This window comes from Ranitomeya imitator, chromosome 6, assembly GCF_032444005.1.
Source record: "Ranitomeya imitator isolate aRanImi1 chromosome 6, aRanImi1.pri, whole genome shotgun sequence".
In the NCBI taxonomy this organism is placed as follows: domain Eukaryota; kingdom Metazoa; phylum Chordata; class Amphibia; order Anura; family Dendrobatidae; genus Ranitomeya; species Ranitomeya imitator.
The window spans coordinates 314625130-314881934 of record NC_091287.1 but is presented as its reverse complement, the minus strand read 5'-3'; the positions used below and the strand labels follow the sequence as shown (position 1 = coordinate 314881934).

Sequence of the window (256805 nt, the reverse complement as noted above, 5' to 3'; positions counted from 1 at the left end):
CCCGCGGATTTTTCAAAAATGGTGTGGAAATATCTCACACGAATCCGCAACGTGGGCACATAGCCTTAGGGTTAGGGTTGGAATTAGGGTTGTGGTTAGGGTTAGGGGTGTGTTGGGGTTAGTGTTGTGGTTAGGGGTGTGTTGGGGTTAGGGTTGTGATTAGGGTTATGGCTACAGTTGGGATTAGGGTTAGGGGTGTGTTGGGGTTAGTGTTGGAGTTAGAATTGAGGGGTTACCACTGTTTAGGCACATCAGGGGTCTCCAAACGCAACATGGCGCCACCATTGATTCCAGCCAATCTCGTATTCAAAAAGTCAAATGGTGCTCCCTCACTTCCGAGCCCTGACGTGTGCCCAAACAGTGGTTTACCCCCACATATGGGGTACCAGCATACTCAGGACAAACTGCGCAACAATTACTGGGGTCCAATTTCTCCTGTTACCCTTGTGAATCTAAAAAAATGCTTGCTAAAACATAATTTTTGAGGAAAGAAAAATGATTTTTTATTTTCACGGCTCTGCGTTGTAAACGTCTGTGAAGCACTTGGGGGTTCAAAGTGCTCACCACATATCTAGATAAGTTCCTTGGGGGGTCTAGTTTCTAAAATGGGGTCACTTGTGGGGGGTTTCTACTGTTTAGGCACACCAGGGGCTCTGCAAACGCAACGTGACACCCGCAGACCATTCCATCAAAGTCTGCATTTCAAAAGTCACTACTTCCCTTCTGAGCCCCGACGTGTGCCCAAACAGTGGTTTACCCCCACATATGGGGTATCAGCGTACTCAGGAGAAACTGGACAACAACTTTTGGGGTCCAATTTCTCCTGTAACCCTTGGGAAAATAAAAAATTCTGGGCTAAATAATTATTTTTGAGGAAAGAAAACGTATTTATTATTTTCACGGCTCTGCATTATAAACTTCTATGAAGCACTTGGGGGTTCAAAGTGCTCACCACACATCTAGATAAGTTCCTTTCAGGGTCTAGTTTCCAAAATGGGGTCACTTGTGGGGGGTTTCTACTGTTTAGGCACATCAGGGGCTCTGCAAACGCAACGTGACGCCCGCAGAGCATTCCATCAAAGTCTGCATTTCAAAACGTCACTACTTCAATTCCAAGCCCCGGCATGTGCCCAAACAGTAGTTTACCCCCACATATGGGGTATCACCGTACTCAGGAGAAACTGGACAACAAATATTGGGGTCAAATTTCTCCTGTTACCCTTGGGAAAATTAAAAAATTCTGGGCTAAATAATTATTTTTGAGGAAAGAAAACGTATTTATTATTTTCACGGCTCTGCATTATAAACTTCTATGAAGCACTTGGGGGTTCAAAGTGCTCACCACACATCTAGATAAGTTCCTTTGGGGGTCTAGTTTCCAAAATGGGGTCACTTGTGGGGGGTTTCTACTGTTAAGCCACATCAGGGGCTCTGCAAACGCAACGTGACGCCCACAGAGCATTCCATCAAAGTCTGCATTTCAAAACGTCACTACTTCACTTCCGACCCCCGGCATGTGCCCAAACAGTGATTTACCCCCACATATGGGGTATCAGCGTACTCAGGAGAAACTGGACAACAACTTTTGGGGTCAAATTTCTCCTGTTACCCTTGGGAAAATAAAAAATTGCAGGCTAAAAGATCATTTTTGAGAAAATAATTTTTTTTTTTATTTTCATGGCTCTGCGTTATAAACTTCTGTGAAGCACTTGGGGGTTCAAAGTCCTCACCACACATCTAGATTAGTTCCTTTGGGGGTCTAGTTTCTAAAATGGTGTCATTTCTGGGGGATCTCCAATGTTTAGGCACACAGGGGCTCTCCAAACGTGACATGGTGTCCGCTAATGATTGGAGCTAATTTTCCATTTAAAAAGCCAAATGGCGTGCCATCCCTTCCGAGCCCTGCCGTGCGCCCAAACAGTGGTTTACCCCCACATATGGGGTATCAGCGTACTCAGGACAAACTGGACAACAATATTTGGGGTCCAATTTCTCCTATTATCCTTGGCAAAATAGGAAATTCCAGGCTAAAAAATCATTTTTGAGGAAAGAAAAATTATTTTTTATTTTCATGGCTCTGCGTTATAAACTTCTGTGAAGCACCTGGGGGTTTAAAGTGCTCAATATGCATCTAGATAAGTTCCTTGGGGGGTCTAGTTTCCAAAATGGGGTCACTTGTGCGGGAGCTCCAATGTTTAGGCACACAGGGGCTCTCCAAATGCGACATGGTGTCCGCTAACAATTGGAGCTAATTTTCCATTCAAAAAGTCAAATGGCGCGCCTTCTCTTCCGAGCCCTGCCGAGTGCCCAAACAGTGGTTTACCCCCACATATGAGGTATCGGCGTACTCGGGAGAAATTGCCCAACAAATTTTATGATCCATTTTATCCTACTGCCCATGTGAAAATGAAAAAATTGAGGCGAAAAGAATTTTTTTGTGAAAAAAATTACTTTTTCATTTTTACAGATCAATTTGTGAAGCACCTGAGGGTTTAAAGTGCTCACTAGGCATCTAAATTAGTTCCTTGGGGGGTCTAGTTTCCAAAATGGGGTCACTTGTGGGGGAGCGCCAATGTTTAGGCACACAGGAGCTATCCAAACGCGACATGGTGTCCGCTAACGATGGAAATAATTTTTCATTCAAAAAGTCAAATGGCGCTCCTTCCCTTCCGAGCCTTACCATGTGCCCAAACAGTGGTTTACCCCCACATGTGAGGTATCGGTGTACTCAGGAGAAATTGCCCAACACATTTTAGGATCCATTTTATCCTGTTGCCCATGTGAAAATGAAAAAATTGAGGCTAAAAGAATTTTTTTGTGAAAAAAAAGTACTTTTTCATTTTTACGGATCAATTTGTGAAGCACCTGGGGGTTCAAAGTGCTCACTATGCATCTAGATAAGTTCCTTGGGGCGTCTAGTTTCCAAAATGGGGTCACTTGTGGGGGAGCTCCAATTTTTAGGCACACGGGGGCTCTCCAAACGTGACATGGTGTCCGCTAAAGAGTGGAGCCAATTTTTGATTCAAAAAGTCAAATGGCGCTCCTTCCCTTCCAAGCCCTGCCGTGCGCCAAAACAGTGGTTTACCCCCACATATGAGGTATCAGCGTACTCAGGACAAATTGGACAACAACTTTCGTGGTTCAGTTTCTCCTTTTACCATTGGGAAAATAAAAAAATTGTTGCTAAAAGATAATTTTTGTGACTAAAAAGTTAAATGTTCATTTTTTCCTTCCATGTTGCTTCTGCTGCTGTGAAGCACCTGAAGAGTTAATAAACTTCTTGAATGTGGTTTTGAGTACCTTGAGGGGTGCAGTTTTTAGAATGGTGTCACTTTTGGGTATTTTCAGCCATATAGACCCCTCAACTGACTTCAAATGTGAGGTGGTCCCTAAAAAAAATGGTTTTGTAAATTTCGTTGTAAAAATGACAAATCGCTGGTCGAATTTCAACCCTTATAACTTCCTAACAAAAAAAAATTTTGTTTCCAAAATTGTGCTGATGTAAAGTAAACATGTGGGAAATGTTATTTATTAACTATTTTGTGTCACATATCTCTCTGGTTTAACAGAATAAAAATTCAAAATGTGAAAATTGCAAAATTTTCAAAATTTTCGCCAAATTTCCGTGTTTATCACAAATAAATGCAGAATTTATTGACCTAAATTTACCACTAACATGAAGCCCAATATGTCACGAAAAAACAATCTCAGAACCGCTAGGATCCGTTGAAGCGTTCCTGAGTTATTACCTCATAAAGGGACACTGGTCAGAATTGCAAAAAACGGCAAGGTCTTTAAGGTCAAAATAGGCTGGGTCTTGAAGGGGTTAATAAGGACTGTGAGGTGTCATCATCCACTTGGTTTGTGTGGCCCTTTTCAGAAAAAGCTGAACATTGATGCAGTCACATAGCAACAGAAATAATGATAATCGGATATCTGACCAGTAACAGCCTGCTAAATGGGAAAGTGACTGGTTGTATGAATCAACGAGCCCTAAAAGTTAAAGATAACCTAGAATGAAATAAATACAATCCCACTTGCTGCCATTTCCAAAAAGCCCACTAGAGGGCAATAGAATTCCAATTCAAAAAGGATACACAGTATCTAATACATAAAGCTGAATGTGTGTGTGTATATGTATGTGTGTGTGTATGTCCGAGATTGGCATCTGCACCGTCGCAGCTACAGCCACAAAATTTTGCACAGTCACACGTCTGGACCCCGAGAGCGTCATAGGCTATGCTGTGAGGCGAAATTTTAACCCCGCGCATTCCAATTCACCAAACAATTTTGCCCCTATCTACATAATGGGGGAAAAAGTGAAAGGAAAAGTGTTGAAGGCAAATTGACAGCTACCAGATGTGAACAAGGGGGACTTAAAGAGTGAGAGCGATGGCGCCAAAGAGTATATACCGTACAGTTGCTAAGGTGGGGCCCCGACATGGGATACTCATCACGGGGATATGAACACACATAATGCGCCACACACTACCACGTGCTTGAACACATATACCACTCTCAGCACACATTTCACACACCAACCTCGTCACATAAAAGTCGAAACACAAAAGTCGAAGCTCAAAACTCGCCATGCGCAAAACACGCCACGTGCAAAACTAGGCTCACGCAAAACTCGCCACACGTGCAAAACTCGCCTCATGGAAAACTCGCCACATGCGGAAAAATTGCCACATGCACAAAAGTTGCAACATATGCAAAAGTTGCCTCACACAAAACTTGCACATACTCAAAACGCACCACACAAAACTCGCCACGAGCAAAACTCGCCATGCGCAAAACTTGCTGCACACAACTTGCTACACTAACCTGTCACATGCAACTCGACACAAAAAGTTGCTACACGCATGTCACCACACAAAATTCATCTCACAAAAGTCGCTACATGCATGTCGCCACACGCAACTCAACACACACAACTTGACACATGAAACTCGCCCTAAAACACACACAAGTCTGGTATTATCCTTCAAAAATAAAAATCTGATTAATAAGCAGACAAACTACAAGAGCAACAACTGTACCATATAGGAAATACGGCAGCTGTCAGTCACATGACCTGTCTATTATGTGTATGTGTGAGCTAATATATACTGCCAGGGGGGAGGGCTTCCTGTTGGCTTGGGATTTATCAGGCTGCCAATTTAGCTTACAAATACTGAGGTAAAAATACCGAGCAAATAATGTGTGAACGAGGTCTAATACAGGAGGAGATGACACACAGATATATACTGTATACAAGAGTAAATGACACACAGGTATATACTATATACAGGGGAGATGACACACACATATATACTATATACAGGGGAGATGATATAGGTATATACTAAATACAGGAGGAGATCACATACAGGTATATACTATATACAGTAGGAGATGACACACACATATATACTATATACAGGGGAGATGACACACAGGTATATACTATATACAGGAGGAGATGACACACTGGTATATACTATGTACAGGAGGAGATGACATACAGGTACATACTATATACAGGGGAAATGACACATATATACTATATACAGGGGAGATGACACACAGGTATATACTATATACAGGGGAGATGGCACACAGGTATATACTATATACAGGAGGAGATGACACACAGGTATATACTATATGCAGGAGCAGATGACACAGGTATATACAGGAGGAGATGACTTACAGGTATATACTATATACAGGAGGAGATGACACGTATATATATACAGGAGGAGATGACATACAGGTATATACTATATAAAAGAAGAGATGACACATAGGAATATAGAGGAGGAGATGACATACAGCATGTATATACTATATACAGGGGAGATGACATACAGGTATATAGTACATACAGAAGAGATGACATACAGGTATATACTATATACAGGAGGAGATGACATACAGCAGGTATATACTATTTACAGGGGAGATGACAGTATATATACAGGAGATGACATACAAGTGTATACTATATATAAGGGAGATGACAAACATGTATATACTGAAGAGAAAATGAGAGGTGTGAGGTGAAAATGAGGGGTGTGAGGTGAAAATGAAAAGGTGTGAGTGAAAAATGAGAGGAGTGAGGGAAAATAGTGGAGTGATTGGAAAATGACAGATGTGAGGTCGAAATGACAAGTGTTAGGGGGGAATGAGAGGACTGAGGGGGAAAATTAGAGGTGTGATGGGAAAATAAGAGAAGTGAGGTGCTATAACTAACCACAGATATTTACTATGCCCAGGCAATGCCGGGCTCTTCAGCTAGTAAGCACTAAAAGGAATCTGGTCATGAAAATATTTCTTTACCTGTAGTTGAAATGCTGAAGTGATGTGCAGTGTGAAGGGAAGACTGTGTACCAACCCTGCACCAAACGAGCGCCGTTTCGCTGTTCAGCTTCACAAAAAGTGGGCGTAGTGATCTGTGTATGTCATTGATCACTGTTATGAACTGGTGGCCTAGGAGCAGCATGAGACGGACTCTGGAGAAGGTGGTCCCTGTACTGACCGCAAACCCTGAACCTAGCAGCGCAACTAGAAGTAGCCGTGGGGGGTACCTAACACTCCCTAGACCCCTCGGCACAGCCTAAGATCTAACTACCCCTAAAGACAGAAACAGGAAGCCTATCTTGCCTCAGAGAAAATCCCCAAAGGATAGATAGCCCCCCACAAATATTGACTGTGAGAGGAGAGAGAAATAACATACGCAGATATGAAATCAGATTTTAGCATAGGAGGCCATACTAGCTAAAAAGAAAGAATAGAACAGAGTACTATGCGGTCAGTATAAAAACACTAGAAAATATCCACCGCAGAAAATACGGATCACCACATCTGACTAAAGACATGGGTATATCTGCATCTCCAGAGAAATTGCTAGGCTGCAAAAAATCCTTCACAGACTAAGCTGGACACGACAAACACATGAAAATGCACAGAACTATAAGGTCCACCGCAGGTGGACAGCAAAAACAAAGCCAGGACTTATCTTTGTAGAAAAGCACAGCAAACAGGAGAGACCAGCAGGGAAGTGAATCTTTCCAGAACAATGGACAACTGGCACTGACTAAAGGATCCTGCAAAGCTATATACCCCAGTCAGTTTTGCAATTAGTAGATACACCTGTCCACTCCTGCAGTCCAGGCACAACTGCATTACCCTCTACAACCACCGGAGGGAGCCCAAAAGCTGAATTTACAACAGTACCCCCCCCCCTTGAGGAGGGGTCACCGAACCCTCACCAGAGCCCCCAGGCCGATCAGGATGAGCCCGATGAAAGGCACAAACCAAATCAACGGAATGGACATCAGAGGCAGAAACCCAAGAATTATCCTCCTGGCCATAACCCTTCCACTTGACAAGGTACTGAAGTTTCCGCCTCGAAAAACGGGAATCCAAAATCTTCTCAACAACATATTCCAACTCCCCATCGACCAATACAGGGGCCGGAGGATCAACAGAGGGAACAACGGGCTCCACATATTTCCACAACAAAGATCTATGGAAGACATTATGAATAGCAAAAGAGGCCGGAAGCTCCAGGCGAAAGGACACCGGATTAATAATCTCAGAAATCCTATAAGGACCAATAAATCGAGGCTTAAACTTAGGGGAAGAAACCTTCATAGGAACATGACGGAAAGATAACCAAACCAGATCACCAACCCGAAGCCGGGAACCAACACACCGACGACGGTTAGCAAAACGCTGAGCCTCCTCCTGAGACAGCACCAAATTGTCCACCACATAAGCCCAAATCTGCTGCAACCTGTCGACCACAGAATCCACACCAGGAAGGTCAGAAGGCTCAACCTGCCCAGAAGAAAAACGAGGATGAAAACCAAAATTACAAAAAAAAGGAGAAACCAAAGTAGCCGAACTAGCCCGATTATTAAGGGCAAACTCGGCCAATGGCAAAAAAGCCACCCAATCATCCTGATCAGCAGACACAAAGCATCTCAAATAGGTCTCCAAGGTCTGATTAGTTCGCTCAGTCTGGCCATTTGTCTGAGGATGAAATGCAGAGGAAAAAGACAAATCGATGCCCAGCTTGGCACAAAAGGCCCGCCAAAACCTGGAAACAAACTGGGAACCTCTGTCGGACACAATATTCTCCGGAATACCATGCAAACGCACCACATGCTGAAAAAACAACGGAACCAAATCAAAAGACGAAGGCAATTTAGGCAAAGGCACCAAATGAACCATCTTAGAAAATCGGTCACAGACAACCCAGATAACCGACATTCTTTTGAAAACAGGAAGATCGGAAATAAAATCCATAGAAATATGCGTCCAGGGTCTCTCAGGGACCGGCAATGGCAAAAGCAACCCACTAGCGCGGGAACAGCAAGGCTTAGCCCGCGCACAAATCCCACAGGACTGCACAAAAGAACGCACATCCCGTGACAAAGAAGGCCACCAAAAGGACCTACTAACCAAATCTCTGGTACCAAAAATCCCAGGATGGCCAGCCAACACAGAACAATGAACCTCAGAAATCACTTTACTAGTCCATCTATCAGGAACAAACAGTTTCCTCACAGGACAGCGGTCAGGCTTATCAGCCTGAAATTCCTGAAGAACCCGTCGCAAATCAGGGGAGATGGCAGAAAGAATCACTCCTTCCTTCAAAATGCCGACCGGCTCAAGAACCCCAGGGGAATCAGGAAAAAAACTCCTAGAGAGGGCATCCGCCTTAACATTCTTAGTACCAGGAATGTACGAGACCACAAAATCAAAACGGGAGAAAAACAGGGACCATCGAGCCTGTCTAGGATTCAGCCGTTTGGCAGACTCGAGGTAAATCAGATTCTTATGATCGGTCAGGACCACAATACGGTGCTTGGCCCCCTCAAGCCAATGTCGCCACTCCTCAAATGCCCACTTCATAGCCAACAACTCCTGGTTGCCGACATCATAAGTGCGTTCCGCAGGCGAAAACTTCCGAGAAAAGAAGGCACACGGTTTCATCAAGGAACCATCAGAATTCCTCTGAGACAAAACGGCCCCTGCCCCAATCTCAGACGCATCAACCTCAACCTGAAATGGAAGAGAAACATCTGGCTGACGCAACACAGGGGCAGAAGTAAATCGGCGTTTAAGCTCCTGAAAGGCAGAAACAGCCGCGGAGGACCAATTCGTCACATCAGCGCCTTTCTTGGTCAAATCGGTTAGAGGTTTAACCACACTGGAGAAGTTGGCAATGAAACGACGATAAAAATTAGCAAAGCCCAAGAATTTCTGAAGGCTCTTCACAGATGTGGGCTGAATCCAATCATGAATGGCCTGAAGCTTAACCGGATCCATTTCTATAGATGAGGGAGAAAAAATGAAACCCAAAAAAGAAACCTTCTGCACTCCAAAGAGGCAATTTGACCCCTTCACAAATAAAGCATTATTACGGAGGATCTGAAATACCATCCTGACCTGTTTCACATGAGACTCCCAATCATTGGAAAAAATCAAAATATCATCCAAATATACAACCATGAATTTATCAAGATAACTCCGAAAGATATCATGCATGAAGGATTGGAACACAGATGGGGCATTAGAGAGTCCGAATGGCATCACAAGGTATTCAAAATGGCCTTCGGATGTATTAAATGCAGTTTTCCATTCGTCACCCTGCTTGATACGAATAAGATTATATGCCCCTCGAAGGTCAATCTTAGTAAACCAGCTAGACCCCTTAATCCTAGCAAACAAATCAGTAAGCAAAGGCAAGGGGTATTGAAATTTAACCGTGATTTTATTCAAGAGGCGATAATCAATACAGGGTCTCAAGGAGCCATCCTTCTTGGCAACAAAAAAGAACCCCACTCCCAACGGTGAAGAAGATGGCCGAATATGCCCTTTCTCCAAAGACTCCTTAATATAGCTCCGCATGGCGGTATGTTCAGGCACAGACAGGTTGAAAGGTCGGCCCTTAGGGAACTTACAACCTGGAATCAAGTCAATAGCACAATCACAGTCCCTATGCGGTGGAAGGGAACTGGATTTGAGCTCATCGAATACATCCTGGAAGTCAGACAAAAACTCAGGAACTTCAGAAGAGGGGGAAGAGGAAATTGACATCAAAGGAACCTGACCATGAACCCCCTGACAACCCCAACTAGTCATAGACATGGATTTCCAATCTAACACCGGATTATGTAGCTGCAACCATGGAAAACTCAGCACAATATCATCATGCAAATTATGCAACACCAGAAAACGACAGTCTTCCTGATGGGCTGGCGCCATGCGCATGGTCAGCTGTGTCCAAAACTGAGGTTTATTTTTAGCCAACGGTGTAGCATCAATGCCCCTCAAAGGAATAGGGTTCTTCAAAGGCTGCAAGGGAAAACCACAACGTCTGGCAAATTCTAAGTCCATTAACCCTGCTGTTCTGTTGGTCAAAAATGACCGACTTTGAACTTCAATATTCTTTAAAATATTCAAGATGCGGCTCTGAAACCCGTGGCCGACCGACCCATCCTCATTTAAGTCAATCAACCACAAGTTTCAGAACCGCATCTTGAACACCCCAAAAAATACCAAAGTTCAAAATAGGTCTCCCCGGACCGAACAGAACAGCAGGGTTAAGTTCAGAGCGGCGCCTGAATCCACAAATGCCATGACAGAAAATGATGATAATCAGCAGATCAAGGTCACGGATAACAGAAATTTAGGTTGTATAGTACTGATGGCAACAGAACTAGCGATTCTCTTAGTACGCTTAGGGCAATCAGAAATAACATGAGCAGAATCGCCACAGTAAAAACACAACCTATTCTGATGCCTGAATGTTTGACGTTCAGCTCTAGACAAAATCCTATCACACTGCATAGGCTCAGGGCTCCGCTCAGAGGGCAACGCCACAGTGTGCAAAACTCTGCGCTCGCGCAAGCGCCGATCAATCTGAATGGCCAGAGACATAGAATCACTCAGACCTGCAGGCGTGGGGAACCCCACCATAACATCTTTAACGGATTCAGAAAGACCCTGTCTGAAAATTGCCGCCAAGGCATCCTCATTCCATTTAGTCAGTACAGACCATTTTCTAAATTTCTGGTAATGCAATTCTGCCGCTTCTTGACCTTGACACAGGGCTAACAAGATTTTCTCAGCCTGATCCACAGAATTAGGCTCATCATACAACAACCCCAATGCCTGAAAGAACGAATCCACATTAAGCAAAGCAGGATTGCCAGATTCCAGGGAAAATGCCCAATCCTGTGGGTCACCACGCAGCAGAGATATGATGATTTTAACCTGCTGAATAGGATCACCAGAAGACCGGGGTCTTAATGCAAACAACAGTTTACAGTTATTTTTGAAACTCAAAAAATTGGATCTGTCACCAAAGAATAAATCAGGAGTGGGAATCTTAGGCTCTAAGGCAGGAGTTTGAACAATGAAGTCTGAAATACCCTGTACCCAAGCAGCAAGCTGATCCACCCGAGAAACTAACTCCTGAACATTCATGTTAATACTAGACTCCGTAGCCACCCAGAGGTAAAGAGGGAGGAAAATACCAAACAGGCTAAGGGAAAAAAATGGCTCAAAAGCTTCCCGTCCTTCTTCTGAGATGCAATTAACTCATTGTTGGCCAGTTGTACTGTTATGAACTGGTGGCCTAGGAGCAGCATGAGACGGACTCTGGAGAAGGTGGTCCCTGTACTGACTGCAAACCCTGAACCTAGCAGCGCAACTAGAAGTAGCCGTGGGGGGTACCTAACACTCCCTAGACCCCTCGGTACCGCCTAAGATCTAACTACCCCTAAAGACAGAAACAGGAAACCTATCTTGCCTCAGAGAAAATCCCCAAAGGATAGATAGCCCCCCACAAATATTGACTGTGAGAGGAGAGAGAAATAACATGCAGATATGAAATCAGATTTTAGCATAGGAGGCCATACTAGCTAAAAAGAAAGAATAGAACAGAGTACTATGCGGTCAGTATAAAAACACTAGAAAATATCCACCGCAGAAAATACGGATCACCACATCTGACTAAAGACATGGGGGGTATATCTGCATCTCCAGAGAAATAGGCTGCAAAAAATCCTTCACAGACTAAGCTAGACAAGACAAACACATGAAAATGCACATAACTATAAGGTCCACCGCAGGTGGACAGCAAAAACAAAGCCAGGACTTATCTTTGTAGAAAAGCACAGCAAACAGGAGAGACCAGCAGGGAAGTGAATCCTTCCAGAACAATGGACAACTGGCACTGACTAAAGGATCCTGCAAAGCTATATACCCCAGTCAGTTTTGCAATTAGTAGATACACCTGTCCACTCCTGCAGTCCAGGCACAACTGCATTACCCTCTACAACCACCGGAGGGAGCCCAAAAGCTGAATTCACAACAGATCACTGTATAATGATACTGTATACAAAGCTCCTGTGTATAATGTCACTGGTAATCACTGTATTACCTATACACTATGTACAGAGCTCCTGTGTATAATGTCACCGTAATCACTGTATTACCTGTACCAGGACACTGCATACTAAGTACAGACCTCTTGTGTATAATGGCACTTATGGTGATATTAGTATTGGAGTTTTTTTATTAATGATCAGTATTGTATTCAGTCACTATGTGATGTGGCGGTATTTGTCCCTCGTATGTACTATTATTTGGTCACTATGTTGTGGTAATATGTGGTCTGGTCATGGTGTGGTGGTATTTGTCCCTTGTTTGTGCTATTATTTGGTCACTATGTGTTGGTAATATGTGGTCCTGATATGGTGCTGTGGTACTTGTCCCCTGTATGTGATGTTATCCGGTCATTGTGGTGGCAATATGTGGTCTGGACATGGTGTGGTGGTATTTGTTCCTTGTATGTGGAATTATAGGTCACTGTGTGGTGGTAATATGGTGTCTGGTCATGGTGCGGTGGTATTTGTCCCTTGTACGTGATATTATTGGTGATTTTAAAAGCTGAAAATTAAATAATATACCTAAATTGTATTGCATATTTTAACATATCTTTACTAGCTTAGAGTAGAGCTTGGCTAAAACAGTCTAGCTTGTTGTGGTGGCAGCGTAAAAAATCTTTTGGCCAAAACAAAAACCGCTGGTGGCTATGTATGTTATCTGGTGATGACAACTGTTAATGTGTGATTGGTGAGGACGTGGTGTGGTACAGATGTGGAGTTTTTCTATGAGTGGGCAGTGGAATTGTGGAAGGTTTGAGGGGTGGAGCTTGGGCGGAGTCTCAAGGGGGCCCCAAAAATTTTGCCAGTACGGGCCCCCGAAATTCTTAGTGGCAGCCCTGCATATAACAGTATGGTATATTATACCCACTACCTGTTCCATCTGTAGATTGCTAAGGGTATTGTGTGGCCAGATCGGGAGACAGCATGTATATACATTGCTGCTACTCCCCAATATAAACGCCACCAGCACTCCAGCACGCTGACCGTGTACATGTGGTCTACAAAGATATCGGTCAGATAGCTTAAATAGCAATGTGATTGTACTGTTAGGTGGCTAGCAGGCAGTTTTCTATTCCACATATATCGCTTTAATTTTCATGCAGTTTGGTCAGAAGACAGCATACGCATGCTTCTGCTGTTCTCCGAAATGCTCACCACCAACACTACAGTACACTGGCCGCATCTGAATGTGTGTGGTCAATAGGAGAGACTATGTAGGTGTGTCCACTGCAGACACGGTCTCCGCTAATAAGTAAATGCATCGGTATTTTAGCGGTCACCGCATGGACCAGGGAACATTCCACTCAACGCCCGCTCTCAGACTATGGTGGACTTTATACTATGTGGAGGACTATGGTGTGTGCATTGTTCTACAACCCCTGGCAAAAATTATGTCATTAGCGGCCTTGGAGGATGTTCATTCAGTTGTTTAATTTTGTACAAAAAAAAAGCAGATCACAGACAGGGCACAAAACTAGTCATTTCAGTTAGCAACTTTCTGGCTTTAAGAAACACTAAAAGAAATCAAGAACAAAAAATGTGGTAGTCACATTGTCTAAAACCGGCTCTGCCCCTTCTTTGAGTATTTGAGAAACAATATAAGACTTGTTGTTGCCATGTTATTGTTTGATATTTGTATCCACAACTTAGCAATAATAAATTGTTCTGGTGTATATTAAATATATATATATTTTGTTTTATTTTAGACAAAGTAACGGACATTTAGAAAATCGAAAATTTACATTAAGTGCAGGGGAAAGGATGTATGCGAATCAGGACCAAGAGAACAATCATGACCTAAATGGCAGTATTTGTATGTCACTGAAACTTTTGAGAATGGATAGTAAGGGCCGATGTTGTACCAATAAAACACCTGAGGAAATTTCCCACTTTCAAAAAGTCCAGATGATGAGATCTGTTTTGGAAGAAAGCGCCAAAGAATCTGAAGATGACACAGACAGTCATGAGGTACAATTTTACATTTTTATGCCATGTATTAAATGTCGTATCTGGTTATATGGGGTCATTAAGGGCTCTATTATGTGTAAGATGTAAGATTTTAAAATGAAAAAAGTTCTGCCTGTTGTGTTTTTTCCTTTCTAAAAACTCGCATATATCAAAACCCCGACGAACCCCATAATTATCAATGGCACACTTCTGCTTGTGTTTGCACCATATTTTCAACAGATCCATTTTGAACATGAATTTAATTTCTCTGTTCCTAAAATGGAGCAGACAAACTAAATTCCGAAATACAGGAGTGAACCCAGTTCTGCCTGCCAGTTTTGCTTGTTTCTTTCCTTAAAGTATTCATATTGTTTCTTTATTATTTTATAAGTCTAAAGTTTTGACATGATTATTTTTATGATTTTTATGATTTATATCTTAATTGAGATGATTGCTCCATACCTCTGATACAGAGCTTCAAGTTTGAGCCAATGAAACAAATACCTGGCACGCTATGAAAGGTGCATACTGTCATGTCAAACAGCAATGTATTATAGCACATAGTGTCATTGCTAACAAGCACTAAGATAATAGTCAGCTAAGTATACAGTAATTGCCGAAAGTGTTGATACCCTTGAAATTGTTCCAGAAAATGAAGTATTTCTAATATGAAAGTCTTGCCATTACACATGTTTTGTGATACACAAGTTTATTTCCTATGTGTGTATTTGAACAACACAAAAAACAGACCAAAAGGTAAACTGGACATAATTTCACACTAAACCCCCAAAATGGGCTGGACAAAATTGTTGGCACCTTTCCAATGTGGGTAAACAAATTTGTTTCAAGCATGTGATGCTTATTCAAACTCACCTGTGACAATTAACAGGTATTAGCAATATGAAAAACAAACCTGAAACCAGATAAAAAGGGGAGACGTTGGCTCAATCTTTGCATTGTGTCTTTGTGTGTGCAACATTAGGCATGGAGAACAGAAAGAGAAGCGAACTGTCTGAGGACTTAAGAACTAAAATAGTTGAAAAATATCAGCAATCTGAAAATTACAAGTCCATCTCCAGAGATCTTGATGTTCCTTTGTTCATGGTGCGCAACATAATCAAGAAGTTTACAACCCATGGCACTGACCAGCAGAGAATAATTGATGAAAGGTTGCAACTCAGGATGGTCTGGATTGTGGGGATATGTAAATCCAGGTTACAAAGAAATTCTAGCTGTCCTGCAGACTCTGGGTGCATCAGTGTCAGCGCGAACTATCCGTCGACATTTGAATGAAATGAAATGATATGGAAGGAGACCCAAGAGGACTCCACTGCTGACACAGAGACATAAAAAAGCTAGACTGCAGTTTGCCAAAATGTATGTGAGTGAGCCAAAATACTTCTGGGAAAGTGTCTTGTGGACAGATGAGAAAAAGATACAGCTGTTTGGTAAAGCACATCATTCTACTGTTTCCCGAAAACTAAATGAGACCTTCAAAGAAAAGAACACAGAAGTCAAATATGGTGTAGGATCAAAGATGTTTTGAGGTTGTTTTGCTGCCTCTGTCAATGAGTGCCTTGACTGTGTGCATGGCATCATGAAATCTGGAGATTACCAAAGGAGTTTGGGCTGCAATGTAGTGCCCAGTGTAAAAGAGCTGGGTTTACGTCCTAAGTAATGGTTTTTCCAGCACTACAATGACTCCAAACTTACATCAAGAAGGACCCAGAAGTGGGTGGAAACAAAGAGCTGAAAAGTTCTGAAGAGGCCAGCAATGAGTCTGGATCTAAATCCCATTGAACACCTGCCAAGAGATCTAAAATTGCTTTTGGGACAAGGCACCCTACCCTACAATGTGTGAGAGACCTGTAATAATTTGGAAAAGAAATTCCAATTGAGAGGTGTAAGAAGCTTGTTGATGGTTATAAGAAGTGATTGATTGCAGTTATCTATTCCAAATGGTGTGCAACCAAATATTAAGTTGAATGTAAGTCCACAAGGAGAGGGTTCTCTCCCCTCTGTACCAGTCTCTCATCGTAAATTTGTTTACTGTAAATAATATCTATAACTTTGTATGTAACACTTTCTCATGTATGACACCATGGAATTAATGGTGCTATATAAATAAATAATAATAATAATAAGTCGAGAGTACCAATAATTTTGTCCTGCCTATTTTGGGGGTTTAGTGTGAAATTATGTCCAATTTTCCTTTTTTCAGGTTTGGTTTTTTTTTGTGTTGTTTGAATACACTCAAAGGAAATAAACATGTATAACAAAAAATGAGTGATTTGCAATAATTTTCTTGGAGAAATACTTCATTTTCTGGATCAATTTCAAGGGTGCAAACACTTTTGACCATAATTGTATAAAATGGGTAAAAAGTAAAGTTACGGTAAGTAAATACACTGTGCAAAGGATGCATGTATAGGGATTAGAACATCTTTAACAGAAGCCAGTTGAGTGTACAAATTGTGCGCAGTCTAGGGAAATTAACAATTCAAAGTATAAAATTTAAATTTTATTGTAGACCATAAAGAGGACCTTTCACCAAATTTTACATGTTGAACTGGACACACAGTATAATAGTGGGTGCAGAAAGGAATAAAATGTAGATTTTATTTTTTTACATCAACGTTGCAGAGATATTAGAAGTCAAAGTATTTTGGCATCTAATGAGTTAACTTTTGTTGAGGTAATGTGGGTGTTATTAGTTTCCACAAGGGGCGTGTACTTCTCCCTGTATGACGGTGACCAAAGAGGGCAGATATATACTTGAGAAAGAAGAAGAACCCCGCACCTCACAAAATATCTTAGAGCTGGTTTCTCAGTACATGAGATGCAAAAATGCAGCCCTGATCTCCTGGAATGTCTGTTTATGATTGATCAGCATCATACAGGGAGAAATACACACCCACTTGTACTTAAAGGGGTTGTGCCGCCATCAAGGAAAATATGTAAATAAATGGTTTTGCGCATACGCTGTCAGGTTAATGGCTACTGGGATGGATGGATGAATCTTGCAGACCGAATAACGCCAGCGGGCCCAATTTAGAAGATGAAAGGTTTTTTTTTTTGAACGGAGCACAATTTTTAATAACTGTGAATTGCAAAAACATTTATTTACATATTTTCTGCTTAATTAAATGTATCCTTTATGGTGACACAACCCGTTTAACAAAGGTTCACTCATTAGGTGCCAAATACTTTTATTGCTAATATTTCAGAAAAAGAGAGGTGAAATAAAAAAATAAATACATGTTTTATTCCGCTCTTCAGCCATTATTCAATAGTATCTAGTTCAACATGCTTAATTTAATGAAAAAACCTGTTAAAAGTGGCACGCCAGTGATTTTTTAAAATTTTCTCATCTATTAGTGACAGTGTATGTTCATCTCCTGCAGTGGCGCTGTTCCAGCGATATCGGCACCGCTGTTACCAGACAGTAACATGACTTTTGTTATGTGCGGGCTGCAACCAATCAGTGGCTCTTGTCTTCAGCTCATCAATATTCTGTCAGATCGGATAGCTGTCCTGACAGGAAATTGATAAGATGAAACTAAAAAGCAGTGGCTCATTAGTTGTGACCTGCACGTGACACAAGTCACGTAAAGTTCCTTTAACAGTAGACCCAACATGGCTGGAATAGCGCCATTGCAAGAGGTGAATATACACTGTTTTTATTTTATATGGTGACCTGAACTGATTAAACTGGAGTTTTCAGTAGTGGACAACCCCTTTAACATTTTTATTTTGTTTGCAGCTTATTGCCTAGGAGACCGACCACTACTGCTGCCTAACTTGTAAGCACTGCACTGAAGCTGGTCAGGATTAGGGAGTAACATCTCACTCCAGCATTCCTAGACATATAAAAAACAGCTGACAAGCTCAATAAAAAAGCGCTTCTAAGCTTTGTGCATACTCTGCTGCCTAGCAACATTGGTCGGTTTCCAAGGCAACAAGCTGTAAACAAAGGAAAACTAGTAATCTCTTAATAATGACTGAACATTTTAATAAGCAGGAGAGTGCAAAATTACTTGTTAGGCCGGGATCACACATGGAAGAAACACGTCCGTGTCTCGCATGTGAAAACCAAGCTCTGGCGCCGGCACTTGGGAGCGGAGCGTGCGGCTCCATGCGTTGCTATGCGGCTACACGGTCTGCTCCCAATTGTCGGCGCCAGAGCTCGGTTTTCACATGCGAGACATGGACGTGTTTCTCGCATGTGTGATCCTGGCCTTACAAGCACTGTCTATCAATATCCATTTTTTGAAAATAGTAATAATGTGTTAAAGGGAACCTGTCACTCAAAAAAATGCTATTAACCTAGATATATTGTGTTAATCTGAGGGCTAATAGCGTTACTAACATGCAAATAGCCGAATGCTGGTTCAGTCACTGTTCTGTATATAGAGCGATGACTGTAACCGCGCCCCCGGCCCTGACTGATCATTGAGCCTCAATGAGAACGTGTGTTGGTCAAGGTTGGGGGCGCGGTTACAGCTGCTGCTCTGCACACTCAGAGAAGTGACTGAACCAGCATTAGCATCGCCCCCTTAACTGAAACCGAATGCTGCCGGGGTAATAAGGCTAAGTTCACACTTTGCGGATTCCACTGCGGATTTTTCCGCAGCGGAATTCCAAAATCCGCAGTGAAAACCCATTGCGGTTTTTACTGCGGATTTATCGCGGTTTTTACTGCGGATTCTTATGCGGATTTTCATCTGCAGTTTCCTATTGGAGCAGGTGAAAATCCGCAGAAAAGAAGTGACATGCTGCAGAATGTAATCCGCAGCGTTTCCGCGCGTTTTTTCCCGCAGCATGTGCACAGCGTTTTTTGTTTCCCATAGGTTTACATTGTACTGTAAACTCATGGGAAACTGCTGCGGATCCGCAGCGGTCAAATCCGCTGCGGATCCGCAGTAAAATCCGCAAAGTGTGAACATAGCCTAAAGTTCATTTTCTCCCAGCAGTGTTCAGCTACTTGCAGGTGCTGAGCAGGTTTGTACAATATTGATCTGCAGATTAACCCTCTATCTGCAGGTTAATAGCGTTTTTTTCTGGTGACAGGTTCCCTTGAATTCACGTACCAGGAATGTTTCACTGGAAATGGATATGTTCATGTGGATTTTTAATTTATATGCCTTTTGAAGTGGAAGCTCTCTAAGATCCAAGTAAAAAAAACTCCGCAAGACTAACCAGAATAGAAAGAAGATGGCTCCAACATGTTAGGTAAATTCAAAGTTAAAACGACGTCCCATCTGTTCACCACTTCACCTTGATTATTTATTGTCTGATTTGAAAGGTCTTGATAATGTGTGCGAACTGTAAGGCACTGCGGAATATGTTAGTTCTATATAAAAATAAAGATCATTATTATTATTTCAGTTAATGCTTGTATTTTCACTGGGAGTCTTGATGGAGTGTTTTCTGGAGTAATATGCGCCCAATTCAGTAAGAGGCGCTGTCTGCCACCACTAGAAATTCATTACTGGGACTGGGACATATTTCTGTAGTAATTTCCATTAAAATTTATAAGGGGCACTTGATCTCGATATGCAAACTTTTAAAAAAGATGCTAAATTTGGGTGCAAAACATTGCCCCGTTCCAAGAAGCCTTATAACAGGAAAGTAGAATAAACTAATTGATGAATTGGCCCCTATCTGTTTATAACTCAGGATGTCAGAAATGGCATAAAACAATTTGCAGCATTATTTGTATGTTAATTTGATATATTCAGTTTCAGGGTTTAAAATGACACATGTTTGAATTAAATTATTCCACTAGATGGCGATATAGCCTAGTAGCTATTTGAGACCTGAGTTCTTTTATATCAGAATCTTATGAAGTTCTTCACTGTTTTAACTCCAATATTTTCCATCAATGCACAAATATTTTTATTAGTGCAAATGTGCCAAATTGTTATATGGTATATACTATAAAATTAAAAAGACAGCTTGGCAGCACAATTTATACACATGAAAGTGATTATTAAAACATGTACTTTATTTTAAGTAGTCCCAATATATTTTAAATAACCAAAAATGTAAGTTTTTATGAGGACCTGTTATCAAATCTAAAGTAACCAGTTTTTGCTATAATTTTATTCTGGCTGTTCCCCTGAGTATTCCATTTTTGTTTAATTTTTAGGTTCTTTTTTTTCATCCGCCATATAGTTTCAGAGAGATAGGACTTCTTATTTAGTGCTAACTTTTATGTTCTTTTCCAAGAGGGCGTGGCTCACAGGATTATCTGGGGGGGTGTCTTTAGGCTCTGCATTATGAATGGTGAACCACGCCCCCCTTGTAAAGAATAAAAATTAGCACTGAATAAGAAGAACCATATCTCTGGAACAGTGTGCGTAATTGAAAAAAAAAGGTAATACTCTGCAGAGCAACATGAATTAAATAGGAGCAAAAAGTGTCCACTTTTCACCTGCTGACATCTCTTCTTTATAACAACCATTTACCTGTGAAGCTTGACCCTTATTTAGTGTAATTACAAAAACTGTGATATAATTATACACAGTGGGGAAAAATAAATATTTTGATGCACTGACGATTTTGCAAGTTTCCCACCTACAAAAAATGGAGAGGTCTGTAATTTTTAGTGCAGGCAAACACTTCAACTGTGAGAGACAGAATCTATTAAAAAATCCAGAAAATCACATTGTATGATTTTTACATTATTAATTTGCATTTTATTGCATGAAATAACTACCGTATATACTCGAGTATAAGCTGAGATTTTCACCCCATTTTTTTATGCTGAAATTGCCCCTCTCGGCTTATACTTGGGTCATTGTTGGCGGGGGAGGGGGAGTGGCAGCTGTGACATACTCACCTGCTCCTGGCGCAGTCCCTGCATCTCCGATGGTCTCCGGGCGCTGACAGCTTCTTCCAGTGTTGAGCGGGCACGTGGTACTTCTCATTACAGTAATGAATATGGACGCGACTCCACTCCCATAGGGGTGGAGCCGCATATTCATTTCTGTAATGATAGATTAAACACAGAAATGACACCCCAGCATAGAAAATTATATATATATTAAGGAAATTTTAGTTATTTATAAAAAGTATTCTAGTTCCACTGCAATGTCAAGAGGTCACCCTATGTGTGCAATATAGTGAGAACCACTAAGGAGAAGCTGAAAGGACCGTGCTCAAAACAGAATAAGTGCCAAAAAAAGAAAAGTTGGAAGGCACTAGGTATGTACGCTTACATAGAAAATCTTCTTTCACGCTGGATTTCGTTTAGGACGCTAGGTGGCACAGTTCAGAATTAGCAGTTATCGGGAGGTGCATCACATGAGGTCAAATACTGCTATAGATGCGTAGAGAGATGAATGAAAGTGGCACTCACCCGAGAGTTGCTGCATGAAGATGTCCTTTATTCAATAAAATACATGGACACACAAGCGGTGGAGCAGCGGCTGGTGGTGATTAGGGTGCGGGAGGAAAGTGCAGGACGACGGCCGTTTCGCGCGATTGCGCTTCCACGGGTCCAGGTCACCTGAAGTAAAACCATGAATTGCATATCATAAAGTGCTTGTGCAAAAAGGAAATATCAACATTTGTGCAGCCTTATATGGGGCAAATATCTCTATTGAGCATCTTATGGGGCCATAATCAGCATTTGTGCAGCATTATATGGGGCAAACATCTCTATGGAGCATCTTATGGGGCCATAATCAGCATTTGTGCAGCATTATATGGGGCAAATATCTCTATGGAGCATCTTATGGGGCCATAATCAACATTTGTGCAGCCTTATATGGGGCAAATATCTCTATGGAGCATCTCATGGGGCCATAATCAGCATTTGTGCAGCATTATATATGGGGCAAATATCTCTATGGAGCATCTTATGGTGCCATAATCAACATTTGTGCAGCATTATATGGGGCAAATATCTCTATGGAGCATCTTATGGTGCCATAATCAACATTTGTGCAGCATTAAATGGGGCAAATATCTCTATGGAGCATCTTATGGGGCCTTTGTTAACCTTTATGCAGCACTGTATGGGGCAAATTTGTCTATGGAGCATCTTATGGGGCCATTATTAACATTTATGCAGCATTATATGGGGCATATTTTAATATGGAGCATCTTATGGGGCCCATCATAAACTTTATGGAGCATTATATGAGGCATATTTTGTATGGAGCATCTTATGGACTGTTAGGACTGGCGGAACGCACCAAGAAAGATGTAATAGATGCGTTCGCAGTCCGGGGTCCACCGTGCAGGTAAAAACCTGCTGCTAGTAAATGGCAGCGTAATATGGCGGTGGAAGCGAACCCGGTAAAACCACAGGTCCGCAATACCGCACTAAAGAGTGCAAGCAAGGAGTTAGCGAACACAACCCCAAGACACAGGATTGAAGTCCGATTAGACCACTTGCTGACACAACACCGCAACAGGGTGTGTTAGGCAACTCTTATAATTAGAGCACCGAAGTGCGAACTGTGCCGTGCTGGCAGGCACCACTAAGCACCCAGACGTGGGTCAGGAAGCGCACTACTGGCGCGTGGCGCCGCACTGGCGGTCACAGCAATAGACGCTGATACGTGTGTGACACGTTGAGTGATTAGTCGGGCGCTAGATAGCAGCCATACTCCATACGCGAACAGTCATACAATAGGGTAGGGGTATTTAATGAACGACTTGCACTCACAACAAACACACGTATTCAATTGTAAGACAATACTAGCGCATGGCCGTGCGGTCATGCGCAGTTTATATAGCAGCAGCACAGGAAGTGGCTACAGTACCTTTGCCCTTCCAAGACCTGCCAAAAGGACCAATGGAATGTGCTGCAGAGCCTGAGCACATGACCCTCGATCTCCAACGGGAGATCTTACCCTGGACATGCTCAGTACGTGCAGACAAGGACTTAGTCCCAGAGAAGTCCGCTCGCTGCTGACCAGCACTGACTTTAATGGCAGAGACTGGAGAAGCAGCAGTAACTCTCAGAACAGAGTGAGAATGAGCAAGACGCTGGGACCGACGTCTTTGCTGAGCAGACTCCACTGCGGCTGGACAAGAATGGGAGACCGCAGCGGAGGTGGCTCGAGATTCCCCTGTGCAGAAGCGGGAACTCGACCCCTAACATGGACCCATCATGAACTGTATGGAGCATTATATGGGGCTCCTGATTCAATAAGGATATTCAAAAACACTTAACCTACTGATATCTCAATTAATTTTAATTTTTTATTGGTATCTATTTTTATTTTTGAATTTACCAGTGGCTGCTGCATTTTCCACCCTAGGCTTATACTCAAGTCATTAAGTTTTCCCAGTTTTTTGTGGCAAAGTTAGGGGTCTCGGCTTATACTCGAGTACATACAGTATTTGAAAACCATTACTTAATGTTTGGTACAGAAACCTTTGTTTGCAATTACAGAAGTTAGACGTTTCCTTGTAGTTCTTGACCAAGTTTGCATCCACTGCAGCAGGGATTTTGGCCCACTCCTCCATACAGATCTTCTCCAGACCTTTCAGGTTTTGTGGCTGTCTCTGGACAACATTGAGTTTCAGCTTCCTCCAAAGATTTTCTTTTGGATTCAGATCTGTAGACTGGCTAGGTCACTCCAGGACCTTGAAATGCCTCTTACGGAGCCACTCCTTAGTTGCCCTGGCTGTGTATTTCGGGTCATTGTCATGCTGGAAGACCCAGCCATGACCCATCTTCAATGCTCTTACTGAGGGAAAGAGGTCATTGTCCAAAATCTCGTGATTCATGAACCCATCCATTCTCCCTTCAATACAGTGCAGTCGCCCTGTTCCCTTTTCAGAAAGCACCCCTAAAGTATGATGTGTCTATTACCATGGTTCACTTTTGGGAAGGTGTTCATGGGGTTGTACTCATCCTTCTTCTTCCTCTAAACACGACAAATGGAGTTCCATCTGACCTCTTAACCCTCTCCCATGCCTCCTCTGGATCCTCCAGATGGTCATTGGCGAACTTCAAATGGGCCTGGACATGTGCTGACTTGAGCAGGGGGAACTTGCGTGCCCTGCAAGATTTTAATACATTACGGCGTAGTGTGTTACTAACGGTAATGTTTAAGACTGTGGTCCTAGCTCTCTTCAGGTCATTGAACTGGTCCTGCCATGTAGTTCTGGGCTGATTCCTGGCCTTTCTCAGAATCATCCTTGCCTCACGAGGTGAGATCTTGCATGGACTGAAGAAGATTGACAGTCATCTTCTGTTTCATCCATTTTGTAATAATTGTGCCAACAGTTGTTGTTTCCTCTCCAAGCTGCTTGCCTATTGTCCTGTAGCCCATCCCAGCCTTGTGCAGGTATACAATTTTGCCCCTGGTGTCCTTGAACAGTTCTTTGGTCTTGCCCATGGTGGAGTGGTTGGAGTGTGATTGATTGTGTGGACAGGTGTCTTTTATATAGGTAACGAGTTGAAATAGGTGCCATTAATACAGGTAATGAGTGCAGCGTAGGAGGGCTTCTTAAAGAAAAACTAACAGGTCTCTGTTCCAGAATTCTTGCTGGTTGGTAGGTGATCAGATACTTGCTTCATGCAATAAAATGCAATTTAATTATTTTATTTAAAAACCATACAATGTGATGTTCTTGGTTTTTTTTAGATTCTGTCTCTCACAGTTGAAGTGTACGTACGATAAAAACTATAGACCTCTTCATTCTTTGTAGGTGGGAAAACTTGCAACATCGTCAGTGTATCAAATACCGTACTTGAATACTTGTTTTCCCCACTGAATGTCTATTATTTTGCAATATTGATTCTAATATTGGTTTTGGTACAGACATGTTTGTTAAAACGGTTGCACACCATTGAGTAAATTGTTGGCAAGCACCACAGCTTACTGACTCCTAACTTTGTATATTATACACACCATTAGGATTTGGCTCTGCTTGTCGGTTACTGCATTTGTCACCTGTTCTAATGTATGTAATTTGCATACCTGCAGTCATATGCCAGCTAGAATAGAATACTGAAGGAATCATCTGAGAATCTATTGGCACATTACCACAGGTTTGCAAATCGCAAAATATGACAAATGCTGGAATCGGCAAGCAGAGCCAAATCCTAATGGTGTGTATATCCAATCATTATTATTTTATCTTGTATAGCAGTATTATTGGTAATATTAGACTTGTAGTAAATCTTGAATTCCTCCAGGCAAGGTAATATTTGTAATAGAGACCCCCATCTGGAAAATGGTGGGGGGAACCATGGGCAGGTGTTCTTTTAAATGCCAAAGGTGAATTTCAGTCCCAATCCAGCATTGGTTACTGAGCGGTAGAGAGTGCAAGTGCTTTAGAGACTGTTCGCACTGTTCAGAAAGCTGCCCCCCCCCCCCCCCCCGCACTTCTTCCATGCTGCACAGGTAAAGCTGCCTCAGCTATCAGCTTGGAAGACCATTCATTTCAGATGAGTGAGTGACTAAGCCGCTAGTGTGAAATGTCTATCTCCAGGAGCACACTGCCCCCAACACCCAGGATGTTGTGAGACAGAAGAGTGGTGCGCTCATGAAAAAATAGCATGATAAAACCTCTTTAAGATTTCCAGAACATACTATAAGTAATTAGAACAGCCCCCCGGCACCCCTGTACAAGTCCCTTTACTTCTCCCAGCAGGCGCATCAGCGTGTTCACATACCCACCCGCGCTGTTTCGGTCCCCGCAGCCTCTATATGAGCTCGTAGGTGGAGTATAAGTGACATACCCTTAGCAATAACTTGAGGTTTAGCCCCTTACATGACAGTATAAAATTGTTATTTGTAAACATTTTCTTCATTTTCTCTAACCATGGTAGAGGTAGAGGATGCTGGATATAGCTAAGACATAGCAACTTCTAGTCATACAAATGTAGAAGTATTGTACCCTACAAATATACAGCACATAGCTTCCCTGTTTGCTTTCTAAGAAATGGTTTTAGAGTTTAGGACAACATTAACTGTATACTGTATGGAAGATCTCCTAGACTCCTGGCATGCAGCAACACAGGAAAGCCATCTGCAGTTATTTTCTGCATGAATCAAAAAATAATGTTTGAAAGTTTGCAACATTTCTGTAAATACAATTTTGCAACACTCAAAGTATTTTGATATGAAATATGCCTGTAAGTACCGTATGTTTAGGATATCATGTAACATATAGACATTACAGACGATGAAATAGTTATATAAGTGGGAGTTTTATTTTTACATTCTAATCTGTCTTGTACTGAAATGTAATTGTTATAAAAATAATAGTGTAATTATTGGCACTTGGCAGTCTTTACGAATCTATATCCTAAATGAATGAAGAATATGAAAAACATTTATTGTCAACGGTTTATCTCCATAAACATTTTCCTCCCTCGGGAATGCAGCCTTGGCATCTAAGGTTTACTACTACTCCAACAAAGTATGCCCTCCAACTCTAACACTGGAAGGAGAAAAGGAGAAAGCCTGTACTATTGCCAGGGAACATGTGCCTAATACATTCTGCTACTGCTGATGGTGCTTGGCGTTCCTGCGTAGTCGACAAGTGCTAGAGTATCACAGTAAATATCTGTCAAGCATTGCCTCAGTCAAGCTTTCTCCTTACCCGAGCATCTGCTTCACACTCGTCATCTACTTGTCATATTATACCATTTTAGGTCCATTGAATTTGTTGATCCCTGTTACTGGATACAACCTGTCGGTTACCATGCCTCCTCTTGGAGCTTAGTTTCTTTTCAGCTTAGTTAGAGAGTAGAGCCATAGAAATCCATAAAATAACAGCGCAAAAAAACTGCAACTATGGATCTGCCATATAGGAATCGATTTCTGTGGATTGCAGACAACCTGTGTGTTTTAGCATCATTACTCTGGCAACTATTGTGGAATGTTCTACATATCAAGAGAGACAAGAGGACATCTGAGCCAGGAGATACACAGGTATCCTAAATATCCGTATAGCACAATGGTCAGAAGGAGATGTCGTCATAAAATCCATTATTTTATGTACAATAGTGCACTTATGTAAGTCATATTATGTGGCTCATGTAAAATTAGAATATATATGAATGATCACTGTTACCATCTTGCCAATTCTTCCAGCTTATTATACATGCATTGTCCAGTTAGTGCATGTGTAAAACGGTTGTGTAAACTTTATTTCATTTATGGTTGCAGTCTTGCAATCTTTTTTAACCTTCATCCGGCTGAGTAGGTACAATTGTAACTATTCCGTTTTAAAATTGCAATAATTTTTTTTTTTCGAAAAGCCGTAGAGGGCTGAAATTTCGTGACATCTCTGCAGTTTTGGTCCAGAATATATTAACCAAATTTCAATAAAATATATTTGAAGGTACAATTGTACCTCTGCAGCCTGTTAACGTTGTAAAATTATGCAGCCTGGCGAAGGTTAATAAATATAACAAGATATGCCTTGTGCATATTGATACTTTATATTTATATACCATACTTATGTTTGTGGTACATAGTAGTGATTTATTGAGACTCATTTATGTTTTAGCATCTTAAGTGCTGTACATAATCTTCAATGTGTGTAGGGCACCTATAGACTTGTATAAAATGTGTATAAACAAACATTCACATAGAGCATGTTGCCCAGATCTTGACTGTGGAACCAAAGTGCTGCCCAAAGTGCTGTACATAAGAAAGTTTCAGCATGTTCTGTGTTATAACAAATAGGATTCACTCTTTGTCCTCAGTCACTTAGGAGAACACTTCTCTCATAACCTGTATGTGGCATTGTGTGTGTGTGTATATATAATCCCAACATGCATATATGTGTGCCTGTATTTATACAGTATATACAGAACACATACTGTATACATAGCATTTAGTATTATATACAGTATGCTGTACGTATAGTATGTCTATATATTTATATATAGCAATATAAACTGGAATATATATTTATATACAGTGGGGGGAATAAGTATTTGAATCCTTGTTGATTTTGTAAGTTTGTCCACTGACAAAGACATGAATTTACATGAAAGACATAATTTTAACCCCTTCAAGACGCAGCCCTTTTTCGTTTTTGCGTTTTCGTTTTTCGCTCCCCTCTTTCCCAGAGCCATAACTTTTTTATTTTTCCGTCAATATGGCCATGTGAGGGCTTATTTTTTGCGGGACGAGTTGTACTTTTGAACGACACCATTGGTTTTACCTTGTCTTGTACTAGAAAACGGGAAAAAAAATCCAAGTGTGGTGAAATTGCAAAAAAAAGTTCAATATCACACTTGTTTTTTGTTTGGCTTTTTTGCTAGGTTGACTGAATGCTAAAACTGACCTGCCATTATGATTCTCCACATCATTACGAGTTCATAGACACCAAACAAGTCTAGGTTATATTTTATCTAAGTGGTTAAAAAAAATTCCAAACTTTGCTAAAAAAAAAAAATTGCGCAATTTTCCAATACCCGTAGCGTTTCCATTTTTCGTGATCTGGGGTCGGGTGAGGGCTTATTTTTTGCGTGCCGAGCTGACGTTTTTAATGATACCTTTGTGCAGATACGTTCTTTCAATCGCCCGTTATTGCATTTTAATGCAATGTTACAGCGACCAAAAAGACATAATTCTGGCGTTTTTAATTTTTTGATCGCTACGCCATTTAGTGATCAGGTTAATCCTTTTTTTTTATTGATAGATCAGGTGATTCTGAAAGCGGCAATACCAAATATGTGTAGGTTTGATTTTTTTTTTTTATTGTTTTATTTTGAATGGGACGAAAGGGGGGTGATTTAAACTTTTATATTTTTGTATTTTTTTCATATTTTTTGAAACATTTTTTTTTTACTTTTGCCATGCTTCAATAGCCTCCATGGGAGGCTAGAAGCTGTGCATGAAAATAAAGGTATCCAGCTCAGGAAATAAAATCAAAAGTCTTTATTTGGACAAATTTAAAAAGCAAGCTGCTTGACAAAGCAGTGCATACAGGGGGAAGAAATGTCTAGAATAACTGGACGCGTTTAGAACACGTGTAGTGATCTTAGTCCTCAGTTTTGGTAAAACTGAAGGAAATAAACATGTGTATAACAAAACGTGTAATTGGAATAATTTTCTGGGACAAATACTTCATTGTCTAGAACAATTTCAAAGGTGCCAACACGTTCGACCATGATTATATGCATCTTCTCATGTATCGCAATAATGAACAATATTTTCTGTAGTTCTAACCTCAGTTACAAAGCAATAACCTCTTTCTGTATAATTACTATAATTCTTGTGCTGTGCACGGAGTAGAAGTTATTAGAAATTGCAGATAAGAAAGAATTATATTTATTAGATTTTCATTATAATTTTATATAATTTCTCTCCCATGCGTAATATAAATGACAATCATATTCTTTGGAGTTTCTGAATATAGCCCGCAGACAGCTTGTTGCAGTCACCTAATACATATCCAGTTAATGATGCCGGCAGAGTAGTGTAGGGGAATTTTAGTTTGACTGCCCTCCACTAAAGATATATTCACACACACCAGAGTAACTGCTTAAGAAATGACCTCAAAAGCTACATTTTATTTTGTGTATTCAACAGAAGTCTGCAGCCAAATCAACTAAAAACTTCCACAGCTATTGGAGTAATCTACACTTACTTTTTACTCTACAATGTTTCATAATACAATTATGTCTCCCTGAAAGTAACCCAGAAGTGACACCTCACTTTTAAAGAAGCCCTCCCATTAATTTTTTTTAACTAAATCTGTGTATGTCAGTATGTAGTATAGGGTGTATGTGCTAATACACCCCCTTTACTTCTATCTTCTCCGGGATCCAGGGCGGTCCTGCTCTTCTTTATGACATCACCTCTCTTTAGGCTATGTGCACGCGTTGCGGATTTGTTGCGTTTCCACAGCATTTCTTCAGCGCGGAAATGCTATAAATCCGCAATGGATTATTAAAGCAATGTTAATCAATGGCATTCCTGAATTGCTGTGCAAATTTCCATCCTTATTTGCACTGTTTTATTTTCCGCAGCATGTCTATACTATTTGCGGATCTGCAGCGTTTCTGCACCCATTGACTTCCATTGAGTCAGTCAAATCCGCAGCAAAACTGCAGGTGTAAGAAGGTTTGTGGATTTGCTGCGGAGCTGCATGCCAAAAACGCTGCAGAAAGAAAATGATGTCAGAAGGAGGAAGAGTGTGTGAGCGGAGAATATGTGCGTGTCTGTCTGCGGGTGTCTGTTGCTGTGTGCGAGTGTCTGCGTGTGTGTGCGGTAACGTTACCGCCGGTACTGTCGGTCACAGTGCTGCGGGATCATGCTGTCACATGTCAGGGTGACCCAACAGCTGTGACTGTCACCCGCGGTAATGCTACTGCCAGTACTTTAAAATTCAATAGTCTTTATTTCTCGATTAAAACTTCATTGTAGTCAGAAAGATCCCTGTACATTGCAGATGTATAAGCAGCGGAAAGTAGGGTATAAGCAACGCGTTTCTATCAAGTAAGATCTTTATCATAGCCTAATCCTCTATCTACCCTTCAATTCTTATAAGGTGTTTCATTAACCCTTACACAGCTGATTTGATCAAATGATATTAATTGCAAAGTCTGCATTTGTCAGATTTCTCATAGAAATAACAAATCTCTAAAAACATCCTAATACATATAAATACTATGATATAAAACAAAAATTATTATTTACAAATAATGGTACATTAGCTCGTTTCTCCTATTCAGGCTATTTGGATACCTTGTTTCAAGATTGTATATCCAAAATGCCTCTCTCGTTAAGAGGCGTCTTCTTGAATCTCCACCGCGCGATGATTTTTTTTATTTGTTCTATGCCTTGGATTCTCATGGCTGATGTGTCTCCTGCATGGTGGGTTATAAAATGTTTAGCCACCATGGAGATATTGCGATAGCTATTATTTCCCTTAAATGCATCTCTTAAATGTTCAGATATCCGCGTTTTTAATTTCCTTGTGGTGCAACCTATGTGTGTCATACTACAAATCTCACAATCTATTTTAGGCTAGGTTCACATTGCGCTAGGTGAGTCCGTCTAACGGACACATTTTTAAGTAGTGAAAACGCAATGTAACAGACATTGTAACGCACCCATAGACTTGCATTGTCTGACACATCGTGACGCATGCCAATTTTGGCATGCGTCACGATGCATCAGACAATGCAAGTCTATGGGTGCGTTACAATGTCCGTTACATTGCGTTTTCACTACTTAAAAACGTGTCCGTTAGACGGACTCACCTATGCGTTTGTCACATTACGTTTTTTTTTTTTGATGGACCTGGGAACGCGGCTTGCAGCGTTTTCGGGTCCGGTCAAGCTAACGCAAGACTAACGGAAGCGTTAATTCTGCCATTGAAGGCTATTGCAAACGCAGCCCGACGCAAATCATACAAAATTTCCAAATAAAACCATACGTTTAAATTGCGTTTGAGGGTGGTCCATATGGTCATGTGACAGGAAATATGATTTCAGCCATTTTTAGGAGGAGTGACACTACAACACATTTTCAAGACGCCTGCAGCACATTGTGAGTGTCTTGCAAGAGATCAGAGGCAATGTAAGTACAATTCTATGTATTATTATATTATATATCTCTGTATACATCATGTGAGTGTGTAGTGCACGTCGGATGTGTGTGTACTAAAAATGTATTGTTTTGTTTGCACACAGATGTCGGATAGTGAGGCAAGTAGTAGCAGCAGCAGCAGCGTGTCTGCGGTGTTCTCCTACCAAATGGTAGGCTTGCACTTTAAAAAGCCACAATAATGTTGTGTGTCACTCCAGTGTATTGAGGTAAGCATGTGTATAATCATGTATTTATTGCAAATAGGAGTCTTCTGAGCCCGAACCTGCTAGGCCCCCCCACCCCCCAAGAAACAGGCAAAAGCAACAAAGGTACATGGCACACATTTTGTGTTTTTCACGCATAAATTTATTGATACAAGAATAGTTTTGTTTTTTTTTAACTACACCATAGGTTGTTGAACAAGGAGGACACAAGAAAAAAAAAACAGCCACGCCTCCCAGTGGTAAATATCACGCTATTAATGTTCCTTTTTGACACAAAGAAACAAACAAACGTTTCCCTTTTTTTTTGGTATTAAAAAATCTACTATTTTTTTAGTATTAAAAAAGCTAATCTACTAAAAACATACTAATCAAACATATCCACTATTTATCTACTATCTATCCACTATCTATCTACTATCTATCTATCCACAATATCTATCTATCTATCTATCTATCTATCTATCTATCTATCTATCCACTAGTTATCTACTATCTATCTATCCACTATTTATCTATCTATCTATCTATCCACTATCTATCTACTATATTTATAAACTATCTACTATCTATCAACTATCTATCTATCTATCTTTATTCGGTCGTCCATGACAGCACTACGGAGAGAGGGGATCCGCCCTTCAGGAACAGGAAACCTACAGATACATAAGGGCGGCACCTCTCCCACGCATCAGTTGGTTTCCTGTTCCTGGAGGACAGGATTCCCTTCAGATACATTGGTACAGGGGCTGTGGGATTGTAATCAGATAGAGATGTCTTCCAATCTAAAGGAGTTAACGGCTGTGGAGCAGGCGGTTAAAACACTCCTTGTCTATCTACAGGGCCACCACGTGCGGGTATTCTCGGACAATCGAGTCACCGTGGCATACATAAATCACCAAGGCGGGACTCGGTCCAGATCCCTGATGTGTGTAGCAGATCGTCTGTTTCATCTAGCAGAGCAACATCTTCTCTCGTTGACGGCTCTACACATAAAAGGGGCAGAAAACACTACAGCGGATTTCTTAAGTCGCAACACATTAAGGCAGGGAGAGTGGTCCCTGAACAGCACCATCTTCGACCTTATCGTCGAAAGGTGGGGGCAACCAGAGGTAGACCTGTTTGCCACAAAAGAAAACAGGAAAGTGGCACAATTCTGCTCTCTGAACCCCAGAGAAAATCCCCTGGCAGTAGACGCCCTCCTCATAGACTGGAACTTCAGGCTAGCCTACGCCTTTCCTCCCCTGTCTCTACTTCCTCTGGTGGTGAGGAAAATCAGGAAGGACAAAGCCACAGTGGTATTAATTGCCCCCTTCTGGGCCAGAAGGACGTGGTTTCCATGCCTGAGGGCTATGTCGATGTCCGATCCATGGGTCTTGCCAGACATTCCGGATCTCCTATCCCAGGGCCCAGTCTACCATCCTCGAGCGGTTGGCCTTCATCTGACGGCGTGGATTTTGAGCGGGCGCTGCTAAAAGATAGGGGGTTCTCGCCGGCCCTCATTAACACACTGCTGAAAAGCAGGAAAGTGATAACCACAAAAATCTATGTCAGAATCTGGAAGAGATTTCTTCAGAACTCGGGGGTAATAGCTGGACAGTCAATACCAATAGACCAGATCTTGGAGTTCTTACAAAGGGGGTTAGATATGGGGTTATCCCCAAATACTCTTAAGGTGCAGGTATCAGCCTTGGGGGCCCTCTTTGGCTGCAACATCGCTGAGAATCACTGGATCAGTAGATTCATCAGGGCAACAAAACGGTCTAGGCCAATTGTGAAGAATAGAGTCATGCCATGGGACCTGAACCTAGTCCTCTCAGCCATGACAGAGGCCCCATTTGAGCCAATTACTTCAGCCTCTATTAAACATCTATCCCTTAAAGTAGCCTTCCTGGTGGCCATAACATCGGCGCGTAGGATAGGTGACATACAAGCATTATCCAGGGTTCCCCCTTACATGCAGCTTAGGGATGATAGAGTGATACTGTCCCCTGATCCAGCATATCTTCCTAAGGTAGTGTCCAGTTTCCACAGAACACAGGAAATAGTTCTTCCATCTTTCCTCCCCAATCCTACTAATGATAAGGAAAGGAAGTTACACACTTTAGATGTAAGAAAATGTATCCTGGAATATCTAGCGGTAACTGATCCCTGGAAGTTAGATAATGCCCTATTCGTGTCCTATCAGGGTAGTAGGAAAGGGCATAGAGCATCGAAATCTACTCTAGCTAGATGGATCAGGGAGGCTATCTCGCTGGCATACATCTCAAAGGGCAAGCCGGCGCCTGAAGGTCTTAAAGCGCATTCCACTAGAGCTATGGCGGCTTCGTGGGCGGAAAGATTGGAGGTGTCGATCGACCAGATTTGTAAGGCTGCTACTTGGTCTTCTCCAAACACTTTCTATAACCATTATAGATTGAACCTGGGTGCCTCCTCTGACCTCTCTTTTGGTGTAAGGGTGCTGCAAGCTGTAGTCCCTCCCTAGTTAGTTACTCTCTGTAATTCTCTCCGTAGTGCTGTCATGGACGACCGAATAAAGTCTTAGTTACTCACCGGTTAACGGTGTTTTTCGGAGTCCATGACAGCACCTGTACATACCCTCCCGTCTTCTTAAGTTCTGGGTGTTCACCTCTTCCTTTATTTATATATATAATTCACGGGTAGTGAATAGTTACTTATTGTATTATTGTTTATTATGAATGCTATTAACCTTGGTGGTCCTCTTGTGCTCTGTAAACCAACTGATGCGTGGGAGAGGTGCCGCCCTTATGTATCTGTAGGTTTCCTGTTCCTGAAGGGCGGATCCCCTCTCTCCGTAGTGCTGTCATGGACTCCGAAAAACACCGTTAACCGGTGAGTAACTAAGACTATCTATCTATCTATCTATCTATCTATCTATCCATCCACTGAAATGCAAATGAAATTTAACCTTTCAATATAACGTTTTGTGTTTACATAGTCCAAGCCGCCCACCAAAAAAAAAAAATCTACTATCTACTGTATCTATCTATCTATCTGTCCACTATTTATTATCTATCTATCAACTATCTATCAACTATCTATCTATCTATCCACTATCTATCTACTATCTATCTATCCACTATTTATCTACTATCTATCAACTATTTATCTCATTTTTTTTTCTTTAAAGCCGATGCTGTCAATACCCGTTGGAGATCGATTAGGGATCGCTTTCTACGTGACTTCCGCAACAGTCAAAACACACCCAGTGGATCTGGTGGCAAACGGGTCACCCCTTATGTGCATTATGAGCAATTGCTCTTTCTACAAAAAACTTTGTCACAGCGCTCGTAAGTAAAAAGATTTAGGTGTGCGAGACAAAATAGTTTAAATTAAAATAATTAACTTTTTTTTGTTATAGAACGATATGCAGTACCGCTGCGCCTAGAGAGGCAGAGGAACCGGAGCCATCTCCACTGGAACCAAGCCAGCAGACGGGCGCTGAAGATGTGTTTGGCATGAGCGAGCCACGATGTGTGGAGAGAAGTACTGTGGCTTCTGGTGTCAGTGCCCGTTTGCAAGCACAGCGTGGACGCAAGTGAGCATCCCAAAAAGGTGATGCCATAATTGTCGATGGACTCCAACGGGTAGAGGATATGTGTCGCAGTGAATACAGAGACCTGAGGCGGGAAATTACGGACTTGCAATTTCGTGAGTCTGTATATGCAGCCAATAAGTGGAAGCTCCTGCTTTTGTCCTATGTGCCTGTAGTTCAAAATATCCCGGCACACAGAAACATTATGTTTAGGCAAAGACTTAATGAACTAGTTGAGGAAATTTTGGGCCCCCAGGAACCCACTTCCTCGAGAACAAGAAGCATGGACATGCCGGCCTACAACCCACAATACAGAGGCCGGGGTGAACCGAGCATGGAACAGCAGAGGCAATGTAGCAGTCCATCGTACAGTTGGGCAGACAATACGCCCGCGCAATATCACAGTCTATAAGTACTGTTCACTGTCACCAACCTGTTGCAATTACAGTGTTTACATTTTTGTGTTTAATTTCATTTCACCCAATTTTTTGTGTATGTTTTTGTTCATCCCTATGGGATATCATATGTTTAAAATGTCTACCAACACTGAGGTTGGAATATTTTCTTTTTACACTAGATAATATGAATTTAACTTTTTACACTAGATAAATAAGGTTATGGAAACTCAAACAAACAAAAATTGGCCCACACATTTCACCAATAACATCAGGCTTCAACATTTTCACACGTGTATGTCTTGCCATGGAACAAGGCCTTCATGTGTGAAGTAATTAGCGGAAAGAAGGAGGGCGCGTCCGAGGGTGAGTATATTCCTATTAGGTATATACTCACCCTCGGACGCGCCCTGCTTCTTTCCGGCAGCCTTCCTTCCTAAGAATCAGCGCTTGAAGGACCTTCGGTGACGTCGCGGCTTGTGATTGGTCGCGTGAGCAGTCACATGGGCGGTCGCGCGACCAATCACAAGCCACGACGTCATCTAAGGTCCTTCACGCGCTGATTCTAAGGAAGGAAGGCTGCCGGTTAGTACCAGGGCGGGTCAGAGGGTAAGTATAGCAATATTTTTTATTTTAATTCTTTATTTTACACTTAAATATGGATCCCAGGGCCTGAAGGAGAGTTTCCTCTCCTTCAGACCCTGGGAACCATAGTATCCCATTGCACTGCATTGGGTTTCGTGTTTCGGCCGACCCCGACTTTTCTATAGGATCGGCCGATTTCACTCGACCTGACTTTTGAGAAAGTCGGGTTTCGTGAAACCCGACCCGATCCTATAAAAGTAAAAGTCGCTCAACCCTAGTGAAGACAAATTTTCAACAAATTTGGCTCTTTTCTGTACATGCGTTTAACGGATCCGTTTAACGGTATGTCCTTAACGCAATGTGAACCTAGCCTTATAAACCACATTAGTGGTGTCGCAGTTTATAAATTGTTTAATACTATAAATGGATGCGTTTTTCTTATCAGCGAATGTTTTACTTACTAGCGCGTGTTCACATGTACTGCACGACGTGGTTCTGCACTTAAAGAAACCAATAACTTCCAGCCATGTTCTCGATTTAGTTCTGGTCAGAAATAGTCCTGGAGAAATTATGTTTCCTATTGATGGTGCTTTTCTAGCTACCACATTGATGCCCTCATCTAGTATGCTGGACAGAATAGTATCCCCATAAAGAATTGGTAGGCGTTTATTGATTATGTGTTTTATTTGACTAAGTTGTGGGCTGTATTGTAAACAGATGAATGGTTTCTTTTTTCTACGATCTTTAACCCCTTAGTGACTGAGCCAATTTGGTACTTAATGACCAGGCCAATTGTTGCAATTCTGACCACTGTCACTTTATGAGGTTAGAACTCTGGAACGCTTCAACGGATCCCGCTGATTCTGAGATTGTTTTTTCGTGACATATTGTACTTCATGTTAGTGGTAACATTTCTTCGATATTACTTGCGATTATTTATGAAAAAAACGGAAATATGGCGAAAAATTTTATAATTTTGCAATTTTCAAACTTTGTATTTTTATGCCCTTAAATCAGAGAGATATGTCACGAAAAATAGTTAATAAATAACATTTCCCACATGTCTACTTTACATCAGCACAATTTTGGAAACAAAATTTTTTTTTGTTAGGGAGTTATAAGGGTTAAAAGTTGACCAGCAATTTCTCATTTTTACAACACCATTTTTTTTTAGGGACCACATCACATTTGAAGTCATTTTGAGGGGTCTATATGATAGAAAATAATGAAATGTGACACCATTCTAAAAACTACACCCCTCAAGGTTCTCAAAACCACATTCAAGAAGTTTATTAACCCTTTACGTGCTTCACAGGAACTGAAACAATGTGGAAGGAAAAAATGAACATTTAACTTTTTTTTGCAAACATCTTAATTCAGAACCATTTTTTTTATTTTCACAAGTGTAAAAACAGAAATGTAACCATAAATTTTGTTATGCAATTTCTCCTGAATACGCCAATACCCCATATGTGGGGGTAAACCACTGTTAGGGCGCACCGCAGAACTTAGAAGTGAAGGAGCGCCGTTTGACTTTTTCAATGCAGAATTGGCTGGAATTGAGATCGGACGCCATGTCACGTTTAGAGAGCCCCTGATGTGCCTAAAGAATGGAAACTCCCCACAAGTGACACCATTTTGGAAACTAGACCCCTTAAGGAACTTATCTAGATGTGTGGTGAGCACTTTGAACCCCCAAGTGCTTCACAGAAGTTTATAACGTAGAGCCGTGAAAATAAAAAATCGCTTTTGTTTACACAAAAATGATCTTTTCGCCCACAAATTCTTATTTTCACAAGGGTAACAGGAGAAATTAGACCACTAAAGTTGTTGTGCAATTTCGCCTGAATACGTCGATACCCCATATGTGAGGGTAAACCACTGTTTGGGCGCACCGCAGAGCTTGGAAGTGAAGGAGCGCCGTTTTACTTTTTCAATGTAGAATTGGCTGGAATTGAGATTGGACGCCATGTCGCGTTTGGAGAGCCCCTGATGTGCCTAAACAGTGGAAACCCCCCACAAGTGACACCATTTTGGAAACTAGACCACTTAAGGAACTTATCTAGATGTGTGGCGAGCACTTTGAACCCCCATGTGCTTCACAGAAGTTTATAACGTAGAGCCGTAAAAAAAAAATTGCATTTTTTCTACAAAAATGATCTTTTTGCCCACAAATTTTTATTTTCGCAAGGGTAACAGGAGAAATTAGACCACTAAAGTTGTTGTGCAATTTCTCCTGAGTACGTCGATACCCAATATGTGGGGGTAAACCACTGTTTGGGCGCACCGCAGAGCTTGGAAGAGAAAGAGTGCCGTTTTACTTTTTCAATGTAGAATTGGCTGGAATTGAGATCGGACGCCATGTCGCGTTTGGAGAGCCCCTGATGTGCCTAAACAGTAGAAATCCCCCACAAGTGACCCCATTTTGGAAACTAGACCCCCCATGGAACTTATCTAGATGTGTGGTGAGAACCTTGAATGCCCAAGTGCTTCACAGAAGTTTATAATGCAGAGCCGTGAAAATAAAAAATATTTTTTTTTTCACTAAAAAGATTTTTTAGCCCCCAAGTTTTTATTCTCACAAGGGTAACAAGAGAAATTGGACCCCAAAAGTTGTTGTCCAATTTGTCCTGAGTATGCTGGTACCCCATATGTGGGGGTAAACCACTGTTTGGGCGCACGGCAGAGCTCGGAAGGAAGGAGCGCCGTTTTGGAATGCAGACTTTGATGGAATGGTCTGCGGGTATTATGTTGCGTTTGCAGAGCCCCTGATGTACCTAACCAGTAGAAACCCTCCATAAGTGACCCCATTTTGGAAACTAGACCCCCCAAGGAACTTATCTAGATGTGTGGTGAGAACTTTGAATGCCCAAGTGCTTCACAGAAGTTTAGAATGCAGAGTCGTGAAAATAAATTTTTTTTTTTTCCACAAAAAAGATATTGTAGCCCCCAAGTTTTTATTTTCACAAGGGTAACAGGAGAAATTGGACTGCAATAGTTGTTGTCCAATTTATCCCGAGTACGCTGATGCGCCATATGTGGGGGTAAACCACTGTTTGGGCGCACGGCAGAGCTCGGAAGGGAAGGAGCGCCTTTTTGGAATGCAGACTTTGATAGAATGGTCTGTAGGCATTATGTTGCGATTGCAGAGCCCCTGATGTACCTAAACTGTAGTAACCCCCCACAAGTGACCCCATTTTGGAAACTAGACCCCCCAAGGAACTTATCTAGATGTGTGGTGAGAACTTTGAATGCCCAAGTGCTTCACAGAAGTTTAGAATGCAGAGTCGTGAAAATAAAAAATATATTTTTTTTTCACAAAAAAGATTTTGTAGCCCCCAAGTTTTTATTTTCACAAGGGTAACAAGAGAAATTGGACCACAGAAGTTGTTGTCCAATTTATCCCGAGTACGCTGATGCCCCATATGTGGGGGTAACCCACTGTTTGAGCGCACGGCAGAGCTCAGAAGGGAGGGAGCACCATTTGACTTTTTGAGCGCAAAATTGGCTGTCGTGTTTGGAGACCCCCTGATGTACCTAAACAGTGGAAACCCCCCAATTCTAGCTCCAACCCTAACCCCAACACACCCCTAACCCTAATCCTAACCTGATCCATAATCCTAATCACTAACCCTAACCATAATCACAACCCTTACCCCAAAACAACCCTAATGTCAACCCTAACCATAACCCTAATCAAAACCCTAAATCCAACACACCCCTAATCCTAATCTCAACCCTAACCTCAAACCTAACCCTAATCCCAATACACCCCTAATCACAACCCTAACCTTAACCCTAATCCCAAACCTAACCCTAATCCCAAGCGTAACCCTAATGCCAACCCTAACCCTAATACCAACCCTAATCCAAACCCTAACCCTAATCCCAGCTCTAACCCTAACTTTAGCCCCAACCCTAGCCCTAACTTTAGCCCCAACTCTAACCCTAGCCCTAAGGCTACTTTCACACTTGCGTCGTTTGGCATTCCGTCGCAATCCGTCGTTTTGGACAAGAAACGGATCCTGCAAATGTGCCCGCAGGATGCGTTTTTTGCCCATAGACTTGTATTGCCGACGGATCGTGACGGATGGCCACACGTCACGTCCGTCGTGCACTGGATCAGTTGTGTTTTGGCGGAGCGTCGGCACAAAAAAACGTTCAATGAAACTTTTTTGTACGTCGCATCCGCCATTTCTGACCGCGCATGCGTGGCCGTAACTCCGCCCCCTCCTCCCCAGGACATAGATTGGGCAGCGGATGCGTTGAAAAACTACAGCTGCTGCCCACGTTGTGCACAATTTTCACAACGTGCGTCGGTATGTCGGGCCGACGCATTGCGACGGCCCCGTACCGACGTAAGTGTGAAAGAAGCCTAACCCTAAATTTAGCCCCAACCCTAACCCTAAATTTAGCCCCAACCCTAGCCCTAACCCTAGCCCTAGCCCTAACCCTACCCCTGTGACCTGCGGTAAAAAAGTAGGCGTGGGCCGGTGAGACTAATGCTCCCATCAGGTTATGTCTGCTGTCATTGATAACAGTGACAGCAGGTACCGCTGATGGGAGAGTAATATCATCTGCCGTCACCTGTGCTCACAGTTAAAGGGACTCTGTTACCTGAATTTGGAGGGAACAATTTTCAGCCATGGAGGCGGGGTTTTCGGGTGTTTGATTCACCCTTTCATTTCCCGCTGGCTGCATGCTGGCTGCAATATTGGATTGAAGTTAATTCTCTGTCCTCCGTAGTACATGCCTGCACAAGGCAATCTTGCCTTGCGCAGGCGTGTACTATGGAGGACAGAGAATGAACTTCAATCCAATATTGCAACACTGCCCACATAGTATATAACAGCCATGTAGTATATAACGCAGCCCACGCAGTATATAGCACTGGCCACGTAATATATAGCACAGCCCATGCAGTATAGAACACAGCCCACATAGTATATAAAACTGGCCAGGTAGTATATAGCAGCCACGCGGTATCTAACACAGCCCACGTAGTATTTAGCAGTGTGGGCACCATATCCCTGTTAAAAAAAATAATTAAAATAAAAAATAGTTATATACTCACCCGGCGGGATCCAGCGTAGATCCAGCGAACCTCTGGCGATGCGCGGTTGCCGCCATCTTGCGTTCCCAGGATGCATTGCGAAATACCCAGATCACTTAGCATCTCTGGGACCGGAAGCTGACGGGAGCGCATCGTCGGACTACGGAGGGTGAGAATAGCAGGTGTTTTGTTTTTTTAATTATTTTTAACATTAGATCTTTTTACTATTGATGCTGCATAGGCAGCATCAATAGTAAAAACTTGGTCACACAGGGTTAATAGCGGCGGTAACGGAGTGAGTTACCGGCGGCATAATGCAGTCCATTACAGCTGGCATTAACCCTGTGTGAGCGGTGACTGGAGGGGAGTATGGAGCGGGTGCTGACTGTGGGGAGTATGGAGCGGGTGCCAGGCACTGACTGCAGGGAGTTTGGAGAGGGCACTGACTGCGGGGAGTATGGAGCAGGCACTGACTGCGGGGAGTATGGAGCGGGCACTGACTGCGGGTAGTATGCAGCGGGCACTGACTGCGGGGAGTATGGAGCGGGCACTGACTGTGGGGAGTAGGGAGGGACTAATTGGACTGTGGCCATCGCTGATTGGTCGCGGCAGCCATGACAGGCAGCTGGCGAGACCAGTCAGCGACTTGGATTCCATGACAGACAGAGGTCGCGACCAATGAATATCCGGGACAGAAGGACAGACAGACAGACAGAAAGACGGAAGTGACCCTTAGACAATTATATAGTAGATAAAGGACTTTATTCTGACCGTGTCTTTATTTACCATATAACTAAAGAATTAGTAATGAATAAGTGTCTTATAGATGCCTCTCCATTACTAAGCCATGGGTTTGATGTCAATGGACAATATAAAGGTGACACCAATCCCACAAATATGAACCCCACTTGCCACCGCTACAGGGCAAGTAGGAAGAGCGATGCTAAGTGCCAGAATTGGTGCATCTACAAGATGCGCCATTTCTGGGGTTGCTGAGAGCTGATTTTTTTTGCCTGGGGGAGTTCCAATATCCATGGCCCCTTTCCAGCCTATTAGTACCAGCCCACAGCTGTCTGCCTAGCTTTTGCTGAGTCAATTTTATAGGGGGACCCATGTCAATTTTTGGGGGGTTCCCCTGTAAACTAGCCAGTAAAGGCTAAGCAAACAACTGTGAGCTGATATTAATAGACTGGGAACCTTTATGGTTATTGGCTACTTCCCAGAAAATTAACCTCAGCCATCGGCTTTCCCTGTTTTCCCTCTGCTGGTTATGAAAATTACACGGGAGCCCACGTATTTTTTTTTTTATATAAACATATTGCGTTTCTAATGCTCAAAATCAAATTGGAAAATGAAGTTACAGGATGATCCAACTTCAGTGGAAATATCTCAAGACAAGGAAATGATGCCCAGTAGTGTGTGTGGCCTCCACGTGCCTGTATGAGCTCCCTACAATGCCTGGGCATGCTCCTGATGAGGCAGCGGATGGTCTTCTGAGGGTTCTCCTCCCAGACGTGGACTAAAGCATCTGCCAACTCCTGGACAGTCTGTGGTGCAACGTGACGTTGGTGGATGGTGCGAGACATGATGTCCCAGATGTGTTCAATCGGATTCAGGTCTGGGAAATGGGCGGGCCAGTCCATAGCTTCAATGCCTTCATCTTGCAGGAACAGCTGACACACTCCAGCCACATGAGGTCTGGCATTGTCCTGCATTAAGAGAAACCCAGGGCCAACCGCAAAAGCATATGGTCTCACAAGGGGTCCGAGGATCTCACCTCGGTAGCTAATGGCAGTCAGGCTACCTTTTGGCGATGAACATAGAGGGCTGTGCAGCCCTCCAAAGAAATGCCACCCCATACCATTACTGACCCACTACCAAACCCGTCACGCTGAAGGATGTTGCAGGCAGCAGATCGCTCTCCACGGCAACTCCAGACTCTGTCATGTCTGTCATATGTGCTCAGTGTGAACCTGCTTTCATTAGTAAAGAGCATAGGGTGCCAGTGTTGAAATTGCCAGTCCTGGTGTTCTGTGGCAAATGCCAAGCGTCATGCATGGTGTTGGGCTGTGAGCACAACCCTCATCTGTGGATGTCGGGCACTCAGACCATCCTCATGGAGTCGGTTGCTAACCGTTTGTGCAGACACATGCACATTTGTGGTCTGCTGGAGGTCATTTTGCAGGGCTCTGGCAGTGCTCCTCCTGTTCCTCCTTGCACAAAGGCTGAGGTAGCGGTCCTGCTGCTGGGTTGTTACCTTCCTACGTCCTCCTCCACATCTCCTGGTGTACTGGCCTTTCTCTTGGTAGTGCCTCCAGCCTCTGGACACTACGCTGACAGACACAGCAAACCTTGCCACAGCTCACATTGATGTGCCACCCTTGATGAGCTGCACTACCTGAGCCACTTGTGTGGGTTGTAGAGTCCGCCTCATGCTACCACAAGTGTGAAAGCACAACCAACATTAAAAAGTGACCCAAACATCAGCCAGAAAGCATTGGTACTGAGATGTGGTCTGTGGTCCCCACCTGCAGAACCACTCCTTTATTGAGTGTCTTGATAATTTCCAATAATTTCCATCTGTTATCTATTCCATTTGCACAACAGCATGTGAAATTGATTGTCAGTGTTGCTTCCTAAGTGGACAGTTTGATTTCACAGAAGTTTGATTTACTTGGAGTTCTATTCTGTTGTTTAAGTGCTTCCTTTATTTTTTTGAGCAGTGTTTATATATATATATATATACAGAACAGACCAAAAGTTTGGACACACCCTCTCATTTAAAGATTTTTCTGTATTTTCATGACTATGAAAATTGTACATTCACACTGAAGGCATCAAAACTATGAATTATCACATGTGGAATTATATACTTAACAAAAAAGTGTGAAACAGCTGAAATTATGTCTTATATTCTAGGTTCTTCAAAGTAGCCACCTTTTGCTTTGATGACTGCTTTGCACACTCTTGGCATTCTCTTGATGAGCTTCAAGAGGTAGTCATCGGGAATGGCTTTCACTTCACAGGTGTGCCCTGTCAGGTTTAATAAGTGGGATTTCTTGCCTTATAAATGGGGTTGGGACCATCAGTTGTGTTGTGCAGAAGTCAGGTGGATACACAGCTGATAGTCCTACTGAATAGACTGTTAGAATTTGTATTATGGCAAGAAAAAAGCAGCTAAGTAAAGAAAAACGAGTGGCCATCATAACTTTAAGAAATGAAGGTCAGTCAGTCCGAAAAATTGGGAAAGTTTGAAAGTGTCCCCAAGTGCAATGACGAAAACCATCAGGCGCTACAAAGAAAGTGCCTCACATGAGGACCGCCCCAGGAAAGGAAGACCAAGAGTCACCTCTTCTTCTGAGGATAAGTTTATCCGAGTCACCAGCCTCAGAAATCGCAGGTTGACAGCAGCTCAGATTAGAGACCAGGTCAATGCCACACAGAGTTCTAGCAGCAGACACATCTCTACAACAACTGTTAAGAAAATATTTTGTGCAGCAGGCCTTCATGGTAAAGTAGCTGCTAGGAAACCACTGCTAAGGACAGGCAACAAGCAGAAGAGACTTGTTTGGCCGAAAGAACACAAGGAATGGACATTAGACCAGTGGAAATCTGTGCTTAGTTCTGATGAGTCCAAATTTGAGATCTTTGGTTCCAACCACCGTGTCTCTCTGCGACGCAGAAAAGGTGAACGGATGGACTCTACATGCCTGGTTCCCACCGTGAAGCATGGAGGAGGAGGTGTGATGGTGTGGGGGTGCTTTTCTGGTGACACTGTTGGGGATTTATGCAAAATTGAATGCATACTGAACCAGCATGGCTACCACAGTATCTTGCAGCGGCATGCTATTCCATCCGGTTTGCGCTTAGTTGGACCATCATTTATTTTTCAACAGGACAATGACCCCAAACACACCTCCAGGCTGTGTAGGGGCTATTAGAACAAGATGGAGTGCGATGGGGTGCTACGCTTGATTACCTGGCCTCCACAGTCACCAGACCTGAATCCAATCGAGATGGGATGAGCTGGACCGCAGAGTGAAGGCAAAAGGGCCAACAAGTGCTAAGCATCTCTGGGAACTCCTTCAAGATTGTTGGAAGACCATTACCGGTGACTACCTCTTGAATCTCATCAAGAGAATGCCAAGAGTGTGCAAAGCAGTCATCAAAGCAAAAGGTGGCTACTTTGAAGAACCTAGAATATAAGACATAATTTCAGTTGTTTCACACTTTTTTGTTAAGTATATAATTCCACATGTGTTAATTCATAGTTTTTATGCCTATGTACAATTTTCATAGTCATGAACATACAAAAAAATCTTTAAATGAGAAGGTGTGTCCAAACTTTTGGTCTGCACTGTATATATATAAATAAATAAATAAAATAAAAAAAAAAAATATATATATATATATATATATATATATATATATCTATCGTTTCCCCGAAAAAAAATAAGACATCCACTGAAAATAAGACCAAGTTGCGGTTTTGCAGAACTGTTAAATATAAGGCCTCCCCCGAAATTAAGACTTAGAAAAGTTGTTTTTAGGTAACTTGCCCGCTAAAACACCAGAGCATACAGCTGGGATTCTTTTTCACCCACCACTGTTGTCTCCTACCTTCACTGTCCGTTGCAGATCATGAAGACCGGCCGCCAACCCCGATTTTCCATTCTGCGGCCATCACTTGTAAAGGTGCAGGCAAGACATCAAGAAGCCCATCGCCTGCCGCCTTCACTGTTGTCAACTGTCAGTCTGTCGTTAACCCGTCTCCTGCCGCCATACCGTACGGTAGTCTCCGCTGTCCTGTACCAGTATGCCGTGGTGAGCTCCCCCTGGTGGCTGGAAGCTGTCACAGCATACACTGCTGTGATAAGCTTCCCTTGGTGGCCGGAAGCTGTCATAGCGTACACTGCTGTGATGAGCTTCCCATGGTGGCCGGAAGCTGTCATAGCGTACACTGCTGTGATGAGCTCCCCTTGGTGGCAGGAAGCTGCAATACCGTCCCTGCCATACAAGTGGTCCAGGAGCTGCTGTGGAACATCGTTACCATCTCCTGACTGTGTGGGGGCCAGGTACTTTACAGCCCTTACTGGTATTTTTTGTGGCCCTGTGTGTGTCAGGCAACCAGTGGGTCACTTTGATTCTTTAGGGCAGGGATGTCTAACCTGCAGCCCTCCAGCTGTTGCAAAACTACCATACTATTCCCATCATGCCTGGACAGCCAAAGCTTTAGTTATAGCTGTCCAGGCATGATGGGAGTTGTAGTTTTGTAACAGCTGGAGGGCCGCAGGTTGGACACTCCTGCTTTAGGGGGTGTCTGCTTTTCTACTGAAGGGTCTAAAGTACAAGAAATAAACAGTGCTGGTATATTTTTACCCCTAGACATGAGCGCAAAAAGAAAGAGCTATTCTGTCGAGTATCGAAAGGAATCGTGGAAGACTCCTGGGGCAAAAATCTTACTGATTTCTGCAAAGAGAAGATGTTGAGTATCCGAATGGTCTGAAAATGGCGAGCAGATTACAGTAACCTCAGTTAACAACGGACAAAGGAAATGCTAAAAAGCGCAAGTGTGGATCAGGTTGACAACCATTATTTTCCGAGCTGGAAGACAAGATCTGTGATTGGGTTGTTGACCGGAGATCAAAGGCTTTGGTTGTGAATAGGGCTCAGATTCAAGAATTTGCCCTTGCTATGGCACTACAGTTCGAAATAGCCCCCGAAGAATTCAAAGCATCACAACACTGGCTGGACTGTTTCCTTCAGTGAAGTGAACTGTCTTTAAGACGATCCACAACACTGTTTAGGCTGGAAGATATTGAAATTATTAAACGTACATTTGCATTCAAGTCCTTTATTGATGACGCTGACTTCTCTAAATACAATCTTTCTAATATGATTGCTATGGATGAAACTGCAGTGTTTATGGGCCAAGCAGCTGAAACAATTGAACAGCGGGGTGCCTTCTCAGTGTACATTCCCTCCACTGGTTATGAAAGTGGACGTGTTACCTGTATTTTGGCAATTTGTCTGGATGACACTAAAGTCCCACCTTTAATAATTTCTAAGGGCAAGAAAGATAAGATTGAACGTGTTTCAGGCATTTTTATTCTTAAAACTGAAAAAGCCTGGGCCACACAAGCAGTTATAAGGAAGTGGGTCGATTTAATGCTGCGGCTTATTATGCGAGGGATCCAAAGAGGTCTGCTAGTCTGGGATGAAGCCAGCACACACCGCACTAAAGACATGAAGAAATTTCTTCACGAAAGAAGAATAGATCAAATAATGATTCCTTAGGAATGACGGCCTATCTCCAGACTCTTGATATTGCAATAAACAAGCCATTCAAGGACAATTTGCACATTGAAATTAATGACTACATTGAAAATAGAATGGAGGTAAATCAGCGTGGAAACTTTGTGAAGCCTAAACTGCAAGAGGTTGTGACTTGGGTGAAGAATTCATGGAAGAAAATCACTGACCATTGTGTTGCAAATGCACTACAAGCAGGCTACCTTGACAAGAACTACTCAGTTAAGGACAGTGCTATTGCAAGACATGAGAGATTTGGGCCAATGATTCTGGAAGACACTGTCTTATTTTCAGGGAAACAAGGTATATATACAGCTCTGGCAAAAATTAAGAGACCACTGCAAAATTTTCAGTATGTATGATTTTTCTCTTTACAGGTATATTTTTGAGTAAAATACAAATTGTTCTTTTATTCTATAAACTACTGACAACATGTCCCCGAAGTTCCAAGCAATACATTTTGTATTTATTTTCTTAAAATGAGAAATGGTTTAAAATAACAAAAAAAAATGCATTGCTTGCAGACCTCGAATAATTAAAAAAAAGCAAGTTCATAATCATTTAGAAACAACAATACTAATGTTTTAACTAAGGAAGAGTTAGTTCAGAAATCAATATTTTGTGGAATAACCATGATTTTTCATCACAGCTTTCATGCGTCTTAGCATGCTTTCCACCAGTCTTTCACACTGCTTTTGGGGGACGTTATGCCACTCCTGGTACAAAAAGTTAAGCAGTTCTTCTTTGTTTGATGGCTTGTGACTATCCATCTTCCTTTTGATTACATTCCAGAGGTTTTCAATGGGGTTCTGGTCTGGAGATTGGGCTGCCCTTGACAGGGATTTGATGTGGTGGTCCTTCATCCACAACTTGATTGACCTAGCTCTGTGGCATCACACATTGTCCAGCTGGAAAAACCAGTCCTCAGAGTTGGGGAACATTGCCTGAGCAGAAGGAATCAACTGTTTTTCCAGGATAACCTTGTATGCGGCTTGATTCATATGTCCTTCGCAAAGATTAACCTGCCCAGTTCCAGTCCTGCTGAAGCATCCCCAGATCAACACCTGGTCATCTGATGGTTAGAGGGAGACCTGGAGAGGCATACAAGCCACAGTGTCTTGCACCCACTGTGAAATTTGGTGGAGGATCGGTGATGATCTGGGGATGCTTCAGCAAGGCTGGAATTGGGCAGGTTGTTCTTTGCGAAGGGCTTATGAATCAAGCCGCATACTGGAAAAACAGTTAATTCCTTCTGCTCAGGCAATGTTCCCCAAATCTGAGGACTGGTTTTTCCAGCAGGACAATTCGCCATGCCATACAGCTAGGTCTGGAGAGTCTGAAGAGGGAGAGGAACTCAGAAGAGGAATGGAATGTTGATGGTTCCCGGAGAAGGCATTATGTGAGCATATTAACCCAGGCAACAAACACTACATATACATATATATATATATATATATATATACAAAGATTTAGTTAAAAAAAAATTATGTGCGTGCTTTTTTAACCTACAGCTTTAAATGGGTTGTCCGGTCCAAATCGATAAGTCTGCAGTTACTTATATATCCGCTGGTTTCTGAGCTGGGACTGGAGGGCATGTATGCATTATACTTACTCCCAACCAGAGCCTGTCTAGTGGGCGTGGCCTCCCTCCATACCTTGTATAGAGTGTGGCCGTGCCCCATCTAGTGATGCGGCCAGTGGGCGTGGTCAACTAAAGGGCGCAGCCTCGCTCCATTTGGAGCAAATCCACGCCCACTGTCCAGGAGTATGTTTAATGAATGCATACTCTCCGGTCATGGGTCAGAAATCAGTGAATCTGCACAGCGCACAGTGCATGCGCTGGGAGATTTCATAAGTCTGCAGACTTATCAATTTGCAGAGTGACAGCATACTTATCAATTTGCAGAGTGTCTGCAGACTTATCAATTTGCAGAGTGACTGCAGACATCAATTTGCAGATTGAGTTATCAATTTGGACCGGACAACCCCTTTAAACCTTTATTGCTTTATCCCAATTGGCCTGAGTGCCCTATGGCACATAAGATAGAATAATGAAAATGCCAATGAAAGCATTATCATTAAAAATAGATTAAAATGAAGAGGATATAAAGACATAAGCATTGACACATATAAAATAAACTCAAAATGTATCCAGAAACAAAATTGTATCTGTTAAAGCTAAAATTCGAAGTAAAAATGAATCACATAACCATTTAATTACTTTCGGTACACCATATAGTTTACAATATAAAAAATTAAAATTATCTTTACCAGATACCGTATTTTGCGGATTATAAGACGCACCGGATTATAAGACGCACCGGATTATAAGACATAGTAACATAACATAGTTAGTAAGGCCGAAAAAAGACATTTGTCCATCCAGTTCAGCCTATATTCCGTCATAATAAATCCCCAGATCTACGTCCTTTTACAGAACCTAATAATTGTATGATACAATATTGTTCTGCTCCAGGAAGACATCCAGGCCTCTCTTGAACCCCTCGACTGAGTTCATAGTAACATAGGAGTTCATAGTAACATAGATCCCGACGCATCCCTAATTTTGAGGAGAAAAATAGGAAAAAAACTTTTTTATAATAAAATGGTGGGGTCCCAGGGTCACTGCTGGAGGAGGCAAGAGTGGAGTATTGCTGCAGGCCACAGGCAGGGATGAGTGGGTGTTTGGATGTGCGGCACACCACTGTGAGGGCTCTACCGACATTTTGTGAAAGCCCAGAGCCCTTGCAGTTACATGGTTTCCTATGCGGTGGACAGAAATCTTGGCACCAAGATCTCGGAAGATGAGATCTCAGCGCTGAGCTCATAGACTATAGCTTGCCAAACAAGAGGGAACCTGAGCAAATTTGTTTTATCTCTATTTTCCACAATGTTTTTGCATTCGCTAAGACTAATGGCACATACCACGCCAGAAACTCATCAGAGTGTTTTTTTTCTATCACCAGCATGTGGATTTTAATTTAAATATGGATTTAAATACTTACGGAATAAAATTTTAAGATTTTATTTATTTTTTGGATGTGCCATTCAATTTTATTTTTCTGGCACATGGGATACTTTTTGGTTTTGCTGTATAGGCCATGTTTTATATAGTTTAGAAATGTGTTGTTTGACAATAGTGGCCTGTGGCAACACATCTGTATGGTCTACAGGTGCATACATTGGAGGTGTTTGGGGGTATTTTGGATGTACATATCACACGCATGCCTGAAATGCAATGAAATTTGAGCCTAATGTAACATATTTTTTTTAGTTTTGAAAGAAAAACATGAAATACAGTTACTCGTAATATAGAAGTTCGTTTGTCACAGAAAAAAGCGAAGAACGTAAAATTCACAAGAAAGTCTGTACAAAGTCATGTGTACATTTTAAAGCGAACCTGTCATCAGGATTTTGCTAAGTAAACTATAGGCATTGTCATGTTGGTGCTGTTACACTGATTAATGATACATGGGTTGAAGAAATCCATCTTGCGGTTCTTATGTAATCAGTGTTAGAAGATTTCAGTTAATGAGATGCTTGTACTCCAGGTGGGACTGTGGCGGCTCTTTTTTTCATGCTCTGGCCTCATTGTCATCATTCTGACTTAAATGGCAGGTCACTTGCGCAGGTAATATTGTAGTCTTTAAAAAAAAGAAGTAGCTCCAGGAAAATGGCAGCGGCGGCGCAAGCACAGTAGCATGTATCGCTTGCCGATAGATGCTACTGCGCATGGGCCGCCACCATTTTGCTACAGCCAATTTTGTTTTGCTCCAACAAAATTGCTACCAATTTTTTTTTTACTATAACAAAATGGCAGTGCATGGAAAGTAGCATATATCGGCAAGCAATGCTCTCAATATGCACATGCGCCGCGCACAAGTGGGAGGTGTTTGCACAGATTAAGAGCTTCACTTGCAGGTAGAGCCTACTGTGCATGTGCCACCATTGGCGCCATTTTGTTGGAGCAGAAAAATAATTGGCAAGCGCAGTATTTTAGATAGAAGGCAGGTCACTGAAGGGTCAGCAACCTGTCATTTAAGCCAAAATGATGACGATGAGGCCACAGCACCAATTAAAAATAAGTAATGGATCCGGCACTCAAAAATAAGCAGCAGTAGTAAATGTATTCATGATTCAACAATCCCAAAAATAAATGTTACGTTTCAGTCTTCTCCTAGACCTTCTTCAGACTGCCATAAAATAATAAACAGAAAATCAAAATACAATCAGTTTGATCTATACATGAAAAAACCGTACATAGAACATGAGACATCAAATAAACAAAAATAGAACATGATACATCCATTGGACACAATTAGGTAAACTGGTGGCAATGCATTAGTAAGAAAATACTCTATATCAATGTCCTTGAAATACATATCATTTAAGCAAGCCACTTCATTAATTATGGCACAATATTATCAAGTATAAGGTTATATCAATTGATAACCCATTCCTTTAGTAAAACGGAGGAAATGTATATTGGTGTTATCAATATAGAATATGAATCTGAGACCGCCTAAAGTCACAGCCCATAAATGACAGAAAGTGAAGGAAAAAAGACAATGAACCAGATTGTAACAATGCTGTGGGACCCACCAGGATGTATTAAATGATCATTAGGAGTTCTAGGAAAAAGGAACGTCCATATAGTTGTGGTGCAATATTAACCCCTTTACCCCCAAGGGTGGTTTGCACGTTAATGACCAGGCCAATTTTTGCAATTCTGACCACTGTCCCTTTATGAGGTTATAACTCTGGAACGCTTCAATGGATCCTGATGATTCTGACAATGTTTTCTCATGACTAGTGTTGAGCATTCCGATACCGCAAGTATTGGGTATCGGCCGATGCTTGCGGTATCGGAATTCCGATACAGAGTTCCGATACTTTTGTGGTATCGGGTATCGGTATCGGATCCATAGTAATGTGTAAAATAAAGAATTAAAATAAAAAATATTGATATACTTACCTCTCCGGAGGCCCCTGGACATCACCGCTGGTAACCGGCAGCCTTCTGTGTTTAAAATGAGCGCGTTTAGGGACTCCCATGATGTCACGGCTTCTGATTGGTCGCGTGCCGCTCATGTGACCGCCACGCGACCAATCAGAAGCCGCGACGTCATTCTCAGGCCCTAAACTCCTCATTCTAGGAATTTAGGACCTGAGGAATGACGTCGCGGCTTCTGATTGGTCGCGTGGCGGTCACATGAGTGGCACGCGACCAATCAGAAGCCGCAACGTCATTCCTCAGGTCCTAAACTCCTCATTCTAGGAATTTAGGACCTGAGGAATGACGTCGCGGCTTCTGATTGGTCGCGTGGCGGTCACATGAGCGGCACGCGACCAATCAGAAGCCGCGACGTCATTCTCAGGTCCTAAACGCGCTCATTTTAAACAAAGAAGGCTGCCGGTTACCAGCGGTGATGTCCAGGGGCCTCCGGAGAGGTAATTATATCAATATTTTTTATTTTAATTCTTTATTTTACACATTAATATGGATCCCAGGGCCTGAAGGAGAGTTTCCTCTCCTTCAGACCCTGGGAACCATCAGGATACCTTCTGATACTTGGTGTCCCATTGACTTGTATTGGTATCGGGTATCGGTATCGGCGATATCCGATACTTTTCGGGTATCGGCCGATACTATCCGATACCGATACTTTCAAGTATCGAACGGTATTGCTCAACACTACTCATGACATATTGTACATAGTGGTAACATTTCTTTGATATTACTTGCTTTTATTTGTGAAAAAAAAATGAAATTTGGCGAAAATTTTGAATATTTTGCAATTTTCCAACTTTGAATTTTTATGCCCTTAAAGCACAGAGATATGTCACACAAAATACTTAATAAGTAACATTTCCCACATGTCTACTTTATATCAGCACAATTTTGGAACCAAAATTTTTTGTTAGGGAGTTACAAGGGTTAAAAGTTGACCAGCAATTTCTCATTTTTACAACACCATTTTTTTTAGGGACCACATCACATTTGAAGTCACTTTGAGGGGTCTATATGATACAGAATACCCAAGTGTGACACCATTCTAAAAACTGCACATCTCAAGGTACTCAAAACCACATTCTAGAAGTTTATTAACCCTTCAGGTGTTTCACAGGAATTTTTGGAATGTTTAAAAAAAAATGAACATTTAACTTTTTTTCAAAAAAAATTTACTTCATCTCCAATTTGTATTATTTTACCAAGGGTAACAGGAGAAATTGGACCCCAAAAGTTGTTGTACAATTTGTCCTGAGTACGCTGATACCCCATATGTGGGGTAAACCACTGTTTGGGCGCATGGCAGAGCTCAGAAGGGAAGGAGCGCCATTTGACTTTTCAATGCAAAATTGACTGGAAATGAGATGGGACGCCATGTCATGTTTAGAGAGCCCCTGATGTGCCTAAACATTGAAATCACCCACAAGTGACACCATGTGGAAACTAGACCCTCTAAGGAACTTATCGAGATGTGTTGTGAAAACTTTGAACCTCCAAGTGTTTCACTACAGTTTATAACGCAGAGCCGTGAAAATAAAAAAAACATTTCCACAAAAATTATTTTTTAGCCCCCAGTTTTGTATTTTTCCAAGGGTAGCGGGAGAAACTGGACCTTAAAAGTTGTTGTCCATTTTGTCCTGAGTACGCTGATACCCCATATGTAGGGGGAACCACCATTTTGGCGCATGGCAGTGCTCGGAAGGGAAGGAGCGCCGTTTGGAATGCAGACATAGATGGAATGGTCTGCAGGCGTCACATTGCATTTGCAGAACCTCTGATGTACCTAAACAGTAGTAACCCCCCACAAGTGACCCCATATTGGAAACTAGATCCCCCAAGGAACTTATCTAGATGTGTTGTGAGAACTTTGAACCCCCAAGTGTTTCACTACAGTTTATAACGCAGAGCCGTGAAAATAAAAAATCATTTTTTTCAACACAAATTATTTTTTTAGCCCCCAGTTTTGTATTTTCCCAAGGGTAACAGGAGAAATCGGACCCCAAAAGTTGTTGTCCAATTTGTCCTGAGTACACTGATACCCCATATGTTGGGGTAAACCCCTGTTTCGGCTCACGGGAGAGCTCGGAAGGGAAGGAGCACTGTTTTACTTTTTCAACGCAGAATTGGTTGGAATTGAGATCGGACACCATGTCGCGCTTGGAGAGCCCCTGATGTGCCTAAACAGTGGAAACCCCCCAATTCTAACTGAAACCCTAACCCAAACACACCCTTAACCCTAATCCCAACCATAACCCTAACCACACCCCTAATCCCAACCCTAATCCCAACTGTAAATGTAATCCAAACCCTAACTTTAGCCCCAACCCTGGCTTTAGCCCCAACCCTAACTTTAGCCCCAACCCTAACCCTAACTTTAGCCCCAACCCTAACCCCTAACTCTAACCCCAACCCTAACTTTAACCCCAACCCTAACCCTAACTTTAGCCCCAACCCTAACCCTAACTTTAGCCCCAACAATAACCCTAAATTTAGCCCCAACCCTAACCCTAACTTTTGTCCCAACTCTAACACTCACGGGAAAATAAGTGGAAATACATTTTTTAATTGTATTGTTTTTCCCTAACTAAGGGGGTGATGAAGAGGGGTTTGATTTACTTTTATAGTGGGTTTTTTAGCAGATTTTTATGATTGGCAGCCATCACACACTAAAAGAAGCTTTTTATTGCAAAAAATAGTTTTTGCATCTCCACATTTTGAGAGCTATAATTTTTACACATTTTGGTAAACAAAGTCATGTGAGGTCTTGTTTCTTTGTGGACGAGTTGTCGTTTTTATTGGTACCATTTTCAGGCATGTGATATTTTTTGATCGCTTTTTATTCCGATTTTTGTGAGGTAGAATGAACAAAACCCAGCTATTCATGAATTTCTTTTGGGGGGGGCGCTTATTCCGTTCCACGTTTGGTAAAATTCATGAAGCAGTTTTATTCTTTGGGTCAGAACGATTACAGCGATACATCACTTATATCTTTTTATAGAATAAAAACTTTTATATAAAAAATAATTAATTTTGCATCGTTTTATTCTGCGGACTATAACTTTTTTATTTTTTCTTTGATGACGCTGTATGGCAGCTCGTTTTTTGCGGGACAAGATGACGTTTTTAGCGGTACTATGGTTATTTATAACCATCTTTTTGATCGCGTGTTATTCCACTTTTTGTTTGGCGGTATGATAACAAAGCGTTGTTTTTTGCCTCTTTTTTTTTTTAACGGTTGTCACTGAAGGGGTTAACTAGTAGGACAGTCTTATAGGTCGGGTCGTTATGGACGTGGCGATGCTAAATATGTGTACTTTATTGTTTTTTTTAATTTAGATAAAGAAATGTATTTATTGGAACAAATTTTTTTTTCTTTATTTAGGATTTTTTTTTTTTTACATGTAAAAAAAATGTTTTTACTTTCTTACATTGCCCGGGGGGGTGGGGGGGGACATTATGCTATAGTGTCAGATCGCTGATCTGACACTTTGCAGTGCACTGTGTCAGGTCAGCGATCACACAGGCACTGCAGGAGGCTTGCTGGCGCCTGCTCCGAGCAGACGCTTGCAAGCCACCTCCCTGCAGGACCCGGAAGGCCCCCCGCAGCCATTTTGGATCCAGGCCTGCAGGGAGGAGGAGGTAGGAGACCCCCGGAGCAATGCGATCACATCGCGTTGCTCCAAGGGTCTCAGGGAAGCACGCAGGGAGCCCCCTCCCTGCGCGATGCTTCCCTGTGGTGCCGGAACGCTGCAATCATCCTTGATCGCAGTGTGCTGGGGGTTAATGTGCCGGATGTTAGCTGCGATAGTCACGTAATGACATACTATCCTGTCGGTGGTCATACGGGCCGATACCACCTCGACGGGATAGTACGTCAGATGTCAGAAAGCGGTTAAGAAACACTTGTATCAAGCATAAATGTGTCCAAAGAGGATTCTCTCATAATAGGAAGAGATTGCTTACCATGTGGTTGTCATGTGCATATGGTCCCAGTTAGTAGCGCTGCTGAATAGAATGTCAGGTGAAAGCTTAGTGGTAAAGGCGGTAAGGGACCATGTGTGTGCTCTCTATAAATAATAATGGTGGGTCCGGTAGTGGTGTGTAACCGGAAAGGTCACAAAGCCTGTGGGTGGAACGCAAAGGTCTCCTGCATACCAGAAGTGCGTCACTGAAGACTTCTAGGACCGGATGTGCTCGGTGAAACGGAGCGGTGAGCTGCAAACCGGAAGTGTGAGGTGCTGTGGGCGGATCTCAGTTTGCTGTGGGAGAAGAGACTCATCGATGGAGCGTGCAGATTAGGTGAGTATGGTAAATAGAAAGAAATGATTATTCAGAGTGCAACCTGGGGAAATATCAAAGGGAAAAGTATATCAGTATCTTCAAAGAATAATGGTACACAGTATGTTAAAATAAAGAGTTCCGTTTTTAAATAAAGAACCACATCATATTTCCCAGGGATGAGTATAAAAAAAAATTATACAACTCAGAAATAAAGAAAGTTGTAACAGCGCCAATCTGACAATACCTGTAGTTTACTAAGCAAAATCCTGATGACACAATCGCTTTAATGCACATGACTTGAGAGCAACTCAAGCACTACCTGCCACATATCTGTAGACTTTTTCATACAAGATTAATTTTTATCAACAAAGCTTGGAATGAGAATCAGGACGATTATGTTAATGACACTCGACTCAAATTCTGTCCGAGTATGAACCGAGTGTCATCGGATTTTCTCGCATGAGAGAATCGCAGTGCAGGCGCAGATTCTCCATTGCATCTTCTCCATTGTCTCTGTGGGCGTACATCGGATTGCACTCAGATGTGATCTGAGTGCAGTCCAGAATTTCATATGCACCCAGAGACTTGTATGATCCGATCATCGAAGGCACGCGCAGCATGCTAAGATTGTTTTCTCATGCCGAATCGTCATGAGAAAATAATCACAGATCTGCACTACCCTATAGTATAACATTGGACCAACTGATAAAACATGCTAAATAGTAGTCAGTACACTGCTGCCATAAAGTAAAGTCATACTGATTAATCCCATATAAAGTTAAGCTGTTTTAGTAGGGTTTTCTTAGTTGCATCAGCAAAAGCCATGGTCTGTAAACAGCTAACAATACAGCAAATGGACCTCATTGTTAAAGTTATCAGTCAGTATTCGCGTACAAAGCTATTAGATATACCATGGTACACTGCGAAGATGTCATCAAGAAGTGGCTTAAATTTTGGCACAACAGTGACATTACCTAGAATTGGACATGTCACAAAAATTGATGAAATGACAATAATAAAAATAGACCAGGAGGCTACCAAGAGGCTTATAGTAACACTGAAGGAGCTGCAATAATTTCTGGCAATTGCTAAGCAATTGCTAATTGTGTACTGCATGTGACAGAAATCTCCTCATACTCTTCATATTTTTGGCCTGTGTTACAAAGAAAAACATCAAAGTCTGGCTATGTTTTGCCAATACCTATATATAAAAAATGTTATGGTTTGATGAGACAAAAGTTGAACATTTTGGCCATAATTCCAAAAGTTATATTTGGGGCAAACCCAACACTGCGCATGACCAAAAAAAGAACACCATATCCAAAGTAAATGATGGTGGAGGCAGCTTTTTTACTTTTTGGCTGCATTTTGTAACCTGAAACTGTGACTTTTATCAAGATGGAAGTTATTATGAAGAGTTTAAAATATCAGTCAATTTTGCAACTTTCAGGCGTCTGCTAAAAATAAATAATAAAATTTTAAAAAATGTATTTATTTCCATTTTCCCAATAGGGATAGGGTTAGGGTTGGGGCTAAAGTTAGGGTTAGGGTTGGGGCTAAAGTTAGGGTTAGGGTTGGGGCTAAAGTGAGGGTTAAGGCTACAGTTAGGTTTGGGTTTAGGGTTGGGGCTAAAGTTAGGGCTGGGGCTCAAGTTAGGGTTGGGGCTAAAGTTAGGGTTGGGGCTAAAGTTAGGGTTAGGGCTGGGGCTCAATTTAAGGTTGGGGCTAAAGTTAGGGTTGGGGTTCAAGTTAGGGTTGGGGCTAAAGTTAGGGTTAGGGTGGGGGCTAAAGTTAGGGTTTGGATTATATATATACGGTTGGGCTTAGGGTTGAGATTAGGGTTAGGGGTGTGGTTAGGGTTATGGTTGGGATTAGGGTTAGGGGTGTGTTTGGGTTAGGGTTTCAGTTAGAATTGGGGGTTTCCACTGTTTAGGCACATCAGGGGCTCTCCAAACACGACATGGCGTCCGATCTCAATTCCAGCCAATTCTGCGTTGAAAAAGTAAAACAGTGCTCCTTCCGAGCTCTCCTAGGCATTTACCCCAACATATGGGGTACAAGCGTACTGAGGACAAATTGGACAACAACTTTTGGGGTCCAATTTCTCCTGTTACCCTTGGGAAAATTCAAAACCGGGGGTTAAAAAATAATTTTTTTTATTTTCACGGCTCTGTGTTATAAACTGTAATGAAACACTTGGTTCAAAGCTCTCACAACACATGTAGATAAGTTCTTTGGGGGGTCTAGTTTCCAATATGGGATCACTTGTGGGGGGGTTTCTACTGTTTAGGTACATCAGGGGCTCTGCAAATACAACGTGACACCCACAGACCAATCCATCTAAGTCTGCATTCCAAATGGCGATCCTTCCCTTCCAAGCACTGCCATGCACCCAAACGGTGGTTACCGCCCACATATGGGGTATCAGCGTACTCAGGACAAATTAAACAACTTTTGTGGTCCAATTTCTCCAGTTGCCCTTGGGAAAATACAAAACTGGGCCTTAAAAAATAATTTTTGAAAAAAAAAAAAGAATTTTTATTTTCACTGCTCTACGTTATACACTGTAGTGAAACACTTAGAGGTTCAAAGTTCTCACAACACATCTAGGTAAGTTCCTTAGAGGGTCTTCTTTCCAAAATGGTGTCACTTGTGGGGTGTTTCAATGTTTAGGCACATCAAGGGCTCTCCAAACGCGACATGGTGTCCTATCTCAATTCCAGTCAATTTTGCATTGAAAAGTCAAACGACGCTCCTTCCCTTACAAGCTCTGCCATGTGCCCAAACAGTGGTTTACCCCCACATATTGGGTATCAGCATACTCAGGACAAATTGTACAACAGCTTTCGGGATCCAATTTCTTCTGTTATCATTGGGAAAAAATTGGGGGCAAAAAGATCATTTTTGTGAACAAAATATGATTTTTTATTTTTACGGCTCTACATTATAAACTTCTGTGAAGCACTTGGTGGGTCAAAGTGCTCACCACACATCTAGAAAAGTTACTTAGGGGTTTAGTTTCCAAAATGGTTTCACTTGTGGGGGGTTTCAATGTTTAGGCACATCAGGGGCTCTCCAAACACGACATGACGTCCTATCTCTATTCCAATCAATTTTGCATTGAAAAGTCAAACGGCGCTCCTTCCCTTCCGAGCTCTGCCATGCGCCTAAACAGTGGTTTACCCCCACATATGGGGTATCAGTGTACTCAGGACAAATTTTATAACAACTTTTGGTATCCAATTTCTCCTGTTACCCTTGATAAAATAAAACAAATTGGAGCTGAAGTAAATTTTTTGTGAAAAAAGTTAAATGTTCATTTTTTTTAAACATTCCAAAAATTCCTGTGAAACACCTGAAGGGTTAATAAACTTCTTGAATGTGGTTTTGAGCAGCTTGAGATGTGCAGTTTTTAGAATGGTTTCACACTTGGATATTTTCTATCATATAGACCCCTCAAAGTGACTTCAAATGTGATGTGGTCCCTAAAAAAAATGATGTTGTAAAAATGAGAAAATGCTAGTCAATTTTTAATATTTATAACTCCCTAAAACAAAAAAATTTTGGTTCAAAATTTGTGCTGATGTAAAGTAGACATGTGGGAAATGTTACTTATTAAAGGGAACCTGTCACCCCGTTTTTTCAAGATGATACAAAAATAGCGCTAAATAGGGGCAGAGCTGTGCTTTAAATTAGTGTATTTTTGGAGCCTTTATTCCCCACCTATGCTGCCAAAATACCTTTGTAAAGTCGCCGTTTTGGGCTGTCACTCATGCTGGTCTGGTCATATGGGCGTGGTGACAGCGCTGTTTCTCCCCCAGATCTCCGCTGGTGGCGTAGTGGTGTGCGCATGCCCAGCAGGCGAATCCAGTGCGCAGGTGAAGGAAAAAAGCGCGATCTGCGCTATTCTGCGAGATGCGAACTCGGCTTCAGGAAAATGGCTGCCGTGATCTCCATCTGCGCACGCGCGGCATCCCGTGGCCATTTTCCTGAAGCCCCGGGAAGCCGAGAAGTACCATCTGCGCACGCGCGGCCTCACAAAGATGGCCACACCCACCAATAAACCACGGAATAGCGCAGATCGCGCTTTTTTCCTTCACCTGCGCACTGGATTCGCCTGCTGGGCATGCGCACACCACTACGCCACCAACGGAGATCTGGGGGAGAAACAGCGCTGTCACCACGCCCATATGACCAGACCAGCGTGAGTGACAGCCCAAAACGGCGACTTTACAAAGGTATTTCGGCAGCATAGGTGGGGAATAAAGGCTCCAAAAATACACTAATTTAAAGCACAGCTCTGCCCCTATTTAGCGCTATTTTTATATCATCTTGAAAAAACGGGGTGACAGGTTCCCTTTAAGTATTTTTTGTGATATATCTCTGTGATTTAATAGCATAAAAATTTAAAGTTGGAAAATTGTGAAATTTTCAATAATTTTCTCCAAATTTCTGATTTTTTCACAAATAATCGCAGGTAATATCAAAGCAATTTTACCACTATCATGAAGTACAATATGTCATGAGAAAACATTGTCAGAATCATCAGGATCCATTGAAGCGTTCCAGAGTTATAACCTCACAAAGGGACAGTGGTCAGAATTGTAAAACTTGGCCCGGTCATTAATGTGCAAACCACCCTTGGGGGTAAAGGGGTTAAACGTGGAAAAAGTTCTGAAATTATTCTTCTTGGTATGATTTTTTGACATGACAAAAATCTGGAATTCTAACATTAGTGGGTAGACTTTTTATATCCACTCTAAGTGCTATTTCACTGTACTCAGATAATCACAACATGTCTTGTAGAATACTTTTACAAAGAAATAAGACGGGCAATAAATAAGCCTTCTTTCCTAGAAATTGCCAGACTTTAGTGCAGACAACATCAGCATACTATGTACACTAGTTTCATTACTATATAAAGACAAATGAACTTTGAAATGATGACATGATCTGTGCATCATGGAAAACCTACATCATGGAAAAATCAGATTGTCAGTGAGGCAGCAGGTACCCACTTGTTGGACGAACAGTCAAGTAAATGTAGAAGTGAAAATGTGATGTATGTTGTTGACCTATGCTCTTTCCTCAGGGTACCTAATAGCAGAAACAAGATGTAATGAATCCTAGTCACAGCATTAGGTAAAAGGAACATTCAGTAAACCTTTAGTCTGAAAGGGAATCTGTCAGCATGTTTTTGATACCTAATCGGAGGACAGCATAAGGTAGAGATAAAGACCCTGATTCCTACAATGTATCACTTATTAAGCTACTTAGTGTAGTTTTCATAAAATCACTGTTTTATCAGATTAGTACTAGAAGGCTAGTAAACCTGCTGTAATGTAGTCCTTCATATTCATGAGTTGTGTATAACTCCACCCTCAACATTAATTATCAGCTTTTTACATATGCACAGTGTACATAGAAAGCTGGCAATCGGTGATGTGGGTGGAGTTATACAGAGCTCAGCATTCCGAGAACTGCTAGATCTGCTGCAGATTAAACAGGATTTAAGCAAAACTGCAACAAGCAGCCCAGGAGGTGATACATCATGGGAATCAGGGTCTCTGCCTCTACATTATGCTCCTCTCAGATGGGGTAGCAAAAGCCTAGTGACAGATTCCCTTTAAGTATAAAAGCTAAATAAAACTTCACTTTTTAACACTTCTTATATAGAGATGTATAATTCCAGTTGTTGGGATTAGGAACTAGCTTCATGGACCTGTTGTGTATTTGACTGATTATTAGCACCTTAGTACGTATGGACCTAATTGTATTTCTGTGCTGAGGTCTATTCATGTGGAGGGGCTCAGGAGCTGAGCTCTTTCCACACATAGGAGATGTCGCCTGTGATACGCAGCTGTGTTCCAGGGACTCTCTGTGATGCAAAGGTTTTATGGCTGCCATCTTGGTACTCGAATGAAACCCAGCCAATAATTTAATCACATGCGTTTATATTAAATATACAAATGGAAAGTAAACTAAAAAGTTGGATCATTCTCCTTTTTTCACATTAAAAATCAATGAAAATTTAAAGGGGTTTTCCCAACAACAAAGATAATTTTCACATTGATTTTAATCAATACATCTTGGAATAATAATAATTTCAACAATTGGATGTGTTTTAAAGAAAATGTTCCTGTTCTGAGATAATCTTATAAATGTGCCCCTGGTTGTGTCTGACAGTACAAGGACATGGTCTGATCACACCACAGCTCCTGGGCAGAGGAAGAAGCAAGAGAGTATTCAGACATTACAGCATGGGATCACAGCTACCGTAATTCTTTTTGTGGGCTAAAGCATTTCCCTGCCTGTTTTTAAAATATGTTTTACCTCATAGATAGAATCATTTGTGATCCCATGCTGTTCTGCTGTATACTCTAGTTTGCTTCCCCCCTTCCCCGGCCAGGAACTGTGATATGATCAGACCGTGCTCCTGCATTATGCAGCTAGAATAATAGCGTTTCCAAGTCACAATAACCAAGCTCTCCTATACAGATATATTTTGAAATGAATGAACAATGGTTGGTGACCAAAAAATGAAATGAAGAACATTAACCCCTTCACGACATGCGCCGTACTAGTACAGCGCATGTCGTGTCTCCCCCTTTGATGTGGGCTCCGGCGCTGAGCCCACATCAAAGTCGCGACATGTCAGCTGTTTTGTACAGCTGACATGTGCGCGCAATAGCGGCAGGTGGAATCGCGATCCATCTGCCGCTATTAACTAGCTGACAGCGGCATTTAACTACCGCTTCCGGCCGCGCGGCCGGAAATGCTCGCATGATGTGTCAGCATGACAACCTGAGGTCTCCTTGAGACCTCCATGGTTGTAGATGCCGGTTTGTTGTGAGCTCCACCCTGTGGTCAGTTCTCATAGCAAGCCTGTAATTTACTGTAGCTACATAGCAGCAATCTGATGATCACTGCTATGTAGCAGAGCCGATCAGGCTATGCCAGCATCTAGCCGCCCATGGAGGCTATTGAAGCGTGGCAAAAGTAAAAAAAAAAATGTTTTAAAAAATATGAAAAAAATAAAAAAATATAAAAGTTTAAATCACCCCGCTTTGCCACATTCAAAATAAAACAATAAAAAATCAAACATACACATATTTGGCATCGCTGCGTTCAGAATTGCCCGATCTATCAATTTAAAAAAAGATTAACCTGATCGCTAAATGCCAGAATTATGTTTTTTTGTCGCCGCGATATTGCATTAAAATGCAATAACGGGCGATCAAAAGAACGTATCTGCACAAAAGTGGTATCATTAAAAACGGCACGCAAAAAATAAGCCCCACCCGACCCCAGATCACAAAAAATGGAAACGCTACGGGTATTTGAAAATGGCACAATTTTTTTTTAGCAAAGTTTGGAATCTTTTTTAACCACTTAGATAAAACATAACCTAGACATGTTTGGTGTCTATGAACTTCGTAATGGCATTTCGTAATCAAAATGGCAGGTCAGTTAGCACTTAGTGAACCTAGCAAAAACGACAAACAATAAACAAGTGTGGGATTGCACTTTTTTGCAATTTCACCACACTTGGATTTTTTTTTTCCCGTTTTCCAGTACAAGACATGGTAAAACCAATGGTTTCGTTCAACTCATCCCGTAAAAAATAACAGAAAAATGACGGAAAAATAAAAAAGCTATGGCTCTGGGAAGGAGGGGAGTGAAAAACGAAAACGCAAAAATGAAAAAGGGCTGCATCTTGAAGGGGTTAACTTTTAAGGGAAATGCCATCACTTTTTTCCATATGAAAATAGTGCTATGGCTGCATAGGTATTTGTCTCTCAATAAAAATAATAAATTTTTGTAGAAATCAAGCAAAGAAGCCATATTCAGATCAGTTAGGGTATGTTTCCACGTTCAGGAAACGCTGCGTTTTTGACGCTGCGTTGAGCCGCAGCATCCAGATGTTACAGCATAGTGGAGGGATTTTCATGAAATCCCGTCTCCACTATGCATTAAAAGACGCATGTGGCATACCCGCGAAAACGCACATGCGGCGCGTCTTTTAAGAACGCAGCATGTCCTTACATTGCAGAAAAAATGCAAGGATAACGCAGATGACCTGCCAGTGACCTCAGGTGCAGATTTGGTCAGGATTTTACCTGCATAAAATCCTGACCAAATCCTGATGCAATCCTGAACGTGAACACATACTCTTAGAATTTTTATTAGGGGCCAAGCACCTTTATAGCAATGCACTACCTTAAGGGTATGTGTCCACGTGCAGTAAACGCTGCGTGTTTGACGCTGCATAGGGACGCAGCGTCAAACATGCAGCGTCCAGATGTTACAGCATAGTGGAGGGGATTTAATGAAATCCCGTCTCCACTATGCGTGGTAACACGCACGCGGCGGCCCTGCGACTCCGGACATGCTGCGCGTCTTTTCAGATCGCAGCATGTCCGTATATCTTGCGGTGACGCTGCATCGCCGCAAGATATAGCACAGGACCCTATGGTGGGGAGCAATGATCCCGGATGTGTGCTATGAACACATCTGACATCATCGCGTCCCAGAAAGGGGGCGGAGCTTACCGCAGAGCGGGTTTGCCGATCCGACGATACCGCCGGCCATCCTGAACGTGGACACGCAGCCTTATATAAAAAGGTACTGACTAGTTGCACACGTCATGGTCATGTTGCCTTTTTTTCACAACACATAATTTTTGCTTTTTCATAAAATCATGTCAAAAATCTTAATCAAGATAGTAGGAAATATTGAACTGTCATGAGTGTGAGTGAGGGGTGGTGTGGGGTTAACAACCATTCAGTCTTCTTTTAGGGTATGAGCACACATTCCGGATTTAAAAACGCATACATTAAGCATCCCATCATTTCTGCAATTTTTGTGCACATTTTGCGTTTTTTTCCGCAAAAAAAACGCATGCGGAAAAATACACAGCATGTTCATTAATTTTGTGAATTTTAAGAGGATTTCCCACTATATTATTGCATTGGGAACCTCCGGAAAAAACGTGAAAAATCCACACAAAATCCGCACAAAACGCACGCAAAATACGCAATAAAAACGCGACAAAAACGCATGCAGAATTCCTGCGGAAAACCTCAGGATTTTCTCAGGAAATTTCTGCATACTTTCCGGATGTGTGCACATAGCCTTAGGGCTCAATGTTTACTGTGTAACTCTCTACACATTGCACTAAATCAATTGCCATATTTATTTTCCTGTAATATAGATACATATGCAAAATAAAACATTAAAATCAAACAGGAAAATATGTCGGTATTTACTGGGCCCTGCTGTGGATGGAAGGCACCAATTCAAGGGAATTGTGCCTCAGGAAGAGGATGGATCCCCAAAACACATAGTCCAATAAAGCTTCAATGTTATCTTGAATTGATGCCTTCCATTCACAGCAGTGTCTGGTCAATACAGCCATCTTTTCCTGTTTGGTCACAGTTCAGTGTCGAGGGTTCGGAACCGGTGGTCAATGCATCATCCTCTGGTTGATTTAACCCCTTAGCTACCGCCGATACGCCTTTTAACGGTGGCCGCTAAGGGTACTTAAACCACAGCGCCGTTAATTAACGGTTAGGGTTAGGGCTAGGGTTAGGGCTAGGGTTAGGGCTAGGATTAGGGCTAGGGTTAGGGCTAAATTTAGGGTTAGGGTTGGGGCTAAATTTAGGGTTAGGGTTGGGGCTAAATTTAGGGTTGGGGTTGGCGCTAAATTTAGGGTTAGGCTTCTTTCACACTTACGTCGGTACGGGGCCGTCACAATGCATCGGCCCAACATACCGACGCACGTTGTGAAAATTGTGCACAATGTGGGCAGCGGATGTAGTTTTTCAACGCATCCGCTACCCAATCTATGTCCTGGGGAGGAGGGGGCGGAGTTACGGCCACACATGCGCGGTCAGAAATGGCGGATGCAACGTACAAAAAAACGTTACATTGAAGTTTTTTTGTGCTGACGGTCCGCCAAAACACTGATCCAGTGCACGACGGACGCGACGTGTGGCCATCCGTCACGATCTGTTGGCAATACAAGTCTATGGGCAAAAAACGCATCCTGCGGGTACATTTGCAGGATCCGTTTCTTGTCCAAAACGACGGATTGCGACGGATGCCAAACGACGCAAGTGTGAAAGTAGCCTTAGGGCTAGGGTTAGGGTTGGGGCTAAAGTTAGGGCTAGGGTTGGGGCTAAAGTTAGGGTTAGAGTTGGGATTAGGGTTAGGGTTGGCATTAGGGTTACGCTTGGGATTAGGGTTAGGTTTGGGATTAGAGTTAAGCTTAGGGTTGTGATTAGGGGTGTATTGGGATTAGGGTTAGGTTTGAGGTTAGGGTTGAGATTAGGATTAGGGGTGTGTTGGATTTAGGGTTTTGATTAGGGTTATGGTTAGGGTTGACATTAGGGTTGTTTTGGGGTAAGGGTTGTGATTATCGTTAGGGTTAGTGATTAAGATTATGGATCGGGTTGGGATTAGGGTTAGGGGTGTGTTGGGGTTAGGATTGGAGCTAGAATTGGGGGGTTTCCACTGTTTAGGTACATCAGGGGGTCTCCAAACACGACAGCCAATTTTGCGCTCAAAAAGTCAAATGGTGCTCCCTCCCTTCTGAGCTCTGCCGTGCGCCCAAACAGTGGGTTACCCCCACATATGGGGCATCAGCGTACTCGGGATAAATTGGACAACTACTTCTGGGGTCCAATTTCTCCTGTTACCCTTGTGAAAATAAAAACTTGGGGGCTACAAAATCTTTTTTGTGGAAAAATTTTTATTTTTTATTTTTATGACTCTGCATTATAAACTTCTGTGAAGCACTTGGGCATTCAAAGTTCTCACCACACATCTATATAAGTTCCTTGGGGGGTCTAGTTTCCAAAACGGGGTCACTTGTGGGGGGTTACTACTTTTTAGGTACATCAGGGGCTCTGCAAACGCAACATAATGCCCACAGGCCATTCTATCTAAGTCTGCATTCCAAAACGGCGCTCCTTCCCTTCCGAGCTCTGCCGTGCGCCCAAACAGTGGTTTACCCCCACATATGGGGCATCAGCGTACTCAGGATAAATTGAACAACAACTTTAGTGGTCCAATTTCTCCTGTTACCCTTGTGAAAATAAAAACTTGGGGGCTACAATATCTTTTTTGTGAAAAAAAAATATTTTTTATTTTTACGGCTCTGCATTCTAAACTTCTGTGAAGCACTTGGGCATTCAAAGTTCTCACCACACATCTAGATAAGTTCCTTGGGGGGTCTAGTTTCCAAAATGAGGTCACTTGTGTGGGGTTACTACTATTTAGGTACATCAGGGGCTCTGCAATCGCAACATAACGCCCACAGACCATTCTATCAATGTCTGCATTCCAAAACGGCGCTCCTTCCCTTCCGAGCTCTGCCGTGCGCCCAAACAGTGGTTTACCCCCACATATGGTGCATCAGCGTACTCGGGATAAATTGGACAACAACTATTGCAGTCCAATTTCTCCTGTTACCCTTGTGAAAATAAAGAATTGGGGGCTACAATATCTTTTTTGTGGAAAAAAAAAATATTTTTTATTTTCACGACTCTGCATTCTAAACTTCTGTGAAGCACTTGGGCATTCAAAGTTCTCACCACACATCTAGATAAGTTCCATGGGGGGTCTAGTTTCCAAAATGGGGTCACTTGTGGGGGATTTCTACTGTTTAGGCACATCAGGGGCTCTCCAAACGCGACATGGCGTCCGATCTCAATTCCAGACAATTCTACATTGAAAAAGTAAAACGGCACTCCTTCTCTTCCAAGTTCTGCGGTGCGCCCAAACAGTGGTTTACCCCCACATATTGGGTATCATCGTACTCAGGAGAAATCGCACAACAACTTTTGTGGTCTAATTTCTCCTGTTACCCTTGTGAAAATAAAAATTTGGGGGCAAAAAGATCATTTTTGTAGAAAAAATTCGATTTTTTTTTCACGGCTCTACGTTATAAACGTCTGTGGAGCACATGGGGGTTCAAAGTGCTCACCACACATCTAGATAAGTTCCTTAACGGGTCTAGTTTCCAAAATGGTGTCACTTGTGGGGGGTTTCCACTGTTTAGGCACACCAAGGGCTCTGCAAACGCAACATGGCGTCCGATCTCAATTCCAGACAATTCTACATTGAAAAAGTAAAACGGCACTCCTTCCCTTCCAAGCTCTGCGGTGCGCCCAAACAGTGGTTTACCCTCACATATGGGGTATTGACGTATTCAGGAGAAATCGCACAACAACTTTTGTGGTCTAATTTCTCCTGTTACCCTTGTGAAAATAAGAATTTGTGGGTGAAAAAATCATTTTTGTGTAAACAAAAGCGATTTTTTATTTTCACGGCTCTACGTTATAAACTTCTGTGAAGCACTTGGGGGTTCAAAGTGCTCACCACACATCTAGATAAGTTCCTTAAGGGGTCTAGTTTCCAAAATGGTGTCACTTGTGGGGAGTTTCCACTGTTTAGGTACACCAGGGGCTCTCTAAACGTGGCATGGCGTCCGATCTCAATTCCATCCAATTCTGCATTGAAAAAGTCAAACGGCGCTCCTTCACTTCCAAGCTCTGCGGTGCGCCCAAACAGTGGTTTACCCCCACATATGGGGTATTGGCGTATTCAGGAGAAATTGCATAACAAAATTTATGGTTACATTTCTGTTTTCACACATGTGAAAATAAAAAAAATGGTTCTGAATTAAGATGTTTGCAAAAAAAAGTTAAATGTTCATTTTTTCCTTCCACATTGTTTCAGTTCCTGTGAAGCACGTAAAGGGTTAATAAACTTCTTGAATGTGGTTTTGAGAACCTTGAGGGGTATAGTTTTCAGAATGGTGTCACACTTAGTTATTTTCTATCATATAGACCCCTCAAAATTACTGCAAATGTGATGTGGTCCCTAAAAAAAAATGGTGTTGTAAAAATGAGAAATTGCTGGTCAACTTTTAACCCTTATAACTCCCTAACAAAAAAAAATGTTGTTTCCAAAATTGTGCTGATGTAAAGTAGACATGTGGGAAATGTTATTTATTAACTATTTTTCGTTACATATCTCTCTGATTTAAGGGCATAAAAATACAAAGTTTGAAAATTGCAAAATTTTAAATTTTTTTGCCATATTTCCGTTTTTTTCATAAATAATCGCAAGTAATATCGAAGAAATGTTACCACTAACATGAAGTACAATATGTCATGAAAAAACAGTCTCAGAATCAGCGGGATCCGTTGAAGCGTTCCAGAGTTATAACCTCATAAAGTGACAGTGGTCAGAATTGTAAAAATTGGCTCGGTCATTAAGTACCAAATTGGCTCTGTCACTAAGGGGTTAATATAGCCTCTGTGTCATGCTTATGCTAGAAGCAAAATGGCGCACAACGAAAATAAAGGGAAGGGGAGCTCTGCCACTATCTGTCACTAGGGAAGGATTATAGAGGAGCACCCCTGACACTTTCCCTGTGCAAATCTAAGTGATCACATTCCTATCCCTGTCTTACCCTGGGGAAAGACCCTGACTAGTGCGTAGGGCAGCAGGAACTCTAGTCCTGCTCCAACATAAAGACACAAAGAAAAACGGACAGGGATAAAAGAAACCGCAATCTCTCAACATGCTCCCAGACTACAGAAAGGTGAAGGATTAGGTGGGGCAAACCAAATAGTAGATAAGGTAAGGAAAAAACACTCAAACAAACTTCCAAACAGATATCTCCAGAGATGATTCTTAGACGATCTCTCTTCACCAAGCTCACACCTCCAACTCCAAACCAGGTTATATCAAGCTATCACTGGTGACGTCTCAAGCTAAGATGTGAGCATTTATACCAAAGGACAGTGGAAAACTCAGGACAGCTAAGACTACTTTCACACTTCCATCTTTTTAGATCTGTCACAATGCATCGTTTTGGGAAAAAAACACATCCTGCAAATGTGCCCACATGATGCAATTTTTATCCATATACTTATATTGCCGACGGATCGCGACGTATGGCCACACGTCACATCCGTCGTGCACTGGTATTTGGTGGACCGTCGCAGCGAAAAAACGTTCAAGGGAATGTTTTTTCATACGTCGTGTCCTGCATTTTAAACTGCGCATGCCCGGCCGTAACTCCACCCCCTCCTCCCTGGGAGTTTACTATGGGCAGCTGACGCATTGAAACACTGCGTCCGCTGCCCACGTTGTGCAGAAAATCACCACTGTCCGTCGGTACGTTGCGCTGACGCTTTGTGATGGCCCCGTACCGGCGGAAGTGTGAAAGAAGCCGAAGAGAACTCAAAATGGAGAGCTCTAGGAGATAAACAGAACTCTATAACCCTTGCAATACCAAAACAAAGGAAATCAGCATAGATAACTGGAAGGCAAAGCAGATCCATCCAGTGCAGGTGCAAGTATAGCCAGACGCCACGATCTTCTGATTTTTTCTGTTGCGGTATCTCTGTGATACTCTGTCAGTGTTGTGCCTGCCCAGCACAACCATTCAGGGTGAGCAGTATTGTGCTTATCTAGGTGTGCTTTTCAGTACAGGTTCATGTCTTTCAAAATAAAACACTGACATTACATTACCCTCCTTATTGGAAGTATACAGGAATGAAAAAAATAGCTAGACTGAAAACAGATAATTGTGAAAATTTATTAAATACTGTCAAAAGTTGCTTGCGGTGTTTGAACCATCACTTTATGAAAGCAAAATTCTTATGGATCATTCCACTCAGTGGCTAATATTTTGAGAGTTCATGTTGGATAGAATGCAGTAAAAAATATTTTTTTTATTAGAATAGTGTCCTATGACCATATACTTAGAAACTACATCTATGTAGGTATAGGCTACAGATGATGTCTACCTTCCTGTTGTCCCTCCCACATTACTGTATAAATTCCCTTACTCATTATAAATTCCCTTACTCAACAAAATTATACAAATGGTTCTAATCCTTCCTCATAGGTTTTCTGGAGATTATACAAGATTGGATATTTCATTATTTAAATATGTGTGCCTATTATGGTTTATGTTAAATCTAGTTGTTTCCTCTTCCCTCCTATTTATACGAATCAAACCATACCCCCCTTATTCTCCCCTTCCCTTCTCTTCCTCAATTTTTCTGTGTTCCCCCCCTCCCCTTCTCCTCCCCACTCTCTTTTTCCGACATGTCGGCTAGATAGGTATTGCTGTGTACTATGTATATGCCTTCAACATGTCTGTATCTTTCCTATGATAAAGAATGATTTTTCCTTCCAAAGAATAAAAATGAGGACAGTGCTATCTCCGACACTCCCATCTAATATATAATTACCAATCGGCTCTGTCAAAGCTTCCGGCGATTGTATTGCTACCATAATCCACTGTGGCCGGAAGCTGTGACAAAAAACGCACAGTTATTCCGTCGGCAGATCAGCGGCGCTATCCGCTGATCTCCTGATGGTAGCCGCAGCTCATCTCCCACCGCAGGGAGGTCAGCGACAAAACAGCCGGGAGATGAGCGGCGCTAGCCGCTCATCTCCCAGCTGTTTGCATCGGAACTACACTGACCGCCATATTGGAACAACCAAGTTATGGGTATTTAGATATGGCGGCCTTGATTCATATCCCTCGCAAAGCCGCGTGGCACTGCTCATTGGCTGAGCGCTCCTGGCCTCAGCCAATGAGTGGCACGGGATTCAAATCCCCGCCAAAGCTGCGCAGCACTGCTAATTGTTCACCGGCCACAGGGAGGTCAGCGGCGACGCAGCCAGGAGATGAGTGGCTCCAGCATTGGAACTATGCCGACCGCCATATTGGAACACCCAAGTTATGGGTATTCTGATATGGCGGAATGATGTCCCCCACCAATCCGCGTGGCACCTCTCATTGGCTGAGCGGTGTGGGATTCAAATCACGCTCGGCAACACTCATTGGCTCATCCACCCGCCGGCTGAGGCTTGGGGCTCAGCCAATGAGCGGTGCCACGCGACTTTGGCACGGGATTCAAATCCCCCACCAAAGCGTGGCACCGCTCATTGGCTCAGCCGACAGGGGATTTGAATCCCGTGCTGCTCATTGGCTGAGTGCCAGGGGCGCTTGGCCAATGAGCAGTGCCGCACGGCTTTGGCGAGGGATTTGAATCCTGCGCTGCTCAAAGCCTCAGACCCTCTTCCCATTGTAAAAAATAAAGTTGGATCCAAAATGGCCAACTTCAAAATGCCCACCATGGTCACCACCCATCTTGAAAAGCTTTCCCCCTCCCATATACTAATGTGCCACAAACAGGAAGTTTTATTTTATTTAGGTGTATCCATATACAGGTCCTTCTCAAAAAATTAGCATATAGTGTTAAATTTCATTATTTACCATAATGTAATGATTACAATTAAACTTTCATATATTATAGATTCATTATCCACCAACTGAAATTTGTCAGGTCTTTTATTGTTTTAATACTGATGATTTTGGCATACAACTCCTGATAACCCAAAAAACCTGTCTCAATAAATTAGCATATTTCACCCATCCAATCAAATAAAAGTGTTTTTAATAACAAACAAAAAAAACAACAAATAATAATGTTTAGTTATGCACTCAATACTTGGTCGGGAATCCTTTGGCAGAAATGACTGCTTCAATGCGGCGTGGCATGGAGGCAATCAGCCTGTGACACTGCTGAGATGTTATGGAGGCCCAGGATGCTTCAATAGCGGCCTTAAGCTCATCCAGAGTGTTGGGTCTTGCGTCTCTCAACTTTCTCTTCACAATATCCCACAGATTCTCTATGGGGTTCAGGTCAGGAGAGTTGGCAGGCCAATTGAGCACAGTAATACCATGGTCAGTAAACCATTTACCAGTGGTTTTGGCACTGTGAGCAGGTGCCAGGTCGTGCTGAAAAATGAAATCTTCATCTCCATAAAGCATTTCAGCCGATGGAAGCATGAAGTGCTCCAAAATCTCCTGATAGCTAGCTGCATTGACCCTGCCCTTGATGAAACACAGTGGACCAACAACAGCAGCTGACATGGCACCCCACACCATCACTGACTGTGGGTACTTGACACTGGACTTCAGGCATTTTGGCATTTCCTTCTCCCCAGTCTTCCTCCAGACTCTGGCACCTTGATTTCCGAATGACATGCAAAATTTGCTTTCATCAGAAAAAAGTACTTGGGACCACTTAGCAACAGTCCAGTGCTGCTTCTCTGTAGCTCAAAAATGGCTTTACCTGGGGAATGCGGCACCTGTAGCCCATTTCCTGCACACGCCTGTGCACGGTGGCTCTGGATGTTTCCACACCAGACTCAGTCCACTGCTTCCTCAGGTTCCCCAAGGTCTGGAATCGGTCCTTCTCCACAATCTTCCTCAGGGTCCGGTCTCCTCTTCTCGTTGTACAGCGTTTTCTGCCACATTGTTTCCTTCCAACAGACTTACCATTGAGGTGCCTTGATACAGCACTCTGGGAACAGCCTATTTGTTGAGAAATTTCTTTCTGGGTCTTACCCTCTTGCTTGAGGGTGTCAATGATGGCCTTCTTGACATCTGTCAGGTCGCTAGTCTTACCCATGATGGGGGTTTTGAGTAATGAACCAGGCAGGGAGTTTATAAAAGCCTCAGGTATCTTTTGCATGTGTTTAGAGTTAATTAGTTGATTCAGAAGATTAGGGTAATAGGTCGTTTAGAGAACCTTTTCTTGATATGCTAATTTATTGAGACAGGTTTTTTGGGTTATCAGGAGTTGTATGCAAAAATCATCAGTATTAAAACAATAAAAGACCTGACAATTTTCAGTTGGTGGATAATGAATCTATAATATATGAAAGTTTAATTGTAATCATTACATTATGGTAAATAATGAAATTTAACACTATATGCTAATTTTTTGAGAAGGACCTGTAAATGGCCCACCCTGTGTATATATATATATATATATATATATATACACCATGTTCCAAATTATTATGCAAATGACATTTTTCTCGGATTTTCCTAAATGGTCGGTGCAAATAACACCGTCTAATAAAGTCTAATAAAAGTCATCACCTGTTAGAGTATGCATCGAATTTTATTGAGGAAACCTCCCAATGATAACAGTATAATCTGCAAAATGAATAAAAACTCAAAATGCACTGTTCCAAATTATTAGGCGCAGTAGAATTTCTAAACATTTCATATGTTTTAAAGAACTGAAAATGCTCATTTTTGGAATTTGCAGCTTTAGGAGGTCACATTCACTGAACAAAAAAGCTATTTAACTCCAAAATATCCTAACAGGCCAAGTTACATGTTAATATAGGAACCCTTCTTTGATATCACCTTCACAATTCTTGCATCCATTGAACTTGTGAGTTTTTGGAGAGTTTCTGCTTGTATTTCTTTGCATGAAGTCAGAATAGCCTCCCAGAGCTGCTGTTTTAATGTGAACTGCCTCCCACCCTCATAGATCTCTTGCTTGATGATACTCCAAATCTTCTCTATATGGTTGAGGTCAGGGCAAGATGGTGGCCACACCATGAGTTTATCTCCTTTTATGCCCATAGCAGCCAATGTCTCAGAGATATTCTTTGCAGCATGAGATGGTGCATTGTCATGCATGAAGATGATTTTGCTCCTGAAGGCACGTTCCTGCTTTTTATACCATGGAAGAAAGTTGTCAGTCAGAAACTCTATATACTTTGCAGAGGTCATTTTCACACCTTCAGGAACCTTAAAGGGCCCTTTTAGCTGTTTCCCCATGATTCCGGCCCAAAACATGACTCCTCCACCTCCTTGCTGATGTCGCAGCCTTGTTGGCACATGGTGGCTATCCACCAACCATCCACTACACCATCCATCTGGACCATCCAGGGTTGCTCGACACTCATCAGTAAACATGACTGTTTGAAAATTAGTCTTCATGTATGTCTGGGCCCACTGCAACCATTTCTGTTTGTGAACACTGTTTAGGGGTGGCCGAATAGTAGGTTTATGCAACACAGCAAGCCTTTGAAGGATCCTACACCTTGAGGTTCTAGGGACTCCAGAGGCACCAGCAGCTTCAAATATCTGTTTGCTGCTTTGTAATGGTATTTTGGCAGCTGCTCTCTTAATCCATCGAATTTGTCTGGCAGAAACCTTCCTTATTATACCTTTATCTGCATAAACTCTGTCTGTGCTCTGCTCTGCTTCAGTCACAAATCTCTTCACAGTATGATGATCACTTTAAGTTTTCGTGAAATTTAATGCTTTTCAGCAGCGGAGAGCTCCTTTTAATTTCTCATATTGCTTGAAACCTGTGGCCTGCTTAGTAATGTGGAACATCATTTTTAAGTAGTTTTCCTTTAATTAGAATCACCTGGAAAACTAATTATCACATGTGCTTAAGGTTGATTTCAGTGATCCATTGAGCCCAAAGACACAATACCATCCACGAGTTTATTTGAAAAAACAAAAAATTAAATCTTTATGACACTTACGGTAAATCCAATTTGCATAATAATTTGGAACACAGTGTACACTGCTCAAAAAATAAAGGGAACACTAAAATACCACATCCTAGATATCTCTGAATGAAATATTCCAGTTGCAAATTTTTATTCATTGCATAGTGGAATGTGTTCAGAGCAACATAACAATTATCAATGTAAATCAAAATGAATATCCCATGGAGGTCTGGATTTGGAATGATACTCAAAATCAAAGTGGAAAATCAAATTACAGGCTGATCCAACTTCAGTGGAAATGACTCATGACAAGGAAAAGATGCTCAGTCTTGTGTGTGATCTCCACGTGCCTATATGACCTCCCTACTGTACAACATCTGGGCATGCTCCTGATGAGGCGGCAGATGGTCTCCTGAGGGATCTCCTCCCAGACCTGGACTAAAGCATCCGCCAACTCCTGGACAGTCTGTGGTGCAACGTGATGTTGGTGGATGGAGCGAGACATGATGTCCCAGATGTGCTCAATCGGATTCAGGTCTGGGGAATGGGCGGGCCAGTCCATAGCTTCAATGCCTTCATCTTGCAGAAACTGCTGACACACTCCAGCCACATGAGGTCTGGCATTGTCCTGCATTAGGAGGAACCCAGAGCCAACTGCACCAGCATGTGGTCTCACAAGGGGTCTGAGGATCTCATCTTGGTACCTAATGGCAGTCAAGCTACTTCTGGCGAGCACATGGAGGGCTGTGCGGCCCTCCAAAGAAATGCCACCCCACACCATTACTGACCCACTGCCAAACCGGTCATGCTGAAGGATGTTGCAGGCAGCAGATTGCTCTCCACAGCATCTCCAGACTCTGTCACTTCTCAGTGTGAACCTGCTTTCATCTGTGAAGAGCACAGGGCGCCAGTGGCAATTTTGCCAATCCTGGTGTTCAGTGGCAAATGCCAAGCGTCCTGCACGATGTTGGTCTGTGAGCACAACCCCCATCTGTGGACGTCGGGCACTCAGACCATCCTCATGGAGTCAGTTTCTAACCGTTTGTGCAGACACATGCACATTTGTGGCCTGCTGGAGGTCATTTTGCAGGGCTCTGGCAGTGCTCCTCCTGTTCCTCCTTGCACAAAGGCGGATGTAGCGGTCCTGCTGCTGGGTTATTGCCCTCCTAGAGCCCCCTCCACGTCTCCTGGTGTATTGGCCTGTCTTCTTGTAGCGCCTAGAGCCTCTGGACACTACTCTGACAGACACAGCAAACCTTCTGGCCACAGCTTGCAATGATGTGCCATTCTGGATGAGCTGCACTACCTGAGCCACTTGTGTGGGTTGTAGAATCCGTCTCATGCTACCACGAGTGTGAAAGCACAACCAACATTCAAAATTGACCAAAACATCAGCCAGAAAGCATTGGTACTGAGATGTGGTCTGTGGTCCCACCTGCAAAACCACTCCTTTATTGAGGGTGTCTTGATAATTGCCAATAATTTCCATCTGTTGTCTATTCCATTTGCACAACAGCATGTGAAATTGATTGTCAAACAGTTTTGCTTCCTAAGTGGACAGTTTGATTTCACAGAAGTTTGATTTACTTGGAGTTATATTCTGTTGTTTAAGTGTTCCCTTTATTTTTTTGAGCAGTGTATATATAGTGGGGAAAAAAAGTATTTAGTTAGCACTAGTGATGAGCAAACGTGCTCGCCTCTGCTCGTTACTCGCCCGAGTATCACTATGCTTGGTGTACTTGGCGAGCACCGAGCATTTCCGGGATTATTCGGTGGTAACTGGTGTCTCCACCCAGAATTTTTGGCGGACTTTAGAGACCCAATCACGATGCAGGGATTGTCTACCAGGCCATGAAACACTGCAGTCATCTTTGTTGTGGTCGTGCAGTGATTGGCTTGGCCGCACAGCATCATCCCGAGTATAAGAGACCTGGCGTCACCCTGCTCGCCGCATTCTGCTCCGGATTCAGCGACAGTAGGGAGAGCTGCTACCGAGATAGGGTCAGAATCGTTGTTTTTAGACTTAGTGTAGGTCTGCAATTCTTAAATCCACAACTCCTGAGAAACCAACAGTCCTTTTTAGGGCTAATTCGTGGGTCCTGATATTGCAGCGCTAAGTAGGCAGGGTACAGCATATCTACATCAGGTCAAGGCCTGCAGGCACTGTATGTGCGTCCATTGCTCCCACTGCATCCCTCCCAAACCTCCATAACTGTCTGCTGGTGCTGCTGCAGCTTCTTTACTATATACCTAGTTGCATTTTTTTCCCCAAAAAATTCACCCCCCCCAAAAAAATATACAGTGTGTTCTGTCAGACTGAGGCCTGTTTAAAAATCATAGTTTGTCAGGCATACGTAGCATAGTTGTGTGTGCTACACTTGTGCCACTTTTTTTTTGGTGTTTTAAATTCACCAAAAAAGGCCTCATATATCTGCGTGCTCCAAGTTTTTTCATTTTAGGCCGCTTTGCCACTGTTTTTGTTGTCTGTTACTCTAATTATATACAGCACTATTTGGCATTTCTAAAGAAAACAGGCCACATATTTGCCAGTGTGGTATTTCCGTGACATCCCTCATATATCTACATGCTGCAAGTTTGGTCATTGTAGGCCGGAGGACCACTTTTTTATGTTGTCACTGAAATTATATACAGCACTATTTAGCATGAAAAAAATAAAAAGGGCACATATTTGCCAGCGTGGTATTTCTGTGAGAGCCCTCATATATCTGCGTGCTCCAAGTTTGGTCATTGTAGGCCGGTGTATCACTTTTTTTCCTGTCTCTTACTCTAATTATATACAGCACTATTTGGCATTTTTTTAAAAAAAACAGGCCACATAATTGCCAGTGTGGTATTTCCGTGACAGCCTTCATATATCTGCGTGCTCCAAGTTTGGTCATTGTAGGCCGGAGAACCACTTTTTCTGCTGTCTGTTACTGAAATTATATACAGCACTATTTAGCATAAAAAAAAAAATTAAAAGCCACATATTTGCCAGTGTGGTATTTACCTGACAGCCAGAGGTGGATTAAGGGTAGCCAGGGCCCCGGTCTGTTCAGACACTGTGGGCCCCCCCCGGTCATGTGACGGGGGTCATGTGATGGGGGTCATGTGACGGGGGTCATGATATACCCAATCTAGATTATTCCAGAAAAATGGCCGGGCCCTACTCTACTGTAACCTATTAAATATTTGTTAAAATCTGCAATACAATTTAGGTATATTTTGACCAATAATATCACATGCAAGGAACAAATACCACCGCACCATGACCAGACCACAAATTACAACCACAGTGATTGAATAATATCACATACAAGGAACAAATACCACCGCACCATGTCAAGACCACATATTACCACCACTTGGTGACCAAATAGCACATACAAGGGACAAATACCACAACACCATTTCCAGACCACATATTACCACCACATAGTGACTGAATACTACAATACTAATCAGTAATAAAAAAAAAATAAAAACACAATACTATCACCATAAGTGCCAGTATTCGCAGGAGATCTGTACTTAGTATGCAGTGTCTGTGTAGAGGTAATACAGAGATCACTGGTGGTATTATACACAAGAGCTCTGTATATAATGTATAAGTAATACAGTGATCACTGGTGACATTGTACACAGGACCTCTGTATATATTATACAGTGTATAGTGTCAGTGTATAGGTAACACTGACTCACCAGTGACGTCTCTAGGTGAAGTCCTTCATCTTTCATCCAGCACAGACCGCCATCATTTCTTCCAGCCCGGACTCATCTCTGCAGGAAATAACACAGTTATCTCGAGCTCCGCTTGCAGATCACATTACTTGATTTTTCACAACTTCTACATTACACCACATGAAGAAAAAAAGGCGATATAGTGTCATTCTGCACAGTAACAGGACCGCCCCCCCATTTAAAACAGTATACTCAAAAAATAAAATAAATACATCACTGCAGTAATAATATCCCTTAATTAGCCCCCATGGTAATAATATTCCCCACCCTGGCCCAGTTTATCTAATTCCTGGCTCCAGCCATATGTTCTTGCATCTTGCACTCATGAGTATCCATTCTGCCCCATATAATCTCCCCATCCTACCCCATCTGTCTACATCGTATCCATCCTGCCCCATGATCCAATCCTGCCCCATGTCTTTCATTCTGCCCCTTGTCTCCAATCATGCCCTGTGTCTACATTCTGCCCATGCCTCCAGTCCTGCCCCCAGTGTGTCCAGCATATTACCCCAGTGTGTCCAGCATATTGCCCCAGTGTGTCCAGCATTGCCCTCAGACAGTGTGTCCAGCAATCTTCCCCAGTATGTCAAGCATATTCCCGCAGTGTGTCCAGCATTGCCCCCAGACAGTGTGTCCAGCAATCTGCCCCAGTGTGTCCAGCATATTACCCCGTGTGTCCAGCAATCTGTCCCAGTATGTCTAGCAATGCCCCCAGTGTGTCCAGCAATCTGCCCCAGTATGTCCAGCATTGCCCCCAGTGTGTCCAGCAATCTGCCCCAGTATGTCCAATTGTCCAGCTTTGCCCACAGTGTGTCCAGCAATCTGCCCCAGTGTGTCCAGCATTGCCCACAGTGTGTCCAGCAATCTGCCCCAGTGTGTCCAACATTGCCCCAGTGTCTCCAGCATTGCCCCAGTGTCTCCAGCATTGCCCCCAGACAGTGTGTTCAACAATCTGCCCCAGTGTGTCCAGCATATTGCCCCAGAGTATCCAGCATTGCCCCCAGTGTGTCCAGCTATCTGCCCCAGTGTGTCCAGCATTGCCCCAGTGTGTCCAGCAATCTGCCCCAGTGTCTCCAGCATTGCCCCAGTGTGTCCATCATTGCCCCCAGAGAGTGTGTCCAGCAATCTGCCACAGTATGTCCAGCATTGCCGTCAGTGTGTCCAGCAATCTGCCCCAGTGTCTCCAGCATTGCCCCAGTGTCTCCAGCATTGCCCCCAGTGTGTCCAGCAATCATCTGCCCCAGTGTGTCCTCCAGCATTGCCCCCAGTGTCTCCAGCATTGCCCCAGTGTCTCCAGCATTGCCCCCAGTGTGTCCAGCAATCTGCCCCAGTGTCTCCAGCATTGCCCCAGTGTCTCCAGCATTGCCCCCAGTGTCTCCAGCATTGCCCCCAGTGTGTCCACCGTTGGGTTATCAAAAAAAAAAAACTGAGTCTCCTCACCTGACTTGTGCGCTCCAGCGGCGAGCTCCCTCCAGCAGCGCACACTCGCCGGCGACTGACAATGACGTCAGACGCCAGCGGCGTGTGCGCTGCGCCTGCGGCCGACATCAGCTGCCAGCCTCCAATTGGCTGGAGGCTGTTGTTAACTATTCGCATGTCAATAGGAAACCGATGCGGGCCCCCTCTCTCTGCCCACCGGGCCCGGGGGCACATAAATGCCGGCGGGCAATCTGTGCGGTAGCCCAGGGCCCCCCTCACCACTGGGCCCTGGGCTACCGCCCATATTGACCCTCTTATAATCCGCCCCTGCTGACAGCCCTCATATATCTGAAATTATGTATGTATTTAGCATAAAACAATCTAAAAAGCAGTGTAATATTTTCGTGACAGCCCTCATATACCTGCATGCTCCAAGTTTGGTCATTGTAGGCCTGTGTAGCCCTTTTTTTGCTGTCTGTTACTCTACTTATATAGAGCACTATTTTGCATAAATTAAATTCACAAAAAAGCCCCCAAAATTGAATACAGACTGTTTTGTCAGGCTGAGGTCTGCCTGGTGTTTGGGTTTGAAAAAGCGTAGATTTGCAGGCATACTGATCAGATATTATTTTGCTACTAATAAATATATTTGTGTTGAGCATTTTAAATAGTGCAGCAGTCCATTTAAAATGGGCAAGGCAAGGGGCAAGGGACGGGGAAGTAGACATGATGATGATGGTGCAAGCAGAGGACAAGGCCGTGGCCAAGGTGAAAGTAGGCCACAACAAAGACCCACATCTTCTCTCTCGGCCTTCCTGTCCCAGTTTCTAGGGGACCGCAGCACACCACTATTGAAGCCAGAGCAGTGTGAAATGGTTGTTGTTTGGATAGCGGATAATACTTCCAGTCTCTTAGCCACCACCACCATGTCTTCCACACGGTCAAGTCTGAGTAGCCATGAGTGTGGCCCGGATATTCCTCACCCTGATCCTCCTTCCTCCCACCATGCCAAGTGCCCTGAGAGAATTAATCCCACACTTGGACCCTCTGAAGAGCTATTCAGTTTTCCATTTCAAGATTCAGAACTCTCGGCCGGTTAACTTGAAGTGGTGACAGCTGAGATTGCATGTAGAGATGCCCAAAGTTTTGACCAGCCCCAGTCACACAAAGGCGATGGTGGGAAAGTGTCAGAAGAGGTGGACGATGATGAGACACAATTGCCAGAAAGTCAGGAGGAGGAGCAGGGTGCGGATGTGGAAGACAAGGTGGTGGATGACTTTGTGACTGACCCAACCTGGCAGGAGGACATGCAGAGCGAGGGCAGCAGAACACATGGGGAAGGAGGCATATCACGTAAGCAGGCAGGAAGAAGCAGTGTGGTGGCCACAGACAGAAGGCGTACATCCGTTCCCCGTAACACCAACATGAGGGAAGTTGCCATTCCAACTGTTAGATCTTCCCGAGACTGGTTATTTTTTAAAAGACTCTGCTGATAACCCCAAACAGGTCATTTGCAGCACCTGCTATGCCCGCATCAGCAGGGGTAGCAAAACAACCAGCCTGACCACCACCAGCATGATCAGGCACATGGCAGCAAAGCACCTGACTTTGCGGGCCGAACCCCAGGCTCCAGGACCACTGCCTGCAGGTCACACCAATGCTTCTTCCACTGTTTTGCGTAGAAGCCAATCCCCAGTACACCGTGCATGTGAAGATGCCTCTAGCCCTGCACTTATTGTGGCCCAAAGTCAAGCAGTACCATCATCAAGCCCGTCCATGTCCTCGTCCCAGCACAGCCTTCAATTGTTTATAACCCAGTCTTTGGAATGCAAGCAGAAATACCCTGCTAACGCCCCACAGGCCACAGTCCTCAATTCTAATATTTCTCTTCTGCTTGCGCTAGAAATGCTGCCTTTTAGGCTCGTTGAGACGGAAGCTTTCCGCAACCTGATGGCGGTGGCCATCCCAAGGTACTCGGTCCCCAGTCGCCACTATTTCTCCCGGTGTGCCGTAGCGGCATTACATTATCAAAGAAAGGTGGAGAGCACCACCACTAATATATCAAATAAAGATATGTCTCGAATCTACCACAACATGAAAAACCACAAACCAAAGCACATAGATCAAGATATGTTCTATTGGAGATCAACGGGACAATGGTAGAGTACCAAATATAAATATTTATTTAGAAAAGATAAGCAAGCATAAACATTAAAAACAAAAGGCAAAAAAATTACCCACAATGACAGAAGGGAAGAGCATACCCCACAGACTGAGATGTACTTTGGCACCTGAGAAGGCTGAATTAGGGGATTTGTGTGGAAAACCCCTCCAAAAAACAATAAATCAAATGATGATTGTTAACTGGTTATGATAAAGGAGGGTTACCACCATAACATATACCTTCAAGACATAGTAGGAAAGTCACCGACATAGGAACAATAGAATTACCAACCTAAAATAAATATAGAGACTTATCCCCCCTGAATAACCTTTTTCCCAGCAAGCTGCAATAAGCTGCATAGAGGATCATAATGAGGCACCAATATTAATCAAAATTATTACAGCCAAGGCATTCATAGAAAAAGGAGCTCCATACTCATGTGTATCAATCAGATGTAAGGATCCCCAAATATAATGGCGGTAGCTAAAGTCAAAAGTCTGGTCGGTCCTGTCAGTCAAGGTGCCAAGAAGTCCGTGGGGCTATGCAGCCCAACGCGTATCGCCACACAAGGTAGCTTCGTCCGGGGCAAGTGTGCCTGCTCACGAAACCTAATATCTTAAATACACATAGATGATACTGTAGAAGGATCCAAATCAGCTGCAGAAGAAACACACTGTACTGGGAACAACTCTATTGCTACTTCCAATTTCGGGCCGCTGTTTCTTCTGCAGCTGATTTGTTTCCTTCTATCATGTAAGTGTATTTAAGATGTGTACACACTACACACTACAGCGGTGGACGCCGCGGCAGCACTCGGGACACAGGCTTTGTCCCTCCCTCCATTGGATTTCCTTCCTTATATACCTTTTGTTATCATTACTGGCTTACACAGCCGCTTTTCATCACTATATATCCCTCCAAACGTTATTTATGAAGGTCCTGATATGGGACCGAAACGTCTTGTCCTGTTGGTGAGGACATGGAAGTCTTTCCTATTAGCAGTCTGGCACTCATGGCTGACTTAGAGTGCGCTGCATTTCACGTGACCCTCGCATTATAACAATTTTGGGTGACACTCATTACTGGTTGGTGACACTTCTAGACCCACGCTACAAGGAGAACTTTCAATCTCGTCTACCAGAGGCAGAGAGGTGTACTAAAATGTTGCAGTACCAGAGGGCCCTTGTAGCGGAATTACTTAGAATATTCCCATCTGAGAACGCTGGCAGCAGACGTCAGAGTTTGTTGTACAACCAAGGAGTCCAAGCGAGAGAGACAGAAGTACAATCCAGCTCAGGCAGGGGACCAATGGTAAAGTTCTGGGACAGTTTTCTCAGACAACCCATCGTGACGGCACAGACGCAAGGGGTCCTGTCAGAAGAAGTGCAATGTTTGGTAAGATGGTGAGGGAGTACCTTGCAGACCGTACAAATGTCCTCCGTGATTCCTCTGTGCCTTTTAATTATTGGGTATCCAAGCTGGACAGGTGGCATGAACTGGCTCTCTACGCCTTGGAGGTCCGGGCCTGCCCTGCTGCTAGGGTTCTGTCAGAGCGGGTTTTTAGTGCCGCTGGTGGAATTATAACAGCTAAGTGCATCCGCCTGTCAACTGAAAATGCTGACAGGCTGACTCTTATAAAAATGAACAAGGGCTGGATTGGGAAAGACTTCTGTACACCACCAAGTGAAAACAGCGAAACATAACCTCAAATACATTCTCTCTTTTGGGGAGGTGTATTCTCATGCACCTCTTCACAACCACACATGGGTATATGCTTCCAGATTTGGTCTGTTTGCTGTTACCCTCCTCCTTATCCTCATCCTCATCATCCAGAACCACTAGATGACCAGGGTGAACGTGCTCTGTACTGTGCATTTAGGGCAAGGGGGCTGTAATGGCACTATTTTAATTTGTAAAAAAAGGACCCCACATTGGGGAATTGGGCATGACATGACATTGGGCCTACTTCCTCATTCTGTCTCCTGCAATGTGTCCTTTAACTGCCATTAGATCACCAGGGTGAACGTGCTCTGTACTGTGCATTTTGGGCAAGGGGGCTGTGATAGCACTATTTTAATTTGTATAAAAAAAGGACCCCATATTGGGGAATTGGGCATGAATTGGGAATTGGGCACACACCACATGGCCAGCTAGGGTTGTTAAATGTTGCAATGACATTTCCCAGTGAACTTCATCGATAATGCCTCTTGCCCCGTGCGACATCTCGCGCCTGCTGAGAAATATTGCCTTGTGCGCCTGCGCAATACACTTAGCCCAACTGCAGGCAAAGCCTAAAAACAGAAGTGTGCATGCACTGGCAAACGTAGTTCTAGTACATGAGTTACATGAGCTCTTGCAGTTGGGCAAAGCGTATTGCACAGGCGCACAAGGCTAAATTTCTGAGCAGGCGAAAGTTGTTGCACGGGACAAGAGGCATTACCTATGAAGTAGGACGGTGACCAACAGCCGATGGGTGTGATTTAGAGACCTAAAACCACACCCATCAGACCGGACTGAGAAATTAACATACGGCGCGGGACACATTAAAATACGTTTTTGCGAGTATACAAGGGGACTCAGGGGTTCTATAATGATGTAGGGATTGCATAGCAGACGCTATAAAGCTATATTTTTAGCTGCAATACCATAAAAGTGGTGACAGATTCCCTTTAAGCTATTGCTGAGCTTCCAGTCAGATTAACCCCTGATAAACTGAACTCTGATCAATAGACTGCCAGGTCTGTGACATCATGCAACCACAAGCTTATGACAGCAGTGTGATTTTCCATGCCAGTCGAGATGTGGACGGTACAGGGGAAAGTTCAGTGTGTTCTGTGACGCGCTAAATTCAAATCTGTGACCAAAGTGCTACGTGAATATCGGAGCTTTTATAATGAAGTGCCACCACATAGGAATAACATTACTCGGTGGGATAAGCAATTGAAGGAAACCGCCATAACGTCTGAATATGGGCTGCTGAACATACTCATGACTATGTTGAGTACGAACGTAACACCCCTAACGTGAACGTGTGGTGTGGCCTGATGCATGATAAGGTGATAGTTATGAAACTGGGAGAGTTTTTATTTTTTTTGGAGCAAAATTCACATTTTTATCATTTTTTTTGTTGCTTTCCAGTGACTGGTCAAAAGTGCACCATGACTTTACGGAGACACTGTACTCTTGTGTGAACCTACCCCAATATAAAGAGTATCTTACTACATCTCAACACATTTGCCCAATTTGAAATAGCAAGTAGCAGGTCTCAATATCTTTGCAAGTAATGTGGATGATTGAAAACACTTATAGAAGCAGGCCAGCTGACTTCCTAGATAGAGTCCAACATTTGCCAAAATAGAAAGCGCTTGTGTGTCAGGAGGTCAACATTCTGTTGTATGAAAATTACTATGCCACATAACAGCAGCAGATGTGCAAACGCATAGGATGTAAAAGATAGGTTGTGCAGCATATATTAACATATATATATATTTTAATTTTGCATATACAGTACTGTGCAAAAGTCTTAGGCAGGTGTGGAAAAAATGCAACAAAGTTAATGTTTAAAAAATACATGTTAATAATTTAATTTTATCAATTAAAAAATGGAAAGCGAAAGAACTAAAGAGAAATCTGAATCAATATTTGACCACCCTTTCTCTTCAAAATAGCGGTAAAGCGTTAATTCTTCTAGGTGCACTTACTGTAGGAGAGTCTTGTTTGTCCTTGATTGAGACTCTGTCTTTTGATATAGATGTCTTTGTTATGAATGTGCCTTTTTATTGAAGAATAGTAAAAATACTTATTTTTCTACTTCTTTGGTGGATTGAGTACTCTATTTTTTCTTGGATGTTTACAAACAAGCAATATTTGTAAGACTCGTGATTGATATATGCATATATTCACTCCTATGTAGGATGGAAATAATAATCATGCATAGTATAGGGGTCACACATAGACCGGGTAACGGGCTGTATAAATATATGGATGGAAGGAAAACCACCAAAGAAGTCTGAATAATAGGAGAAAATCAAATAGTGTTGCACTCACATGCATAACCATAGATAGAAAGAGCCTTATAGTCAATGCTACCTCATATGTTCCATAAGTGCTCTAGGCCACAGGAAAATACCATAGTGAGCAAAAGAAGTGCAAGGATCAGGGGTGTGGGGAGAACCCCACATGTATCGCTGACCTGCGACAGCTTAGTCAGGAGTAGTGTGTCCATAGACAGAAATAAGCAGGATATAAAGCGAGCCTAATAAGGGAGAAGTGCTTACCGGTGTGCAGCGTCCACACAATCAGTGTAGACCAGGGAAGTGTATACATCAAGAAGCATGCCTGGTAACCGGTGACAACGGAGCCACCGGCCTGGAAGTAGGCATGTCCCGCAATCAGCTGGTAGGGAAAACATGCCCGCGTGTGCGCAGCTGCTCAAAGTGGTAAGAAAATGGCAACTATATGTGCCCATACTTATATAGCACAATCAATGTTGCAGAAAAGAATCTGGTGGATATACATAACAGAGAGGAGCCCAGCGACGTTATTATGGGCTTCCCTGCAGAGAAAGCATGGGCCAGAAAAAATAGTTAAACATACAATATATATTACATAAAAGCAATGCCTGCTGAGTATTGAAAATACCAAAGGAAGTTGATAACGGTAGTGCTTAACCAGAGCCAGTGTCTGGCAACAGGAATGAGCAATATGTATACATGTATGTGCAATTGTTAAACATAATGAATAAGGGCCGGGGCAGAAGCGTATGCCTAAATCCAGAATGCAAAAAAAAACCATGATGGACGTGTATTGCGACAGGGAGCACAGCGACATTAATATGAACCCCCATGGAGCAAACACACGTCGGAGAGATATTTATATCCACAACGCCTATTTAGACTATAGATTTTTTAAAAATCACAACGATATTCATTTAAAGAAGGCCTCAAGATGTATACATGAGTGGTTTTATACCGTAACAATAGATGTTAGGTGTAACACCAAGAAGTATACATTTATTGTGTGGATCATAATATAATTTGAACCATCAAGAGAAGAGCTATTACTATTATCAATGCAGTGTCATAGGGGGAAATAAGGCCCCTAATAATATAGACCTCAAGACACCGGAATAATTACAAATATACCAGAAAAATGGACAAAAAAAGGTTTTTGTGACATATACCATGCATGAGCAAAAACAAGGGGGCGAAACATCATTGCCCAAGCTCAAGAATAAGTATCATATGGTGGTGGAACCCTAGAACGTTATACAGTTATATGAAAAAGTTTGGGCACCCCTATTAATCTTAAGCTTAATGTTTTCTAAAAAATTGTTTTTTTTTGCAACAGCTATTTCCGTTTCATATATCTAATGACTGTTCGACACAGTAATGTTTCTGCCTTGAAATGAGGGTTATTGTACTAACAGAAAATGTGCAATCTGTGTCCAACAGTTATTAGATATATGAAGGTGAAATAGCTGTTGCAAAAAAAACTATTTTTTATAAAACATTAAGCTTAAGATTAATAGGGGTGCCCAAACTTTTTCATATAACTGTATGTGGAGTACAAATAATTGTGACCCAGCACCATGTATGTCATCCATATGCAGAAGAAAACCATGCAATATATGCCATGCTGATACAAGGGACTTTTTTTATTTTTTTCTTACTGTGCAAAGGAACACACATAATAATAATCTTTATTGTTATATAGTGCTAACATATTCCGCAGCGCTTTACAGTTTTGCACACATTATCATCACTGTCCCCGATTGGGCTCACAATCTAGAATTCCTATCAGTAGATCAGATAGTAGTCAGCATATGAAACACTAATAAAGAGGTAAGACACTCTGAAAAATTCACAATTCTAAAATGCTATTTTCTTCAACAAATCAGGGTACAGCTGTTACAATCGGCTTCCAAGAAGTTCCTGCTGGTGCCAAAGATATTTATATAAAGGGGAGGAAGAAAATGCAATTTCATCATTAGTAGTCTGTAGGTACTATACTTATTGTATACCACTGCATTACACTCCAATAATGGAAAAAATAAATATTTCTAGGTTCCATTGCACCAAACCGTATGTTTATAATATAATCCTGATCGAAGAATCTCCTCTATACATTGCAGCAAAATACAAAAACAAAAATAAACTCACTTTGCTCTGTTCACAGTTTAGAAACGTGCAATTAGTGGTATCCAAGAAAATGTACAATTGTGCAAGTTAATCATGTGGAGTATGAAGAGGCCAAGCTGCAGCAGCGCAAATCCGAAGTGGAAACAGGTTTAGTGTGGAGAATTAGGATATGTTCAGAGACTGAGGTCATTTCTAGTGATGAGCGAGTGTGCTCGTTACTCGGGAGTTCTGAGCATGCTCAGGTGTTCTCAGAGTATCTTGGGCGTGCCCGTAGATTAGGTCTGTGTCCCCGCAGCTGCATGACCCGCAGCCGCCAGACAACCAGAACACACGAAGGGCTTCTTAGGGAAGCCACACTGTATTCAGGCCGTCCAGCAGCTGCAAACCATGCAGCCGCGGGGACACAAACAATGCACGAGCACACGCAAGACACTCGGAGAACACTCTGTTTTCCATACAACTCACTCATATGCAGCGCCACTGGTACCAGCAATTAGGCGACATGTCTTCTCCTCTCATCTACCCTGTCCATTTATTTCACTTGGCATCACCTTGGAGAAAACAAATGACAGAAATGCAGCTTCACAACGTTATGCTTAACTTGCTGCTCATAACTCATCTGAGCATTACTCTAGGATTGCAAAATAGAAGTGAATTGTATACATTTCTCTACAGTGATTAAGATCTGCGGCTGAAGTATCTTTCATAGCTGAAACATGCGGAGTATATTCTGCTAATAATGCAAATCGCGAGTACAGGAAAGAGAGAAGAGCCGAATACAAAGTCATAGGAAAACGTCCTAATAGTTCATACCTGCCGCACTACAGGATTAGCATTGCCAATGTGGCATATGCAAGATAGAGCCTGGTGCTTCCGGAATTTTTGTATAAACATCGTTCTGAATCGCATTTTCTACATGTTCTTGAGCAGTAGTCTTCGTAAACTTTTTAAGTATATTTGGGTTTGTAGTGGCCATCTCAAGGTGTGTATATACATGCAAATAACAAAAGATTCACCGTCACTTCCAAACAGAAGACCGGTGTGTACAGGTGCAAACTAAGAGTAGCAATCCCCATATATAACTAACAAATATAGTAGCACTCTGCAGCATGAAAACATGACATATATGAAATTTGAATTGCATCACTGCTCCAGAAAATAGGACAAATTTAGAACACCCGGCGCATAAATAGGCCAACTCATGTATATCCAGGAGCCGCGACAAGGAGATTCCCAACGCTGGGAACCCTAGCCTAGGAGAGAATTGACATTAGATTGGTTCCCAGCAATTAGAATCGCCCCATCGCAGCTCCGGGGTACACACGACCTGGCCAACCCATGCACCAAGCATTGTCAATTCTTCCCTTTTCTCTAGAGCAGAAATGGAACCCAAACCCCATCCACGTCATGCTTTTGTGCTATAGCGCTACAGAGTGCTACTCTATTTGTTAGTGCATATACATGCGGCAGATTTGTTGCAGACATTTCTATGGTGGAAAAAAAACAGTTCAATTCATGTAAATAGGGTTATCGTGGGGTCAAATGCCATTCAGATTAATGAATTGGCCACAAATTTCTGCAAATCTCCCATGTGTAAGTATACTTATAATTGTTCTGTAGACAACAGACGGGTATCACTGTAAAGCATGTGGCCAAGTAAACAGATGTGTGTGACATATCACTAAGGTTTATGCCAATTTAGTACAAACAATACATTTTTTTTCCGTGCTTTCAAGGTGTTCTGAGTTAAAGTCTCTGCATAAAAAGGGTCATTTGTATGCAGTGAACTTTCTGGTGATCAATTATCTTATAGAAATAAATGGACTAACTATTTTTATGGCAAATCTGTAACAAAAGCCTATTCTCTTCCGCGGCACCTCAATTTCTCTTCATGCAATTAAATGGAATGATATATATTAAAAAAAAAAAAAAAACATATTCTGTTATGATCCTCATGACCATTACTGACAAAAAGACATCATTTGATTTCCTCCAAATAGTGTATAGTTTTTGGGTATTCTTTCCGTAGCTAACAGGTAATAAAGACAACATAAATCAGGCAATACATTTAAGAGAACACTCATATGTACAACAAAAATCCATTAGGTTTGCTCTCTCAAGTCTGATCACACTGCATGAGGAGATCCAAATGATAAATCATGAAGAAAGAACAGCTTTGGTAGGCCATGTGCATCCAGACCAAAACTTCAACAATCCAGACATGGGGGAGACGAGACTATTCCCAATACCAGGCTTAAAAGGAATCAAGATATGCACGTTTAAGGCAAAAATATGAAAGTGCCTATGCCAAAATTGTTTACAAAAATCAAGCAAGTAACTGAAATATTGTGGAAACTAGTGGAAAAAAAAAGTCCACAGATTAAATAACGGGGCACACAGATTGGAGTGTTCAAAGCATGTATTTTGTTGTAAGGTACTTTGCTAGAAATCCATTGTCCATTGTAACGCCATATGTGTCCATCAATAAAGCTTGAAAAGGATTGCAAAGAGAAGTACATAAGGTATGTTCCAAAGTCATTCGGAAGCTGTCATCGACTCCATGCTATATATGGCCCTGCACAGAGCTGGGGGAAAGTACATTTAGTAGTGTATGGCTCAGAAAGGTAAAGACATGTTGTCATATGGTTACAGCGGAACTGATCCTTTGTATAGGACCCAAAGCTGATGGTAAGGTAGGAGCTCAACTATTGTTGAATTCATCATCCTGGTTCCAAATTCAGCTAAATGTGGAGTACGCCAGATCATAAGAAGAGGGACATCCAAAAGTTCAGTCAATGTAATCCTGAATATGGCCCCCAGAGGCACAGTGAAGGCTTTAAAGCTTCCATGTGCCGCGGACAACCTGACATAAGCAATAAGAAAAATATACGGGAGTCATCAGATCCATATGGAAAAACAGGGAAAGGGTGGACCCCCAAGAAATAAAGGCAAGAAAAGATGGCAATGAGTCTCAGCCCAAGAAACCCATAAACAATAGTTCATCATTGAGCCCAGTATGGATCACAAACTGAAGCTTAAAAATCCATTTGGATTCAGCTTGCAGTAGTTGTTTCCTGTTGCAACCACCCCTTGAATTGCTAATGATCTTTTGAAGCCCTTAAAAATTGATATTATTGGTTTTGCCCTGATGTAGAGAGAGAGAATTGGCAGCCACAGGGGTGAGCACTTTACCCTTTTTCTCATCTGCAACAACCAGTTTGATGGTGGATATGTGCTTTTGGGATATCCTGAATTCTTGTGAAGTTTGACCAACATACACCTTTCAACATGGACAAATCAGTGCATAGATGATATTTTTGCTTTTGCAATTAATGTAGGACCTCAATTGATGTTTTTTAGAATCTAGGGGATTGACAAAAGTATCCTGCGTGGGAGCCATGAGTGGGCAAACGTTGCATTCTCCGCAAGGAAAAGACCCTCTGAGTGTGCGGGAACATTGCTATACCTTATAGCCTGTCAGCCCTGCAGACACAAGTTAGTTAGATGATGCACTCCTCGCATGATCTAACTAATTTGCTAGTGCCTGGTGACCCTGATGAAGTAATGACAACATCGGGTCACCATGGCATAGATCGGGGTCTCCGATTCAGGGGCAGAGGAGCTTTCTTTCCTCTGCCTGCTGCGATCTCAGCATTTAGGGGGTTAAAGTCCCGGTATCATTGCGGGCACTGCTCCTGTCACTGAGTGCCGGGTGTCAGCTGTCTGAATCAGCTGACATTCAACGGCGATCACCAGGACTTATCCATATATAGCAAAAACCTGCTCACAGATTCCCTTTAAAGAACGGACATAAACCATATTGCTAAAAGGACCCAGATATAGCCTCCTCCAGGTTTTAGCTTGGCACTTCTTAACTTATTTTCACTGAACAACCCTTTTATCACGTAGTAAATGGATAAGTGATACCTTCTGATCATTGAGGGTCTCACCACTCCAACATTAAGGCTGGGTTCATACTGCGTTATGGCAGTCCGTTAGACGGACTGCGTTACACCGCAGCATAACTCGGTGTAACGCAGTCCGTTAACGTTGCCATTGAGCTCTATTTCGGGCGCTTAATGTGCCGTCATTGAGTGACGGACCCTGGGACGCGGGCTGCAGTGTTTCCGGGTCCGTCACCGCTAGCGCAGATAGAGCATCTGCTAGCTCTATCTGCGCTAGCGAGATGGCAAGTTTGCACTTGCGTTAACGCAGCCCGTTTAACGCATGTGTTGAACGAGCTGCATTAACGCAATGTGAACCTAGCCTAACCGTTTGGTAGAACAGGGAATTTTTATCCCTGATACAAAATGGAGCTATAGACTGCCGTTCCAATCATGCTCAATGGGGCAGTGCTCGATAGCCACATAAGGAATGAATAGCGTGGCAATACATGCTCCTAGAGAGCCATTTCTTGGTAGAAACCAGGGATTCAAGCTTGAGGAGGCTAATTTGCATATTCCAGATGCCTTCTGGGAAAAGCGAAGTCTCCCTAAGCTAGAAGATCGTTGGGTACAGCCGGGACCAGCTGCTTGGAAAGCATCACCAAACCAGGGATTCAAGCTTGAGGAGGCTAATTTGCATATTCCAGGTGCTTTCTGGGAAAAGCGAAGTCTCCCTAAGCTAGAAGATCGTTGGGTACAGCCGGGACCAGCTGCTTGGAAAGCATCACCAAACCGCGCGCCGGAATTTTTGCCTGTAGGATATTATTGCAAGAGAGCTTGGCTGAGTAGATTACACAAGAAGGAAAACACACAGCAAGTCAGCAAGATCTAGGAGCAACATGGCAGATGTGACAACCTACATGGTGAGCTGCAGCATGTGCTACATGTTCACAGATCGACCAGAAGAAGAATCAAATTTCACCTGTCAGAAGTGTAGACTAGTGGCCCTTTTAGAAGAAAAGGTGCGGGGTCTGGAAGAAAGAATAGCAACTTTGAAACTCATCAAAGAGAATGAAGACTTTCTAGACAGAACAGAAGCATCTCTACTGGTCACAGAAGGTGACAAAAGTGTCAGAGAACCTCCAAAAGCAGATGAGTGGAAGCATGTGACCAAAAGAAGCAAGAAGACCATGGAGAAATCACCAACCACACAACTGAAGAACCGATATCAAATCTTTGAAGAGGATGAAGATGGCACACCTAAGGATGAAGCAATACCAGCAAGCAAAAAAGAAAAGGGCACACAGCAACAAGTGAACGCAAAAAGTACAGCCAAGAAGCAACGAAGAGTGGTGGTGGTGGGAGACTCACTACTGAGAGGCACAGAAGCAGCCATCTGCAGACCGGACATAACTGCAAGAGAAGTATGCTGCCTTCCAGGTGCGATGATCAAGGATGCGACCGATAGGATACCAAAGCTCTTCAGCTCCAAGGACGTCCACCCATTTCTTCTGATACATGTTGGCACCAATGACACGGCAAGTAAGGACCTACCGACAATCTGCAAAGACTTTGAAGAGTTGGGGAAGAAAGTAACGGAACTGGATGCACAGGTAGTTTTTTCTTCTATCCTTCCAGTAGACGGGCATGGCACCAGGAGATGGAACAGGATCCTTGATGCAAACAACTGGCTGAGACGATGGTGCAGACAACAAGGATTCGGATTCCTGGACCACGGTGTGAATTACTGGTACGATGGACTCCTCGCCAGAGACGGACTACACCTCAACAAACCTGGGAAACACACATTCGCCAGAAGACTCGCTACACTCATCAGGAGGACGTTAAACTAGAAGAAGAGGGGACGGGAAGAAAAACATTAGACTCGAACAAAGAAGACCCAGGAAAACATACTCAGATGGGAGGTAAGAACATTTCTAAAACAATCCACAGCGAGGAGATTGGAACAAAACAAAATCCTCTAAACTGCATGCTCGCAAACGCCAGAAGCCTGACAAACAAGATGGAGGAACTAGAAGCAGAAATATCTACAGGTAACTTTGACATAGTGGGAATAACCGAGACATGGTTAGATGAAAGCTATGACTGGGCAGTTAACTTACAGGGTTACAGTCTGTTTAGAAAGGATCGTAAAAATCGGAGAGGAGGAGGGGTTTGTCTCTATGTAAAGTCTTGTCTAAAGTCCACTTTAAGGGAGGATATTAGCGAAGGAAATGAGGATGTCGAGTCCATATGGGTCGAAATTCATGGAGGGAAAAATGGTAACAAAATTCTCATTGGGGTCTGTTACAAACCCCCAAATATAACAGAAACCATGGAAAGTCTACTTCTAAAGCAGATAAATGAAGCGGCAACCCATAATGAGGTCCTGGTTATGGGGGACTTAACTACCCGGATATTAACTGGGAAACAGAAACCTGTGAAACCCATAAAGGCAACAGGTTTCTGCTAATAACCAAGAAAAATTATCTTTCACAATTGGTGCAGAATCCAACCAGAGGAGCAGCACTTTTAGACCTAATACTATCTAATAGACCTGACAGAATAACAAATCTGCAGGTGGTTGGGCATCTAGGAAATAGCGACCACAATATTGTGCAGTTTCACCTGTCTTTCACTAGGGGGACTTGTCAGGGAGTCACAAAAACTCTGAACTTTAGGAAGGCAAAGTTTGACCAGCTTAGAGATGCCCTTAATCTGGTAGACTGGGACAATATCCTCAGAAATAAGAATACAGATAATAAATGGGAAATGTTTAAATAGGCAGTGTAAGCGGTTTATACCTTGTGGGAATAAAAGGACTAGAAATAGGAAAAACCCAATGTGGCTAAACAAAGAAGTAAGACAGGCAATTAACAGTAAAAAGAAAGCATTTGCACTACTAAAGCAGGATGGCACCATTGAAGCTCTAAAAAACTATAGGGAGAAAAATACTTTATCTAAAAAATTAATTAAAGCTGCCAAAAAGGAAACAGAGAATCACATTGCTAAGGAGAGTAAAACTAATCCCAAACTGTTCTTCAACTATATCAATAGTAAAAGAATAAAAACTGAAAATGTAGGCCCCTTAAAAAATAATGAGGAAAGAATGGTTGTAGATGACGAGGAAAAAGCTAACATATTAAACACCTTCTTCTCCACGGTATTCACGGTGGAAAATGAAATGCTAGGTGAAATCCCAAGAAACAATGAAAACCCTATATTAAGGGTCACCAATCGAACCCAAGAAGAGGTGCGAAACCGGCTAAATAAGATTAAAATAGATAAATCTCCCGGTCCGGATGGCATACACCCACGAGTACTAAGAGAACTAAGTAATGTAATAGATAAACCATTATTTCTTATTTTTAGGGACTCTATAGCGACAGGGTCTGTTCCGCAGGATAGGCGCATAGCAAATGTGGTGCCAATATTCAAAAAGGGCTCTAAAAGTGAACCTGGAAATTATAGGCCAGTAAGTCTAACCTCTATTGTTGGTAAAATATTTGAAGGGTTTCTGAGGGATCTTATTCTGGATTATCTCAATGAGAATAACTGTTTAACTCCATATCAGCATGGGTTTATGAGAAATCGCTCCTGTCAAACCAATCTAATCAGTTTTTATGAAGAGGTAAGCTATAGGCTGGACCACGGTGAGTCATTGGACGTGGTATATCTCGATTTTTCCAAAGCGTTTGATACCGTGCCGCACAAGAGGTTGGTACACAAAATGAGAATGCTTGGTCTGGGGGAAAATGTGTGTAAATGGGTTAGTAACTGGCTTAGTGATAGAAAGCAGAGGGTGGTTATAAATGGTATAGTCTCTAACTGGGTCGCTGTGACCAGTGGGGTACCGCAGGGGTCAGTATTGGGACCTGTTCTCTTCAACATATTCATTAATGATCTGGTAGAAGGTTTACACAGTAAAATATCGATATTTGCAGATGATACAAAACTATGTAAAGCAGTTAATACAAGAAAAGATAGTATTCTGCTACAGATGGATCTGGATAAGTTGGAAACTTGGGCTGAAAGGTGGCAGATGAGGTTTAACAATGATAAATGTAAGGTTATACACATGGGAAGAAGGAATCAATATCACCATTACACACTGAACGGGAAACCACTGGGTAAATCTGACAGGGAGAAGGACTTGGGGATCCTAGTTAATGATAAACTTACCTGGAGCAGCCAGTGCCAGGCAGCAGCTGCCAAGGCAAACAGGATCATGGGGTGTATTAAAAGAGGTCTGGATACACATGATGAGAGCATTATACTGCCTCTGTACAAATCCCTAGTTAGACCGCACATGGAGTACTGTGTCCAGTTTTGGGCACCGGTGCTCAGGAAGGATATAATGGAACTAGAGAGAGTACAAAGGAGGGCAACAAAATTAATAAAGGGGATGGGAGAACTACAATACCCAGATAGATTAGCGAAATTAGGATTATTTAGTCTAGAAAAAAGACGACTGAGGGGCGATCTAATAACTATGTATAAGTATATAAGGGGACAATACAAATATCTCGCTGAGGATCTGTTTATACCAAGGAAGGTGACGGGCACAAGGGGGCATTCTTTGCGTCTGGAGGAGAGAAGGTTTTTCCACCAACATAGAAGAGGATTCTTTACTGTTAGGGCAGTGAGAATCTGGAATTGCTTGCCTGAGGAGGTGGTGATGGCGAACTCAGTCGAGGGGTTCAAGAGAGGCCTGGATGTCTTCCTGGAGCAGAACAATATTGTATCATACAATTATTAGGTTCTGTAGAAGGACGTAGATCTGGGGATTTATTATGATGGAATATAGGCTGAACTGGATGGACAAATGTCTTTTTTCGGCCTTACTAACTATGTTACTATGTTACTATGTAGACTGCCTTGTCTGTGCCCGTGATCGCTCATATGTGTATCTTTGTTTGACAGTTTTCATTTTGAAGCAAAGATCACATCAATAGACAGGGATAACAGCCTGTTTTGAAAAAGCTCTTTAACATGCAAATTAGGAGTGATTTGACATACTCCTCTTCTCACACCATTCATCATATGTGTGTCCTTGGTTGGAGAATCTTTATTATACAGTACCAACATGTCAGGCCTCGTATAGCTCTGAACATGGTTAGCATGGGATTGGTGGAACCTAGTGCTGCAGTGCAATGCATCCTGAATGAGTGGAAAAGGAAATCAGAATCAGTACAACACTGGCAGACTTCCAGCCTAGAGGCACGCTGTCCGCCATGCAGAGATATGATATTAGGTAAGCAGAGGCAGCAGGGCATAATATAGTGTAAAAATGTCTTTGGCTGTACTCAGAAATTGTCATGGGTTTACCGCGACAGAGAGGAGCCAGAAGACCGTAGCGTCTAATTTCTCCTACTCCTGCACTGTTTAGAATCACTTCAACTTCATATTAAATGATGCAGGTTTCTTTTAGCAGTGCGAGGGTTAATCTGCTCAGTTGAGAGCTTCTGAAAGCTTTCCTGAATTAAGGCTCTCAGCTGTTCACTGTTGGCCACTCCCCTCTCCTTTATATTCTGGGCCCTGGCAATCATTCAGACCTAGCTTCATGCTGCATGGTTAGAAGATGGTGGTTTGCTTTTGTTTTTTGTGAAGGTTTAGTGGATTGATCTCAAACTGTTGTTAGGTTTTGGTTGCGTGATAACTCCCTTCCTTCTCCTACTTTGGTTTTACCCCATCATCCACTCTGTTCTTTGTGTGAGTATATTTGTATGATTGGTATTTTCCTTTATTTTTATTTGTATTACCTTGTTAGTCTGTATGGTGTATTACGTTACATTAGTAATCCCCTCTTCCCTGGGTGAAGGAAGGCTACAGACTGAGGGTGGGTCCAGGAGCTAAGGCAAGGTACGTGGCCTCAGCATCTTCACCATCAGAATTAATCGGGGGAACAAGGTGAGCTAGAGCGCCCCTAGCGATAGGGACAGGGAAGGAGCCCCTGGTCACAGGACACCTGACAACAGAGTTAGGACAGAAATGGTCTGAGGCACAGTGGACGTCCATGCCTTATTCACAGTTTTTTGTTGAAAAGTCAAGGAGCGATTTCAAGCTGAGGTCTGTAACTACTCCTTGCAGTGAGAGCCAAGAAGATTTTCACTATTATGACCAACAAAACATATAGATGATATATCATTAGTTCAAATGTAGTGAATGGAGCATACAAATTAACATTCCTTACTTGCTGGGGAAAGAAATTTAAAGTGTACCTGTCACTTAAGGTTAATTTTCAGGATTAGTTGTTGCATGACAAATAACGCTATTTCTGACCATCATATGACTTACCGTATTTTTAAAACTATAAGATGCACCAGACAATAAGCTGCACCTAGGTTTTAGAGGAGGAAAATAAAAAAATAAATAAAGAAGAAAAAAATGTGGTAAATTCTGTGCTAATATCCCCCATCCTGGTATGTATATTTGTCATCAATCCTGGTGTACATGGCCCCCTCATCGCCATCCTGGTATACATGGTCTCCTCATCCCCATTCTGGTATGCATGGTCCCCTCATCCCTATCCTGGTATGCATGGCCCCTTCATCCCTATACTGGTATGCATGGCCCCCTGACCCCTATTCTGGTATACGTTGTTCCCTCATCCCCATCCTGGTATGCATGGTCCCCATCCTGGATTACATGGCCCCCTCATCCACATCCTGGTATGCATGGCCCCCCATTTCCATCCTGGTATGCATAGCCCCCTCTTCCCCATCCTGGTATGCATGCCCCCCTCATCCCCATCCTGGTATGCATGGCCCCATGAGAAAAACATGAAAAAGCACAAACCATTCTACTTACCCTCCCTGCGCTCCCTCTAAGCGTCCTGTTCTGATGCTTGCAGCTAATTTAGGCTTGTAAGCAGTGCATGGCAGTGACGTAATATGCTGCTGGAATACTCACTGCTCCCCAAGAGACTATGGGAATGTGGAGCAGTGAATATTAATTTCTCTTTAATAGCAGGCACACCGTTCGCTGCAGCTGCCGGGTCTAAAGAGAATGAATGTTAACTGCTCTCCACTCTCATGGGCATGGGGAGCAGTGAATTTTCATTCTCTTTAGTAGTGGGTACACGTGGTGACTGCAGGAAGCTGGTGGCTATGGCTAACAGAGTGTCCACTATTAAAGAGAAATTAATATTCACTGCTCCCCATGCCCATGGTTTCTCCCACCTCAGCACCGGTTTCAATGCATAGAAGTGGTAAGGACTATGGGCATGGGGAGCAGTGGATCTTAATTTTTTGGGCACAGGCTTTAGCCGCAGCAGCTGGCTCCTGCCTCCTGTGACCTGATGCTCTGCTGCTGCCGCTCCCCCACCTCTCCATTCACAGCAGGTACATTCGGACTATGAGACGCTCCTCCCATTTTGCTCCAAATTGGAGGAAAAAAGTGTCTTATAGTCCAAAAAATCTAGTCTATCCTGCATTTTTCACCAGTCTCATACTTCTGCATACTGCATCTCTAATTTTCAGTTTTCTTTGAACTAGTTGGCAGAGACTAGCTACTATGATGTGTCCCATAACAGTACACATAGAGATAAGGACTTCTACTCTCCTGTCTCTATGTAGAATAGTTTCAGAGACAGCATCATCTTGGAGGACATTATATTACAGTATTGAGCAGTGTAGCCAGGTTAACACAAAACTGTTACTGGAAAGAATCAGTCTAGTCTATCTGTGTACATCTGCATGTTTCTCACTTCACTTTTCCTACCTTCAAATACTTCCAATAGGCAGTTGTAATCTGATCCCTTTTTGAACCGACAGTCCATCTTGTGTTGAATGATTAGTTTAGAGAAGAAGTGGCTCATAAGTGGTGTAGTGCAGCAATGTCCTCACTGTGCAATGAAAAGGCAGTGACCCAGGAAAGTTCAAAAGTAAACATAATTTTAATGTTCAAACTGACAAATAAAACACACAGTATCCTCCGGATCGAAGCGGTGAAACAAGATAGCCCATAAATACGTCCGGTTGCCGAGGGCGACTGCACCACAATATTATGGTGCAAAGTGCCAGGAGTTCACTCCGTTTGACTCTGTGTTCCCTCACACAGGCTGAGCTTTTGCAGAGCCGTCTGCTCTGCACCTTGCAATCTCCACACTGACACACCCAACCCCCTGCTGCAGGAGTTTTTTTAATCTGCCTTGGACAAAGAGCTTGCCCAAGACTAACACTCACTTTTATTCTGCATTGCAATCACAGCTACTCCTGTAACTGCATTGCACTCCTGCAGCCTCAGTATGCTTCTTTGTGCATCCTGGGGGACACATAGCGACCCTCGCATATGACCCCGGTCCCTGCTACACAGTGGATAAAGAAACATGAGTCTCAAGATATACCACAAAGATTTATATATTTTCTTGCAATATTGACTTGCAAATTTTGTTAAAATGACAATTTGAATTTTTCTTGATTTCTCAGGATTCATCTGACTTCCTTTTCTGGAGACATCCATAATTAGGGAAGGGCTTGTTGCTGTCACTTCAGAACTGAAAGCAGACATTTGAAAATTCAATAGCATACTGTGGGTCAGTGGATTAAAGCTTTTTGTGTTATGGTAGGATTAACAGTTTATTGGGGTCATGTTTGGTGACAAATAAAGTGACATAAGGGATGAAAAGAGAGAACAATGTAAAGCTAATACGGTAGAGCAATTGTAAGGCAAGTAGATGTGAAAAGTAGTTACTACAGACAGAAAAAAAAAAACCAATTTTCAAAGGAAGGTTAACACTTCAAAGTAGACAGGTTTTTTTGAAGGTGTGAGGATGGGAGTCAGATTTGAGAGATATGTTGCAAACTTGATTGTTTTCACATGTATTGTTGATTTATTAAGTAAGCATTAAAATAACAGTTACTCTTTCATTAAACTCATGCAATACTTATCTTTACCAAATTGGCAACAAGTGTGCTCTTTGTTGATGTGACATCCATAGAGAAGTTTGTGTGCTTGCTAATCATAGACAGCCATGGTTATTTCAGTAGGACACCCTATTTACTTACTTGTACATATAATTTCTAATTATTTTTGAGGGTTGTTTTTTTCCTATTTGCTATCTATTTAAATACAACATATTTGGTAGTGCTACCCAGCCAAAAAACATGTGGGGATTGCCCTTGTATGGTAGGTGATATCCGATGCAAACTCAAGTAGTGAGCACTTGCACTCAATAATAGTCATCATATTGTCATCATTTTCTTTTTTTAAATTTTTTTAAAGAACTCTCTCCCTTAGCCCAACTCTAAACCTTAGTCCAACCATACGCATTAGCCCAACTCTTACCTTAACCCCAACCCTAACGACAAAAATAAAAATGATTAAATAAAAAAAAAAAAATCCAACTAAGGGGATGACATGGGGGGGAAGCTGATTTACTAGCTATTTGCTTTTGATCACTGTGATAGGGTATATCACAGTGATCAAAATTAACCTATAGGAAAAATCCCTGCTGTTGCCGGGTGCCCTGCGCATGCTACTGCCATTTTTTTTTTCAGGAAGAGGACACAGAAGGCCGAGGGAAAGAGCAGGAGGGCCTGGGGGATGTCGAAGGTACTGGAGGGTGTTTTGAGGACATCACTTCTCTCTCCTCTGACATGTATATCAAAGCAGAAGAGAGAGAAATTATTTTTTTACAGTGGACACACTTTTTTTTACTTAATCGCGGTTATTCATTCAATAAAGGCGATCACGTGATCTCCAGGGTCTCCACTACCCCCAGTTGCTGAGACTGCAGAGATTTTTGGACTCTGGGGGGGCGCTATATTCTTATTCCCGATCTCTGTTTTCAAACAGTTATAAGGGAATAAGGCCCCTTACCATCAGCCGTTTTAATGCGTTATGGCAGTTGTTAAGGGTTTAAAGATATAATATACCGCTTTTTATAAAGTGATGAAATTTATATTGGGCCAAATTAGGTTCAAATGATTGGTTCAGCTGTCCACAACATCACAGTTTCTCAAATGACCTCTTAGAATAGTTCTTAGGCTTTCAGATTTGTATAAGGGATTAACCCAGTATACACTTTGCCACTGCTATGTTCTGTGTAATAAGATCTCACAGCACAAGCTATTTGTGTAAATAGACATATCCTATATACTCGAGTATAAGCTGAGTTTTTCAGCATATAAGCCAAGTTTTTCAGCTCATTTTTTGTGCTGAAAATGCTCCCCTCGGCTTATACTCGAGTGAGGGACCCAGAAGACGGAGGGAGAGCAGCAGCGGCGGAGCAGCAGGTCACAGGAGGCAGGAGTCGGCTGCTGCAGCTAAAGCCTGTGTCTGCTGCTAAAGTGAATATTCATTTCTCTTTAATAACGGGCACAGTAGTTGCAGCCTCTGGCTTCCTCATCCCATTCCTGCCCTCCTCATCCCTATCCTGGTACGCGTGGCCTCCTCATCCCTATGCTGGTATAGGCATCGGCATGAAAAGCAGTGAATATTTATTCCCTTAAGTAGCGGGCACATGTGACCGCCATGCCACTACAACTGCTGCCATCGGAACAAGATGCTGCGAGGGAGCGCAGGAATGGTAAGAAGGATGGTTTATTTTTTATGTTTTTCTGATGGGGGCCATGCATACCAGCATAGGGATGAGGAGGCCACGCGTACGAGGATAGGGATGAGGAGGCCACGCGTACCAGGATAAGGATGAGGAGGCCATGCATACCAGGATAGGGGTGAGGAGCCATCAAGACCAGGATGATGATGAGGGGGCCATGCATACAAGGATGGGGATGAGGAGCCATGCATACCAGGATTGGGATGAGAAGCCATGTAGACCAGGATAGGGATGAGGAGCCATGCAGACCCAGATGGGAATGAGGAGCCATGCATGCCATTATATGGATGGAATGTGGATGAGTAACCATGCAGACCAGGATGGCGATGAGGAGCCATGCTTGCCATTATAGGGATGAAAAGCCATGCATACCAGGATAGGGATGAGGAGGCCATGGATACCAGGATAGGGATGAGGAGCCATGCAGACCAGGATGGGAATGAGGGGGCCATGTATACCAGGATAGGGATGAGGAGCCATGCATACCAGGATAGGGATGAGAAGCCATGCTGACCAGAATGGGGATTAGGAGCCATGCATGCCAGGATAGGGATGAGAAATCATGCATACCATTTTGGGATGAGGGGGCCATGCATACCAGGATAATGAGGAGCCATGCATACCAGAATAAGGATGAGGTGGCTATGCATGCAAGGATAGGGATGAGGGGGCCATGCATTTAAGAATGGGGATGAGGAGTCCGTCTTACCAGGATAAGGATGAGGGGACAATGCATACTCAGCTTATACTCAGGTAAATACGTTTTCTCAGTTTTTTGTGGTAAAATTAAGTGCCTCTGCTTATACTTGATTATATACGGTGTCTGCGGATGCACAAGCTGTAGACACTTCAGATAAGCACATTCAACAAAACAGATGTAGATGTTTTAGTTAATGTTTGTTGTATTTTAAGAAACATTTTATGTCTGTCAAAGGGTTTAAAAGAAAGTTAACAGCATTTAGTGAAATATTTAGAATTGAGAGTCCTCAGTGGTTGATACCTTTCAATGGCTAACTGAAACGATGGTAACAAATTGCAAGCTTTCGCATCTGACTTGTCGAGCTAATTGATTTGATATATTAGGTGTTGTTTTTCCTTGTAAACCTTTCATCTACATCAATTTAAGACACTCTTCAGAGGCCTTTATTCTTTGAACACTAATATCAAGTTGCATGAAACAAGCATTAATCTGACATGCAAGAACAGAGCTGCAAAGACCGTCGCCAGAATGAGGCTTCTCAAATGTCTCGCAGGCCCCTAGCTGTCAAATTACATTGAAGTTAGAATATAGACCCTTCCCTGTTGTACATCTGACGTCAGAGTGCACGCATTTAGGATATACATTTGCCAGTCCTCTTCTTAATTACACTTAATGTAAGTGAAAAGGGGCTCGAACACTTGTTCATTACAAGTAAATGTTCTATCGTGTGAAGTTTTTCACTATCACCAGGATGAATACAACATCAACATAAAGGAAGCCTTGTCTGAAGTGTACTCTGGTCAGTTAACAGCTGGGATTTACGCCAAGGAAACAGAGAACATCTTGCAGCCTCATCTTTTGAAATCTCAGCAGAATATAGTTTTCCACTGAGTAAGTATTCACAATGAGTACAGCCAATAAGATCTCCAAGACCTCACTGGTGAACTCTCTGGCCAAAAGGTATGATCCAAAAGCTATACAGAATCAAGGGCCCCCCAATACTCAGAAAGCATCACAGACACACTTAGCCACAAAGACTCCAACAAGCATAAACATTATGGATACAAAGCTGGACTTTCTAAGCCATAAGGTTGATGCTGTTTTGGTGGGACATGAAAATATTTTTGAAAAGCTTGAACACATCTCACAGGATATTGTGGACATTGAAAAAGACCTCCAATGGCTAAAAACAGAGAACCCCAAAAATGAAAAAGTACATTTTGAAGGTGAAACCTCAGATGTAAAAGATATGTTTTTAGAAATGAAAGGTCATTTTTTGGAAATGACCAGCCATCTTTCTTCAATAAATAGATATTCCGAAGAGCAGGCAAAAAGACTGGATGGAGTTGAAAAGATCCTACTTGGTACAGAAAGAGTGATGCATTTTCTAATGGAGCAGATTAAGTTATCAACATTGTTTGAATTTCTACAAAGAAGGCAAAATTCAACCCAACCCTCAAGAAATAACAACAAAGTTAACGCAAAAGAAAAGAAAAGTAAAGATAAAAATAAGGGAAACAACTGTATTAAATTTATAGAGACCAAGAGGAAGAAAGATGCTTGTTTGAATAAAAGAAATCGCAAGGTGAGATTGATCAACAATTTTGCACATCCTGTGTTTAAGTCTAAATAAATTAAAGTATAATTTGATATTTAATACCTAATGTTCATAGTTACTAGTATGCCATTTATTTTGTGGTTAGCATTTACAGCAGAGAATACTAAATAACTAAATTGCTAGCTACAGAAATATTTTTTTTTTCTTAAAAGTTACTTATGTTTCAGGTAGGGCTTATGTTCCAATAGTAGCATAAACTGATGAAAGGTTGCATAGGCTTACATGTTTCAAGCCATGTGTGATGAATTTTTGCCACATTTAAGTATTTGTAGCTTTATTGTTTGTCTTTTTTATGTTAGGCAAGGGGGATGGAGTTAGTTTTTAGTGATATAGCAGCAGACAGACCCAACTAAAGGCACTACACTTTTTCCAGGTGAAACATGAAAAATTTAACAAACAAAATGCAAAGTCAAATACATTTAGATCAAACAAATAGCACAATTAAGACTGGCACAGAACTGATACATATTGGGTATATTCTGCTATGTATTTATACCAAATTCAAAATGATGAAAACTTATAAATTATGGTATCACGCCATCATTCAATCCCAACCATTGCCTTATTCAGTGAAACATAAAGAGAATTGCTAGTACTCATGTTCCTTATGTTCTTTGTACTAGCCAACATTTCTGTGTAACCAACTTGTTTAACATCATCCATATTCTTTTTTTATTGCAACTGCTTTCTTAATATCATTATACAGATTATTGTGTCAATAGCTTAATTTACATTGACGTAAGCAGATATTCATACATCTTCAACACGATCACTTTAAGCGATCAAATATCTGTCTAAGACAAGTACTCATACTCCATCTACATACAATTTTATCATATCACTACTTTCCTTGTTTTTTTTTTGCTATTTAACAAGACAAAGTCTGCTATCATTCATGACTACACAACACAGTGTTGTATCAAATTACGATTATTTGTATGTTTGATAACACACAACAGTTATTTGCACAATTAATGAGTTTCATCAGTTGTCATTCAGTCGGTTTGACAAGCAATTATCGTGCATGCTCAATCATTAGCATTCATATCTGACATATCATCTGCTCGTGTAATTGGGCATTTACTCGAGTGAGTATTGAAAGTATGGCAGCATTACATTATTAGATTCATGGATTCTTTGATAAACCAGTCATACTTTTTGTAAATACTTACCCCATAGAGCTGTCACTTTGTATGGAGAAAGGTTTTTCTGTTACTAGTTACCTACACTCAACTCTACTTTCTTTTTACGACATAGCTGACTAAATCCCTGTTTGTTTTATTTAAATCTCTTGCTGGCAGATGCTTTTTGGACTCGGTAAAGACAACATATGTTGCTTTACAGAACAAGCCACCTGTTAGTTAAAGATACAATTCCACATGTCTATGTAAACAGGAATTCGGCTGAAATGTCCTACTATGTGACAGCTCTGTACCAGGAAGATATTTAAGGCCTTTGCTCATGGCATTTTAAAAGTTTTTTCTAACGTACTAGTTACACTAAGTTCAGACTGCCTCCTTCAGCAGATCCATTACATGTCATGACAATAGTGTGCAGCATAGCAAAACACACATGAGTATTTGGTCAGTATTTTGCATCAGTATTTGTAAACAAAAATCTGGAGAAAGATTCACGCCTGTTCTGTGTTTTGGAGTCACTCAAGATCTTGGTGTAAATACAGATAAAATAGCAAATATACTGACGCACAAATAAGGCATAAGTCAACATTATTGGAATCTGTTCTGAGACAAGACAGATCTGGCAAAGCCACATACGTGTGAACACAGATTTAAAGGGGCTGTGGCCTGCTCAGATATCCCCTTCTCAAACTCCATATTCCCCTATGTAAAATGAAAACAGCCTGTACTCAGCTACATTGGTGGCAAAATCCAAGCGATGTTAGCGCCAGGTCTCCCAGGGCTCACACAACGTTGACAATGTTGTTACAGTGCCTTGCAAAAGTATTCGGCTCCCTGGAACTTTTCAACCTTTTCCCACATATCATGCTTCAAGTATAAAGATACCAAATGTAAATTGTTGGTGAAGAATCAACAACAAGTGGAACACAATTGTGAAGTTGAATGAAACTTTTTGGTTATTTTAAATTTTTGTGGAAATTCAAAAACTGAAAAGTGGGGCGTGCAATGTTATTCGGCCCCTTTACTTTCAGTGCAGCATACTCACTCCAGAAGTTCATTGTGGATCTCTGATTGATCCAATGTTGTCCTAAATGCCTAATAATCATAATTATAATCCACCTGTGTGTAATCAAGTCTCCGTATAAATGCACCTGCTCTGTGATAGTCTCAGGGTTCTGTTTGAAGCAGAGAGATCATCATGAAGACCGAGGAACACAACAGGCAGGTCCGTGATTCTGTTGTGGAGAAGTTTAAAGCCGGATTTGGATACAAAATGATTTCCAAAACTTTAAATATCCCAAGGAGCACTGTGCAAGCGATCATATTGAAATGGAAGGAGTATCATACCACTGCAAAACTACCAAGACCCAGACGTCCCTCTAAACTTTCATCTTAAACAAGGAGAAGACTGATCAGAGATGCAGCCAAGAGGCACATGATCATTCTGGATGAACTGCAGAGATCTACAGCTGAGGTGGGACAGTCTATCCATAGGACAACAATCAGTCGTACACTGCACAAATCTGGCCTTTATGGAAGAGTGGCAAGAAGAAAGCCATTTTTCAAAGGTATCCATAAAAAGTATCATTTAAAGTTTGCAACAAGCCACCTGGGAGACACACCAAACATGTGAAAGAAGGTGCTCTGGTCAAATGAAACCAAAATCGAACTTTTTGGCAACAATGCCAAACGATATGTTTGGCGTAAAGGCAACACAGCTCATCACCCTGAACACACCATCCCCACTGTCAAACATGGTGGTGGCAGCATCATGGTTAGGGCATGCTTTTCTTCAGCAGGTACTGGGAAGATGGTTAAAATTGATAGGAAGATTGATGGAGCCAAATACAGGACCATTCTTGAAGAAAACCTGTTGGAGTGTGCAAAAGACCTGAGACTGGGACGGAGATTTGTCTTCCAACAAGACAATGATCCCAAATATGAGGCAAAATCTACGATGGAATGGTTCACAAATAAACATATCCAGGTGTTAGAATGGCCAAGGCAAAGTCCAGACCTCAATCCAATCGAGAATCTGTAGAAAGAGCTGAAAACTGCTGTTCACAAACGATCTCCATCAAACCTCACTGAGCTCAAGCTGTTTGCCAAGGAAGAATGGGCACAAATTTCAGTCTCTCGATGTACAACACTGATAGATACATACCCCAAGTGACTTGTAGCTGTAATCGCAGCAAAAGGTGGTGTAACAAAGTATTAAGTTAAAGGGGCCGAATAATATTTCACGCCCAATTTTTCCGTTTTTGAATTTCCACAAAAATTTAAAATAACCAATAAATTTTGTTCAACTTCACAATTGTGTTCCACTTGTTGTTGATTCTTCGCCATTCTTCGCTTCTTTATGTTTGAAGTATGATATGTGGGAAAAGGGTGAAAAATTCCAGGGGGCCGAATACTTTCGCAAGGCACTGTCTGTCACATGAGCCCCATAGCAAACTGGCAACTCATAGGCTGCTTCACTCTCACTTTAAGATGAAACTGACATCTGGAAGATAGAAGAGCTTCTGCTGCTTTTTCACTTAATCTGGATGTCAGTTATGTCTGAAGTGAAGTGGCCCATCAACTGCCGCTGATTAGTTGCCGTGCTCACGTGGTAAAACAACGTCATGGGAGACTGGCGCCGACATCGCTGGAACGGCGCAGGCATCAGGGGATTAGTACAGTCTGTTTTTAGTTTACATGGAGAAATATAGTAATTGATAAAGGGTTGTCCAAGTAGTGAACAACCCCCTTAATAAAGGCAGCTAATGTTATTAAAAGTTTGGTAGGTGAGTAATAAGACCATGCTGACACATCACTCATCTCTTATATAATTGGCTACGGGTCACTTCCGTCTGTCTGTCTTTCTGTCTGTCACAGATATTCATTGGTCGTGGCCTCTGTCTGTCATGGAAATCCAAGTCCCTGATTGGTCGTGGCAAAACAGCCACGACCAATCAGCAACGAGCACAGTCCGGAAGAAAATGGCCGCTCCTTCCTCCCCGCAGTCAGTGCCCGGCGCCCGCATACTCCTCTCCGGTCAGCGCTCACACAGAGTTAATGGCAGCGTTGACCGCGGTGTAACGCACTCGGTTAATGCTGCTATTAACCCTGTGTGACCAACTTTTTACTATTCATGCTGCCTATGCAGCATGAATAGTAACAAGATCTAATGTTAAAAATAATTAAAAAAAATAAAAAATAGTTATATACTCACCCTCCGGTGGCCCCCCGGACTGAAGCGGTTGCCGACGCTCCTCGCGACGCCCTGGTGACCGCTCCATGCATCGCGGTCTCGCGAGATGATGACGTGCGGTCTCGCAAGACCGTTACGTCATCATCTCACGAGACCGCAATGCACTCTCCAGACCGGAGCGCACGAGGAGCGTCGGTAACCGCTTCGATCCAGGGGCCAACAGAGGGTGAGTATATAACTATTTTTTATTTTAATTATTTTTTTTTTAACAGGGATATGGTGACCACATTGCTATAAACTGCGTGGGCTGTGCAATATACTACACGGACTGTGCAACATACTATGTGGGCTTTGCAATATACTACATGGACTGTGCAATATACTACGTGGGTTGTGCAATATACAACGTGGGCTGTGCAATATACAACGTGGGCTGTGCAATATACTACGCGGGCTGCGCAATATACAACGTGGACTACGCAATATACAACGTGGGCTGCGCAATATACTATGTGGGCTGGGCAATATACTACGTGGGCTGCGCAATATACTACGTGGGCTGTGCAATGTACTACATGGGCTGGGCAATATACTACGTGGGCTGGGCAATATACAATGTGGGCTGCGCAATATACAACGTGGGCTGTGAAATATACAACGTGGGCTGCGTAATATACTAGGTGGGCTGCGCAATATACTATGGGCTGCGCAATATACAATGTGGGCTGCGCAATATACTACATGGGCTGCGCAATGTACACCGTGTGCTGTGCAATGTACTACATGGGCTGCGCAATATACAACGTGGGCTGCGCAATATACAACGTGGGCTGCGCAATATACAACGTGGGCTGCGCAATATACAATGTGGGCTGTGCAATATGCTACGTGGGCTGGGCAATATACTACGTGGGCTGCGCAATATACTACATGGGCTGTGCAATATACAACGTGCACTGCGCAATGTACTATGTGGGCTGGGCAATATACTACGTGGGCTGCGCAATATACTACATGGGGTGCGCAATATACAACGTGTACTGCGTGGGCTGCGCAATGTACTGCGTGGGCTGCGCAATGTACTGCGTAGGCTGCGCAATGTACTGGGTAGGCTGTCCTATACTCTACGCATACATATTCCAGAATACCCGATGCGTTAGAATCGGGCCACCATCTAGTTTACATCATAAATTTGTAGCAATTTACATTATGCTGCATTCTCAAGATCTCATTTATATGTAGCAGAAATATTCTGCATGGGAAACAGAGCATGGCTGAGCTTTCTCATTTTGGCAAGATCCAGGACAGAATAATACACTAGTTTGTCGTATTGAGTATTCCTAAATATGCTAGTGTAGAAGGGCATTGCTTACAGAGCTGTGTTCTATAACATAATCAATTATTTTATATAACATTGAATGTTATGTTTAGAATTGAGGCTGATGCATTATGTACACTGTTATCCTTAGAGGATAGAGGCTATGTACATGAGGTATTGAAATTTCATCTATCATATATTCACATTAGCGTACACCACAGGAATTGATTAAAGTTCAGCCAATTGTTCACCTTTAAAAAGTCAGGGGTTCATTACTGGCTGTGTATGACAATATAGCTATTTGAGCATAACACATTAGCTTCAATAGCAGCCGTATACCGGTCACTAAATGCTATAATCTATTTTATGCTTATAGCGCACAAGACACAGAGAATTACCTAGATTCCCCTCTGCTTCCTGTCATTATTTTGGATCACCACTGGTAAAAAATGGTCTTAACCCCTTTCTGACCTCGGACGGGATAGTACGTCCGAGGTCAGATCCCCTGCTTTGATGCAGGGCTCCGCGGTGAGCCCGCATCAAAGCCGGGACATGTCAGCTGTTTTGAACAGCTGACATGTGCCCGTAATAGGCGTGGGCAGAATCGCGATCTGCCCGCACCTATTAACTAGTTAATTGCCGCTGTCAAACGCAGACAGCGGCATTTAACTACCGCTTCCGGCCAGGCGGCCGGAAATGACGTCATCGCCGACCCCCGTCACATGATCGGGGGTCGGCGATGCGTCAGGATGGTAACCATAGAGGTTCTAGAGACCTCTATGGTTACTGATCACCGTTGGCTGTGAGCGCCACCCTGTGGTCGGCGCTCACAGCACACCTCCATTTCTGCTACATAGCAGCGATCAGCAGATCGCTGCTATGTAGCAGAGGCGATCGAGTTGTGCCTGCTCCTAGCCTCCCATGGAGGCTATTGAAGCATGGCAAAAGTTAAAAAAAAAAGTGAAAAAAATAAAAAAAATATAAAAGTTTAAATCACCCCCCTTTCGCCCAATCAAAATAAATCAATAAAAAAAAATCAAATCTACACATATTTGGTATCGCCGCGCTCAGAATCGCCCGATCTATCAATTAAAAAAAAGCATTAACCTGATTGCTAAACGGCGTAGCGAGAAAAAAATTCGAAACGCCAGAATTACGTTTTTTAGCGATCAAAAGAACTTATCTGCACCAAAATGCTATCATTAAAAACGTCATCTCGGCATGCAAAAAATAAGCCCTCAACCGACCCCAGATCACGAAAAATGGAGACGCTACGAGTATCGGAAAATGGCACAATTTTTTTTTTTTTTTTTAGCAAAGTTTGGAATTTTTTTTCACCCCTTAGATAAAAAATAACCTAGTCATGTTAGGTGTCTATGAACTCGTACTGACCTGGAGAATCATAATGGCAGGTCAGTTTTAGCATATAGTGAACCTAGCAAAAAAGCCAAACAAAAACAAGTGTGGGATTGCACTTTTTTTGCAATTTCACCGCACTTGGAATTTTTTTCCCGTTTTCTAGTACACGACATGCTAAAACCAATGATGTCGTTCAAAAGTACAACTCGTCCCGCAAAAAATAAGCCCTCACATGGCCAAATTGACGGAAAAATAAAAAAGTTATGGCTCTGGGAAGGAGGGGAGTGAAAAACGAACACGGAAAAACGGAAAATCCCAAGGTCATGAAGGGGTTAAAGTGGCTAGCACTTTGCAATTATTCCAGTAAATTTTATCAGTCCCTGGTGAATACCACCATGCACAATACAGACTCCCTTGTAAAAAATAAAAATAAAAAAAGAGGAAAACCTTATATATTTAACATATACTATTTTTATTGTATTCCTTCTGGCACAGCCACCCAAACAACCCTTTGAACAATAGCAGACAAAACGCTCAACTCTCATTTTGTAGTGTACAACTGATTTCAATGGATATATTTCTCCTGGATTCAGTCTTGTAGCAAGAATTTTGGTTAAATCTTTTAGTCCACTTTGACTGAAAATATAAGCCTATGTGAGTAGAAGTGCTATGAATGTGGCAGGTAACATTTACCAGTGGTCATGGCCAGGAAGAAAACCCTATGTAGATGGGTGACTCATTAATTTTTAGTAAGTTATACAAACTTGTTTAGACAACCCACTAGGGCCAACGGCCTTGCCTTTGGCCTATTTGTAATAGATTGCAATTATTATTATTTATTTATATTGCACCATTGAATCCATTGTGCTGTACACGAGAATGGGTTACATACAAATTACAGATATCACTTACAGTAAACAAACTAACAATGACAGACTGATACAGAGGGGTGAGGACCCTGCCCTTGTGGGCTTACATTTTTGTTTTGAAAAAATGAATGAGCTATATCACCTACTCCTCACCTACTGTATTCTCATCCATCACTTGTAGATTGTGAGCCTTCGCGGGCAGGGTCCTCACTCCTCCTGTACCAGTTATGACTTGTATTGTTTAAGATTATTGTACTTGTTTTCATTATGTATACCCCTCCTCACATGTAAAGCGCCATGGAATAAATGGCGCTATAACAATAAATAATAATAATATCATCATTGATATACACTGATATCTTCATTTGAGGCAGCAATGGCCACTTATGAATGGAAATTAAATGTTAAATTGGAAATCAGCAATTCTTAGTTACTGGCATCGCAAAAGGTTCACATTTTCAATGCTATTTTTTGTTCTTCTGTTTTTATCGAGTTTCAGAATTCCCATGGACAGCATTGAATATCATTCCTAACCTTGAGACAAATTCAGCTCAGTATAATTTTGTCTTGGTATTTAATGCTACAGTGTGCCAAATGAAATCCACACCAATTGTATTTGCAGTCTTCTGTATTTTGTTTCTATATTTTGATTGATAGTATTTTTCATGATCAGATGGCTACTATTCAGAATCACAGTTGAAGGACACTTTATTGAGTAAGGATTTACAATATCTCTTATCATTGTCTTTCTAACGCACTGTGAATAATATTTCTTAGTTGTGTTAATCTATACTTAAATAAATAGGGTGTAATATAAAGCTACACATCAGCCACTTTGAACATTCACAGCCTGCAGAATCCCATGCTGGCTTAAATGGGTATTTATCAAGGGGACGCAGTGACAGAGAGTAGCCAGAAGATTACATGAACTCCGGCACTGATTAGAACTACTTCACCATCCTATTAAACAGTGCAGGTTTTCCTTGCTCTGCATTGCAAGGGTTCATCAGTTGAGTTGATCTCCTGGAGCTCTCCATCCTGAATTGTCTCAGCTATTCAGTGTTGGCCACTACCCTCTGGTATATATGTTCACAATTGGCACTTGGGAGTTGCCAGTGATAGTTTACCACTACCTGGTTTGGAGTTGAAGAAGTTCAGTGTTTGGAGTTGCCAGTTGGAAAGTTTTTCAGGAGATTTCAGCATGGAGTTAGTTTGCTTGTTTATCCTTATCATCTTCCATTTGGTTTGTACCTCTTATTCCTCCCCTGTTTCCAACTCTGTTGTTTTGTGAGTGTATTGGTATGATTATAGCTTTCTTTTATTTCTGTCTGTTAATCCCCTGATGGGGGAGGGAAGAGATAATTCTTAAGATAGGAGCATATCAAGGTACGAGACCCTGGCGCCTCCACCATCCAGGGTAATCTGGAGGACAAGGAAGCTTAGGGTGCCCCTGGTTCGAAGGATTGGGTAGGAGTCCCTTGTCACTATCTGACAGTATAATTATATTCACTGTTCAGGAGCACACTGTTGCCCTGCGTCATGGCTTCCTGATTACCAAAGGGCAGTGCACTCCTGAAGATTGACAATTCACACTAGCAGCATGGTCACACAGCCAGTCTGATCTCTTTGCTTTGCAATGCTTCAAGCAGAGGCAGCTTTGATTCTGTACCTTCAGAGATGTGCAGGGGCTCTATAGTCGGTCAGATTCAGCAATCAAGTGGGCTTCAGAGCAGTGATTGCAAGCTTAAAAGCAAAGAGCTTGCAAGTGCATGTCCTAACATAGGAAAGATGCTACTGCTTACTGCAACGTTGCTTGTTAACTTAGGCATTAAACAGTAAACTATACAATTAAAAATCACTCTTTAATAAGATGTAAATTGCAAAATTATCAATCCATTGAAGTGATTGTGACAGGAAGTAGCTTGCTGCCCAGTCGGGTAGCGACAGTACATAGAAAAAATGAGAAGGGCATCACTTTTATTCTCAAGATGGAGGGGACTCAGAAGTCTGACTCCCACTTATTATCCATTTTTGGCATATTTTAGTGATATGGCATCAAGTTATTAGATTGGAAAACCCCTTTAACTCTAGACAGATTTAAATTAGGAATTGAGAGAGATGAGATATCTACACAAGCGTAATGTGAATATGAAAGGACGAAGTGTAACAAGTTGATACACAACATGAACGGCATGTGTAACCTTGGAAATGGGATCTCATATGTGACCCTATATGTAGCTGAGTACCTGGAATTATAATGTGACTGACTAAACTGGTTTTCTTTCAAGTGGACAAAAATATTTGATATAGTTTCTGACATCTAAAGTTTTATTAGATAAACCCATTACAATTAAAAATTAACGCTAAATCGAAGCACTTATCCCGTCTTATTTGCAGCAATGATGCTGAATCAAACTTCTCCACGCAGAGTTTTACTTCATTGCTAAACATAGTTCTCCTTGTCACTCCATTTGGACTGTGCAGACACAGTGTCAGCCACATTACCCAATTATGCTATCTGCCAATGCACATTTGAAATATATTAATGCCCAGGCAGCTTCTGGCATGTGTTCTCTGGTCATAATTATACATATCCAAAGGAAAGGTAGAGAAGGTTTAAGGGTTACACTGATTTAATGTAGCTAAATGTAACAGTATTATAATTATATGGGAAATTAAGAGAGTCAATAATTTCATATGTTTTGAGTGACACTATGGAAGTTTATTTTCTAAATTGTTTTTTAATCATTGTCTCCAACTAGATCCACCTCTATTATCTTTTGAAAAGCTGTCAAGACATATATACTGTTTTCACTCTGCGGTTTTGTAACTTGCTCCAGTTCTTCTCCTAATTTGTGATTTTGCAGTCTTCATGGCTGCTGTTACATAACACTTTCAAATATAATCCTTTTGGAACATAGTGAAACTATCTAAGGCACTGTGAAGATTGATGAGTGTGTAGGCAGCACATTCCCCAAACGCATTATGAGAGAACATGATAGTCTACTTAGTAAACTGACGTCTATTCAGACATACTTTGTCCTCTGGAAAGTGTGTGCTTGCACTCATCACCTCTGAAAAAGTAGGAATCAGACGAGAGAATAATTCAATACTATTTCTCTGGTCAGATGTAAAACGGAACAGACAACTATTGTTCCCACTGGATTTACATGAATCCCGATGTCCTGTGTTAGGATTATTCCAGAATTCAACTGCAGCTGTACTGCCCAGATATTATTGGAAATAGGATTGCTTGTATAAATACAAATTACAGATGAGAATATATGACATTTTGTGGTATTCAGGCAAATCTTTGCCAGTGATTTACACCTGTGTGTTTGGATGATGCCGGGGTCCTGCCATCTGGTGATGCTGAGGTCCTGTTAAAGAGGCTGTCCACTACTTTCTGATCCAAGGATAGGTCATCAATGTCTGATCGGCTGGGCCTGACACCCTTCACCCTCGCCGATCAGCTGTTATCGGCGACGGTGACTTCTGGACGTAAGTAGGGTTGAGCGACTTTTACTTTTATAGGATCGGGTCGGGTTTCACGAAACCCGACTTTTTCAAAAGTCGGGTCGAGTGAAATCGGCCGATCCTATAAAAAAGTCGGGGTTGGCCGAAACTCGAAACCCAATGCAGTGCATTGGGTTTCCAATGGTTCCCAGGGTCTGAAGGAGAGGAAACTCTCCTTCAGGCCCTGCGATCCATATTTAAGTGTAAAATAAAGAATTAAAATAAAAAATATCGCTATACTCACCCTCAGACGCGCCCTGGTACTAACCGGGAACCTTCCTTCCTTCGAATCAGCGCTTGCAGGACCTTGCGGTGACGTCGCGGCTTGTGATTGGTCGCGCGACCGCCCATGTGACCGCTCGCGCGACCAATCACAAGCCGCGACGTCACCGCAAGGTCCTGCAAGCGCTGATTCGAAGGAAGGAAGGCTGCCGGAAAGAAGCAGGGCGCGTCCGAGGGTGAGTATATTCCTATTAGGTATATACTCACCCTCGTATGCACCCTGCTTCTTTCCGGCAGCCTTCCTTCCTAAGAATCAGCGCTTGCAGGACCTTGCGGTGACGTCGCGGCTTGTGATTGGTCGCGCGAGCGGTCACATGGGCGGTCGTGCGACCAATCACAAGCCGTGACGTCACCGCAAGGTCGTGCAAGCGCTGATTCGAAGGAAGAAAGGCTGCCGGTTAGTACCAGGGCGCGTCAGAGGGTGAGTATAGCGATATTTTTTATTTTAATTCTTTATTTTAAACTTAAATATGGATTCCGATACCGATTTCCGATATTGCAAACATATCGGAACTCGGGATCGGAATTCCGATACCAGATTCAGAAGATCGCCGACTTCATGGCCGACCCCACACAGGGGTCGGGTTTCATGAAACCCGACTTTGCCAAAAGTCGCCGACTTCTGAAAATGGCCGACCCGTTTCGCTCAACCGTAGCCGTAAGTACTCACTTGCAGATCTGGCTGTTTTCTGATATGGGCCACCGCAGGGTACTACATATCTGCCTTCTGTTTTTCTTTTTTATTAAATTTGCGAAAATTTCTACATTTCTGTTTTTTTTCAGCCAAGATGGGGTGCAGAGTATACATTAATGTGAAAAAAATGAACTTTTTTGAATTTACCAAATGGCTGCAATGAAACAAAGAGTGAAAAATGTAAAGGGGTGTGAATACTTTCCGTACCCACTGTATGTATTTAAAGTTTAACTGTCTAACCGTGTCTTACCCCTGAGGAAGCTGAATAACAGATTGTAATCTGCAATACCTGGTATCAACTGCTAAATAGTGTACAGACCTTTGGTGTTCCGCTCCATACACTAATTCCATCCAGGCACTGCCAAAAGTTATAGCAGCTGATTAGTGAGGATGTTGTGGTAGGACCCCACCAATGTTTTGAACAGCTTGTGCCTTCAACAGCTGTGGGTGGAATCATGATCCACCCGCAGGTATTAACCCATTAAATGTCGTTGTCAAACGCTGACAGCTGCATTTAACAAGCGCTTCCGGCAATCACGCTGGAAATTCGCCCACCGGTGACCTGTCATGTGATCGTGGGTGGGTTGACATGACAACCAGAGGTCTCCTCCCAGAGGTCTCCTCCGCCCAGTGGTCGGCACTCATAGCAAGTGAGTAATTTAGCTACACATAGGCGATCTGAATAAAAAACAATAAAAAATCAAACAAAAACATATTTGGTATTGCCACATTCAGAATCGCCCAATGTATCAATGAAAAAAAATAATAACATGATCGCTAAGTAGCGTAGCAAGAAAAAAAGTCAGAACTCCAGAATTACGTTTTTTGGTCCCACGACATTGCATTAAAGTGCAATAACGGGTGATCAAAAGAAAATATCTGCACCAAAATGTTATCATTAAAAATGTCAGCTCGGCATGCAAAAAATAAGACCTCACCCAACCAGAGATCACAAAAAATGGAGACACTATGTATATCAGAAAATGGCGCAATTTTTATTTAAACAAAGTTTGGATTTTTTTTCACCACTTAGATAAAAAGAACCTGGACATGTTTGGTGCCTATGAACTCGTAATGACCTGGAGAATCATAATCGCAGGTTAGCTTTAGCATTTAGGGAACCTAGCAAAAAAGCCAAACAAAAAAATGTGGCATTGCACTTTTTTTGCAGTTTCACCACGCTTGAATTTTTTTTCCTGTTTTCTAGTACACGACATGATAAAACCAATGATGTTGTTCAAAAGTACAACTCATCCCGCACACAAAAAAACCTCACATGGCCATATTGATGGAAAAATAAAAAAGTTATGACTCTGGGAAAAAGGGGAGCGAAAAATGAAAATGCAAAAAGGAAAATACCTCCGGGGGTTAAGGGGTTAAATATTATAGTTAGAATAGTCAGAAGTGCTATAATAAAGTATGTATTTCATTTTAGTCTTATGTTTGTGTTGTATTTTAGTCACACTAAGTTTCCATGTAAAGTTGGGCACTATCTGAGGCACTATCTGAGAACATCTGAGCACTTCAATATTTATGCTGAAGGATTAATTAATTTGAGAACAGATAGTCTGTAGGCGTCCATAAATTCTGTGACTCAGTATTAATTTCACCAATAAAGTGTGAAATATGCTGTCATTTCCAGTGACTGATTGGAAGAAGCAGGTGCGATAAACCTCCTTTCATGAAGGTCCAGGGGGTACTTATCATATGGAGCAGTGTTTTCATAATGTTACCATATACTTCCTATATCTAAAACTCACATATGAAGACATCTAAAACCTTATCCTACCTAATTCCCTACAATTTGTATTTGGCATTTAATGTGGAGTAGTATTGAGTGAAATTCTCTTTTCCTTTTTGTGTCTTTTCATGCGAAGGAGATGATATTCCTTGTATGCCATTCACTGATATAAATTATTTTCAGACCTGTAAACCTTTACTTTTAAGAAGAGGGCTTGTCTTCTGTTTCCTATTAAAATTATTCTTACAGGAAAATCATTTATGTGTTACATACAGATTTTCAACTCTTTGGTGAGTAAATTGTGTTACTAGCATGCAGTGATGATATCATGCACCAAATTGTCTAGTTACCATGACAAATAGACGTAATTAATCCTGCTAATTAGTCCTGGTGGCCTGATTAAAGCAGGAAAGGGTCTTCTGACTCTTGACTTGGTTGCCATTCTTGCATCATGTGACTAGCTCCCAGTTGATTTCTGCCACCATTTTTGGCCAACATATCATGTTTGGTATCTGCCCCTTGCATCAGCCCTTGGATTTGTCACCTTCATTTTTTTTGCCTTTCCATGTTTATATCTTTATCTGGTTTTGTTGCCTCTTGATGACTGCCCAGTTCTGAACCAAAACATGTCACATCTGACTATGCCTTCAACCCTGACATGTCTTACTGACAATCTGTGACTTCTCTGATCTGACTTGTTAAGTACATCTATCGCTAGTACCACCCACTGGACTGAAAATCCCAGTAAGAGCAGAGGTTTTAATGATGAAAAACAATATATACTGAATAGTCTCTCACAAAACTATGTAATAGTCTTCTCAACTACCCCTGCTATAAAACATGATTCCTACAGATTAGACTGCATTTTCATGGTGACAGGTCCCCTTTAATATTGTGAATAGAAATATTTCTATTCCATCAATGTAACATGTTTCTGTTTTACACTAATGTCACCTAACTCACAGTACCAAGGTGGCTAAGAACATACTACACCAGAACAACTTCTTCCAACTGATTTATTGGAAGAAATGAACACTCGGAACTTTGTACTCAGATAACATAGGGCTGGAGGAGATGGAGAACACGATTTTAATGCCAAGCTGTGTAACTCTCTCTGCAAGCCCTCTTATTAAGGGCATTGGCAATGTTAGTAGCGTTCTCAGCCAGGGCAAATGTCGAGGTGGGAATCACGTGGGAGGCAAGGACCTCAAGCCATTTGCCACACAATTGTAAATGTGTATATGATGATGATAATTGTAATGATTCTGTGGTGGACCTGAGAACTAGCCAATGGGTGCTGAGAAGATGAGGTCATCAGGGGAGTGTGGGTATTTTTTTGTACATTGCTGTCAGACAATTGCAGTCAGTAGGATTTGCAAGAGGAAAATGAGCTGTTGATGTCTCTTAATCTTATAAACTAGATTCTACAGCTTTCCATCTGCACATGAGGTGACATCACCTGCTCATTTGGCAAAGCCTAGTCAGCTAGCAATCATAGCAAACCAAGAGTTGTCCTCCTTCCCTTTCTCACCATGCTTGTCTTTCTGTCAGCTGAGTTGCTCTCTCAAGTAGTACCTGGTACGTGTCATATACCACTAATGCATGTTGTACTCTGAGTATGCCTCCTTCTGACAAATATACACTGTGTCATTGATGGCTTGCACTCAGCCTTTCTAGAAAATACCAATCCGCCATTATTTCTTGCAGAAAAGGTGCTCACTGTCTTTCCTTATGATCAGGAGAACATAAGTCACTCTCTCAACTTTTCTTTGACAAGGAAAGTGTGCTGAACTGTAGATACCTGGAACAGCATGTACGGGCAAGGACAAAACATCAGTTTTAAGGCTCTCAGAGTGTATGTTTTTAGCAGCAGTGATGCACCACTGCATCTGGGACAGGTGGTGAAGAATGTGGAGCTTTGTCTGTTTCCACAACCAACCGGGAGGTGGTTACGGTCTCCTCCTACTCCTCCTCTTGAACCTACTAAACTAACATGACCCCGTCCCCAACAGACAAGGAGACATCATTGATTCCACACAGCACCTTATTCATTTTTCTCATACAAAGCAATGCCAAGAAGTTTTACATCTTGAAAGTCTTGAAGAGTAAAGCCACACATGCTGCTGTGCATCAAGTGTCAACTCACTCTCTCGCTGGCTAGTTCCCCATTAACTACAACTCAATTTTATTCTGAGTGACAATGCATGGAATCTTCTGGCTGCCTTATGGCAAAGTAATTCACATTCCATGCATGGCTCCTGTACTCAATATAATTGCAGAGCATTTCTTTCACAAATATATCCACTCTTTCAGGAAGATGGTGGCTATGGCCAGGTGCCAAATGCCAGCTCATTTAATTAAAAAAAACAGTTTTCCAGAGCACTATCTAGCTTGTGGCATCCCACATTGCTGTAATCCAATGTTGTATATGTTGCAGCTTCTGGACAAGCAACCTAAAGTGGTGACGGACTACATCATGCAGCAGACAAACTGGAGTGTGGGTTACATTTGAGATCTAGCATTGGCAGCTGATTAGGGTCACCTACTGCAGCCCTGTGAAGAGGTGATAATATTTGTCTGTAGGGATATGTGTGGAATCAATTATGTCATCCTCCTAATATTTATCCTGGGAAAAAACACCAGTATGCAAAAGGGGATGGAGAAGATATCAGCTTGCTCCTCTTCATTGCTGCTTATTCTGTTGGTGACTTTCAAGCTCCATGCTACATGTTTCATGATTTGGAGGGGGATGAGGGCCTGTAGAAGGTGGATGTGAAAGGGGACATAGACATAGCACAGGCAAGGTATGAGGTTGACAGAGTGAAAATGGAAGTGATGAAAAAGAAAAGAGAGGATGAAGAAAATGATGATGTGACCTACTGGCAGTTGATGGGCTGTTTGATAGGTACATGATTTGCACCCACCTAATGCAAATCTATCCATGGGACGCTTTGAGTCACACCACATCCCTCAGCCTATCCTGCCAGTGGGTCACATCCACTATTATAAGAGGTTCATAGATGAGCTATTTATTGTATGAACAGGGACTCCTGAGGAGGCAGATCGCTTTATGCTGAAGCTTAATCAGAATTCTTAGGGCTTACAATTTTCACATACATTTTCCCCATTTAACATCAAACTTTTGGATTTGAATATTTATAAGGGGGAGGAGCATACTATTCATGCTTCCAATTTCTTAAAAACTGTCAACGTAAATAGCTACCTTGAATTTAGTAGTGGTCATCATCACAAATGGGTTACTAATATCCCGTATGGTCAGTACAGGAGAATAAGAAAGAACTGTACTACCAATGCGGAATTTTTAAAGGAAGCCCATATTCTCGTTATAGAGATTTAGAGCGAAACACTATCCAACTGAAATATTAACAGATGCTATACAATGGACATCTACACTAGAACAGAGAGATTGTTTGGGAAGAATTGGAGATTTAGATCGGCCCTCCTGTAGTAAGAACACAGAATTGGATAGGAAAATAAAATAAAGTCTTACAGCCACTTATAATCAATCACATAAAATTATACTAGAAGTTTTGTCCAAATATTGGATGTTACTCACGATATAATACTGTCAGGAAATATCACTACCTGACCAAACATCATTTTTCGAAGGAACATGAACTTAAAAAATCATATAGCTCCTAGCAGATTGCGATCAATTGAACCACAAAGTTCCCGTCCATGCAGTTCATCTATTCCTTGTAGGAACCCAGGGTCCCATCGATGCAACTCCAAGAACTGTTTGTCTTGCACAATGGTTCTACATAGAAATTAATTTTCCTCTAGCTCCGCGGGAGAAAGTTTTTCCATCACACAATCTCTCAATTGCAACTTGGACTTTATAATTTATTTACCGGAGTGCAATTGTAAACTACAATGTGTGGGTCACACAACTCAGGAAATGCATAATAGGATGAGCGGACATATGCACAAAATCAGGAAGGGTAATTTGTGCCATAGTTTATCCAGACACTATCTTCTAGAGCACAATAAAGATCCTATGTGCCTGAAACTTGCTATCATTGAACAAATATCTAAGAATATCCAAAATAGACTGCAAAGACTTATTAATAGAGAATCCCTTGGATTTTTAAATTAGCAACGCTCAAACTGGAGGGTTTAAATGAATGTAGTATTGTAAACACGAGGTAATAATTGATCCATATAAATCAGAAGATCTAATGAATTTTGACAGTTATGGGATCCCAGTTCATGGTTACTGGGAGGATCATAATCCGCATTTGTGCACTTTAAAAATAATGATACAGTTTAATTATATTTTTATATTAATGAAATCTGAGGATGACATACAGTGGGGCAAAAAAGTATTTAGTCAGTCAGCAATAGTGCAAGTTCCACCACTTAAAAAGATGAGAGGCGTCTGTAATTTACATCATAGGTAGACCTCAACTATGGGAGATAAACTGAGAAAAAAAAATCCAGAAAATCACATTGTCTTTTTTTTAATCATTTTTTTTGCATATTATGGTGGAAAATAAGTATTTGGTCAGAAACAAACAATCAAGATTTCTGGCTCTCACAGACCTGTAACTTCTTCTTTAAGAGTCTCCTCTTTCCTCCACTCATTACCTGTAGTAATGGCTCCTGTTTAAACTTGTTATCAGTATAAAAAGACACCTGTGCACACCCTCAAACAGTCTGACTCCAAACTCCACTATGGTGAAGACCAAAGAGCTGTCAAAGGACACCAGAAACAAAATTGTAGCCCTGCACCAGGCTGGGAAGACTGAATCTACAATAGCCAACCAGCTTGGAGTGAAGAAATCAACAGTGGGAGCAATAATTAGAAAATGGAAGACATACAAGACCACTGATAATCTCCCTCGATCTGGGGCTCCACGCAAAATCCCACCCCGTGGGGTCAGAATGATCACAAGAACGGTGAGCAAAAATCCCAGAACCACGTGGGGGGACCTAGTGAATGAACTGCAGAGAGCTGGGACCAATGAAACAAGGCCTACCATAAGTAACACACTACGCCACCATGGACTCAGATCCTGCAGTGCCAGACGTGTCCCACTGCTTAAGCCAGTACATGTCCGGGCCCGTCTGAAGTTTGCTAGAGAGCATTTGGATGATCCAGAGGAGTTTTGGGAGAATGTCCTATGGTCTGATGAAACCAAACTGGAACTGTTTGGTAGAAACACAACTTGTCGTGTTTGGAGGAAAAAGAATACTGAGTTGCATCCATCAAACACCATACCTACTGTAAAGCATGGTGGTGGAAACATCATGCTTTGGGGCTGTTTCTCTGCAAAGGGGCCAGGACGACTGATCCGGGTACATGAAAGAATGAATGGGGCCATGTATCGTGAGATTTTGAGTGCAAACCTCCTTCCATCAGCAAGGGCATTGAAGATGAAACGTGGCTCGGTCTTTCAACATGACAATGATCCAAAGCACACCGCCAGGGCAACGAAGGAGTGGCTTCGTAAGAAGCATTTCAAGGTCCTGGAGTGGCCTAGCCAGTCTCCAGATCTCAACCCTATAGAAAACCTTTGGAGGGAGTTGAAAGTCCGTGTTGCCAAGCGAAAAGCCAAAAACATCACTGCTCTAGAGGAGATCTGCATGGAAGAATGGGCCAACATACCAACAACAGTGTGTGGCAACCTTGTGAAGACTTACAGAAAACGTTTGACCTCTGTCATTGCCAACAAAGGATATATTACAAAGTATTGAGATGAAATTTTGTTTCTGACCAAATACTTATTTTCCACCATAATATGCAAAAAAAATGTTAAAAAAACAGACAATGTGATTTTCTGGATTTTTTTTTCTCAGTTTGTCTCCCATAGTTGAGGTCTACCTATGATGTAAATTACAGACGCCTCTCATCTTTTTAAGTGGTGGAACTTGCACTATTGCTGACTGACTAAATACTTTTTTGCCCCACTGTATATATTGATATTTTCAGTAGTAGTCCTTATTCAACATTATTGTTTGTGATCTATCATGCTACTTTATAAATCCTGTTTTTCTCTGAAGAAGTGAGACACAGATGTGGGGTAATGAACTATATTAAATACCCCACCCAATAGATGACGCTTTTGTACAAGAGTATTTAATTGTCTTCTTTGTACACCTATACTTGCCTGATGAAGGAGCCAGTTGGGCCTCAAAACACGTAGCACAAATTAAAAAGTTATTTTAATTCCTCTACTATTGGTAGTGCAATCTATTCCTGAACTGCTTGGCAGTGCTCAATCAAACCACCGTTTTTCTTCCTTCTCTTTGCGATTCCATCTGGATCTCTTGTTGGATCCAGCGTGTGGAGCAGCAGCCGGCAGGAGATTACTACACACCTTTCTTGAGAGTTGTGCCTGGATTGCACAACATACCCAGGTGAGTACACTCACCACTGAGACCCCACTAGGTTTGGTTGAGCTACGCAAGGCTAGCTTTCTTTTCTTTCTCTTCCCATATTATACAATTCTCTTAAGGTTTTAACATAGGACGAAAGCAGTTAGTGGCTAAACTATTTTTTATTGCCCATTTAGTATTAGCTATTAACTGGTTGACACAGGAGTCACCTACAATTCCAGAAAATGGAAAATAGGATAATTAAGGCTTTAAATATGGAATTTGCAAAAATAAGAAGAGAACAAAAGAAGGGAATGAAATTCTGAGCATCATGGAAACCCTGGATCATATCTAAGAAATGGAGAGAAAAGATGACTCTTTACAGTAACTAAAGGGAAGATAGAAGTCTTTCTAGTCTCTTCTACTATATAATTGTCTAAGGGTCACTTCCGTCTTTCTGTCTGTCCTTCTGTCTGTCTTTCTGTCTGTCACGGAAAACAGCAACGACCAATCAGTGACCGGCACAGTCCGGCGGCAAAAGGGCCGCTCCTTATTCCCTGTAGTCAGTGCCCGCTCCATACTCCCCTCCAGTCAGCGCTCAAACAGGGTTAATGGCAGCGTTAATGGACCGCATTATGCCGTGGTGTAACGTGCTCTGTTAACGCTGCTATTAACCCTATGTGACCAACTTTTTACTATTGATACTGCCTATGCAGCATCAATAGTAAAAAGATTTAATGTTAAAAATAATGTTAAAAAAATCTTTATATACTCACCTTCCGGATCCAGCCCAGGCATTCCCACTCCTCACGACGCTCGGGTCTGCATTGCGGTCTCGCGAGATGATGACTTAGTGGTCTCGCGAGACCGCTACATCATCATCTCGCGAGACTGCAATACACTCTGGGAGTGACGGGCACAGTCTGGCCGCGAAATGGCCGTTCCCTACTCCCCTGCACTCAGTGCATCCTCCATACTCCCCCCAGTCAGCGCCCGCCACCCACATAGCGTTGCAGCAGTCCGTTAAAGCAACTTCATTACACCGTGGCATAATGCATTGTAACGCAGTCTGTTAACGCTGCTATTAACCCTCTGTGATGAACTTTTTACTATTGATGCTGCCTAAGCAGCATCAATAGTAAAAAGATATAATGTTAAAAATAATTAAAAAATAAAAAATTGTGATATTCTCACCTTCCATCGCCTCCGCAGCAGCTTTTCCTGCAGCTCGCGATGCTCCGGTCCCACCGTTTCGCTGACAGGTCGCAGCCAGCCGGCGCGACCAGTCAGCGACATTGGCGCGGGATTTAAATCACACTTCGCTGATTGGTCGCGGCCAGCCAGAGCGACCAATCAGCGACATTGCCGCGGGATTTAAATAACGCTTCGCTCATTGCTCGCGCCCAGCCGTGCATTGCGGTCTCGCGAGATGATGACTTAGCGGTCTCGCGAGACCGCTACGTCATCATCTCGCGAGACCGCAATGCACTCTGGGAGTGACGGGCACAGTCCGGCGGCAAAATGGCCGCTCCTTACTCCTCGCAGTCAGCGCTCACACAGGGTTAATGGCAGTGTTAACGGACCGCGTTATGCCGCGTTATACCGCTACATCATCATCTCGCGAGACCGCAATGCACTCTTGGGACCGGAACGTCGCGAGGAGCATCGGTAAATGCCTCGGCTGGATCCGGGGGGCCGACGGAGGGTGAGTATATAACTATTTTTTATTTTAATTCTTTTTTTAACAGGGATATGGATCGCACATTGCGATATACTACGTGGGCTGTGTTATATAGTACGTGGGCTGTGCTATATACTATGTGTGCTGGGCTATATACTATGTGGGCTGTGCTATATACTATGTGGCTGTGGTATATATTTTGTGGCTGGGCAATATACTACATCGCTGTGCTCTATGCTACGTGGCCTGTGCTATATACTATGTGGCCTGTGTTATATACTACGTCTCTGTGTTATATACTACGTCTCTGTGCTATATATTACGTGGCTGTACAATATACTACGTGTCTGTGCTATATACTACGTGTCTGCTATATACTATGTGGCTGTGCTATATACTATGTGGCTGTGCTATATACTATGTGGCTGGGCAATATACTATGTGGCTGTGCAATATACTATGTGGCTGGGCAATATACTATCTGGCTGGGCAATATACTACGTGGCTGAGCAATATACTATGTGGCTGGGCAATATACTACGTGGGCTGGGCAATATACTATGTGGCTGGGCAATATACCGTACTACGTGGCTGGGCAATATACTACGTGGCTGGGCAATATACTACATGGCTGAGCAATATACTATGTGGCTGGGCAATATACTACGTGGCTGGGCAATATACTACGTCGCTGAACAATACACTACGTGGCTGGGCAATATACTACGTGTCTGCTATTTACTATGTGGGCTGTGTTATATACTACATGGCTGGGCAATATACTACGTGGCTGGGCAATATACTATGTGTCTGTGCTATTTACTACATGGGCTGTGCTATATGCTATGTGGCTGGGCAATTACTACATGGGCTGTGTTATATACTACGTGGGCTGTGTTATATACTACGTGGCTGTGCTATATACTACGTGGCTATGCTATATACTACGTGGCTGTGTTATATACTATGTGGGCTGTGTTATATACTGCGTGGGCTGTGATATATACTACGTGGCTGTGCTATATACTACGTGGCTGTGCTATATACTACGTGGCTGGGCAATATACTACGTGGCTGTGCTATATACTGCATGGGCTGTTTTATATACTACATGGGCTGTGTTATATACTACGTGGGCTGTGTTATACGCTACTTGGCTGTGCTATATTTTTCTGCTGTATCTGTGCATCATGAATCGTGGTATGTGTTAAAGAGGGAGGCCCACTGACACTCTTTTGCCCGGGGCCCTCAAAAACCTGGAGCCGGCCCTGCCTTCACTGATTGGTCACACCCGGCTGTGAACAATCAGCGACAGTCGCAGTCCGCCCGCAAATTGGCACGGAATTTGAACCACACTTCGCTAATTGGTCACAGCCGTCCGGCTGAATCCTGTGCATAAATTGCATTTTTCTGAAAACTTCATAAATAAACTACATACATATTCTAGAATACCCGATGCGTTAGAATCGGGCCACCATCTAGTAAAGTTATAAATACCAGAGCATTTTTAAAGTTCCTTTACCTCCACATTTTCTCTTTTTTTCTTTTCCCTTTGCTTTGTGTTTTATTTTCTATATCTGTCTTATCTCCGGAGATTTATTTACTTTTTTGGAACTAATTTTATTATGTACTTTTTTGTATTATTTAATATAAAAAATAATCTATCTATCTATATGTAGGGTATATTTATGTAGGGTTTCTGCTCACTCAGTTACTTTCGAGGTAAGCTCAGGAAGCAGTTTCTGTAAAAATGCCCAGGTTGGTTTATTAAGTTTTCTTAAATAGCTCAGGAAACCAAACAAAAATACAGCCTTTTCTGGCACAAAGTGAGAACACAAAGTAAATCGTCCATACAGTGTTGCAAGTTCACCTGCTTGGATTAGTGTCCAGTTCTTCAGTCCTTAGCAATGACCAACACACTGAAGGTCTACACACTTCCAGTCACAGACACTGGATGAGACAACTGGTCTCCATTTTACTTGCCATACCTTGCCCGGGGTTGGGGATACGTGAGCAGCCAGCCCCACCCATCTCTTTGACTGCTCGAAAACCCGACACTTATACACCCTATTAACTCTCTCAGTACTAAACCTGCTGGAACCTGCTTTCCCTGGCTTTCATCACTGAAGCTACCAACCTCAATGATACATAACTCCCCTCGATGACATGTCCGGCAGCCATTTTACATACCCCCTACGCCTAAACTAGGGGGGCTTGGCACCTTCCACCATCAAACAGTGGATCCTTGACAGTGTGTCACATTTATCATCACATGTTTTGGTTTTAATTTGATTACCTGTGCATTTAAGGCTAACGTTCAGCCATTTCAAACAACGGTTACATTCGAAATGCATTGCGTTTTGAATATTCTACCTTGGATACTATTTTAGTCTTAAATATTTTTGCTTGTCCTCATTATGCACCACTGGTTGGATCGTGGTTTCCTTGCAGACTGGAAGTTTCATGGTGAGCTGGCGTACCTTTTTTTTTTCTGACAGTGCTAGGAACCACCTGGCCACTCGGGCATTGTTTCTCTTCTTCTCCCTCATCCACCTCGGTGGGACATGGTCTGACACTAGCCTGAATTTCCTGCCTAAGAGAAAGTACTTTAGAGTGTCCAACACCCACTTGATGTCCAAACATTCCTTCTCCACAATAGATCTTCTCATAGGATGATAGCTTCTGATTTAGATACATTATGGGGGTGCTCTTACCTGTTCAACTCTTGTAATAAGACAGCGCCCAGCCTGACATCTGATGTGGCCGTCTGGACCCCAAACTCCGTAGAGAAATCCTGTTCCACTAACACTGGCTGTTTACACAGGGCTAGCTTCAGTTCCTGGAAGGCTGTTTCAGCTTCTGGAGACCACTTAACGATAGCCGATTTCGTTGATATCCATCAAAGGGGCGGCTATCATGGGAAAGTTAGTGATGAACTGACGGTAGTAGCCCATGATGCCCAGGAATGCCCTGACCTGCTTCTTTGAGTAAGGTTGAGGGCAACTCTAGATTGCGTCAACTTTATTTGGGGCTTTATTTTGCACCTATGACATAGCACAAGTATTTAGCTTCCTCCATGCCACATTTCATTAGGTTTGCGAAAAATACCACCGTCCATAGAGCATCAAGTACTGGACTTTACTTAGATGACTTCCCCAATCCTGGCTGAAGATCACAATGTCATCCAGGTAGACCGCTGTGTACTTCTTGTGGGGAGCTAGGATCCATTCTGATCTGGAAGGTGGCCTGAGCTCCTTGCAACCCAAGCAGCATCCTTTTGTACTGAAAACAATTGTGTGGCATTGAGAAAGCAATCTTCTCCTTGGCATCTTGGGACATGAAAATTTGCCAATACCCTTTCATGAGGTCAAGTGTGTTAATGTCCCTGGATGATTCTAGCCTTTCAATCTGTTCTTCGACACGGGGTATTGGATACGTATCAAACTTAGAGACCGTATTCAGCTTTCTATAGTCATTGCAAAACCACCATTCTCCATCTGGGTTCAGTAATAGACTAAAGACTATGGGACTGAACCAGCCACTTTTAGACTCTTGCATGACACTCAGGCTCGGCATTCGCTTCACCTCTTTCGAGATCACCTCTCAACGGGCTTCAGGAATTCGACATGGCTTCAAATTCACCCAAATATGAGGCTCCATGAGAACCTCACGCTCTATGACCTGCATACAGCACGGTAATTCTGAGAATAGGTCTCTGTTCCAATTTAACAACTCTCTGTACTGCTGTTTTTAAGCACAGGACAGAAACTCTGCCACCTTGACCCCTTTTAGCTGACCAAACATGGAGCTTCCAAGGGCTCCCTATCTTGCCATGCCTTAATCAAATTGACGTCTTACTCCTGGTAGGACTCCCTTCTTTGGCGATTTCAACTATAAAGTCCACCAACCTCAGTCTTTTCAACTACTTCATAGGGACTCTGCCACTTGGCCAGAAACTTGCTTTACATTGTAGGTACCAGTACCCGATCCATAGAATTGAAATGTCTCACCCTCGACTGTGCCTCTTGTGCTTTGAGGACGTGTTCTTTCAGAATGGGCATCACTTCAGCAATTATTTCTTGCATCTGGGCCACATGTTCGATTACACTCCTGTAGGGTTTAGACTCTGCCTCCCAGTTCTCCTTCACTACATCCAGGAGTCACAGGGGTGTCGGCCATATAACAGTTTAAAGGGGGAGAAACCAGTAGAGGACTGTGGGACTTCTCTCATGGAGAATAAACGGTAAAGCAGTAGACAATCCCAGTCTTGTCCATTCTTCTCTATGACCATATGAACCAACTCTAGAGCTATACACTTGGAGGATTTTCCTAATAGTATGGCCTCTGGATACGTGTAGCATAGTCCAGAAACACTAGGATATAATGATGCCCTCTGGCGGACTTGACCAGGGTTCCCACTATGCGATCAAATGGAACGTCAATGATGGGCAACGACACTAATGGACTATGGAAGTAAGCAACCAGTGAGGTCAGCTGGCAGTCTGGACTGGACCTACATAGTTCAAGATTTCTTGGTGATAAGCAAGCCAGTAGAACCTCTGGAAAATCTGTTCCTGGGTATTCTCTATCCCCAGATCTCAGTCTTCAACTTGACATACACTTTCATGTCCAGCAAAGCCAGGTCATAATAGGCCTTCTGCAGTTTTCTTGTTAGATATGGTGCTAAAACCTCAGCTCACTGCTCTGAAGGAAATTTCTCCCATTCAGCTAACCTTTTGAAAACCGTCATGAATGCCTCAACGTCATCACCTGTGGACCAAGTATTGAGTGCATTTACTAAACATACATTTCAGTAGGCCAATATTTCCGATTTTAAAATCATTTTTTCAAGCTGGTGTTATAAAGTATTCTAATTTACTGAGATAATGACTTTTGAGTTTTCATTGTCTGTAAGCCATAATCATCAACATTAACAGAAATAAACACTTGAAATAGATCACTTTGTAATGACCCTATCTAATATATGAGTTTCACTTTTTGTATTGAAGAACTAAAATAAATTAACTTTTTGATGATATTCTAATTTTGTGAGACGCACCTGTATATCTACCTATGTCTATTATCTCTATAGCATTCATTTCTGTCAAAAAACGCATTTAAAAGCGCATCGAAAACATAGCAAAAAGTTTTTGCAGTTGCATTTTCCCTGCTAAGAGATGTAGAAATGGTGCAGAAATTTCTGCATCCAAATACTCAACATAAGCACACACCTATAATGTTCAGATTTACTGTGTATAAGATAAATAGAAACTGTAAATGTAAGATTATATTCATTGCCCTCTAATATAATATATTGTTTTTAGCCTCTGAATACACTGACAGCATACTGTATACTTTAGCCTGAGTCTGATAAAAAAAAGTCAATCAACATATGCATGAGGGTGACTTAGTATAGTAATGAGACACTCCAGTTATTCCAGCTCTGTGTCACTTGTAACCCTTGGTTCTTTTAATAGCTGTAACTGATGTCTGACTCCCACATCTGTCTTTTAGTCTGAGAACATACAAGGTGGGAGTTTCTTGGAAGGTCACACAGCCCAGTTAGGTTTTCATAGCGTTCTATTTTGCTTTTTCATTTTTATTAAAACATATAATTTCTTATAACCCTCCTATAAGAACATAGCAATGACTGGCCAATTGCACAATCCAGTTTTGTATGACCTAACACATGCAGTATGTGGATATTTGTATATACTGTGCATAAACCATAGTGTGATTATGTGAAGTATTATCAAAATCAAAATGACTTCTTCTGGGTCTCATCCACCAGGACTACAAAAGCAGCCAAAATCAGTTGCACTGCATAGCACAGTGAGCTAGGATATTCATGTAACTAAAGAGCCACACCAAAAGCATAGCCTGCTTTGCTACACTGTTTCTGTAAATCCTATTCATTTCTATTAGGCCGGGTGCCCACAATCCGGAACTAGCAGTGCTTTGGACGCAGTGCATGTTGGCTGCGTCCAAAACTCTCCCATTAATTGAACACAGGTGAATCCACATGTGTTCACTGAACCATACTGATTAACTGCGTTTAATACATTTTATTGATGTAATTTTGCAAGAGAAATTGACATAATGCGGTCTGGAAAGACGCGATGCATGTCTCTCTCCGCAGGTGATCCACATCTGTGAATGCATAGTGGACATGGGATCTCTTGAAATCCCATACACTATGCTGCAACATCTGGCCACTGCAAGTTTTACATTTGTGAGGCAGTGACCGGTGTTATATGCGAGGGTCGCTATGTGTCTGTCATGTCGGACGCTATTCACACTAGGGCGTCCGACAGACAGCGGTAATCCTGCATTCGTCCACTATGCGCTCAGTGGCGCCGGCTAGATTTTATCTAGGTTGTCCGGGGTTAATCTAGCTGGTACTTGGATTGGAGGCTGGGTCACGCCCACGGCCTTTATATAGTTCTTCTGAACTTTGGGCGTCGCCGAGTATAGCTTGTGTCTTGTACCTGGTGATCTCGGTTCGGAGTGGTGGTCTTGGAGTGGAACTATCATATCTGGTGGTGTATGATCCTTTGTCATATTTCTCCTTCCTATTTGTGTTTTGTTTTGCCCTGTGCACATTATAGTGTTTTCCTGAGTGTGTTTGCGGCGTGGTGCATTTTTGGTTTTCCCTGTCTGTGCTTTCTGTAGGGGTTGGTGTGAGGAATTATCACTGGGTGGAGGGTGGAGGTTTCAGATTAGTACTGAAACAGGAGTCAGGGGCAGGCCTGGCGGCCCAGACAAGCACACCATCAGTGTAATCTCTGGGAGAGGGACAGACAGGGTTTCCCTAGTCTGAGGGATATCGCAGGGGCCCGGGTTATTAGCTTTAGCCTACCTAGGCTCCCCGTGACAGTGTCCCCCAGGATGTGCAAAGCATATGGAGGCCGTGGGAGTACATTGCAGTCACAGGTATAGCTGTGGTTGCAATGCAGAATAAATGTGAGTGTTGGCTTTGGGCAAGCTATTTGTTCAAGGCAGATTTAGGAAAACCTGTCATGGGCTTTTATTTTTTAAACGGACTACAGGAAGGTAGTGGGGTTGGTCCATTTTCTCTCCCGGGCCGGGTTTTCCATGTGGCCTGCGGCCACAGATTATTGTAAAAACCCTTGCAGCAGAGGTTGGGTGTGTCAGTTTTGGCCTTGCAAGCAAGCAGAGTAGTCAGCTCTGCAGAGCACTACCTGTGTGAGGCAACACAGGGCCAAGCAGATCCCACAGCAACTCTGGATCTTGGGCGCATACCGTTAGTTTCATAAACAACGTATCACTTCTGCGCTCAATTGTTTTGTTGACCCCACCTATGGTCGCTGTGGCCTAGAAGCAGTTGTTCTCATCTTGGCTATGAAAGGCCAATATGGGAATTACCTAGTAACCTATTTTAAATGGTTGTTCCTTCATCATTATATTGACCTATCCAAAGTAGAGGTAATATTCACTGATTGCTTGTTGTGGTCTCGTTGATCTCATGTTTGAATACAGCAGTAGTCTATCCTGTGCTCTTTTGCTCCATTTCAAGTACATAGGGCCTGTGGAAATAGCAGAGTACAGTGTCTTGCCGTATCCTCCATGAATGGAGCTGCGTTGTGTATGCTGGACCATTTCTTCATTCATGCTTCACAGGGTCATTGGACTCATACTTATCCTACATTTATGGCATATACTATGGATGGGAATATCTATTTAATATGTTCTCTATTGACTCAAATGGTAACAGAGAAGCAATTGTTATATACATTTGTATCAATATAGTATTTTGTTTCAGCTTGCCAATATACTGGTTCTTTCTATTTTTCAATCCTTTGTATAAATGTTTTCATTTAGACTCATTGAATACTTTCTTGAGTCTCATTCAAACATCCATGCAACATGGTCCATATGCGGACCATGATGCACGTACTGGATATGGGTGCTGTCAAATTCAGGTCAGTAGATCCATGACCATTCCGCACATTGCAGTCCATATTCTGACTGTGTTATTCCAACAACTGAGTGAGTTCAGAACTAACACAGTGCAGCAGAGCTAACTTTGTCTCATTACAAACACATTTGCAGATACAGTTGGACTTCCATAATGCTTCAGCTTCAATCTCACAGGCAGTGTGTGTGTGTGCGTGCTTGTGTGTAAGGGGACTGAATCAGTACAGAGCTGAGAACTGAGAGAGGACAACTGCAAATGTTTATAATGAGGCATAGTTTAGCTCTGATATACTGTATTAATTCTGATCCACTGCAGACCTGTGTGTGATGAGAGCAAAATGTCAGCCATTACATGTCTCACACTGATAATGCCCCGATTCATTTAAAATAAGCTGTGGAGGCAGATCCTCAGGGAGATCAGTGTCCAGCCTACAGATCTCAACAACTCATTTACATATGAGAATAATGTGGTTTTCTCTGGAATAAGACATCAAATTGCAGATATCAAGGTATTATTTTATTTAACTTCCTGTGACCTGCATGTCCATATAGACGGCTCAGGGGGGTTGATCTTACTAACAGATTCCCTTTGAAATGGATAAAACGACTTGAGTTACTGAACAAATGAGTATAAACTCTTTAACGACTTGCTATAAAAGTAATTTTGTTTAGAGTTAATTACAGATGAATGTGATATATGTTCATTTAGACATTTTAGGATAAATACATTTGTTGTGTTTGTCTTTTATGTTAACATTATTTTAAAGAAAAATTGAAATATTTCTTTACACTCACAGATCATCAATGATCAAATTCCAAGTGAAAAGAAAAAAAATGTATCCTTGCCTTCAAAGGGAACAAAGTCTCTGAAGAAAAAGAAGCTACCTGATGCAGGTATACAATATATCACAAATATAAGTGAAGAGTAAAATGTTGGCTCTAATCCAAAACCCCAGGTTATCTCATCTCATCATGTAAAGTAACTACAATGGCTACGTATAGTAATAAACTTGGCACTCGGTATGTGAAAAAAATAGAGCTTCCTTTTATTTGTGCATCCAGACAAAAATGGTTATGAACATTTTCGATCCGTCACAGGACCTTCATCAGAACATTCTTTAACATGAACTAAAAGTATACACAAAATAAAGAGGATTTAGAACATAGGTAATGTCACATGAGGCATAATAGAAGAGTTACAAATTGTCATATAACATCGGTGAAGATCTTGTTCCAAAAAGCTGAAGGTGAACAGCAAGACAGGAGAAATGCTATCCAGTGGTGCTCCATGGGCTGTAGGTGGTTCCAGTGGAGGTGCAATCCGTACTATACTTAGTCATTAAGGGAAAACGGTTACTGTGATACCAACATAAGAATGTACACTTGTAGGTGGTGGTAAAATATTGACATACAATAAAGGATACATAATTTCTCAGATAATACGTAAAAAGTTTCCAAGGTGTTTGAAGAAGAGTGAATCTATACAGCAGATCACTGTGGATGTAAGGTGAATACCTAAAAAATACGACTTAGCATAAATAAAAGTGCATACAGGTGTCCATTATGTTGTATAGAGTCAAAATAAATGTGAGACTCAATATTAGACCTATGGTAACAGCGCTGACATAGATGGTACCAATTAGACCAGTGACCTAGTGCCCAGCATGAGCCTGTGAGGGATATTCTGGCAAGATATGTAAGGCAAAATTATTAACTGGTGGTCACTAAATATATGGTGTACCTGGATGTAAAGGGATGCTCTGTAAGCGGTCATGAGCGTCCAAATTATATGAATCTGCTGCAGCAGGTATGTACTATAAGGAAGGGCAATAAGTGAAAAACGCAATGAAGAAGAGAGCGCAATGTGGAGGAAAGCGCAATGAATAGGAAAACACAGGTAACATAAGGCAATAGAGGGAGAAAGCAGAGTAGTGTCATATACCTTTGGAACAGCTAGGCATCATAAGCCAGGGGCAGTGCAACGGGTAGATGCAAGTCTATTGCAAGTGAACAGCACTAAAAATAAAAATGTATAGCGGTTAGGTATGATGACTAAAAGGGAGTCCGGCCATAGCCTCGTCTCCCTGTGTTACCTGTGTCCCAGTACGAAAGTGCGCCGTGCAGCAGGGGGAACGCTGTAATGCAGCGGTACTTCCGGGTGTAAATCCTGGCCTGTGATGACGTCACAGCGGTCATGTGACCGCGTCTGTACCGAATGCGCATGCGCAGAGATGTACTGCATATTTAGAAGGGAAGAACAGGGTAAATGGGCTATGTAGCTGTGCCATGACCTGCCAGAGCTATTGTATATATGCCTAATAAGATACAATACGAGAGGGGGAAGTATGTAAGGTGAAACTGGGTTAATCTAGGCAGTGGGAGGACCCGCATGGGGGAGGCAACCATATTGTCATATAGCAAAGCACCTGTACTTATATTGAAGACAGATTATACTGTACCATGATGATGAGTGTCAGCGGTGCCCAGTGATATGAAAAGTGCAAAGGTTAATGATTCTACAATAGAGAAAAAGAGATTAGGTGCATAAACCTCATATGATGCAATATAAAAAAACATATTATATCACAGTATACAAGACATATCTATAAGAAGGCTGAAACATCAAGTCCCTATTAAGCCCATTTGGCTCAAGGGTCTGCAGTGTACAAATCCAGATTGCCTCCCTTTTCTTAAGGGTTTTTATTCTGTTTGGCCTCTCCTGTTGTAATCTATTTGCTCCACAACCTGGAACCTCAGTTGTGAGATGTTATGGTTTTTTTTCGTGGAAGTGGTATAGTAGGGGCAGATGATTTTTTTACAGTGGTTGGTAGATTTGTGCTGCGATATCCTATCCCTTACTGGCTGAGTCGTTTCACCCACATAGGCTAAGCCACATGGACACTCTATTAGGTATACTACATATGAGGCTTCACATGTGTAGTAACCTCTTATTGGGATTCCTTGACCTATGTGAGGATGGAAGGCCTTGGGGCCTTTCTGTACATTATTGCATTGTAGGCAATTAAGGCAAGGGAAAGTACCGTTTCTGGGTCTGTAGAAAGGTCTGCTTGGATACAATGGTTTTAGAACCCATGTCAGCCCTGACTAATCTGTCTTTTAAATTTTTTTGCCCTGCGGAAGCAGGGCAGAAAGGGCAGTTTAAATTCCGGGATCTCAGGATAGTTTTTATTGAGTAAGTTCCAGTGACGTCTGATGGTAGTTTGTATTAAATTAGATAAGGGGTGAAACGTACTCACAAATGGAATGCGTTTGCCACTATATTTTGTCCTGGTGGGAGCACCCTCTTGTCTGGCCTCCGTAAGTATCCTGTGTGGATATCCCCTGTTAGCGAACTTGTCTTGCATTTCAGAAAATCTCATTTTTTTTAGTATTGTCATCTGAAACTATCCTGTTAACTTGTTGGAACTGTGATTTGGGAATGGCATTCTTTATAGAGGGAGGGTGACAACTGCTCTAATGCAGTAGGCTGTTCCTGTCAGTAGATTTAATGAATAAATCAATAGATAGTTCACCATTGTCATCTTTACAGACCAGAGTTTCCAGGAAGTTAATGCGCTCTATGTTGTGTTGCAAGGAAAATTTCAATTCAGGCCAAACACTATTGAGATGCCTGTCAAATTGTAAGAGCGATTCAATGGGACCATCCCAAATGCAGAAGATATCATCTATGCATCTACGCCAAACTCTCAAGTGGGCCTGAAATAGAGGATGGGTGTATACAAAATCATTTTCAAAGGATGACATATAAGCGATAGTGTACGGAGGTGCTACATTTGAGCCTATAGCGGTGCCCAGCTGTTGAATGTAGAAAGTATCCTCAAACATGAAGTAATATTCCTTGAGGACCAGGTCTAATAAATCAGCACAAAATTGTTGTGTTTTCATGTCAGTAACTGCTTCACTGTGGAGTCTGTCTGTAGCTAGCATCCCTTTTTCATGTGTGATGGATGTATACAGACTATTGACATCTCAAGTTATGAGTATTGAGGAGGTGGGAAGAGGGCCCAGTTCTTTAATGAGTCCCAAAAACTCATTTGTGTCCAAGATGAAGAACTTAGTGAGTTTGACCAGTGGTGTGAGGAACTTTTCAAGTACTATCGCTGGAGGTGCTAAAATGGAATCAGTTAGGAACACTATTGGACGCCCAGGTGGTTTAAACAGTCTTTTGTGTATTTTGGGCAAAATGTAAAACACGGGGGTGATCAGATCAGTTTTAATAAGGAAATTTCTAAGTTTGTTATCTATAGTGCCCTCACGTTCATGAAAATCCACAACAGTTTTGATCTTTTGGGCTATTTTATTAACCGGATTGTGTGGTATGGCTCTATAAATCTCCATGTCATTGAGTTGACTATAAACTTCTTCCAAACAGTCAGTCCTATCCATTATTACTCTGGCCCCACCCTTATCGGCTGGTTTTATTACAAGCGTTTTATCCGAAGATAATTGATCTAAGGATGATCTCTCTGATGGCATTAGGTTGGTCTGAAAATGAAATTTCCCCAGGTTAACATCCCGATTGAAAATATCAATGTCCCTTTCAACCAGAGAAATAAAGGTTTCTATTGGTGGACTGTCCTTGTGCTCTCTTCTTCATTGCATTTTTCCCTTATTGTCCTTCCTTATAGTACATACCCGCTGCAGCAGGTTCATATAATTTGGACGCTCATGACCGCTTGCAGAGCATCCCTTCACATCCAGATACACCATATATTTAGTGACCACCAGTTAATAATTTTGCCTTAATTATCTCGCCAGAATATCCCTCACGGGCTCATGCTGGTCACTAGGTCACTGGTCTAATTGGCACCATCTATGTCAGCGCTGTTACCATAGGTCTAATGATGAGTCTCACATTTATTTTGATTCTATACAGCATAATGGACACCTGTATGTACTTTTATTTATGCTAACTCGTATCTTTTAGGTATTCACCTTACATTCACAGTGATCTGCTGTATAGATTCACGCTTCTTCAAACACCTTGGAAACTTTGTTCTTATTATCTGAGAAATGATGTATCTTTCATTGTACCTCAATATTTCACCACCAGTACACCTACAAGTGTATATTCTTATGTTGGTATCACAGTAACCGTTTTTCCTTAATGACTAAGTATAGTATGGATTGCACCTCCACTGGAACCACCTACAGCCCATGGAGCACCACTGGATAGCATTTCTCTTGTCTTGCTGTCCACCTTCACCTTCAGTTTTTTGGAACACGATCATCACAGATGTTATATGACAATTTGTAACTCTTCTATTATGCATCATGTGACATTACCTATGTTCTAAATCCTCTTTATTTTGTGTATACTTTTAGTTCATGTTAAAGAATGTTCTGATGAAGGTCCTGTGATGGACCAAAAACGTTCATAACCATTTTTGTCTGGATGCACAAATAAAAGGAAGCTCTATTTTTCACATACCGAGTGCCAAGTTTATTACTATATTTTGATGGGTTGGACGCCTGACTTGAGCACCAACAACACTATTACTATAGAGTGCCATGTTTGTCTATACTACAATGGCTATGTAATCATTTTCCGACAATATTACAGCAATTCACATCATTTTGATTTTATTCATTCGAAAACAATAGTAACTTGTCACAAGAAGAATGTAAATATGTTTTGCTTGTTTGTTCTTTGTTCTGTATAGAAAAAGGCATGTAGAGAAACAAACAGTACTAAATAATGTTTGTTGAATGCAATATTTTAATGTACTATATTTTGATCAGTTTGACATTCTGCTTTACCAGTAAATATTTATGATTTAAAATTACATTGTAATTATCAATTATGAAGTAAAATAAAATTGAATATGTCAATAGGTCTAGTTAAAAAATACAGATTTGACTCAGATTTTAATGTGGATTCGTCCTTTAAAATCTGCTTAACAGGCATCATCCTGTATGTTTAAATGGGGTCTCTATAACACAATTCATACAACTTGGACATTTTTTGCGTGGATTTTTGTAGATTTAAATATCTGCAAGAATATGTAGTATCCTACATTTTAGCTATGTGATCATACCCTAAAGGCTCATGCACCGGACCATAAAAATCAGACGAGTGCTAACCATGATTCTGATGCATAGCACTCATCTGTATAATGTTCTCTGAGACCGTGCACATGTCTGATTTTTCTCTCATCATGCACGATTTGCCTCCAATAATCAGATGACACTCACCCATTCAAGTCTATTGGTAAGTGAAAAACCGCACTTGGATGACATTGGAGTGCGGTCCAATGAAGAAGATTAAGAAACTTTTTTTTCATTCTTCAGATAAGAAAAAATCAGATCACACTCTGTTCAAACTCTGATTATGGTGCGATCAGCATAATCAGACCGTTTTTCTTGGAGAGAAAAACGGTTGTGTGAGCATACTCTTATATTGAGAATCTAAAAAATAATATAAATATATTAAAATAATGTTTTAGACTCTAGTATTTGTCAGTCTTATTGTATTTTACAATGTACCAATTGCTATGGATTCTGCAGATTATGTAAAGCAAGAAACTATTATTTCTAAGTACTGCATTGGCTTTAAGAGCTTGGTGATGATGCTTTAAGTGTTGTTTTGGATGGCTAATGCTACTGACTATATGTAAAAAACAAAGCCTTTGGACATATTCTTTAAAGAGGACCTGTCATCTCTTCTATGTCTTTTTATAAAATTCATAAAATAGCAATTCTGTAGCATATTAGTACATTTCTAGGAGGAATAGTAGAAGAACAGCACAATGCGGGGAAAAAAAAGAAAAAAAGCTTCAGAATAATATTTTGATAGAGAATACAGTTATATAATAGAAGAGACATGCTAGAAGTACTGACAGGTTCTATTTAAATATGTACTAATCGGACCTGCTATTATACGCTTGCTGTCCTGTTATTGCTTTTAGAGCGATCTATCCAAAAGACACAGACCCACAGCTATAAAGAAAAGGTCAATAAACTCAATAGAGAAAATACTGAAAAAGCATCTATTATATTGGTTGAGAAAAAGTCTCCTGAAATAAGAGAAAAAGAGAATTTTATATCAATAGATATTCCAAACTCACAAATTGGTATTCAAGGTGGCACTCCTATTATTTATTGTGTGGAAGAAGGTGAGGTACCTGTATGTGTGAATGATGATCTTGTTCAAGCATTGGCAGAAAACTGTAGCAAAAACGAGCCTACAGGAGAAATACGTGATAGTATTGAAGAGACCGGGGTGGAAGGAAAAATTGTTATTTTATTATCTGAAGGCGCAACAAGTGAACAAAAAGAAAAGAAGCACAAAGAGGACAAATCGAAAAATGAGATTATTTCTGAACGAAGCAAAGATGATAAAATCCAAAATAGTACAATAAGTGAAGAAATAAAGGCCTTGCATCGCTCCTCAGAACCAATACTCCTCACAGTCAGTGGTACTGACATATCTGATCGATTTTCTCCATGGCCAACTTGTGAGGATACTGAACAAGAAGCAACTATAATAGAAAGGTAAGGAATTGCTATATCCCCCAAAATGTTATTTTGGTTTATTTTGACGTATTAATTCCTGACTACTATTTAACCAGCCTGTATGTGAAGGTCCCAGATATGATGATTACAGGCTGCTGGAAGATGTATTGAGAAAATGCCACATGGTGGCTGGGAGATTACCAATAAAATGTATCTCTCTGAGCAATATGGACCAGATGTGTTTATACAAGGAGCATTTTTTTCATCCTATTGCTCTGCATATTGCCAACTTTCCACAGATCAATGCTGGTCCTCATCTGGAAAACATGCATATTGTTTAATAGTTTTTTATTTATTCATATTACTCACAATTAAATTATTTGTTTTTATAAATTCTTTAATTGTTGTTACAATTTTCTAAACAGTTAAGAGAGTAAATGAGCCAAATCACTTAATAAGCCAAATCGCTAACTTATTCAGAAATTCTGAGATGAGGAACAGGTTTGTGCTAGTGACAAGATAGCATAGCTGTGGGAACTGAGTCTCTACAGAAGAAAACCACAGGCACTTCATGTGCTGAGACATTGCACCATATTGTAGAGACATAATCCCTAGGAACAAAAGGAGTGAGTCATGCCACATTTATTCTAATGAAGCATGCCACAATTGTATTTCCATACAGAAAGACATTCAGAATACCTATCAGCAATCTGAAGCTGCCCCGTTTATTTTATAAGAGAGTGGGTGGCCCCAAATCAGTGATTATTCTAAGTATCATCTAGGAAGAAAACCTCTCAGTGGAGTTCCTACTGTCCCACAAAAGGGTCCGACTTTCAAGCAAAAGTCAGGAATGAACTTCTGGATTATGGCATCCTGGCATGCAGAGCAGGATTCCACACTCTTCCATAGCATCGCTTGCAGTAAAAGAGTGCGATTTTGCAAGATATTTACATACATTGAGTTCTGCCTAGTAGTCTAATAAGCTGTTACTGAATGGGAACCACTCTAATGATGTTATCGCTTGATAACAGCTTAATAATGTACATGTGTAATGTAGAGTGGGGCGGTAGCCATGAGCGAGATACTCTTCTCTTACTCCCAACGCGTTATATGAAAGTTGGGGTCCTGGCTGGATGCGTGGATTTGTGCTGTGAGGAAGCTACCCGTGCAGGCTGTATGTAACTGATGATGCTGGTTTGCCAGGACCAGATGTTGGACAGTTCAATGACATAGCGGGTACAAAGTCTTATGAATGTTTCCTTTGCAGCTCAAAGCATTTTTCACACAGATTCTTTCCTTCTTATCTCCATTGTTCTCTATCTTTGCCTTTCCTCTTTACTCTTTCTACATGTACTCCGTTTCCACTGTTTCTCATTACTTCACCACAAACCAGCCCAACTTTACAGTCCTGCTAAGCAAGAGTCATTTAATTCGCACCCACGGTTCCGCATCTTCTTTCCCATTAGGGTGCCAGTATGGCCGGACTTAGCTGCAAGCTCTCTGATGCTCTTTAACTCCTGCCCAGAATTTTCTACTCATCTCATATACTCATCCTGCCTAAGCCCATTACCTTCAAGAGTTATAAACTCTGGATCTTTCTGCTAGGTGTCCTCTCACAGTACCCATCTCCGATCGATCACTTTGTCTCTTAGTCACTTCTGCTCCAGATCTCACTGTCTCTTTCCTTCAGTCACCGAAATACTGCCTGTACCACGTGCCACGCCAGAGAGGCAACGGGAGATTACGGAGGTTAATAAGTGGCTCAAGAATTGGTGTAGAAAGGAGTGGTTTGGGTTCCTGCAGAACTGGGCCGACTTCTCAGTTGGCTACAGGCTCTACGCTAGGGACAGGCTGCACCTCAATGGGGAGGGTGCAGCTGTGTTGGGGAAGAAAATGGCTGGAAGGTTGGAGGAGTGTTTAAACTAGGGATTGGGGGGGAGGGTATTCATTTTATAGGAGGGGAAGATAGTGCAGATAGAGACCTGGGCACAAATAAGGACGATAGGGTGGCGGTGGCATGGGGGTTGGGTTAGAACAGCTAATAATTTAAGAAAGAATAGAGGTACAAAGAGGAACATCAAGTGAATGTATACTAATGCCAGAAGCCTCGCCAACAAAATGGACGAATTAGAATTAATGTTGTTGGAGCACAATTATGACATGGTGGGGATAACTGAAACGTGGCTGGATGAGAGTCATGACTGGACTGTTAACTTACAGGGTTATAGTCTGTTCAGAAATGACTGAACGGATAAGCGAGGCGGAGGGGTGTGTCTATATGTAAAATTGTCCTTAACCCCTTCAAGTCGCGGCCCTTTTTCATTTTTGCGTTTTCGTTTTTCACTTCCCTCCTTCCCTGAGCCATAACTTTTTTATTTTTCCGTCAATATGGTCATGTGAGGGCTTATTTTTTGTGGGACAAGTTGTACTTTTGAACGACACCATTGCTTTTACCATGTCTTTTACTAGAAAACGGGGAAAAAAATCCAAGTGCGGTGAAATTGCAAAAAAAGTGCAATCCCACACTTGTGTTTTGTTTGGCTTTTTTGCTAGGTTCACTAAATGCTAAAACTAACCTGCCATTATGATTCTCGAGGTCATTACGAGTTCATAGACACCTAACATGACTAGGTTATTTTTTATCTAAGTGGTGAAAAAAAATTCCAAACTTTGCTAAAAAAAAAAAAAAGTGCCATTTTCCGATACCCGTAGTGTCTCCATTTTTCGTGATCTGGGGTCAGGTGAGGGCTTATTTTTTGCGTGCCGAGCTGATGTTTTTAATGATACCATTTTTGCGCAGATATGTTCTTTTGATCGCCCGTTATTGCATTTTAATGCAATGTTGCGGCGACCCAAAAAACATAATTCTGGCGTTTCGGATTTTTTTCTCGCTACGCCGTTTAGCGATCAGGTTAATGCTTTTTTTAATTGATAGATCAGGCGATTCTGAACATGGCGATACCAAATATGTGTATGTTTGATTTTTTTTTTATTGTTTTATTTAGGATGGGGCGAAATGGGGGTGATTTAAACTTTTATATTTTTTTCATATTTTTAAAAACATTTTTTTTTTACTTGTGCCATGCTTCAATAGCCTCCATGGGAGGCTAGAAGCTGGCACCACTTGATCGGCTCAGCTACATAACAGCGATCATCAGATCGCTGCTATGTAGCTGAAATGCAGGTGTGCTGTGAGCGCCGACCACAGGGGGGCGCTCACAGCAGGCCTGCATCAGTAACCATAGAGGTCTCAAGGACCTCTATGGTTACCTTCCTGATGCATCGCCAACCCCCGATCATGTGACGGGGGTCGGCGATGACATCATTTCCGGCCGCCCGGCCGGATGCGGTAGTTAAATGCCGCTGTCTGTGTTTGACAGCGGCATTTAACAGGTTAATAGCGGCGGGTGAATAGCGATTTCACCCCGCCGCTATTGCGCGCACATGTCAGCTGTACAAAACAGCTGACATGTCGCGACTTTGATGTGGGCTCACCGCCGGAACCCACATCAAAGGGGGTGACACGGTGTTAAGGACTGGCGGAACGCACCAAGTATAAGATGATATGAAACTAGGTGCGTTCGCAGTCCGAGGTCCACCGTGCAGGTAAAAACCCTGCTGCTAGTAAAGACGGACTATATGGCGGTACTATAAGAATACACACATGGGTTAACTTCACCCTGTGTGAAGGAAGCGACCCTGTTGCGTCACAGGACCGCAGTACCGCACATAGAGCGCAAGCAAGGAGTCACTAATCTCAAACCCGAGACTGAGGATTTGAGTTCAGAAGGCCCCATGCGCTCGACACCGCAACTGGGGTGTCAGAGGAACATAAATAATAATATAAAGGCACAAGAGTGCGTGCGGTGCCGCACTGACGGACGCCACTAACCACCCAGGCTTGGGTCAGGAAAGCGCAGAGCAAGCGCACGGCGCCGTACTGGCGGACACAGCAACTGGTAGCTGTAATGTGTGTTACGTGCTGTTGGATAAGTCGGCCACTAGATAGCAAACATACACCTTCCGCGAACAGTCATCCAATAGGGAGGGTTATTTAATGAGCGACTTTCACTCACAACACACACACATATTTACAAGACAATACTAGCGCATGGCCGTGCGGTCATGCGCAGTTTATATAGTTGCAGCACAGGAAGCTGCTACCGAAGTTTTGCCCTTTCAGGACCTTCCTGGAGGACCAATGGAATGTGCTGCAGTACCTGAGCATGTGACCCTTGATCTCCAACGGGAGATCTTGCCCTGGGCATGCTCAGTGTGTGAAAATAAGGACTTAGTCCCAGAGAAGCCTGCTCGCCGCAGATCAGTGCAGGGTACAACAGGAGAGCCAGAAAAGGCAGTAGTAACCCTCTGCACAGAATCAGTCCCAGCAAGACGCTGGGAGTGACGCCTCCGCTGAGCAGACCCCACTGCGGCCGATGCAGAATGGGAGACCGCAGCAGACACGGATCGAGATTCCTCCTGTGCAGCAGAGGAAACTCGACTCCTAACATTACCCCCCCTCCTAGGGCCCCCCCCTCCTTGATCCTCACTACGCTCAAAAGCTGCAATAAGCAGCGGAGCCCGAATGTGCTCTACAGGCTCCCAGGTTCTATCCTCTGGGCCGTGACCCTTCCAGTCCACCAGATAAAATTTCTTGCCACGTACCACCTTGCACCCCACAATAGCATTCACCTCAAACTCATCCGTGGATGAACCCGATGTCCCAGCAGATGACTCAGAAAACCGGGACAAACGAACGGGCTTTAAGAGGGAAACGTGAAAAGTATCGGTGATACCAAGGCGTGGAGGAATAGCCAAATGGTAGACCACAGGGTTGACCTGTTCCAGAACCTTAAACGGGCCAATGTAGCGAGGAGCAAACTTAGTGGACTCAACTCGCAGCCTGATGTTACGGGCGGAGAGCCACACTAAGTCGCCAGGAGCAAAGACTGGAGCGGGGCGCCGGTGTGTATCAGCCGAAACCCTCATTCTCTCCTTGGAGGCCCGGATGGCATCCTGTGTGCGGTCCCAGATGTCACGTGCCTCCACCGCCCAGTCTGCCACCCTAGAATTGGTGGATGACATGGGTATGGGCACAGGGACACGCGGATGCTGGCCGTAATTAAGGAGTGTCTGACCAGTGGAATCGGCTACGGCGTTGTTCAAGGCAAATTCCGCCCAAGGTAGCAAAGATGCCCAGTCGTCCTGCCTAGCAGAGATGAAATGACGCAAATATGTCACCAGAGTCTGGTTGGTTCTCTCCACCAACCCATTCGTCTCGGGATGGTATGCAGAGGAGAGGTTTAACTCTATGCTGAGTAAACGGCAGAGCTCTCTCCAAAACCGAGACGCGAACTGGGGACCCCGATCGCTGACAATCTTATCAGGCATACCATGCAATCGGAAAACGTGCTTAATGAACAACACCGCTAAGGCCCGTGCTGAAGGTAACCGAGGAAGCGACACCAAATGCACCATCTTAGAGAAATGGTCGGTGACAACCCAAATAATGGAGCAGCCACGCGACTTGGGTAAGCCCACCACAAAGTCCATCCCGACCATCTCCCAGGGCCTGTCTGCCACCGGTAGAGGATAAAGCAACCCAGCAGGCCGTTGCCGAGGAGACCGATTCTGGGCGCAGGAAACACACGCCTGAATATAGTCCCTGACATCTCGGGCCATATGCGGCCACCAGTATGTTCTCGCCAAAAGCTCAGATGTCCTCTTGGTCCCAAAATGCCCACCCACTCTGGAGGAGTGAGCCCAAGAGAAAACCTCCGGTCGCAAGTTAGCTGGCACGAAAGTCTTGCCTGGGGGCACAGACTCTAGCGAAACCGGAGCTACAGTTCTCAGGCTCTCAGAAGGGACAATAAGCCGAGGCTCCTCCTCCTCCTCCTCAGATGACACTACGGAGCGGGAGAGAGCGTCGGCACGAACGTTCTTCTCCCCGGAGAGAAAATGGAGAGTAAAATAGAACCGGGAGAACAGGGACCATCTAGCCTGGCGAGAATTCAGCCGCTGGGCCGTTTGTAGATATACCAAGTTCTTGTGGTCAGTGAAGACTTGGAAGGGAAAGCGAGCTCCCTCCAAGAGATGTCTCCACTCTGAAAAAGCCAACTTCATGGCTAGCAACTCCCTGTCCCCGATGGAATAATTCCTCTCCGCTGGTGTGAAGGTCTTGGAGAAGAAGAAGCAAGGATGCTTCCGACCTTGAGCATCCTTTTGGAAAAGGACTGCTCCAGCACCAACAGATGAGGCATCCACCTCCAAGATAAATGGTTTATCAACATCGGGGCGATGTAGGATGGGAGCGCTAGCGAAATGAGACTTGATCGAGAGAAAGGCTTTGGAGACCTCCTCTGACCACAACTTGGGATTTGCTCCCTTTTTGGTGAGGGCAACCAAGGGAGCTACCAAAGTTGAGAAGTGTGGAATGAACTGGCGATAGTAATTAATGAACCCCATAAAGCGCTGCACCGCTTTAAGAGAATGGGGTTCCTGCCAGTCCATTACAGCCTGTAGCTTGGCAGGATCCATAGCCAAACCCTGGGCAGAGATGATATAACCAAGGAATGGCAAGGACTCCTGCTCAAACACACACTTCTCCAACTTGGCGTAGAGGGAGTTTGCCCGTAAGAGGTCGAAGACTTTGCGAACATCTCTCCGATGGGAGTCAATATCTGGAGAGAAGATGAGAATATCATCCAGATAGACTACGACCGAGGTGGTGAGCATATCTCGAAAGATGTCGTTCACAAAGTCTTGGAAAACGGCTGGGGCATTACAGAGCCCGAAGGGCATCACCAGATATTCATAGTGCCCATCCCTGGTGTTAAAAGCCGTCTTCCATTCATCCCCCTCACGGATGCGAATCAGGTTGTAAGCACCCCGCAGATCTAACTTTGTAAATACCCTCACTCCCCGTAGCCTATCAAACAGCTCAGATATCAGGGGTAATGGGTATTTGTTCTTAACGGTGATGGCGTTAAGACCCCTGTAGTCTATGCATGGACGTAAGTCTCCAGTCTTCTTCTGTACGAAGAAGAACCCAGCCCCTGCCGGTGACACTGACTTCCTAATGAATCCTCTTGCCAGATTCTCTTGGATATACTGAGACATGGCTTCTGTCTCCGGGAGAGATAACGGATAGACTCGACCCCGGGGAGGCTCAGCACCAGGCAAGAGGTCAATAGGGCAGTCATAGGGGCGGTGAGGCGGAAGGGTCTCCGCAGCTCTTTTGGAGAACACGTCTGCATAGGGCCAATAGTGCTTGGGGAGAGAGGAAAGATCTGTGGGTACCTGTGTAGTAGCAACCTGAGCGCACTCCCTCTGACATCTACCCTCGCAGGATTTACTCCATCCCAAAATTCTCCCAGAGGACCACTCAATATGAGGAGAATGGTAGCGAAGCCATGGTATCCCCAACAGGACCTCATCCATTCCCTCAGGAATGACTAATAGGGAGATTATCTCCTGATGTGATGGAGACACAGAAAGCGTGAAAGGAATGGTTTGGTGGGTAATCTGTGAGGGTAGTGTTGACCCATTTACCACTCGAACGGTTACTGGCTTGGCGAGCATCACCAAGGGTATTGCGTGACGCTGGGCAAAAGCGGAAGACATAAAGTTACCCTCTGCCCCAGAATCCACGCATAGCTCGACCATAAGAGTGGATGGGCCTATGGTAATTGTCCCCTTGAAGGACAACTTTGAGGCAAACGTCGCCGTGTCTAGTGTACCTCCTCCAACTGCCACTAGACGCTGACGTTTCCCCGACCGCTAAGGACCCTTGGAGGCAAGATGTCCTGACTGCTGGCAAACATAACGGACCTTATGTGCACGGGCGGACAGAGATTTGGATCCCGCTCGTGTCACCTCTAAGGCCTCATGTGATTTGGATGCCTGGATTGGAGATTCCAAAGGTTTGGCGAAGGTGGGAGCCAGCCGAAACCTCTGCCTACACTGGGCTCGCTCTAACCTCCGCTCGTTAAAACGGAGGTCAATACGAGTAGAGACAGTTATTAATTCCTCCAGTGTGGCAGGAATCTCCCTAGTGGCCAGAGCGTCCTTAACGTGATCAGCCAGGCCCCTCCAAAATATGGGGATAAGGGCCTTATCCGACCACTCCAGCTCTTAAGCTAAAGTACGGAAGCGGACGGAAAAATGGCTGACCAAGGACTCACCCTGAGTTAAAGCCAGTAGTTGGAGCGCTGTGTCATGGGTGACTTGAGGCCCTAAAAAGACCTTTTTCAGAGTGCTCAGGAACAACGGAGCACTCTGCACCACATGATCACCACGCTCCCACAGCGGCGTAGCCCACTCCAACGCCCTGTCCGACAAGAGAGAGACAATAAATCCCACCTTAGCCCGCTCTGTAGGAAAACGTGCAGCCAGGAGCTCGAGATGGATAGAGCACTGACTCACGAATCCCCTACAAGTTTTGCAATCTCCAGAAAATTTTTCTGGCAACGGGAGGCGGGATAATGTCGGAACTGGGGTGGCAGTGGACAAGGTTGCTGCAGCCACGCTAGCAGCCTGTACAGCAACTGCGGTAACATCCACAGCTGAGGTTGAGCTCTCGAGAGCCGTCAACCTACCCTCCAGCTGCTGGATATACTGCAAAGATTGCTGAATGTCCGCCATTTACTAGCCAGACCTTGGCGCTAGTATTCTGTTAAGGACTGGCGGAACGCACCAAGTATAAGATGATATGAAACTAGGTGCGTTCGCAGTCCGAGGTCCACCGTGCAGGTAAAAACCCTGCTGCTAGTAAAGACGGACTATATGGCGGTACTATAAGAATACACACATGGGTTAACTTCACCCTGTGTGAAGGAAGCGACCCTGTTGCGTCACAGGACCGCGGTACCGCACATAGAGCGCAAGCAAGGAGTCACTAATCTCAAACCCGAGACTGAGGATTTGAGTTCAGAAGGCCCCATGCGCTCGACACCGCAACTGGGGTGTCAGAGGAACATAAATAATAATATAAAGGCACAAGAGTGCGTGTGGTGCCGCACTGACGGACGCCACTAACCACCCAGGCTTGGGTCAGGAAAGCGCAGAGCAAGCGCACGGCGCCGTACTGGCGGACACAGCAACTGGTAGCTGTAATGTGTGTTACGTGCTGTTGGATAAGTCGGGCGCTAGATAGCAAACATACACCTTCCGCGAACAGTCATCCAATAGGGAGGGTTATTTAATAAGCGACTTTCACTCACAACACACACACATATTTACAAGACAATACTAGCGCATGGCCGTGCGGTCATGCGCAGTTTATATAGTTGCAGCACAGGAAGCTGCTACCGAAGTTTTGCCCTTTCAGGACCTTCCTGGAGGACCAATGGAATGTGCTGCAGTACCTGAGCATGTGACCCTTGATCTCCAACGGGAGATCTTGCCCTGGGCATGCTCAGTGTGTGAAAATAAGGACTTAGTCCCAGAGAAGCCTGCTCGCCGCAGATCAGTGCAGGGTACAACAGGAGAGCCAGAAAAGGCAGTAGTAACCCTCTGCACAGAATCAGTCCCAGCAAGACGCTGGGAGCGACGCCTCCGCTGAGCAGACCCCACTGCGGCCGATGCAGAATGGGAGACCGCAGCAGACACGGATCGAGATTCCTCCTGTGCAGCAGAGGAAACTCGACTCCTAACACGGCATGTGCAGTACTAGTACGGCGCATGTCGTGAAGGGGTTAAAACCCATCCGGCGTGATATTATAGGTGATTCTAATGAAAATGTAGAGTCCCTGTGGGTGGAGATAAGGGGAGGGGGGAAAAAATAATAAATTACTGATAGGAGTTTGTTATAAATCTCCAAAAATAATGGAAGCAATGGAGAATATCCTCGTAAAGCAAATAGATGAAGCTGCGACTCAAGGGGAAGTCATTATTATGGGGGACTTCAACTAACCTGAAATAGATTGGGGAATTGAAATCTGCACTTCCAGCAAAGGTAAACGGTTTTTGACAACTATAAGAGACAATTATCTTTCACAACTGGTTCAGGACCCAACAAGAAGGGGGGCACTGCTAGACCTAATATTAACCAGCTGGCCAGACCGCATATCAAATATAAGGGTTGGGGGTCACTTGGGGAATAGTGATCACAAAATAATAAGCTTTCATGTATCCTTTAATAAGATGTATAGTAGAGGGGTTACAAGGACACTAAACTTCAGGAGGGCAAATTTCCAACGGATGAGAGATGATCTTAGTGCAATTAACTGGGACGATATCCTGAGACATAAAAATACACAAAGAAAATGGGAGACATTTATTAGCATCCTGGATAGCACCTGTGCACAGTATATACCGTATGGGAATAAACATACTAGAAATAGGAGGAAACCAATATGGCTAAATAGAGCTGTAAGGGGCGCAATAAGTGACAAAAAGAAAGCATTTAGAGAATTAAAGGAAGTAGGTAGTGAGGAGGCATTAAATAAATATAGAAAATTAAATAAATTCTGTAAAAAGCAAATCAAGGCAGCAAAGATTGAGACAGAGTAACTCATTGCCAGAGAGAGTAAAAATAATCCCAAAATATTCTTTGACTACGTAAATAGTAAGAAAATAAAAAATGATAGTGTTGGCCCCCTTGAAAATAGTCTGGGTGAAATGGTGGATGAGGATGAGGAAAAAGCCAATATGCTAAATTACTTTTTTTCATCAGTATTTACACAAGAAAATCCCATGGCGGACAAAATGACTAGTGATAAAATTTCCCCATTAAATGTCACCTGCTTAACCCAGCAGGAAGTGCGTCGGCGTCTAAAAATCACTAAAATTGACAAATCTCCGGGCCCGGATGGGATACACCCCCGAGTACTGCAGGAATTAAGTACAGTCATTGATAGACCATTATTTTTAATCTTCAAAGACTCCATAATAACAGGGTCTGTACCACAGGACTGGCGTATAGCAAATGTGGTGCCAATATTCAAAAAGGGGACAAAAACTGAACTCGGTAATTATATATTAACCTCTATTGTGGGTAAAATACTGGAGGGCATTCTAAGGGATGCTATACTGGAGTATCTGAAGAGGAATAACCTCATGACCCAGTATCAGCACGGGTTTACTAGGGGCCGTTCATGTCAGACTAATCTGATCAGCTGCTATGAAGAGGTAAGTTCCGGACAGGACCAAGGGAACCCAGTGGACGTAGTGTATATGGACTTTTCAAAAGCTTTTGATACGGTGCCACACAAAAGGTTGATACATAAAATGAGAATAATGGGGATGGGGGAAAATATGTGTAAGTGGGTTAAGAGCTGGCTCAGGGATAGGAAACAAAGGGTGGTTATTAATGGAACACACTCGGACTGGGTCGCGGTTAGCAGTGGGGTACCACAGGGGTCAGTATTGTGCCCTCTTCTTTTTAACATATTTATTAATGACCTTCAGAGCAGAATTTCAATATTTGCAGATGACACTAAACTCTGCAGGGTAATCAATACAGAGGAGGACAATTTTATATTACAGGATGATTTATGTAAACTAGAAGCTTGGGCTGATAAATGGCAAATGAGCTTTAATGGGGATAAATGTAAGGTCATGCACTTGGGTAGAAGTAATAAGATGTATAACTATGCGCTTAATTTTAAATCTCTGGGCAAAACCGTCAATGAAAAAGACCTGGGTGTATGGGTGGATGACAAACTCATGTTCAGTGGCCAGTGTCAGGCAGCTGCTACAAAGGCAAATAAAATAATGGGATGCATTAAGAGAGGCATAGATGCACATGAGGAGAACATAATTTTACCTCTATATAAGTCACTAGTTCGACCACACTTAGAATACTGTGCACAGTTCTGGTCTCCGGTGTATAAGAAAGACATAGCTGAACTAGAGCGGGTGCAGAGAAAAGCAACCAAGGTTATTAGAGGACTGGGGGGTCTGCAATACTAAGATAGGTTATTACACTTGGGGCTATTTAGTTTGGAATAATGAAGACTAAGGGGTGATCTTATTTAATGTATAAGTATATGAGGAGACAGTACAAAGACCTTTCTGATGATCTTTTTAATCATAGACCTAAGACAGGGACAAGGGGGCATCCCCTACGTCTGGAGGAAAGAAGGTTTAGGCATAATAACAGACGCGGGTTCTTTACTGTAAGAGCAGTGAGACTATGGAACTCTCTGCCATATGATGTTGTAATGAGTGATTCATTACTTAAATTTAAGAGAGGATTGGATATCTTTCTTGAAAAGTATAATGTTGCAGGGTATATATACTAGATTTCTTGATAGGGTGTTGATCCAGGGAACTAGTCTGATTGCCGTATGTGGAGTCGGGAAGGAATTTTTTTCCCCAAAGTGGAGCTTACTATTTGCCACATGGGGTTTTTGCCTTCCTCTGGATCAACATTAGGGCATGTTAGGTTAGGCTATGGGTTGAACTAGATGGACTTAAAGTCTTCCTTCAACCTTAATAACTATGTTACTATGTTACCTCTCATTTTAGCGACACCCCAGAATGCAGCATTGCTCACAATGGACCTTTTGATCCTCTTTCTATGCATTCCAAGCCCTATCTGACTTTCTAAGAGGAATTTGTCACTTTCCCTTCAACCTAACCACTCCCACTATATGCCAGTCCCAGAAATTAACTCTCACTATCACTAATGTCAAACTACCCACATTAGGAATGCTACTAATACCTTTTAATGGACATCACAATTCACAGTGTACATCACATTTCACGTTAGACAACATAACATCTCCACCCATTCAGCCCGACTGACAACTTCAGCTTGTACTGGGTAGTGTGAGATCTCAGCAGCAGGAATTACACTGAGGAGCAGTAAATGAGTCTAAGTGGAGGGATACTGAAGAGCTATCAATCAGGCTAGTCAGGTAGGGAAAGGGAATTTTTCAAAATAATTATACCGCTATTCTAATTGTAATCTACATCAGTCTCATAAGAGCTAGAAGATCTCCTTACTAATATATAAAGTTTGTAAGGTGACAGGTCTGTGTTACAGAACATTAGTTGTAGCAAATAATATTTCTATAACAATTTTTTTACAAACCTGTATTTTTTTTAATTTCTGCAAATGGAATTGGATTGACAAATTAAATTTAGCAATTAGAACATAGCACCTTATGGGAAAACAGGGTCAGCATTACCCATACATGATGCGCACGTCAGCCAAGGAGTCCTTCTTGGCATAAAGTCCAATATCCAAAAATGAAAAAGACATCGCCTCACACGTTAGTGAAATAAATCACGCTTTATTCTGCCTTCTGTGGTGACGTTTCGATCCCAAAGATCTTTATCAAGCTTGACAAAGATCTTTGGGATCGAGACGTCACCACAGAAGGCAGAATAAAGCGTGATTTATTTCACCAACGTGTGAGGCGATGTCTTCTTCATTTTTGGAAATTAAATTTAGCTTGATCATTATCAGTGATATCTAATGCGATTTTTTTCTGAATTCTCAAATCTGACTTAATTTAGATATTTTTATCTTAATAAATATTCATAAATGACAACTTGTTATTAAATGTTATATTTTAGTGTGGGGAATAAAAAGGATATACAACTTCTGGTCACCGGAGAAGAAGAAATAAAAGAAGAAGAAATAGAGGAGGAGGAAGAAGAAGAAGGAGAAGAAGAGGATGCTGAAGGGGAAACAATAAAAGATTCATTACAAAAGGATGAGGTCTGCCACAATGAGCAGACATTTAAGAGACGAGTAACTGACGATGATCTAATAAAAGATGACAAAAAGAAAACCAGAATAGCCACAAAAGAGACAGCAGAGGGCATATCACCAGATGATAGTGACGAATCAACAGAACATTTAAATTCTAATGAAGAGGAGCAAATAAGTGAATACCTTGAAGAACTTAAGAAGTTCCCGATAAAGGAAGAAGAGAGGTTATTAATTCTTGGTAAGAACTAATGTTCAGTCTAGAACATGTGTACAATTCCTTCTATAATCACCTAACCTGCTGCTTGTTAAACTTGTCAGCGTTACTCATGTGCAGCATGTAGTGCTGCCTGCCAGTGCCCATGTAGCAGGGTTCATAGCTGCAAAAGGTTGGCACAAATTACGTAATAGAAATGTATTCAATACAATTTCTGAATTAGATACGCTGTTACAGAAAGTCTATGTAAAATAAAGCCCTGCTACATGGATGGTCCTAACTTGTACCAGATCGCTACTGCTTATGTAGCAGCTTTAATAAACAAATACATTTATTACTCAGACAATTACACAATTCTAGAAAATTAGTGGCTAATGGAAAGTACTTTATTTGCTATGTATATAGCAAGTGTTAGTGAAAATTGCTGTTGCACAAGGATTCTCTAGATACTAACATCCCCAAAAGAGATCTTATTCTAAATTGCTCATTTTTGCTTTTTTTCTGCCATTTTATTTACTTTTTTTTTGCTGCAAATATGCTATGGTTAAAAGTTGACTTTCAGGTTGTAGAAAAATATGAAACACATTACATGTTTATGCACGACCTGTTTTGTTTTATAGAAATATGATTTTATTTATCTGATTGTGTTTTTATATTGGCTGCATCTATTCTATGCATAATTCTGTGCTCTACATACGTTCTACCAATGGCATAGTTTGAAGCTACTTGTCCCCATTGCCTGGGTTATTATATGAACTATAAATGTTAGTCCAATATTGATAAAATATTTTCAAAACAAATACTTTCCATGTTTGCATGGACAGTGGATTTTTAAAATGTGAGAGCAGGAATTAGTCTGCTGTGCATGTGGAATTGTTGGAAGTTTTTCAAAATGATGTCAGCCGCTTGGTCATTACTTTGAAATTAAATATGTTTTAGTAGAAATCCAATAGGGAGTTGGAAACTGAAAATGAATCAAAAGCTTCCCATAAATGGACAGATAATATCATACGGAATAACTTGTGAGACCGCAGATTTGCATTAACTTGCTCTCTAACACCATGAGCCAAATTACATAGCATAGTTAGTAAATCAAGGAAAACATCTTTCTCATTAACTTGAAGTTATGCACTGTTATACAGTGGTGTCGAATGAATCTTAGTGATACCAATAGAATGTAAATATGCAATAAATATATAGTAGGAAATGACACAACTAGTGACACTATTCTGAAAAAGATCAATATTTAGGTCCAAGACTAATGTCATAAGGCAACAAGTCAGGTTGCTATAATCTGTAAATTCACTTTTTTCACTGTAATTTTATCCATTTCTTTTTAGAGAATCAAATGTTTCTGGAAGGTGGGGGGTGGGAGGTGGAAGGTGACGTGGATAAAGTTATTATAATTTTTTTCCAATGCATGTCATTAGCCAATCAGATGATTCCCCTTGGTATTACAGTGAAGCGGGTTTTTCTTTTCATTTTACTTGAGTGAACTCAAAATCTGGTGAAATTATCTTCTCTGTGTGTTTGTGTGTCTATACTAATATATACAGTAAATGTAAATATATCTGATTCCGCGCTATGGGGATGCAGGATAAGGAAAATTGAGAAATGAAAATTTATGCCAGTGCAGGCACAATGCACATGGGGCCCCTGGAGGAATACTACAGTGAGAAATGTGCCCCGTGTAATCAGGGAAGTAAGGTAAGCACAAACCGAAAGCAGCAAATATCGCCCCCCAAAAAACCTCTTATGCTATTGCAGACATAGTCCCCATCTAGCTTATGCGCAGGCAATATAGCCAGGGGGTTTGATGGGACTGCAAAATATGATGCTGGGTACGTAGTGGGCTGCCCTGCAGGACACAATCTATAGTGTTCCTTGATTGATCAGGGAAGTGGGGCGAGCATATAACAGTAAAAACAGTAATAACAGTTAATGCCTCAACGAGCCAAGACTCACCAAGCTAGGTGAACCGCTAAGATGAGCAGGATGCAGACCGTCCTGATAAAGGTGGAAGAGCAGCGTGGTGTGCCGAAAGGAAGGCCGTTGTGATGATGCGGTGAGAGGTTCGGCGTGCAGGAGTGAGCAGGCAAAGGCAATCAACCGCAGCACAGCGGCACAGAAGGGAAGCTACGCGGAGCCAGGGAAAGCCGGTGGCGTCCCTGGATACGAGCAAAAAAACCAAGTTGCTGGCACAAGGCACAGCGTGTGACGTCACACCTTGTACAGGGCGGCACAGAGACCAGAACGGAAATGAATGAATAGGTGAATATGCCTGTTTTGATAGGTCACTGTTACGTTAAATATATTGGGACAATCAGTTCACCTATTTTTCATTAATTTACCAGTGTGCCATAAAAATGGATCTTGGCAAATCCTCTAGAAATCGGCGTTTTTTTTATATATATTTTGACAAGGGGTAGATAAACCAGATATGCAGTAATCAGCTGACCAACATGCTGGCTTCTCAATAAAAGGCAACTCCATTAAGCCAGAAGTTTTCCTTTGCTTCAGCCAGGAGCATGAAGTTTACTGCTTACAGAACATTGTTATTTATCAACCATGTTATCTGTCCCATGGATACTAGTTTCTTGAAGGAATTAATCTACTAGATGAGGATATAGTTGCTTGAGAAGGGTTAATCTGTAGTGATGAGCGAGTATACTCAATGCTCGGGTTTTCCCGAGCACGCTCGGGTGGTCTCCGAGTATTTGTGACTGCTCAGAGATTTAGTTTTCCTTGCCACAGCTGCATGATTTGCAGCTACTAGACAGTTAATTACATGTGGGGATTCCCTAGCAACCAGGCAACCCCCACATGTACTCAGGCTGGCTAGCAGCTGTAAATCATGCAGCTGCGTCAACAAAAACTAAATCTCTGAGCAGTCACAAATACTCGGAGACCACCCGAGCAATGAGTATACTCGCTCATCACTATTAATGTGCTATAAAAGGATATAGGTACTAATAAAAGGTTAATCTAGAGGAGGAAATAGCTGCTTGCAAATGGTTACTGCACTGAAGGAGGACATAGCTGCAAGTAAAAGGTTAATCTAGCAGCTTTGCATAAATTTGCAATCAAAGTTATTTAACCCACATTGCAATTTAGCTTTATTTGCAAAATATGCAATATATTTACTAATTGCAATTAACCAATGAAACAAAAACTATTTCGTACAATATCAACCTACAAGTATTTTCTACATTATCAACATAAAATGCTGCTTTTAATAATTACTGCAGTCTTACAATTTTTCAACTCCTTCATTACATGCATCGTTAGTATCTTTACTACTTTGTAGAGCTCCCTTAGGCTGTTGTAACCAGCAAAAAGTATGATGCATAGTCAATACTAGGCTGTGGCAGCGTTCCTGAGGAATCTTAGCTCATTGCTCATGCAAAATGGTTTCCAGTTCACAAATATTTTTGGATTGTGAACAGTGGTACAAAAGTTGACAAGAGATCTTTGCCTTGCACAAGCAAGGTAAGATGCAAAAATATATCAATGACATTGCAGTGCATATTCCTAGAATACAGTTAAAAGCATAATTCACAAGTTCAAAGTTAAAGTAACATAGGCTACATGATCTGGATGTGACAAAAAGAGGAAGCTATCAACAGCTGCCACCAGCTTCCTGAGAAAACAGGTGGTCAAAAACCTTCAAATGATTGCAACAGACCTGAAACAAGATTTAGTGGCAGTAGGAACTGAGATTTCAGTTTGCACAGTAAATCACACAATAATCACTAATCACTGGAGGTGACCATGGCTGAACTCTAAGTTTTACAGTTCTATTGACGCAACAACACAAGAAAAAGTTCACAAATATGCTCAAAACATACAAATAAGCTGCAGAAGTTTTGGAATTCTGTCCTGTGGAGCAATGAAACAAAACTGCAACTGTTAGAGTCTAATGATCAACAATACGTCTGGAAGAATGTAGCATAAGTTGAAAAGAACACCATACCTAAAGTGAAGCATGGTGGTGGTTCGGTGATGTTCTGGGGCAGCTTTTCTTCCTTTAGCATTTTAAACATGTAATAAGTGGATTGCAAAATAGAATTTCCTGATATATTATTTATTCTGAGAGAAAATGTCTGTGAAGAAGCTGAAGCTTGTGCATGATTTCCATCAAGTCCATGAAGGCTTAGTTTCAGAAGAAGTACTGGAAGATTCTGGATTAGTAGTCAGTTGCCTGACTTGAAGCACAGAGAAAATCTTTGGTGAGATTTGAAAACAAAAGTTGCATGATGAATTTCAAGATATGCTGCTCAAGGTCTTTTGAAGAAGTACCAACAAATAGGAAACATTGAGGACCATAGACGTAGTGGTAAGCCATGGAAACTTAGTGAATTAAATAAAAGACATATAAGTCTCAATTCATCAAAGTGATTGCCAGCAGTGCCATACCTTAAGCCAGAAATGTTACTCCAGTCTCTGACAGGAGCAAGATTGGAGCCGAAGTACACAGAGGCACATGCCACTTGTTAGATGCTCTTGATTCATTTAGTGGCGTGCGCATTTTAATGAACCACTAGCATCTGACTCCAACAGAGCCCCTCATCAAGACCGGCATTATTCAGGCTCATCTTGATGAATCAGGGCCATAATACTTTCTTCCCTTTGAAATCATAGTTTTTTTTTAAATATTTAACTGGTTAAAAAAGATTTGGAAATTAAATAGAAAAACTAATACTGGAGATACAAGAGGTGCTCAGATAAGAAGAGGCTGCTCACACTGCTGTCCATCATGTCTTTCTGATCTAGTACTGGAGATACCAGGAGTGTTGAGGTAAGAAGAGGCTGCTCATACAGCTGTCCATTCTGTCTTTCTGACCTAATACTGGAAATACCAGGGGTGCTGAAATAAGAAGAGGCTGCTCACACTGCTGTCCACCCTGTCTTTCTGATCCAATACTGGAGATACCATGTATCCTGAAATAAGAAGAGGCTGCTCACACTGCTGTCCAACCTGTTTTTCTGATCTAATACTGAAGATAACAGTGGTGTTAAGAAGAGTCTGATCAAACTGTTGTCAAACCTGTCTTCCTAATCTGTTACTGATCATATTAGGGAATGATAGACTCCCTTTAAGTTTCTGTTTATATTTTAGTGGTGAAAAATCATTCTGAGCTGCCATATTCTGAGTGCTTCCTGATTGTGGCTTTCAGCCACAATACCCCAGCTCAGACATACCTCTTTCCACCTTCAGTCCATTTTAAGTGTCATCCCCTATGAGTATTGACTAGTGATGAGCAAATATACTCGTTACTCAAGATTTCCCGAGCATGCTCGGGTGTCCTCAGAGTAATTTTTAGTGCTCGGAGATTTAGTTTTCCTCACCTCAGCTGAATGATTTACATCTGTTAGCCAGCATAAGTACATGTGGGGGTTGCCTGGTTGCTATGGAATCCCCACATGTAATCAAGCTGGCTAATAGCTGTAAATCATTCAGCTGCGGCGAAGAAAACTAAATCTCCGAGCACTAAAAAATACTCGGAGGACACCTGAGCGTGCTCGGGAAATCTCGAGTAACGAGTATATTCGCTCATCACTAGTATTGACTACTCATCTTCCACTTCAATAACACAGCATTTATCTGATGAAGGTCCATGTGGACCGAAACGTTATCCACTAGCTGTTGATCCACGGACTATGTATAAATTCACCTTGTTTTGCAACATATCCTTTTGAGTGTCAAGTTTCATTACTACTAATATTCTTAGTGCTGTTGGTTTTTTTTTTCTGTGAGTGGTGCTGTGAAAGGACTAGTCATTTTTACACTGCAGTGTAGCTTTTTATTGATAAAATTTTGGTTTACATCACATTTTGATAGGTGTTTACAAACATGGCTATACCAGCAAATTTATTTTTTTATTTTTGAATGGGGAAAAGGAAAGTGATTTCAAGTTTTATACTTTGTTTATTTTTGTTTCTTGTTTTCCTATTCGTATTTTTTCTTTAGTTTTTAGTCAGATTAGAGGACTTGAATCTGCAATTGTTTGATCTCTCATAGTATATACTGCAGTTCTACGGTATATTCTGTAACTAATGTCATCCAGTGAAGCTAAACCCGAGGCTGTGCTGCACAGGAAGACAACTAAGATGGCATGGGGGAATTCAGTGGCTCTATAACTGTTGTCACAGGCAGCTGCTGGCTGTGTGACACCGCTAACGTCAGTCTGGTATGGAGCAGCTCAACTCCCAAGCCCACTTTTTACATTCCATCCTGCATGCGACCTGTGTCGAAAATATATAACACAGGTCGTTATTGCGTTAAAAGTGTTTAGAAATGTATTTATGAAGATATTTTCTTTGTTTATGTTTTTCTTTACAGATTTTTTTTGTTTATTTATTTACTACTCCCCGTGAACCACCCACTTAGTCCAATCAATCATCCATTTTAACATCAGGATCCATGTTTGCATGTGTGATGCCTGTGATATACCACACCACCGCCAATTTACTTTAAAGTGGTTGTTTCATCATATTAACCCCTTAATGACTTATAACGTACTATATCCATCATAACTTATCTTGCATTACCTTTGAAGTGGGCTCGCAAGCCGAGCCTACATTTGTACCGCCAGATAATGGCTGAAATATTCAACTATCATCTGTCTCCAACAGCCCATGACTGTTTACCTGTTAAATACCGCTGTCAATGTGTAACAGAAGCATTAACAGAGCCCTGTCAGGGGGAGCACGCCGTTCTATTCTCTCATTGGTGCTCCCACGATGTGATCGCGGGACGCCAATTTGTTGCCATGACAGCCAGGGGTCTGCTGAAGACTCCTGTGTCTGTCATCATGGTACTACTGTGAAAATCAGCCCATGGCAGTGCTGTATATAACACAAGCAGTCAGAAGATCGCAAGTTGAAGTTCCATTAGACAACTAACAAATATTGTGAAAATTAAGAAAAATGTTGCATAAAATATGAAAAAAATAAAAAAAACATAATAGTTCAAATCACCTCCTTTTCTCCCATTAAAAATTAAAATAAAATAAAAACTCCAAGATTGTTACATATACTATATATATATTTTTTTACTTTAACTTAGACAGTGGCTACGATAAAAGTAATATTAACACATACAGTTACACTTAACTCCTCTGAGACATTTGACCGAATCGAATACAATTCATAGTCATGCTGCAGCCTTTATTTCACTTCGGATTTTTACAGTTCAATAATTAGGAGCCTTTTGGGGTCCTCTGATCCATGGTCAATTCAGTATAAATTCTGCAATACATAAATAACTTCCACCTCTTCCTCCTCACATGTTGCATTTAACATGTATGCACAGTTTAATGCATTCACAATTGGGCACCATTCATCCATAAAAATGAATTCCCCTCACCCCTACATGAAGTTTTTACAGCATAACAGCTCCTCCAAAAAATTCCTACAAAATAATTTCCCAATTCAACAAAATAATCTATAAACTTTTTACTGTATTTTTCTTTATTTTATTGATATGCTTTGCATAAAATTGAGAAAATGAGTCTTTGCTGACAGGTTGCTGGACATGACCACTGATGTCATTCATTGAATTCAACTGTCGTACCAATGTAGTCATAACGAGACTACTCAGCCCAGTGATTGGCAGTCATGTCCACAAAGAGTCACCACCGGAATAGTAATTGTATTGGAATCATTTTGAAATTGTAATTGACTGGCAATCGTGTTTTATGCAGACGATACCTGTAAAATAAAGCAAGAAGTCAGATAACCAGTGATAAAAGCTTTTTCAAAGACCTTGACTTAAATAATGAAACAATATATCTTCTAGATGGAAGAAGACTAATACAAAAGATACAGAACCTAGAATCTTGGTGTGCCCCATAAAAATGGCCACAGTTTAGCCATTCTAGTAAAACAAGTTCTGTTGATAGCCTGGAATGAAGAATGTTATATGTTAAACATTTGATGGGTCAAACAATCAAAGTAAAATTCCAAAGTGACAAGTGTGCTAACCTGGATGGAGACTGGGCCAATGCCAAAACAGATGCTGATTTTTATCAATTCCAGTAAAGGAACATGTGGTTGTATTCACGTGTGGTGTATATGTTTAAATTATACACATCCAGAAATGATATAGGAACCAGCAGTGTGGAACATGATAAAGGATCTGGTAATGTCCACATATCCAAATATTGTTCGATGTGAATATTGCATTAAACCTAAAGCTAAAAGTGAAAGTCCAACCAAAGTTTTATGACCACTTGACCTAATACACAGGGATGTCCAATAAAACTACCTCCACCTGAAGGCAACAGATATAAATGTTCTTCAGGCCAGCTTCAGATGAGCGTATGAGAAATCAGCCAACTTTCATCCAGATAGCTTGGATGGTTTTCATTCGATTCTCATCCACATAACCATCTGTGTGTTCATTTGTTATGTCCATTTGACATCCATGTGATATCCATGTGTGATGTTTTTATACATCTAAAATTCAAAAATGGATATGATCAAATGCAGTTTTCTAGGTTAATAATGGATGTTCTGTATGGGATATGATTATTTTTTTGAGCACTTGAATGGGCAAATCTTGTCTGAAACTCAGAAGAGAATAATGCATGCTGCATTTTTTTCACACGGAAAATTGTCATCTAAACAGCCCTATTATCTGAACTGACCAATAATAACAATGAATAAACTTGGTCAGTATATACATATATTAAGAAAAACTATGAGGGCAAAACAGATGAATGCACTGAATATAGTATATGGCAAATGATCACATATGGTATTTCACATAGATAAAGACAAAACACAATTAAATCCTCTTAGAAATCAGAAACCAAAGCCATTTATAAATTGATTGGCAAGGACACACTTGCAAGGACAAGTGGCAAGTGACAAGACATTGGCAAGGACACAAAGGTCAAAAATCGGTGCAGATATTATTATTATTATTATTTATTATTATAGCGCCATTTATTCCATGGCGCTTTACATGTGAGGAGGGGTGTACATAATAAAACAAGTACAATAATCTTGAACAATACAAGTCACAACTGGTACAGGAGGAGAGAGGACCCTGCCCACGAGGGCTCACAATCTACAAGGGATGGGTGAGGATACAGTAGGTAGGGTAGAGCTGGCCGTGCAGTATCCGTCCTCCGGGAACAGCTGGTCAGCAGGAGTGCACAAATCTGATATTGATGACTTATCCTAAAGATAGGACATCTATATAAAAGTACTGGACAACCTCTTTAAAGTACGACTAACTAAGGACATACATTGCTGATATTTTTACAATGTAAACTTTCTAGGCTTGTCCAAATGTCAGGTCTAACACAGTAAGCGTTAGCTGTCAAGAAGGAGTGATGTAGGGTATAGAAACAGATGCAGCTTATGCTGGAGGGATGTAGCAAGAATTCTATATGCCAATGAGCAAATTTAGCACATGGCAATGCTCCCGCCCCATTCTTAGTGAAGTCTATAACATATCACAACTATGCTGTTTACGGTATATATTATACACACACACACACACACACACACAAAGTTCTGCTGTCTACATATTGTAAACACAGGTATGCCTTGCACAAATTACATGCATTCCCATTTCCCACCATTAGTGGCAACAAAGTTCTACGTGTACATGTATGGCCGATTTCACTTGTCTGGCAATCACAGACCATGGTATATGTTGACTGCGAGTCCTCTGATCTAAACTCAACAATCCCATAGGCTTTTTTGCCTACAAGAGTCCGGCAGTCATTCTAGGCTTCAAAGTTAATAGTAGATATGTGAATCAATGTAACATGTGCAGACATCAGAGTGTATGTATGTGTGTAATAGATGTGCAATAGATGGATCTATGCATATATTGTGATCATAACAGAGGTGCATTTGCAATGTGTAGACAAAAGAAGAATGCAAACACAGCCACAGACATCCTGCACACTAGCCTGAATCATGTACATTGACCTTTGCTGCCTGTATTTATGACCAAAAACAAATACTCAGGCAAGTTTGTCAACTGTCTGCACACTACTGCTGGAGGTCATAGGGCAATAACTTTGTGACCCTTCCTATCTACATCTGACACTCATGTTCAGAAAGTACTGCTGGCCAGTACAGAAGGAATCTATGACATGCAGAAGCAGATGAGAACAGGTGGATCTGTACGCTGTGAGCATTCATAATTCTTCTGTATCAGTGTCCCCAGGATAATACAGTGGGAACTGAGGTTAGGAAATTGTCCTAATAAAATCTCAAGATTTATTTCACCATATGGACGATTTTTTATTTTAATCTCGGTTTACTTATTGTTATGAAACAGCATTTTATCTTAATTAGCCGGATGTCTATTTTCAGCAAGGCAGGGGGAAAAAACTGTTATCTGTATGTTGACTTTTGAATTTATGTGTTCGTTCTTTTGTTGGTCAAGAAAACACAGACTTTTGTTCTTATAAGCCTGTAATATTGACTTCTAAGTTGACAATTTGCTGTAACATATTGTGCTGTTATCCTGGATGATAGAGATGCAGGATAATTGAACAGTGATGTTTGCTGATATGTTGATTACACATTGTCCAGGCCAGCTAGTCTGTTTACTTGTGAAACAGGGGAGGAAAAACTATGGAAATAGATTAAATAATTTACAATATGAGTTGATCTTTCACCATTCTTCCCCTTTGCCTGTGAATGCTGGCTTGAAGGACAACCGCTATGTGAGCTATATAAGTGAGATATCTATAACCATACATCCTGACAGCCAAGAGATCTAGAGATCCAAAGAACCAGATACTCTTTACAAGATAGCAGCCAAGACATCATGGCTCCATCACGAGGGACAAAGATTTGACTCGGCCCTGGCTGAAAAGAATACAGATCTGCTCCATTGACCATCGTTGAATGATGGATATGTTTGGAGTGGTCAGGATTTGGACCTACCGGTCACCTGAGCACCCTGAATACATTTGTGAAAGCCAGGAATGGGACCCACCGGTCACCTGGCTCCATGCAAATGTTAGGAGAAGCCAGGTTATGACCCTCCGGTCAACTGGTCTTGTACATCAAAGGACTGTCATCTTTCTAAGTTTGTCGTTATGTCATCTCTGTGTTTGTGCCACAGTTGGGGTAGTCGGTCCTGGAAGCTGTGAAGTAACAGCTGCTTTTATCCCAGCGAGACAGCAGAAGGGTGAGGCTCTGTAATTTGCACCATCTTCAGTATTTTGCTGGGACTGTTCTATGTGTTATTTGCCCATTTTTGTGGTTTAATTAAGCATTGCCACACTGTTTTACCCTCACCCTGTGTTGTCTGAGTAGTACTATGCCCATGGGGAAAGGAGAGCTGGCGTTTCGTGGGATTGTCCCTGGTCCTTGCAGTTTTGGCTAGAGGACCAGGGCACCCGATGACCCCCTAGTGTCTCCACACTTATTTTTGCTTAACCCCTTCCCGACCCATGACGCCACGTAGGCGTCATGAAAGTCGGTGCCAATCCGACCTGTGACGCCTATGTGGCGTCATGGAAAGATCGCGTCCCTGCAGATCCGGTGAAAGGGTTAACTCCAATTTCACCCGATCTGTAGGGACAGGGGGAGTGGTAGTACAGTCCAGGGGGGTGGCTTCACCCCCCGTGGCTACGATCGCTCTGATTGGCTGTTGAAAGTGAAACTGCCAATCAGAGCGATTTGTAATATTTCACCTATTAAAACTGGTTAAATATTACATTCCAGCCATGGCCGATGCTGCAATATCATCGGCCATGGCTGGAAACACTGGTCTGCCCCCCCACCGCCACCGATCCCCCCCAGTCCTTCGATCAGTCCTGTACACTGCTCCGCTCCCCTCCGTCCTCCTGTCCGCTCCCCCGTGCTCTTGTCCACTCCCCCGTGCTCCAATCTCACTCCCCATGCTCCAATCCAACCCCCCTGCACTCTGATCCCTCCCGTGCTCCAATCTACCCCCCGTGCTCCAATCCACCCCCCATGCTCCGATCCACCCCCCCATGCTCCAATCCACTCCCCCACGCTCCGATCCACCCTCCATGCTCCGATCCAGCCCCCCGTGCTCCCCCCACCCCATCATACTTACCTAGCCTCCCGGGGTCCGTCCATCTTCTCCATGGGCGCCGCCATCTTCCAAAATGGCGGGCGCATGCGCAGTGCGCCCGCTGAATCTGCCGGCAGGCAGATTCGTTCCAATGTGCATTTTGATCACTGTAATAAAACCTATCACAGTGATCAAAATAAAAAAAATAGTAAATGACCCCCCCCCTTTGTCACCCCCATAGGTAGGGACAATAATAAAATAAATAATTTTTTTTTTCCACAAAGGTTGGGGTTAGAACTAGGGTTAGGGTTAGGGTTTCGGTATGTGCACACGTATTCTGGTCCTCTGCGGATTTTTCGCAGCGGATTTGATAAATCCACAGTGCTGAACCGCTGCGGATTTATGGCAGATTTACCGCGGTTTTTCTGCGCATTTCACTGCGGTTTTACAACTGCGATTTTCTATTGGAGCAGTTGTAAAACCGCTGCAGAATCCGCAGAAAGAAGTGACATGCTGCGGAATGTAAACCGCTGCGTTTCCGTGCAGTTTTTCTGCAGCATGTGTACAGCGAATTTTGTTTCCTATAGGTTTACATTGAACTGTAAACTCATGGGAAACTGCTGCGGATCCGCAGCGTTTTCCGCAGCGTGTGCACATACCTTTAGAATTAGGCTATGTGCACACGGTGCGGATTTGGCTGCGAATCCGCAGCGGATTGGCCGCTGTGGATTCGCAGAAGTGTTGCATCAGGTTTACAGTACCATGTAAACCTATGGAAAACCAAATTCGCTGTGCCCATTGTGCGGAAAATACCGCGCGGAAACGCTGCGTTGTATTTTCCGCAGCATGTCAATTATTTGTGCGGATTCCGCAGCGTTTTACACCTGTTCCTCAATAGGAATCCGCAGGTGAAATCCGCACAAAAAAACACTGGAAATCCATGGTAAATCCACAGGTAAAACGCAGTGCCTTTTACATGTGGATTTTTCAAAAATGGTGCTGAAAAATCTCACACGAATCCGCAACGTGGGCACATAGCCTTAGGGTTAGGGTTGGAATTAGGGTTGTGGTTAGGGTTGTGATTAGGGTTATGGCTACAGTTGGGATTAGGGTTAGGGGTGTGTTGGGGTTAGTGTTGGAGGTAGAATTGAGGGGTTTCCACTGTTTAGGCACATCAGGGGTCTCCAAACGCAACATGGCGCCACCATTGATTCCAGCCAATCTTGTATTCAAAAAGTCAAATGGTGCTCCCTCACTTCCGAGCCCCGACGTGTGCCCAAATGGGGGTTTACCCCCAGATATGGGGTACCAGCATACTCAGGACAAACTGCGCAACAACTATTGGGGTCCAATTTCTCCTGTTACCCTTGTGAAAATAAAAAATTGCTTGCTAAAACATCATTTTTGAGGAAAGAAAAATGATTTTTTATTTTCACGGCTCTGCGTTGTAAATGTCTGTGAAGCACTTGGGGGTTCAAAGTGCTCACCACATATCTAGATAAGTTCCTTGGGGGGTCTAGTTTCCAAAATGGGGTCACTTGTGGGGGGTTTCTACTGTTTAGGCACACCAGGGGCTCTGCAAATGCAACATGACGCCCGCAGACCATTCTATCAAAGTCTGCATTTCAAAAGTCACTACTTCCCTTCTGAGCCCCGACGTGTGCTCAAACAGTGGTTTACCCCCACATAGTGGGTATCAGTGTACTCAGGACAAACTCGGCAACAACTATTGGGATCCAATTTCTCCTGTTACCCTTGTGAAAATAAAAAATTGCTTGCTAAAACATCATTTTTGAGGAAAGAAAAATGATTTTTTATTTTCATGGCTCTGCGTTGTAAACGTCTGTGAAGCACTTGGGGGTTCAAAGTGCTCACCACATATCTAGATAAGTTCCTTGGGGGTCTAGTTTCCAAAATGGGGTCACTTGTGGGGGGTTTCTACTGTTTAGGCACACCAGGGGCTCTGCAAACGCAACGTGGCGCCCGCAGACCATTCCATCAAAGTCTGCATTTCAAAAGTCACTACTTCCTTTCTGAGCCCCGACGTGTGCCCAAACAGTGGTTTACCCCCACACATGGGGTATCACCGTACTCAGGAGAAACTGGACAACAACTTTTGGTGTCCAATTTCTCCTGTAACCCTTGGGAAAATAAAAAATTCTGGGCTAAAAATTATTTTTGAGGAAAGAAAGCGTATTTATTATTTTCACAGCTCTGCGTTATAAACTTCTGTGAAGCACTTGGGGGTTCAAAGTGCTCACCACATATCTAAATAAGTTCATTGGGGGTCTAGTTTCCAAAATGGGGTCACTTGTGGGGGGTTTCTACTGTTTAGGCACACCAGGGGCTCTGCAAATGCAACGTGACGCCCGCAGACCATTCCATCAAAGTCTGCATTTCAAAACGTCACTACTTCACTTCCGAGCCCTGGCATGTGCCCAAACATTGGTTTACCCCCACATATGGGGCATCGGCGTACTCAGGAGAAACTGGACAACAACTTTTGGGGTCAAATTTCTCCTGTTACCCTTGGGAAAATAAAAAATTGCGGGCTAAAAAATCATTTTTAAGAAAATTATTTTTTATTTTTTATTTTCATGGCTCTGAGTTATAAACTTCTGTTAAGCAGTTGGGGGTTCAAAGTGCTCACCACACACCTAGATTAGATCCTTTGGGGATCTAGTTTCCAAAATGGGGTCATTTGTGGGGGATCTCCAATGTTTAGGCACACAGGGGCTCTCCAAACGTGACATGGTGTCCGCTAATGATTGGAGCTAATTTTCCATTTAAAAAGCCAAATGGCGTGCCTTCCCTTCCGAGCTCTGCGGTGCACCCAAACAGTGGTTTACCCCCACATATGGGGTATCAGCGTACTCAGGACAAACTGGACAACAACATTTGGGGTCCAATTTCTCCTATTACACTTGGCAAACTAGGAAATTCTAGGCTAAAAAATCATTTTTGAGGAAAGAAAAATTATTTTTTATTTTCATGGCTCTGCGTTATAAACTTCTGTGAAGCACCTGGGGGTTTAAAGTGCTCAATATGCATCTAGATAAGTTCATTGGGGGGTCTAGTTTCCAAAATGGGGTCACTTGTGGGGGAGCTCCAATGTTTAGGCACACAGGGGCTCTCCAAACGCGACATGGTGTCCGCTAACAATTGGAGCTTATTTTCCATTCAAAAAGTCAAATGGCGCGCCTTCCCTTCCGAGCACTGCCGTGTGCCCAAACAGTGGTTTACCCCCACATATGAGGTATCGGCGTACTCGGGAGAAATTGCCCAACAAATTTTAGGATCCATTTTATCCTATTGCCCATGTGAAAATGAAAAAATTGAGGCGAAAATAATTTTTTGTGAAAAAAAAGTACTTTTTCATTTTTACGGATCAATTTGTGAAGCACCTGAGGGTTTAAAGTGCTCACTAGGCATCTAGATAAGTTCCTTGGGGGGTCCAGTTTCCAAAATGGGGTCACTTGTGGGGGAGCTCCACACGTGGCACACAGGGGCTCTCCAAACGTGACATGGTGTCCGCTAACGATGGAGATAATTTTTCATTCAAAAAGTCAAATGGCGCTCCTTCCCTTCCGAGCCTTACCATGTGCCCAAACAGTAGTTTACCCCCACATGTGAGGTATCGGTGTACTCAGGAGAAATTGTCCAACAAATTTTAGTATCCATTTTATCCTGTTGGCCATGTGAAAATGTAAACATTGAGGCTAAAAGATTTTTTTTGTGAAAAAAAGTACTTTTTCATTTTACGGATCAATTTGTGAAGCACCTGGGGGTTTAAAGTGCTCACTATGCATCTAGATAAGTTCCTTGGGGCATCTAGTTTCCAAAATGGGGTCACTTGTGGGAGAGCTCCAATTTTTAGGCACACGGGGGCTCTCCAAACGTGACATGGTGTCCGCTAAAGAGTGGAGCCAATTTTTCATTCAAAAAGTCAAATGGCGCTCCTTCCCTTCCAAGCCCTGCCGTGCGCCCAAACAGTGGTTTACCCCCACATATGAGGTATCAGCGTACCCAGGACAAATTGGACAACAACTTTCGTGGTTCAGTTTCTCCTTTTACCATTGGGAAAATAAAAAAATTGTTGCTCAAATATCATTTTTGTGACTAAAAAGTTAAATGTTAATTTTTTTCCTTCCATGTTGCTTCTGCTGCTGTGAAGCACCTGAAGGGTTAATAAACTTCTTGAATGTGGTTTTGAGCACCTTGAGGGGTGCAGTTTTTAGAATGGTGTCACTTTGGGGTATTTTCAGCCATATAGACCCCTCAAACTGACTTCAAATGTGAGGTGGTCCCTAAAAAAAATGGTTTTGTAAATTTCGTTGTAAAAATGAGAAATCGCTGGTCAAATTTTAACCCTTATAACTTCCTAGCAAAAAAAAATTTTGCTTCCAAAATTGTGCTGATGTAAAGTATACATGTGGGAAATGTTATTTATTAACAAATTTGTGTCACATAACTCTGGTTTAAAATTCAAAATGTGAAAATTGTGAAATTTTCTAAATTTTCGCCAAATTTCCGTTTTTATCACAAATAAACGCAGAATTTATTGACCTAAGTTTACCACTAACATGAAGCCCAATATATCACGAAAAAACAGTCTCAGAACCGCTAGGATCCGTTGAAGCGTTCCTGAGTTATTACCTCATAAAGGGACACTGGTCAGAATTGCAAAAAACGGCCAGGTCATTAAGGTCAAAATAGGCTGGGTCATGAAGGGGTTAATGAGGCAATTCAATTATTTCCCTAATCCATACTCATTTTGGTTGGGTATGTTTGTGTTAGTAATAGTCTCACATACTTGAAACAAAGAGGACTCTTAATATTAACAGCAGAGGTCAGACTCCATGAGTCTCATCTCTCTGACTAGCTTAAATTAATTTCACCAATTCTTGGTCAATCTAGAATTGCGGCGTTCATTTGATTGGACAAATTACTCAAGCTATTATTCAAACTATATCAAGTTAACACCCAGCACTAGTTGCAGGCCCCCTTCTCCTCAGGGTCCTGGCGTGGTCACAACTCCTAAGGTCACGATTGGCACTTTGGTAGTGACTTCATTATAATGATGATGAAGATAATGTTTACTGTATGTCCCAAGTAATCATTTAATTCTTCCACAATCTGTAATATAGTGAATGGCTATTTTCCTATTTCTTGGGGATCCATAGCAGTGGAGGACCAATAGTAAATTCAGGTTTGCCAAATTTTCCAGCCTTTTGTAAATATATGTGATTAGGTCTACCATATGTTAATCTTTAAAGGAGTTGACCAGGACTTTAACATTGTTGGCCTAACGTTAGGATAGGTCATCAATGTCTGAACATTTGAACAGTGGCGGTGTTACACCCAGGACCCCCACTGATCAGCTGTTCCCTGTGTTGGTGGAGGCTGGAACTGCTCAGTTATGAAGCTGCACAGCTTCGTTGATGCTATAGTGTCAGTGACCAGGTGCTGCACATCCTCCCCCTATTGATTTGAATAGAGAGTGGATGTGCAGTACCCAACCATGGCCACTATACATGTGACAGAGTTGTACTGTGCAGCTCCGTAACTGTGCAATTTTAACCTCTGCTGACACCAGGAGCAGCTGATCAGCAGGGGTCCTTGTTGTCACACCCCCACTGATCAGACATTGATGACCTATCCTAAGTCCCAGACAACCCCTTTAATAATTCTTGTGCAGATCTCTGTATGGTTTGTTTCGTGATTTGGTTACAAGATCGAAGGATATTGTTACTGTCCGAATGTAGTGAAGCACATCGGGAATTAATTTGCAATATTTTTTAAGGGTGGACATTCAGTAAATATCAAAGAATTTAACCCCTTAGTGACCGGGCCAACAGTATCCCAGCTCAAATTAGGGGGAAAGGAGCAAAGGGTTAAAGCAAAGACATGCATTGTCATGCCAAAAACCAGATACAGACAGAACGACGTGACAAATTTATTTACAAATTTCTAATGAGATACAAAGGTTTTCCCCATGAAAGGTGTCCATGAAAGGTACACGTCTGATCACCGGGGGTTATATTCCTCCTTACTTTGGTGAGAACTAGAATAAAGCAATATAAGTGGTCAGGCATGCTGTGACTCCAGTGTCCATAGGACTGATGGAGATAGCCAAGTACATCTCCATCTTTCTCGTAGAAATTAAGGTGGCTCAATGGGTAGCACTTTTGTTTTGTAGCACTGGGATCCTGGATCAAACCCCGCCAAGGACAACATCTGTAAGGAGTTTATGTGTTAAAGTGGGTTTCATTCGGATTCTTCCCACATGCCAAAGACATACTAATAGGGAATTTAAATTGTGAGACACATTGGCTGTAATAATGCTGTCTGTAAAGTGCTGTGGAATTAATGTCGCTATATAAATGAATAAAATAAATAAAATGTGTGACCAGTGTTACTGCAGCATAGAAATACAGGACCTTCATTATCATGATCAGTGTGGGTCCCAGTGACCAGACTCTCCATGAGAGAGAAACAGCACAGTGTGAACATTTAAAGAATGTTCCTATATCAAGGAAATTGCAGGCAACATGGATATTTCAAGTCGGCCAACAGGTCTTGACTAAGTTTTCCCTCATACTTGCGCATAAATCAGACTTGTGAAGTCTGAAAAAAAATCAGATTGCTCTCGAACTAACGTTATTCATTAAGGCAGTGCAGATCTGTGTATTACTTCTCAGCTGTATTCGGCATGAGCAAAAAGTCACAGCATGATACGATTTCACTCCAAAATTGGACAGTGTGAAAATAAATTGCATGCCATACAGTCCATAGTCTAGCATCCGAATTTTACAGATACATGGCTGCAGAGTTTAAAAAAAAATGGTTTGCATATGGACAGCACATGGGTGACAATCTTATGGATGAGAATGGGACAGATTATTTATACGCCAGTGTGAGCGAACCCTAAAAGGAACCTGTCACACCCCCAATTTGCAGCTGTTATAGTGGTGATGTATTATGCAATAGGCATATGGTATGACCATGCTACAAAATACTGCAGTTTCTTTAATGTCATTCTTTACTCTTCTTCCCTTTGGATTTAACCTTCTATTTGCTTTTCAACCCCTTTATAGATGTCACCCCTCCACCTCCAGCCCCTTTTGATCACAGAATTGTTTCAGCCAAACATGCTCAAATTAATAACTTTTACACGGTGGAGAAGACTCAGGTACTTGGTGGGTAAGTCCCTATCCAGCTGTGTTCTGTATTTCTGAAATGCTCATAAGTCATATTCAGATGTAGTATGATGGGTTTCAGTAATTGTAGTTCGACTTTATTTTTCTATCCATTCTTAATATAAAGTACTGTTTACATTTACAGTGGGAGGTTTGGTCAAGTGCACAGATGTGCAGAGAAATCCACAGGACTTAACCTGGCAGCAAAAATCATCAAGGTCAAAGGACATAAGGAAAAGGTTTGTGTCTTTTCTAACTTTGTATTTTTTTTTCTACTGGCTAACACGGTACCAAACCACTTTTTTTGCTTTTCTAACTTTGTGACATGACACACCATGGCATAATTTGGTCTGCAACAAGGAAACTAATGAGAATACATGAACCTGTAAGCATCCTTTATGTATTACATGTAATGTTATGACGCTCGGAAGCTGTATGTATTTGGATTGTTTTTCCCCACAAATTTCCTCCCAAAATTTACCACTTTGATAATTAAAAATAGATAATTCTAAATGTAATATCTCCCTAATCCTATTGCTGGATCATTTTTACTGGATAATGACTGCCAGAAAAAGAAATCCCAAAGATTAAGGGAATTGATTTTTTTTCACCATTTCACAGCACTTGGAATTTTTTGCACATTATTTATTACATTATTTTAAGGTATAATGAATAGTGTCATTAAAACTACTCTTTCTGCAAAATCAAGACATCATATGGCTCTGTTGATGGCAGGAGACAAAATATTATGGCTCTTTGACAAAGGGGAGGAAAGAAGAAAGGCTCTTGGAAGTAGGCGGCAAAAAAACAATGCCTAGTCTTTAAAGAGTTAACAGTAATAGATTTAGAATAAATGCCCAATGTTAACAACAAAGCCTGCTTCTGTATATAAGTGATGGATTACCAGACTTCAAATAGTTTGTCAGAAATAAAATAATGGGCCTGATTCTTTGACGCATTTGTGCCTTTTTATCTCACTTTTTGTGTTTTTCACCTGTTTTTCATTTGCATCTTAATATTCTTTAAAATGTTGCCTTTTTAGGGGTTTGTTTTATATGTGTTTACCAGTTACAGTTGTGCTCAAAAGTTTAAATACCCCGGCAGAATTTTTGCTTTCATGGCCTTTTTTCAGAGAATATGAATGCTAACACCAAAACTTTTTCTAAACTCATGGTTAGTGTTTGGGTGAAGCCATTTTTTTTATTAAACTACTGTGTTTTCTCTTTTTATATCATAATGACAACCCAAAACATTCAAATGACCCTGATCAAAAGTTCACATACCCCATTTCTTAACACCGTGCATTGCCCCCTCAATGACAGCTTGAAGTCTTTTGTGGTAGTTGTGGATGAGATTCTTTATTTTCTCAGATGGTAAAGCTACCCAATCTTCTTGGCAAAAAGCCTCCAGTTCCTGTAAATTCCTAGGCTGTCTATCATGAACTGCACCCTTGAGATCTCCCCAGAGTGGCTCAATGATATTGAGGTCAGGAGACTGAGATGGCCACTCCAGAACTTTCACTTCGTTCTGCCGTAGTCAATGACAGGTTGACTTAGCCTTGTGTTTTGGATCGTTGTCATGTTAGAACTTCCAAGTACTTCCCATGCGCAGCTTCTGGGCTGATAATTGCAAATTTGCCTACAGTATTTGCTGATAACTAGCTGCATTCATCTTTCCTTTAACTTTGACCAAGTTTCCTGTGCCTTTGTAGCTCACATATCACCAAAATATCAGCGATCCACCTTCGTGCTCTACAGTAGGAATGGTGTTCCTTTCATCATAGGCCTTGTTGACCTCTCTTCAAATGTAACGTTTGTGCTTGTGGCCAAAAAGTTAATTTTGGTCTCATAACTTCAAATTACCTTGTTCTGTGGTTAGTGGTTGGGTGAAGCCATTTATTGTCAAACTAGTGTGTTTTCTCTTTTTAAATAATAATGACAACCCAAGACAGCCCATGAATTTACAGGAACTGGAGGCTTTTTGCCAAGAAGAGTGGGTAGCTTTACCATCTGAGAAAATAAAGAATCTCATCCACAACTACCACAAAAGACTTCAAGCTGTCATTGAGGGGGCAATGCACGGTATTAAGAAATGGGGTATGTGAACTTTTGATCAGGGTCATTTGGATGCTTTGAGTTGTCATTATGATATAAAAAGAGAAAACACAGTAGTTTAATAAAAAATGGCTTCACCCAACCACTAACCATGAGTTGAGAAAAAGTTTTGGTGTTATCATTCATATTCTCTGAAAAAAGGCCAAGAAAGCAAAAATTCTGCCTGGGTATGTAAACTTTTGAGCACAACTGTATGTTTTTAATATTCTTCATTGTGGGCAGAGTTTAGGATTTTCAGCTGTTTTTGTCTGATGCATCAATTGTGACTCTAAAATGTCACAAAACTTGTACAACTTTTTGTACAAATGTGTCCCTCTGGATTGTTTTTACGTCCGTCCAAATTTTTCCTCAACTCCTTTCAACATTTGAAGCTGAACATTTGCCTTTTTGCACCAAGAAAAGTCTAAAAAAAGGCAAAAACAAAAAGCAGTTTTTATTTTGTGCAAAATTTATGAAACACATTTTGAGGAATTTGCCACAAAAATGTCAATGAATACCACAAGACAAAAAAAGAAAAATAACTTTAAAAAAATGTAACAATGAATTGGACCAATGAAGATCTTTAGAAATAAGTTTATGAATATTTATTTTATGTGAATATTCTGTATCATGTATATATATAATCAGAAGGCACCAATAACTCATATATTTTAGGGCATCTACCCTTCCCAAGACACCAGATAGGTGTCTGGTTAAATGGACAACTCCAGGTAGATACAAACAGGAAGAAAAGGAGTGTCAAAGTCCAGAATATCATATTAAAAAGCCGTAGCAAACTTTATTACACAAACTACACAATAAGAAATATCAAAAGTAGATCAAAGCAGGTCAGAAACCATCAAATGTATACATGCGGTAAACCATATACACTTAGAATACAAAGGTGTCAGGGGAAAACATCACGGTATGCCGGACAAAAAGCAGGTCACATAATACATCCCATAATATGGGTATCAGGTGCAAATATACAAAAACGAGGCAGTCTGCAGGGTCCCATAATCACTCATAGCGTCATACGCCGTATCCAAATTGATTATATGCATACATACAGGGATCCGCACATGCCATTAAATCACCACCATCATGCACTTACCCATATTTCGTATAGGGGGAGTAGCCTGCGTTTTACCCGGCGGCCCCGGACGCGCGTTTCGCGGATTAGCTTTATCAACAGGGTTACTTTGTTCCTCTGTCTCCTGTGTCTATATATAACAAGCAAACCGGAAGTGTCACCGGTGTTCAGCGCGTGCGCACCGGAGCGCCACACCATCCACTCCCACTGGCCGTCATTGCAGGGCGCACATGAAGCGGAAAACCGCCATGTGACGTCATAGAATGTGCGCCCCGCAGTTACTGATAGCCACCAGAGGGGAACAGTGAGAAAGGCGCCCAACGCGCACGCGCACACACGGCGGCCATGTTAGAGAAGCCCACTAGGCGCGGCCATATTAATGAGAATACGAAGGTGATGGGTAAAAGATTACCTAGTGCTAATGATAAAATCCATGGCACATATCAGCGGTCATAACCAATGAGCGCTGCATGTGCAAACATATTCATGTGTTAATATAAAATACAATTAACGTAGTGCCAATTCTATACAGAGCAATCTAGCAGTGATTTTAGCTACACCATTGTATAAAAATTGTGTACAAGATCATGTGTAAAAAATACATAAAATAGATTTAACATGACAAAGAGTGCATATTAATAACGTGGGACATTGAAGAGATATGTGTCTCATTACAATCTTCAGGCATCCATATCTAGAACCCAAGAGAGGAAGGCCAGCGCCAGTAGAGGACATCAGACGACTTGGTTGTTATATCAATCTATAACTAAAGAATAAAAAATAGAATTAAAACACACACAAAGAAAACAAAACAATTAAAAGAAGAAGAGTATGGGGACCCAGATTATCCTACATAAGAGAGGAGCAGAGCAAATAAATCCCATTATAGGTAGGCCACACAGGACGGACGAAAAAACCCCACAAACAAAACAAAAATGGCCAGCCCAGACTGAATAGATAGATCAAATCAAATCAAAGGAAAGGGGCAAAGCTCAATTGTTCATTAAGTCCTTTAGGGGTGATGGTGTCAAGGGTGACAATCCACTTGCATTCACGCTGTGCCAGGATTTTAGCCATATTGCCACCCCTGACACCACCATGAACCCTATCAATGCCCCTCACTTTAAGGCCAGTGGGATCGGAGCGGTGGTACAGTCGAAAGTGCCTAGGTAAAGTTTTTAAGCTAGATATGTCTATGGCCTCCTTCCCAGCCACAATGTCCCGTACATGTTCGCGCGTCCTAACCTTAAGTTCCCTAGATGTGAGGCCCACATATATGAGGGAGCAGGGGCATGTAGCGTAATATATCACAAATGTAGTATTACAGGATATATATTCCCGGATTTTGAATTCCCTGCTCCCATCAGATGTTTTGAAGGCCCCACATCTAAGGATGTTAGGACACGCGACACATGAACCGCAGGGGAAGCAGCCTTGTCTTAGGTCACCTGTGCCAAATAAACTCCTGGTCTTTGCCACATAGTGACTTTTCACCAGGTTGTCTCTCAGGTTTCTCCCCCTGCGTTGTGTCATGAGGGGAGACTGGGTGAGTTGTGAAGCCAAGACATTATCCGTCATAAGAATTGGCCAGTGTCTCTTCAGACTCTCCCGGATCAGGTCCCAGCGACAATTTGAAGTTGAGATAAACCTAACCACGGAGTCTTGAGTTGATTTCTTTGGTTCAGTTTGAAGTAGTAGGTCGCCACGACGTGACGACCTAGCCCGTCTATATCCTGCCTTAATACTACGACGACTGTATCCCCGGGCCAAAAACCGTTCCGTTAGGGCGACGGACTGCCCTTCAAATCGGGCCTCCGTAGAGCAAACCCGCCTGTTCCTCAAGAACTGACCAACTGGGATGGCCTTAATAACTGAATAATTGTGTGCCGACGAGGCATGCAACAAAGAGTTGACAGATGTCTCTTTTCTATATAAGTCAGTCTCAATGGATCCATCCTCGGCTACATGTAAAGTAATGTCTAAAAAATCAATCTTCCTCTTATGCCAGGTGTACGTGAATTTCAAATTAAAGTTGTTGTTATTGAGTTCCTGCATGAACTTGGTTAGGCTGGTCTCGCCACCGTGCCAGATCATGAGCACATCATCGATGTAGCGAAACCAGCCCAACACCGGGTCCGCGGCATGCGCCCCGTCGCCCTGAAAGATGTGTCGTTCCCAAAACCCCAAAAATAAATTAGCATACGACGGGGCACATGCCGCGCCCATTGCCGTACCCTGTGTCTGTAAATAAAATCTGTCTTTGAACACAAAAAAATTGTGACTTAAAACAAATTCCAACAACTCCAAAATAAATTCCACAAAATGGCCATCCCAGTTGGTGGTCTCGAGGAAGAAGCGGGCAGCTCTCAAACCATCTTCGTGTCTTATAGATGTATAGAGAGACTCTATATCGATTGTGACCAAGAGCATACCCTCCTCCAGGGACAGTCCGTCGACCCTCCTCAATACATCCGTAGTGTCTCTGACATAGGAGGGCAAGGTTTCCACCAGTGTCTTTAAATAAAAATCAATAAACTTACAAACATTTTCACATAGCCCTCCTATGCCAGAGACAATAGGTCGGCCCGGAGGATTAACAGCGTCCTTATGTATTTTGGGCAGGATATAGAAGGTGGCAACCCTGGGAAACTTTGGCATCAGACCATCCAATACTTTTTTGGGAATAATGCCCAACTCATAGGCTGGTGCCACAATCTGCTCTAATTTCCTCATAAATATTTGAGTAGGGTTCTGAGTCAAAGCTCTATATGTGTCTTTGTTTCTGAGCTGCCTAAAGGCCTCTTTTTCGTATTTTTCAATTGGCCAGATTACCACGTTCCCCCCCTTGTCTGCTGGTTTAATGACCACTGTATCCAGGGATTGTAGCGCCTCCAATGCCCTCCTCTGATCCGGAGTCAGATTGTCTCTATATAGGTTTCTGGGTATCTTCATAAGATCCTCAGTGACCAATCTGCAGAAGATATCCACTTGAGGGCATAGAGACAAGGGGGGGAAGGCGACAGATCTGGGCACAATCGACGTTGGAAAATTACCTATATGGTCAGGCTGTTGTTCTCTAAGTAGATCCTCCAAGGCAGATAATGCCGAGGCCTCCGCATCATCAGATGAATCAGAACCAGCGTTTCTCTGACCATGCAGTTTCTTAAGAAGAAGCTTTCGGCAGAACAGATGCGTGTCCTTTAGAGCTGTGAAAAAATCAAACCGATTAGACGGAACAAAGCTAAGGCCGAGTTTAAGCACCTCGGATTGGGTCTCAGATAGGGGATAAGTGGACAGGTTAATCACCTCCAAGTTAGTATTTTTTGCTTTTCGCTCATAATTTGGTGGAGAAGTAAATTTTCTCTTACTGGCAGTATATTTCCCCTTTGTAGCTCGACCTGGTTGGGTTCTCTTTGTCTTATCACCATTCGCCAGTGTCGATTGGTCAGATGTGACACTCGATTCGTCCATAGAGGTCATAGATGACATAGATTCTGATCTCATTTGAGATGGTGGACGACTCTTGACCCTATTTGTCTTCCACCGATAGACTCTATTTTCACGATAATCAGAGTTATCCCGCTGTAATTTTTTGGTTTTCACCGCACTAATTTCTTGTTCCCACTTGGAGAAGTCCTTATCCAAATCCCCATTCAATTTTTCCAGCGCGTCTGGTGTCAATTCCTCTTTAATAAGTGCCTGAATACCATCAATTTCTTTTTCTAGGTCCAATAGCTTTGTTTTGTCTAATTTAATAAGCAATTCAATGAAACCCCTAGAACACCTCGTGGCGGTCTCCTCCCACTCTCTTCTAAAGACCTCATCCTCAATCGGGAATGATGGAAAAATCTGAATACGTAATCCCCTGGGGATTAAACCACGCGTCAGATATTGTCCCAGGGTTGCCTTGTTCCACCACAATTTCGTCCGCCTGTGTAGCAAGGCTCTCAATTTAGTAATCCTCTCTTTAGAGTCCCCATTACTCGTATCTAAAATACCGATAGCATCCCCCTTGAACACCTCTTGTAGGCGAGACAACCAGGTTTGGTCTCGCATGCGAAAATCCATGGGCTTAAGATTGGAAACTGTGAACAACACAGAAAAATTACATGTATATATATAATCAGAAGGCACCAATAACTCATATATTTTAGGGCATCTACCCTTCCCAAGACACCAGATAGGTGTCTGGTTAAATGGACAACTCCAGGTAGATACAAACAGGAAGAAAAGGAGTGTCAAAGTCCAGAATATCATATTAAAAAGCCGTAGCAAACTTTATTACACAAACTACACAATAAGAAATATCAAAAGTAGATCAAAGCAGGTCAGAAACCATCAAATGTATACATGCGGTAAACCATATACACTTAGAATACAAAGGTGTCAGGGGAAAACATCACGGTATGCCGGACAAAAAGCAGGTCACATAATACATCCCATAATATGGGTATCAGGTGCAAATATACAAAAACGAGGCAGTCTGCAGGGTCCCATAGTCACTCATAGCGTCATACGCCGTATCCAAATTGATTATATGCATACATACAGGGATCCGCACATGCCATTAAATCACCACCATCATGCACTTACCCATATTTCGTATAGGGGGAGTAGCCTGCGTTTTACCCGGCGGCCCCGGACGCGCGTTTCGCGGATTAGCTTTATCAACAGGGTTACTTTGTTCCTCTGTCTCCTGTGTCTATATATAACAAGCAAACCGGAAGTGTCACCGGTGTTCAGCGCGTGCGCACCGGAGCGCCACACCATCCACTCCCACTGGCCGTCATTGCAGGGCGCACATGAAGCGGAAAACCGCCATGTGACGTCATAGAATGTGCGCCCCGCAGTTACTGATAGCCACCAGAGGGGAACAGTGAGAAAGGCGCCCAACGCGCACGCGCACACACGGCGGCCATGTTAGAGAAGCCCACTAGGCGCGGCCATATTAATGAGAATACGAAGGTGATGGGTAAAAGATTACCTAGTGCTAATGATAAAATCCATGGCACATATCAGCGGTCATAACCAATGAGCGCTGCATGTGCAAACATATTCATGTGTTAATATAAAATACAATTAACGTAGTGCCAATTCTATACAGTGCAATCTAGCAGTGATTTTAGCTACACCATTGTATAAAAATTGTGTACAAGATCATGTGTAAAAAATACATGAAATAGATTTAACATGACAAAGAGTGCATATTAATAACGTGGGACATTGAAGAGATATGTGTCTCATTACAATCTTCAGGCATCCATATCTAGAACCCAAGAGAGGAAGGCCAGCGCCAGTAGAGGACATCAGACGACTTGGTTGTTATATCAATCTATAACTAAAGAATAAAAAATAGAATTAAAACACACACAAAGAAAACAAAACAATTAAAAGAAGAAGAGTATGGGGACCCAGATTATCCTACATAAGAGAGGAGCAGAGCAAATAAATCCCATTATAGGTAGGCCACACAGGACGGACGAAAAAACCCCACAAACAAAACAAAAATGGCCAGCCCAGACTGAATAGATAGATCAAATCAAATCAAAGGAAAGGGGCAAAGCTCAATTGTTCATTAAGTCCTTTAGGGGTGATGGTGTCAAGGGTGACAATCCACTTGCATTCACGCTGTGCCAGGATTTTAGCCATATTGCCACCCCTGACACCACCATGAACCCTATCAATGCCCCTCACTTTTAGGGTATGTTCACACGTTCAGGATTTCCATCCTTTTTTTTTCCTGACTGTTTTTTAAAAAACTGCAGCTCTTGGCAGAAAACGCAGGTCCTTTTTTTGGTCCTTTTTTGGTCCGTTTTTGATGCGTTTTTTGATGCGTTTTTTGATGCGTTTTTTTGATGCAGTTTTCTAGCCAGAGTCTGTGTGTTTTCTAGGAATTTTTTTAGGGTTAAAATGGCTGAAAATACCCTAACCCTACCCCTACCCCTAACCCTACCCCTAACCCTACCCCTAACCCTACCCCTAACCCTACCCCTAACCCTAACCCTAACCCTAACCCTACCCCTAACCCTACCCCTAACCCTACCCCTAACCCTAACCCTACCCCTAACCCTACCCCTAACCCTACCCCTACCCCTATTCTAACCTTAGTGAAAAAAAAAAAAAAAAATTCTTTATTTTTTTTATTGTCCCTACCTATGGGGGTGACAAAGGGGGGGGGGTGTCATTTACTATTTTTTTATTTTGATCACTGAGATAGGTTATATCTCAGTGATCAAAATGCACTTTGGAACGAATCTGCCGGCCGGCAGATTCGGTGGGCGCACTGCGCATGCGCCCGCCATTTTGCAAGATGGCGGCGCCCAGGGAGAAGACGGCCGGACGGACACCGGGACACCGGGTGAGTATAAGGGGGGGAGATTAGGGCACGGGGGGGCATCAGAGCACTGGGGGGGGGCATCGGAGCACTGGGGGGGGCATCGGAGCACGGGGGGCGGGATCGGAACACGGGGGGGGCAGCCACACTCCGCCCACGCACTTCCGCCCGCTCCCCGCACTTCCTGCTGCAGCGGTTCTGCACATCAAACCGCAGTAAAACCCGCAGATATATTTTTGATCTGCGGGTTTTACTGCGGTTTGGACCTCACAATGGAGGTCTATGGGTGCAGAACCGCTGCGGCTCCGGAAAAAGAATTGACATGCTCCTTCTTTTTTCCGGGAGCTATTCAGCGCGTCTTTTTTTTTACAATTTCCGGACCATGTGCACAGTGTGTCCTGTTTTCCATAGGGTACAGTGTACTGTACCCTGCATGGAAAACAGCTGCGGAACCGCAGCGGCAAAACCGCCGCGGTTCCGCGGTAAAAAACGCACTGTGTGAACATGGCCTAAGGCCAGTGGGATCGGAGCGGTGGTACAGTCGAAAGTGCCTAGGTAAAGTTTTTAAGCTAGATATGTCTATGGCCTCCTTCCCAGCCACAATGTCCCGTACATGTTCGCGCGTCCTAACCTTAAGTTCCCTAGATGTGAGGCCCACATATATGAGGGAGCAGGGGCATGTAGCGTAATATATCACAAATGTAGTATTACAGGATATATATTCCCGGATTTTGAATTCCCTGCTCCCATCAGATGTTTTGAAGGCCCCACATCTAAGGATGTTAGGACACGCGACACATGAACCGCAGGGGAAGCAGCCTTGTCTTAGGTCACCTGTGCCAAATAAACTCCTGGTCTTTGCCACATAGTGACTTTTCACCAGGTTGTCTCTCAGGTTTCTCCCCCTGCGTTGTGTCATGAGGGGAGACTGGGTGAGTTGTGAAGCCAAGACATTATCCGTCATAAGAATTGGCCAGTGTCTCTTCAGACTCTCCCGGATCAGGTCCCAGCGACAATTTGAAGTTGAGATAAACCTAACCACGGAGTCTTGAGTTGATTTCTTTGGTTCAGTTTGAAGTAGTAGGTCGCCACGACGTGACGACCTAGCCCGTCTATATCCTGCCTTAATACTACGACGACTGTATCCCCGGGCCAAAAACCGTTCCGTTAGGGCGACGGACTGCCCTTCAAATCGGGCCTCCGTAGAGCAAACCCGCCTGTTCCTCAAGAACTGACCAACTGGGATGGCCCAGTGTATTTTTTACACATGATCTTGTACACAATTTTTATACAATGGTGTAGCTAAAATCACTGCTAGATTGCACTGTATAGAATTGGCACTACGTTAATTGTATTTTATATTAACACATGAATATGTTTGCACATGCAGCGCTCATTGGTTATGACCGCTGATATGTGCCATGGATTTTATCATTAGCACTAGGTAATCTTTTACCCATCACCTTCGTATTCTCATTAATATGGCCGCGCCTAGTGGGCTTCTCTAACATGGCCGCCGCGTGTGCGCGTGCGCGTTGGGCGCCTTTCTCACTGTTCCCCTCTGGTGGCTATCAGTAACTGCGGGGCGCACATTCTATGACGTCACATGGCGGTTTTCCGCTTCATGTGCGCCCTGCAATGACGGCCAGTGGGAGTGGATGGTGTGGCGCTCCGGTGCGCACGCGCTGAACACCGGTGACACTTCCGGTTTGCTTGTTATATATAGACACAGGAGACAGAGGAACAATGTAACCCTGTTGATAAAGCTAATCCGCGAAACGCGCGTCCGGGGCCGCCGGGTAAAACGCAGGCTACTCCCCCTATACGAAATATGGGTAAGTGCATGATGGTGGTGATTTAATGGCATGTGCGGATCCCTGTATGTATGCATATAATCAATTTGGATACGGCGTATGACGCTATGAGTGATTATGGGACCCTGCAGACTGCCTCGTTTTTGTATATTTGCACCTGATACCCATATTATGGGATGTATTATGTGACCTGCTTTTTGTCCGGCATACCGTGATGTTTTCCCCTGACACCTTTGTATTCTAAGTGTATATGGTTTACCGCATGTATACATTTGATGGTTTCTGACCTGCTTTGATCTACTTTTGATATTTCTTATTGTGTAGTTTGTGTAATAAAGTTTGCTACGGCTTTTTAATATGATATTCTGGACTTTGACACTCCTTTTCTTCCTGTTTATATTCTGTATCATGTATAAGAACTGAACTGGAATGATGCATGAAATGGCGACTGGCCAACTTGTGGCTGGGTTTTTTCTTTTCCAAGACATATGAAAGTTTATATAATATATGTCTCCAATTTGTATGCCTAGAAATCCATATGATAGAAAATTGGCAACATTATATGGAAAAGATTGCTGCTTGTATCCACTGACCTAGAAGTTGTTGAACAAGAAATACCTTTGTAGCTTTTCACTTTCCGCATGACCACAACGTTTAAGATGACAGCAGTGGTATTAAACAAAATGTAACCTTTTTTTACAGGAAGAAGTGAAAAACGAGATACAAGTCATGAACCAGCTGAATCACACTAACCTCATCCAATTGTATGATGCGTTCGAGTCTCGGAATGACATCATTCTTGTCATGGAATAGTAGGTGCTATTATTGATTTTGCAATATGCTTGTTCCATACAATTCACACTAATCTTTGCCATCAGTAGGCCCTCTACCAGGATGAAGGCTGAATGTTGAGGAAAATGAGCAAAAAGTCAGTGCAAAACAAATTATTTACGCTCACTTAGCTCAATATTTATAACTATTTTACCAATGCAATTTTGGATAAAATTGAAGTTCTCTTTTAAGCTCAAACCTAAAGAATTAGGTACTTAGATTATTCTATTGTCAAAATTCTCTTATTTTCACATAAGACATGAGACTTAATAAAGGCATATATTATCCTTAAAGAAGCTCGTCAGAAAATATACCCTGTATAACGATCAGCTGAATTTGCTGGAGGAAGCTGAAGCTAGGAAGACAGTTTACCTGCAGTGGCCCCTATAGGTCTAATGTAGAATTGCATGACAGCTGTTCCATTGAATTGCCAGTAATGTAATACATTAACATTAACCCCTTTACCCCCAAGGGTGGTTTGCACGTTAATGACCAGGCCAATTTTTACAATTCTGACCACTGTCCCTTTATGAGGTTATAACTCCGAAACGCTTCAACGGATCCTGGTGATTCTGACATTGTTTTCTCGTGACATATTGTACTTCATGATAGTGGTAAAATTTCTTTGATAGTACCTGCGTTTATTTGTGAAAAAAACGGAAATTTGGCGAAAATTTTGAAAATTTCGCAATTTTCAAACTTTGAATTTTTATGCAATTAAATCACAGAGATATGTCACACAAAATACTTAATAAGTAACATTTCCCACATGTCTCCTTTACATCAGCATAATTTTGGAACCAATTTTTTTTTTTGTTAGGGAGTTATAAGGGTTAAAAGTTGACCAGCAATTTCTCATTTTTACAACACCATTTTTTTTTAGGGACCACGTCTCATTTGAAGTCATTTTGAGGGGTCTATATGATAGAAAATGCCCAAGTGTGACACCATTCTAAAAACTGCACCCCTCAAGGTGCTCAAAACCACATTCAAGAAGTTTATTAACCCTTCAGGTGTTTAATAGGAATTTTTGGAATGTTTAAATAAAAATGAACATTTAACTTTTTTACACAAAAAATTTACTTCAGCTCCAATTTGTTTTATTTTACCAAGGGTAACAGGAGAAATTGGACCCAAAAAGTTGTTGTCCAATTTGTCCTGAGTACGCTGATACCCCATATGTGGCAGTAAACCACTGTTTGGGCGCATGGGAGAGCTCGGAAGGGAAGGAGCGCTATTTGACTTTTCAATGCAAACTTGACAGGAATTGAGATGGGACGCCATGTTGCGTTTGGAGAGCCACTGATGTGCCTAAACATTGAAACCCCCCACAAGTGACACCATTTTGGAAAGTAGACCCCCTAAGGAACTTATCTGGATGTGTGGTGAGCACTTTGACCCACCAAGTGCTTCACAGAAGTTTATAATGCAGAACCGTAAAAATAAAAAATCATATTTTTTCACAAAAATTATATTTTTGCCCCCAATTTTTTATTTTTCCAAGGGTAAGAGAAGAAATTGGACCTCAAAAGTTGTTGTCCAATTTGTCCTGAGTACGCTGATACCCCATATGTGGCAGTAAACCACTGTTTGGGCGCATGGGAGAGCCCGGAAGGGAAGGAGCGCAGTTTGACTTTTCAATGCAAAATTGACAGAAATTGAGATGGGACGCCATGTTGCGTTTGGAGAGCCACTGATGTGCCTAAACATTGAAACCCCCCACAAGTGACACCATTTTGGAAAGTAGACCCCCTAAGGAACTTATCTAGAGGTGTGGTGAGCACTTTGACCCACCAAGTGCTTCACAGAAGTTTATAATGCAGAACCGTAAAAATAAAAAATCATATTTTTTCACAAAAATTATATTTTTGCCCCCAATTTTTTATTTTTCCAAGGGTAAGAGAAGAAATTGGACCTCAAAAGTTGTTGTCCAATTTGTCCCGAGTACGCTGATACCCCATATGTGGCAGTAAACCACTGTTTGGGCGCATGGGAGAGCTCGGAAGGGAAGGAGCGCCGTTTGACTTTTCAATGCAAAATTGACAGGAATTGAGATGGGACGCCATGTTGCGTTTGGAGAGCCACTGATGTGCCTAAACATTGAAACCCCCCACAAGTGACACCATTTTGGAAAGTAGACCCCCTAAGGAACTTATCTGGATGTGTGGTGAGCACTTTGACCCACCAAGGGCTTCACAGAAGTTTATAATGCAGAGCCATAAAAATAAAACAAAATTTTTTTCCCACAAAAATTATTTTTTAGCCCCCAGTTTTGTATTTTCTCTAGGGTAAGAGGAGAAATTGGACCACAAAAGTTGTTGTCCAATTTGTCCTGAGTACGCTGATACCCCATATGTGGGGGGGAACCACCGTTTGGGCGCATGGGAGGGTTCGGAAGGGAAGGAGCGCCATTTGGAATGCAGACTTAGATGGAATGGTCTGCAGGCGTCACATTGCGTTTGCAGAGCCCCTAATGTACCTAAACAGTAGAAACCCCCCACAAGTGACACCATTTTGGAAAGTAGACCCCCTAAGGAACTCATCTTGATGTGTTGTGAGAGCTTTGAACCCCCAAGTATTTCACTACAGTTTATAACGCAGAGCCATGCAAATAAAAAATATTTTTTTTTCCACAAAAATTATATTTTAGCCCCCAGTTTTGTATTTTTCCAAGGTTAGCAGGAGAAATTGGACCCTAAATGTTGTTGTCCAATTTGTCCTGAGTACGCTGATACCCGATATGTGGGGGGGAACCACCGTTTGGGCGCATGGGAGGGCTCGGAAGGGAAGGAGCATCATTTGGAATGCAGACTTAGATGGATTGGTCTGCAGGCGTCACATTGCGTTTGCAGAGCCCCTAATGTACCTAAACAGTAGAAACCCCCCACAAGTGACCCCATATTGGAAACTAGACCCCTCAATGAACTTATCTAGATGTGTTGTGAGAACTTTGAACCCCCAAGTGTTTCACTACAGTTTATAACGCAGAGCCGTGAAAATAAAAAATCTTTTTGTTTTCCCACAAAAATTATTTTTTAGCCCCCAGTTTTGTATTTTCCCAAGGGTAACAGGAGAAATTGGTCCACAAAAGTTGTTGTCCAATTTGTCCTGAGTACGCTGATACCCGATATGTGGGGGGGAACCACCGTTTGGGCGCATGGGAGGGCTCGGAAGGGAAGGAGCATCATTTGGAATGCAGACTTAGATGGATTGGTCTGCAGGCGTCACATTGCGTTTGCAGAGCCCCTAATGTACCTAAACAGTAGAAACCCCCCACAAGTGACCCCATATTGGAAACTAGACCCCTCAATGAACTTATCTAGATGTGTTGTGAGAACTTTGAACCCCCAAGTGTTTCACTACAGTTTATAACGCAGAGCCGTGAAAATAAAAAATCTTTTTGTTTTCCCACAAAAATTATTTTTTAGCCCCCAGTTTTGTATTTTCCCAAGGGTAACAGGAGAAATTGGTCCACAAACGTTGTTGTCCAATTTGTCCTGAGTACGCTGATACCCCATATGTTGGGGTAAACCCCTGTTTGGGCACACAGGAGAGCTCGGAAGGGAAGGAGCACTGTTTTACTTTTTCAACGCAGAATTGGCTGGAATTGAGATCGGACGCCATGTCGTGTTTGGAGAGCCCCTGATGTGCCGAAACAGTGGAAACCCCCCAATTATAACTGAAACCCTAATCTAAACACACCCCTAACCCTAATTCCAACGGTAACCCTAACCACACCTCTAACCCTGACACACCCCTAACCCTAATCCCAACCCTATTCCCAACTGTAAATGTAATCTAAACCCTAACCCTAACTTTAGCCCCAACCCTAACTGTAGCCCCAACCCTAACCCTAACCCTAATCCTAGCCCTAACCCTAGCCCTAACCCTAACCCTAGCCCTAACCCTAGCCCTAACCCTAGCCCTAACCCTAGCCCTAACCCTAGCCCTAGCCCTAACCCTAGCCCTAACCCTAGCCCTAACCCTAGCCCTAACCCTAGCCCTAACCCTAGCCCTAACCCTAACCCTAGCCCTAACCCTAGCCCTAGCCCTAGCCCTAACCCTAGCCCTAACCCTAGCCCTAATGGGAAAATGGAAATAAATACATTTTTTTTTATTTTTCCCTAACTAAGGGGGTGATGAAGGGGGGTTTGATTTACTTTTATAGCGAGTTTTTTAGCGGATTTTTATGATTGGCAGCCGTCACACACTGAAAGACCCTTTTTATTGCAAAAAATATTTTTTGCAATACCACATTTTGAGAGCTATAATTTTTCCATATTTTGGTCCACAGAGTCATGTGAGGTCTTGTTTTTTGCGGGACGAGTTGACGTTTTTATTGAAAACATTTTTGGGCACGTGACATTTTTTTATCGCTTTTTATTCCGATTTTTGTGAGGAAGAATGACCAAAAGCCAGCTATTCATGAATTTCTATTGGGGGAGGCGTTTATACCGTTCCGCGTTTGGTAAAATTGATAAATCAGTTTTATTCTTCGGGTCAGTACGATTACAGCGATACCTCATTTATATCATTTTTTTATGGTTTGGCGCTTTTATACGATAAAAACTATTTTACAGAAAAAATAATTATTTTTGCATCGCTTTATTCTCAGGACTATAACTTTTTTATTTTTTTGCTGATGATGCTGTATGGCGGCTCTTTTTTTGCGGGACAATATGACGCTTTCAGCGGTACCATGGTTATTTATATCTGTCCTTTTGATCGCGTGTTATTCCACTTTTTGTTCGGCGGTATGATAATAAAGCGTTGTTTTTTGCCTCGTTTTTTTTTTTTTTTTCTTACGGTGTTTACTGAAGGGGTTAACTAGTGGGCCAGTTTTATAGGTCGGGCCGTTACGGACGCGGCGATACTAAATATGTGTACTTTTATTGGTTTTTTTTTTTTATTTAGATGAAGAAATGTATTTATGGGAATAATATTTTTTTTTTTTTTCATTATTTTGGAATATTTTTTTTTATTTTTTTTACACATTTGGAAATTTTTTTTTTTACTTTTTTACTTTGTCCCAGGGGGGGACATCACAGATCAGTGATCTGACAGTTTGCACAGCACTCTGTCAGATCACTGATCTGATATGAGTGCAGGCTGCTTCACAGTGCCTGCTCTGAGCAGGCTCTGTGAAGCCACCTCCCTCCCTGCAGGACCCGGATCCGCGGCCATCTTGGATCCGGGGCTCGAGCAGGGAGGGAGGTGAGGAGACCCTCGCAGCAACGCGATCACATCGCGTTGCTGCGGGGGGCTCAGGGAAGCCCGCAGGGAGCCCCCTCCCTGCGCGGTGCTTCCCTGCACCGCCGGCACATCGCGATCATCTTTGATCGCGGTGTGCCAGGGGTTAATGTGCCGGGGGCGGTCCGTGACCGCTCCTGGCACATAGTGCCGGATGTCAGCTGCGATAAGCAGCTGACACCCGGCCGCGATCGGCCGCGCTCCCCCCGTGAGCGCGGCCGATCGGCTATGACGTACTATCCCGTCCAGGGTCAGATAAGCCCAGGGCACCTCGACGGGATAGTACGTCTAAGGTCACAGAGGGGTTAAAGCTCCCACTTTGCCTTTAAAGGGAAGTTGCCACAAAAAAAATTTCAACAATTGAAAAAATGAAAAGTATTAATGTTTTAATTTTTTTTTTAATTATCATTTGTTTTTAATGACATAAAATATGAAAAATAATTTTAAAAAGTTAGATATTTTCCACTTTTAAATGCTATGAGGGAGCAGCTGCTGAAATTTGCCATGAAAGCCTATTGTAGTTCTAGCTCACTTTATGACTGCAGTAAATGTGGGCGGGGTCTGCTCAGATGTGTGTGACATCACCTTCTGGGTGTTTGCAAAAGGACAAAGAAGGATGAAGTTTAGGATCACAGTGCGGAGCCATTTTGTTGGTGACTGCCAGTGATACTGACAAGTACAGTGTCAGGCCGGTTTCACATGTCGTGAGTGTTAGAAGGGAGGCCACAGAGCAGGAGGTTGCAGTAGTGGGAGATGAGGACATGCACTAGTGTTTTTGCAGATTCTTGATTAAGGATTGTACAGATCCTGGAAATATTTTTGAGTTGGATTCGGTAGGAAGGATAGATCAGAGTTAAGAGTTACCCCGTGGCAGGCAGGAATGTCACAGATTGGGACAGCGGGGTAACATACCAAGTGGATAGAAGCAGTAGAGGTAAGGAATATTACAGGTTGGGAAAGCTGTTAATACAAAAATAAAAACCTAAGCATCTTCCCTTTAAAAGGGATTTCCAGTGTCAGAAAAATGTTTGTCCCCTGGCTGCAATTTGTTTTTTTAAAAATAAACTATGTCTTATTTACCCTCTGCAGGTTTAACACTGAGTCTTTGGTGCTGGTCCCGGCATCTGTTGTTGTCTGCATGTTGACAGCGCTACATTCAATTAGTGAGATCATGTGCTGTCAACTCAGGCAGAACCACTGAAATCAGTTATTGGCTGAGGTGCCCTTGACATGACAGACAATGACAAACATCTGAGGTGGAGACTCAGCACTGGACCCTGGGAGAGTGATTAAACCACAGATTGTTTGTTTTTTAAAACAAACTGCTCCCAGGGAAACCAAAAACCCTTTTAAGAGGTTAAGAGGTGTCACCCCTCTATGCCCCGATAACAGCAGTGGTTGACTTACGAACCTCCAAAGCTTTATAAACAAGGCCAGAAAGTAATACTATAATAATATACCTTCTGATTTTTTTATTACCCAAAACACTTTGTCTCTTAAAGGAAATGTTTGCCGTTAAGAATGTATATTCAATAATCTTTTTATTATTTAGTTTCTTAATTTGTCAATGGAACTTAAATATCAAATTAACACGTAAAACCATATGTAAACTAAACAACATGAGTCAGATTATTTGGTTTGTTTATAATACCTTGGGTTATATATTCATGTGGATTATATCCTTTTCAACAGTGTAGATGGCGGAGAATTATTTGACAGAATTATTGATGAGAACTGCAATCTCTCAGAAGTGGACACAATATTATTTATAAAGCAAATCTGTGAAGGGATTCAGTACATGCATCAAATGTATATTATACACTTGGATCTCAAGGTATAGTCAATTTAAGCATATCTAGACATCTTACTATTACAATATACTCATCTTGTGCCTGATGTGTTCTCATTTGTGATCCTGCTATGTATGAGCATATTATTTAGGTCTAAGTACAGTATGATGTCCATATTAGTATATATTCAGTAGATATAGAAATTTCCAAAAGTACAATTGATATAATCATCATCATCATCTCATTACATTGGGGAAAATAAGTATTTGATACACTGCCAATTTTGGAAGTTTTCCCACCTACTAAGAATGGAGAGGTCTGTAATTTTTATCATAGGTACACTTCAACTGTGAGAGACAGAATCTAAAAACCCAGAACATCACATTGTATGATAGTTAAATAAATAAATTGCATTTTATTGTATAAAATAAATATTTGATCACCTAATAACCAGGAAGAATTCTGATTCTCACAGACCTGTTAGTTTTTTTTTGAGAAGCCTCCTACTCTGCACTCATTCCCTTTTATTAATTGCAAGACCATTTAGCTGTCTAAGGACACCAGGGACAAAATTGTAGACCTGCAAAAGGCTGGGATGTGCTACAGGACAATAGGCAAGCAGCTTGGTGAGAAGGCAACAACTGTTGTCGCAATTCTTTGCAAATGGAAAAAAAACACAAGATGGCTGTCAATTTTGTGCTCGCCAATGACCATCTGGATGATCCAGAGGAGGCTTGGAAGAAAGTCATGTTGTCAAATAGAACTTTTTGGTATCAACTCCAATCACCTTGTTTGGAGGAAGAAGAAGGATGGGTTAGACCCTCAAGAATACCGTCCCAACCGTGAAGCATGGTGGAGAAAACATCATTCTTTGGGGGTGCTTTTATGCAAAGGGGGCAGGATGACTGCACTGTATTGAAGGAAGGCTGCATAGGGTCTGGTATTCCAAGATTTTGGCAAGCAACCTCCTCCCCTCAGTAAGAGCATTGAAGATGAGTCATGGCTGGGTCTTCCAGCATGACAATGACCCGAAACACACAGAGCAACTAAGGAGTGGCTCCATAAGAAGCATTTCAAGCTCCTGGAGTGGCCTATACAGTCTCCAGACCTGAACACCCAATAAAAAAATCTTTGAAGGGAGATGAAACTCAATGTTACTGAGCAAAAGCCCCAAAACCTGAAAGATCTGAAGAAGATCTGTATGGAGGAGTGGGTCAAAATCCCTGCTGCTGTGTGTGCAAACATGGTCAAGAAGTACAGGAAACGTCTGACTTCTGTAATTGAAAACAAAAATGTCTTTACCAAGTATTAAGTTCTGTTTTTCTATTGTATCAAATACTTATTTCATGCAATAAAATGCAAATTAATTCTATTTCTCACAGTTGAAGTGTACCTACGATAAAAATAACAGTTCTATCCATTCTTTGTAGGTGGGAAAACTTGCCAAATTGGCAGTGTATCAAATACTTATTTTCAAATACTTATATATCAAGTTAGGACTGACCCACCAGACAACAGATGATTTGACTGGTGGGTCCCTGTGTAGGAGTCAGGCCGGCCCACCATCTGCTATTTGAGCTATTAATACTTGGCACAATACACTTGATTCATTAGATTCTTTATGACAAGCAAATGCAGCATCTAATCAATCAATTAACAAACTATCCAGTTTATTATTACATAGACGCGTAGCTAAATTTCATACTAAGGGTAATGTAATATCTGCATGTAGCTGTACACTTGGCCCTTAGAGTCAATGTTACTGGTGGACCCTAGGCATCCCAGTTCGACACTGTTATATATAATATTATAGTTTACTAGCTATTGAACCCGTTCTACGCCCGGGTGGCGAGCATTTATATTGGTATATGGTCTCCATCCTGGTATGTGCTGCTCCATCCTGCGCCCCCATCCTGTCATGTGCTGCTCCCATCCTGCGCCCCCGTTCTGTCATGTGCTGCTCCCATCCTGCGCCCCCGTTCTGTCATGTGCTGCTCCCATCCTGCGCCCCCGTTCTGTCATTTGCTGCTCCCATCCTGCGTCCCCGTTCTGTCATTTGCTGCTGCCATCCTGCGCCCGTTCTGTCATGTGATGCTGCCATCCTGCGCCCGTTCTGTCATGTGCTGCTGCCATCCTGCGCCCGTTCTGTCATGTGCTGCTGCCATCCTGCGCCCGTTCTGTCATGTGCTGCTGCCATCCTGCGCCCGTTCTGTCATGTGCTGCTGCCATCCTGCGCCCGTTCTGTCATGTGCTGCTGCCATCCTGCGCCCGTTCTGTCATGTGTTGCGGCCATTCTGCGCCCGTTCTGTCATGTGCTGCTGCCATCCTGCGCCCGTTCTGTCATGTGCTGCGGCCATCCTGCGCCCGTTCTGACATGTGCTGCTGCCATCCTGCGCCCGTTCTGTCATGTGCTGCTGCCATCCTGCGCCCGTTCTGTCATGTGCTGCTGCCATCCTGCGCCCGTTCTGTCATGTGCTGCTGCCATCCTGCGCCCGTTCTGTCATGTGCTGTTGCCATCCTGCGCCCGTTCTGTCATGTGCTGCTGCCATCCTGCGCCCGTTCTGTCATGTGCTGCTGCCATCCTGCGCCCGTTCTGTCATGTGCTGCTGCCATTCTGCGCCCGTTCTGTCATGTGCTGCTGCCATCCTGCGCCCGTTCTGTCATGTGCTGCTGCCATCCTGCGCCCGTTCTGTCATGTGCTGCGGCCATCCTGCGCCCGTTCTGTCATGTGCTGCTGCCATCCTGCGCCCGTTCTGTCATGTGCTGCGGCCATCCTGAGCCCGTTCTGTCATGTGCTGCTGCCATCCTGCGCCCGTTCTGTCATGTGCTGCTGCCATCCTGCGCCCGTTCTGTCATGTGCTGCGGCCATCCTGCGCCCGTTCTGTCATGTGCTGCGGCTATCCTGCGCCCGTTCTGTCATGTGCTGCGGCCATCCTGCGCCCGTTCTGTCATGTGCTGCGGCCATCCTGCGCCCGTTCTGTCATGTGCTGCTGCCATCCTGCGCCCGTTCTGTCATGTGCTGCTCCCATCCTGCGCCACCATTGTATTATATGCCCCCCGCTCCAGTGTGTATGCCCCCGAATGCTGCTGCCATATAAAAAAAAAAAATACCATACTCACCTATCGTCCGGCTCCACTGCAGGTATGTCTTCAAGAAAATGGCGCCGGAAAGCGGGGACTGCGCAGGCGCCGATTCCGGCAGCAGGAATCGGCGCCTGCGCAGTCCGCGCTTTCCGGCGCCATTTTCTTGAAGACACACCTGCAGTGGAGCCGGAGTGTGTCTTCAAGAAAATGGCGCCGGAAAGCGCGGACTGCGCAGGCGCCGATTCCGGCAGCAGGAATCGGCGCCTGCGCAGTCCGCGCCCTCCGGAGCCGGGAGCAGAGGAGCCGGGAGACGGAGCCGCAAGCAGCGCTTGCTCTCCGGTGGAGATCGCGGTATGCGTTCAGTGCTTACGCATACCGCGATCTCCTGGGAGCGTCGCTCTGTGAGGCCCAGACTGCGCCGGCGCTTGCGCTTGCGCAGTCTATAGAGGCTTCGGACAGAGTGACGCTCCCAGCGTTATATTATAGATTCCATAAATAAGGCAACAAGAACATTGTAACCTTAAAGCTAATTGCATAGACTGAATTGGACTGGATTTGACTGGAAGGTAACAGACTACTAACCACTACAATGTTTCAATTTCTTTTCTCTTTCACCCCCATACTACTTTCCTTCTTACAATCTCCTGCAATCCCTCCACCTAGTAAGGAACTAGTCATTTCTTCCTCCATACTCCCCAGCCATCTCACCTTCTCCTCAGAACTGTTCCTCCACATACAATCCTTTTTCTCCAGACACATGCGGCCGCATCATGTTCTATCCTGCTCCCACCTTCTAATGATCTGTCTGCTACTCCTCATTGCTGGTGACATATCCCCAAATCCCGGCCCTCCCCAATTCATTCCTACACTCGTTTCTAACCCCCTGCCACGATCCTCCGCACGTTTTCCCAACCACGACAACCTCATACCCATTCATACAGCCCCCACTCCCCAGCTCCCCCTACTTGGAGCACTATGGAACGCACGCTCCATCTGCAACAAACTGCCATTTATCCATGACCTCTTCATCACCAACAAACTCTCCTTCCTCGGCCTCACCGAAACCTGGCTCACCCCCTCTGACTCGGCCTCTCCAGCTGCGCTCTCCTATGGCGGATTCCACCTCTCTCACACCCCTCGCCCCAGCAACAAACGTGGTGGAGGAGTTGGATTGCTCCTGTCCGACACCTGCTCCTTTACTCCAATCCCGCTACCACCCTCCACTACTCTTCCCTCATTTGAGGTGCACTCTGTCCGCATCTATTCCCCCTCCAACCTCCAGCTGGCTGTCATCTACCGCCCCCCAGAACTAGCCATCTCCACCTTTCTCGACCACTTCACCACCTGGCTACTTCATTTCCTCTCTGTTGACATCCCCACTATCATCATGGGTGATTTCAATATCCCCATTGACACTTTCACCTCAGCTGCCTCTAAACTTTTATCACTGACTGCCTCCTTCGGCCTCACTCAATGGTCCTCTGAGGCCACTCACAAAGATGGCCACACGCTGGACCTCATCTTCACCCGCCTCTGCTCCCTTACTAACCTCACTAACACACCCCTCCCCCTGTCTGACCACAACCTACTGACATTCTCGTCCCTCTCCTCTCCTAGTGTGCAACCCCCACTCCACAAACTCACTCACCCTCGCAGAAATCTCAAACATCTCAACTTACAATCAGTCTCTGAGTCCCTTCTCCCTCTCACAGACATAACTTCCCTTCATGACACAGATGCTGCTGCCACTTTTTATAACACCACAATAACAGCAACACTCGATTCGGCCGCCCCACTCATGCATAGTAAAACTCGTACAATTAACAGGCAGCCCTGGCTGACCAGCCTGACCAAAGAATTAAGACGGGCTTCCAGGATTGCTGAGCGGAGATGGAAGCGATCCCACTCTGCCGACCACTTCACTGCATACAAGCAGTCCCTCGCCAGCTTCAAGTCTGCGCTCACTGCCGCAAAACAAACTTCTCATCCCTCATATCCTCCCTGTCCCACAACCCTAAACAGCTTTTCAACACTTTCAATTCTCTACTCCGTCCCCCAGCACCTCCTCCCTCCCCCCTCATTTCTGCTGATGACTTCGCCTCTTTCTTTAAACAGATCGATACGATCAGAGAAAGCTTTGGCCCACAGCGCCCACTACCCCTCTTAGCTCCTCAACCCTGCTCCTCAAAAACCAGCTTCTCCACCATGACAGAAGATCAGCTCTCCACCCTCCTGTCAAGATCACACCTCACCACCTGCACGCTTGACCCGCTCCCATCCCACCTCATCCCTAACCTTTCCACGGTCTTCATCCCAACCCTAACGCACCTCTTCAACCTCTCACTCACAACAGGTGTCTTTCCCTCATCCTTCAAGCATGCCAAGATCACACCCATCCTCAAAAAGCCCTCCCTCGACCCATCCTCTGTGTCTAGCTATCGCCCGATATCTCTTCTCCCTTATGCCTCCAAATTGCTGGAGCAACACGTCCATCTTGAACTGTCCTCCCACTTCTCCTCCTGCTCCCTCTTTGATCGGTTACAATCAGGCTTCCGTTCCCATCACTCAACTGAAACTGCCCTAACTAAAGTCACCAATGACCTACTAACTGCCAGGAGCAAGCGACACTACTCTGTCCTCCTTCTCCTGGACCTGTCTTCTGCCTTTGACACTGTAGACCACTCCCTTTTGCTACAAATCCTCTCATTCCTTGGCATCACAGACTTGGCCCTTTCCTGGTTCTCGTCATATCTGACAGACCGAACATTCAGTGTCTCCCTCCCCCACACCACCTCCTCACTTCGCCCCTTGTCAGTCGGTGTTCCTCAAGGCTCTGTTCTAGGACCCCTACTCTTCTCCATCTACACTTTCGGCCTGGGACAGCTCATAGAATCCCACGGTTTGCAGTACCATCTCTACGCTGACGACACGCAGATCTACCTCTCCGGACCTGACCTCTCCTCCTTGCTTACCAAAATCCCGCACTGTCTGTCTGCCATTTCAGCCTTCTTTTCTGCTCGCTTTCTACAACTGAACATGGACAAAACAGAATTCATCATCTTTCCCCCATCTCACTCTACCCCTCCACCAGACCTATCCATCAATGTCAATGGCTGCTCACTATCCCCAGTCCCACACGCCCGGTGCCTCGGGGTGATCCTCGACTCTGCCCTCTCTTTCAAGCCACATATCCAAGCCCTTGCCTCCTCCTGTCGTCTCAAACTCAAAAATATTTCCCGGATCCGTGCTTTCCTTGACCGCAACACTGCAAAAACGCTAGTGCATGCCCTTATCATCTCCCGCCTCGACTACTGCAACCTCCTACTCTCTGGACTCCCCTCTAGCACTCTGGCACCACTCCAATCCATCCTACACTCTGCTGCCCAACTAATCCACCTGTCCCCCCGCTATTCCCCTGCCTCTCCCCTGTGTCAAGCCCTTCACTGGCTTCCTATCGCCCAGAGACTCCAGTTCAAAACCCTCACACTGACATACAAAGCCATCCACAACCTGTCTCCTCCATACATCTGTGACATGGTCTCCCGGTACCTACCTACACGCAACCTCCGATCCTCCCAAGACCTCCTTCTCTACTCCCCTCTCATCTCTTCTTCCCATAACCGCATCCAAGACTTCTCCCGTGCTTCCCCCATACTCTGGAACTCTCTACCCCAACACATCAGACTCGCGCCTACCATAGAAACCTTCAAAAAGAACCTGAAGACTCATCTCTTCCGACAAGCCTACAGCCTGCAGTGATCCTCAACCTACTGAACAGCCGCACAGCCAGCTCTTCCCTCTCCTAGTGTATCCTCACCCATCCCCTGCAGACTGTGAGCCCTCGCGGGCAGGGTCCTCCCTCCTTATGTACTCGTGTGCCTTGTTATCTGCTCATGTTTAATGTATTTGTCTATATTTGCCCCGTATTCACATGTAAAGCGCCATGGAATAAATGGCGCTATAAAAATGTATAATAATAATAATAATAGTTTCCCTTAGTAACATTGTTACTTCTTTCTCATTTGATTTCAGCCAGAGAACATTATGTGCGTGAGTCGAGCAGATTATCAGATCAAAATTATTGATTTTGGCTTGGCTAGAAGGTAAATGTTTGATCTTGAGATCATGGTAATGTGGGCACTGTAGAGGGTATCCAGAGAGGAGCTGAAAAAATGTGATTGTTGTTTTGTGTTTACTATCATAAAAGAAATTTGTAACTTTGTTTATGCTTGCTAGACACATTGGGTGCGATATATGAAAACTGTTCAAAGAAAAATGTCTGTGTTGGTCATATCAACCGTTCTGGTCACCACTTTTACTTTGAGGCTATGTGCACATGTTGCAGATTATTTGCGGTTTTTTTGCGTTTTTGCACTATAAAAACGCTATAAAACCGCAAATAATCTGCATACATTAAGCATCCCATCATTTATAATGGAATCCGCAATTTCTGTGCACATGATGTGCGTTTTTCCGCATGAAAAACGCATTGCGGAAAAATAATGAACCTGTTCATTAATTTAGTGTTTTTTTCGTGGATTTCCCACTGTCTAATGCATTGGGAAATGTCTGGGAAAAAAACGCGCAAAAAAACGCGTCAAAACCGCGCAAAAAACGCGCAAAAAAACGCAGTTGGATTTCATGCGGAAATCTGGCAGAAATGTCCGGATTTCCACAGGAATTTTCTGCATGAATTCCTGAACGTGTGCACATAGCCTTAGGGTCTCAAATTTCAGAGGTGCTATACTGTGATATCTAAAGACATATTCCCTGAATGCTCTTCAGGACTTGCCTTAATCCACAACTTCCCTTAGGAGACACGTAGAAACATATCATTGGGTCTATAATTTCCCAGGGTGTGGCGGTTGAGTTCTCTCCTGTGCAGACATTGAGAATATCCAGCACAGGCATAGAAACAAGCAGCAGAATCAGCTGCACCTGCACTGAACGCTTTCAGTGCCTGTGTAATAGAAAATGCAGCTGCCATCTTGGAGAGCAATGTTTTTTAATATGGAAACACATTGTGTTAGGTTGCCTGTTTGTTACGCAATCCCCACATGTGTCGAGGCTGTATATATATATATATATATATATATATATATATATATATATATACACTCAGCTTCCTAGACTGCTTTTTAACCCCTTAACGAGCACCAATACGCCTTTTCATGGCGGCAATTAAGGGTACTTAAACCACAGCACCGTTAATTAACAGCACTGTGGAAAAAGTGTATAACACCCCAGAGTCGGAATTTCTCCGGGGTCAGCTAAGACTCCAGAGAACATGATTTGGATTGGTTTTTACCGACCCCAGTTTTGCGATCGCTGTTAGTAACGGTATAACAGTGACCGCAAAAAAAAATAAAAAATCAGATTTTCCATTTAATTTCTCTCTTCTCTGATGTGATCGCACATCAGAGAAGAGAGAAATAGGGTCCCCTGATCTCCCCCCTTTACCTCTGGAGTCCAGGAATCCCCCAGTGATGTCCTCCGGCATCTTCTTACTGGAGAAAATGGTGGGCGCATGCGCAGTGCGCCCGCCGAGATCTGTTGGCCGGCACCCGGCAAAAAGCAGAAAAATGTTCCTATTGGTTCATTTTGATCTTTGTGATAGACACTATCATAGAGATCAAAATAAAAAAAATAGTAAATCAAACCCTCTTTTATCACCCCCTTAGATAGGGAAAAATAATGAAATAAAAAAATAAATTTATTTCCTTTTTTCGATTAGGGTTAGAGTTGGGCTAAAATTAGGGTTAGGGCTAGGGTTAAGGTTAGGATTAGGGTTAGGGGTGTGTTAGGGTTATGGTTAGGGTTGGGATTAGTGTTAAGGGTGTGCTGGGGTTAGGTTTGTGGTTATGGGTAGGGTTGGGATTAGGATTAGGAGTGTGTTGTGGTTAGGATCGTGGTTAGGGTTGGGATTAGGGTTAGGGGTGTGTTGGGTTTAGGGTTGGTACATCCCTTGGAGGGGGTCTCCAAAGGCGACATGGTGCCATCATTGATTCCAGCCAATTATGCATTCAAATGTAATTATGCAAGTCAAATGGTACTCCATCCCTTCTGAGCCCTGCCATGCACTCAAACAGTGGCTTTTTCCCACATATGGGGTATCGGCGTACTCAGGAGAAATTGTATCTTTGTGGTCCATTTTCTCCTGATACCCTTGTGAAAATAAAAAAAAATAGTTCCAAAATAATTTTTTTGTGAAAAAAGTTAAATTTTCATTTTTTTCCTTCCACATTGCTTTAGTTCTCGTGAAGCACACGAAGGGTTAATAAACTTCTTGAATGTGGTTTTGCACGTTGAGGGGTACAGTTTTTAGAATGGCATCACTTTTGGGTATTTTATGTTAAATTGACCCCCCAAAATCACTTCAAATGTAAGGTGGTCCCTAAAAAAATGGTTTGTAAATTTTGTTGGAAAAATGAGAAATCGCTGGTAAAATTTTAACCCTTATAACTTCCTAACGAAAAAATGTTGTTTCCAAAATTGTGCTGATGTAAAGTAGACATGTGGAAAATGTTATTTATTAAGTATTGTGTGATACCACTCTCTGATTTAAGGGCATAAAAATTCAAAGTTTGAAAATTGCTAAATGTTCTAAATTTTCGCCATATTTTCATTTTTTCATAAATAAACACAAGTCATAGTGAAGAAATGTTACCACTATCATGAAGTACAATATGTCATGAAAAAAAATTCTCAGAATCAGTGGGATCCGTTGAAGTGTTCCAGAGTTCTAACCACATAAAGTGACAGTGGTCAGAATTGTAAAAATTGGCTTGGTCATTGAGCAGCAAATTGGCACTGTCACTAAGGGGTTAAAAGTGGCATTAAAGGTGATGTCTTTAGTTTATATTGGAAAAACCTGATGACAGTGTTGCTTTAAATAATTAGATATTTGAGTATTAATTCAATATGTACCTCTTAGGCCAGTGTGTTAAAAAAAGATATTTTACGACGTGGCACAGCCTGCTATGGGTTTCATTGTCTAGTTTGTTTGAGCACAAGGATAATATATAGCAAAAATAAAACAAAATTATTTCAACATATCATTTATTATCACAGGTAAAACTGCTGTGAACGTTTATTCTCCTGTATCAAGCGTTAATTATTTAGCCATAGACTGAAAACATTTCAATTCCAGTGTACAGTCTGTCATATTGTTTACAGGCTCTGCTTAGATGTGATTTATGTGGACTAGCCCTGTAAGCATTTCTCCTATAATGTTGCCTGCCAGTTTGTTCCATTCCAGTTATTAGTCACTGTATCTATGAGCCGTGTTTATGTTCTGTGTCAGACTTTATTCTTCCTGCAGAGTAGGTTGTTCGGAATGTATTAACTATGCGGCCAAAACCCGATCCTCTGTTGGGAAATTTTATGCTATGTCATTCCTTTGAAATTATATTTTATCTTTCATTTATTCATGCTCTAGGTATAAGCCAAGGGAAAAATTGAAAGTGCACTTTGGTACTCCAGAGTTCCTTGCCCCTGAAGTTGTGAACTACGATTTTGTCTCCTTTCCCACAGACATGTGGAGTGTGGGAGTCATTGCCTACATGCTGTGAGTTGGCCAAAAACTCAAGTCTGTTTTGTGTGAAATATGCTTTATCTCATTTTTTCTTGAATTTACATTTGGTTTCTAGCCTATGAAGGCTCTTTTGCTGAACTGGCTTTTCTACCGGTCTTTAAAGAAAAACATGGGTGGCGCAGTTGGAACAGTGAGGGCAGCCGAAGATAAATATTTTTATCTTTTCATGTATAGAGTGAGCCAACAGCAAATTTCATTATCATCCATTAAATAGAATGTCTGCAATCATGTTACATGCAACATATTTGGAATGGAAATAATAAGAGACCTGTGGTCTCCATACAAGTTTAGTCTTGTAGATTGGCAAATAATAAACATATTGAAAGTTATATATGCAGTAGCAGAATGACTGAATGTACTTAATATACAATGAAAATCATCTGACTTATAAATGGAACAATAGTGAATTTTGTTTCACCTTCCCAATATAGAAATTTCCAAAAGTTTGAGCGGAACAGCATCTGTCCTCCTCCACATACACAGCAATTTCCATATGAACCTAAAAGTTACTAATTTGCTTATTAACTCCCACTACACTCACATCAACCAGTTTGTAACCACTAGACAAGAGATAAATATGGCCCAAATAATGCCCTCCACATTTAATTTCAGGCCAGTGATACTTCCCTGTGGCAAATTCCAATAATGAATAATAAAGAGAAATGAGCTAGTCTTACCTGCAAATTGTAGGCAGTAAACAGTAGCTTGAAGCTTGTGGGCCCAATACAAAAATACAAAATCTTCAACAGGGCAACCGATTATTAGGCATTTTTAATAGTATTTGTCTTCTTATATAGGCCAAACAGACCTTTTGGACCCCCTTAGGCTCCAGGGCTTTGGCGCGACTGCAACCGCTATATCCACTATAGTCACACCACTGGCTGAAAAAAGTAAACTTGTCATAGACTAAATGAGTTATCCAAGTACAGCAAATATAATATGTCTACACACCCCTGTTAAAATGCCAGGTTTTTGTCATTTAAAAAATCATGCCAAGAAAAATAATTTCAGAGCTTTTTCCACCTTTAATGTAGCCCAAGATCTGTACTAATCCATTGAAAAACAAACTGAACTATTTTCAGGTGAAAAAAAAAAAGAACTAAAATAATGTGATTGCATAAATATGCACACTTTAAACTCAGACTTTGTTGAAGTACCCTTTGAATTTATGGCAGCATTTAGTCTTTTTAGGTAAGAGACAGCATGGCACATCTAGAATTGGCCCACTCTTTCTTGCTATAAATCTCTCAAATAGCAAAGGCACCTCCTGTGTAAAGTGCCCTCTTCAGGTCACCCACATATTTTCAATTGTATTCAGATTAGAGCTCTGGATGGGCCATTCCAAAGCTTTGATCTTCTGGCGAAATCATATTTTTGTTGATTTGGAGCATCGTTTTCTTGCTACAATATGAAATTTCTTTTCATCTTCAGATATTTAGCAAAGTTGACTGATATTTGGAACTGTTCATAATTTCCCCCACCTTAACTAAAGTTCCAACTCCAGCTGCTGAAAAAAAAAATCCAAAGCATAATGTTACCTCCATTGTGCTTCACTCTGGGTATGGTGTCTTTTGGCAATAAGCAGTGTAAAGTTTTTTAAATTATGGTCAAAAAGGTCATCCTTGGTATCATCGGACCTTAACACACTTCCAACATGCTTTGGGCAGACTTGGTGTTGGTTTTGGCAAAACATAGTTGGGCTTAGTTGTTTTCTTTAAAAGAAAAGGCTTATACTGTATCTTGCCACTCTACTCCATGAGTCGGCCATATGAAGAATATGGGAGATTGTCATCAAGTACAATGCAAAGCCAGTACTTGCCAGAAATTCCTTCAGCTCCTTTAATGTTGATGTAGGCCACTAAGTAGATTCCCAAACCAATTTTTGTTGTTGTCTGGTCATCACTTTTTAAAATCTAGGCAATGCCACTGTTGCGACCATCTTCAGGGAGTTCCATGGTATATCCAATGCCTTGGAAATTGTTTAGTACTCTTCTCTTGACTAATAACTTTCAACAATGAGATTCCTGTGCTGAATTGTAAACTCTTTATGGACCATGGCTTTTGCTGTAAAATGGAACTAAGAAAGTGTCAGAGTGCCATCTCCGACTCCAACTATACTCCGTTTTGTGCACTTTTTATAGATCACAACATACACAGCATAGGTTCAATCCCATTGATTAGCATCATGTAGTACCAACTTTTAACCTCTACTATACTCCGAATTGTGCATTATTTATAGACCACAATGTTTATAGGATACATTATATTGACTAGCAATGTTTGGTAACAGTTTTAGCTCCAACCCTCATTGTACTCCGTATTGTGTACTTCTTACAGACCACAATGTACATGGCATAGGTTCAATTTCATTCACTAGCATTGTGTGGTACCATCTTTGACCCCCCACTATTGGCAGTCAGTTTCATTCAATTATCAGTAACTAGATGGCAGCCCGATTCTAAAGAATCGGGAGTCTAGAATCCATATATACTTTATTTATTCAAATGTAAGAATAATACAATTAATAAATAATAGTAAGAAAGAACAAAAATAATAGGCAGTATATGGAGAAAACACCAAACAAAAGTTCAAAATTGGTGTGAAAATGTCACTGAACCACTTCACAACTAAATATATATAGTTTTGGTAAATGGTATTATCATTTTTTTGACGAAATTCGGCAGGAGCTTGAAGAGCAACGTCACTGGGCCCGCCTCCACGCAGTAGAAACTTGCTGTGAGGTAAAAATTCAAAAATCACACCAAAATGGCGGGCGAAGTGTGTCACAGTACGGCACGTTTCTGATTGGTCGCTCGCAGCAGGCGGCAACCAATCAGACACTGGACACTGTTGACGTCACTTATCTCCGGACATTAGCTCCGGACATTAGCTCCGGACATTAGCTCCGGACATTAGCTCCGCACATTAGCTCCGGACATTAGCTCTGGACATTAGCTCCGGACAAAGCCACGGAAGTTGGCACAAATTGCAGGAAGTAGTATTCTAGGCAATTAATCTCCGGACATTAGCTCCGGACATTAGCTCCGGACATTAGCTCCGGACAAAGCCACGGAAGTTGGCACAAATTGCAGGAAGTAGTATTCTAGGCAATTAATCTCCGGACATTAGCTCCGGACATTAGCTCCGGACATTAGCTCCGGACATTAGCTCCGGACAAAGCCACGGAAGTTGGCACAAATTGCAGGAAGTAGTATTCTAGGCAATTAATCTCCGGACATTAGCTCCGGACATTAGCTCCGGACATTAGCTCCGGACAAAGCCACGGAAGTTGGCACAAATTGCAGGAAGTAGTATTCTAGGCAATTATATATTAGATGGTATAGTTACCATTTCTGGCTCTACCTACTTCTAAAAGCTGCTGTGTAGATCATAATTTGCTATTCTTGTCAAGTTGCTTTGTACAATGTGTAATAGTTTGACTTGAATCCACACCAGAGCACCATCTGCACGGAGGTTGTTTGCCTGCTCCTCTTGTTTGTATAGGTGCGCTCCTACTTTCTATAAACTAAAAGCATAACTGTATTTCTATGGGAAATTAGATTGTAATATCCCTTAGGGACAAGAAAAGTGGTTACAATTTGTGCATAGCACTATAGAGTGTGCTACATAACTGACTGAAAGTAAATAAATCCATGGATATATCTGGCCTACACCCAAGTCAGACTCCTCTTAGATGAAGAAATGAGTTTACAGGACGACTATGTAACCTATAGATGGCACTCGTCTTCTTCGTGTTGGAGTAGAGCTAAGTGTATATTTTTCTTAGGGAGAGCTGTCAACAGACTTCATTCCATTTGCTGGTTGTTCTCAAGGAGAAGCAGTTTTCTAATGAGGCAGCTATGCAGAATATTAGTAAGGGCTTTGTGCTATAATAGAAATGTAGCTAATCCTAGAGGCCCAGACACTGTCAACCAGGGTGGTCAGGAAAGAATAATATTAATTACTGTAAATCAACTAATTCAATAAATCATTAATTTTATACATAATGGCTTTTTTTTTTGTTTGGTTTAAAATTTATCATCAATTTCATTTGGATTGCATCTCAAACTTTATCTTTTTTTAATCAATAGGTTAAGCGGGCTCTCACCATTTTTAGGGGAAGATGACAATGAAACACTAAACAACATCATAGTATCTCAATTTGACTTTGAGGGAGAAGAATTCAAAAATATCTCAGATCATGCTAAAGAGTTCATCGGCAAGTTGCTGATAAAGGAAAAATGGTAAGTATGATTTTATAAAGGGCATTTACAGGAAGTGTTAAGTGTTAGTGTTATGAGTGTTGTAGTGATATATCCAGTAATGTTTCCCACTGTTTTCATATTACCAATGTACACATTATTAATGTTTATGTATTCATAAGATGTCATTATTCTTTTTATCATTATTTATTTTCTATTTAGCTGGAGAATGAGTGCAAGTGAAGCTCTTAAGCATCCATGGTTAACAGACTCCAAAATGCACTATAGTATTAATCAGAAGGTTTCTTCAAAGGTACGTTGTGTTTTTAAAAATACAAATTATTGCTAAATATTCACAATGTGGTTCATCAGCATAACTGAAGAATGTGTGAAGGAAAGTTCACATAATAAAAAGTATATATGCATAAAATAGCACAGTGACCTTGCAGCACAGGGGTCCGGGGTTAAAATCTGATTCTGCTTGGATCTGTTTGTATGTTCTTCTTTTCTCTGCTTGAGTTTTCTCCAGTTGCTACATTTCTTTCCACAATCCAAAATGGCCCTTTTAACAGGAGCTGATGATTGGCAAGCATGCAACCGTAGAAACACTTGTTTCTGATTATGTGACATGGTAAACTTCCAGCAATAAAATTCATTGGGCGATTTCATGTGTAAACTGGACAGTAAACCAGCTAGAATGACTTGAATATACAGTATTTAGTTGGCACTTACTACACTAGCCTGCTATCAGCAAGTGTAAATGAGCAATATTGATAGAGAATTTAAAATGTGAGACCCTATAGTGACTTGACTGGTCTTGATGAAGGGGTGTGCTAGAGTCAGATGCTCCTGATTTGTGAAGAGTTATGAATCAGGAGCGTTGGATGAGTGGCATGTGCCTCTGTGTGCAGCTTGCCAAAATTCTAGTACAGTCTTGTGTAATATTCATAGTGTAGTCAACCGTCATGAATTTGACAAGTGGTTTTTGCGGTGCCCTCTGTCCCACCCCACCTCCATACACTTTGTTAGAGCTGGGTGAAAATGGCATGTTAATGCCAAAAGTCGCAAAATATTAGTGCAGCCTTAAGTTGCGTCAAAATTATGTGACTTTTCAAAGCTTTTTATACTAGAACACTCGAGCACAAGCTTTGTTGAATCTGGCCTAATGCTTGTAAAACATTACAGAATATGTCAGACCTATATAATCAAGCATAATATGTAAAAAATGCCCAATGTATATGCTATAAACTGGATCCATACAGGTACAGAAGCACAATTAATGTGAGAGTCTTACATCAGACTACTGGGTAACGGAGACCATTATTATTATTATTATGCATTTTTATAGCGCCAATTATTCCATGGCGTTTTACATGTGAATATGCCTTTCCTTTTTGTATATTAATAATAAAGGCTTCAGAATAGTTAATGCAATATCTTATGTATGCACAAACGCATGAAAATGACTAGGATGAGAGTATTTTAAAGGGAGTTTGGTAAACTTCAGTTTTTGCAGAATGGAGGAAGTGATTAAACACTAAATGTGTGATTGTATAGGAGCTACAGGTTCTTCTCACAAAATTAGAATATTATCAAAAAGTTAATATATTTCAGTTCTTCAATACAAAAAGTGAAATGCATATATTCTATAGAGTCATTACAAACAGAGTGATCTATTTCACATGTTTATTTCTGTTAATGTTGATGAGTATGGCTTACAGCCATTGAAAACTCAAAATCATTATCTCAGTAAATTAGAATACTTTATAACACAAGCTTGAAAAATGATTTTAAAATCCGAAATGTTGGCCTACTGAAATATATTCAGTAAATGCACTCAATACTTGGTTGAGGCTCCTTTTGCATCAATTACTGGATCAGTGCGGCGTGGCGTGGAGGCGATCAGCCTGTGGAACTGCTGAGGGGTTATCAAAGCCGAAGTTGCTTTGATAGCAGCCTTCAGGTTGTCTGCATTGTTGGGTCTGGTGTCTCTCATCTTCCTCTTGACAATACCCCCTAGAGAATCTATGGGGTTAAGGTCAGGCGAGTTTGCTGGCCAATCAAGCACAGTGATACTGTTGTTTTTAAACCAGGTATTGGTAGTTTTGGCAGTGTGGACAGGTGCTAAGTCCTGCTGGACACTGAAATTTCCATCTCCAAAAAGGTTGTAGGCAGAGGAAAGCATGAAGTGCTGGTAGACGGCTGTGCTGACTTTGGTCTTGATTAGTGTTGAGCGATACCGTCCGATATTTGAAAGTATCGGTATAGGATGGTATCTGCCGATATCCGAAAAATATTGGATATCGCCAATACCGATATCCGATACCAATACAAGTCAATGGGACACAAATATCGGAAGGTATCCTCTATGGTTCCCAGTGTTAGGGTTGGCGGAACGCACCAAATATATTATTTATTGAATGGAATTGGTGCGTTCGCAACCCGGGATCCACCGTGCAGGAAAGTACCTGCTGCTAAATAATGGCGGCTCTATATGGCGGTATATACCAACTCTGTTAGCTTCACAGAGTAACCGCGAGAGGAAAGCTCTGTGCCCTGTTAGACTTTCACAGAGGCACAGGCCAACTACCCAGATGTGAGCAGTGAGTGGTCATGCATGCATACAAAACTCCTCGCCGGAGATGCCAGCATTCTAGGGGCTTATTTCAGCCGGGTCCCTGAACACACTTAAACACAATCTCCTCGCCGGAGGTGCCAGCATTCTAGGGGCTTATTTCAGCCGGGTCCCTGAACACATTCAAACGCATGACCACATTGGCGCAAAGCATATAACATAAGACGATACTAGCGGCCATGCGAGCCTTAAATAGCTGCAGCACATATAGGACCTGTGAAAGAAGGACCAATGGAATTGCTGCAGCACCTGAGGACGTGACCCCAGACCTCCACTGAGAGATCCTGCCCTGGGCATGCTCAGTGTGCAAAGCAGAACTAGTCCTAGTACCTGCAGGACCTTCCATAAGAAGGACCAATGAGAGTCGCTGCAGTACCTGAGCATGTGACCCTAGACCTCCACTGAGAGATCTTGCCCTGGGCATGCTCAGTGTGTGTAAATAAGGACTTAGTCCCAGAGAAGCCTGCTCGCCGCAGATCAGTGCAGGGTACAATAGGAGAGCCAGAAAAGGCAGTAGTAACCCTATGCACAGAATCAGCCTCAGCGAGACGCTGGGAGCGACGTCTCCGCTGAGCAGACCCCACTGCGGCCGATGCAGAATGGGAGACCGCAGCAGACACGGATCGAGATTCCCCCTGTGCAGCAGAGGAAACTCGACTCCTAACACCCAGGGTCTGAAGGAGAGGAAACTATTTACATATTACATATTGACTATATGCTCCTGTTTCTCCTTTTTTCTCATGTTGTACATTATGCATGAACATTTACAAGGCTAGTAACTGAACTAGGAGTACAACTGACTAAGCTAGGCTAATATTAGAGCAGAAATTACCTACAGAAAGCATAAAGACATATCGGCAATGCAATCGCAAGGGGGATGAAGTGAAAGCATCTTTCCTTGAAATCAGAATGAGGGAAATGAAAGAAAATGGAGGGAGATGGAGGCTGAGCTACCATAATGCATTGCGAAGGGGGAGGATAATCAGACATGGAAAATGGAAAAAACAGAAAATAGAACTGTGAACATGACTCTGACCACTAGAGGGAGCCAAAACACTACAGATAAATAAAGATATGAATATATCAGTTCCTGTATACTCATACTACTGAGAAAACTACAAATTATGCAAACAGATAATCAGAGGTAACAAATTAGATGGCGGAGACAGAACACAAAATAAATCCCCCCCATCCCCACTCCAATTCTCCCCACACATAATAAATCCCCCCATCCCCACCCAAATTCTCCCCACACATAACAAATCCCACCCCCGTTCACTTAATTGTCTTCAGCTCCACTGGAGCACTTACCACCAGAGTTCGCCTCTGCAGCACGGATGAGTGACGTCAGCAGCGTGATCACATGATCTGATCATACCGCTCGCGTCGCTCTGACCCAGCTGTCAGAACCTCAATTGTATTCGTGTCTGTAAGATGCAAGTACAATCGATCCCTGGGAGCCGGCGCACTGCAGCTTCTCTGTGCCGGCTGTCAGCTTGACAGTCGGCACAGAGAACAGCCGACTCTCAGTCCGGGGGGCAGCAGATTGCGGACCACCGCATTAGGCAGCCCAACTGCGCCCCCCTGCCGGCTGCACCTGAGTAAATGTGTTTAATGGTAATATGACTTTATCTTTCAGAGAACAACATTACCATATCAACAATTTTGGGGGATGGATCATTCTGACAGAATGCCTTTAAAAAAATCCATTTCATGATTTTAAACCTCCAGTTATCTCTTGTTCCCTGCCCTTCTTGTGCTATTGCTGTTGCTAGGTGGCTACCAAAGGACCCCTTGGCTTACATCCTAATATGTATGAAACGCACAGAAACACTAGAAGGAAAGGGGTGTTCGCCAGTACAGCTGATTTTTAAGTCCTGGATAGCTCTAGTGAAAGATCTGCTGCAACTCACAGCATATATGTTTTATATTTGTCACAAGACAGCATACATTTGGTTAAATTGAAACATGTGAAGATTTGAACCTGATATTTGTAGTGAAGATTGAGTCAATAGGTCCAGTTGGAGGTTCTATCTATATTGCCACAAGAGTAGCCTCAGATTTTGGGCCTGTAACATCTGCAGCTCAATAATATGAACATTTTATTTAGTCATGTACAATAAAGGGCATTTTATATCTTATTACTGGGAGGCCTCCATATCCCTACATGGCATGCAATCACATTTTATCATGTTCCAAATATCTTGATATAATATATTAAAAATGTTCAGTACATATAAACAAAAGTTCTCATTAATTATTATTTTTATTTCAGAAACATACAAAAAGCTGTACTGTATCAGAAGCACCTGTGCGTCAGTGACATATTCCAGGCTAATAATAAGCAGGTTTGTGGAAATTTGGTGGTGCTATATTTGGTGGGTATAAAATGCAAGAATTACACAGATGACATGTTGGAAAAATATTTAGAATTGAGAGTCCTGAGTGGTTGATACCTTTTAATGGCTAACTGAAAAGATGGTAACAAATTGCAAGCTTTCGAAACTACCCAGGTCTCTTCATCAGGCAAATTAGAAGATAAACTTGGCACAAGCTCCGGACAAGCGGTGGACGCCGCGTCCAATCCAGTTTCCTCCCTCTGTGCCGGATTAGCTCTTACCTTGGAGCGGCTATTCATCTCCTTTGGGGTTTAACCCCGTATGACCCATTACATGAGGTTTTCTCTAAGAGAGGTACATTGATGAAGGTCAAACTATGACCGAAACGTCTGCTGTATGTACTCTCCTTTATTAAAATTTTCCACTGCATCTCACAACGTGTGTGCCAAGTTTATCTTCTAATAGTATATGGTTTGGGCACCTACTTGAGCACCACATTACTTAGTTGTGCCTACGGTTACCATTTGTATCTTCATCAGGCAAAGACATGTTGTAAAGTGATTGTTAATTTTGGATTCATCATATCTTTTCATTGTCACCATAGACAATGAATGGAAGAGTGTGCATGAGTGACCACAGCTCTGGTCAAACTTCTGCTTACTACTGTTATATACAGAGAGGAGGAGGCTCAGAACCCCTGATCAAGTAATTGATGAAGGCCCAATAGTTGGGTCCCCCAGCGATTGTACTTTTATCACCTAATTTATGACAATAAACATTTTTCATTGGCTTACCCTTTTCAACATGGCCATTTTTCAGTCTTTATTTTTTCTTCCAAGAACCATAAAGTGTGACTTGTATTCTTCAGGTCAGTACAATGAAAAGGGGCTTACACCTCTATATTGATAACCAATATCACGGCATAGGTCATCTATATCAAATAGGTAAGGCCAGACAACAGGCACCCTTATTGATCAGCGGTCACTAGCTCAGGTAGTGAGTGTCTGCTCTGGGGGTAATGCAGATCAGCTCCTATTCATCTGAATATGAGCTGATCTACAGTACTCGGGAGTGGCTACTAACTGATGTGATGAAGCAGTGGCATTCTGCTCCATACATTTACAACCTGCCACTGTCAGAGGTGGAGACATCTGACCAGTGGGGGTACACAGTGTTGGACCCGCCACAATCTGATATTGAGGACCTATTCAAAGGATAGTTAATCAATATCATAGTAGTAGAAAACCCCTTTAAGGTTTATTGTTAGGTCAAGTTTTCAATTCTTGATATTGGGGATAGGTATAGATACATTAAACACTAAGGCCCCTATTAATCAAGGCCAGCTTTGTCCATGTCAGTTTTGATGAGGGGGCATGTTGTAGTCAGTGGTGCCTGTCTTATTAAGAGGGGCATGATCCTCTTAATGAATCAGGCACAACTTAAAAGTGTCATGCTCCTTCATGCTCCTCGCCACAAATTTCACTTCAATCAAGGGCTAGAGTAAGCAGTGTTGGACTGGAGTGCCAAGGGCCCACAGTAACATCAACTCTAGGGCCCCACTTTTCAGCTATATGCAAATATGAATTTACCCTCTTTCACAAATTTATATAACAATAAACTGGGTTGATTGTTTACTTAATAAGTTGCTGCCTTTGTCTGTATATAGTGAATCAAGTGTATTGTGCCAATTACTGCTCATATAAGAGGGCGGTGTGGCAGTCCAAGTCTGAGAGTAAGATTTATGATGTAGGGTAACCTACAGCTCTCCCATTTTGGTGGAGCTGACTGAAACTGGTATGAAACTGCTAAAAGTTGTAAGAAAACATCCACATGCGTGCATTGCTCAAAAAACTTTGCCACTTTTAAACCAATTTATGTCAAATTTATGGCGGAATCGCTTTGACAAATTGGGGCCCATTTCTTTACATGTCCTAGAAAAAGAAGTCTAATTTCTATTGTCCATTGAGGCTCACAAATCACCTTTTATATGCTGTGAATCTTGTGAATCTCGATCGTGATCTATAAATTATATCATCTTGGGTCAAAAATAATCAATTTTTTATGTATCCAATTTTTTAACTCTGTTTATATCATTAGAAGTTGATGCTACTTCTGCTTAAGTTTATGCTGACATTATTTGATAGAATTGCTAAGTTTTACATATAAACATACATATGTTAAAGCAGGAGTGGACATGGACAGAAGAGGGCCCTGTACAAGAACAATTCATGGGCCTTTGCAGTTCAATAGCTCATCATATGCACAATTCCAGCTGCCTTAGTAGTAGACTTGGTCCCCCTTACATGTTGGGCCCCTCTGTGGCTGTACAGGTTGCATTAATGATATATCCGCCCTGTGTTAATTGTGTTGTAAACTTCTACTATGAATTGTAACATTTTGAGACATGCTTCTTATAGGAACAAATGGTCACCTCATATGTAGCTAGTATAAGAGTGCCATTTCTGTCTGTTACTAAGGAACATTTGGCAGAAGTGTCTCAGTGAAAGGAAAGTTTAGCCTTAATTTCTGGCGAACTTTCTTTACATGTAATAAAGGTCTGGAGAGTAGTATAGCCTGAAGTAATAAAAATAATGAATTAAGGGAAAAATAACAAAGTGAACTGTTGAACTAACAAGTATTGTATTTTGTTATTCAGGAAGACTGCTGTGTGGCGTCTGCTGTGAGACATTTGAGCAGTTCTGGTGCTGTGACCTTCCGCGAGAAGACTTGGGCATTTACCAGCTGGATCATTGCCATCTCTACTAAGGGCGGGTCTTTGGCATGACGAGGCTAACCTCACCACTTCCTCTCTCACAGGCTAAAATTGCCTTGTTCAAGAATCTCTTGCCAACTATTTCCAAGTGTTTGAGATGCTCAGATGTCCTTTACTGATGCTGTAACACAGGTGTAGGCTTGTAATGCCATTTTCAATGCATTGGTTTCTGGTTGTTATATAGATATGAACATTTCATAACATTCACAAATATACTACATGCCAAAATCTTGGCTCTCTCCTCCCATACAATCTACTTACACACACTTCTCCTAGGTAAGTGTCTTTGACATTGGATATTAAGCTGTTACACCCTTTTAGCCTGGAACACTATTAGTGTTTCCGTTTCTGGGTGGTCTGTTTTTCAATAAGATGAGTCGTTTGCAATCTAATAAAGGGGTGATTCACAGCCCTAAGCAATAAGTCATTTGTAGTGCTGATTCCTATTTAGTCTGAGTTGGAGGAACCAAGTTTTTCTGCACTTGGTGACACTTTTTGCTGGACCAACTTAATATTTATAATGTAAAACTATGGCTTTGTCAGACTGAAAGTGTAACTGTCATTTCACCCAAAATTAGGGTAGGAGCATAGGTTTCATGCCCTCATCCCCAACAAGATAAAACTGCTTTAAGTGTCTACTGCTTTGACTGTCATACTAGTCTAGCAAGTAACAGGAATGTCCCCGTTTTCATGCTCTGCAACTTGCCATTCACTCTTTTTTGAGTGTGTAGTTCTTGTTACATACATGCTAGCCACCTTAGGGAGAGACCCAAGTTGGGCTAAATGTAGCGGGACGAAAGAGACCGAAAAGCCCTCTACTTAAAGGAAATACATAGTGGATGCTTTCCTGAAACGGAAAGTACTTGCAAGCAGCATAATACAAAGAATAGCAGGTTTACCCAGAATCCTTTGCAGTAGGCGGAGCTATGCAAATCATCTCTTTCCACCCCTGTCTAATCCACAGCGCTTGGAATCGCCAAGCGTGCAATGCTGCGGATTAGTTTGTAAATTTACACAGCCAACCAATTCCTACCTGTGGACACGTGTTTCGGGCTTTAGGCCCTCATCAGCACAGGGCTGGAATTGGTTGGCTGTATGGAGTGGGGCTCGGTGAGCAAGCGATACATACATGCTAGCCACCTTAGGGAGAGACCCAAGTTGGGCTAAATGTAGCGGGACGAAAGAGACCGAAAAGCCCTCTACTTAAAGGAAATACATAGTGGATGCTTTCCTGAAACGGAAAGTACTTGCAAGCAGCATAATACAAAGAATAGCAGGTTTACCCAGAATCCTTTGCAGTAGGCGGAGCTATGCAAATCATCTCTTTCCACCCCTGTCTAATCCACAGCGCTTGGAATCGCCAAGCGTGCAATGCTGCGGATTAGTTTGTAAATTTACACAGCCAACCAATTCCTACCTGTGGACCAGCCCTGTGCTGATGAGGGCCTAAAGCCCGAAACACGTGTCCACAGGTAGGAATTGGTTGGCTGTGTAAATTTACAAACTAATCCGCAGCATTGCACGCTTGGCGATTCCAAGCGCTGTGGATTAGACAGGGGTGGAAAGAGATGATTTGCATAGCTCCGCCTACTGCAAAGGATTCTGGGTAAACCTGCTATTCTTTGTATTATGCTGCTTGCAAGTACTTTCCGTTTCAGGAAAGCATCCACTATGTATTTCCTTTAAGTAGAGGGCTTTTCGGTCTCTTTCGTCCCGCTACATTTAGCCCAACTTGGGTCTCTCCCTAAGGTGGCTAGCATGTATGTATCGCTTGCTCACCGAGCCCCACTCCATACAGCCAACCAATTCCAGCCCTGTGCTGATGAGGGCCTAAAGCCCGAAACACGTGTCCACAGGTAGGAATTGGTTGGCTGTGTAAATTTACAAACTAATCCGCAGCATTGCACGCTTGGCGATTCCAAGCGCTGTGGATTAGACAGGGGTGGAAAGAGATGATTTGCATAGCTCCGCCTACTGCAAAGGATTCTGGGTAAACCTGCTATTCTTTGTATTATGCTGCTTGCAAGTACTTTCCGTTTCAGGAAAGCATCCACTAGTTCTTGTTAATCAGCATTCTGCCAGTATTATAAGTAGTTGAAGCTCCCCTACCTCACTTCTCAGCACTTCTTGCACTTGTCATTGTCCAATGGCTTGCTTGCCCTAAACTGAAAGCCCACGTCTCAGTTATACCTGTATGCAATTTTACAGACAGGCGAAGAGACAAACACCATCCGAAGTTCATGCAGTTTCACAGATAGGAGAGTAGGAGCAGAGAGAAACATCTGCTCAAGTTCCTGTAACCATCTCGATGTTAGGTTATAATTGACAAGATGCATTGGACAACAAGTTAAGGCAGAAGGGAAACACTTTATGGCCGGAACCTTGGACTCATTTTTTCAGACAGAAAGCGTAATTTTAAGTACATAAAGTACTTTGCAATTTTGTTAGTCATTGGCTGATGAGACTAAGTTTATTGAAACAGTGACCGTTTAAGATAATTTGCTGCTGGTGTCTGAAAATAAAGTTTCCTCTTTATAGTTTATAGTTCAAACCGGCTCATATTTTTTTTAGTTGGTCCATCAAGGGTCCATCAAGCCAACTCCAAAATAATCTCAATAAGTGAATACAAGCAGCAGAAAGGTACGAGTTAGGACACTACCACAGAAGGCATTCATGCAAAGTACCATGGATTATAAAAAAAACTTGACTTTTGCAATTTTTAGTTTATTTCTGAATGTAAAAACATTGTAAATGCATTGGGGAACATTTGCTTACATTGTCTGATTTAAAGAGTAAACATCATTTCAATCTTTATTTCACAAATCAATAGTGCACATGAAAATATGAAGTTTTGTAATTTATTTTATCAGGGAGTTTCTTTTTTCTTCATTTATTTCCAAAAATTATCAAATTCTCCTCCCTTTTAATCCTAGCTACTTAAAATCTTATCAGTAGTAATTGCCATCTCCTATTGCAGTAATGCTCAATCCTGGAGGAAAAAGAAGTGTATTTCTCTAATAAGATTTATTACAAAGTTTCTTATTTTCACATGGACTATTGATGTATGAAAAAAACTGTAAAATAACAATAACTCTTTCAATAACAATTTAAACATAGACCAGACAGGCTTACAATACACAAAATGTGTCACTAGTTTGTGCTGGATGATACATGTGGTGCATTTATAGACAATGTAGTCTGTTTGCACCATCTATTACTTAGCATACTTATGGCAGAAACTTGTGCCAAAATGTGTTAAAAATGTAGAAAAATATTTAGAATTGAGAGTCCTCAGTGGTTGATACCTTTTAATGGCTAACTAATATTTTTCTATCTACTGGCTAACACGGTACCAAGATATATTTCTTTCCTGTGTTAAAAATGTAGATACATTGTCACATATTAGCCCTTCCTGTGAAGCCATACTGCCTTGTCAGATGAGAAAGTATCAAAAACACATAGTAAATGTGATGTAAAGCATGCTTAAATTTCACCAGAATTTGGGTGCACATACCAGTATAATGCTAAGTGCACCAAATTACATATTACAATCTGTGTTACTTCCCAGATGCTTCTCAAGCTTCTTAGCTCCTAAATTCATTCTAGTTGCAAACAATAAAATGGTGTTCAAAAGTGAACAGAGGCTTGCATCCCAATAAGTCTACGTTCACATGCAGCATTTTTTGCTTTTTTTTTCTGGAGCCAAAATCTGCTCTCATGGAAGTAAAAAGGCTGTGTTTTGTGGCATTTTTCACAGCGTTTGCAGTGGACTTACATAGCTACAGTATAAAACTGGGACTGGTAGTACCTAAACAGCAGTATGAACCTTGTTTAAAAAAAATATGCATATTCTATCTCGGATTCTACTATTGGTAGTTAAGTGAATATGAAGTGTAATTAAAAAGAAACCTACACTAACTGAAATAAAATCTGTAACAAGAAAACATTAGTGACACAAAGTATATAGAAATCCACCACTGACTGCCTATATTACCATGTTAGAAGGGGGTTGTTGGTTTATATAATATCTGTTTAAAAAGAACAGACAATCCTGATAGGTGTAAATTGGAATGATTAGAGATCAGGAAACCAGTTTGGGGTAGTGTTACTCTTTAAAAAGAAAAATACTCATTTTAGTTGCCAAAATATTGTTTGCATATTGAAATTACAACAGTTGTCCAAGTTATTGTTATGTAATTATTGCCCAAGAATTGTTTTTAAATGGTCGCAAAGTAGAGGATGCATTCCAACTATGAAATGATTACTGTACATCTCCTACTTTTCCAATGCCACTTTGCAGGTGCTCTACATTTCTTTCTGAACTGCGATGCAGTGACGACATCGCAACTACATGTATGTGACCATTGCAGCCAATCACTTGTCTTAGTGGTCACATGTAGTGATGAGCGAGCATGCTCGGATATCGTGTTATCCAAGCATACTCGGGTGTTATCTGAGTATCTTAGGCGTTCTTGATTAATATGATCAAGGTTCCATGGCTGCATATTTCACAGCTGTTAGACAGGCGCAACACATTTGGGGGTTGCCTAACAAACAGGGAATCTCAGCATGTGTTGCGGCTGTCTAACTAGACAGCCGCGAAACATAGAGCCACGGGGACTCGAACATATTATTTGAGCACGCCGAAGATACTCAGATAACATCCAAGCATGTTCAGATAACATGATTTCCAAGAATGCTCAGATAACATGATTTCATCACTAGTCACATGCCTTTTATGTCACCACTGAGGTCAGTGATTGCAGTTGTAACATGCACGTGGTCAGAACATCAGTACAAATGACAAAAACCTGCTGGCGCAGGGCAGGATTTAAAGACCTGGTAAGGTTCTTTTTGTTATTTTATTGCATTTTCAACTTTTTGGCCCTTTTTTTAAGAAATCTTGGACAATTTTAACATATTGGGAATAAATAGGACTTAGCAATTACTTTAATTAATACTAATCTAATCTGCACTATATTCCATAAAATGTCTCACTACTTATGAAGAAGTGTCTCTAATGATGTAATTTAGAGGTTTGTGAGTATTTTCCACCAGCTGACGGACAACCCACTCCCCAATATAAACCTTTTAAAACAAAATTAATAAGCTTCATAAATGTCATATATGGTTTAAAACACAAAAGTCTCAAATGTTTCAGAAAAACGAGCATATCACCTTAGACACAGTTATACTGGATTTACTTTGGCAAATTCATACATATGTCCCATTATGTAACAAACGTGAAGAAAAATCTTTATATTAAATCACGTTTAACTAGGAATGTTTTACATGTGTGTATTTAGATGGATATCTACATCTAGAAAAAGTTGATGGGTCCTTTCTCTTTTACCTTCAAGTTTTCATGAAATGAAATAACGGAGCGGACACATTTTTTTCTTACAAGTCTCCACTGGAAATGTATGACCGAGTTAAAAGCTTGGCATCTCCAGTCATCATGGTTATGTCTTCAAACACTATGACACTGTATACACTGTATAATCATATTAATTAGCACTGTGTACTTAAAATTGCTCATTTTGCCTTTCTACCCAAGTAATTCTCTTTTCTGTTAGGTCTAAGACATCACATGATTAAAAACAGACTAGCTGAATCCTCTAGCCAGTGGCGTAGGAAGGGGGGTGCGGGGGGGGGGCGGTCCGCCCCGGGCGGCACAATGCAGGGGGCGGCCGGCGCTGCAGAAGAAAAAAAAAAAAAAAAAGACGCCCCTTTAAATCTTCGGGCGGCGCCGTCCGCCGCCACGACCAGGGCCAGCTCCCCCCACCACCGGACCCCGCCCCCCGCTCTATACTCACCTCTCCTGGTTCCTGCGGCGCCGGCAGCTACAGCGTCCTCTGACTCTGCGACGTCTCAGAGCAGAGGGCGCGATGACGTCACTACTGTGCGCGCCGCTCTGCCTCTCTGTCCTGAGCGTCGCAGAGCCGGAGAGACGCTGACTGCACCGGACCTGCGCTAGGAACGGGAGAGGTGAGGATTTTACTTTTATTTTTTTTTCTTTATGTCTGACTGTCTGGGGCTGGGGCAATGCTGGACACACTGGGGCAATACTGGAGACCATGGGGCAGATTGCTGGACACACTGGGGCAGTACTGGAGACCATGGGGCAGAATGCTGGACACACTGGGGCAGTACTGGAGACCATGGGGCAGAATGCTGGACACACTGGGGCAGTACAGGAGACTATGGGGCAGATTGCTGGACACACTGGGGCAATACAGGAGACCATGGGGCAGATTGCTGGACACACTGGGGCAGTACTGGAGACCATGGGGCAGATTGCTGGACACACTGGGGCAATACTGGAGACCATGGGGCAGAATGCTGGACACACTGGGGCAGTACAGGAGACTATGGGGCAGATTGCTGGACACACTGGGGCAATACTGGAGACCATGGGGCAGATTGCTGGACACACTGGGGCAATACAGGAGACCATGGGGCAGATTGCTGGACACACTGGGGCAATACAGGAGACTATGGGGCAGATTGCTGGACACACTGGGGCAATACTGGAGACCATGGGGCAGATTGCTGGACACACTGGGGCAATACAGGAGACCATGTGGCAGAATGCTGGACACACTGGGGCAATACAGGAGACCATGGGGCAGATTGCTGGACACACTGGGGCAATACTGGAGACCATGGGGCAGAATGCTGGACACACTGGGGCAATACAGGAGACCATGTGGCAGAATGCTGGACACACTGGGGCAATACAGGAGACCATGGGGCAGATTGCTGGACACACTGGGGCAATACAGGAGACAATGTGGCAGAATGCTGGACACACTGGGGCAATACAGGAGACCATGGGGCAGATTGCTGGACACACTGGGGCAATACTGGAGACCATGGGGCAGAATGCTGGACACACTGGGGAAATACTGGAGACCATGGGGCAGAATGCTGGACACACTGGGGCAATACAGGAGACTATGGGGCAGATTGCTGGACACACTGAATACTGGAGACCATGGGGCAGATTTCAGGACACATTGAGGCAATGCTGGAGACCCTGGGCAGACTTCTGGACATACTGGGGCAATACTGGAGACCATGGGGCAGATTGCTGGACACACCGGGGCAATACTGGAGACCATGGGGCAGAATGCTGGACACACTGGGGCAATACAGGAGACCATGGGGCAGATTGCTGGATACACCGGGGCAATACTGGAGACCATGGGGCAGAATGCTGGACACACTGGGGCAATACAGGAGACCATGGGGCAGATTGCTGGACACACTGGGGCAATACTGGAGACCCTGGGGCAGATTTCTGGACACATTGAGGCAATGCTGGAGACCCTGGGGCAGACTTCTGGACACACTGGGGCAATGCTGGACACTGGGGCAGATTGCTGGACACACTGGGGGTAATATGCTGGACACACTGGGTAAATGCTGGACACTGGGGGTAATATGCTGGACACACTGGGGCAGACTGCTGGACACACTGGGGAAAGGCTGGACACTGGGGCAGATTGCTGGACACACTGGGGGCAGTGCTGGACATACTGGGGCAGATTGCTGGACACACTGGGGGTAATATGCTGGACACACTGGGGCAGATTGCTGGACAACATGGGGGTAATATGCTGGACACACTGGGGCAGATTGCTGGACAACATGGGAGTAATATGCTGGACACACTGGGGGCAGGACTTGAGGCATGGGCAGAATGTAGATACGGGGCATGATTGGAGACACGGGGCAGGATTGGATCATGGGGCAGGACGGATACGATGGAGGCTGGTGGGGCAGGATGTGGAGATCATATGGGGTAGAATGGATACTCATGAGGGCAGGATGCGAGAACATATGGCTGGAGCCAGGAATGAGAAACGGGGCCAGGGTGGGGAATATTATTACCATAGGGGCTAATTAAGGGATATTATTACTGCAGTGATGTATTTATTTTATTTTTTGAGTATACTGTTTTAAATGGGGGGGCGGTCCTGTTACTGTGCAGAGTGACACTATATTGCCTTTTTTTCTTCATGTGATGTAATGTAGAAGTTGTGAAAAATTAAGTAATGTGTTCTGCAAGCGGAGCTCGAGATAACTGTGTTATTTCCTGCAGAAACGAGTCCTGGCTGGAAGGAATGATGGCGGTCTGTGCTGGCTGAAAGATGAAGGACTTCACCTAGAGACGTCACTGGTGAGTCAGTGTTACCTATACACTGACACTATACACTGTATACTATATAGAGGTCCTGTGTATAATGTCACCAGTGATCTCTGTATTACCTCTACACAGACACTGCATACTAAGTACAGATCTCCTGTGAATACTGGCACTTATGGTGATAGTATTGTGGGTTTTTTTTTATTACTGATCAGTATTGTAGTATTCAGTCACTATGTGGTGGTAATATGTGGTCTGGAAATGGTGTTGTGGTATTTGTCCCTTGTATGTAGCATTATTCGGTCACTATGTGGCCTGGTCATGGTGTGGTGGTATTAAGTCACAGGTGTGGCATGTGGGGGTGACACCATTAGGCCCAGTTTAAGTTCTACAAAACAGGAAAACCGTTTTTGGTAACCTTTGTGTGTATTGAGCCGGGGGGGGGGGGGGGCGCCAAACTCGGGAACAGCCCCGGGCGGCAAAAGCTCTAGCTACGCCTCTGCCTCTAGCTCTGTGTAGAAACAGGGTGTTTATTTTCCGTACATAAGTCAGCATTAGAACTACAATTGTACATCACTACAAATTTCCTGGCACCCCAGCATGACCCCCACTTTAACTCCTGACCCAGCACCTTTGCTCTTCCCCTCTACCAGGGACTTTCAGTGAGATATTTTTGTAGTTCTAGTGATGGCTCATGTAAGGAAACAAGACTTTCTGTTTTTGCATAGAACTTAGAAGGATTCAGCTACTCAGTTTTTAATCACATGATGTCATAGACCTCATGGAAAAGAGAAGAATTAGCTAGGTCGAATGGCAAAATGAGCATTTGTAAGTACACAGTGCTAGATAATATGATGATTTTCATATAGTAAGAGGATAAAAACTTTGATCAGAGGAGTGCTTCTTAAAGTTTGGAATACAATTGTTAATTAAAACAGACATGTCAGGATAGCTCACTGATTCTCTTTGCAATTCTATTTTTTCCCTTTAGCCACTAAAAATGACATAGGTAAAACAAGATAGGGAGAATGACCTACAAAGATTTCTAGGGCCTTTAAAATGAAGGTAAAACCCATGGGTTTATTGAAAATTTTGTTTTTTAAACACTTTATGAAGATGCAATACTGTATTTCTATGAACAATTGTATATGAATGTTAATGCCATTTGCACATATTATTTCACTGTTGCAGTGCAGTATATATTCCCTGTATTTTTCTCATTTTTATGTTTACATCTTATTTTCTGTATTTGTTTGAAAGAGGTTGAATGTATTTAACACAAAGATTACAGGTTTGGTAGGATTTTTAGAGGATCTCAATATTGATCATCACTTTATAAATGAATTCTATATAACCTATTGCACAATTCTACATGCGTGTTTTACTGTATATGTAATGTTGAAAAAAAATGACAGCAGATATACCCACAATTCTTCACGCTCTAGATTAGCAGTTACATTACACCTTATATTGGCTGAAGTCTATGAATCAACCTAATAAGATGACAGCTGTCATTTTTCTTGCTATTGGCTACTCTTCTACATTTCTTTTGCTGTGTTTATTAAGGAAGCCATACCAATATGTTTCTGTAGAACAGATCCTATTCTAATTATCAGTTTAAAGTACAGGTCTCTAATCTATATTTAATGGAACCTTACTTGAAGGCAATTGTAGATTATATTTATTGCTTATTACTACCCTAACTCACCACTGTATTACTGCAACATGATGTATAATCTCCTGTTTGGTCAAGTGGAATTTTAGAATGTTTCACAACAAAGTAATTTATATTTTTCTTCTTTTTGTTTTGATGTTATGTTAAAAGAATGGCAATAAATACATTTTATTTAAATTTATTATGTTATACTAGAAAATACTGTTTTGTTTGGTGATCTGTAACATAAACTTCTGAAATAAAAAAAACATGATTTAGTTTCTGATAAAAAAAAAAGTTGTCAAACCTCTGTATATTCTATAAAAAGGATTTGAATAAATTGCTGTTTAATTCTGCAGGTGCTAAAGGGAGAATGACCGCATGCTGGATTCCGATTTTCAGAAAGGATTTTCCAGTTAACCCCTTAGTGACAGAGCCAATTTGGTATTTAATGACCGAGACAATTTTTACAATTCTGACCACTGTCACTTTATGAGGTCATAACTCTAGAACGCTTTAACGAATCCCGCTAATTCTGAGAATGTTTTTTCATGACATATTGTACTTCATGTTAGTGGTAACATTTCTTCGATATTACTTGCGATTATTTATAAAAAAAAATGGAAATATGGCAAAAAAATTAAAATTTTGCAATTTTCAAACTTTGTATTTTTATGCCCTTAAATCAGAGAGATATGTCACAAAAAATAGTTAATAAATAACATTTCCCAAATGTCTACTTTACACCAGCACAATTTTGGAAACTATTTTTTTGTTGTTAGGGAGTTATAAGGGTTAAAAGTTGACCAGCAATTTCTCATTTTTACAACACCATTTTTTTTAGGGACCACATCACATTTGAAGTCATTTTGAGGGGTCTATATGATAGAAAATAACCAAGTGTGACACCATTCTAAAAACTACACCCCTCAAGGTTCTCAAAACCACATTCAAGAAGTTTATTAACCTTTTATGTGCTTCACAGGAACTGAAACAATGTGGAAGGAAAAAATGAACATTTAACTTTTTTTTGCAAACATTTTACTTCAGAACCATTTTTTTTTATTTTCACAAGTGTAAAAACAGAAATTTAAATTTTGTTGTGCAATTCCTCCTGAGTACGTCAATACCCCATATGTGGGGGTAAACCACTGATTGGGCGCACCACAGAGCTTGGAAGAGGAGTGCCATTTTACTTTTTCAATGTAGAATTGGCTGGAATTGAGATCGGACGCCATGTCGCGTTTGGAGAGCCCCTGATGTGCCTAAACAGTCGAAACCCCCACAAGTGACACCATTTTGGAAACTAGACCCCTTAAGGAACTTATCTAGATGTGTGGTGAGCACTTTAAACCCCCAGGTGCTTCACAGAAGTTTATAACGTAGAGCGGTGAAAATAAAAAATTGCATTTTTTCTACAAAAATTATATTTTTGCCCCAAAATTTTTATTTTCACAAGGGTAACAGGAGAAATTAGACCACAAATGTAGTTGTGCAATTTCTCCTGAGTACGTCGATACCCCATATGTGGGGGTAAACCACTGTTTGGGTGCATCGCAGAGCTTGGAAGAGAAGGAGAGCCATTTTACTCTTTCAGCGGTGAAAATAAAAAATTGAATTTTTTCTACAAAAATGATCTTTTTGTCTCCAAATTTTTATTTTCACAAGGGTAACAGGAGACATTCGTCCCCAAAATCTGTTGACCTGTTTGTCCTGAGTATGCAGATACCCCATATGTGGTGGGGAACTGTTTGGGCACCCATCGGGGCTCGGAAGGGAAGGAGCGCCGCTTTGAATGCAGACTTTTATGGGATGGTCTGCGGGCGTCATGTTGCATTTGCAGAGCTCCTGATGCACATAAACAGTAGAAACCCCCCACAAGTGACCCCATTTTGGAAACGACCCCCCAAAGAGCTTATCTAGATGTATGGTGAGTAATATGAACCCCCAACTGCTTCACAGAAGTTTATAATGTAGAGCCATGAAAATAAATCACATTTTTTCCACAAAAATGATCTTTCACCCCAAAATTTTTACGTTCACAAGGGTAACAGGAGAACTTGGACCCCAAAATTTATTGTGCGATTTTTGCTGAGTAGGCTGATACCCCATATGTGGGGGGAACACTGTTTGGGCGCATGGCAGAGCTCGGAAGGGAAGGAGCGCTGTTTTGGAATGCAGACTTTGATAGAATGATCTGCGGGCGTTATGTTGCGTTTGCAGAGCCCCTGATGTACCTAAACAGTAGAAACCCCCCACAAGTGACCCCATTTTGGAAACTAGACCCCCCAAGGAACTTATCTGAATGTGTGGTGAGAACTTTGAAAACTCTAACCTTATTTTTAGCCGCAACCCTAGCCCTAACTTTAGCCCCAACCCTAGCCCTAACTTTAGCCCCAACCCTAACCCTAGCCCTAACCCTAACTTTAGCCCCAACCCTAACCCTAGCCCTAAACCTAACTTTAGCCCCAACCCTAACCCTATCTTTAACCCCAATCCTAACCCTACCCTTACCCTAGCCCTAACTTTAGCCCCAACCCTAACCCTAGCCCTAAGGCTACTTTCACACTTGCATCATTTGGCATCTGTCGCAATCCGTCGTTGTGGACAAAAAACGGATCCTGAAAATGTGCCCACAGGATGTGTTTTTTGCCCCTAGACTTGTGTTGCTGACGGATCGCGACGGATGGCCACACGTCGTGTCCGTCGTGCACTGGATCCGTTCAGTTTTGGTGGATCGTCGTCACAAAAAAGTTCAATGTAACGTTTTTTTGTATGTCGCGTCCGCCATTTCCGACAACGCATGCGTGGCCATAACTCCGCCCCCTTTTCCCCAGGACATAGACTGGGCAGCGGATGCGTTGAAAAACTGCATCCGCTGCCCACATTGTGCACAATTTTCACAACGTGTGTTGGTACGTCGGGCCGACGCACGGCCCCGTACCGACACAAGTGTGAAAGAATGAATACACATATATACACAAATAAATATGTAGCGTGCATTAAAGAATAAACAAAACCTACAACATAATGCACAACTCAAAAAATCATAATCAGCATAGTTTTTATTCATAATAAAAATGGGGGTACATAACATATACAAAAGGGAAAACAAAAACCCGGTGGAAAAGAGTGTGGGATATCACAAAGGACCAATATTACTATATAATCTGACTCCTAAAGTCAGATAAAAATAGCCCTAACCCTAAATTTAGCCCCAACACTAACCCTAAATTTAGCCCCAACCCTAACCCTAAATTTAGCCCCAACCCTAAATTTAGCCCCAACCCTAACCCTAAATTTAGCCCCAACCCTAACCCTAAATTTAGCCCCAACCCTAACCCTAAATTTAGCCCCAACCCCAACCCTAACCCTAAATTTAGCCCCAACCCTAACCCTAAATTTAGCCCCAACCCTAACCCTAACCCTAAATTTAGCCCCAACCGTAACCCTAAATTTAGCCCCAACTCCTCTAGCTGCCGGCCGGCAGATCATGGTGGGCACACTGCGCATGCGCCCGCCATTTTCTTACCGCATGAAGAAGCCAGCGGGCAGGAGGGGACGCAGGAGGACCAAGGACACCGGTAAGTGTAACAGGGTCCCCGAATCCCCCTATTTCTCTGTCCTCTGATGTGTGATCAGCCGATCACATCAGAGGACAGAGAATAACACATCGCTTTTTTTTGTGGCCGCTGGTAAACAATTACCGGCGATTGCAAAATAGGGGTCGGTAAAAACCGACCCCGATCATGTTCTTTGGGGTCTCAGCTACCCCCGGCAGCCAAGACCCCAAAGATTTTTCGGGTGCCGGCCCGCCATTTTTTGGCCGGAAAAAGATGGCTGCGCCCATCGGGAGCCACGAGGAGCACTGGGGGAGACAGGTGAGTATCGGGGGGCTATCGGGGACCCCATTTCTCTGTCCTCTGATGTGTGATCACATCAGAGGACAGAGAAATTAAATGGGAAATCGCGGTTTGTTTGTTTTTGTGACCGCCGGTAAACGGTTAATTACCAACGATCGCAACTCAGGGGTCAGTAAAAAAAAACCCGAATCATGTTCTCTGGGGTCTCGGCTACCCCCGGCAACCGAGACCCCAGAGAAAATCCGACTCTGGGGCGCGCTATTCACTTTTTCCACAGCGCCGTTAATTAACGGCGCTGTGGTTTAAGTACCCTTAACTGCTGCTGTTAAAAGGCATATTGGCGGTCTTTAAGGGGTTAAGACAACTCTTTTACTTTAAAGGGGTTGTCCAGTCAAAACCAATAAGTCTGCAGTCACTATGTATAACTGCAGACTTATTAATCCCCCCGGGCATGCACTGTGCACTGCGAGGATTCACCGGGATCGGAGGTTATGTATGAGTTATACCTATTTCTGGGCAGTAGACATGGCCTCACTCTATACACTTTTATTGAGCCGAGGCCGTGCCCCGCCTAGTGTAACTCATACATCCATACATACCTCCCAGGCCCGCAAATGTGTGGTGCGCTGGGGGAATTCACACAGAGTGACTGCAGACTTGTCTGTTTTGACCGGACAACCCCTTTAAGCAAATCTTGATGTATACTGAAATGGTTAGGCTCTCCTTACACAATTTAGCCTTTAGGAAACAGCAACCAATGAACTATGATGGATCTCATTGAATCAATATGTTCCAACAAGTTTCCGTTCGGGTATCAGTATTTTTTCAGATTTTTACCATAAAAAATATGGGAATCCCCAAAGGAAAGGAAAACACATAAACAAAAGTATAGTCTAACTCTACTGAAAAGATCAAATAAGTTTCTGTATTCTTCTATTTTAATTTTAAAAAAAGTTGTACAAGATTAGAAATACCAATTGTGAATCCTATTAATTTACAGTAAGTCCCAAATGCATCAAAAATTATAAAAAAAACATCTGCACAGGAAAAAAATGATAGTAGATTTTTCTAACCATTATTAATTAATAATTTCATGTGACACACTTATAGCAAGGAATAAAATGCTGATTACTAGGGTTGAGTGACTTTTATTTTTTTGGATCGAGTCGGGTTTCGCAAAACCCGACTATCTCAAAAGTCGAGTCGAGTGAAATCGGCCGATTATCGCGAAAAGTCGGGAATCGACCGAAACACAAAACCCAATGCAAGTCAATGGGGAAGCATAGTCGGCAGTGGGTGGAGGCCAGGGAAACACCTACAGTGCCCATTTTAATGGCAAAAACATCCATTCTTGTTACTGAAGCTTGTCAATCTTAATTTACCTTATAATAATAGTTAGGCATTGGAAATTGGGGGTCATTTGGCTAAAGTTGTGGGGGGTATGGCTGGTTCAAGTTTTTAGTGGGCCCAGGAAACGTGGACTACGTCACGGCAGTGGAGCAGGGAGAGGTAAGTATTTCAACTTTGCAAGTTGGCATTGGCACTGGCACAGGGCCCCTCAAAGTACGGCGGTGTGTTTGCACGGCGGGGGCGCCTCCCACCGGCAGCGACACTTTTGCGTACTATGAGGGGCCCTGTGCCAGTGACGTCGCCAACGAGTGTGCCCCCCCACCTGATGAAGGAACCTGCACTTTCATCTGCACCTTCCTCTTTGTCCCCGTGTAAGGTGGTATAGTATGCTGGAAGGGGAACCTGACTTTCAGCAGGGTCAGATTCTGGCTGTGTAGCGTGCAAGGGGAATGTAGTGGTGTGGGTCAATGTACCAGCAGACTCATCTAGCATTGGCTGGGCAATCGGCAGGATGAGGAGGAAACACAGATATAGGCCCAAATAATAAAATGGGCTAAATGCAGTTCAAAATTGGTAACAGGACTAACCAGGCCGCATTGCTTTGTTCAGTGGAGGACAACTGTAATGAGAGGCTGACACAGTGAGTAGGCCCAAATCAGTAAGTAGGCTAAATGCAGTTCAAAATTGGTAACAGTAGTAAACAGGCGGCACTGCTTTGTTCAGTGGAGGAGAACAGCAAGGATCGGCAGACACCGTTAGTAGGCCCAACCAAACTGGTAGGCCAAATGCAGTTTAATATTAAAACTACTTAATGAAAGCCTGAAGATAGAAGCTCAGGAAAGGAAACCAGGAGAACACCTAGGAGCGGCAGACACCGTTAGTAGGCCCCAACCAAACTAGTAGGCCAAATACAGTTTAATATTAAAACTACTTAATGAAAGCCTGAAGATTGAAGCTCAGGAAAGGAAACCAGGAGAACACCTAGGAGCGGCAGACACCGTTAGTAGGCCCCAACCAAACTAGTAGGCCAAATGCAGTTTAATATTAAAACTACTTAATGAAAGCCTGAAGATAGAAGCTCAGGAAAGGAAACCAGGAGAACACCTAGGAGCGGCAGACACCGTTAGTAGGCCCCAACCAAACTAGTAGGCCAAATACAGTTTAATATTAAAACTACTTAATGAAAGCCTGAAGATTGAAGCTAAGGCAAGTAAACCAGGAGAACACCTAGGAGCGACAGACACCGTTTGTAGGCCCCAACCAAACTTGCAGCCCCAATGCAGTTTTCAAATTCCAATAGGCTGAAAACCTGACAATTGAAGCTCAACTTTTTTAAGAGGACAGCTGTATTGAGTGGCGCAGACAGACACTGGTAGTAGGCCTTAAACACAAAAGTTGGCTCAATGCAGTTTAAAAAAGGTTACAGGGGTACACGGGCAGCATTGGTGTGGTCAACGGAGGACGATTGCAAGGAGGGACCGCAGACAGACTTAGTAGGCCTAAAATAAAAAAGTAGGCTCGATGCAGGTTTAAATAGGTTCCAGGGGTACACAGGCAGCATTGGTGTGGTCAGCAGAGGACAATTGGAAGGAGGGACCGCAGACAGACTTAGTAGGCCTAAACTAAAAAAAGGATGCTCTATGCAGTTTTAAATAGGTTCCAGGGGTACACGGTCAGCATTGGTGTGGTCAGTGGAGGACAATTGGAAGGACGGACCGCAGACAGACTTACTAGGCCTAAAATAAAAAAGTAGGCTCGATGCAGGTTTAAATAGGTTCCAGGGGTACACAGGCAGCATTGGTGTGGTCAGCGGAGGACAATTGGAAAGAGGGACCGCAGACAGACTTACTAGGCCTAAAATAAAAAAGTAGGTTCGATGCAGTTTTAAAAATGTTCCAGGGGTACACAGGCTGCATTGGTGTGGTCAGTGGAGGACAATTGGAAGGAGGGACCGCAGACAGACTTACTAGACCTAAAATAAAAAAGTTGGCTCGATGCAGGTTTAAATAGGTTCCAGGGGTACACAGGCAGCATTGGTGTGGTCAGCGGAGGACAATTGGTAGGAGGGACCGCAGACAAACTTACTAGGCCTAAACTAAAAAAAGGATGCTCTATGCAGTTTTAAATAGGTTCCAGGGGTACACAGGCAGCATTGGTGTGGTCAGCGGAGCACAATTGGAAGGAGGGACCACAGACAGACTTACTAGGCCTAAAATAAAAAACTAAGCTCGATGCAGGTTTAAATAGGTTCCAGGGGTACACAGGCAGCATTGGTGTGGTCAGTGGAGGACAATTGGAAGGAGGGACCGCAGACAGACTTACTAGGCCTAAAATAAAAAAGTAGGCTCGATGTAGGTTTAAATAGGTTCCAGAGGTACACAGGCAGCATTGGTGTGGTCAGCGGAGGACAATTGGAAGGAGGGACCGCAGACAGACTTACTAGGCCTAAACTAAAAAATGGATGCTCTATGCAGTTTTAAATAGGTTCCAGGGGTACACAGGCAGCATTGGTGTGGTTAGCAGAGGACAATTGGAATGAGGGACCGCAGACAGACTTACTAGGCTTAAACTAAAAAAAGGATGCTCTATGCAGTTTTAAATAGGTTCCAGGGGTACACAGGCAGCATTGGTGTGGTCAGCGGAGGACAATTGGAAGGAGGGACCGCAGACAGACTTACTAGGCCTAAACTAAAAAAAGGATGCTCTATGCAGTTTTAAATAGGTTCCAGGGGTACACAGGCAGCATTGGTGTGGTCAGTGGAGGACAATTGGAAGGAGGGACCGCAGACAGACTTACTAGGCCTAAAATAAAAAAGTTGGCTCGATGCTGGTTTAAATAGGTTCCAGGGGTACACAGGCAGCATTGGTGTGGTCAGCGGAAGACAATTGGTAGGAGGGACCGCAGACAGACTTACTAGGCCTAAACTAAAAAAAGGATGCTCTATGCAGTTTTAAATAGGTTCCAGGGGTACACATGCAGCATTGGTGTGGTCAGCGGAGGACTATTGGAAGGAGGGGAACACACTCTCGTGGCCGGTGGTACTAGCCCAGGGCCCCTCATGTTACAACGGTGTGTCTGACGTTGGGTGCGCACCACCACCGCCAGAGACCTTTCATTGTACTATGAGGGACCCTGTGCCAGTGCCGTCGCCCAAAAGTGGGCACACCCACCTCTTCAGCCAAACGGCACTCGCACGGGTGCTTGCGCCAAGTGGTGACCACGGCCCCGTGGGGGGAGTCAGCCCATTTAGGGAGGTGTAAAAATAGCGTATGCTGGAGATAAAACAGCTGCAAATGGAGAAATTGGAACAGTCAGTAAGACCAGTCCAAATGCAAGACCTTTTTACTGGAAAGCTAGGTGTCAGCCGGGAAAGGTGGGGCAAAATAATTAGAAATCCATGATTGGTTCATTTCAATGAAGGTTAGATCATCATTTTGGGTAGCCAGACGACTCCTTTTTTCGGTCAGTATTGACCCAGCAGCACTGAATACTCTTTCTGATAGCACACTAGCTGCTGGGCAAGCAAGCTCCTGCAATGCATATTCTGCCAATTCAGGCCAGGTGTCTATTTTGGATGCCCAGTAATCAAATGGGAATGACTTGTGAGGGAGAACATCGATAAGGGAGGAAAAATAGTTAGTAACCATACTGGACAAATGTTGTCTCTTGTGACTTTGAATTGATGCTGCAGCTGTCATGTGTGCGGTCATTGCGAAATCACTCCAAAACCAGGTCAGAAAACCCCTCTGTCCAACGCCACTTCTGATTTGTGCACCTCTGCCATGTTGCCCCCTGCAGCTCGTGTGAGAACCATCACCGCCGCTGTGTGCTGGGAATGCCTGAACCAAACGGTCTACAAGAGTTGCTTATTTGGTAGCCAATATTTGCTCAAGGTTCTCATGTGGCATGATATTTTGCAATTTCCCTTTATAGCGTGGATCCAGGAGGCAGGCCAACCAGTAATCGTCATCGGTCATCATTTTGATAATGCGGGGGTTACTTTTTAGGATATGTAAGGCATAATCCGCCATGTGGGCCAATCAGTAGCGTAACTACTGGGGGGGGCAGAGGGGCCATCGCCCCGGGCCCTGTCACATGAAGGGGTCCACTGGGAGCCAGTGCAGGGCCACTTCCGTGACCAGGCAGAACACAGCATAGGAGCAGAGCAGTATAATGTCTGCTCCTATCTGATGTCTGCACGCTGCTAGCACAGTGGCCGGCTGCAGTCTCCCTCCTGCAGTGAATGGTTTCGCCCGTCTGACCTGATCCTGAAGTTTTTCCTGGCTGCAGTTTTTCTTCACTCTGTGCACGCTGGGATTGGCTCAGGCACGCTGGGTCCTAGTGCCCACCTGCATTTCACTTACTTCCTGGTCCTGCCTGCAGTGCAAACTTTATCAGTAAGTGGGGATGGAACTTATTTGATTTATTCAATTCAGTTATGTCACTGTGAGACTGTTGGAGTAATGTGGGCGCTGAAAGTGAGTGAGGGGGGACAGGGTACGGGGGGGTAAGTGTGAGACCATGGGGGTATTGTGGGGGAGGGGAGACAGGGCACTGGTGGGGTGAACGTGAGACCATTTGGGGGTTGTGAAGGCAGAAGGTGGGTGAGGTGGGACAGGGCACTGAGGGGTGGATGTGAGATGATGGGGGTATTGGGGCTGAAGTGGGGGAGGTCAATGGGAGCTGAATATTATAATGTTTTGTTATGATATTATATTATGTGCTCCATCACATGTAATATTTGCTGTCTGGGGAGGCTGGAGATTGGGGGGAGGCTGGAGATTGGGGGGAGGCTGGAGATTGGGGGTGGGGGGGTTAGGGGGCTTTTGATATGTACCACCTGGGTCTTTTATGAGTATTAGTATAAGGAGCCTGCATACAGTAACCAAGAGCTGCATCACATTTACAGCACCACTCCAGCATTATTTTTTATTTCACTGCTGGAGCGGTGTTGAAAAACCACGTCCCCTGCCCCCAGTCTGATACTCATCTTCTGGCGTTTTCATCGTCTCCGTCTCCTGCAGTTTGTGGCCTGTCCGCGGCTCCAGTGTTTCATGGAGCAGCGCAGAGGTCACTAATCAATGTGAGTCTATGGGAGCCTCGTTCTGGCCTCTTTCTCACTCTCAGGCTATGTGCACACGTTGTGGATTCGCAGCAGTTTTACATCTGGTTTACAGTACCATGTAATCCTATGGAAAACCAAATCCGCAGTGCCCATGGTGCAGAAAATACTGCGCGGAAATGCTGCGTTGTATTTTCCGTAGCATGTCAATTCTTTTTGCGGATTCCGCAGCGTTTTACACCTGCTCCTGTATAGGAATCCGCAGGTGTAAAAATGCATGTGAAATCTGCACAAAAAACACAGGAAATCCACGGTAATTCCGCACACAAATCCGCAACAAGTGCACATAGCCTCATAGTCTTACATTGAGCGCTTGTGACATAGCTTCTAACTTCTGGACAGTCAGAAGCTGCGTTCATAAGTTTGAGCAGCGGCACTGCAGCAGTGCCACAAAATAGTGAATACGCCGGAGGATGAGTAAATGACTGGGACATCCAAATCATGACGGAGCTGTGAGTCCATTACACTGTGTATAAGGAAGCTGCGGGCTCATCATATTGTGTATAAGGGAGCTGTGAGTCCATCATACTGTGTATAAGGAAGCTGTGCACACATCATACTGTGTATAAGGGAGATGTGCACACATCATACTGTGTATAAGGAAGCTGTGCACACATCATACTGTGTATAAGGAAGCTGTGCACACATCATACTGTGTATATGGGAGCTGCAGGCCCATCATACTGTGTATATGGGAGCTGGGGGCCCATCATACTGTGTATAAGGGAGCTGTGAGTCCATCACACTGTGTATAAGAGAGCTGCGGGCCCATCATACTGTGTATATGGGAGCTGCAGGCCCATCATACTGTGTATAAGGAAGTTGCGGGTCCATCACACTGTATAAGGGAGCTGCGGGCCCATCACACTGTGTATAAGGGAGCTGCAGGCCCATCATACTGTGTATAAGGGAGCTGCGGGCCCATCATACTGTGTATAAGGGAGCTGCAGGCCCATCATACTGTGTATAAGGGAGCTGCGGGCCCATCATACTGTGTATAAGGGAGCTGCGGGCCCATCATACTGTGTATAAGGAAGCTGCGGGCCCATCACACTGTGTATTCGGGAGCTGCGGGCCCATCATACTATATAAGGGAGCTGCAGGCCCATCATACTGTGTATAAGGGAGCTGCGGGCTCATCATACTGTGTATAAGGGAGCTGCAGGCCCATCATACTGTGTATAAGGGAGCGGCGGGGCCATCATACTGTGTATAAAAGAGCTGTGGGCCCATCATACTGTGTTTAAGGAAGCTGTGGGCCCATCATACTGTGTATAGGGAACTGTGGGGGACATCATACTGTTTGACAGGAGCTGCAGGCCCATCATACTGTGTATAGGGAACTCTGAAGGCATATTGTGCATATGGGAGCTGTTGGCCTATTACACTGTATATAGGGGAGCTCTGGGGGCATTATTCTTTCTATAGTGGAGTTCTGTCAGCATTATACTGTGTATAGGGGAGCATTGGGCTCATACTATCTATAGGGGAGCAGTGGGATCATACTGTGTAAAGGGGAGCAGTGGGAACATCATATGGTGTATTGGGGAGTTATAGAATCATCATTCTGTGTATAGGGGAGCTGTGGGGGCCCTATACTGTGTATAGGGAAGCTTTGAGCTCACCATACTGTGTATAGGGGAGCTGTGGGGGCCTTAGACTGTGTATAGGGAAGCTTTGAGCTCACCATACTGTGTATAATGGAGCAGTACATGGGGGAACTTAGGGGACATTATTAAATGTTAAGTGGGCACTTAAGCATCATTGTTATAGGGGCACTCAGAGTATTGTGACCATCAAAGTTGCATATGGTCACAATATGGCGGTAAAGTCAATGTTCGTTTTTATATAGATTTATTTTCAATAACAGTACGGTCATATTCTGAGGTTCCACTATAGTCACAATTAGAGTGCACAACCGTAGCTGTAATCAGGGTTAGCTGGTTAGGGGCCCACTCAGATGTTTCGCCCCCCCTAAGTTGAAACCCTAGCTATGCCCCTGGGGCCAATGTTCCAGGTGTCAATTCACTGCTTGTGCTGGGTTGAGGAGCACTTTCTGGCAAATCAACATCACTCGTCTCCCTCAAAAACCCTGTACCTGACCTTGCAACACCACCAGTTTCTATTGCCCCCTGAGAATCTTCCTCCTCCCATAAATATTCATCTCCATCATCCTCCTCGTCCTCCTCCTCTTCGTCCGCCACCTCGTCCAGGAGACTTCCCTGAGCAGACAGTGGCTGACTGTCATCAAGGCTACCCTTGTCCTCGGCTGCAGTTGCCTGCTCCTTTATGTGCGTCAAACTTTGCATCAGCAGACGCATTAGGGGGATGCTCATGCTTATGATGGCGTCGTCTGCACTAACCAGGCGTGTGCATTCCTCAAAACACTGAAGGACTTGACACAGATCTTGTAGCTTCAACCACTGCACACCTGACAACTCCATGTCTGCCATCCAACTGCCTGCCTGTGTATGTGTATCCTCTCACAAATACATAACAGCACGCCTCTGTTCGCACAGCCTCTGAAGCATGTGCAGTGTGGAGTTCCACTTTGTTGCAACGTTGATTATTAGGTAGTGCTGGGGAAGATTCAAAGATCGCTGATGGTTCTGCATACGGCTGGAGTGTACGGGCGAATGGCGGATGTGCGAGCAAAGTCTTTGCACCTTCAGGAGCAGGGCGGGTAACCCCGGATAACTTTTCAGGAAGCACTGCACCATCAAGTTCAAAGTGTGAGCTAGGCAAGGAATGTGTTGCAGTTGTGAAAGGTATTGTGAATTTCGCTCTTGGACTCCCTCCGGTGATTGTAAGTGGCACTTTTGTGAGTTCTGAGTTCTGCTCTTGGGCTCCCTCTTGTGGTTTCTAGTGGTATGGCTGCTCCTTGGAGTTAGCTGTCATCAGCTGCCTCCACTTATTGTCCGCTATTTAAGTCTGGCTCTTTCTTCAGCCTGTGCCACTTGTCAATGTTCCTGGCTGGATTCACATCTCTGCTTGGATTCTCCTGGTTTCCTGACCAGTTCTGCATAGATAAGTTCTGGCTTTGCTCATTTCAGTCCACATGTTGTGGACTTATTGTTCTGTGCATTCTATATTTGTCCAGCTTGTCAGTATGGATTTTTTCTGTTAGCTGGAAGCTCTGGGAAGCAGATTTACCCTCCACACCTTTAGTCAGGTGTGGAGATTTTGTAAACTCTGTGTGGATTGTTTGGTAGTTTTTATACTGACCGCACAGTATCCTTTCCTGTCCTATCTATCAAGCTAGACTGGCCTCCTATGCTAAAATCTGATTTCATTTCTGCGTATGTTATTTTCCCCTCCTCTCACCGTCAATATTTGTGGGGGGCTATCTTTCCTTTGGGGATTTTCTCTGAGGCAAGATAGGTTTCCTGTTTCCATCTTTAGGGGAAGTTAGATCTTAGGCTGTGCCGAGGGGTCTAGGGAGCGTCAGGTACCCCCCACGGCTATTTTTAGTTGCGCTGCTAGGTTCAGGGTTTGCGGTCAGTACAGATACCACCTCCTTCAGAGCTTGTCTCATGTTGTTCCCAAACCACCAGATCATAACAGAAAGGGCTATGGCAGCCATAAAATTCCTTCCGTTATCACTGACTACCTTGCCTGCCTCAAGATGTACACTGCCCAGCCATGACTTAGTTTCTTGCTGCAAGAAGTCGGACAGAACTTCTGCGGTCTGTCTGCTGTCACCCAAACACTTCATTTCCAACACAGCCTGCTAACGCTTCCCACAAGCTGTTCCATAATGAGACACCACGGTTGCAACACTGGCAGCTGCGGATGGAGTGGTTGTGCGACTCCGCTCTGTGGACGAGCTTTCGCTTCTGGAGGAGGAGGGGCAAATGCCTACAGCCAACTGTTTCCTAGACCGTGGGCTAGGCAGAACTGTGCCACTATGGCTGTCCCCTGTGTACCCTGCATCCACCACATTCACCCAGTGTGCCGTGATAGAGACGTAACGTCCCTGGCCATGCCTACTGGTCCATGCATCTGTTGTGAGGTGCACCTTTCTACTGACTGATTGCCTGAGTGCATGGACAATGCGGTCTTTGACATGCTGGTGGAGGGCTGGGATGGCTTTTCTCACAAAGACGTGTCAACTGGGTAGGTCATAGCGTGGTACTGCGTAGGCCATCAGGGCTTTGAAAGCTTCGCTTTCAACCAACCGGTAGGGCATCATCTCTAACGAGATTAGTCTAGCAATGTGGGCATTCAAACCCTGTGTACGCGGATGAGAGGTGGTGTCGTAAATGGTGGGCTTACAGTGAGGGAAGGAATGTAGCGTTGCTGACTAGCTTCATTGTGAGCGGGTGCAACAACTTTACGGGACGTTTGGTAGTTAGTCCAGGCTTGCAAGTGCATGGTGGTTAAATGTCTACGCATGCAACTTGTATTTAAATTTTTGACATTCTGACCTCTGCTAAAGGTCCTTGAGCATTTCTTACAGATCACTTTGCACCGATCATTCGGATCTTGGTTAAAAAATTGCCAGACTTCACTCTTCCTACTATCGAATACCTTTTCAGGCATTGCACACTGAGCTACTGTAACCGGATGACTACGCTGTCCTACAACTGTTTTTGGTTTTGACACACATTTTTGGCCAGATACAGGCCTGCCAGATGAAAGCTGTTGCGATGTTGATGCCTGCTGCGGCTCCTCCGCTTCAGAGCTACTGCCCGCGGCACCCTGTTCCCCCCAAGGCTGCCAATCGGGGTCAACTATGGGAGGTGGAGCCGCATATTCATCACTGTAATAAGCGGCACCACGTGACCGCTCATACAGGAAGAGCTGCGATGCTGAGGAAGCAGCGAGGGAGCTGGGTAAGTATTTTAATGCCAGCGGGTGGGCGCACAGGGGGTGGGAGGGGGGAGATTACCGGGAACTTTATTTTAACAACAAAAAAAATTATAAAAAAATGATTTTTCATTCCTTCTCTCCAGCGAATGCTGCTGGAGAGAAGAAATGAATGGGGCTTCAGCACCACAAGCTGGGGGGACAGTGCTTACTGTAGCGCAGTCTCCTGCACGGCACACAGACAGCATCTGTGTGCGGTACGTGTTAGACTTTAATGGGTCCGTGTGATCCGTGCGTTCCCACAAACACTGACATGTCTCCGTGTTTTTCAAATGGACACACGGTCTGTGAAAACACGCTGACATGTGCAGAGACACATTGATTTTAATGTGTCTACGTGAGTCAGTGTTTCCAGTACGTGAGGAAACTGTCACCTCACGTACCGGAGCCACTGACGTGTGAAACCGGCCTAATACAGCACAAAAACGTCAAACTATCTGTGAAAAACAGTGGAGGTAGTTGTGTCATGGTTTGGGTCTCTTTTGCTGCATTTAGACCAGAAGCATATCTAGGACCAAAGATCCTCTGGCCCCAAACTTCTTACCTAAGGCCTCGGATCTCAGTCGACCGCCACATCGAACTGTGTCAGCATCAACATGTTGCTGACACAGTTCAATCCCATGGTAGAGCAGAGAACAGGGAGTAGATATTACCGCCCCAGACTGGTAATAGGTACTCATTAAAGAGCATTATTACCTTATGTGTATCACTTTTTAGGGGGCCAAAAAAACTGCACCAAGTCTGTGCAATTACTTTTTAGGGCACACACAGAATGACAATAATGCCCTGTGCGCTATTATTTTCTGGGGGGAAATTTTATCATCTACAGGGTACAAAGGCATTATTACTAGATAATGGAGGTGTGCACTTTTACTATGTTGGACACTAAAAGGAGAACTGGTACCATGCTAAACAGAAGGCACAGCCTCAGCATTGAGACACCAGCAGGATGGAGAGATTGTGTACTTTGGGAATAGAAGGGGATGCGTCAAAATATATGAGAAATGAAATTTATCTGTGTTGCAAATTCAAAAGATGAGTCGTAACTAGAAGAATTTTTCATGGTGGTCTAGGAAACTTGAAAAGTGAACAACTCCTATCAGAAAGGACATCAGCTGTGAGTCACTATGCATAATTGTACTGTAATTACATATTCAGTCTGTAAAACTGCTATCTACAACTATATGGTTACTGTAATATATAGTCATATTGGTCTTGGTCTTTGTAACAGTATTGTCTTCTGCTGATGTGCCTGACCACTAATAAGCACAATAATTAGGGTGTGCCGTTGTTGTATAACCCCTTGTTTTAATCTTTTAGCTATGTCTATGAAAGTGATTCATCTTTTATCCCCCCAGAACATATGATGCTTGCAGATTATAAGTAACCAGACTCACATCTTTACATTTATCCACAATGAACTTCATCTACCATATGGATGCCCAAACACTCAGTTTGTCCATTTCAGCTTGTTGCTTATGAACATGTTCCATAGACTACACTATGCTACAAAACTTGTTGTCATCTGTAAAAATACAAATAGTGCTAATAATCCCTTTTTCTATAACATTAATAAATAATTTGAATAATAGTGGACCCAACACTGAACCTTGTGGTACACCACTTATATCCAGAGACCATTCAGAGTTGCAATCGTTCACCACAATTCTCTTTGTGCAGTCTTTCAGACAGTTTTCGATTCAGTTACAAACCTTACTTTCTAAACCTTTCAGTGAGTCCAAACAATTTAGGGATAAATATACCTATCAGTAATACCTAAACCTATAGACGACTAGTCCTAAACGTATCTATTAGTATTGCACAGAATTACTAAAACATCGGGGCGTTCATGCAAAAACAGCACCACATATGTCCACAGGTTGTGTGATGCATTGCAGCTCTAGTCCGTTGAACTGAATGGGGCAAAGTTCTGATGCCACAAATAAATTCTGGACAGATTGGTAAGTTCAGGAGAATTTCCAGCAGAATATCTGTGTTTACTTCTCCATAGAATTTTATGAACAGCAACGCTCATCTCCTGTCTCTGTAATGTGAAAATCCGTCTTCACTGAAGACAAATTTTACCCATGAATGGAGAGTAATTAATCAGTCCAAGAGGGAAAAAAAATCACATGCATTAGAAAATGTCTTATTTTGACACATAATATTAATGTACAGAGAAAAAAATGAAAATGATGAATAGTCTTTAAGATTTTTGTTAAGAATTCCTGCCTCCCAATATCAGTATATCTCAGCTATGGTTTACTTTCATTTTACTAATTCTATAAAGTACAAATGCAATGAGTTGTTGAACAGTAGTAGAGAGTGGTGTTTTGGAATAACCAATTTGAGACTTAAAAAAAACTATAGTATCAATTGCTCAATATAAAAGCTTTGATCACAATGCAGCGTAAAGCCTTAACATGGTGGATTATGATGAATGTTCAGTAAGGTACTTTCAATCTTCCTTGTGTTTTATTCATGATCGTGAATATATGTTTCATCATTCATGTTTCATCATTTGCTTTCTTACTGTCCCGTTGTGTAACCTTCTTTGTTTGTTTTCCACTCTGGCTAAACTCTTCCTCACTCTCTCTAATGTATAATATCTAGGCCAAGCATAACATTTCCCATAGAGTGCTTCCCTGAAATGGCTTCAACAGGGTGAGTATGTGGGTAAGGCGAACGTCACGGCGTCTGTAGGAAAAACACTGCTGTCCTTCAACGTATTCATACATCTGGGGTCATGAGAGTTTGACGCTCCTTTAGCGAAAAACACTGTTGGACCAACCAATATAACTCAGCGTCCTTTTTCATTAGACTATTCAGTCTTGAGTTTGTGTGAAATGTAAAGGCACCGATGACCAAGATAATCTTTGAAAATGTTAACTGAGAAGAGGGCATGCTGAAAAGATCTATAAAGAAAGCCATAAATGTCAGAACGCTGCGTTCTGAATGGCTATTACTCTTTTACTTACCTCCGCTTATCCTATGGCTGAAACAGTTGAGATTAGCTAAAAGTGAAACATGCAGTGTATCTTAATATATACTTACCTTGTAATGTCTTCACATCCTGTTCCATCCAGATGTGTCCAGATCCTAGAATTCCAAGCAGCGGAAGTTCACCGACCTCCATATTTGGACACCCAAGTGATGGGTGTCTTAATATGGAAACTGCTGGTGGTACAACCTCTTGCGCGGTACCACCAGCAGAACACCGTTGCACCGCACACACACACACATTGTATACGTCGTATGCACCACACACGCACACAAACACACAGCACAGGGGTGAGAGAGACAAAGCACAGGGGGAAGACAGCTCAAACGGGACAGCACATGAGGGGAGAACACAGCACAGGAAGGAGAGACAGCAGACAAGGGGGATAGCACATGGGGTAGACAGGTCAAAGAAGAGAGCACAAACAGGAGAAGTCAGCACATGGGGAAAGAGAGTGGATAGGTGGGTGAGCACATGGGGGGAGAGATTCTCAATGCTGCAAAGCCTGCCCCCATCATGACATTACCGCCCTCCCGATGCTATAGTATCGGACTCCATCTAGTAGAGATATATGAATGAATTTACTGTAGTGACCCAACTGAGTACTATCGTGTAGTGCACATAAGACAATTTCAACCCATCTCACAGGCCAACTTTCTCAATTCTGTCTAGGTCAAGCTAAGGTCACTTTATAAATGCCATAATGCAGCACATGTTTGGGGCTTGCTTTTTCTATAAAATGAGTCAAGTATTTCAGTGCTTCCATTTTTGTGCACATATACAGTACTGTGCAAAATTTTTAGGCAGGAGTGGAATAATCCAGGCAGGTGTTTTAGGCAGATGTGAGCAATCAGCCTTCTGATACAGCCAAATATTTCAAATTTTGATTCCTCAGTCCAGAGCACCTGCTGCCATTTTTCTGCATCTTAGTTCCCATGTTTCTTGTGCCCAACTGAGTTGTTTGACCTTGTGCCCTGCCTCGAGCAATGCGGCAGTGGTATGCATGTGCGCTTGAAACCTCATTGATAAGCTGAATTTATATGGCTGTCGGCCCTTCCAGAGACGGGACAATAACATTTCCTGGCAGCATGGAGCACCTATCTTTATTAAAGGCAGGATGGAGGGATCCCACGTGACAGAAAGGACAAAGGTGGGGACCACTGATTAACTCACATCCTGTATTTAATGGGTTTTAGACGATCCAACACATGACATGCTGTATGGTGGGGGCTAAATCTTTTGCTTCCATTTGGTGAGACTCCCACCCACATTGGGACATTGTATCCAGAGCATGCACGAGGCACTTTATTAATAAGGCCATCACTATCTTCATGAGCTAAGTGATCTAACATTTTGATATGTTTTTGTCTGATTAACTGTATAGTATGTGCTGCGCCCTCCTCCGCGTATAAGGGCAATGGGGTACTCGGTGCCGGGTCCTTCAGTTCCCTCAGCTGGGATGTCACGGTGGCCCGACCCGGACCGTGGCCCTATTACGAGGGGCGCCCAAATTAAATACAGTTCAAATGGTTTGTAGATGATGGTAGTGTTCGTGACGCAACCTGTGGTATTCGGTCAGGGTGACCGACGCTGCTTAGGGGTCCGTTGGGGTGATGGAATGGCAGCTAGATGGTATACCTTCCCACAGGTGAAGTATATACCCAGGGCTTCCCAGAAGTGTTGATATTGATGGTGGGTGGGGCAAGGCGCGCTGAATAACGAGGACACAATGGGTGCAGTCTCTTTACCTTTACTGAAGGCTTCAGCATCCACAGTCCAGGATGCCAGATGACAGGGTAGGCAGAGTCTGGCCGGTCTGATGGCAATTCCAGAGTCCCTTTATCCAGGTGGAAATCAGTAGCCTTCCCCTTGCGCACAGTAATGTAATAGGTCCCTACGTGCATTAGCTCCCATGGGGTCCTCACTCTTGTTACTCTTCTCTCGGTCCCCCAGATGGATAGGACCAACCCGTATGACGGTGGTGGCCTGAGGCTATTTTATAGGGACCCTAGTGTCGCCCCTCCTCCACGTTGCCACCTTGTCTGCTTAGGTTCTTAGGTCGGGCAGCCAACTTGGAATTGACTGTCCTGCCGGTCTCTGAAGTAAAGCGTACAGTCTATTACTCCCTCGGTGTTCTGGCTACCGGATCTGCACTCAGTGGGAGGCAGCCTGCTTCTAGCTGGTCTCCCACTGGTGTTTTACTCCTGTTGCTACGACTTCTGTGCTCACTCACAACGGCACACTTCCTTTCTTGTCCTTTCTTAGGAGTCTGCCGCATGGGTTGCAGGCGCAGCTCTGTGTCCTTCTTTCCTTCCTGGGCCGAGCCCAGTCTGCTCCTCTCCTCTCCTACTGACCTACTGTCTGACTTCCTAACCAAACCCCCAATTTTACCCAAGTGTGAGGAGTGGCCTAGTAGAAAGAACCCTTAGCTCCCCCTGGTGGCCGGTGTGTGAAGTGTGTGTGTGGCTGTGATTCCTGGCAGGGTGAGCTCCTTTGGTGCCATCAGACATAACATCGCTCCCCCTGGTGGAAGAATGACATTACTGCAACGACCAGGACTCTGGGGCGCTGCACTCCCCCCCCCCCCCCCCTGTTAAATCCAGCACTCCCGGGCTGGGAGAAGAAAGCAACACTTACAGGTTAGCAAAAGACATGCAAAATTTTGGAATGCTTTAAACAAATAACTTAACAGTGTTTCCCTTTATGGGAAGTGAGAACACTTGAACGTTGCAAACAAAACATTCACATTATGCATATTATCAAAGAGAACAATTACTAACTTACTATGAAACACAATTACCCATACAGGTATTCTATCTTACTAAGTGCAAGTACCCTCTAAGGGTATACTATCATTAACCCTTAATGTGCAATTTTTAACCTTTTCTTTATTCTTCTTCACATGCAGGACTATCTGTCTACCCCTACGGGTCTACTGCATTTTTCTTTCTAAAACCTTACTTTTATCTAAAAGACGTCATTAACATTCTATCACTATCTAGATACATATTATCAGCTATGTAAACATTATCAATGTGCAACCACCGAACATTCCCTTTAAGAGAGAAACTAGTCTTTTCTGAGGTAGTGCAAACAATCAACAAGTCAGTTATAAATTTTAAAACTATAGAAACTTTCACGTCGTCATCAGGAACAGTTTCTTCGCAAAGTCTTCTTGCTTGTATAACCAGTAGAGAGCACCCTTAAGAAGGTGCAAACTATTTACAGAGGACAGTTCGGGAACTATTCACCGTCCATGATTCCAATGTTCCTTTATAACCATGATGAACTTTTGTGCAAACTGGAACAAAATAGGGATCCCGGGTAAACTAAGGGATCCCTTTAAGAATTAACCCTGGATGGGTTCAAAGCAGCAAAGAAAGAACAGTTACCTATGTACAGTTTTTCAGGTTTTCGAGGTTTACTCGAGTTCTGGTGGTCTCCACTTAGGCCTTACCGGGCAGGTCAGCCTCTGTGGCCCAGGAAGACTCGCATTCCATGAGTCCGTTCCTCTTGCACAACCAGGTTGTGCGCAGCTATAAAGGTCTGTGTGGTCCGGTGAATGATGCCAGGGATGGTACGGGCGGCTGCAGCAGCTTCCACAGCGAGTTCCTCCTCCAGGGTCTTGGAGACCGCTAGGACAGCCGTGCACTTTTGTATATTCCGGGCCCACCAGCCATTCCCCTTTTGGTACCGGCGGTAACTTACTGCATCTCCCAGTTTCAAGACGGGGTCTCCACCGTTTCCAGATAAGCAGGCCTCTACCTCACCCGGGAGGAGGTAGAGGCCTGCTTATCTGGAAACGGTGGAGACCCCGTCTTGAAACTGGGAGATGCAGTAAGCTCGCCGCAAGCCTCCCGCTCCACTTCTCGAGCGGACTCTGCAATCAAATGCCTCCAGTACTCCCCCCATGGGAAGGGTCCCAGGTCGTGCCCCCCTGGTGGTCTGGGGTCAGGTGACAGGAACGCCGGGGGTCCAGTGGTCACGGCCATGGGTGGTTCAGGAGCGGAGGGAGGGCGATCTCCCTGAGAGTCGCGGCACCGGACACTCGTACCTGCGGTGACTCCCTCGGCACCACTCCACTCCTCTGGGATTGGTGCCAGAGCTGGTGCAGGCAACGGAACTCCTGTGGACAGCTCCCACGGGTCCACTCTCTCCAACGGTGACAAGTCGGTGTAATCCTCCGGTGATGGGGATCGGTGTGGGGCCATTCTTTTTTGGAGGTCCTCTCTGCTCTCCAACTCCGTGCCTTCTGAGTCATAGTTTCGTTTCTTCGGTCTCCGCCCGCCATAGAGAATTAGGAGGCGGACCTTGGCTGCTAACGGACACGTCCTCAGGATACAAAAATATTTAGACTGGGCGGCCATTACTTTTCACGCTTCAGTTCATTCACGCCCACAATTCCACGCCCTTCTTCTTCCCCAGCGCTCCTCGTGGCGCTCGAATGGCGGCAGTTTTGGCGGTAAATGGCAATACACAGTTCTTGCAATAAATCACAGTTCCAATACGATTCTGACAGTTTCTAGGCACACATGACCTGAATTCTCAGGCTTAAGTACATCCTGTTCGTGATGCCAAGAATTTGCGGTGCCCTCCTCTGCGTATAAGGGCAATGGGGTACTCGGTGCCGGGTCCTTCAGTTCCCTCAGCTGGGATGTCACGGTGGCCCGACCCGGACCGTGGCCCTATTACGAGGGGCGCCCAAATTAAATAGAGTTCAAATGGTTTGTAGATGATGGTAGTGCTCGTGACGCCACCTGTGGTATTTGGTCAGGGTGACCGACGCTGCTTAGGGTCCGCTGGGGTGATGGAATGGCAGCTAGATGGTATACCTTCCCACAGGTGAAGTATATACCCAGGGCTTCCCAGAAGTGTAGATATTGATGGTGGGTGGTGCAAGGCGCGGTGAATAACGAGGACACAATGGGTGCAGTTTCTTTACCTTTACTGAAGGCTTCAGCATCCACAGTCCAGGATGCCGGATGAGAGGGTAGGCAGAGTCCGGCTGGTCTTATGGCAATTCCAGAGTCCCCTTATCCAGGTGGAAATCAGTAGCCTTCCCCTTGCGCACAGTAACGTAGTAGGTCCCTATGTGCATTAGCTCCCATAGGGTCCTCACTCTTGTTACTCTTCTCTCGGTCCCCCAGATGGATAGGACCAACCCGTATGACGGTGGTGGCCTGAGGCTATTTTATAGGGACCCTAGCGTCACCCCTGCTCCGCGTTGCCACCTTGTCTGCTTAGGTTTTTAGGTCGGGCAGCCAACTTGGAATTGACTGTCCTGACGGTCTCTGAAGTAAAGCGTACAGTCTATTACTCCCTCGGTGTTCTGGCTACCGGATCTGCGCTCAGTGGGAGGCAGCCTGCTTCTAGCTGGTCTCCCACTGGTGTTTTATTCCTGTTGCTACGACTTCTGTGCTCACTCACTACGGCACACTTCCTTTCTTGTCCTTTCTTAGGAGTCTGCCGCATGGGTTGCAGGCACAGCTCCGTGTCCTTCATTCCTTCCTGGGCCGAGCCCAGTCTGCTCCTCTCCTCTCCTACTGACCTACTGTCTGACTTCCTAACCAAACCCCCAGTTTTACCCAAGCGTGAGGAGTGGCCTAAAACCCTTAGCTCCCCCTGGTGGCCGGCGTGTGAAGTGTGTGTGTGGCTGTGATACCTGGCAGGGCGAGCTCCTTTGGTGCCATCAGACGTAACATCGATCCCCCTGGTGGAAGAACGACATTACTGCAAGACCAGGACTCTGGGGCGCTGCATATGTACTCCTGATGAGCCTATTTTGAGGAGAAACACATTGAGTATTGCATACTTTAAAGTGTTAGCATATTTTGCACTTTTTTTACATTATTAAAGTGTGAGAGGTACTGGCTGAATTGGAATAATCCAAAATAGTACAAAGAATGAAACAGCCGCACTCAAAAAATTGCAAGTAATTAATTTAATTCTTGTGAGAAAGTCACACCAGAATCAAAATGTTTGGCAAAAAACACGTTAAGTAGCGAGTGACGTTTCGACCCCGTCTGGGTCTTTTTCAAACATCGCTAAAAGACAAATGAGGACATAAGTCAGGGTGATTCAATACAAAGAATAACATACAATAAATAATAAACATAAAACAATAAAAGTGCTAACACAAACCGATCAATAATCCATGATTAAATAAACAATATGAAAAACATAAAAAACATCAAAAACTGTGTATGTGGGGGCTGCACTGTGTGTGGGAGCTGCACTATATTGTGTGTGGGGGACTGCACTATACTGTGTGTGTTTGTGAGGGTCTGCATTATACTGTGTGTAGGGCTGTATTATACTCTGAGGGGGCTGCATTATACTCTGAGGGGGCTGCATTATACTCTGAGGTGGCTGTATTATACTGCGTGTGGGGGCTACATTATTCTCTGAGGGGGCTGAATTATACTCTGAAGGGGCTGCTTTATACTCTGACGGGCTGTATTATACTGTGTGTCTGGGGGCTGCATTATACTCTTAGTGAGCTGCATTATATTGTGTGTGGGGACTGCACTATACTGTGTGTGTGGTGGGGCTGCATAATACTGTAGGGGCTGCACTATACTGTGTGTGTTTGTGGAGGGGCTGCATTATACTGTGCGTAGGGCTGTATTATACTCTGAAGGGGCTGCATTATACTCTGAGGTGGCTGTTTTATACTGTGTGTGTGGGCTACATTATACTCTGAGGGGGCTGAATTATACTCTGATGGGGCTGCATTATAATCTGAGGGGGGCTGCAGCATACTCTATGAGGGGGCTGCAGCATACTCGGTGGGGCAGCACCTATTTAATGATTGAGCGATTGCTTGAGCTGAAACCCTTCCTTGTTGATATTTCCAACCCTCAGGTAACACTACATGAAGGTCAATGGACACAGGTGGCTGAATTGAAGGAATTGCTTCATCACCCATTTACAGTGACTAAAAAGTTACAAGCTGAGGATTTAACTCCTGGCGTTTTTATAAAGGAGTGGAAGAACTTGTTGTTTTGCCTGTCCCAAAGTGGAGGTTTAATCGCAGATGGCATTTATGCTTCAATGAAACGGAGAGAGACACTGCTATTAGAAAATAAAATTCTTCTAGCAGCTGTTTATGTGGACCCGAGTCATTGTATATTGTTGGATGATCAACACCTTACTAAAGGAAAAGGAGCTCTGATTGAGGTAGCAGTTAGGATGAGTGAGCTACAGGACGATCAAAAGAAAGAGGCCTCAAGTCCTGCCAGTGCTGCTGCTGCCGTTTCTTCATCCTCATCAGATGAGGAGTTTGATTTCGAAAAGTATTTGGATGATATGGAGCAGGCAAAGTATTGCCACAGGGAAGAAATTTCCACTCCCATAGAAAACAGATTGACGATATTTCAGCAAAATTTTTCACTTGCTCTCAAAGAAGTAGAAGAGTTTAATCGTTCATCAAAACTGACTGTGCACGAGGCAATTCCTTTATACCCTGAAATTGTTAGAGATGTTGCCAATGTGGTTAATGCTTTGCCACCAACCCAAGTTAGTGTTCTCTAGCCTAAAAATAATTAGGTGAGATTTGAGATCATCTATGAAGGAGGATCTGATGGAGGCGATATTATTTCTCAGAACAAATTCATAGACTGCACAAATGTTATTCAGTACATTTTTGTTGAAACTACTTTTTTCCACTTACTACACAGTGTATAATAAATTGTAAATATGCAAAAGTTTTTTGTTCTAAAGTTGTATTCCAATAAATATATTTTATGTTCTATCTAAATGGCTTGATTATTGTATCATAATGATGATTAAAAGCCTGATGCTACCATTTTACTACAGTAAATTTATCACTTAAACTTAAACATGAGCCATGTATGAGGGAGTCAGAGTCGTGAAGTCGGTGTCATGGAAATTGAGGAGTCGGAGGTTTGACTTACCGACTCCAAAGCCCTGGAGTCGCCCATAGCCAATGAGCTCACCGACTGGCTGCAGCACTGTAGATATAACGTGACCAATTCAGACAATTACAGGCACCAGATACCATCATAGAGATTCAGCGCTGGTCCCGTGTTCGGGAGTATGAAAACCTTTTTTTTTCTTATATAATTGCAGGTAATGAGAAGAGTTTTCTGAAATTGGAAAACCACATTAATTAATTGCTAATACATGTTACTATGAGTCTTAACAGCAAATTAAAATCCTTACTGCTTTTATAAACTGATAAAATCAGTGTTGAGCTATGTTCATATGCAGTGGGTTTTTTAATACAAATTAAAAGCTATGTTTTACAGAACGAGCCGAAGCTACAAGGTTTCAGAAATCTTATGCACATGCTTGGTTTCTTTTCCTGACTGAATTTGAGAACAGCAGCATTTTTTTAATCTGCAGCATGTCAGTTCTTTCAGTGTTTTTCAGTGTTTTTTCACCCATAGAAAGTTATGAGAAAGTGCGCAAATGCTGCAAAATACACAATAACTGTTTTTGCAGCATTTCTAAGCATATTTGGAAAATAAAACCAACTTTATTAAACAAGTTATGTAGACAAAGCACATGTGTAATCCATACCCAACTAAGTGCAGCAAAACTGGCGTTTTGAACACAGTAGTTTTACTTCCAAGAGAGCAGGCTTTGGCTTCAGAAACAAAACGCAGCAAAAACGCTGCATGTGAACATATTATCAATTATGATATGATCAGCTAATTGGTTCGTCCCTCCACAACAGTTCCAGTTTCTTATGTGGCCCCATTGAAAAATTAATTGCCCATGTGGCACCTCAGGAGTCCGGTTGCCACAGTGGCATTGCCTTCCTCACAGGGGGTGATGCCATGCCTGGAAGCAAGAAGGGATTCCCTTAGCAGGTACGCTGGCATACAACACCTTCCTGACTCCAGACCAGAAGGGGGAGCTCTAAACCCAGTTACAGGGCAGCTACCCTATAAGTTCTGGCCTGCAGGTGGGGTTAGTGAGTTCAGTGTGAGACAATGAAGGGAAAGGAAGCATGTGAGGAGAGCCTGGGAGTGGAGCTGCAACTGAGCTCATCTCAGGATTGAGCGCAACATAGCAGACACCGGAGTCCGTGGTTGTATGGGAACTACAGGCCCCGCAGCCAAATCCAAATCCAGAGGACAAGAGATTGCAGGTCTCCTGGCCACAACTGACACCCGAAGGCACAACCGCATACCAGAGTCCGGAGTCACCACGAGGGAGTGACACCTGGAAAAGGCACAATCCGCCTGCCATGCGGGTAGTGTTTCACTAAGTGAACCGACTGAGAGAGGGACTTGAGGAGAACTACAAGCATCCCATAGCAAAACTACAAGCACCCATAGAGCAGCACAATAGGGAGGCTACCAACCCCACCTGGCTAGGGAAATTCTTAACTGCTTCCAGGCTGCCGG

General features: G+C 42.8%; 1 protein-coding gene and 1 long non-coding RNA gene across 2 annotated transcripts; both read left to right on the top strand.

The window, feature by feature from the left end:
- Positions 1-27256: 27256 nt before the first annotated feature.
- Positions 27257-144024, top strand: LOC138641390 (uncharacterized). Its single transcript, XR_011313811.1, has 3 exons — positions 27257-27310; positions 137805-137901; positions 143937-144024. It is a non-coding gene; the product is annotated as an uncharacterized lncRNA (long non-coding RNA).
- A 13972-nt stretch (positions 144025-157996) lies between these two features.
- MYLK4 (myosin light chain kinase family member 4) lies at positions 157997-219407 on the top strand. Its single transcript, XM_069732297.1, has 11 exons — positions 157997-158387; positions 177483-177588; positions 177730-177823; positions 189621-189730; positions 196692-196833; positions 203906-203976; positions 207312-207440; positions 211559-211711; positions 211892-211982; positions 216580-216652; positions 219300-219407. Exons 1-10 carry the CDS (start codon positions 157997-157999, stop codon positions 216625-216627), a joined length of 1335 nt encoding a protein of 444 aa, XP_069588398.1. The 3' UTR covers positions 216628-216652; positions 219300-219407.
- Positions 219408-256805: the final 37398 nt, after the last annotated feature.

Bases quoted from the DNA above. Each gene is read 5' to 3' on its own strand.
- MYLK4 (XM_069732297.1), top strand. From the start codon at position 157,997: ATGTTATATTTTAGTGTGGGGAATAAAAAGGATATACAACTTCTGGTC. The intron at 158,388-177,482 runs GTAAGAACTAAT...ACCCCTTTATAG, and splicing joins AGAGAGGTTATTAATTCTTG to ATGTCACCCCTCCACCTCCA. The intron at 203,977-207,311 runs GTAAATGTTTGA...TTCATGCTCTAG, and splicing joins GATTTTGGCTTGGCTAGAAG to GTATAAGCCAAGGGAAAAAT.